The 255,555-nt window shown below is 48.8% G+C and overlaps 5 protein-coding genes, 2 long non-coding RNA genes and 1 pseudogene across 18 annotated transcripts; 2 read left to right on the forward strand and 6 right to left on the reverse strand.

Moving 5' to 3' along the window:
• Positions 1–25,611: 25,611 nt before the first annotated feature.
• Positions 25,612–26,010, reverse strand: LOC100058616 (small ribosomal subunit protein eS17-like; annotated as a pseudogene).
• Positions 26,011–36,911: 10,901 nt separating this feature from the next.
• Positions 36,912–39,233, forward strand: RNF186 (ring finger protein 186). The gene has a single exon (XM_001501729.5). It carries the CDS (start codon positions 38,158–38,160, stop codon positions 38,851–38,853), a length of 696 nt encoding a protein of 231 aa, XP_001501779.3. The 5' UTR covers positions 36,912–38,157; the 3' UTR covers positions 38,854–39,233.
• Positions 39,234–41,016: 1,783 nt separating this feature from the next.
• Positions 41,017–56,173, reverse strand: LOC102149361 (uncharacterized). Of its 7 annotated transcripts, none has more exons than XR_011432882.1 (7): positions 56,008–56,148; positions 55,564–55,663; positions 55,364–55,469; positions 55,208–55,276; positions 54,768–54,887; positions 49,787–49,879; positions 49,340–49,706 (listed from the first exon to the last, which is right to left on the reverse strand). It is a non-coding gene; the product is annotated as an uncharacterized lncRNA (long non-coding RNA). The 7 variants fall into 7 exon arrangements; XR_011432876.1 differs by having other exon boundaries at positions 49,341–49,706; positions 55,570–55,663; positions 56,000–56,173; XR_011432877.1 differs by having other exon boundaries at positions 49,341–49,706; positions 55,570–55,663; positions 56,008–56,171.
• On the forward strand, positions 56,104–147,179 carry TMCO4 (transmembrane and coiled-coil domains 4). 5 transcript variants are annotated; one of them, XM_023635601.2, is made up of 15 exons: positions 56,104–56,244; positions 65,534–65,678; positions 70,366–70,543; positions 76,590–76,764; positions 77,495–77,522; positions 89,568–89,700; positions 97,024–97,121; positions 97,375–97,518; positions 98,233–98,352; positions 103,640–103,804; positions 104,681–104,817; positions 107,479–107,563; positions 132,355–132,472; positions 139,030–139,147; positions 146,033–147,179. In XM_023635601.2, the coding sequence occupies exons 3-15, from the start codon at positions 70,374–70,376 to the stop codon at positions 146,438–146,440; spliced, it is 1,899 nt and encodes a 632-aa protein (XP_023491369.2). In that variant the 5' UTR covers positions 56,104–56,244; positions 65,534–65,678; positions 70,366–70,373; the 3' UTR covers positions 146,441–147,179. The 5 variants fall into 5 exon arrangements, with proteins under 5 accessions (XP_023491369.2, XP_070108289.1, XP_070108290.1 ...); XM_070252188.1 differs by lacking the exon at positions 139,030–139,147; XM_070252189.1 differs by lacking the exons at positions 132,355–132,472; positions 139,030–139,147; positions 146,033–147,179 and adding an exon at positions 121,812–122,748.
• Positions 111,529–113,085, reverse strand: LOC138920897 (uncharacterized). The gene is made up of 2 exons (XR_011432889.1): positions 112,763–113,085; positions 111,529–112,374 (listed from the first exon to the last, which is right to left on the reverse strand). It is a non-coding gene; the product is annotated as an uncharacterized lncRNA (long non-coding RNA).
• A 76-nt stretch (positions 147,180–147,255) lies between the features above and the next one.
• HTR6 (5-hydroxytryptamine receptor 6) lies at positions 147,256–158,200 on the reverse strand. Its single transcript, XM_001504358.4, has 3 exons — positions 157,359–158,200; positions 150,009–150,167; positions 147,256–149,795 (listed from the first exon to the last, which is right to left on the reverse strand). Exons 1-3 carry the CDS (start codon positions 158,070–158,072, stop codon positions 149,352–149,354), a joined length of 1,317 nt encoding a protein of 438 aa, XP_001504408.1. The 5' UTR covers positions 158,073–158,200; the 3' UTR covers positions 147,256–149,351.
• Positions 158,201–163,803: 5,603 nt separating this feature from the next.
• NBL1 (NBL1, DAN family BMP antagonist) lies at positions 163,804–175,300 on the reverse strand. 2 transcript variants are annotated; one of them, NM_001433553.1, is given in 4 exon segments: positions 163,804–165,315; positions 166,681–166,792; positions 166,913–167,101; positions 174,669–175,300. In NM_001433553.1, coding segments are annotated over 3 exon segments (543 nt in total). In that variant the 5' UTR covers positions 167,080–167,101; positions 174,669–175,300; the 3' UTR covers positions 163,804–165,051.
• A 13,069-nt stretch (positions 175,301–188,369) lies between these two features.
• On the reverse strand, positions 188,370–220,128 carry MICOS10 (mitochondrial contact site and cristae organizing system subunit 10). Its single transcript, XM_003364367.5, has 4 exons — positions 219,010–220,128; positions 192,066–192,113; positions 190,928–191,037; positions 188,370–188,621 (listed from the first exon to the last, which is right to left on the reverse strand). Exons 1-4 carry the CDS (start codon positions 219,071–219,073, stop codon positions 188,607–188,609), a joined length of 237 nt encoding a protein of 78 aa, XP_003364415.1. The 5' UTR covers positions 219,074–220,128; the 3' UTR covers positions 188,370–188,606.
• Between the last annotated feature and the right edge of the window lie 35,427 nt (positions 220,129–255,555).

Raw genomic sequence — 255,555 nt, forward strand, 5'->3', positions numbered from 1 at the left:
ACAACCTGTGCGACCAGTGGTATTTCCCAGAATCTTTCCAAGCTCTAGTTTCCTCATCTGGAAAATGAGAGCAGTCATGGCCTCTTCCCAGAGTTGTTCTGAGGTATTAAAATCATAATTCTAACAAAGTACCTGATCCAATAAATATTAGTTTCCTTCCTCCTCTCTCCTTTATTTCTCTTTTTTTTCTGCCTCACCATTGCCCATTCTCTCCTCTTTCCCTTAAGTGGCTATAAAATCAAAATCTATTACATATACTAAATTATTTGCATATGCAAAATGAATTGTTTAATATCCTCAATTGTTTCTTTTCCAGCAACAAAATAGAACATTTTACACTGCTCCCGAGGGGAACAAAAGACATCGGTTTTGTTTTCATGTGACTCTCACTTCGTTTCTGCATTTCCTCAATGGCCTTGGATGGGGGAAAAGGTCGTGAGCTGTGGGAATGGGGGCTCCTATCCCTGGGCTCGATTCTGGATGCGCATCCTCATTCAGTGACTTTGCTAGTCCTCGAGCTGCTGGATCTATCTTCACAGCTCCCTAACAATTTCTCTGTCTGATGTGTCTGTGCCAGAGATCCTCATCGCCCACAGGGTCTGTCATTATAGTCATCCTGCACGAGTCGCCTGCAGTTGCACCAGTGACACCTGGACCAGGAGCCCACCCTATGGCCCAGATTAACTAAAGCGCAGGGACGGGCAGAGGAGCCGTGTGCTGTAGGGCTCAGCAGGGGGCAGCAGAAACACGGCTTTCTCTCGCCTCTCAAAAGACACGCATCGAAATTTTTCTATGAAAAACATAAAAATGTTCATGGGAGAAAATTTTAAAAGACTTTAAAGAATAAAAAAGAAAAGAATCATCCACAATCTCCCTCTCAGAAATAGTGATTGTTGCCATTTTGGGGTATTAGGCTGAATCATATGAGATTGCTGATAATCGACCATTTTTAACCAACAAAAATGACAATTTCTTGTGGCTTAACCTAACATTTCCTCTCATCTTTTCTCTGTGATGAATATAAATGCATGTTTAAGTACAAAATCAAGATGGGGTTATATGTGCATATGTGTATCTTTAAAGCCCGCCTTTTTAAATGAAATATTAATGATATGTGTAGAGTTTAATGCAATGTACACCAGCAGATCTAACGCTGCTCCCTTGAGAAATAAAATATCATATATACACCTGAAGCCCCACACACGCCCTTCCCCAACAATCACCGCCTCCTCATCTCCTGGGGGTAACCATTCTCATAAATTTGGCGTTTATCATACACAGATTTGTATCACCGACAATATGCAGGATTGTTTAGCATTTTTAGCTTGATATAAATGACACCAAAGTGGATATGTCATTCTGTGACTTTTATTGCTTACTAAACATTATATTTTTAAAAATTTATCCATATTGATACATGTAGCTTGTGTTCATATGCTTTCATTTTTTTTTTTTGCTCTCTACCTCTCTCCACTGTTCTGGGCTCCTCCGGGCTGAGACTCTGTCTTAGCTATGTGTGGCTTGACAGCCCCATAAATGGGTGTTGAGTGGAACAGACAAATGCAGGAGGTGAAAGAGTGAAAAACATTGTGCTAGCAAGTCAAGCCCAGACTCCTTGGTGGTACCCAAGGCGGAGATCGCTGATGACAAGAAGGCTCTTGTGTCTGGGAGAGGCAGACATAGAAGCTGAACATTGCGCTATGATGTCACCTCTCTGGTGCCAGACTCAGGGTGCTAGAATGTCCCATCCAGAACTGCAGGGGACGGGTGGAAGCATCAGGAAAAGCTGCCAGTGGGTCCTGAGCCCATTCCTGAAAGAGGGGAGGTCCCTTTCACCATGGCAACCAAAAGCTCCCATTTTCAGGTAAATGCACGGACACGTTCTCAGGATTCTCTGGTTACCTTATCTCCAAGTTTTTCGGACAATTAAAATTTACGATTGGTAGGAAACGGCATCACTGGAGCCTTAAAACACAGACAACCAAAAAAAATTCCTTTAGTAGTCAAAATCTTCCTAACCATGATGAGTTTAAAGTTTACCTATAAACTGAACTGTAAAACACAGGGATAACAATAAACCGCAGAAGCAATGAGGCACCGTGGCAAGAGTTCAGAGGCTCTGGAATCAGACAGAGCCGATTAAGAATCCTGACTTCCACTGCCTGAATGTGTGACCCCAGGAGAGTTAGCTAACCTCATTCAATTTCTGTCTCTTTGCCGGCAGAATAGAGATACTAATACCCACTTTGCAAGTTGACGGGTATAAACTGCTTAGTCTATGGTGCGCATCCTACAAAGGGGAGCAACTTTTATTAGCAGGCTGGGTTGGCACAGAACTGCCTTTGACTACTGATGCTGGACACGGCCGTTAAGAGAGAATGAAAACTGCTCACAGATCTGAAAACCCAGAATCTCAGTGTCACTGCTGCTGCAAGCCGCTGGTCCTGGATGGCAGCCGGGAACCATTGTTCTCAGCCGTCTTCAAGAACATGTCTGTCCCTTGAAAAAGCTACATCTTTGACATCCCAGGAAGCTGCCTTTGGTTCCGTGTCCATTTCTCTTCTCGGAGAAGATGGAGGGAATAAAAGGATATGTATCAGCAAAGTTCAGGAGAGACCCTGATCTAGAGAGAGGATCTCTCAAAAAAAGTCGAATGTTCCCAAGTCCACCTGAGTCCCCTGTGAAATCTCTAGACGCAAAAGCACAAACTCAAAAGCATCCTGAAAAAGGAGAATCTGGTGGTTCCACCATACCTATTCCTCCCCAGGCAAACATCTCTTTTTTTTTCTCAGTTAGAAGAAAAAGGACTTGAAGTCAGAATGACTCCCTTAAAGTAAATCTACTCAAAGAAATAAACATTTAACTTTATTTTAATTAAACTTTATTTTAATTTGCACAGCTAGACCTGCTGGGATTTCTCCATTTTGCTGGTGGAAAATAAGTCACACTTTAAAAATGTGCATGCCGGTTGACCCAACTGTAAGCTCAAAAATAATCATTATGGCATTTGTTATCATGGGAAAAGTGGTAAACAACCCAAATGTCCACTGATCAGGGGTTTTGCAAATAAACTAGGATGTTGTCATACCACAGAATGATATGTAGCCATTCCAAATAGCCTCATGGAGGGCCATGCATCAAATGAAATGGATTGGGGGGCCGGCCCGGTGGCGCAGTGGTTAAGTGTGGACGTTCCACTTCTCAGTGGCCTAGGGTTCGCCAGTTCGGATCCTGGGTGCGGACATGCCACCACTTGGCAAGCCATGTTGTGGTAGGCGTCCCACATATAAAGCAGGGGAGGATGGGCACGGACGTTGGCTCAGGGCCAGTCTTCCTCAGCAAAAAGAGGAGGATTGGCAGCAGATGTTAGCTCAGGGCTGATCTTCCTCAAAAAACAAACAAACAAACAAAAAAAGAAATGGATTGGAATAATGTATATAGTGTGTTATTAGGTGAAAAAAGCAGTTTGTAAAGAGGTAGGGGTGCCATTTCTGTATAAAAAGACACACACATACATGCACAGAAAGAATGAAAGAACATGTCAAAATGCTAAGCTGATCACCTCCGGGCCCTTGAAAAATGGAGGTGATTTTTCTTTTCTTTTGTTTGCATTGTTGGACGTTTGTATTTTTGTAGTTTTCAGACACTGAAATTTTACTACAATGGTAATAAGAAAAATGTCCCCAAAAAGATGTGAACAGCCCTGGAACACCTGGACCTCTTTCCTAAAGCTCCCTGAGCGCCAGAACTCACAATGCCGGGACTGGAGCAGCCTCTTATGGGGAAAGGTCAAATACTTCATTCCTCCAGCAGCTGACTCTCATTTTGATCATGCCAGGCATGCCACTTGTGACGTTATCTGAGCATATTCATCAGTATCAGAAATGGGGTAGCTGCCATACCTATTGGTTTGACTTGCCCAAAAAGAAAATTGAAGAGTAAGAATTCAGATTTTTGAGAAAAACATTGAGCACCTCTCCTTAGGGACGCTCATGCTTACAGCTGTAACATTGGCATTGCTGTGGCATCAGGAATTTGGGATGAGCTGACCATCACATGGATGGCTGGGTCATCTTATTTATAGGCTAAAGACAGCCGCCAGCCCTTTCCTATGACCCTAGAACCTGACCTTGGCCCCCTCCAAGTGCAACAGAAAGGACAAACCCACCTTGTCCCGCTGTGAGTCCATTCTCTGCTCTTTATTCTCCTGTTTATGCAGTTTAGGAGGTTTGCAGTCAGAAAGTGGCAGCCAGGCTGGTCTCCTTACTGACCGACGGTCATTTACAAAGCCAGTGGCAGCAATGCACTTGGTACAGGTCAAGTGAAGATGTAAAAGTGTCAAAAGACGTAACGTGACAACCTCTTCCCCAACTCACAATTCAATACTCCCTCCAACTCTAACATCACCACCTACAGGAAGCCTTCCAGGGTTTCACAAGCTACCCTTAGACCATAGACTATCATCCCTCTATCCTCAGATCAGGCATTTGAGAAAGTCTATGAATGAATGAATGAACAAATGGGTAACTAATATGTGAGTGAATGAATATGAGAATGAATAAATGAATGTATCTGCTCCCACAGCACTTTGTAAATATGCCTACTCATTCATTTCACAAAAATTTATTGAGGATTTACTATGTACCCGGCTCTGCAGTGTGCACTGGGATACAAAGTGAGCAAGACTGACCAGCTCCCTGCTTTCAGGGAGTTTATGTTCTAGTCAGGGAGATAGCAGATCCACAAGGAAACAAACATGCGCCTGATTTTAGACGGCGATGGCTCTATGAAGAAAAGGGATACACAAGGTTACATGAAATGGAGCACCTGGAGTGCAGGGTGGCTGGAAGACAAGGGGAGCAGAGAAGGCCCCGCTGAAAAGGTGGCAATTGAGCTCTAACTTTGAAGGACTGTGAAAGCACTGCTTTCAAGTGCTTATTTAGCTTGTTTCAAGTGCTATATTCTTGAAAATAAAATGTCAAGGACGTGTCTGACATCATCTTTTTCTTGACAGTGGAAGGTATAGCGCCTTGCTCGTCGCTGTGAGCTAGCTGGATGCAGTGGCAAGCACGTGGGATTTGCAGCTGGACTACCTGGGTTCAAATCCTGCCTCCACCACTTACCAGCTACAGACCTTGGGTGAGTTACTTCAGCACTGGAGCCTCAGTTTCCCCATCCAAAAATGGGGATGATGATGATGATACTTTTACAAAAGAGATGGCTATCGGCCCACCAAAAATCATGTTTCCTCTTCCACAGTGTGAAGTTGTTGATAAAAGACAGCTGCTCAAACATGCATTCCTTTTTCCAGCGCCTCCTATGCCCAGATGTAGCCAAAGATGAATTTTTGCCACTGAGATGTTAACAGAAGTCTTGTGCGTCCCTTTCAGGCCTGGAACAACCTCATTCGACTGTTGAGTTTGAGAAAAAAAAACTTTGATCGTATTAAACCTCTGAAATTTTAGGGTCTATGTGTTATAGCATCTAGCATCATTACGCTAACCCTACAACCTTCAAGTCTTGTGGAAAATGAATTAGTGTGTCGTGCAGTGCCTGCTCAAGGTGACTGAGCCTAACTGGGCACAGGGCTTTGAGGCTTTCAAATCAACTTCACAACATTTTGACCCCCGTCCCTTCTCATCTTTTCAGAAGGGGTTGGTTTTTTTTACCATACTTGATATTTATTTCTGCGAAGGTTAGTTTCTATAGGAAGGGAAATATTAGGCACCTAGGACATTGCAGACTTGTGTTACCAAAAAAAAATGTCTAATTGCCTGGGGATAGAGGGGGAGAGAATCTTGCTCAACACAGTAGTCTCTCCTCCTGGAGCTCAGAGTTTGCAGCGGGGTTTGAAAATCAGGAGCTTCCCCCAGGATATAAAACCTTTTTCCTCTTTCTCCCTACTCTTCCTCCAGGCGGGTTCTTCTGTCATGAGGTCCCTACAAGGCTTTTAGTTCCCAAGCGTCTGAGAAAGAAGAAGAGAACCATACGCCTCATGTTTTCATCCACTTTAAAATGAGATAATGGATACAAAGCTCCTGGCACAGTGAATGGCACATAGTAGGAATCTGACAATGGGACCTGGCCTCCCTTTAGCTCATTTAACTCCTGCTAGCTCGCTGTCAACTATGACGTGATTGATAGCTTGTCTTAGCCTTTACTAAAAATCACCCAACTGGTATTATTTTTCCTAATTGGACAAATAAGAAAACAGAGGCTCGGGGAGGTCAAATATGTGTCACTATTGTGTCGATAGAATCTGGTACGTATTTTATCTGATTTAATTCTCACAACCATCTATGGAATGCATGGGACTGGTCTTATTGTACACATTTTCCAGATGAGAAAACTGTGGCTCAACGAATTTAGACAACTTTCCTTCTTCAACAAACATTTTTTTAGTACTTTTCTGTGTGCCAGGCTCTGTGTTGGGCTGCTGGGAATCAACAAGAAGCGATACAGACACATTCCTTGCTCTCATGGAACTCACAGTCTGGTGTGAGAGACAGCCAGATAAAGAGGCAATTTCAAGTATAATAAGTTAAAAAATCTGAGCACGCCCAGGATGCTATGAGTAAGCAAAGAGGAGGGGGCCACCTAACCCAGAATTGGGGACAGAAGGAGGGGACATGAAGTATTTTAATTTACATTAGTTACAAAACAAGATGTGACTTGTGGATAGGATTTCCACACTGGGCGTTGTGGAAGAATGTTCCAGAAACAGGGAACTTACTGGGGCAGCTTCCCCGTGAGATGTCCAGGGTGGATTTCTTTCTCTTTATTCTGGGGATTTTCTATTTAGTCTGGGAATTGTTGGGCTTCTTATGTCTGTGAAGAGAAGTATCCTCATTTCTGGAAATTTTTCTTCAAATATAACCTGTGCTCCATTCTGTGTTTCCTTCTGGGACTCTAATTAGTCCTAAAATAGACATTCTGCGTCACTTACCTCTCTTACATAGTTCACATCTTTTTGACTCCCCATGTTTTTTTCTGGAGATTTTCTGTCTTATAATTCACTGCTGTTCTTTCTTTAGCTGTGTCTAATCTGATGTTAAAATCATTCGCTGCATTCTTAGTTTTCTTTTTTGTATTTTTCAGCTCTAGAATTTCTATTTGATTCTTTCTCACTTTGTTACATCACTTTTTATCACTTCCTGTTTCCTGACAAAATTTTCCAGCTTAGCTTGTATCTCCTCAAACATCATTGGTGTAGTTGTTTTATTGTTGTTTTCTGATCATTCGAACAACAGTAGTCCCTATGGGTCTGTTTCTGTTGTCTGTTGTTTCTGTTGACTCTTGCTCATGGTGTCTTATCTTTTAGTGTGCCTAGTTATCTTTAATTACTTCTTGGATATTGTATTTTTTTAAACATAATCATTAAAATAATTTGTCACCTAAGATGATGTTATGTTCTTCCAAAGGGGATTTTCACTAGCATCTATCAAACAACTCAGAGTACTAACTGTCTAGGACAATTTTATCAAATTCAAAAGATTGAGGTTTTCTGGGCCACCTTGATGACTTGAAGCCTGCCTACAGTCTGAGCTACAGCTGGTTTACTTCCACTTCATCCTTTCTCCAAGGGCACGGTTCTTTTGAGTCTCGGCTAAAAATGGAAATGGTTTACCAGGATCCCTATGCTTGATGGAATTCAAAACCCTACTGTAGTTCCCCCAGCTCTGAGAGACTGCCGAAAGTACAGCTCAATCTTTCAGCTGCCTATTCAATATTAACAAATGTTCCTGAGCAAAAGCGGTCCTGAGTGTAGGGCTCATCTCTCTGGGATCCTATCTGTTCCCAGATCTTAGCCGGTACTCCTCACTTTCTTGTTAGCTCTTTGATACTTTTAAGATGTTTTTGCATTTTATAAAGTTCATTTAAGTATCTTCAGCTTTCAGTCACTACTGAATACAGAAACTTAACAACAGTATGCTCCCAGAGATCACAGAGCCTCTGAATACGACAGGCAGGATTGGAATGATGTAGATCTATTTACAACCTCAGATTCTTTCTTCTCCATTGCACTGCTTGGTCCAGATGATGATGATATAGATAGACAGATGATAGGTAGGTAGGTAGGTAGGTAGATAGACACATAGACAGACAGATAGATAAAAGCTAACTCTTATCAAGCCCCTACTCTGTCAGGCACTCTGTTTTAAAAGCTTTAGGGGCTGGCCTGGTGGGACAGTGGTTAAGTGTGCATGTTCCGCTTCAGTGGCCCAGGGTTCACCGGTTCGGATCCCGGGAGCAGACATGGCAACACTTGGCACATCATGCTGTGGTAGCCATCCCACATATAAACTAGAGGAAGATGGGCACGATGTTAGCTCAGGGCCAGTCTTCCTCAGCAAAAAGAGGAGGATTGGCAGCAGATGTTAGCTCAGGGCTAATCTTCCTCAAAAAAAAAAAAAAGCTTTAGATTTTTTAACTCATTCAGTCTTCACAACAATCTTATGAGTTAGGTGCTATCACTATTCCCATTTTAAAGATAGGACACTGAGTGAGGCACAGAGAGATTAAGTAAACTAGCCCAAAGTCACCAGCCAGCAAAAGTTGAACTGGGTGGGGTTCAAACCTGACAGTCCAACTCCAGATCCTGTGCTCAAATCACAAAGTTTTTTTTTGTTTTTTGGGTTTTTTTTAAAGATTTTTTTCTTTTTTTCTTTTTTCTCCCCAAAGCCCCCCGGTACATAGTTGTATATTCTTTGTTGTGAGTCCTTCTAGTTGTGGCATGTGGGACGCTGCCTCAGCGTGGTTTGATGAGCAGTGCCATGTCCGCGCCCAGGATTCGAACCAACGAAACACTGGGTCGCCTGCAGTGGAGTGCGCGAACTTAACCACTCGGCCACGGGGCCAGCCCCTCAAATCGCAAAGTTTTAAACAAAACTTTCCTCTTGCCACAGGTCTGAGAATCATGTATCCTACCTCGTGGATTCAGGCACAAATATCGATCCCAGGACCACTCGTTCTCCAAGACTGAGCCTCACGCTATTTCCACCTTCACCGGCCTGAGTCTAGACAGAACGAAGTCATCAGTTCTAGGTATCGAAAAGGGTTGCTTTGAAAACAGACCTTCAGTTCTGTAAACTGCAACCATCCTCCTCACCTCCATCAGATGTCACTCTCCAAGGAAGACCAGAAGCAGTTTACAGGCTAACGAGCGCTCCCGCCAGCCTCGTAAGTGGAGAGACAAGGGTGGGGCAGTGAAGGGGGAAATGTTTTTATTGTCCCCATTTCACAAAGGCAGGTTCCTGCTTCGGTTCCAAACCAAAGCAGCTGAGTCACCCGCAGAGATCACCTGGTTTGTTCCGCTTCCCTGAATTCCCTCCTGCACTGCGGGACTTTACCCCACGGAGAAAGCCAAGTCTCTTCTGAGAAATATGCAAAGTAGACGCTGGGCCTCCAGAGAGAGGCCGATAGGAGATAGGTGCGTGCCAGGTCCGTGAGTCTCTCGAAGGATCGGCTGATCCCATATCTCGAATTTTCAGGACATTAATAACCATCCAAGTTACTATTAACTGAGCATTCACCACTGTGCTGAAGCACTTTCATGTATTATTTTGTTTAATCTTCGCACAACCCTCGAATGAAGATTCTATCATTGTCCTCACTTTCAGATTAGGAAACCGAGGCCAGGGAGGTTATGACGCCTGCTGTGCCCACCGAGTTAGGAAGCAGCAGGTCTGTGGTTTGACACTCTGAAGTCAGTGGTCCTCTGCTGCCTTTTCTTCTCCGCCTACAGACGTGTTTCTAGATACTGAGAGCCAGAGCGGCGACAGAGGGCTTCCCTGGGGTCCAGGGTCACTCAGAGTCGTGGCCAAGGAAGCTGAACCCCAGAGCAAAGGACACCAGGAAGAGGAGAGGGTTCCTCTGAAAACAGCAGGGTGGGTGCAGACTGACGTGCTTGTCGACACAGCAGTCTGGACACACCTGGAAATACCTGCTCCACCGCCTGGAAGGCCTGATGAGGCAGGTGCCACTGGGTCATGCTCTTTCCCTTGTTCTTCTCTTCTCATCTCTGCAGAGTTGTACAAAGATCAAGCCCCATCAAGGGGATTCCCAAGGATCCTTATCCCCATCTTATCTTAGGATAAAGCTTGGAGAACGTTTTGGCACTGAGGCTCACCCACTGGAATGGCCTCTGCCTGGGCAAGGAAAGTGCTGCCTCAAGTGCATGGGTTGAATGGCTTCAGAAGGGTGTCTCTGCCCCCAGATAGATCTCCTATCATGACATGTCACACCAGCTGAAATTCCACCATGAGAGCTGTCCTTTTGGGTAAAAAAGAAATGAAACCTCTTTCAAAATGTAATCATTCCCAGAAGGGGTTCTGAATTTTTGTCCATCTTAATTTTGTTTCATACAAAGATTTTTTCCCCAGACTTTTGGAACTTTCTACGATTTGTCTGCTGAGAGTCTGACTCATAAAAGGCCCCCAATTAATATAGTATCTATTTACTATCTAATGAATGCTCAAAAATGACTAAGCAAATAAACAAGTAGTAGCCTAAAATTAGAGAGAAAGCTTAAAGAAAGCCATGCTTCAGCAAACTTCTCTCCGTTTCTCAACAGAGTTGTACATATAACATATTGCATTAACTTGTTCTTTGAGGGGAGTATAAATAAGTTTTGTGATGCTCCACAAAGAGCACTGTGACTAAAGTTGCTTTTGCACCTGAACAATTTTTTAAACCACTGGATTCAGGTGATTGGCCCTGCTAGCATTCATTCACACTTTAGAATAAACTACTTTGTGAAGCTCTCTTTCTTCAAACACCTTTCTGGGTGTCTCAGCATTAGCAAGAAAACATATTGAAAGAGCTCAGCACAGAGTCTGGCACAGTAAGCACAGAATATGTTGCAACTGCTATTATTGGTATTTGGAGACTCGAACTTAGAGACTCTTAATATTTGGTCTAGAATATTTTAATACCACCCAATTCTGTCTCTTTAAGAGCAAGAACACTGATGGAGAGATAGTAAATACCTCCATGCAGCCTGAGGGCACAGAGCACACAGCAAGCCAGCAAGAGGAACAGCACCAACCGGACACTTCTCCCTTGCCACAAGCTCACCAAGAGCACATACAATTAGGTGAACGTGGAAGTGGAGTGGCAGGGAAAGAAAGGAAAAGAGAGAAGAAGAAATGGGAAAGAGGATGGGAGAGGAGAGAAGCCGCAGGTTGGTGCTCCATCTCTAAAATTGATGAGCAGTGCTAGATGATTTTTAATGCCCCTTTCTAGTGCTCTATGATGGAAGAGTAGTAAAGAGAAAAGAAAGAGGGTATGTGATGGTGAGGAGTGGTCCGAAAGCCTAAAAGAAGATGCTGAGCCCATGAGGGCTATGTTGCTCATCTCATGCATTGTATCTAATCTACAAATCATGCAACACAAAGAGCGAGAGGGAGAGTAGAGAGAGTAGAGAGGAGAGAGTAGCGGCACCAGTAGAGATATCACCCTGTCATGTCAGCCTGGATTTCCCACTGTGGCCTCATCTGTTCTGAATCTATGCCAAGCATCCAATACGGGGCCACAAATACTTGTTGGTTCAAACACAATTATGCTTTCATTTTAGGAAATATAGGAAAAAAACCACCAAAGAGCATAAAGAAAAAAATAACCATCATTCATGACCCCATGACCAAGAAATAGTAACAGGAAATGGTAACTAACATTTACTGAGCGATTATCATGTGCTAATCACTTTACATCCTTTGCCTCTCTTAGTCATTTACTTAACCACTGTCAGTATTTCAGATTTCCTTACAGGTTTTTTTTCTGTACATGATACATAAATATTTCCAATAGTTGTGCTAAGCCCTTTACATATATTTTCTTATTATCCTTCCTCTCACTGTTATTTCTTATAATCCTCACAGCAAATTTGGGAGGTATCTGGTTTTTTCTCCCATCTTACAGATGAAATCACGGAGGCTCAGGAGGTAAGTTGCCTAAAGTCATAGAGCTAATAAATAGCGGAGCTGGGATTTGAACCAACATTGGACTGGCAGTAATGCCCATGGTTTCATCTATCACCTGCTCTCTCTGTTTCCCAGGTGTTCTTCACTATGAGATGTGCGTGAGGAACGACGGGCTGTCTCTTCCCAGGGGGTCCTAAAGACAGACCTTCAACACAGTACAAGGGTTAAACACGTGTAAGTTGTGGTTATTGCTGTAAATGGCCAAAGAGACCCTTGATTCGTACCACCCTTTTGCCAAGGAGATAGCTTTCTGTTATCCAGTGACCCAACTGGAAAGGCGTGGACAGTGTCAGGGTCCATCCAGGGCTGCCACTGTGGGAGGCACAGACTGAGTTACTGAGAACTCTAATCTAACGAATATCACTTTTATGACCACCTGGCTATTTGAGCCAGGTAGAGGAGAGAATTTACCCACGTCCGGAGTCTAGGATTGTCAGACAAAATCCAAGATGTCCAGTTAAATTAGAATTTAGCCATTTATGTAACCACTGTCAACATTATAGGTATATGTCTAAGTATGGAGACATGCTTGCACTAAAATGTTGTCTGTTCTTTATCTGAAACTGAAACTTAACTGGGCATATTTGGCACATATCTACACTAAAAAAATTACTCATTGTTTACCTGAAATTCAGATTTAACTGGGTGTCCTGTATTTTCCTTTGCTAAATATGGCAACCCTAATAAAAGGCCTCGCTTTGGTTCTTTTTTTCCCTCCCCTTCGTCCTCGATTTCCACCCAAATCGACTGTACTTAATGTGTCCATCTAATTTACCTCCCATGTGTTTATTTTTACATGTACTTAAATTTGAAACTGTATCATATTGATTTTTTTAATTCACAAAAATGGAATGTACTATAAATCTCATTCTGTTCCTACTTTTTTCCTCAACACATTCTTCTTGAGATCTGTCCATGTTGTTATATATACATCTGAATCATGAGTTCTGGATTCTATATAATAATTTGTTGAATGCATAGACCACATTTTGCCCACCAGTTCCCCAGTGGTAGACATGTAGGTAGTTTTCAACTCCTGGTTCCACAAACAATTCAGGGTCAAACTATGTGCACATGTTATGGGATTCAAGTCAATCTTGTTGTGTTTATTTGTGTTTCTCTGGTTATCTTACAGATGTGTGTGAGGCTTATTAGGAGTAGGATAGCTTGTTCATAGAATATACACATGTATGATATTCAAAATATTTAACAATCATTAAGACACAGGCACTGACCACACAGTACAGACACTGCCCGTGCGCCATGTTGGTATGCACAAACTGGATGTCTGCCTTACACGTGCACAGATATAGTTTCATTAGTGCAACTAGATTTACTCAGGAATGGCTCTACCAGTCTACACGCCCACTAGCAGTACATGAAGATCCTCTTTTTTCTCATATTGTCACCATTTGAAACCAACTTTTAATTTTTGCTAACTTGATTGGTGTCGAGTCACTCTCATTGTGGTACTTATTTGTATTTCACTGGTTATGAGGCTGAACATTTCTTCACACACTTTTTAGCCATTTGGGTTTCCCTTTCCTTCTGTAAATTTGCCCTGTTGCCCATTTTTCTCTTGGGTTTCCACTCTTTTTTCCTGCAGATATAGAAGAGTTTCTTGGATAGTCGAGAACAGCGCTGTCCAATAGAAATACAGCGTGAGCCACAAGTGTGATTAAAAATTGTCTAATAGCCACATTAAAAAAGTGAAAAAAAGTGAAATTAATTTTGACAATATATTTAATCCAAGATATCTAAAATACTATAATTTCAACATATAATCCACATAAAAATGATTGAAATACATTACATTCCTTTGTGCATGCTAAGTCTTTGAAATCTCGTATGTATTTTACACTTACAGTGCATCTCAATTTGTACTAGTCACATATAAAGTTTTCAATAGCCACATGTGCCTAGTGGTATATTGAATAGTGCAGGCCTAGAATCTAGACTCTGTGTAATTATTCCTTGTTGGTTTGGGTTGAAAAAACTCTTCCTCTGGTCCATCTACCTTTTAGCTTTGTTTATGATGTCCTTTGTTTAAAAAAATGTTAATTTATGTGTAACTAAGTCCATTATTTTGCCCCCTAAAATTTGTGTTTCAGGCTCTTGTTTTTGAAAGCTATACACAGGCCAGTGTGTCCAGGTATAATCTTACACTTTTCTTCTATTAGCTTTATAGTTTTTGTCTTTCATAGGTAGATCTTAAGCCCATTGGAGGATTCTTTTTTCATATTGCAGGAAATAGGGATCCAACTTTTTTGGGGGGTAGAGAGAGCTGTTTTCCCCAACACCATCTACTAAATAATCTGTCCTTTCTCTACTCATTTGTGAAGCCATTTCTATCATATATCAACATCACATATATGCAGTCTGTTTCTGAGTTCTCTATTCTGATATTTAATTGTCACCAAAACCTTTGTTTTATAAATAGGATGATTAAATTGCAGAGAATTTGGGTAAACGGCCCAAAGTCACCCAAATAGTAAGTGTCAGAGTTAGGATTTGAACCCAAGTGTGTCTGATGCTGTACCAGTTATGATTGTATTTGGCTCCATATAAGAGAAACCAGACTACAGTGGCTGAAACAAAGGGTTTTATTTTTCTCAGATACTAAGAATTCTAGCCATAGACCATCCACTATAGGTATAGTGGCTCCATGACGCCACCAAGGATCCAGAAGCCTTCTGTCTTTCTGATCAGCTTTTGTCTTCATGGTTACAAGATGGCTGCTGCACCTCCTAGAATCTGTCCTCATTTCCAGAAGGAAGAAGGGGAAAGAGAAACAGCAAAGGCAAAAGAGTGTGTCGGCTGAATCTGTGCCTTTTAATCAGGAAAACAATTATTTTCCTACAAGTTACCCAATAGATTTCCACTAACATCTCCTCGGAAAGAAGTAGGTCACATGGACGTGCCTAGCTGAAAGAGAATCTGGAAAATGGAGGCTGTTTGTTATTTTTTCAGCTGGGGCTATTGCCACCTGTCTAGTCTTTTTGAGCTGCTGTAACAAGATACCATAAACTGGTGACTTATAAACAACAGAAATTTATTTCTTCCAGTTCTGGAAGCTGGGAAGTCCAAGATGAAGGTGCCAATAGATTCGGTATCTGGCAAGAGCCTGCTTCCTAGTTCACAGAAGCAGTCCAGGGCAGCTCCCTGGGGCCTATTTTATAAGGGCACTTATCTCATTCATGAGGACTCCACCATCATGACCTAATCACCTCCCAAAGGTCCCTCCTCCTCGTACCATCACTTTGGGGATTAGATTTCAACATATGAATTTTGGAGGGATGTAAGCCATCAGCTCACGGCACCACCCAAATAAAATCTGGTTTCTGTTAAAAATTAAGAAAGTGGAGGGGCCGGCTCCGTGGCAGTGTGGTTAAGTTTGTGCGCTCTGCTGCAGTGGCCCAGGGTTCGGATCCTGGGCGCGGACACGGCACTGCTCGTCAGGCCACGTTGAGGCGGCGTCCCACATCCCACAACTAGAAGGACCTGCAACTAAGATATACAATGGTGTACGGGAGGGGGGGCGGTTTGGGGAGATAAAAGCAGAAAAAGAAAAAAAAAAGATTGGCGTCAGTTGTTAGCCCAGCTGCCAATCCTCAAAAAAAAAAAAAAAAAAAAAAGGAAGATTGGCAACAGTTGTTAGCTCAGGTGCCAATCTTTAAAAAAAAAAATTAAGAAATGGAGAATGGATATTGGGTAGACATCAGAATAGATTTACCAAACATCTAATTAAGCTTCAGGATATCTCATTTATCAGTCCCCTTCCAATGCCCTACACCTAATCTTATGTTTGTTCTCTTAACACCCCCAAAACTGCATAAACTTCAGATCTACCCCTGGTAGGCGTCTAGCAGTGCCCATCACACGTGCCAGAGCCACATTCTGCTTATCACTGAATCTTTCTGGTCATAGTGGGTGATGGTGTGCTTGGGTTTCCCAAGTCAAGTACACATTTTCAACAAATTCCCTCAGGATTTAGATTTATGCTTTTTCGGTGAGGACAAGGGCCTCAGAAAGAGTGTTATTCTAAGCCAATGATAGTAATAATAATTGCCATTTTTGAGTGCCAACTACATGCCGGGCACTGTGCTAGGAGCTTTCCTATATATTTTTTTGATTAATTCTTACTACAGCTCTTTGCAGCTCAGAGAGGTTAAGTAACTTGTCCAAGGTCACCAAGTCTGTAGGTGGCCAAATTAGGAGGTGCAATTAATATCAAAACCTTTCCATGCCTTCTACTACCTATGGCTAAAAGCTCCCTAAGGGCTTTGGGCTCATGCAAGATTGTAAGATTTAGCAAATGAAAATACAGTTAAGTAATGAATCGTTTTTTTGGAGAAGTATTATCTGTTGTTTATCCGAGATTCAAACTAAACTAGCCATCCTGAATTTGATCGGCAATCAGACCTTGTACAGACAGTTACAAGTGCCATAAAATGAAGGTATACAAAGTCTGTGCACATATCTTTCATAAAACCTAAACAAGATAAAGTCTGTAAAGTGCCTGGTACTCAATGAAGTTTAACCCCTCGGTTAATTGTAGGGATTGTAGTCTTGGCTGGGTGCATTAGGACAAGTTGGCTTCTCTCTCTGGGCTCAGCTTTCCCTTCTGTGAGATGAGCGTTTGCTCTGATCCTCAGTGTCCAGTGGTGGCTTCTCACCTCCATCATGTTGGCATATGAAGAAAGGGACTTTGCCTGCTGGGGAAGGCACATCAGCTCAGTTTCCCTTTGGCTGTTTTTGGAGACCAGGATGACTTCGGTGGTTGTCAGGGCCCGTGTAGCGAGAAGCTGAAATGTCTTCAGCTGAATGAAACTGCAGCTGAGTTTCTGAAACGATGCTCTGCTGAATCCTAGTCCTGGAAGATGTCCTCCTAGGAAGGAGAGAGGAGGTTCCATGATCAGATAAGTCTGGGAAACAATGTCGTCTATATCCACCCCATACATCACAATTCATAGGCACCTGTTTGTATAAGAAGAAAGGCAGAAGCCAATCCTATTTAACTTTACTTAACATCCCATTTCCCAAACTTGTTTGCCAGTGGAACCCCTTGTTCACAAAACATTCCAAGCCGTAGCAGTTCCGTGGGACTCACTTTGGAACACTGAGCCGCAAGAATGCGGGCTGCTGTTGTAACGGTTTGTCTAAGATCATAGGCAAAACTGAGTTCCTACTCCTGGGGTGACTTAAATCAGGGCAGGTACTAACATTCAAGCTGGAATTCAGAGAAATACAGCATAGATTTTCTTTTAACACTGATTTTATTTTCTATTTGGAAATGGATGAAGAACCTGGGAACTGTATAAGGAGACCAAGTGGGATCAGGCGCAGAACAGAGACTCAGACCCAGTAAGGGAAGATGTTAAACCTTTCTCCACCGCTTCCTAGCTGGGTGACCTTGGGCACATTCCTTAACCTTTCTGAACCTTAGATTTCACATCTAAAAATCAGGCATAGTTATACCTCCCACATGAAAGTAAATGAAGTAGCATATGAGAATGCCTCGCAAGATGCCTGGCGCACACCGGGTGCTCATTATATGTCTGTTAGATCTGAACCAGTTATTGAAGCAAAGAAACAGAAGTGTCCCCATGTTGAGAAGATTAGAACTGATGGGGGTAACCACCAGGCATGGAGTATGGATGCGGGACAGAAACAGGGCGTGGGGTAGTCTCACATACGTAGAGCAAGGCAGATCAAAGGAATGAGAGTTAGAGAAGCAAAATGCTTGCAAATTTTAAGGCCACTAGAAACCCTGAGGCTGGAAGTGCTGGTAGCCGATCTCAAGATTGAGTAGATGGGGCCGGCCAGTGGCGCAGCAGTTAAGTACACACGTTCCGCTTCAGCGGCCCGGGGTTCGCTGGTTCAGATCCCTGGTGCAGATATGGCACTGCTTGGCAAGCCATGCTGTGGCAGGCATCCCACATATAAAGTAGAGGAAGATGGGCACGGATGTGAGCTCAGGGCCAGTCTTCCTCAGCAAAAAGAGGAGGATGGGCAGATGTTAGCTCAGGGCTAATCTTCCTCCAAAAAAAAAAAAAGATTGAGTAGAACAACATGGGGCCCAACCTAGGCCTCCCAGGACACAGGAAAGAGCCACAAAAGGCCCATTTACAGATCAGCTTTCTCTCTGGGCTTCAGCAAATTAGGTAATACCTGTCTTATTCACCATCAAAGTGTAATGTGAGGATAAAATGAGATTTCACGTGTGACAGGTCTTCACTGGAATCTCGTAAAGTATTCAATGGAAAACCCCCGTATAGATAAATTTGAATGTAAAAGTATAAAGATTATGTGAATCAAAGTTAGTGTTTATGCAATGGGTGTGCATTGAACTCCTATCAATCTGGCATAAGAAAATACTCATTCTCTAAATCAGCTAATGAGGCCCCACCTGCCTAGCTACTGGAAAATTCATCTCAGTCACGTTTTGGAAGGCCCTCCTCTCTCTAGGGTTGTGCAAGAGACCTTGGAGCTTGTGCAATCTAGAACATTCAGGGAGAGACCCTCCAGTCATCAGCCCACATTAGACTTGCCGGGTCCACTGTCCCAGCCTACCACGAAGGTGGCGTTTCTGCTGCCTCGGAGCCAAGCTTGAGCACAGGGGGGTCTTTGCCCAGGTGGTGGGTCTTTGCCCAGGCTGGGAGTCTGTGCCCAGGGTCAGAACCTCCTCTGCTCAGCCCACAGTCGTTCCCATCAGAGGTCCTGGCAGCTCCACTTTTCTGGAACCCATGAAAATCTCTACCCTTCCTATTCTCTGGGGAAGCTCTCCCAAATTCCTCCTCTCTCCTCTCCCTACTAAGGGCTTCCTCTCTCAATCCTTGGATACCCACCTCTTCTCAGACAGTCCCACTCTGGTCACCCAGGGGAACTCAAGTCCAGGGGTGGAGGGGCTCTGACTTAAGGAGGCCTGGAAACTTCTGCCTCTGGTTACCTGCTTGAGATGAAGGAAGTGAAACTCTCCATCATTATGAGAACAAAAATACAAATTAACATCTCAGTAAATGATGACATAGATTCAAGCAGTATGCTCTTCACACTCCTTCAAGCCTGATTTAGGGTGAGTTGTTTGGATTGGGTTCTATTTTATTTTTCATAAGAGATCCATTTGTTTTCCAAGCAAACTGTGCCGCAGGCAGAACAGCTTCACTGCCAACCACATGCTCTGACCTCAGTCCCAATGCCACCTGGGCCAAGCTCTCCCTAGTTGCTGGCTCAGCTGTTTTAGGAGGCACATAGGTTTCTGGAAGGTGAATGGGTCATGCTGACTCTGTAGTGTGAAGACAGGCCCCACAGAAAGTGAACAGAGAAAGAAAAATCTTCCTAGCGCCGCCCTTTGCCCGCTCATGGCCTCGTGGTCACACTCTTTCTTACATCTGGAAAATATTCCATCTCTCTTTCCTTCTATTTTTGTGTCACAGATGTTTCTTTCAGAGCACAAGGTCGCTGTCAAGGAACAGCTGAACAACCCTGGTGACTTTTCCTGTGACGTGGGGACAAGGCTGGGGCCGAGGCTGCAAACCAGGACTTTACTCTGAGATGAAAATAAATCTTGTTGAGGCCTCTGTGCAGAGGAGGCTGGCTTGACTGCTGGTGAGATGACCTCATGCATTTTTTCATGAAAGAGAGAAGGAAAATCAAGGGCGACAGAAAGAAGAAAGGAAGAAGGCGGGTGGAGCTCATTTCCAGGGAAAACACTAATGCTCCGGGATTGTCAAAGTTAGCCATGAACGTGTCATTCAGTGTGATTCAGAGGAAGACACAATGCTTAGCAAGAGGTCTGGAGGAGAACGTCAAACTGAGATGAGAGAGGCTACCTCTGTAGAGGCGACGGCATTGGGGCCATGGAGGGGGTGGTACCGTGGTTGAGGAGAGGTCAGACTTAACCGTAGTGCACTAAATTTTAGGATGGATATATATTCATGCCATACTTGTGTCATTAAAATTAATGTTTAGAAGTTTAATTTAATAGAGAAAGTGTGTGAGATTCGTAGTGGTAAGTTCTGGATTTGAGACTTGCCTTTTCTACCTGGAGACATTCAGCCACTATTTATTGAGCGACTATTATCTACCAAGGAATATACCAGGCACTAAGGGTACAAAGATGAATAAAAAGAGCCACAGTCCTAAAATTTAAGACCATAACTCATCTGAGTCTCAATTTATTTGTCTCTGCAATAGGTATGATGATTTTTACTTCACAGGGTTGCCAAGAATATTTAAATGAAAATATAGGAATACACTTCTACTACCAAACACTATGCAAATACTCTTTATATGTTTATTACAAGTCTTGTTCAAAGGAGAGTTTGAAACAGTAACGTGTTATTAAATCTTTTCTCTTTTTCAAGTTAATAATTTTTGAAACAATCAAAAATTTACCAAAAAGTTGGAAAGATAGTACAAAGAATGGTGTGCTGGTAAATGTTTAACATTTGGTTCTCCAGGACGAAAAAGGCCTGAGTTGTAACATTTGCTAATTTCCATGGTATAAATACCCCATCCATAGTCAATTTCAAGCTACTAACATGATGTCACTGAATGCAGAGTCGGGGTGATATAAGCATAGCAGGAACCAGCACACCACTGACACGAAGACCTCTTTTTCCTGAACCATTTGAGAATAAGTTGCTGACCTGATTCATCCCCCCAAAAACCATAGTATGTATTTCCCACAAGCACAGATGGTCCCTCATACAACCGTATTAAAATCTGAGACTCGTTTGAGGGCCTAATACACGCACTATTCTGCAAAAAGTTTTATGTGCACTCGGGAAGAATTTATATTCTGCTGTTGTCGAGTGGAGTCTTCTGTAGATGCCCGTTTGGATGACTTGGTTTTCAGTGTTGTTCTACTTGCCTGTTGATCTGTCGAATTGTTCCCTCCGTTGTTGAAAGTGAGGTTTTGGAGGCTTCAATCATTATTGTTGAATTGTCTATTTCTCCTTTCAATTCTGATAGTTTTTGCTTCTTGTAACATGGGACTCTGTTGTTAGCTGCATATGTGATTACAATTGTTCTATCTTCTTGGTGGATTGACCCTTTTATCATTACAAAATGTCTTTTGTCTCTGAAAACAGTTTTTGTCTTAAAGTCTATTTGGTCTGATATTAGTATGACTACTCGAGATCTCTTTTGGTTACTATTTGCATGGTGTATCTTTTTCCATCCTTTTACTTTCAACTTAGTTGTATCTTTGAATCTGAATTATACCTCTTTTAGACAGCGTATAGTTGGACTATATTTTTTATTCTATCTTCCAGTCTCTGCTTTCTAATTGGAGTATATGATCAATTTACATTTAATGTAATTACTGATAAGGTAGAATTTACATCTGCCATTTTGCTGTTTATTTTCTATATGTCCTATGTTTTTTTTTTGTTCCTCTGTTCCTTCATTACTCCCTTCTTTTGTGTTAAATAGATATTTTCTGGTGTACCATTTTAATTCTTTTGTCGTTTTTTTCACTGTATATATTTTTAGTTATTTCCTTAGTAGTAGTCCTGGGAATTATAATTAACATTTTAACTTATCATCATCTAATTCAGATTAATACTAACTTAATTTAAATAATATACAAAAACTTTGCTCCTATATAGCCCATTTCTTTCTCTCAACTTCGTGTTATTTCATAAAAATTATATTTCTGTACATTTTATACCCATCAACATCTATTTATAATTATTTTTACGCAATTGTCTTTTAAGTCAGATAGGAGAATAAAAGAGTTACAAACAAAAAAAATACATTTACGCTGTCTTTTATCCTTCCCTATTAGCTACCTTTGCTAGTGCTCGTTATTTCTTCTTGTGGATTTCAGACAGTGTCTAATGTCTAGTGTGCTTTTATGTCAGACTGAAGCACTCCTGTTGGTATTTCTTGTGATGATGAATTCTCTCAGATTGTTTTTAAATCTGAGAATACCTTAATTTCTCCTTCAATTTTGAAAAATGGTTTTTCAGGATATAGAATTCTTGGTTGACAAATCTTTTTCTTCCAGTCCTTTGAATGAATATACCACTCCATTGTCCACAGACTCCATGGTTTTTGATAAGAAATCAGCTGTTATTCTTGTTGAGGATCCATTAGGCGATGAGGAGCTTCTCTTGCTCTTTTCAAGATTTTCTGTCTTTGTCTTTTGACAGTTTGATTACAATGACCCTAGGTGTGGAACTCTGAATTTCTCCTTCTGGGAGTTCATTGAGCCTCTTGGATGTGGAGATCATAGTTTTTCACCAAATTTGGGAAATTCTCAGCCATTGTTTCTTCAAATATTCTTTCTGCCCCTTTCTTTCTCTCCTCTACCTCTAGAACTCCCATTAGGCATTTATTGGTACATTTGATGGTGTCTTACCCCTCTGTAAAGCTCTCCAAGCCTCTCTAAGCTTCATTTTTCTTCATACTTTTTCTTTTCTGCTCCTCCAACTGGATAACCTCAATGACCCATCATCAAGTTCACTGATGCTTTCTTCCATCTGTTCAAACCTACTGTGGAGTCTCTCTCATGAATTTTTTTGTTCAAGTTATCATACTTTTCATCTCTAGAATCTCTGTTTGGTTCTTTTTTTATAGCATCTATATTTTTATTAATATTCTCTATTTGTGACACATTGTTATCATACTTTCTTTTATTTCTTTAGACATAGTTTCCTTTAGTTCTTGAATATATTGAAAATAGCTGATTTAAAGTCTTTGTCTAATAATTCCAATATCTGAGACTTCTCCAGGAAAGGATTCTATTGATTGCTCTGTTTCTCTGTGTATGGACCATACTTTCTTATTTCTTTGCATATCTCTTAATTTTTTTGTTGAAAACTGAACATTTTAAATAATATAAAGTGACGATTTTGGATATCAGATATCTCTCTCCCTCCCCAGGGCTTCTTGTTGTTGTTATTTGTTGCTATTATTACTATTACTATTTGTCGTGCGTTCCATGACTTTTCTGAACTAATTCTGTGAAGTCTGGATTCTTTGTTGTGTGTGGCCACTGAAGGCTTTGCTTGGTAAGCTTAGCGGTCAGCCAATGACTGGAGAGAGATTCCCTTAAACACTAAGAACCTATACGTCATCCAGCCTTTGCCAAGTGTCTTTGTGCATACTGGGGCATGCCTTCAGCATTCAGCCAGAAAGCTGACAACTTCCTTAGTCTTCACTTCCAGCTTGTGCAGAGCCTCAAGGACAGACAAAAGTATGAGCTTAGGGTATTCTGAGTTTTTTCCTGAGCACATGCACAGCCCTCAGAGGCTCACAGCCCTACACATGCATGTGGCTTTCTAAATTCCCAGAAATATTCCAGAGCTTTTCATAGCCTCTGTGAATATCTCATTCCCCAGCTTTTGCTTTTCAGCTTTTTTGGTCAGCCTATTGTTTGTCTCACCTGTTACCACTACCTCAGGTGGCCACAAAGTTAAACAATTCCCTCTAAGCGTTTCTGAAAAAATATCTCCAGATGAAAGACTTTTCACACTGAGTGAGCTGAAAGTTAGATCAAATAAAGACAGCCTTGCAAGTGGGGTGTTCCAGAGAACCACCAGACAAGTCAAATAATGACAAATCTCTAAGAGTGATATTTTGAAGGAGCTCCAACCCCATGGTGCCCTCTCCATTGGCTGCCTGGCTGCTGGTTTTCACCTCAATTGCAGGCTGTTGGTTTTCATGGCTACCACAGAGCTGGAGAGATGATGGGAATAGCATAAGTTAAAATACCATAGAGCTTGCTGTTCTTGCCAAGATTCAGCCATTTTTCTTGAATGAACGCTCCTTGCACTGCTGCAAGCTTTTGGTTAATTTCCAGAGTTCTGAAAAGTTGAGTCTATTTTTGCCTGTTTTCTTCTCACTTTACGGTGGAGAGAAATTTCAGAGGTCTTCACCCTGACATTTTCACTGATGTCACTTTGGTTTCATGATTTTTAATATATTTATTTATTTGGTCAATCCCCATATGTCACAAATCTCTCAAGTGCACCACCACCTCATCCTTGTGCAGATGCCCGCTCACCCGGGAGGCTCTGAGAGCCCATGCTGGAATAGCCCACTCACTCTGCTGGGGCTCTGACAACACACCTGCCGTACCTCACACAGATGCCCTCTTCCCCTTGCTGACCTCTGACTCTTTGTGCCAGGATGCACCTGTGTGTAGACAACCTCCCTGTCCCACTCGAGGTCACCATAGTTTCCTACCCCACCCCCCACCAGTAAGACACACCTACCTTGCTTTGCCCCTCCTAATGGTTTTAGGACTAAATTGTTCAGGAATAGAAGGGAAAGGGGAACAATTGTCTTTGTAAGACGAGAAAATAAAGAATCAGAGCAGCTGCATGACTTGCTCAAGGACACATAGCAAGGGAGGGCAGAGCCAGGAACAGACGCAGGTCAACTGACTTTCAGTAACTCAGTTCCTTTTCCATTATAATAGCTAAAGACAATGACTATTATCTGATTGAACACTTTCAGGTCATTCAGATCTCAGCTTAACTGTCACTTTCTGACAGCTCAACTAAACAGCCACTCAGTCACTTACAACCATGTCACCCTGTTATAATTCTCCTTATTGCCCTCACCACTAACTGACATTTTCCTTTATTTGTTGGCTCCAAGAGCAGGGACAGCATCTGTCTTGTTCACTACTGTGTCCTCAGTACCTATCCCAATGGCTGCTTCCTAGTTGGCGTTCAACAAATATTTGTTGGACAAGAGAATAAACCATGTGTCAGGCACAAATTTCTCTTGCAGTTGTCATCAGAGAGGCTCAAAGAGCCTCTCATTAGTTAGATTAGGTCTCTGTAAGTGCCAGTAATAGAACTCTACATTTTAACTGGGCATATGGCTTCCCAAACAAAGACTACATTTTCCACCCTCCTTTAGAGCTGGGAGCAGCCATGTAAATAAAAACTGGCCAATAAGATGTAAGTGGCATTTGTCTGGGCATCTTCTGGGACTGTCCTTAGAGGTGGGGCCAGTGCTCTTTACCCTCCCTTTTCTCCTTTCTGCAGGCTGGAGTGCAGACCTGAGCAGCCCTTTGGGAGTATGAGGTGAACTTGGGAATAGAGGCCACTCAAGGTAGAGAGAGAAGATAGGTGTCCTGACACTGTGGAGTGCCATACCAGCCCCAGATTGCCAACTGCGATTTTGTGGGATAGAAAAATAAATTTCTGTTTTGGATCGAATTGTGTCTCCCCAAATGTCATATGCTGAAGCTCTAACTTCCAGTGTGACTGTATTTGGAGGCTGGGCCTTTAAGGAGGTAATTAAGGTTACACAAGGTCTTAAGAATGGGTCCCTCATCCGTTAAAACTAGTGTCCTCATAGGAAGACAAAGAGACACCAGAGCACATGCACAGAGGAAGGGCAACGTGAGGACGCAGAGAGAAGGTGGCCATCTCTAAGCCAGGAAGACAGCCCTCCCCAGAAACCTGGTGACGCCTGGTGGAACCTTAATAACACCTTGATCTTGGCCTTCTAGCCTCCAGAACTCGGAGAAGATAAATTTCTATGTTTAAGCCACTCAGTCTGTGGTGTTCTGTTATGGCAGCCTGAGCAGATTCATACAACTTCTATCTTTTTTTTTTTCTGTCCAAGGTTTGTTGAAAATATTACAACACAGCAGAAAGATTCAAATGGCTCCACGTGGTATTTTGAAATTCGTGCCAACAGGAGGCTGAGGGACCTGCCAGTTGGACAGACTGCCAAAGTCCAAGAGTTTCAGCATTTCCTTAGTGTCGGGATCTACTTCAATGATCTCCGGACCTGGGGCTGAGACCTCAGGATCGGAGTCATGTCTCCTTTCTCTCCCCCTCCTGCGCTTGATGGAGATGCCCCTAACAGGGCCTCTCTGAATCTGCTTCATCAGCTGTGCCAGCTAGCCCGCCATCTTGTTGTGGAGTTTCTTGCTGGGAATAATGGCGACCTCCTCAGCATTATTGGTGTGGAAGTCATTGCCCAGGCGCGTGTAGTACTTCTCAACGATGACCCAGGCCACCTTCTTAATGATTTCAGTGTGAACACTGCCCATGTTGGCGGGTCACTGGTAAAAGCTACAACCTCTATCTTGTTTAATCCTTGTAACGAGCATTTTGCCAGCAAGGAAGGAAGACAAAGAGGGTAATGGCTGTTCAACAGCCAAAGAATAACACGGTCTACCAGACAAACATATAGATACTTGTTCATCAACAAATATTTATTAAGTGCCTACTAGGCGCCCAGCTCTGTTCTAGGCATAAGGATACATGAGTGAACCAGAGACAAAGATACCCGCCCTCTGGGAAGGCTTCAGGTAGGTCAGGCTTTGTGGTGGTTGGAGTGGAGGAAGAGGAGTTTAGTTTTGCACATGCTGAGTTTGAGATGTCAATCAGACATCCAAGTGGGGAGGGGAATAGACAATCAACAATAAACATAATAAATACACAGACTACGTAGCACGTTAAGAGGTGATAACTATGGGGAGGAGGGTGCCTAGAGCAGAATAGATGGAGGACAGAGTTTGTTGTAATAAATGGGGCAGTCAGGGTAGACTTCATTGAGTAGGTAGTATTTCAACAAAGGCTTGAAGGGCCAGTAGATATCTCGGGGAAGAGAATTCCAGATAAAGGGGACAGCTAGAGCAAAGCCCTTGGATTTGAATTCAGAGTCAGTGTGCTAAACTGCGATGAGAAGGAAGAGAGCAGGAGGAGAAGGTCAGAGAGACAACAGGGTCAGCTCATGTTGAGCTTTGTAGGCCATTGCAAGGACTTGGGCTTTTATTCAGAGTGAGCTGGGAGCCCCTGCAAGGTTTTGAGTAGAGGAGGGACATGAGATGACTTCTATTTTTAAAGGATAACTGTGGCTAATGTGTTGAGAATGTGTAGGACAAGGGTGGGAGCAGGAGGACCTATCAGGGGGCTATTGCCAAGAATCCAGGTAGAGATGCTGGTGACTCAGATCGGGTGGCAGCAGTGACAACAGTGAGAAGTGGTTAGATTTGGGATATAGCTTAAAGATGGAGCCGATTAAATTTCTCACCGATTGCCTATAAAGTGTGAAAGAAAGAGGGGAGTCAAGGACAACTCCAAGGGTTTTTATCTGAGAAGCTTGAAAGATGGAGTCATCAGCGACTGAAAAAAAAGGGCAAGGTTGCAGGTAGATTAAGTGTTTTGAGGTAAGAGAGAACAGGAGTTCAGTTTTAGACATGCTGAAATGTCAATCAGACATCCAAAAAGAGATGTAGGCAGTTGTATATGCAAATTTGGAGTTCAGCGTGAGCTTCAGGGCTGAAGACATAAATTTGGGAGTTGTCTGCATCTAGGTGATATATAAGCCATGAGATGGATAAGATTCCCAAGGAAGGGAATGTAGATGGTGGAGCGCAGAGGACCAAGGCCTGAGCCCTGGGGCCCTCCAACAGGAAGATAAGGAAGATCAACAAAGAAGACTGAGGCTGGTGAGAGAAAAGAAAAGGAATAGTGTCCTGGGAGTCGAGTAAAGAAAGGAAGGCGTGATCAACCAGGCCAAATGCTCCTTGCATTAGATAAGTAAATTAAAGACTAAGGATTGTCCATTGGATTTAGCAACATGGAGGTCATTGGTGGAATGATGGAGATAAAAACCTGATTCAAGCAGGTTTAAAAGAGAAAAGGAGTGTATTCCTAAAATATGTGCATTTCATTGTGTGCACATTTTTTCACAAAAGAGAAAAACTGTAAACAAATATTATGCACTAGGTAATAATATGCATACTAAAGTGCTTAGAGGGAAGTATACTGATATCTGAAATTTACTTTGAAATGCATAAAAAATTAGATGGATGGATGGTTAGATACGTGATGAAGCAAGTGTAGCAGAATACTGATGGTAGAGTCTAGGTGGCGGATATACAGGTGTTCACCATCAATTTCTTTCAACTGTACAGTATTTTTTTTTAAATTTTCATAATAAATTGTTGGGAGGAAAAAAGAACAGGAGGAAAGGAACTAGGAACAGAGACTATAGATGACTTTTTCAAGGAATTTTGTTGAAAGGAGGATAGAGAAATAGGACGGCAGCTGGCTAGGGAGGTGGAGTCAAGATAAGGGTTTTTTTTTTAAGATGAGAAAAATAATAGATGATTTTATGCTACTGGGAATGATCCAGAAGAGATCGAAGGAAGTGATGTTGTAGGAAAGAGAGGAGAGAACTGCCTGTGCAGTGTCCTTGACCAGATCCAGGGAGACGGCAACTGGTTCCCAAGTGGAGGGCTCGGCTTTAGCTAGAAGCACAGAAGTTCACCCATGGAAACAGGAGGGGAGGCAGAGAGGGTGGAGGAAGATCCTGCTGGGTGGGCAGATGGGGAGTGCGAGACTAGGGAACTCCTCTTTCTGATTGTTTCATCATCTCAATAAGTGGGCAGCAAGGTCAACAGATGAGAGTAAGGGCGGGGAGGAGGTGGGGGTTTAAAAAGAGAGCAGAAGGTGTGAACTAGCCGTCCTGGAGAGGAGAGAGTGGATGGACTGAGGACGCAGCAGGTCCTCGCCTGGCAGCATTAGAGCCCCATTGGAAGGTCCTGGTCAGCACGGTTGTGTTTTTCTCCAGCCTTGTTTAGCTTCATGGGGAAAGGCACAGAACAGGTGGAGAGCTGGATTTTATCAAGGAGTCAAGCAACTGTAATAATTGACCATGGAATTCTAGCTGGTGAAGGAGAGGAATGAGGACATTAACAGAGAAGGGGCCATGAAACACTGATAGGAGCAACGGAGGTTCCAATGTCCAAGGATCGTCAGAGTTGGATACTAAAGGGAGTGAGCTAGAAAGACAGGAAGTGGTAGGTAGAGAGTTAGATGCATGAAATTAATATTGTGGCCTATTGGTAAGAACAAAACACGGTCAGGGGAGTGAGAGACGGAGGTCAAGATCATGGGAGGAGAGGTCAAGGATCTGAAAGGCCCGGGGCTTGGAAGGATGGTCCACACAAATATTGCAACCATCACGAATTCAGACTGGATTCAGGGGAAACAGGAACCGTCCAGGAGCCCAGATCACTGAGAAATGAGGGAGAATGAGCCAGAAGTCAGAGGAAGACAGTGACAATGAGGGGCGGTAGAATGTAAAATTTGACGACAGGAGTTTCAAAGCTAAGAGGTTTCAGGACGAGCAGAAGGAGCAGGGTCTGTAAATAGCAGCAAGGAGCAAGGAGGACACCTGCCCCACCTCCAGGCCCGGTGGCACAAGGGCTATGGGAGGAAAAAGAGCCACCATTTGAGAAGGAAGGGGGGCAGCTGTGTCCCAAGGGGGAGCCAGTTTCCTGTTAGAGTGTGTGGGTGAAGGGAACTTCCAGGGAGAAGTGAAGATACGGGAATTTTTGCTGATAACCGACCGTGAACTCCGGAGAGCGCGGTGAGGGGTTTTCAGGAGTCAGGGAGGGGTGGCAGATGGGGACAGACCAGGGCATGTCAGAGCCTTTTGGAGATGAGCGAGCCCAAGACTAGGGGTGACCTGGGAGTCTGCAGTCCTCAAGGTTATTGACAGACACCGGGATAAACGGCCTCATGAGACGGTCCGGGGCTCCAGGCAGATGGCAGTGGCAAGGCGGGAGTGTGGGGGCAGGAGGGCTAGGTGTCTGGGGCACCCTCTCTGCCCCTGAGGGCACGTGTTCATGCTCATGCCTTGCGGGCAAAGGAGGACTCTACCCCAGCGTGGTGTCGGGGTTAGAGTGCGGGTTCCGGAGCCAGGCTCAGGTTGCACCCTGGCTGCCACTCACCAGCCAGGTAATGCCGCCTAAGCTCCCTGCAGCCCAGTGTTCTCACCCCTCAAGTAGAACTAATTCTGTTTCCTAGGGGCATTGTGAGGAATAAATGACTAATCCATGAAAGTGTTCTACAAATGTCACCCTCGTGAGAGTCACTCGGGCAAGGCTCACATAAAACCCAGACAGCCTCTGGACTTCTCTGTCTCGTGAGCCAAGAAATGCCCTTTCTTGGGGGTTATGCCAGCTCGAGTTGAGTTTTCTAACTCTTACGACCAAAAGATTTCTGACACAGACACTAGTTTAATCTCCATTAGGCAGATGAGGAAATTGAGAATCAGAGAGGTTAAGTTGGTGGCTCAAAGATACACAGCAAAGATTTGAACACAGGTCTGTCTGACCTGCCGGTCTGCTCAACAGCAGCCTTCCCACCACGACTCAAAGCCCAAGGGCCCAGGACCCTCTATTATTTCTAATCAAGTGTCTTCCTCCCAGAGGGATTCTGCAAAGGCCGGGACTGGACATGTGGGGAGAAAAGAGGGGCCAGTTCAGCAGCCGCCTGACCTTGGGCTGCTCATCGTGCCGAGTAGCTGAATGGGTCACAGGCCGTGCTCGGGAGGATTAATTTTCACATGGTTCAGGGGTCCAGGTCCCAGGTCCATGCTCTGTGGAACGTAGTGAGCAGGGGACAAGTGGAGAGATGTTCTCAGATAGGCACAAGTCTTCTCCAAGCCTCCAGTATCCAGGCCAGCTAGAGTCAAAGGAGACAGGAGCCCAAGGGTTTAATCTTGAGAAAGGGATGTCAGGCTACCTCAAACTGCCGCCACAGCCACCTCTGCCTTCTGTCCCATATTTACCAATTCTTCCTCTATCATTCTTTCTTCTTTTTTTTCCATATCTCCTCTTTTCACAAATGTTTTGGAATTGTTTACAGAAAATATATACACGTGAAACATAAAAACAAAGATCAAACATCAGACGTCAGGACTAGGTAAACCATCAGTTAGAATAGGAATTACAGACTAAGGAGATGGGGATGGACTGCAGTACACATACCAAATGTGCTATTTCACAGTTGCCACGGTTGAGCTTCCTGGTGGCCATAGCAAAAATGGGAAACTACAATTACATAGTTTGGAATATCTGAGAAGTGCGGACAGACACAATCTGTCCTCAGAGGAAACAAAACTTTTTCCAGCCCTTAGCCCAAAAAGAGAATTTGCACATGTGTATACGGGTGACACTGAGTACTGTCATGCACAGATGTCTCTGGCCACATCCCTGAATGTACATGCAGTAACTAGATTCATAGGCCTATTTCTTGTAGTATCCTTTGAAGAAAGCCAACAAAATAGCCCCAAAATACAACTCAATGAGAGCCTTTAGAAAGAACAGAGTCAAATGCAACTTTCTAATGGTTTAGCTTGATCCAAGGGCATTTCCAAAACCGTGTTTCTCAGAACCCAGAGGTGTACACAGCCTTAACAAATGTTCTATAGGAAAAGGGTTCCATAGGCAGATAGGTTCAAGGTAAAATGAGAATTAAACAAAGTCAAACAGGCTTTTTAACTGCAGGATTTCCAAGGCTTTTTAACACTGTAACGTCCATGTGAATCTCCAGGTTTGGGTAAAGGATGCATCATTTCCCGCATTCATCTACGAAACCCTCTCTCCACTCATGCCCAGTTTTTGCAGGAGTATGTTTTAGAAGCTCACAGAAAGCTAGAGACACATGGACCACAATTTGAGAAATGCTGATCTGGAGGAATGGATGAGCTAAACTCCTCCAAAGAAAATTTCTCTCAGCCAGGCGTTTGATGGCGTCGGCCACCTGACGGTTTAAGGCAATGGCGTCTGACGCGGCCCAGGCTCCAGGTCTTCTGACACTCACATGATGAAGTCAGAACTCTGCTTCCTCAAACTCCTCTTTCCCAGGACTCACATTCTTAGTCCAAACAACCAGAAGACGCAGAAAGAGGTTACAGAGGGCGAAGAGGAGTGCCTCTGAGAGGGCAAAGACGGGCACCTCTGAGAGGGTGAAGACGAGTACCTCTCAGAAGGTGAAGACGAGTACCTCTCACAACCTGTGAGATGCTCCATCTCCACCAAGTAGGGGCCAGGTGGGCTCCCTGGGGGCCTGGGCCAGGTGCAAAGGGGGCTGCCCTTTGCCCACCCAGCTTAGCTGCCTAGAGTTGAGGGAGCAGTTAAAGGAATGGAGTCTCAAAGACATATTAGACGTGTCCCAGGAAAGGGTCAGAAAGGGGTCAAGGAAGAAGTCCAAGCTGAAGCCTAAACTAGAGCTGGCGCCAGAGGCAGGGGGTGGAATGGACAGAAAAGCACCTTTAGAGGCGGCAGTGAGAAATGGGTCTAGACCCTGGAATCATTCCGAATTCAAAGAAAATGTGGCCTTAGGGGTTCATTATCTGATTTCTATAATCCCGGGGTAGATTCACGTCGGTGATTCTGAGTCGGACAAAAGTGGTTTCATCTTTTGCTCATCAGCGGAGAGTTCCAACCTTCACAGCTTAAATCAGATTCATAAACAACTCAGCACAGATCCGAGTTTGGGCCCTCAACCACCAGCTGCTCCTCACCCAAAAAGGCAGATAGAGAGACAACGTCCATATTGCAACATTGAAAGGGCAGGATCTGAAAAGCGCATGTCCAAGGATGCTCGTCACAGGACCGCTGCTAACAGTGGAAAACAGAAACAACCTAAATATTCCGCTTGCAGGAACTGATTAACTAAAACATGGCACATTCGCGTGACAGGACACCATACAACCTTCAAGAACGATTTAAAGGGTATTTATCAATATGGAAAGAGATGTATGATAAACTACTAAGTAAAAATATAGATTACCAAAATATAAATAGCAAGGTCCTGCTTTCAAGGGACAAAAACATTTTTGTGTAAGTATGCACAGAAAGAAGTCTAAAAGGAAATACCAAATTAAAATTCATTCTCTGTGGACTGTGGGATGGCTGATTACTGATGGCCTTTTCTCTTTGTTCATCAGTAATTATTTTTTATATAATTTTTTTTACATAATTATTTTCAAAAAACAGAAAAAATAAAAGTTGCAGCCTCCTGCAGTTCCCTCTTGCCTCGTCTCTCCTTCTCTGTACTCGATCTTCTTATACTGTTATTGTCATTCTGCTTCCAAATTCCATTCCTCTGTCTCCCACCAAGCCACCCTCGGACACACGGATGCTTTGAGGGGGCTGGAGATGGAGGCGTGGTGGGTCGGGTTCTGAGGAGCACAGAGTCAGGAATTCTGGAATAAGAGTATGAGCTGAGACACAGCCCAGGGCAAAGAGAGGAGTCGGGGCCGTGGGGCATTTGGCTGCGACACAGCTCTCTGCAGCCACTGGAGCGTGGAGTGAGGGTGGGTTGGCCAAGATCAGAGGCCAGGCGTGGATCAGACAGCTTGACCTCACAACATCCTTGCTGTCTCACTCCTTTCTCGGCGAACTTGATACAGAGCTTAAAGCTCGGATCAGAAACGTCTTTGTAGGACGTGGGTCTGTGGTTACCTGCTCGGTGTGTGCGAGAGACAGCCCATCAAGAGAGCTGGCTCTGGTTTCCCCACTCGCAGCCGGGTGTGACATTCTAACCTCCGAGGAGGCTATGCGTCTCAAACGCCTTATAACCCCGGGGCTGCGGGAAGCTACAGGATGGAAGAAACTGCATTTCAGAGGGAAAGAAAAAGTTTTACTGAGAATTAGTGAGTTCATATTTGTCCAGAAATTAAAAAAAACAAATACATTGTATTTTCTTCGAAGGGACTCCAAGTTTTCGAATTCTAATATTGCAGCCAGCACACATATATCGCGGAGTAGAATGAGCAACTTAGATGAGTTTAAGGCTCCAGAGACGTTTTGTACTTCCCCTGGGATAGATCCGCTGCAGGCTGTGCTGTGGATCCTGCCCACGTTGACTGCTCTTTAAGAAGTACTGGCTGAACAGATCACCAAAGTGTCTTATCTCCGTGTCCCTGGGAGGGATCGGTTACGTCGAGGTCAGTTACAAAGCAAAGCGCATAAATTACTGAGTCCCCCCCGAGCAGATTTGGATGGAGGGGGCTTAGGCAATCTCCCGTAATTTCCTACAGTCCCCATTCTACCAAATTAAAAACCTGAGCCTCAACCAAGTCGAAAGGACTCACCTAAGGTCACCCACCTCGCGAAGTGACAGGAGCCATGTCCAGCTATAAAGCCAGTACAGATGACAGTTAAGCCAAGGCAGCTTTAAGGAACAAAGTGGCTCCTAGGCCAAAATGAGGTCACCATGAGGGAATACGTTGTTAAAAGCCATCATGCTCAGGGATGGTAATCAACGGAGCTTGCATATTCTATTTTATATATTTCTGTGATATTTGGATTGTTATAACTGATATCTTTTCTTTTTTTTTTCCCCCTTTGATGATGAGAGATTGGCCCTGATCTGTTGCCAATGTTTCTCTTTTTTTTCTCCCCAAAACCCCAGTACATAGTTGTACATCCTAGTTGTACGTCATTCTAGCTCTTCTATGTGGGATGCTGCCACAGAATGGCCTGATGAGCCGTGCGTAGGTCCATGCCCAGAATCCAAACTGGCGAACCCCAGGCTGCCGAAGTGGAGTGCACGAACTTAACCACTTGGCCACGGGGCCAGCCCCAACCAATATCTTTTCTTAATGGTGGATGCCCAATGACATGAAAAGGTTATTCTTTAGTCGCTAACCCCAAATAGCTTCCCCTGCTCTGATGTCAACCTCACCCAGCTACCCTCCTGATTGTTTGGCTTCTGTAGAGCTGCCCAGCAGAGAGAGGGGGCGCTGGCGGAGCTGACATCTCTGCTGTCCACCTGATTTTCTGTTTCTCATTGTACACGACTGCAGCTCAGCAAATTTTTTTATCCTCCCATCCCCAACCCTTCCTAGGGTCTAGAAAACACAAAGGAGCATTATATGATGCAAGTCAAAGCAGAGAAAAGACACAGAGCCTCTTTTAGCATAGTAACACACAGGCGTTGGTTCACTTTTGGCCATATGCAGGCTGATTGTCTTGTCGATGCTTGACGCTGTGTCACACAGCAAGAAAAGTCTTCTTTTCTTCATCTATTGCTGTGTTACTCAGAAGTCTTTCCCTTGCAAAGAACAGAAAAGCAACTCAAGCTGGCTTAAGAATAAAAATTGGGATGGATTTTATGGGTTTATATTTTTAAAAAATCCAAAGATAGAGCTCTGGCTTCAGGCATGCTGGTTCCAGGCATTCAACAATGTCATCAGGGCTTTTTCTGACTCTTTTCTCATCTTTATACTGTGCTGGCCTTACTCTCAGGCAGGTTCTCTGCACACTGTGGTCCTGGCAGCTCCAGGGTTCCATCCTCTAGTTTGAAAACCCAGCAGTAAGAGAAACTTCTCACTAGTTCCACAACAGTCCTAGAATTGACTGATAAGGGGTTAATCTCCATAATATATAAAGAACTCACACAACTGAACAACAAAAAAACAAACAGCCTGATCAAAAAATGGGCAGAGGAGATGAGCAGACATTTCTCCAAAGAAGATATACAGATGACAAACAAACACATTAAAAGATGTTCAACATCACTAATCATCAGGGAAATGCAAATCAAAACTACACTAAAACATCACCCTATACCGGTTAAAATGGCTATAATCACTAAGACAAAAAATAACAAATGTTGGAGAGGATGTGGAGAAAAGGCAATCTTCATACACTGCTGGTGGGAATGCAAACTAGTGCAGCCACTATGGAAAACAGTGTGGAGATTCCTCAAAAAACTAAAAATGGAAATACCATATGACCCAGCTAGCCCACTACTGGGTATCTATCCAAAGAACTTGAAACCATGTCCATTGCAGCATTATTCACAATAGCCCAGACATGGAAGCAACCCAAGTGCCTGTTGACTGATGATTGGATAAAGAAGATGTGGTATATATATACAATGGAATACTACTCAGCCATAAAAAGACAAATCCATCCCATTTGCAACAACATGGATGGGCCTGGAGGGACTTGTGTTAAGCAAAATAAGCCGGATGGAGAAAGACAAACACCAGATGACTTCACTCATATGTGGAGTATAAACAAGCACATGGACAAAGAGAAAGGTTCAGTGGTTACCAGGGGAAGGGGGGTGGGGGGTGGGCACAGGGGGTGAAGGGGAGCACTTGTATGGTGATGGATGAGTAATAACATGTAACTGAAATCTCACAACGTTGTAAACTATTAGGACCCAGCAGGAAAAGAAAGAGAAGAAAAGAAGTCCCAGAATTGAGTCTCACCGGCTTGGCTCAGATCGCACACCTGTCTCCGCGCCAAGTGCTGCAGCCAGCAGGAGGAACATAGTGACTGGTCTGCTCCGAATCACATCGCGTCCCCCCTCCACAGAGCTGGGAGCCACACAGAATGACAACGGGGAACAGCGGTTACCCAAAGGGAAAACAGGCCACTGCGGAAGGAAAAACAGATGCTGGGCTTGAGGAGCAAACAGACACCCAGTGCCAGACCTGGGGGCCAACCTGATCTGGCGGAAAACAGAATGGAAAGAAATAACAGATTGTCAAGCTGAAGGCTGAGGAGAAGAAAAGCGATGTCGATGTCCAGGGCGGAGGGTGGGGATTGGGTTTCAGAGACGGAGGGCTCAGGGGGAGGGGCAAGCAAGTGTGCAGTGCCTGCCCCTGGAGGGGAGGGTGGGTACGGCGGGGGCGGGGGGGGGGGTAGGAAGGACGAACTGAATCAGAATAGCTGGGCTCCGAGTGGACTCAACAGCTGATGTGACAGCAAACGACAGCCCAGCACATCCTTCTGGGTTCAGTGTGGCCTGAGTGAGGCATTTTATTTATTTATTTATTTATTTTTTTGAGGAAGATTAGCCCTAAGCTAACATCTGGCACCAATCCTCCTCTTTTTGCTGAGGAAGGCTGGCCCTGAGGTAACATCCATGCCCATCTTCCTCTACTTTATATGTGGGACACCTACCACAGCATGGCTTTCCAAGCGGTGCCATGTCCACACCTGGGATCCGAACCGGCGAACCCCGGGCTGCCGAAGCAACGTGCGAACCTAACCACTGCACCACTGGGCCAGCCCCTGAGTGAGGCATTCTTTTGAGGGAGTGGATGGTGCCACCCTACCCTCTGATGTTCCGGGACAGTTAAGGGGATCCCATTTTCTTAACCGCCATGCTGCGTGTATCCGTCAGTCCCACGTGAAACCTGTTAGCCCGGAGGAGCTGCCTGGAAGGCAACTGCCTCCGCACGGAATGAGGAGGCTGAGTTGTTGGACTGACGACGCTGGGAACCTGACCTTGGACACCAGTAGATTCTGCCAAGTCCTGGGGCCATGGAAGGCCCCTTTGCTGACAGCCAGCAGGCCTGCCCTGACCACACCCTGCCTTTGTTTCCAGTGCCTTCCTCACGGCACTGTGCCCGGATGTTGGGTGATCTCAGATGAGGACCCCTGGCCCGGAGGTTGGCTCAGAGTAGGCCCAAATAAATGACAGCTGTTCTGATTCCTATTGGGTGTGCGGTGTGCCTCGAGCACAGCCAATGACACCTGTTAGTAGGTACTTGAAGGGCTCAGCAGGGTACCAGTGAGATGCTCGTCCATCAGCACGTGTTAATACAACTGTCGTGACAGTAGAGGAACTGAGTGCAGTGCAGGTGTAAACACCTGGGGGCTGTTTTGGTTTTGGTTTTGGTTTTTCTGCGTTTGGCTGGGCTGTCTCCCCACTCTACTCAGAATACTTTTCCCCTCATTTCTCTCTTCACAAGGCCACCTGCTTGCTAATGCGCTCAGAGCACAGACAAACATTTTGCTGCTGATCCTGACATCCAAAACGTCTTGTCTGACACCCGCCTACGCCACCTTTCTCAAAGTGGGGTCCCCCGATCCACCTGTGTCAGAATCACGGTAATGTTTGTTACCCGTGCAGATTTTTAGATCCCCCAGCTAGATCTACCGAATCTCGGTCTCAGAGTTTGGGGCCTGGAGATCTGCATTTTAAAAGGCTCCAGGGGTGGGGTGGCAGCGATGGCGGTGGTGGGGACTCTAACATGTCCCAAAGCTCCCAAGCCGCAGTCCTGCGGGCGCTCAGGAGGCTCCTGGCCCCAACAAGAAAGTCCTGATTCATGCTCAGCCCTGCCCCCGTTGGCCCTTCTATCAGGCAATTCAAAGTCTCCAGGCCCACGAGTTACTGATTAACCCTAGGTTTTAAGAAAAGAAATAATAATAACTGAAGGGACAACGTAAGCCCAGAAACCAGCTGAGCAGCCTTGGGAGAGTGGTGCCAGACAGCTGTTGTCACCAGGCACCTGACGAGAAGGAAAAAGAGGCTTCAGATGCCCAGCCTAAGGTCAGACTGCATCTAGGTCACAGCGGCACCAGCTGCCACTCCTCGTCGATGCCCAGGCCCTGAGCGGCCGCCTCCCTCTGGCTCCTGTGCCCAGAATGGCCTGCACTGAGGTCCCGCAGCAGCCAGCCCCGCAGCAGCCCCAGCCCATCTCCACAGAAGCCACCACCACCAACGCCACAGGCTCTGCTGGGGGTCATCGTGGTTCCTGGGACAGCGACCTGGAGTGCCTGGTGTGCCGGGAGCCCTATAGCTGTGTCCGGCTGCCCAAGCTACTGGGCTGCCAGCACTCCTTCTGCGCCATCTGCCTGAAGCTCCTGCTGTGCGTGCAGGATGACACCTGGTCCATCACCTGCCCACTGTGCCGCAAGGCCACCGCTGTCCCCGGGGGCCTCATCTGCAGCCTGCGTAACCAGGAGGCCGTGATGGGGCTGCTGGACCGGCCATGCCCGGAGGTGCGGCTCTGTCCTCAGGGGCTGGTGGATCCTGCCACCTTGGCAGCAGGGCACCTCAGCTTGGCGGGGGAGGATGGGCAGGACGTGGCAAATGCCAATCGCGTGGCGGCCCGGCGCCTGGCAGCACAGCTGCTCCTACTGGTCTTGCTCATCACCCTCATCCTGCCCTTTATCTACCCGGGCATCACCAAGTGGGTGTTCATCTCCATCATCATCCTGGCCTTCCTGATGCTCACCCTCTTCTGCTGTCACTCCAGCAGCCAGGCCAGCTATTGGCCCTCGTCCAGGACCCTCTTCTGCACAGGGCAGAAGCACGGTGAGATCGCTTACATTGCCTGAGTGCCCTCTGACCAGGCAGTCCCTGGAACGCCTTCCGCCTCTGCGGCCCCATTACTCTCACAGTGAACAGGGTAAGCGACTCTGCGCTAAGACTGGCTCCCTCGGGAGATTAAATGCCAGCCGGACTCGCAAGCCAAAGCCAGAACGGCTGTCTTGGGTCAAGAACTGTGTGCTTGGATGATAGGCCTGTGCCTGTCCAGGGTATAGCACAGCTAAACTATTTGGGGTGGGAGAGGAGGCCCAAATGACTTGAAGGCTACAAGGGGGCCTCCTGTTCCTCTTAGCCCATTGGTCCTGGTTTTTCTTTACATACCTTGATGAAAGTATTGCAATGTTGATGTTCTCGCAGAACAAATAGAACCGGAACTCCTTTTTTGCAATTTATGTAGTTGGTTTTATTCTTTGTTTTGTTTTGTTTTGTTTTGTGCGTTTGGGGCAGTTTGTTCATGTTTCTGGCTGTTACACATTTTTCCTCTTGGGATGCTGGAGCCCACGGAAGTCCTCCTGTGCTCCCCCCAGGGCTGCCCATCTCGTGCCCATCCCACCTTACCGAATGTCCAGGGGGGTTGGGTCTCCCTTGAGTTGCTTCCAGCGATGGAGGGAGGGAACTTGTACAGACCAGTGGTACTTCCTATTCTGCCAGGGGACTCCCACATTTAGTTGGTCGATTTGGGGAGGGCTGGAGGGGACCAGGTGGGCCTGGGAATTGCCCCCAGCAGCCCCCAGGATTCCCCAGCTCTGTGCCATCAGGCCCTGACTTCCCAGAGAATCTCAGGGTTGCAAGGACATCCCCCACCGGCAGTGGGTCCAGCTGACCATCTGATGCACAGTCCCACACTCTACAACCAAATCTTTATGGGTGCTACCTTCTTTATAATTGCATCTTGATTCCCATTTGAGTGTTTGTCATAAAGATAAGAGGCCCCATAAATGCAACGTCCTCTCCAATAACCCCACTTTTCCTGCCCCACCCTGAGAGTCACAGTCGCCTGAAGGGCTTTTGTGTCTTCTCTTGATCATTTCTGCTCCGTATCATAGAGGAGGCTTCTGCCGGAGGGGATGACCTTCCTTGGTTTCTAGGGTAAGGCCTCAGCTGGGGGGACCCGTAGGGGTACAGGGGCCTGGAAGGTGGGAGATGACACGTTATTTCCTTCCGAAGGCCCCATAATTGGGAAGCAGACTTGAAACCTCAGAGGGGATCGCCGAGCACAGTCCGTTGTCCTTGCTTGCCCCCACTTTCCTCCTGGTAGGATGATAGCTGCAGATGAGATGCTCTTTCACGGAGATTGTACCTTTGTCAGGAAAGGACAAGCGGACTCTGCCACTGGAGCGCAGGGGTTGGCCGTGGCCCACTGGGTATGTGTTGTTGAGTAAGGCTTTTTGCCTCTCTGAGCTTTGTTTTCCCCAAAATGAGCTAGTAGGACTGGATTATTCCTAAGACCCCTGAAGCCAGGAGCCGAGGGCACTGCTGGGCCCCTGAACGATGGACATGGGTCACATCCCCTGTGAATTTACACAAAGAAAAGCCAAAATATAAGTACGTATGCAATTAGCTGTTCTTGAAATCTGAGTTTTCCTTTTTTTCTTATAAGGTACTTCCAGGGCAACTCCAAGACACCCACTGGCCTTGTTCAGTCCTGGTGCTGAGAGAGAGTGTGTGTGAGTGTGTGTGGGCATGCACGTGGGCCTGAAGAACAGCCTGTCTCCCCAGGAGGAGTAAGTGATGAGAGCTGTTCGGCACTTCCTGAGCTGGCCTCCGGCATGTGCAGTTGAGGATGGCTGCCAACAGGATGGGGAGGGAACATTCTCTCCTCCCTCACCTCCACTCCCTTTCCATCTAGTTCATCTGGTTCCCTCCACCAAGAAGAAACTCTTCACCAAGGTTACGGTTGTTAATGACAACACCATTGCTTCCATAACAATGGCGGGCGCAGGTTTACTGAGTGCTTCCCACGGGCCAAGCACTGCATTCACTGCCTTATAAATGTGATCTAGCTGAATCTTCATGATAACCTGATGAAGTAGAGATCGTCTTGCCAATGAGGAGATTGAGGATCAGAGAGGGAAATTCGTCTGCCTAAGGTTGCACAGCCAGCCGCTGTCAGAGCTCCCTGGGGAACTAATCCAGGGCTCTTTCTACTCCATCATGCTGCCTCCTTTGCATACAGTTCCAAAACAACCAGGAAGCTGGTCACCGCTTGTGGGCTTTTGAGGGAGAACAGGAAACTAACCTCAGGAGCCTCCGAATTCTAGAGGTCAGGTGCTCAGAGAGGCCTGAGGATTCCAGAACCTGTTGTCTGTGCTAAGGGAAAAGAAAAGAAAATGATCAAAATGGGATGGCATTCCTGCAGACTTCCACCACCCGGTCCTGGCCTGCACTGCAGCAGGCTGTGCTGCACGTTGGCCCCCAACCAGTGTGCCCTCCATCCTCCTGGGTAAAGAAGTCCTGACATTGCTATTACCAGCCCCCTTGAAACCCAGCTGGTCCCAACCACCTTCTGGTCCCTGGCAGTACAGGGACAGAGAGCACCAAAGGCAAATATCAGCCCTGGCTGCCCTGGAGGGAGCAGAGGCAACAGACAGTGCTGCAAAAGGATGTGAGTGGAAGAAACCAGGGAGGCAGGCGGAGGTTCAAAGCTGAGCTCTGACCCAGTGTGTGGCCAGTGGAAGCTACAGAACTTCTCTGAGCCTTAGTTTGCTCACCTATAAAGTGGGGGAGGATACCACACACCTCCCAGGGCCTCCGTGAGCATTCGAAGTGCTACTGAACAAGAGTCCCCAGTCCTAGCGGGCTGCCTCGTCATCAATCACTGACCCCTTGGGTGAATGAGTTTCTTGGGGCCTATTCAGTGTGATAGAGAGCAGAGGGCCGGCCTTGATGATCGGGTGCAGAAGCCGGTCCAGAGTGAGAGCATTGTCCAGGACAGGCCAATCTGGGGGAGAACTTTGAGCTCAGGTCCTATGGGGAGGTCCTTAGGATGGAGAGTAATGGCAAGGAGACACTAAATCTCACCCCCATCCTGCTCATCTCCCTATTCTGTGGCCTTGGAGTCAGAGATACCCGGCTTGAATTCTAGCTTCACCAATTACAAGTCTCCTCACCTCTCTGAGTCTCAGTTTCCTGACCCGTGAAACAGAGGTTATAATGTATGGAGGAATTAGTAAAATAATCTATGGCTGAGCACTGAGGATCACGTGGAGGTAAAGAAGGGAGGGAGAAGACAAGGGGAGAGAGATGGGTTGAGTTCTGGAAAGCCCTAACAGGAATGATGAAAACAGACTAATCTTATTTTACTCAATCGTATCGATAAGGAAGTTTATTAAAACCTGGGTACCAGAATTCACCTCCTGCGTCGTCAGCCTCAGCATCAGCAGTGTCTTCAACAACAATATAATAAAACAATAATTGCTAACATGATTTGAATGCGCCATGAGAAGTGTATTACATATGTCATCACATGTGCCGCAAGGCAGGTACTATTGTTACCCCCAAATTACCAACAGGGATGCCGGGGCACAGAGGTTAAGTAACTGGCTCAAGATCACACAGTGAGGCAGTGGAGGAGCCGAGAGTAGACTGCAGAAGCCTAACTCCAGAGTTTGGACTTTGAGTCATTTTGCTACATGATATGGAACATTCCAGCACAACATAAGGGCTCAAGGTTCATGGGCCCCCTGGCCTGAGAGGTGAAAAATTAAGAAGAGATGGCATTCCCCCATTTGGTTATAGCTTCCTGACTCAGTGGGTACCCAGGGCAGAGGATTGTGGGAGCCCCCATCCCGTGACCCACAGCCATGTTCTCATCTCACCTCACAGCCCCTGTTCCTCATTGGACCCTTTTTTCAAACGACTGGAGGAAGTTTTCAGCCTTTGCTAGAACAACTCATTCTTTGTCTATGAAGGGGGAAAGCATTTCCAGGAATGAAGGACCTTTCTGCAATTCCTCAGGCTGTGGGAAGAGCACGGAGCATGTTCAAAGAGAAATCAGCTCCGAGCTCTTGAGTCTGCCTGGAGCTATTCTTACGAAGTTTATATTCTCGTCTGAGGATCTTGAAATCACTTTCTTAAGAGGGGAAAGATTTCTTGGGTCGGTAGAAAACTGTGGAGCTCAGAACACCATGGAACCTAGGATCCGTCCATGCGTTTATTCAACAAATATTCATTGAGAGTCTGCTCTGCGCCAGGTCTGAGCAGAACGTTTAATCTTATTTGATAACGAACTTTGATGAAGAAGGAAAACTAATATATGCAAAGCACCTATTATGAGTTGAATTGTCTCCCCCTTCCCAAAAGAAGAGGTGTTGAAGGCCAAACCCCCATTAGCTCAGAATGTGGCCTTGTTTGGAAACAGAGTTTTTACAGAGAGAATCAAGTTAAAATGAAGTCACTGGGGTGGGCCCTAATCTGATATTACTGGTGTCCTTATAAAAAGAGGAAATCTGGACTCAGAGACAGACACGCATAGAGGGAAGACAACGTGAAGACACACGGAGAATGCCATGTGAAGATGAAGACAGAGACCAGGGTGGGATGTTTCTGCAAGTCGAGGAATGCCAAAGATGGCCGGCAAACCACCAGAAGCTCCGAGAGAGGCCTGGAAGAGTCTCCCTCAGAGTTCCCAGCAAGAACCAACCCTGTCGACACCTTGATCTTGGACTTCTAGCCTCCAGAACTATGAGACAATCAATTTCTGGTGTTTAAGAAACCAGGTGCTGTGGCATCTTGTTATGGCCATGGCCGCCCTGGGAAACCAATACAGCACCTGTCATGGGCCTGTGCTTACACTGTGCCCCTTAGTTGGGCCGCTTCAAGTTTGGCTAAATAACTTCCCAGAGTCTCGTAGCACTTAAGTGGCGATGTCAGGCTCAAAATCAAGTCTGATTGGCTCCCAAGGTTAAGTCCTACTTCTTCTCCCATTTTGTAGCTAGGAAATCGAGGCTCAGAGAGGCCCTGTAATTTCCCCCAAAAAAGTGCCCAATATGTCAGAGATGGAGTTGGAATCAGAGCCCACAGTTCCTAAATTGCCCTTAACCTTTGCAACAACCATATGAGAATTACCGAATTATTATCCTCATTTCACAGATTAAAGAGTTCAAACCCAGGACATGAAGACACTTGACCAAGGTCACAAGCGAGTGAGCGAGGTACCAGACTTTGAACCGACTGCTTGACTCCAAAGCCATGTCTTCACTTCCTACTGCCCCACACTGCCCCTCAGCATTCTGTCTGCATCGAGAAACAGGCTACTTTGTCTTTCAGGATGCTCTAGGCACCCACAATAAGAGCCTGTTTGCTCAAAGAGGACAGGACCACAGTGGACATTTGTCTTTTCTTCTTTCCTTTGACTGTCTTGTATTCAGCTGCTCCCCGACCTGTTGGACTCCCCATCTCTGTTTGTGAGGAAACTGCCCTGTGGCTGATCATGTCACAGGGAGAGTTCCATCAGCGACCATGAGCCCAGCTGGAGCGCTTGGTCCTTCCTCTGCTCACCTTCCCATTTCACTGAGGCAGTCACCTGATGCAGGTCACATAATCTTTTCCAGAACTTTGAATCTGGAGCGAGCTTCTCTACAATTAAGTTTTTTTCTTTAGATAGCCAGAATCAGTTTCTGTTGCTTGCCATCAATATTTCTGACCTAATTCAGGAGCTGTCCAGGCCCCTGGTTGCTAAAAAAATCCCACCATGAGCCTCAGCCCCTCCAAAGCCCAGGCAAGCTGCAATGCCACAGGCCAGGTAGCCGGGAGCCCTTTTGCATCCCCGCACCCAACCCTCCAGAGAGCCAGCCCGACCTTGTGATGAGGCTGCCCTGCCGTCAGGCCCAGGAGGCTGGTGCCTAGTAAGCTCTCCTCGGATGTGGGGTCAGGCAGGGAAACACAGCACTGGGTCTCGGGCCAGCCACTGTCAGAGGAGGCCGGTCTCCATTCTACCGGCCTCATGACCCCCAGAAGAAACAAGCTCTGCTTCTCCAAAGACGTCAGCCAGAAGCCCTTCACTGGAGTCAATCTACAGAAGAAAACAGCTGGCAAAGGAGCCGTGGACGCAGCCGTTCCCAAATGACGGCAGCAATAATAGTGGCTAATGTTTATCGAGTGCTTACCACACGCAGGCTGCTGTTCTAGGAACTTCCCGTGCTAAACTTAGCTCTTTTGTTCTTCACAACAACCCTATGAGGTAAGTACTATTAGTTATTAGGCTGGACGTTTTACGTGTGGTCTCATCGAATCAACACAAAACCCCTATTCAGAGAGGAAACTGAAGCATAGAAAAGGGGAGTAACTTGCCTGAGTGGCAGAGCTGGGGTTTGAAAGCAGGCAGCCCAGTCCCTCTGTGAGCCCCTCTCTCAATCACTGCACTCACCATCCCCTGCCTACCCCACCGCTCCCCTCCTTCGTCACCTTCCCCAGCCCCATCAGAATGAACCGTGGAAGAAGTAGGGCCCTCAGTCAGACAGACCTGGGTTCAAAGCCAAGGTCTACCATTTCCTCTCTGTGTGACCTCGGGCATGGTAGAAGCCTTGCCGGAACCTTAGTTTCCTTAGTTGGAAATGCAGGGCAATCAGGCCGACCTGGTAGAGGTTTTGTGACAATTCAACAAGACGACATGTAGAACGCCTGGCACAGTTCTCAACACACAGTAGGTGCTTGCCCCTCCCAGTCGGCTTGTCGACATATGTGCAAGAGCACCTACTGTGTGCCGGGCAAGTGGGGGAGGCAAGAAGTACAGTGGAAGGGACAGTCCTTACCACCATCACCCCGTCAGCATCACCCTAGTTAGGAAAACAAGATGCACACATATCCACTAGACTCAAACAGCTGAGTGAGGCTTGAACAAGGTAAGACGGGGTTAGTTCTAGAGGACAAGGAGGTTCTGTCTGGGGAGGAGCACACAGTGGGGCTTCTGGAAAGCTGGTAATGTTCTATTTCTTGATTAGGTGGTAATTACACAGGAGGGTATTTACTTTCTATTCATTTATAAGCAGTGCCTACATCCTGTGTGTGCTTTTCTGCACATAGTTCATAGTTTAAAAAAAAAACTTTAAGCCTGACATAACAATGTTATAGGGTCTAAGCGGCTTGAGGGCAAAGGTTGGGTGTGAGACTGGTGCCCAGTGTTAATCCCACACTGGGATGCCTGCCCCATGCACACCCACCTCACCCAGGGTTTTAGAGCTTTGTGGATTGTTCTGGAGACTGTCTGGTTTGAGTCCTGACCCTGCTACTTCCTGGCTATATGAAGGAGTCTCTCAAACTCTCTGAACCTCAGTTCCCGCATCTCTAAAATGAGCAGATAACCCCCAAGTTGTGAGCATCAGGCGAGATCCCCTATGGAGATCAGCGAGCACAGTGTACCAGCACACAGCACACGCCCCAGAAACACTAGCTGCTCGAGTGAGGCAAAAAGTCGAATCTCTTGGCTTGTTTGACCAAACGGGGCAAAGGTAGATTCCTGTAGAGCTTTGGCAATGAGGAACCCAAGGCCTAGGCCTCCCTTCAGACTGTTTCTCTCCATTTCCGTCTCCTTTTCTCTCTGCATTTGGGTTTTGTTCTCTCCGACCAGCTTTTCCTATGAGATTGGAGACTTGGCCAACTCCTACTCAAGTCTTCCTAGCTTCACCTCCAGAAAGAAAACAGACTTTCTTCCTTTGGTTAAATGATGAAAAGTCCCAAGGAAGGACTCTGATTGGTCCTCTTGGGTTACAAGTCCTCCCCTGTGACCAACAGGGCTGTGACGGGAAGCCCCAATACAGTCATGCACGACATAACGACATTTGGTCAGTGACAGACCTCATAGATGACGGTGGTCCCAGAGGATTAGTACCAGACAGCCTAGGTGTGCAGTAGGCTATACCATCTAGGTTTGTGTAAGTGTACTCTATGATGTTCGCACAACGACGAAATCGCCTAATGATGCATTTCTCAGAACGTATCCCCATCGTTACGCAACACATGACTGTAGAATCTTGTGACTGGGGAGAAGAAGGACCTGGAACAAAGGAGGATGCTGTTTGCAGAGGAATGAGGGGCACTGAGCAGACAGATAGTACCTGATCTCCCTGCAGAGACCCTATGTGAGCAGCAGGTGTGTGAGCCAAACCCCTCCTCCCACAGCTAATTAGAGGTGAACGTCCAGCCTGATTGGGGCTCCTTGAAGGGCCTGCCTCTTCCCCACCCAATCTCAGTCCAACTGGATTCTGATGGTAATAATACCATATTTCTCTTTGGGAGGGAGAGCATGTGTCCCAAACCTGCTAATCAAAGCATCATGTCCCCTGGCCATGGGGTTTGGCTCAAGGCTAAGCCAATGACATAGAAGGATTTTTCTATGAATATAGCTGACCCAGAGGAAAGCTGAGCCCAGTGATAGAAAGAGGTTCCTAATCATATTATTTGAATACCTAGCTGGCCATGCCTGAAACTGGACTTTCCTCTGGATTTTTCAATAGTTACATGAGTCAATAAACTCCCTGTCTTTGCTTACATCATTTTGACTGGATTGTTTCACTTGTGAGCAAAGGAGCCCTGACTCATTCGTGCGTGCTTGAGCTCCAAGGTCCTGTAGAGTAAAAGCTGGGAGCCAATATGAGGTCATGGGCATGTGAAAGGTAGGAAGCTGGAAGTGAGTGACTAATGAAGCTGACAGTCACAGAGAGGCAGATAAGAGGGAGGCCACGTGGCCTCTGAGAGGCAAAAAGAGAAACCTCAGGCTCTGACTTCCCAAATCGCCAGTCTCAGTGAGGCCTCGCTGTTTGCCATCCCCAGGCTGCCTGTCCATGAGACCACCTGTCATATCCTTTGGTATCCCTCCTGTAGATAAGCTGGCTCCCCAGAGAAGGCCGATACCTCCTCATCACAGCATCATCACACCTCATGGCATTTGGGAATTCCTAGGGAAGACGCGAGGAAGGGGGTTTGGGTGGCCAGGGCAAGCCTCAGGAAGGATGTGGGAACTGGCTGGGCCTTGAAGCAGTGGTTTGGTTTGAATAGCCAGAAAGAATGGGGTGTGCGTGGGCACTGCGGGCAGCAAGAATCGTGTGAGAAAAGCTTGGAAGCTGGAAAGTGCACAGCATAGTCAGGGGCAGAGAGCAGACCTGTCCGAGCCGAGAATTTGTCACAGAGAGCAGAGAGAGAAGGCTGGGCCCAATGGTGGAGGGGCCTGTGGGCCAGGCTGCAGGGGTCCTCTAACTGCACGTGGAGGGCTCAGCATGGAGCGCTCGGAACTAACCAGCAGCCCTGAAACTCTGAACTAGCAAAAGCAGATCTGTGTTAGCAGACCCTGAGGAGGAAGTCTGTGGCTGTGTGCACAAAAAAGATGCGTCCACTGGAGGTGAGCATGGCGGGGAGTGGGGGTCCAGCAGAGAATGTGGCAAGAGTTCTGGGCTGTTGCTTTGCCATGGACCCCAAACAAACTCCCTCGGGGCTTCCCTTCTAGACTCTGGCCTCCAACAGCATCCATCCCGGTGTGAGGGGGATGCAGGACAGTTTCCAACAGTACTAATAGTGACATTGACTCATTCACTCACTCATTCATTCAATAAGTTTTTTTTTTTTTTTTGAGGAAGATTAGCCCTGAGCTAACTACTGCCAGTCCTCCTCTTTTTGCTGAGGAAGCCTGGCCCTGAGCTAACATCCGTGCCCATTTTCCTCTACTTTATACGTGGGACGCCTACCACAGCATGGCGTGCCAAGCAGTGCCATGTCCACACCTGGGATCCGAACCAGCAAACCCCAGGCCGCTGAGAAGCAGAATGTGTGAACTCAACCGCTGCACCACCGGGCCGGCCCCTCAAGAAGTACTGATTGAGCACCTTAACCATATACCAGGCATTGGGTTAAGTCCTAGGGAGACAAAGGTACACAAGACATAGACCCCAGGCCCCATTGAGCTCACAGTGGGGCAGACACTGAGGGCAGCCTGCTCAGCAGCCATTCCACCTTCTGCCTTTAGAGAAACGTGATTTTGTCTGTGCCACAGTGTGCCCAATCAATACTGGCAAGAACAGTTTCTGCTCTGGGCCCCAGCCTTTAGAGGGTCCCACGCTGACCCCCCTCAGCCACGCCCATCCCAATGCAGAGAGGAGTCTGTAAGGCCAAGAGGATATGCCCACCTAAGCCCACACTCCGGGGACCTGGCACCCCACTATTCCCTGTCCAAACAGCCTCAAGCCCGCTTCCAGCCTGCGGGAGGGAGCCCTTCCCTGACTCACTCTCCCGAGGGTGCAGCAGCACCCACATTCCTAGGTTTGAGGGGCGGCCAAGGGGTGGCTGTTTGTAGGAGGGGCAGACAGAGCTCGAAAGTGGGGGCTGGCGTGTCCACAAGCCTGTGTGCGGGACCTCACATGGTACGGGATTGGACCGGGGATGGGAAGAGAAGGAGGATGGGTGGTGAACCAGGAGCCACATTCTGGCACAGGACTCTGAGGAGTTGAAGGATTCTAAATTCACACCTGATCTTCCACGTGGTTTTGAAGGTGTATCTGTCAGGTTAGCAGGTTAGGACATGTTTTATTTATCATCATGTGTTCTTGCCCTGAGCTCCGCAAATGTTACAACTGGCCTGCCCCCACCCACGGGGGTCTGGGCCAGTGCCCTGTCCCAGATCCTTGCTTTCACAGACTCCTTTGCAACCAGGGGTGGTCATGTGATCCAGACATGTGATCCCAGCAAGAGGGTTTCTGGGAAATCGTTTCCACTGTGACCCTTGGAGAGAAACCCAGGAGGAAGAACTCACAAAGAGAGCTCTCTTTTTCTCTTTTCTTTTCTGCTTTTGAACGTAACTGCTGAAGGATGCTTGCAGCTGAGGGAGCCATCTTTGGACCACTGGGTGACACAGTGAAGGACAACAGCCAATGTGCTGAGGATAATGAAAGACAGAAAGAGCTTAGGTCCTTGCTGACATCATTGAGCTATTGGGACAATTCTGGAACAACTGACCTCTGGATTTATGCTCCATCCATCATCAGTGTCATTAGGATTTTGGCCACTATCTTGGTCAGCATTTGATACTCGCAGCCATGACCAGCCATCCTAAGGGAAACATACATTCTTATGACTGGTGAGAGAAATCAGTCTGGCTGGAAGAACACTAGTCTGACTGGTGACCATCTTGCCAGCCCATGGGGAGGATTTTCCTACAGGTAAAGTCAACCTGGAGGAAATGGAGAATTTTTTGCCATATCTGCTTACCACTTTTACTATCACTGTTTTTATTAAAAATAATCTCACTTTGCTTAATGTTTTAAAAGGAAATATATCACTGTCATAAATAAAAAACCAGGATCATTAGCCATTATAGAAAGTACTAGAAAAATTTAAAAAATGAAATCAGTACTGAAAATAAAAAAATAAATAACACTACGTGCAATGTGGTATCCCAGACCAAATTCTGGGACGGTAAAAGGACATCAGTAGAAAAACGAGTGAATAAAGTCTATACTTTAGTTAATAGTCATGCACCAATATTGGTTTCTTAGTCTTGATGAATGAACCATGGTTGTGTAAGATGTTAAGACTGGGGAAACAGGGTGAAGGATATATGGTTCTTAGGTAAGAATTCTGTACTATCTTTGTAACTGTTCTGTCAATCTAACATCTTCCAGAATAAACATTTATTAAATAAATAAATAACAGAATGATTAACTCTTAACTCACTATTTTGGAGCGCTGAGGCCTGTTCTCCCTTCATTAAAAAGGAAGATCAGCAAATGTTAGAGGAATACAATGGAATATTACTCAGCCTTAAAAAAGAAGGAAATCCTCCCACTAGCAATAACATAGATGAAACTGGAGGACATTGTGCTAAGTGAAATAAGCCAGACACAAAAAGATAAATACCGCATGATCTTACTTATTGGTGGAATCTAAAATTGTCAAACTCATAGAAGCAGAGAGTAGAATGGTGGTTGCCAGGGGCTCGGGGGAGGGGAAGGGAGAAATGAGGAGATGTTGGTCAAAGGGTACAAAGTCTCAGTTATGCAAGATGAATGAGTTCTGGAGACCTGATGTACAGCGTGGCAACCACAGGTAACCACAGGTAACCATGCTGTATCGTATACTTGAAATTTGCTAAGAGGGTAGATCTTAAAGTAAATGTTCTCAACATACACACACACAAATGAGAACTATGTAGGGGTGATGAATTAAGTTATTTAGTTTGGGGGCTGGCCCAGTGGTGTAGCAGTTAAGTTCGCATGCTCCACTTCAGCAGCCGAGGGTTTGCCGGTTGGGATCCTGGGTGTGGACCTATGCACCACTTATCAAACCATGCTGTGTTAGGCTTCCCACATATAAAGGAGAGGAAGAGGGGCATAGATGTTAGCTCAGGGCCAAGCTTCCTTAGCAAAAAATGGAGGACTGGTGGTGGACGTTAGCTCAGGGCTAATCTTCCTCAAAAAAAAAGTTATTTAGTTTGATTGGGGTGGTCTTTTCACAAGGCATACATATATCAAAACATCAGTTGTACACCTCGAATATATATAATTTTATATGTCAAAGATATCTCAATAAAGTTGTTTAAAAAAAGAAATATATATACTATATATATATATACTTTTCATTTGTTCATGAACCTGTAAGTCACAGAGAAAAACGGTTTAAACATGAGTTTAATTAAAGGCCTTGACAAGAAGTTTATAAGAAACAAAAATTATATCTCAAAAAAATATTCAATAGCATCAAACTATGCTCTCAGGAGAATAAGGATTGAAGGGAATAACTTTCTCATGTATGATCCAAGGTGATTTAATGCAAGTTCATGTACCAGCTAAAGGTGTCTCGTGTACCACCAGTGATATGGGTCTCACACACCAGAAAATATCAGATCGGGGCAAGTGCAAAGCCTTCTTAGATAAGAAGCAGGTAGAGTGACATCACCCAAGCCTCTATGTAACAGATAAGGCAGAAGGCTACAAAATTATTACCTACCACACAAGAACCATGGGGGAAATATTAACCCACGTGGCTTTGACCCCAAACCCCTTCCACTCAGCTTAGCCAATTCCAGTTGATGGTCCAATTAACAAAAAGATGTTTATTTCTTTGGGTCACAGACGCCTTGGAAACACAGACAAGAGATTGCTCAGCAACGTAACAATATCCGTGGTAACCACAAGCCGTCCGCAGCACCCTCCACCCTGGCCTCCCACTGAAGGTGTGTCCAGTCGTTCCCCACAGGGGCCCTGTTTATTTCTGAGCGTCATTAGGAAAGACGTGACCATAAACGATCGTCTGGGTCACTCAGTCTCAAGTTCAGCATGACGGTAGCATGCTGACGGTAAGGATACTCCACGGGAAGGGATATGGGGCTGCCTTCAGTGACATCATCCCCAGAATTCAGTTTCACTCCACAAACACTCATGCCAGGCCAGGCGCTACCTACATCCTGGAAGGACAGACATCTATGGAACATAGCAAGGAGGCTTCCCCTGCTGGGCATCCATTAGCCACAACTCCTCTAAGTATCTTTGAACCTGTACTGACATTTAAGCCCATGGGAGGGCACGACAGCACAATCAGCCAGATCTGGGATCAAATCTTGGCTCTGCTATCTTGTAGCTTGGTGACCCCGGCCAAGTTCCTTAACCTCTCTGAGCCTCCGTTCCTTCCTCTGTGAAATGGGGCTAATAATAGTATCAACTGCAGAGGATGAAGTGACATAAAATACGTATGGAAAGCACATAGGGCCAGCCACACAGATAATGCTTCCTAAACAGTATTCGTGGTTATTTCCATCATTTCTGGGAGAATCAAATCCAATCATTTAGTTTTTCCAAACCTGATTGATCATCAGAATCACCGGGGCAACTTGTAAAAAAAATAAATTCTCAGGCTTCAACACCCCCAAGAAATTCTAAATTGGGTAGGTCTGGGGCAGGAGCCAGGAACCTATGCCTGCGTTATGTACTTTTATTGCGCCTAGCCCATTGCAGGCCCCTTCCCGGGCCTGGACTATTGCAACAGCTTCCTAACCGGTTGCACGTGTCCACTCTCAGCCCTCTCTCCTCCACAAGGAACCAGTAGGATTCTTCTAAAAGGTGAGAACACGTCACACCACTGCTCCAGACCTCTCCAACTCTCCATCTTATGCAGAATAAAATCCACAGACGAGGTCCTACAACAGTGGCTCCTGACGCTGGGCACATGTCAGAAATCCCTGGTGAGCTTGTGAACAGTACCTATGCCTCGCCCAACCCCAGACCAACAGAAGCAGAATCTTGGGGAGTGGGGCCCAAGTACGGCTGCCAGATAAAATACAGGATGCCCAGTTACACTGGAATTTCAGATTCACAATGCATAACTTTTTAGTATGTGCGAGGCAATATTGGGACATACTCATACTAAAAAAGTATTTATTGTTGTGTATCTGAAATTCAAAGGTAAGTGGGTGTCCTGTGTTTTTATTTGCCAAATCTGGCGACCCTAGATCCAAACATCAGCCTTTTTAAAAAGCTCACAGTAATGTGGACCTCACTCCCTCTCTCATCTCATCTCATCTACTCCCCCAGTGCTCTCTACTCTGGCCTTTTCCTTGAAAGCATCAACCACATTCCCCCCTCACCATCTTGGCAGTGGCTGGCTGCCGGGGATGCTCCGCCCCATAACCTGCCGGCTTCCCCTCACCTCAAATGTCACCAGCAAGACTCTCTGACCTCTGCAGTAGCACCACCAGCCTGAGTTCCCCTCACCCCGCTTTACTTGCTAGGTCCTTGCCCGGGATCCAAACCTGTGAACCCCGGGGCCACCGAGGAGGAGTGCATGAACTTAACCACTACACCACTGGGCTGGCCCCTTTACTTTTTCTTAATAACAGTAATCATTACCCAATGGATTATCTATTTGTTTGGTTCCTGTGCATCTCCCCTCCCCCACACACTAGAATGTAAGCTCCATGGCTTTGCTGGAAACACGTGGTTCTTTCCCCTGCTGTATGTGCGATGCCTGGAACCCCACCAGCTACTCCATACATACTGGCTGAATTGGTCAGTGTTACGAAAAGCTTCTTGTTCCAGCACAACCCCCAACATTCCTTTGGGAGGAGTCGATAGAAGACATCTTAGTAGAAGCATCTTTTATCAGGAGTAATAGCAGCTCGTTTTTATTGAGTGCGTCCTGTGTGCTGGACACCGTTCAAAGCCCTTTACCTGTATATCCTCATTTAATCCTCACGACAACGGTTGAAGGTTGTGGGGGCCAGAAATATCCTCATTTTACAGCTGAGGAAAGTAAATTCTTCAGTGATCAACACCAAACCTCAATAATCTCAAAGGCATACACCAAAGGAGTAGACGTATTTTCTCCACCTTACCTACATGTAGCCTCCATTATGGACTAGGTCCTGTGTGCTGTTCAGCGGGGGTGCCTAGGGTGAGGGGTGGGCAGTGGGCATGGCTGTAACTGGATCCAATATTCAGAAGCAAGAATGTTCACCACAGAGTCTCCAACTGAATTAGAGACAGGGCAAAGCCATGGTGCAAAATGGCGCCTACACTGCCAAGCCGATCTGGCTGGAAGGGGCCACCAGACACCGAGCCAAGGAGGGCCGGCGGGAAGCTTTTTTTTTGGTGTCCACTTCCATATGGCGAATATTCCATCTTGACAAGGCCCAGGAGGGCGAGCAGATTTTGCCACCCTAAAATATGTCTCTTTGGCACGAGGATTATTTTGAGCTAAAGGCAATCAAACCCCAGCAGATGAGGAAAAGCTCTTGACCTCCCCCTCAACTGCCTACATTCACATTGGAAAGGGGGCCTGGAGCAGGAAGATAGCTAGTCACAGAGCTACCTTTTTACCTAAGAAATTTATCTGCATAACAGGACAACCTCTGTTTTTCCAAACATCTCCTCCGCCCTCCTCCCCTTGGCATCCCCAGGTCCCTGCTCCTCTCCTTAGCTCAGGATGGCAGACGGGCTTCAATTACCTGGCTGCCTTGTGAGTCTTCATATCCTTATGGGGCTCCCGGACATACGAAATTAAATTTGTTTTTCTCCTGTTAATTTGTCTTATATCCATTTCACTGATAGAACCTAGAAGAAAGAACCTAGAAGGGAAGAAAGGAAAATTTTTCCTTTCCCGTACACTTACATGCTCAGACACAACCCCATGGCCCTGAATAGCGCACATTATTGACCCATTTGACCCTCATGACAGTCCTAGAGGTAGGCAGAGCTGCTCCTCTTGCCGTGATGGACCAGTGGGGCGACGATGAGATGGAAGCCTAGCGTATTCCACAAGGGGCACGGGTCACAGGCTCTGCGTGGAAGCTGGTCTGTGACCCTGCCCAGTGTCTTTTCCACTCACAGTACTGGGCTGCCTTCACCAGGAGAAAGAGCAACAGACTTTGTGGCCACAGTGACTCACCCTCTGGCTCTGGCATTCCTTATTGCTGTGGCTTCTGTGTGGCCGGGACCAGAGCCTCAGTTTCCCGTCCTGTAGAATGGGTGTGATGAGAATTCACAGGGTTGCTAGGACAATAAGATCAATTCACCCATTCACTAAATGATTCTGAGCACCTACCAAGTGCCAGGCCAGTCCCTGGGGCTGGGCACACAGCAGAGGACAAGGCAGGCGAGACCCCCACTCTCAGGGCTTTTAAATTCTAGTGGGGATGGCAGACAATAATCTGCAAACAGCAAAATGAACAAAATAATTGCATAAAGTGATAAATGCTGCGATTAAAATAGAGCAGGACTGGAAGGCCGGTGTGATTCCCCTACCTGTACCTGGCACATAGTAGGCACTCAGTAAATATTTGCTCAATGATTCAATGTGCTGGGCAGTCAGGCAAGACTCACAGATGCCACCCTGCATGGAAAGCTGGAAACAGACACAGGAAAAGGACGGTCTCGGGGCAGAGTGCCAGGCCCCGGAACCTCAAATGGGAAGGCCCTGAGACTGGACTCAACTTAGCATTAGAGAAACTGAAAGAAAAATCGGGGACAGCATGGATATCTCAAGCCTCCGTAAACTTCAAAGGGCTGTCTACACACGCGGGAAGGGTCTTCATCGGATATAATTTACTCCTGAAGACCTCCATCCGAGTGGCCGTCGGCCCTCCACTCGCGGCCCGGGCCCTGGGAGCCGCTCCTGCAGACTGGCCCCCGCCAGCGCCCCTCCCGCGCCCTGATCGCGCCGCTCCTGGAGGCCCTGTACCCACAAACCGGCTTTCGCGCCGGGCGGGCCGTCACTTCCTGATGCCGGCTCCCTGTCGCGGGCTGGCGGCCGGGCGAGCCAGGTCGGGACACGCAGCTCGCAGCGCAGCCCGGAAGGCCCCGCTCCGCACGCACGTCCGCCGGTGGCCGGGCCGGGGCCTCGGGGCGGCTGCGCGGGCGGCGGGCGGCCGGAGGGAGGGAGGGGCCGAGACTTCGCCGCCGCCGCCACCGCCGCTCCGCCTGCAGGTAAGGGACCGCGTCCCGCCGGCCACTCCCCGCGCCTGCCGCCGGCCCCACGCGGGGGCTCCCGGCGCCCGGCCCCGCCGCCCTGGGACCCCCGCCCTCCGGCCGTGGTGGGCGCCAGGCCCTCCCCTGGCCAAGGCTGCCCGGTTGTTGCTTGTTTTCTTTCTGAGCCGGAAGTGCCCTCGGAAACCACGTAGGGCCGCCCGTGGGGAAACTGAGGCCCGGCGGAGTGCTCAGGCGTCCCCTCCTCCCGGCTCGGGATCCGCGCCCTTAGAGGTCACCCAGCGCTCCCTTGATAAGTGAGGACGCTGGTCTGGGCCACGGGGAGGGAAAGGGACATGCCCAAGGTCACTTGGGGCCCCGGGGCTTCCCCTTGTCCCATGGGGCCCCTCTCGTGCCCCCTTGCCCCCTCTCATCTCGCCCCTCCAGCCCTCTGAGCTCACAGCAGAAGCTCAAACTGAGACTTCCAAGGGGGCTGGGAATTCCCTGTGGGCCCCCAAAGTTACAGGCTGGCCCTACGTCTCAGCTCGCCACCTGTTGTTACAGGAGGGAAGAAAAATTACTACTAACTTTGGAATGGGTTTTACAGCTGGGTAAACTGAGGCTCAGATAGATGAGGGGATTTCCCCAAGACCAGGAAGCTTGTGTGGGGAGCTGGGCCTTCTGGGCTGGCGGGCCGCCTGTCCAGACCTGGTTCGCCTGCAGTCACGGGGCGACAGGGGTGCCGGCATCAAGAAGGCATAAGAACCTGGGTTACCCGACTCCAGACCCAACCCGGTGCCTAGCACGCAGTAGGCCTTGACAGCGTCCTTTTTCTGCCCTGCCCTGGGGTCGCACAGGAAGTTGGGAGCACAGCCCAGCTAGGGTCCTAGCCCGGAGACTTCAGCCAGACGCAAGGGAGGAGTCGACAGTCTAGTTCTCTTTTCCCTAACTCAGTGTTCATTTCACTGCAGAAAACATGAAACCCCTTTAAGCTTTGGGGGTGGCCATTCATTCATTCAACAAATAGTTATTGAGCACCTACTGTGTGCCAGTGTGTGCACTGTTTAGGCACTGAGGGTACAGCAGTGAACAAGATAAGTACTGCCCTCAGGGTGAGGGGTACACTCTAGAGAGTGGAATTAAACGCTGCCCTTCCGTCTTAGAGGGGAAGGGCTGGGTGGGGGGAGAGACCATTGGAACCTCCGAAGCGTGAAGGATGTGAAGAGGGCAGAGACACGGAACCTCACAGTCCCAAGCCTTTGGAGCCTTCAGCCCTCGTGGGCCTTGTTCCAGATGTTCTGCCACCCTGAGTGTCCCCCCCAGCTCCCCAGGGATTTGAGGCAGAGGGGCTAGGTGGGTAGAGAGTGGTCCAAAAGAAGCCCTTAAAGGAACCTCGGAGCCTGGAAACCTGGCGCTGCCACTTCCTCACTGTGTGATTTTGGGTATGTCACTTCACCTCTCTGGGCCTGTGTTCTTATCATGCAGTGGGGGTCATAATACTTCATAGCTTTGATGATACTGTGTCAAAGAGCTTCATAAATGGTAAAGCGTGATCCAGAGTGTGGCCTGTGTCAGAGGCCTTGCCCAGTCAGGCATAAGCAAGGGTGTATTTATTTAGAGCGTATTTATTGCGAGGCTCCAGTGACCCTGTTGATAACCTGTTACTGCTCTCAGTAAAGAAATGTATGAGGCGGAGGTGGGTGGCTGAGTTCCAGGTGAGGAGGCTGAGGTCCCTGCCCATGGACCTCTCGTCATGGTTGTGACGTGAATGCTCGTGGCATGGTCAGCATCTCCGCTTTACCACCCTTCTAGTCACATGCCCAGCAGACAGATGTGGGCTCAGGTCCTAGCCTGCGCCTTCCTGACTGAGTCATCTGGGACAAGCTACGTGACCTCTCTGGGCCTGTTTTCTCCTCTGTAAAATACCTATCTCCGAGATTGTCATAAGGATGACAGGAGCTGAAGCCACCAAGGGCCCCATGCCGCGCCCGCCACTCCAGGAGCCTTTTTACGTTTTAGGCCTAGGGCCCAGGAGCGGTTGGATGGGCACAGTTGACTGAGCAGGTTGCCATGCTTCAGCACGGGAACCTCATCACGGTCGGAGCCTGGAGAATTTCTCAGGAGCCTGGAACCACCTCTCCCTGCATCGCTACCACCAGGCTGCAGTGGCTGGAAGGGCCACCTGGGCCCACATGTGTGGGAGCTGGGAAATGTCATTAGATGGTTTATCATCATGTCCTTATGGCTTGAACACCGCTTTGTAAATACTGCAGCATGTTATAAACTGGGGCTAGCGCGGAGATGGGGCCTTGCTGCCTTGAGTGTGTTGCAGAGGGCAGAAGAGTGCTGGAGGGGGATCCAGTCTGCTCTCTACTTGTCAGCTAGACTGATCCAATTGTACCACCCTCTGCTTAAAAGCCTGCTGTGGCTTCACATTTTCTCAGGGTAAAGAACGAAAATCTTAACTTGGACCATAAGGCCTTGCACAGCCTGGGCCCACCCACGCCTGGCCTACTCCTCCAGCTGCATCTCAGACCACTTTATCAATAGCCCTCTGTGCTCGAGGCACACTGCTCCCTCCCTCCTCGGGGCCTTTGCACGTGCTGTTCTAGACCGATCCTCCTCCCTTATCTCCCTTTTCCAAGATTAACACCTCCTCATGCTTCAGCTCTGAGCCCGACCTAGACTTGCATTCCAAGTACCCCGGGCCACCAGACATCCCAAGGTATGTGGGAGGTTTAGCTCAGGGTGACATTAGATGCTCATCGCTGGGATTAATTTCCGCCTGTACCCTGTTCACCACCCCGACTGCCTGTACAACTGTCATCCCCCATGACTTCCAGGACTGGTCTGCATTTGCTTAGAGATGCTCAGTAATGAGTTCCACCGTTGGGAGTCGCTCTTGAGCAAACATGGGACCTCGCTTTATATAAAACTATAATGCCCTTCATCAAAAAAAATATGCTGAAGTCATTTCTTAGTTGTGGGGGTAGGTGTTCATTCATTCATTCTTTCACCTACTCTGCCAGGCACTGTTCTAGGTTAGAGAATATGACACAAAAGCCACTGCCCGCGTGGAGCTTTCACCACAAACAAATAAACCTGTAACCCATTGTCAGGTGGTGGCAAATTCGATAAATAAAAGACACTCAGGGGCTGGTGGGAGCGGGGGGTGGTGGCGCCTGCTGTTTTCGACCTAAATGAGGAAGTGAGGGAGCTCTGCTGGGCAGGCAGGGGAAGCGCTGATGTCCTGAGCATCGTCCACTCCCCCACTGACCCTCCTAGTCGGGGAGACAGGTGCACAGCAACCAGCCCTTATTCCCGAAAGGAGGCGGGGCAGCCCAGACGAAGCGTGGGGGGCTTCAGAGGTGGCAGGTGTCGCTCTAGCTGGACAGATCCAGGAAAGCTCATGGGAGTCCCTGAGCCCCTGTAGAAAAGTGGAGAAGAACTTGGGTTTGAAGTCACACAGGCCTGGGGGGTACGTCCTCGTATTGCCATTGGCCGGCTCTGCGGCCTTCACCTCTGCAAGCCTCGATTTTCTCATCTGTCAGATGGGGACAGTGGGTCTCTTCCTCATAAGGTTGTCGTGAGGCTGAAATGGGAAATCTTCACTGATGGTGCTAGTCAACTGTCCCTTTGAAAAAGGGCACCGTCAGAGCGTGAGGACCCACGCTGAGAAAAAACAGTGTGGGCCGAGGCCCGAGGTGGGAAACCCAGCGTGGGCTGGAAGGAGCGGAGGGTTCATTTTGGCTGAGGATTGGCTGGAAGAAGGGGAGCGAAGGAAAATGGATAGAAAGGCAGGTTAGGCGCATCCCAGAGGTGCTTGGGGCTGACTGAAAAGTGGAGTGTTAGCCCGTGGGCAGATGGCAGCTGGTAAGATTCTTCTAATTTGGTGGTTTTCAAATTGCGTTTGTAATCTTTTTGGCCACCTCGGTATAAACTAGACCAAAGAGAAGCAGTGCACACCATAGTTAAGATGGCTGCCTTTGGGCTAAGACCCAGGCACCTGTTTAAATCCCACGTCGCTTGTCCAGTGACCTTGACCTTCGCTTCTCAGGGCCTCTCTGTCTCCATCTGTAAAATGGAGCTAATAGCACCTGCCTTGTAGGATTCTTGGGAGGAAACGAGATGATGCGTGGAAAGAGGTGGCACATGGCTAACATTTGCCAAGCATTTACTGTTATGATTTTTTTAATTTAAAAAATTTGAATTGTGGGGCCAGCCCAGTGGCATAGTGGTTAAGTTCATGTGCTCAGCTTCAGCGACCTGGGGTTCACAGATTCGGATCCCACACGCAGACCTATGCACCACTCATCAAGCCATGCTGCGGCGGCATCCCACATATAAAGTAGAGGAAGATTGCCATGGATGTTAGCTCAGGGGCAATCTTCCTCACCAAAAAAAAAAAGAAATTATTGTGATAAAATACATAAAATTTACCATCTTAACCATCTTTAAGTGTACAGTTCAAAAGTGTTAGGTATATTCACATTCTTGTGCAACCAATCTCCAGACCTTTTCAATCTGCAAAGCTGAAACCCCATACCCTTTAAATACATGCTCCCTATTCCCCCTCCCTCCAGCCCCTGGTAACCACCATCCTACTTTCTGTCTCTGTGGTTTTGACTACTCTGAATACCTCATATAAATGGAACCATACAGTATTTGTCTTTTTGTGACTGGCTGGTTTCACTTAGTATGTCCTCAAGGTTCATCCATGTTGTAATGCATCAGAATTTCCTTCCTTTTTAAGGCTGAGTAATATTCCCTTGCCTGTATAGACCACATTTTGTTGATCTGTTCATTCATGGATGGACACCTGGGTTGCTTCCACCTTTGAGCTATTGTGAATAATACTGCTATGATCATGGGTGTACAAATATCTTTGTGAGACCCTGCTTTCGATTCTTTGTGTTTACCCAGAAGTAGTATGGTGGATCATTCTGTTATAATTTGAAGCTGGGGCATTAAGGGCTTCCCGCTGTGTCTCCTCTTGCCCACCAGAGCAAGAGAGGGCCCTAGGGTCCTGTGGAGCAGTTTGAGAACCAGTGGATCAAATGAACCATGGCTGTCTTTGCCGTTTCCCCCGCTTCCTTCCCAGGCGGATTTGCCTCTTGAATTTCTTTTTCCTAAAGATTGGCACCTGAGCTAACCACTGTTGCAAATCTTCTTTTTTTTTCCTGCTACTTTTTTCTCCCCAAATCCCCCCAGTACATAGCTGCATATTTCACTTGTGGGTCCCTCTAGTTGTGGCATGTGGGACGCCACCTCAACATGGCCTGATGAGCGGTGCCATGTCTGCGCACAGGATCTCAACTGGTGAAACCCTGGGCCGCCAAAGCGGAGCACGTGAACTTAACCACTCGGCCACCAAGCCGGCCCCTTGAATTATTTTTTAATCATCCCACATGGAAAACACCATTCATTCAACCAATGTTTTTAAGTGCCTACTAGACTTCCACGTGGACAGAGGGAGATAGACAATAAGCAATCAGTACAAACAAGTAAGTGATACAGTATGTCTCACAGCGACGTGCTCTGGACCAAACAGAGGAGCCAGGTGAAGGGATTGGGATGAGAGGCTGGGGGCAGGGTGGCTTCACTGAGCTGTGAGATTTGAGCCAAGACCAGAAGGAGGTGAGGGAGTTGGCCGTGTGGTTATCTGGGGGAAGAGCATTCCAGCAGAGGGAACAGCCAATGTAAAGGCCTTGAGGGGGAAGCATGCGTGGTGGGGTCCAGGAGCAGCAAGGAAGATGGTGTGTCTGGAGCAGAATGAGCAAAGGGGAGAGGGGGAGGGCAGATTGCATATGGCCCAGTCGGCATTGTAAGGACCGTAACAGCGTGTGACCAGGGAGTCGGAGGTTTGGAGCAGAGAAGGGACACGATCTGGCTTCAGTTTGGGATGGAGCTCTTTGGATGCTGTGTGGTTGACAGCGAGGGGCGAGGGCAGAAAGACGCAGGAGTCTGGTGAGGAGGCTGCTGTTGGGTTGCACCTGCGAGATGACAGCAGCTTGGACCAGGTGCGAGTAGGGGAGGAATGGAGCAACCATAAATGTGGACAAAAGGTCCCAGAGCCTGGGTATCCCCACCCCCAATGCCACGCTCTCACCCCACCGCACCCCGCCCTCCTCCGGGCTACTGAAGTGAGGTTGGAATGGGAACTTTCCCTCCAAGCCAGCATCCCTTTTTCCTTCTGGTCTGTAGCGGGATTGTCCAAAACCCTCCGGGTTCTTCTCTGTTGACACTGTTGCCATGGAGACCTCCTGAGATGCTGCATTTACCACTGGCTTCCAATTTAACTTCCAGGTAGAGGTGTAGAATGGATGGGTTTCTCCTGAAATGCTGGAGAGGGGCAGTGAACTGGGCCTGCCTAGAACCCTCTCTTCTAGGACCATCTGAAGAGGTCTTATTATGTGCGTGTGTTTTAACTTTGAACTACAATCTTCAGAGTTTCCGGGCTAAGAACAGGGCTGTAGCTCTGTTTGTTGTGAAGGATTTCTTCAGCCGGATGCTCTTCCTTCTCCTTCGCTCCGGAGCAGTTAGTCCTCAGCCTTCCCATGACACCGTAGCTGTCTCTCTAGTAATGCTCATTTTACTGTACTGCGCTCATGTAGAAATTCAGCTGTGAGCAGTTAACTCAGAAAAAGAGGAAGAGAAAGGGAAAGAGAACACAGTCCACCACGCACTCGCGTGCACAGCAAATTTGACCTTGGCCTTTGCTGACTGCTCCAAGTGAAAAAAAGGCCACAGCTGCCTGGCATGTAAAAAAAAAGTCCACTGTTGCATGTGACATTCTAAAGGCCCAGGTCATGGAGTTTTAAGGGTGATTTAAAGGATTTTCAAGGATGGTATTGACCCTATTAGATTTTCTCCTCGGTGCTGACCCTGGAATTTTTCATCTCCCCAAGAAGAAGTCCCACTGTGTGTTTATGGCCTTAGTCAGCAATATTGACCAAGCACCTACTGAGTGTGCTTGTAGAACTGAGAACAGATGTTTGTGGAATGCCCATCTGCCCCTACTACTGACACAAATAACTCAGCCAGTGTTTTCTTTGGTGACAGATAATGTGATCGGTTAGACGAAAATCATAATTGCAGAGCATCAAAATGAAGTCCCACCCAGAGTGACTCCTGTTCATCCCAGATCTGGGCTTTGCGGTCTGGCCACGGGCAAGTGTTTGCGCTAGTTGTTCTCACTGTGTACACGTTGTTTCCCTGAGAGTCGGGGCTCTCCTGGGTCGAGTGTGGACCTTTCTCCGAGTTCCTTGGTGTGTTCACAGCCCCTGTGCAGGGACAAGACCCCTAGGAGACCCCTGGGAGTGGGAGGCTACTCGGTCCATCAGTGACCTCCTGAGCCCAGGGTGCTGCTGGACCAGCTCTGTGCACATTAGGTGCCCCAGGGCACAGAGACACCCGGCCCTGACCGGCAGGGTCTTTTTCTCGCTGCACGAATCTGGTACTCTTGGAATGAGTCTAGCTTCTCAGACACGCTTGAGAATCTCAGTTCAACTTTAGACTGGATCCTAATCCTTCATCAGACCAAGGGGTAGAGGCCCCTGAGGAGTGGTATACACAGCTCAGGTGGCACATGCCCCCCACCCCACAGTTGCCACCACACTTCCTCAGCTGGCGTAGTTTGGGGCCCAGCCCGTCCGACTGGACAATCCATAGAGTTGGAACCGTGGACTCCTCCATCCCGCCATGATGGCTAGCTGAGAATTGTCTGTCACACCACCCCTTGTCCATTTTGTTGATTACAAGTCCCGTTGGTCAAAGGAATGAGACTTAACTGTGACCTCAGCCCCACTGGCTTGGCTGGGCCCTATGGGGCCAGGGTTTTCTGCGACAAAGTACTCCTCTGCTGGGTATCAAGAGCAGAACTGGTTTTTATTAAAAAAATTTTTTTCATTATAAAAGCCCCAATAAGCTCATGACAGAAAATGCTAAAGTTTCAGAAAAATAGAAGAACAAAAACCAATTGCTTCTAGTCCCGCAGCCCCACCACCGAAAGACAATGATCACTGACATTTTGATGTATTTCCTGGTGATCTTTTTGCTCTGTGAAACATTTTCTTAGGACATAACAAGTTGTAGTGTGTTTCCAGTGCTATGCTGTTACCCACCTTTCTGGAAAATAAAACCCCTCATTTGTGGCACTTGCCAATTTCTGTGGTATTCAGACTCCCACTGGGGCCAATTGCAGGCTCTCGGCGTCACTGAACACAGAGTTGGGAAGAGATGCCGCTATGAGCCAGCATCAGCATACCGTATTATAATTTAAAATCGTGTCTGTTTTTCCTGATCTTAAAATCAGTACATGGTCATTATTGAAAATTAATACAACATAAACATATAATGAAAAAAATTAAAATCATCCCAGAATCCACCCTCACCCCACCCTCCGCTTAGAGACAGCCACTGTCACCATCCTCCTTAAAGTCCTAATGGTCCCCTCTCTACAGACAGAGACATTAACAAAATAACCCTCTTCAGAGTTCAAAAGCAATACGTATTTATGGCAGAAAATTGGGGAAATCTAGAAAAGTCTCTGGTATTACACCTTTCAGAAAGAATTTTGGAGGCCCTTCTTGTAGCCATTTTTCTTCTCTGCAGCTTTTGGCCATGGCTGGACTATGGCATGAGTCTCCGAGTTTGTAGGCAGATTCTATGCGTGTTCTCATGCCCCGTAGGAAGGTGACATCCAGGGGAAGGGCATTATCACTGATAATTTATTTAAAACCCCACGCAGGCTTCAAGAAGCAGAAAATATTGTAGTTCCTTGGCGTGGAAAATGGCCATTAGGATGACGCTCAGATTATTTGAAGTTTGGGGGGACCCTGGGTTTGGGGCTCTGTATAGCCCTGGGTAAGTCCAGACACGTGGCCCTGGTTCCATCTCCCTTCCTCATCTGATGCTCGATGGGACTGTAAGAATAGGAGTGCCTTTAGGGAGAGGAATAACCAGGAGCATCCAGCTCTTGCTTAAGCCTAAAAACTAGTTCTCTCATTCGTTCACGTAACAGGCATTTCTGAGCATTCTGTGGCAGTACGTGGTTGGGCACCAGGAGACAGGAATGGAGGACATCCGGGGCCTGCCCTCCACTGCCAGGCTCAGCAAGGAGCTGGCGCAGCAGCCACAGCTCCGGGCACGCGGAGTTGGCACAGACAGTCCACACCAAGAGCCAGGGCCGTGCTGGGTGCGTGGCAGCTGCCTGCCGCCTGCTGAGAAGGTGCAGGTGGAGGAGGCGGTGGGACAGAAGCCCCCTGAGCCTCGGCTAGCTAACCGGCTAACCGATCCGTCTCTTCCGCAGACCTCCAGATCCCACACCGGATGGACCCACAGGCTGGTTTTTCCAGTTTGCTCCCCAGGGCAATTTGCATATTTCTCAAGAAGCTGAACGGCCTGTTTTCAGACTTAGAGAGAGGGCAGGCCCACAGCTGTTTCTTGAAATCTGGGTAAGTATTATTTCTGGGTTCTTTTTCTTCAGAACCCTCGTCATTGTTTAAAATTGTCCTATTTCAAATATGAGTTGATATGGTGTCCGTCTCCCTTCACTGGAACATATCTCCGTGATGGAGGGTCGTTGTCTGTCTAGTCACTGCTGTGTCCCCAGCATGTAGGACGGCATGTACATAGGTGCCAATACGTGTTTATTAACTAACTGGTTAATTTAAGGTGAGGTGAATATTTCTTTTTAATTTACTTAGACCTTAAGAAAAAGTCTTTAAGATTCTGTAGAGACATCCCGCTGCTTTTTTTTTTAACTTTTTATTTTAAAATAATTATAGATTTACAGGCCATTGCAAAATAGTACCAAAAGCGTGGTCGTTGCCTTTGCAATGAAGTCTGACTCCTGAGCTGGAGGAACTTAGTCCTGCCCCTGGCGTGCCCCGGGCAGCTTCCCCTCCACCCTCCCTCCTTCCCTCCCACCCCTCCACGCCTGCCCTTGTCCAAGCCCTGGCTACACTGAGCACCTTCTTGGTTCTTCAAAAGCATCGTCTCTCTTCTCCCTCGGTCTTGACACAGGCTGTCTCCTCTGCCCAGGACACGCTCTTCCTGCTCACTCACCTCTGTCTGATGTCGCCTTCTCCAGGAAGCCCATTCTGGGTTCCAGCCCCCTCCTTGTATCCTTCTATGTGCGTTTCCCGAGTCACAGCATTTATCCTGCTGGGCTGTCCTGGTCTGTTTGCTTGTCTGTCTCTACCGCTGTCTTGATTCTTCTGCTGGAATAGCCTGTCCCATCTGTGCGCGGGGCTGTCACCCTTACTTCCTGCAGGCGTCCGCTGGAATGGCACCTGTCACCTGCATGCTGTAGTCACCCTCCTACCCCATCACCTCGCATCCCCTCACCTGATTGTTCTTCCCGATCAGCACTTCCTGACCAAAGGTTTACCTGTTTATTTAGTGGACTGTGAAGCGCATGGATCCTACAACCCGATCGCCTGAGGGCGAATCTTGGTACCACCACTTACTAGCTATGTCATATTGGACGAGTTACTTAAGTTATTATTATCATTTTATACCATCATATTATCCCACCAAAATGTAAGCCCCTCGAGAACAGGGAATTTGCCAGTTTTTCCCCCTGAGCTTCCCCAAGACCCAGAATAGGGCACCACACATCACGTACCCATCTTCATTCATCCAGCAAGTAGTTACTGAATGCCGACAATACTCCAGGGTGCTCGGAAAGCGAGGGGTACCAGGGCCCTGCCTCGAGAAGCTTATATCCTATTAGTATACAGAAGTAAACAGATAACTTAAAGATATATCATTTAAGATAAGAATAAGTATTATAAAAATAGAACAGGCTGCTGGGATAGAGGGGTAGAAGTACTTTAGCCTGGGGGGGGGGGTGCAATCAGGGAAGGCCTCTTAGAGGAGGTGACATTCAGGCTGGGGCCAGAACAATGGGAAGGTCAAGGGAAGAGTGTCCCAGGCAGGGAAATGGCAGGTGCAAAGGCCCAGAGGAGGGCCCAGCTTGTGCATTTGAAAGCAGAAAGCCAGCCACTGTGGCTGTAGCGTGGTGAACAAGTTGGGCCTGGGGGCATGAGATGGAGCTTAGAGGCCAGGAGGAGCGGCATCACAGGGCCGTATAGGCCATCGGAAGAGGACTGATGCTCATCCTGGAAAGCCTTCGGAGGGTATTAAGCAGGCAAGTGACGTGACTGGTATATATGACGAAAAGGCCGCTCTGGCTGCTGTGTAGAGAATGGATTATAGGGCATCAAGAGTGTATTTTGTTGAATGAATGAGTGAATTTGGCCTGAGCTGAGCTTTTCGTGTGCTAAGCACATCGCTCTCCCCCGTGGTAGAGGCAGGCCAGCTCATGTGTCTCTGATGAGCAGGCTGTTTCTTCTTGAACTAGGAACTAACGTGGGGCTTCCCAGATACCAGCCCAATGAAGTACCATCTTGAGCGCCTCTGGGTAATAGGTGCAGTTGCCACAGCCTCGAAATGGCATATGGAGTTGACTAAACGTAGTGGAAATTGCTAAACCTGCTGACATCATGGCTGCGTGCTGCACCTGGTGCTGTCCTCGGTTCGTGGCTTGTTGCTGTCCGTTTTGTCCACCACTGTGGTCTGGGCTGATACTCTGAGCCAGAGAAATCTGCTACAAATCTCAAACTTGGGTTCCTGGACCAACCGTTGGAGGCCAGTCTTGCTGGGTGATGTTGGTCAAGATCTTAACCTCTCTGGGCCTCAATTTCTCCATCTGAAACAGGCTAAGGAGGATCCCTGTGCTAACATAGAGGAAAAAGCATGGGATTTGGAGCCAAAACTCTGGTTTGTGTAAAGTGCTGTGTAACTTTGAGAAAATCACTTGGCCTCTCTGAGCCTGTTCCTCAGTTATAGGAGGGAATCATGGTGGCTCACATCCTGCTTAACGTTACTTGGTAGTTGTGAGAATTAGATGGATTGGAAAGTGCTTTGTGAACTGTTATGAGCTATACAGGTGTTGTTTTTTTACTTTTAACTACCCTAGGGTTATTTTGAAAAGATGCTGAAACGTTAGCTCTGGACAGACTTTTAAACAACTCCTCCCTAGAAATAATATTTTGAGAACAAAAATTTTTCTTGCTCAGCTGAATGAGAACAAATTTATGGACCAAAATCAGTGCAGAGTGTGGGCATTAGACTAGAAACCTCCGGATGATATGACGAATGTTTAAAACGAGGTGGCCAAGAGCTCCGGCTTCGGGCTCTGCTCTGCCTTTCACTGGCTGTGTGACCCGGGCCCAGTTGCTTCTCCTCTGAGCCTGTTTCCTCCTTTGCAAACTGGACATGGAAACCCCTGGCTCGCGGAGTTGGCTGAGACCGTGCATGTTAACACTGCAGCCCCAGGGCCTGGCACTCAGCCACGGCTCCGTAAGGCTGGCTCGTACTGTTATTGATAACCGGCACTGTGCTGAGCGTTTCATTTCTTTGTTTGTTATTTTATGCATTATTTCTTTAAGAAGCATTTATGTTGCATGAGCCCTGATCCAGGCGCTATTCTAAGTGCTTTGAAAATACTAACCCGCGTGGCTCTTTACAGCTAACACAGCTCTTGCAGGCAGATACTGTTAGAGTCCCATTTGCAGGGGAAGGAATCTAAGGACAGAGAGGTCGTGTTGCCCGAGGCCCCGTATTTATTAGACGGAGGTGTTTGGATTCCCACCTAGGTCTCTCTGGTCCGGAGCCTGCATTCGCATCCCTAATGCCCTGTGGTCAAGGCTGCTGCCCTTCTGGATACCTGCTCCCAGAGCCCTTCCCGCCCCTCGGATGCCTGGCTTGGCTTGGTTTGTCCCCTCCCCTCCCTTCCTCACTTCCTCTCCTGCCCCTGGGAAGGAAGGAAAGAACAAAGTGAGGGGGAGCGGGAGGGGAAGGACACCTCCCTCCCTGCCTCCCTCCTTCTCTCTTTCCTTCCTTTCATTGAAGTACAACATACATAGAGTGCACAAGTCTTAAGTATACAGCTCAGTGAATTTTTACATATATTTATACCCATGTAGTCACTACCGGGTCAAGATACAGAACGTTTCCACCCCCCGAAGGCTCCCTATGCCCCTTCTGAGCCAATACGCACTCCCTCCCACGGGCAACCTCTCTGCTAACTTCTGTCACTTTAGATTGGTTTGACCCATTCTTCAGGTTCATATGAACAAATCTTACAGTATGTACTCTCTCGTGAGTGGCTGTCTGCTCATCATTCTGTCTTTGAGATTCACCCATGCTGTTGTGGTTAGCTGGACTTTGTTCTGTTTCATTGCCCTGTAATATTCCACGGTATGGATATGACTCAGTTTATCCATTCTGCTGTGGGTGCTCGTGTGGGTCGTTTCCAGTTTGGGACTATGATGAACGAAGCTTCTACAAATGTGCATGTACGTGCCTTTTGGTGGCCATACGCCCTCGTATCTCAGGAGTGAAATTGCTGGGGCATAGAGAAGAGGTATGTTTAGCTTTAGCGGAGAATGTCAAACCACTTTCCAAATGTTTGTACCAATTCACACTCCCGCCAGCAGTGTGTGAAAGTCCTCTTTGCTCCTTGTTCTCGTCAGCACTTGGTATTGTCGGTCTTTTTAGTTTTAGCCATTCTGATAGGTGGATGGCACTATCTCATTGGGGTTTTAATTTCCATTTCTCTGATGACTAATTTACGCTCCCACCGGTAGTGAATGGAGGTTCTCTTTGTCCCTTATCCTCATCAACACTTGGTATTGTCAGTCTTTTAATTTTAGCCCTTCTGATGGGTGGGTAGCAGTGTCTCATTGGGGTTGTAATTTCTATTTCTCTGATGGCTAATGATGTTGAACACCTTTGCACATGCTCATTGACCATTGAATATCTTTTATCAAGTACCTGTTCAAGTCTTTTGCCGTTTTTTAATTTGCTTCATTTCTTTTGCTTGATGACTTATAGCTAAGAGTTGTTTATACACTATGGATACAAATCCCTTGTTGACATACGTATTGAAAATATCTGCCCCCAGTCCTGGGTGTGTGCTTTCACTCTATTAAAGGTGATGTATAGAAGCTCTTCATGTTAATGAAGGCTAATTTGTGAAGCTTTGCTTTTGTGATTGGTAACGTCCGTGTGCTATTTAAGTAACCTTTGCCTGTGCCCTGGATGCATTTATCACCGGCATTTTTCCTGCAGGGCTGGACATGGCCTCATGGGGCAGATCGCGCTGCAGGCTGCCTCAGGGGGCCGAGCCAGCTGTGGAGGGGGAGCCACATCTGCCCACGGGCCGGGACCTGACCGAGGCCAACCGCTTCGCCTATGCCGCCCTGGGCGGCGTCTCTCTGTCCCAGCTGTTTCCAGAACCTGAGCAAAGGTGAGTGCTTTTGTCTCGGGGGGAAGGCCGTGCTTCTTCAGGGAGGCGATTCCTGACAGCCCAGCAGCCTGCCGGGTGCTAATGGCGACTCCAAAGGAGAGAAAGTGAGTGTCCCTGCCTTTAAGGAGGGACACGACCCAGTAATAGGATAGGAACCCTCGTTCAGCGTGGCATATGAACGACATCCCTCGTTTATACCCGCACCAAGCACTTTCTGAGCACCTGCTGTCGTCCAGGCCCCATCTGAAGTCCATGGAAGCTACACGTGAACGAGATGAGCAAGGCAGACGCCATCCCTGCCCTCAGGCAGGACACAGTCTAACAGGAGGATGAGATATTTAGGCATTCATGCAACATGCCTTCGTTGAGCACCCACTGTGCGCTGGGTCTGGGCCCTGCGGAGAAAACAAAAAAAAGCCCTGGCTCCTGCCCTCCTAGTACTTACAATCTAGGGTGTGCCCAGAGGACTGATTTTAGTAGTGGACAGATGGGGTCAGTGCCATGACGGGTATCATGGGAGCAAAGGAGTGACAAGTTTAATGACGGCGTTAACATCTGTCCTTGCCGATATCTAGCATGTGCGTGTCAGTAGTACATTTGGAGTCTGAATAGCAGGGTCGTTGAGAGCTTGGCCTTCAAGGATTCTGTGGGGAGAGAGTTTAGAGGCAGGAAGAGGCCACTTAGGAGGCTGATGAAGTCGTCCAGGGAACGCAGGACAGTGACCGAGAGGTGGAGTGGGCACAGGGGAGACCGACTTTCCTGGGGGAGAATGGAGTCCCTGTGGGGACAGGCTGGATGTGGTGGGCAGGGCAGAGGGGGGAGCTGACTTTGCCCCCAAAGGTCAAGGCGGGGAGGGGGGCCTGGGAGCGCAGAGATATTGTTACTGAGATGAGGAGAAACAGGTCGGGGCAGGAGATGACAAGTTTTTGCAGCTGCAATGTTTTCAAGACCCCCCTGGGGTCCCCCATGAGTAAACTTGCCCGTGACTTGGGTCCTAGCTGGGATATTTTGTTTGTTTTGGTTTTTGTCTTTGTTTTTCCCACTGGACCAAACACTTGAGCTTACTCCTCTCCTCGGGGGTCCCCCCCCAGAAGCCTCCCTGACTCTCGGCACCCGCAGCCCAGGGTGTTTCTGCACCTGTGTGCCCATCGCATTCCGCTGGGACTCTGCCCACATCCGCCCTGCCTGCCATTGGGGCTCCTGAGGGCAGGGGTGACCCCGTTCCCCTCTGAGTCCCCAGTGCCTTGTGCACAGCTTGGCGTAGCAAAGATGCTCAGCAAAGCTTCATGAGAAGAAGGGATGGATAAATTCTGTCACAGGAGACATTCCATGGGCTTTCGACTCTGGGTTCAAATCCTCCCTCTGCCACTTTCCAGCTGCGTATACCCTGAGGCAGCTTATTTAACTTCCCTAAGCATCAGTCTCTTCATCTGTGGAATGGGACTAATGATACCTACCCTCAGGGTGATTCCAAGAATTAAATGAGATAACATAGATAAAGCACACAGCACAGTGCCTGGCACATAGTAGGTGCTTAGTAAATGGTAGTGGTTGCTTGCTAACTCTGGGAACTTATTTTATTTGCCTCAGTTTCCTCCTCAAATGGAGACAATACTGGAACTTACCCCTACAGGCAGGGTATTTTGGGCTGCAAATACAGGACACTATACTAAAAGAGATTTAAGCTGCAGGAGATTTGTTTTTCTCACTTAAAAAGAAATCCGAAGGTAGATAGTTCCAGGGTTGGTTCCGTGCCTCAAAAGGCCTTTGGGCTGGCTTCTCTGCAGTTCTCTTGGCCTTCCCCTCCTGGTCACAAAATGGCTACTGCAGCTCCATACATCACACCCTCACAAAACAAGCCCTAAGGCAGGGATTCTCTTCAAGTCTTTCATCAGGGAGGAGATCTTCCCTGGAATACCCTAAGAAGGCTTCCCCTTTTGTGTCATTGGCTAGATCCAGTCACATCCCCAAGCCTCACCTGCAAGGGAGGCTGTGAAAAACTAAAGGCATGCACCATTTTCAACCACCACCATGGGAGGGGGGTTCTGGCCAGGAACAAGGGGCTGGGGAATTACTGCTGCAGAGAAACAGCATCCGTCAGAGAGGGCGGTGTGAGGAGGGAGCGTGTTGATGGCCCCTCATAGCTTGCAAAGATACTGCCAGACAAATGTTGGATGTTCTCATTATTAATAGTGAAACCACCCACTTTATCTAGAGGTTAGAAAATATTTCATTGGATGTTCTGTTCCCAAGCGAGCCAGCATCCCGTCTCCTGCAAGGGTCGGGCTCTCTCCCTGCTCTGGCCCGAACCTGTGCTGTGTCTGGGAAGCCTCCATCGTTCTAGAAGTTTCCCCTGACTTGACAAACCCCTACCTGATAAGCTGGTACATAGGCCAGGAAAAGCGTTGTGTACTTTGTTCACATAAACCACTATTGATGAACGTGGACTGTGTACCAGGCCTGTGCTGAGCACCCCCGGGGAGGGCCCAGAGAGGAGGCACTTCTTGTCCTGTGGCCCCATCCAGGTATCGTTCCAAGCACACCTGGCTGTCGCTAGCTGGAAGCACTTGCCTTGGGGCGTGTCCTGCCTGAGAGTTTCCGATTAGGTATGCCAACTGTTTCCACGTGGTTGAACTCAGTTTTCTTAGGCACAAAACACACTTTAAAGACGGCCTCATCTTTTTCACAGCCCAGATCCGCTGTTGGTTGCAGTAATCTTTAGAAAACACTCTGTGGCAGGTTTTCTCCACAAGGGACATAAAAGCGAGCCTTTGAAATATTTCTTTCTTATGCATGCTGTCAACATCACATATGTCGTTCCCTACGATTAACTCCATTTGTTAACCATGGAGAAATTAAGGGGGTAGAACAGGGGTGGGCAGACTTTTTCTGGTAAGGGTTGGGTATTCTAGGCTGGCGGGCCCTGTCATCTCTGTCGCAGTCACTCAGCCCTGCCCTTGTAGCCAACAATCAGCCAGAGACAGTCGGTAAGGGAGTGGGCATGACTGTGTTCCAATGAAACTTAATTTACAAAAACGGGCCACAGGCCAGGCTCGGCCCCTGGAAAGTAGGAGGGACTTTGCACTCGGAGTCAGGAACCCACAGAGTCCACCCCCACCCAGTCTCCACCGAATCCACCCCATCCCGGCGGGGAGACCTTGATACAGCATTCGATCTGTGCAGCCCGGCACTCCATCTGCGGCGGGCGGTAAGGATGAAAGGGGGTGTTCCAGGCACCTGCCGGGCCAGCGCCGGCCCATGGGGAGTGTAGTCATCTCCAGGGAGGGGCAGGGTCCGCAGGGGTTAAGCGTGGCCCCTGGGGTCAGGGTCTGAGTGTCCTTATCTCTAGAATGGGGATAAAAATAGCACCTCCCTCCCTCATGGGGTCAACAGACACAGGCCGTGTGTCGGAAGCACTTCACGCAGGGACGGAGGGATGGAGAGTGGCTCTGTGGTTGTCATTTGTTGTCAGTGTTGCTGCTGATTTTCATGCATCTCGACTAGACCATTAACTGCTTTAGAAGCGATTACCAAGGCCCAGCCGATCTAAAATGCTGTGTTATCTGATAGATTACTGTACTGCCACTTTAGTCATTCATTTGTTCATTGAAAGAAACACGTATCTAGTGCTTTATCTGTGCCAGGTATTTTTCTAAGCACATGACAAATGTTAGCTTAGTTATTCCTTTCAACAACCCCATGCAATAGGTCTCATCATTATCACCACTGTTTTACAGATAAAGCAACTGAGGCACAGAGAGGTTAAGTAACTTGTCCAAGATCACATAACTAGTGGCAGAGCTGGCATTGGAACCAGAGTTTGTGCTCTTTACCCCTCCGTTCTCGTTATGAGATGCTTCTCTCCATCCAAGACTTTCTTCCTGGACGCAGGGCCAGGCCGTGCTGTTGCCCTGAGCCCTTTCTGCATATAAGTTTTCCCCTAAGTCATGTGCAATTCACTTAATCAACTCCTGTCCCCGGGACACACCCACATGCCATCCTGAGATAACCCCAGCAATTGCAGTGGGGTAAGTTATAATAGCTGCAACGCAGTAGCTAACATTTACTGAGGAGCTAAGGTTATCAGGTGCCAGTGCTGTTACCCTATCATTTAATCTTTCCGACCAACCTTTGAGGCAAGTCCTGTTATCATCTGCATTTTACAGCAGAGGAAAATGGAGCTACGAGAAGCGAAGTAGGGGCATGAAGCCAGTCACGGAGAGAGCCAGGACACCCCCAGAGCATCAGGCATCAGAGCCCAACTCTGAACCCCATTCTCCTCTGGGTCACCTTATAAATAAAAGTAATGATGCTAGCTGACCTAAGCTGAGCATCTGCTCAGGCCCAGCCCCGCCCTGATGCTTTCTATGTATCATCTCATTTAATCCTCAAACCGCTTAATGAAATTGGTCTCTTAAACCCCTTTGCAGATAAGGAAGCTGAGGCACAGAGAGGTCAGGTTACTTTTGCAAGGTGCTCCATCGCTCAGCTCTCCCTTCAGGAGTGAAGGGCTCTCCCCAGCTGCTGAGAGGGCTGCCCACACAGCCTGGGCCTGCCTGCCTCAGCTGGAGAGAGCCACCTCGCCCCAGGTTCTGCCCCCTTTCCTGAGGTGGCCTTTGTCCAATGACTGGCCGATGTGGGGTATAAAGGCCTGCCCTCTCGCCCACTATGGGCAGCTCTGAAGGGCCAGCCCACCTTCAGAACCCCCTGCAGGATTGGCTGAGGTTTCCGTTGAGGCTGCATCACAGCTTGACAGCTCCCCTGCCCAGGCCTGCGTCCTCCCTGCCCTCCTACAGGTGTTGATGCCAAGGGGATCCCTAATCATCTCCATTTCAGAGCTGCTTCCTTGGGACCTGGACCATGGCAGCAATGGGGCCAGGATTAGTGCCTGAGTCCTTCACCACTCCCGTCGCGGACCCCAGCCTGCAGAGGTCTCTCCACTCGGGTTTCAGCCCCAGCAGCTCTGAGGACTGGGATGGCCGGGCTGCCTGGGAGCCCTGGGGGCCAGGCCGAGTGGTGCAGGCAGGGAGCATCCTGGGATCGTCCCCACCACCAGGGAGCTCTGTTTGTTTCTGGGAGGCCTGATTCCACCCTCATGTGGTCAGAACGTGGGGTGCAGAACCCGGGGGGGGGATGCCCCAGGACAGGGCAGGTGAGGCAGGCTGGGGCACTGGTTTGGAGATAGACCTGGCTTCTAGGTCTCAGCCTTTTCTCTGGACGCGTATGATCACCTCCTGATTGACTCTCCAGCGCTCTCACTGCCACGAGTGGCAGCTGTGAATCCAAGCCTGATGTGGACTTGGCCACAGTCCCCAAAATGCTGTGTGCTTCCCGCACCTGTGTCGCAGCTCCTGGGGCGTCTTCTCCCCTGGAGTGCCCCACCCATCCCCCCACCCAGGGACTCCTGTGGGCCTCAACTCAAATGCACGCCGTGGACAGAGACCCCATGGTGGCAGTGGGCACGGTGGGAGGACAGACTCTTCGTCTGCACTTTATCCCCTTCTGTCGCAGCTGACTTTCCCAGGAAGCACGTCCTCGGGGGTTTCCAGCAGCAGCAGATCTCCTGTGGGAAGCCTTTGCTCGTCGCTGCCCGCTGCCTACGCAGGTCGATCGGGGGCTCCCTCTCTGGACTCATGGGGGCTTGACTCCTGCCTCTGTCCTAGCGTATCACGGCCCTAGGATCAGTTAGTTACGTCCCTGCCTCCACCCTGCTGTGAGCTTCTCATCAGAGGCTGCATCTTGCTCATCTTTGATCCTCCGCCTCCAGCGCAGCCCCCGGCTCAGGCTGGCCCCAGGGAGTGTGGTCGGTAGCTGCTCGTTGACCTCCTTCCTGTGGCTTATCGGCCTGTTTGGTAAAAGTTTTGGTGGCGGAGAAGCTGAAGTCGGGTGTTTGGCTCTCCCTGAACTCCGTGGCCCGCAGTCACCACGGGCTTTCTGTACGTGCCGGCTGTTCTCGTCCGTGAACGCATCTGACCTAAACCTCCCAGGGCCTTGTGAGATGCACGTTCCGGGAAGCGGTGGGCTCTGAGCCGTGTCTGTCTTTCAGCTCCTTCTGCACAGAGTTTGTGGCGGGCCTGGTGAAGTGGCTGGAGTTGTCTGAAGCCGTCTTGCCAACCATGACAGCTTTTGCCAGCGGCCTGGGAGGCGAAGGAGCAGACATGTTTGCTCAGATTTTATTGAAGGACCCCATCTTGAAGGACAACCCGTTGGTGATCATTCAGGTACACCCTCCACCCAGGGGGCAGCTGCGGGGGGAAGTAGAAGCTTATTTCCTTTCAAACTCAGTCGGAAATCACTTCCGTGGGGCAGGGTGGTTGAAAGATAAAATATTCAATGTGATAATATCAAATTATCATTATTAAATATTTACTATTGATTTAATTTATTACTTGAAGAGTGCTTATTAGATGCTAGTACCTTTACAAATATTCACTCATTTAATTCTCAAAGCAACTTTTGGAGCTAGGTAGTATGATCATCTCCATTTTAGATGAGAAAAAGTGAGGCACAGAGAGGTAAAGTAACTTGTTCCAGGTCGTGCAGCTGACAAGCGGCCGAGCCAGGCTTTGCACCTGGGCAGTCTGATTCCAGAGCCCATGCTCCTGAGCGCCAAGCTCCGGTGCCTCTTTTCGGAAGCAGAGCTTTGCTGTGTGCCCATGGGCATGTCAGTCACCTGCTCTGTGCAGTTGGAGCGGGCAGAAGCTTGACATGGGCTGTTGGTGGGTCACGTGAGCAGATTTACGACGGCCCTCCCTGTCCTTCTTGTCACTGTGGGAATTCTCACACATTGGTTTCTTTCTTTATCTGCTTGTGTGTCTGGCTCACCCTAGAATATAGGGCAGAGATATTTTGTCTGCCTTGTTCTCCCACTGAGTGAGTGTCAATAAATATTTGTCGAATGAGCAGGCTGATTCCATTTCAAATTGCTAATTCCTGTTACTTTTCCCCCAGGACCTTCTGAGCTTCTCACTCAAGGATGGTGAGTTGATTTCCTAAGTTCTGTACATTGTGGGCGCTCGTCTTCTCCTTTGGCCAGTAAAGCCAGTGATACGTGTTGCCCGCTGTGGCCGGTCCCTCATGGTCCTTTTGGTGAAGAAAGGAAATGGAACCCGGTCTAGTCGGGGAGCCGGGGAGCGCTTCCTTTGTGCTGAGTGCTGCTGGTGCTTCCTGGCTGTTGTTTCGTTTATGCCCCGTGGTTCTCCCTTCTAAGCCGCTCTGAACCTGGTCCCTTCCCGTCTCCACCCCCTACCCTGTCTGACCACTATCACCCCCTCCTGAATGACAGCAGGGTCTCCTCACTGGTTGTCCTGTGGCCCCTCTGGCCAGCAGTTTGTTCTCTTCCCTGCAACACGAATGATCTTTCCAGATGCACCTCTGACCACACTGCGTCCCGGCTCCCGCTTGGGGACTCCGGCAGCACTCAGGGGAAAGACCAGCCCCTCTGGGTGGCCCTGGCGGGCTGGCCCCGACCATACCTCATCTCTCACCATACTCCCCTCCCAATCCCACACTGGCCTCCTCAGTGCCCTGCGTGGGACACCGTAGCATCTGTGCATGTGCCCTTTGGCTGGTGACAGCCTCATGCCCCTCTCGCCCCTTGGCTCTGCCTGTCGCTCCTCCCTCTGCTCGTCAGCAGTCCTTAGGGAGCTCTCCAGGCCACTCCCCCGGCTCTGTGTCACCCAAGGTTGCAGTTGAACAGCTGGTTCCCTGCCTCTTTGCTTAGTAACTGGCTTCCCCTCCAGCCCCCAAGCTCCATGTGGGCAGGACCCGTCCAGTTTTCTTCACCATGTGCTTCTAAGCCAGCACCTGCAGGTCACACACGCCGTAAACATCATTCAATGAATTAATGAGATAGATCTTACTGCCCTTTTTTTCTTTTCCCCAAAGCCCCAAGCATGGTTGTATGTCCTAGTTGTAAGTCCTTCTGGTTCTTCTATGTGAACCGCCACAGCGTGGCAGCTGACAGATACTTGGTGTGTTTCCACCACCGGGAAGCGAACCCGAGCTGCCAAAGCAGAGAACGTGGAATTTCAACCACCAGTCCATCAGGACTGGCTCCTTACTGTCCCGTTTTATAGATGAAGAAGTTGGCTCAGAGAGGTTAAGCAATTTACCTGAGGTTGCTCAGTAAGTGGCAGTGAGGGATGCTACCTACCTACATTCATTTCCTAGGGCTGTCGGAACAAACTACCCCACACTGATTGTCTTAAAGCCACAGAAACTTATTCTCTCACAGTTCTGGAAGCCAGAAGTCTGAAAGCAAAGCATCAGCAGGGTGTCACTCCCTCTGAAGGCTACAGGAGATGATCCTTGTGCCTCTTTTAGCTTCTGATGGCTCCAGGCACTTAGTGGCTTGTGAGCGCGTCACTCCAATCTCTGCCTCCGCCTTCCCTGACCTCCTCCTCTCCTCCCTTTCCTCTCCTCTGCGTAGATCTACAAGGACTTGATACAGAGTGATCTCAGCTGGAGATCTTTAACCAATTATATCGACAAAGACCCTTTTTCCAAACAAGGTCATATGCATAGGTTCCAGGATGTGGCTGTATTTTGAGGGGTCACCATTCAACCCACTTCACACCTCAGGGTGTTCTCCATTAAATCACTACAGGGCTGCCTCACGATCGATCGCCTCCCTGCCCTTAGCTCCCCGTCAGCTTCCCACCACCTCCTCTCTGCCTGGGGGCCCCTGTTACCATGCGTGTGGCTTCTGTTTCCTGAGCTGGTGAGAGGTTTTAGCAGGAAGCCCTCCGATGTTTATTCTGGTGGCAGGCCGGGAGAAGGACACAGAATTGGAAATGAAATCCCAGCAACCTCCCGACCATGGAATGGGGAAAGTTTCACCAACTCCCCGCTGGAACCTGGCCCATGGGGGTGGGGGGTGGAGGGAGGACAGAATTTCGAGAGCAGGAACAGCCTGTGCAGGAGCACAGGCAGGAAGGGGTGCTCAGAGGAAGGTCAGTGGGGCAGGGGCCCACGGGCAGGGCTTTGGGCCACCCTGGCGGCCGTGGTGGGCTGAGCTGGGGAGGGGAGCAGGATGGATTTCGGCTGGGCGGACTTAAGGAGGCATCCCCATTGGCCAGGTGTGAGGAGACGCAGGCCTCAGTGAGGGCCTCAGGGGTTCTGGGGGCGAGGGGCGGACCCAGGACTCATTCTGAGAAGAGACAGCAGAACTGCTCCCAGACCAGGTCGGGAGGATGTGGGAGAGAAAACGATCAGAAGTGACGTCTCAGCTCTGGAATTCTGGTTGTGATGCCAGCTGCCAGGGTGTCGGGATCCCGGCTCGGGAATCCTGGCACTTGTCTTCAGAGACCTAAATATAGGGAGCTGGGACTTCCTCCAGCCCACACCACAGGCCATAGGAACCGTTTTCTCATGCTCGCCTGCTAACAAAGCTTGGTTCAGGACGGTCACCATCTGCAAGGGGCTTCTTGTTAGGAGAAGAATATATTTTCCTTGTTATTAAAAAAACAAAAGGACCCATAAACCCTTGCTACTCACGGGCGGTCCATGGACCAGCAGCACCCGCGTGGGGAGCTTTGTTAGAAATGCAGAGCCTCAGGTTAGAACGCTGACGTCCTGAGTCAGGCTCCGCGGGTTCTCAAGGTCCTGTCGGTTCCCGTGGACTTTACGGTCTGCGAAGCGCAGCTCCCAGGCTCAAAGCCCAGGGTGTATTTTTGGCCCTACTCCATCCAAACAGAGGATTTTAACTCCACATCTCAGAGCTGAGTGGGGCCTCAGGGCCCAGCCCCTGCCTTCCGGGGTGGCGTTAAGTCAATACTTCTGTTTCCCCCATGGGGCTGTGGCTTGCCCCGAGGAAGTGGTGGGCTTGGTCTGAGAACGCTCAGTTGTATCACTTTGTTTTTTAAACAGAAGTAAGGGAAGGATCATAATTCCTGGTCCTCCTGGGTGCCCGTGGGGAAGGGGTTCGGTTTGCACGGAGGTCTGGGGCTCTGGTGGCCCGGGAGCAGAGCAGCACCTCAGCACAGAGACTCTCGTGTTATTATCATCGTAACGACAAAGCCACCAGTTGTTGAGCGTGCACTGTGCGCACGGCCTGCTGCTAAGGGCTGTGCAGGCCTTGAGCCCCCTCGGCCCCCTGAGGGCTGGTTGAGGCTGTTGCTCCCATTTCACGGACCTCAGACTCACACGGTCAAGGTCATCTGGGATGAGCTTCTCATTTTCCCAGGTGGAAAGATTGAGGCCCAGAGAGGGAAAGTGGCTTTCCTGGAGGCACACAGTGCCAGAGGCAGACTGGGAGTCAGAACCAGGTCTCCGGGCCCCACCTCCCCCGGGCCAGTACTTTATCCCACTGCCTCATCACTGGGTCAAAGGAGAAGCTGCCCCAGTGCCCCTGTGTCTGCCTCACCTTCTCCCTTTCCTCACCCAGAGAGTCCTGTTTGTCCTGTCCCTCTTGCTGTCCGCAGCTGCAAACCACAAACCCTCCTGAGCACCTGTGAGCCCCTAGGACACCTTAACTTACCCTGTTTGCTGGGCGTGACCTTGGCCCTGCTCTTGCAGAATAATTGGAGTGGGTTTAAAATCGCCTGTCTCACATCATTGCCTGGTACTTCACGCCCTCCCAGGGGCGTTCTCATAGCAGCATCTAAACCAGCGTTGCCTTTTAAATTTCTATCGAGAATAACCAGCGCTCATTAAGCACCTGTTAACGCTGGTCACTGCACCTGGCCCCAGTCAAACATCATCTCATTTCATCCTCACGGCTGTCCTGTAATGTAGGCACTCCCACTTCACAGATGAGCAAACTGAGGTTAGAGGGGTGAAGTCATGGGCCTAAGTTGCTAGGTGGCAGAGCTGGACATTCTGAAACAAATGCTGCTAACGAAACCTTAGCAGATTTTACCCACAAGGGTGGGGAATATAGAGGCACCCACAGAGGAATGTGATAATACCTCAGATCTAAATATTACCAGACTCTGAGAACATCGGGGGGTACCTTTGGTTTCTCTGATAGCCCCATCAAGTACTGGCAGCTGGGAACAGGAGCGGCTTTAGTGGCACACTGGGACCCCAATGGGAGCAGGTGCTAGGTCAGGAGTAGCTGGACCCTCAAATCATCCAGACCACCCTCGATGGGAAACTGAGGCCCAGACTTGGGAGTGGCTTGCTGACAGTTGTCTTGTCCAACTCTTTATCCATGTTAATGAAGAAGCAGGGACCAAGAACTGGGAGCATTTGGGGGTCAGCCTGCCAGGTTGTTAAAATTCAAGTTCTACCTTGGCAAGTTACTGAATGTCTCTGTGCCTCAGTTTCCTCTGGTGTCAAACGGGAATAACAGTGTTCTTTACCTTATAGGGTGCTGGTGAGGATTAAGTGAGATAACCCATGTAAGCTGCTCAGCACAGAGCTGGCACGCAGGAAGCAGGCTGCGAGTACCGCCGAGGTGGTGGTGGTGGGTGGTAAGATGGGAAAGCCCTGGGAATCAGGAAACCTGGATTCTCGTCCTGCCTCTGAGACCCTCTTGTTGTGTGACCTTGAAACTGACTTTGGTTCTAAGAACACAGGCAAGGATCTTGTAAGGAGAACATCGGTGTCGTAGTTGGGCCAGTTGTTCAAGTCCTTCCCCGCAAGCTCCATAAGAGTAGGGCCCTTGTCCTGGCCTGTTCATCATCATATCCCACTATCTACAGCACTGATAGACACATGAGGGGCATTTAGTGTTTGTTGGTAGATGAATGGGTGGATGAAGGGATGGAGGGAGGGAGTGAGGGATGAGTGGATGGATGGAGGGATGGATGGAGGGAGGGAGTGACAGATGGGTGGATGGATGGAGGGATGGATGAAGGGATGGAGGGAGGGAGTGAGGGATGAGTGGATGGATGGAAGGATGCATGAAGGGATGGAGGGAGGGAGTGACAGATGGGTGGATGGATGGAGGGATGGAGGGAGGGAGTGACAGATGGGTGGATGGATGGAGGGATGGAGGGAGGGAGTGACAGATGGGTGGATGGATGGAGGGATGGAGGGAGGGAGTGACAGATGGGTGGATGGAGGGGTGGATGAATGGCTAGAAGGATGGATAGATGCACAGATGAAAGGATGAATGGATAGAAGGGTGGATGGGTGGGCTTTCTTTAGAGGATGAGCTTGCATGCGGAGCAGGGTGGTGTGTCTGAACTTGAGGGTTAAGGCATCTTCCTTCACACAGTGGAGGAGGAGGCCCCTGTGCTGCTGGATTTCTCTCTGGGTGTAGGGCAGGGTGATTAGTCATGAAATGAGCCCAGCACTCAGCATGAAAAGCTGCATTTCTCAGAACCTCCTGGGAGGTTGACCTTTACTGACAGTATTGGGATCTTAGTCACAAAATGATGCCATCCTGGCAGCTGGGTGGAATTTTTTTTTGTGCTAATAATTCTCTTCTCCTCATCCAGGAACAACCCACAGAGCATTTTACCCACACAACTGAAAAAACGAAGTCTTCTATATGTTGAAGGCTAAACCGAATCTGAGCCGGTAACCCTAAGCCAGGGTTCCTTGCCCTTGGCATTGTTGACGTTTGCGACTGGATCATTCTTTGTTGTGGGGCCGTCCCGGGCATTCTAGGGTGTGTAGCACCATCTCTGGCCTCTGTTCGCTAGATGCCAGAAGCATTTCCTGAGTTGTGACAGCCAAAAATGTCTCCATACGTTGCCAAATGTCCTCTGTGGGGCAGAGACGTCCCTGGTGGAGAACGGCTGCTCTGGGACCCCAAATTTGGCCATCTCTGGTGGAGCGGGTTTATGTGTGTGTTTGGTACAGAGAATAAGTTATTCTAGTTGGTCTTCTTAGCCCTTTCCATAGATTGTGAATTATTGCATAGTCTGTAATCCTCAGACCAATGGCAAGCGTGGGTACTGTTGTCCCCACTCACAGTGGAGGAAATTAGGCTCAGGAGGTTGAGTAAATAACCCAGGGTCACATTTCAAAGTTTCAAACTTCCATTTAAGGCAAAATGAGTCTGTGGTGCCCAGGAAACTTAAATTGAGTCATAAATTTTGCCCTCTGTACCCTCAATCCAAAGAGAGCGTCAACTCTGGGCCCTGGAACCCGAAGAGATGCACACATGAGACCTAACAGTCTTCACCGTAGGCAGACCTGGCTCTGCCTTCTGGCCTGGTCTTTATTACTGAATTGAAACCCTGCCTCCCCAGTGGATCAGAAAGCTGTGAGATGTTGGTCTTTGGTCGTGGTGAAATTGCAAACGTCGTCCGGTGGAATGTCTCCCACTGCCCAGCAGAGGGCCTGGCACGCACAGCGGGTGCTCAATTCTCACTTGCTGAATGGATGAACCCTGGTTGCTGGGTTCTCTGTCAGCATCCTCGAGATTTGTACAGACTCCTGAGCCCCACGCCAGACCTCCTGCCTGCGGGGCCGGGGAATCTGAATTTTCACCAGCTCCCCTGTGACCTCCCATTGGAGGAGTCATCTTCCTCTCAAGGCCCCACGTCACCACATCTGGATTCAAGTGCACAGAGACTGGCAGCCTCCTGTCTCCCGAGGTCACTGAAAGATGGTGGCACAGAGGCTGCTGCGGGGCTGTTTCAAGTCCATTTGACCTTGGACTTTTGAAGAGCCCTTCCTGTGTGAGGGAACTGGCACCCTGAGGCTGACCCTCAGACCCCTGGGCTGGAAGGGACCTCAGGAGACAGCTCCTCTGGCTTGGTCCTTCGGGTGGGTTTCCAAGCCCTGGCCCAGGCACTGACCTGAGACCTGGACAGCCCTCAGGAACAGCGGGGGATGTCGCGATCCCACTGCTGAGCAGGCGGGGGCAGGTCAAGGCCTGACCAGATGCACGGGGAGGTCAGGAGGAAGGAGCAGAAACTGAAAGCGATGGGCGGGCTCGGAGACGTGTGGAAGACAGTGCCTGCCATCTCATAGCCGCGGTTCCCAGGTCCTGGGTGGGACCAGGCACGGCCTCTGCAGCCAGACTGTCCTCTTCACTGCCCACCAGCTGGGTGACCCTGGGAACGTGACCTAAGCTCTCTGCCCCTCAGTTTCCTCTCTGATTCAACGGAGATACTCACAGTACCTGCCTCCTCGGTGGGTGTGAGGACTCAGTAAGTCAGTCCATGTGGAGGGTACACCGAGTGGAGTTTAGAGTGAGCAGTGGGCAGATGAAGCTTCCAGAATTAACGTGATTATCGATTATAGGGTGTTTCTGCCGGAGGAGGATACAGATCTCATCCAGCATAATCATCCTCCCTTATCCTGGACCTCTCCCAACAGAGATCCTTTCATTCATTCATTCATTCACTCACTCACTCATTCCTACAGATTCCCTTCTTGGTTCACAGAAAGATCATTACACAGCTGCTTTGTTTTAGGCACAGGCCTGGGTGCTCAGGATGCGCAGTTAACCTGGAACTTCTGGTCTACGGGGCAGATACAATAAACAAGTAGGCAAATTTAAAAATCAAGTTTTAAATGAGGACAAGAAGAAAATACGTCATGGGAAAGGAACAGAAAGCGGTGGAGTGGGGTCAGGGAGGGCGTCTCTGAGGAGGTGGCCCTTGAGGAAGGAACTGAGTGATGAGCAGATCAGGAGAGAGTATTCCAGGTGTTGTCAGGACTGACATTTAAGTGTGACTCCTCACTGTAGGAGAGTACCCCACGCAGAGGAGAAGAGAGGCTTTATCCAGTAAGCCTACTCTCTCCCTGTCCCCTGGGGAGCAGGACTCAGAGGGGACTGGAAACAGAGTAGGGCTGGGCTGGACAAGGGACGCAGGACAGGGTGTGTTGTGCTGGTTGGTGTGGGTGAGCGCTTCGGAGAATGCTGGCAGACAAGGGAGAGCTTCGTTAGTTAAAGAGCCAACATCTTAGTTGCCAGGCATCATCCTGAGCACTGAGACACAATAAGGAACGAAAGAAAGCTTCCTGCTCCGGTGGACTGACATTCTGGCGGGGAAAGCCAGACAGTTAACTACCCACAGATGTTGCAGTGGTAGGAACAGAGTGACTGGGGGTGTGCTGCTCTGCTTTAGAGGCTGATGGCTTCTCTAAGGAGGTGATATTTGAAATCTGACCAATGAGAAGGGACCAGCCAGGCAGAGCTCTAGGGGAGGAGCTTTCTAGTTAGAACAGCAAGCGCAAAGGCCCTGGGGTAGGAATGAGCTTGGCTTCTTGGCAGGATAGATACTCCTGCATGAAACAGGGACTGGTAGAAAGTGAGGTGGAAGAAGGTGGCAGGATGGGGCCAGATAACCTGCAGCCTCGCAAACAGTGGGAAGAAATGTGAATTTTATTCTAAGTGCATTGAGGAGCCGTTGGAGAGTTTTAAGTTTGGGGAGAGAACATGGTCAGATTTGATTTATCCTTCCGGCTGCTGTGTGGCAAATAGTGTGCAGGGACAAGAGTGAAAGATGAGACCCAATGAGACGGCTGGCAGTTGAAGAGCGATGGCGGTCACGGTGGCAGTGGCAGGTGATGGCAGTGGAGAGGGAGTGCAGTGGTCAGACTCAGGATATATTTTGGAGGCGCAGCCGTCAGCATTAGCTGGTAGATTGGATGTTGGGGGTGGGGAAATGAGAAGAATCAAGAACAGTGCCAAGGGTTTTGGCCTGAGCCCCAAGAAAGGATAGATAAGCCCTTGAGGAGGGAGTTGCCAACTGGCAAGTTGGCGGTAGAGCCAAGACCAGAGAACCCCAGTGTCCCGGGCAGCCTGGGACTCCTGCCCTTCCTTCATCACCCACCACCTTGAAATGACCCTCATACGGGGCAATGTCCCAGAGCCCCGTGCCTGGCTACCTTGGGACCGTAATCACCTGTGCACTTGGCAGCCTGTATTCCAGGAGCTGAATCACTGCGGCCTTGACCAGTGGAGTATGATTATGATTGCCACCAATTAATCACCGTCACCAAGGCTTGGTTAGTTTCCACAGCTCGATTATCACCCAGGTGCGATAGTCTGTGACCCTGTAAGGGAGTAGGGAGCTCCTCTGTTGGTGGAGCTTTAGCTGACCTCGTAACCCCAAGACACGACTCGGGGTTGTCTGCTCCCTGGCACGTAGACGGCTGGTTCCCCTTCTAGGGCAGCGGTCAAGGGCAGCTGGGCGAATGCTGCCGGACAGCGACCCGCTCTGAGGACCCTGGTTCAAGGAAGGGACTGGTTTATTTTGTAGAAGCTGAAACCTCAAACTTCAGGATTTGGGGAGCTGTGTCGTGTTGAAGCCTAGCCAGTGCTACTTTAGTATCCTCTTATTGCCCAGCAGTGCAGACACCCGTCAGAGGAGTCCAATTCTGCCACAGTCATAAGGGCCCATCCTAGACCGAGAGTCTCTCCTGCATTATTTAATTGAATCCTCAAAACTTTGTGAGGTGAGTCTTGCTGTTTCTGTTTCCACGTGAGCAAGGATGAGCTGTTTGCCCAAGGTTGGACGCACAAATAGAATTCCTACCCAGTGTATCCAGTCGTTAACTGAACATTTATTCTTTGTGCCAGGCATTATTCTAAGGACTGGCGAGACAGCAATGAAAAGAGACTAGCCTTATAAAGTTTATATTTCAGGGGGAGAGACAAACAAAAAAATCAGATAGGATATCGGAGAGTGGTGGGCCCTGTGAGGAACCAAATGCAGGGGGAAGGGTGGAGGGCACCAGGGAAGGAGTGGACAGGACAGCCTTTCTGGGCAGGGGGCGTGTGAGCAGAGACTGCATGAGGAGGAGCCCCACATGAAGATTGGGGCAATGAGCCTTCCAGGAAGTGGAAACAGCAACTGCAAAGTTTCTGTAGCTGGAACCTTCTAGAACTTTCTAGCAGGAGAGGTCATGGAGTTGGTCAGGAGCCTTGTAGGTCATAGTAGAGTTTGGATTTGGTTCTAATCGCGACAGATTTCAGGTCTACACTATCACCAAGGAAGCAGAACAGCAAAGTGCAAAGGCTCTGTAGCTGGAACCTTCTAGAAGCTTCTAGAAGGGGAGGTCATGCAGTTGGCCTGGGGCTTTGTAGGTCATAGTAGGGTTTGGATTTGGTTCTAATCATGACAGATTTCAGGTCTACATTATCGCCAAGAAAAGAAGAGAGTAAAGTGTCAGGAGCCCTGACTGGAGTCCCATCTCCAGATGTGAGACATTTCTGGGGTTGGGGAGGAACCGAGGAGGGAGAGTTAGAGTCTGGAGGGAGGGAGACCTGGGAGGAGAATCAGCAATGACAGCAGTTCTGTTCCTCCCGCTCCAGGGCTTCAGACCCGTGGTTCTCAATGCTCACTGTGCACGTTCAGAGACAATCCCATCCCAGACCCGCTGAACCAGAATCTCTGAAGGGGTGGCGCTCGCTGGGTCAGAGTAACACCCCTCTTGTCCTCCCCAGAGTTTGGAACCGGCTGGGACATTTCGAAGCAGGGAGGCAGAGGGAGCTCCAGTGTCAGCTGATGACTGGAGGATGTGGCCGCAGTTTGGCGGGTGGAGTGTGCCAAGGTGCCCCACCCCGAGGGAACTGGCTGCCCGCTAAGCTCACCACGTGGAGGAGCAGCCAGGCAGGCGGGTCCTGGAGAGAACAGAGAATAACAGACAGGTCCCAGTCAGATAAGGCGCCCTCCTGGCAGGGGATGGGAAGAAGTGACATGGATGCGGTAGCGTGTTTGTAGATAAACTCGAATAGTCTCGAAGACATTGGCTGTGAGGGAAAGGGAGGGGAAGACGGTGGGGATTCTGGGTCTCTGGGTGTTGTTGTGTTCCGAGGTGGGGCACCCAAGTGGGTCCTTTATGCCACACAGGGGCCCACTGTCTGGCAAATGGGCTGGGGTTTATCAGCTTAGGTTGGTCATGGACTCAGTCTTGGTAGAAGAGGGGCATCTTGGGTGGGATCCGCCCATTGGTGTGCTACCTGAAGACAGAAGTCCCTCCAACAGGGCCGGTTTCATTTGCCCCCTTCCAGATGCCCCATTCCGTACTAACCGGGTATTACCCCATTCTTACAGGCTTTTGGGCTATGTAAATAGAGCTTGGACAGACCGCCTTAGGTTGAATTTGGATAGATTAATTTTTCTAATTATAAAATTAACCCAAATTCATTATGGATAATTTTGAAAACGCAAAAAAAATCACATTTGACGTATTACTTTTTTCTTTTTTCCCATGCAGAGTTTTTTTTCTCCCTTACTTGGGAACCTATGGCATATTATCAAGAAAATCTTCTATCTATTGTTAAAATTTGTTCCATTGCATAGGGATTTTTTTTCAGATATTACCAACTTTTCTTAGGACTCTCTTTATGACTTATTTTCTACTGGGTGGATGTGCTGTAGTTTACTTAATTAATCCCCTGGTGCTAGAAACCTCCAGATTATTTCCATTTTCATGTTATAAATGCAGCAGGAGAGCCTTTATTTACTAAGTATTTTCTACATTTAGGATTGTTTTCTTAAGAATTCCAGAAATGGAATTCCTGGGCCGAAGGGGAGGCACATCTTTTTCCCATTTTTTTTTTATTGTGGTAAAATACAGATAACATAAAATTTAGCGTCTTGCCCCTCTTTAAGGCTACGGTTCAGTGGCATTAAGTAGATTTGCATTGTTGTTGTGCAGCCATCGCCACAAGCCATCTCCGGAACTCTTCCCATCTTGCAAAACTGAAACTGCCCCATTAAACACTGACTCCCGCTGCCCCCCGCCCCGTAGCCCCTGGTAACCACCGTTCTCCTTTCTGTCTCCGTGCTTGGGGGGATGCACATTTTCTTATGTTTCTGGTGCGTGTTGTCAGGTTGCCCTTCAGGTGGTTTACGTCAGTGCTCTCTCCCGCCAGGGATGTGTGCGAGCACCCATTTTCATCACCCCTCAGACAGCTTTGGGATTTGAAAAAATGATCTTTGCTGATTTGCCTGGTGAAAAATACCACCTGGCTTCAGCTTAGTATTTTTGATAGTCACGCCGTATTCCGTCCAGGAAGCTGTGCTGTTGTTTCAGTGCCTGGTTCTCACGGGCTGCGCGTTGAGGATGTTTCCAGGGTTTGGGTTTTAGCAGTTACACTGCTGTTAACATCTCTGCTTAACAGCTAAGCTGATTCTCTGCCTGTCTGTCTCTCTCTTTCGAGGGCACTATGACGCGCGGGCCCGAGTCCTCATTTGCCACATGACCTCTCTCCTCCGAGTGCCCTTGGCAGAGCTGGATCTCCTTGAAGAGACGTTCCTTGAGAGCCTGAAGGAAATCAAAGAGGAGGAATCTGAGTAAGAGAGCCCTGGACCCCAGCCCCGCTGTCAGGAATCGTGCACTTCCACTTGAGCGCACTTTTCAGATAACAGCGTTCCCTCTGCGCTACCCGCCCTCCCCCCCCCCCCCCATTGCATGGTGCTGTGAGGTGGAGGGAGCACTAGGACTCTCTGTCCAGTCACTAACTTGCTGTGTGACCTTAACAAGTCAATTACCCTCTCTGGGCCTCTGTCCTCATTTGTAGGAAACGGGAATTGAATGGATGATTGCTAAGGACCGAGCGTCTGTGACTCTAACACCCCGTGGCCCCAACACCTCGCTCCACCTCAGGCTCTTATAACATCTTGTCCACGGGCTGCAGTGGCCTGGGTTCAAATCCCACCTCTGACACCCATCTGCTTTTTGACCTTAGGCAGGTGCCCTCCCCACCAAGCCACAATATTCATGTCTATAAAATGCGAATAAGGATAGAGTCCTCCCAGGGTCATTGTGAAAAACGACCGTGATCGTGTTATAAAGCGCTCGGCCCAGCGCTGATGCGTAGCTCTTGCTCAGTGGGTGTGAGCCCTGCCTTCCCCCACAGGCCCCTGCCCTCCATGTGGTCAGGAGTGTGCAGGGGACGTTATCCTGGTAGCTTGGCCAGAACTAACCTAATGCCCGAGCAGTAAATCCATCCCATCGTAGCCGGATCGCGGGCTCCTTGCACCAGATGCGTCTCCCAGCCTTGGGATTTGTTCAGCCCTGATGGCTTCCTTTGAGCAGCCAGGTTGCACCAGTCCAGCCCAGTTGGGAATTCAGTGCTGAAGCCAAATTCGGGACTGGAGCCGCCCTCCTGCCAGGGTTTGTAGGACAAAGGGAAGGGGCATTTCTTTGAGAAAGGAGGAAACTTGTTCTGTCAAAATAACCTGAAAACAGACTCATTTTGACTCCCAGAGCTGTGTCAATAAAGAAACCCCTGATCCAGGCCGGTTAACATGATCACAGGGTCTGACCACATTCTCTGGACATACTGGGCATTGGTAGTATCGTACGTGCCTTGACACAAAGGAAACTCTTGGTTATTGCCTGGAAATCTTCTGATTGGAAGGACAGATGTTATCCAGAGGATTTGTTCAGCTAATACCAGTGATGCCAGGTCAGGGAATCTGTGAAACAGAAGTTCTAACACGGCTCAGCTCTGCCGCTTACCAGCTGTGTGGTCTTGGGCAAGTTGTTTAACTTCTCTGGGCCTCAGTGTCCTCACCTGCAAAATGAGGATAATCATAGCACCCTGCTTGTAAGGTTCTTGTGTGGCTCAAGTGAATTCCCACGTGTGAAGTGCTTCAAGCCAGCCTCGGACTGAGTAACTAGTTGGTAAATATCATTATTGTAATACTGTTACCATTGCTGCTATAACTGTGTCTGGGCCCTTTCCTCAGAAAAATATTCCACCTGTGTAAATTTTTAATTCTATTTTAGGGACTTTGGAGACCTCTCAGCTTCTACTGATGGTCTCTGGAAGGGTCTGAGACCCAGGGAAAGCATAGCAACTGTTCAGCCAGGAGACCTGGTTCTCGGTTTTGATCCTGCTAAGTCTCTGTGTGGCCCTGGGCACGTCGCTTTCCCTCTCTGGGCACCAGCACCCATTTTTCACCTGTACAAATAGAGGATCGAATTATACGTAGGTTTCTTTTAACTCTAAGCTTAGTTTTGTGTGTCTGCAAGGTGAGCTTATCACTTGGCACCACAAGACGACCATTTGCAGCTGGGGTTCGGGGTGTGCTGTACCAGCTTTCTGTTCTTGGGTCCCCATCTGAGCCCTGAGGCCATTTCCCCACTTGTTTGATGACTTCACTTCTCTGTGCCTCAGTTTCCTTATCTCTAACATGGGGATAATGGTAGTACCTCCATCATAGGGTTATTGAGAGATTACGTACATTAATACATATGCAAAGCTTGGACCCGTGCCTGGCACATAGTAGGTCTAAACGTGAGCTAACACCCTCCTGACGGTCGATACTGGTCGCATCAGAACAACGTCGTCCACATATAACTTTTATTGAGTGCTTACTAGACGCAGGCAGAAGTTGTCGTCTTGTCTGGTGCTCATAACAATGCCCCAAGGGCTTTGCAGAGGAAGAAACAGAAAGTCAGAGGGGTGACGTAACTTGCCCAAAGTACACAGCTGGTCAGTGGCGCCATCCGATTCAACCACCACAGCCAGTCTGAATGTCACTTACTGTATTCCTCAAGGCGTGGTTGGCAAGCCCAGGTTCCTCCTTAATTCTAAACAAAGCACTAAAGATAATTCTTTTATGGGGCTCTCTGAGCTTTTACTAGGAAAGTGGCTCCCAGAGATAAGCTCTCCCTCTCTATCTACTGGAGCAGGTGATTTAAAAAAAGAAGGTGGTGAGGATGATAAGGATAGAGAACACCCTCCGTGGAGATGAGATAGCAGAGAGGGAAGTTTATTCGTGGATCCATGAGATGGGCAGTCTGGGGGCTGGCTCTTCGCTAGGTATCTGTGGCTTCAGCCTGGGATTTGGCCCAAATCTGCATTTTGGCTTCAGCCTCTGTCTTGGAAGGCTGGCATGGAACGCCAACTCAAGGTTTTTTCTGGCATCCGAGAAGATGAGTGTGGCCAGTGACTGTATGATGGCATAGATTGCCACGGTCTCTAACCAGCGGGCACAGTCAGTAATAGGAACAGGGCATCATTTGAATTGAGTGTCGCGCTCTGGAATCTCACTCGCAAATACAGGAAGCGTTGTAGATGTAACTCAGAGCGGGTGTCTCCTCTTGTGCTCTCGATGTTGAAAGTCAATCAGACAACTGGAGTAACTGCAGGAGTCAAGCGCTGTGATAATTAATGATGCCTGGGAAAGCTGTTCATTTGGTGTACAAAGCAGTTATTCAGAACGTTCAAGTACTTAAATAAATAGGGAAATGGACTGGCAGTTCCGATGGACGTTGAGAATGCCGTAGCTAAATAATGTTAGGAAAAATATTCTTTTTGATTCAGCAGATGTTTGTAAACATTTAAATAATAATGCAAAGCAGAATATTAGAGATGAGAGTGTGTCATCCACCTGATCTTTGTAGAAGCGATTTGATATAACGGCATTCAGGCATTTAACTAAAACAGCCATCAAAAACTGCACTTACTCTTCAGTTATTTTATTCCCCTTAGGCTATGAGTTTCTCCCTCCATGGACTCAATTAGAAGCGATGACTGTCCAGTATCAGAGATACGCAGATGTCACTGTAGGAACGGCCTAGAAGCAGATGGTGCTGAGAAATATCAAGGGCACCAACTCAAGAATTTGACTATGTTCTTAATAATAAATCTGTAGTAATCATTAAGATTTTATGACATTTCAGATTTGTCCGAATATCCCGGAAGTTTCATTCTTCATGGTGATCAGCCTATACTCTGGCTAAGTATTTTTTTTAGCCAAAATGTCCACTCCGTGCCCCTCTGGTTTTCATGGATGCGGACAGTGAGTGGGGGAAGAGATCACTGCGGGAAGAGGGTCACGCCCAGTGCTTGTCGGGATGCTTACGTCCTGTTGGAGAAACATCTCTGCGCAGCCTCCGGGTCCAAGTCCAGGGCAAGCTGCTGAGGGTGCGGAGCAGGCACGGCTTCGTCGATGCCCTGAAGGTTTGGCCCTGGGATTCTCAAGCCTGAGATGCAGCAGATGCCTGGAGGAGCTGGTTATGGCAGTTTCCTTACACCCAGGCCCCAAGCTTCTAGCTCAGGAAGCTGTGCCTTGAACAGCTGCCCTGTGAGGATGCTCGTGCAGTTGATGCAAAGCCCACCCTTTGAAAATCGATGATCTAGAATTCTGGACTAATACAGCACAGAAAGTTAGAGGGGCCCAGAGTCTGGGCAGTTAGGTAAGCTTGGGGCTCAGGCAGGCTTCCTGGAGGAGGTGACTCTTGAAGGATGAATACTGTTTAGCTAGACAAAGGGAGGTGAGAAGGTCCTCGGCAGCTGTGGGCCGGCAGGAACACAGGTACTGAGGCTAGGCAGTGTGCCGGCAGGCAGCTCAGTGTTTCTGGAAGGTAAAGTGTAAGTTAGGGAGTGATAAGGCTGTGAAGGAGGCCGGGACGGGTCGCAGAGGGCCTGAGTGTCATGCTGGAGACGTGACACTATCCTCAGGGCAGAGGGAGGGAGGGAGGGAGACAAACAGTCGTGGTTCTACTTTCGTGCTTGACATCAGTCACTACAGTGATACTGTCGTCGTCCTTCCATTTCCAGTTGCTAAGTGAGAAAATTGAGGCTCAGAAAAATTGGGTGACCCGGCAAGATCATGGCACAGCTGGGCTCAAACACCTCTGCTCCAAACTTCCAGACTCCTTCTCAGGCGGTGTTTGTTGAATGAGATGCTGCTGACTCACACAGCCGGCTGCTCGTCCTGTCACGGGTTCCTATCATACGTCCTCAGCAGCGTGAATTTTTCCTCAGGCCTTGAACTCTGCCAGAAGCAACTGTTTCCAGCCTTCCTATTTGCACGGAATGATGCTGGCAATTAGGGGCCAAAGTGTATCTCCGGCCTGTGTTTAGGAGGAAGTTATCGTAATAATGGAAGGAATGATAGTGGCAACAAACGTTGAGCGGTTACTGTACGCCAGTCACTGTGTGTGGCTGATCTCCCTGAGTCCGCACGGTGCCCCTGGAATTAAGTACTATCATCATCCCCACTTGTTGGTGAGGAAACTCAGATGGGACAAGGAATTGGTGCCTAGTCACAAAGTTAGTCAGTGGCTCTATCTGTCAGAATAGGCTACGTTTTGCTGCAGTCACAAATGACGTTCAGCTCTCGATGGCTTACAGCAACAAAGGAGCATTTCTTGTTCATGCTCTATGCCCGTTGCCGCTTGGCTGTGACTTTGGTCCACACTCTCTTGGTCCTGGGTCCCAGGTTGACAGAGTGACCTCTATCTGGAACCTTGCTGGTCTCAGGGCAGAACAAAAGGAGTCTTATCAGGCCCCTGTACTCACTCTTAAAGCAATTGCCAGAAGTGGCACTCGGCCCTTCCACGTACAGTTCATTGACTAAGGTGGGTCGTGGGAGCACTCAGTTCAGGGCAGGGGTGCATAACCTGTCTGTAGGGAGGACCGGTGTGGGGAGGGATAGCTGAGTGTCCGCTGAATGGTGGCCCACAACCACCACAGCTGAGGCAGGATGTGTGTTGCAGGGGAGGGAGACATTTCCTCTACCCACTCTGGGTCCTTCTGACCGAACAACGAATTAAATTCTCATGAGGCAGAATAACAGGAGAAAGTCAAACAAAGCTTTATAACATGAATACATGGGAGAGGCTCAGGCAAACTGAGCACCTCTCCAAAATGGCAGAAGCTCACCCCTTAAATACCATCCTCAGCTAAAGACAAAGGAGGATGTTGGAGTGGGAGGAGTCAGTTACACGAGATTACAAGAAAAGCACAGTAAAGTAAGGTTACTATGCAAATTTAAGTCCTTGCCTTCTGCGTTGATAAGAGTTTCTAGAGAAAAGGTCATCCCCCTTCTTCCTGGTGCAGAGAGGGAGACACCTTTACAGATGGAGGTTTCCTTTACAAATGTAAATGTCTCTTAACAAAGGGTAAGTAAACTCTAGTTTTCAGAGTTTCTCTCATGTCTGCAGTTTTTAAAAGTAACCAGCCCAAAATAATCCTCATGCCACAGAGACATATCTTGGGGTGGCCAATTCCAGTCCCCCACAGTATAAACATAAATCCTGTGTTTACAGGGTTTGAATTCTGACATCAGAACCCACGCTCTCAGTCACCATTCTGCCTTCCATGTGGCTGGATGCATGCGGCTCAGCCTCGTCCCACACGGCTGATGGCATGAATTCACTCATGGAAAACCAGCACCCACAGTGTGCACAGAGATTTTTATCTTTGGTTTCTGCTTCTCTGTAGCGAAGCAACTGAGAAGTGCTGTGCTGTACACCCAGAGGTGCTTAGGAAGATGCTAGTTGACATGAGCTGGCAGAGAACCAAAAGCATGGCAGGTCCCCAAAGGCCTAACTCAAATCCCATTTCTTTTGATGGCTGGAGGATGGATTATTTCTCACTATCTGGGGCACAGACCTACACCACTCATCAGTGGCCATGCTGTGGCAGCAACCCACATACTAAATAGAGGAAGATTGGCACAGATGTTAGCTCAGGGCAAATCTTCCTCAGCAAAATAAAAAATAAAAATAAAAAAATAAGTTTGTTGATTGAATGCATGACGAAGGAATGAATTTAATCTTTGCAAACCAACAACCTTACAAGGTGGATGTTATTAACCCCATTTTACAAAAGGGGAAACTGAGACTCAGGGAGATACAGTCTCATGATGACAACAGCCACCGTATTAGTCACCACTTGCAGTGTGCCAACCCGTATGCTGAATGCTTGACAGACATTCTCTCCACTGATCCACACTGCCCTCTGGAGGTGGGTACTGTTATCCCTGAACTCTCTGTAACATGGAAACCATCATAAATCTGCTCCCAAGAGAAGATAAACCAAGCGGACTACAAAGCACAGTGGCCGGCGCATAGGAGTCCTCAGTAAATATTAACCATTGCTCTTCTTTCCTCATCACCATCATCTGCTATCACGCCGTACACTGAGTTGTCCAAACTCCAACTTCAGTTCAGAGTTCACGCTCCTAATGGCCACACCGTCCCAGCCTCGGTCTCTCGTCCTGCTCCTAATTGCCCCACAGAGGGCTGCCTGTCCCACGGGAAACCCCAGAGCGCTCACAGCAACCATTCTCAGGATTCACCTGACCCCAATTCACTCCAAATGCTTCCCTTTTGCTACATTTTATAGCTTTTAAATTTCAAGTCTGACCATTCTAGCTCTTTCCCCAACGCCAAGGTCCCCAGTACAGGCTTTTCTCTAACCCATCTTGGAAATGATTATTCTGAAGAAAATTGGTCTCCAAATGTCCCAGCAGGAGGTGGGCTCAGATGGCAGAGTCAGGGCAAGGATAGGAAGGAGGGAGGTGATGGAGTCTCTGATTCTGTTTGGTACTTGTTCTGGGTCCATCTGTTTAAAGATGTTTCTGTGCTTCTTTTGCTATTATTATTATTTTTTTGTCTTTTCATTATTCAAATTGCAACCCTGTTAGGACGGATCGTCGGGTGAGTAGCGCATCCACATACCGGCATTCCCCAGCTGGGTTTTAGAAGTTTTCAGCTTTTTAAAACCATCACTGGGCCCAGGGTGACCTTGGTAGCTTGCTCTGCATGACAGAGTACCCAGCTTTGATCCCAGCTTGGGGGTTGGTGAGGCGGGGTGGTCTCGAGGGGTCCTGGGCACCGCCAGCCCTAAAGACCTACCTTTTCTCCCCCAGAACGGCCGAGGCATCCCGGAAGAAGAGAGAAAACCGGAGGAAGTGGAAGCGCTATCTCCTGATAGGCCTGGCGACCGTCGGAGGCGGAACGGTGATCGGTAAGGCCAGTCCAGATGAGATGAGACGGTGGCACGTGGGCCAGGGCAGTGTGGAGCGAGGGATGACGCCAGGCTGGGAGCCAGAGTGGAGAGCGCAGGGGGAACAGCTGGGAGGCGGCCCCCGGCACGTGGGAGGCGCCCTGTCTGCAGTGTGTTCATTGGCATTGTTAGAAGTATCCTCAGAAGGGAGTGGACAGCTGACGGCCACATCCTCACTCACACTGTTACCCACCATGAGCTGCTTCACTTGCAGGCGTGACCGGGGGTCTCGCTGCCCCTCTTGTTGCTGCCGGAGCCGCAACAATCATTGGCAGCGCCGGAGCAGCGGCTCTGGGCTCCGTGGCCGGCATAGCCGTCATGACCTCGCTGTTTGGGGCAGCTGGAGCTGGCCTGACAGGTAAGGTTCAGAAGGGGTGGTGGGCTGCGAGGGATTTTCAGCCAGGGTAGCCCGGCTCCTGAAGGACATGCCCAGATTCTCACCTGCGACGGCTCTCCAGGAGACAGGAGAACATGGCTCTCTCACTCTGGGTCCCAGCCCCGCCAGAACTGCAGCGCGCAGCTTGGCAAGGGTCGGCGTAGGGCTGAGTGAGAAACTGGACCTGGTATAGACTTCCTGGGAATATCTGATGGGGCCTGCTGGCTGCCTCAGAGACCTGTCACTCACCAGCGTTTACCCATGGGGGACTTCATCCAAATCCTACTGTCAACAGCCCCCCAATCACACAGATTGTTGCTCCACTCCCCAAGGGGGTCCGTCACTCCCCACACTGAGAATCTTGGTCAGTCTGATCCACTTTTACTGAGAGGAGTGTGTTACTCCCCGGAAGTTTGTGGGCAGGAAAAGGGATAGAGAACAAAGGGAGCCAGGACAGAGTGGTGGGTATGAGCCTGGCCTCCGAGTTCCGGCCCCAGCCCTGCCACTCGGGGGCCGGCCGGCCTTTGGAAGCCTCTTCCCTCATCTGTATTGAGTTCAAAGCAAGATGTGTTTGTTCAGAGACAGGGCACACAGTCGGCGCTGACTGTGAGTGTGTGAGCACAGATGGCCGCTCCGAGTGACATTCCCTGGGGCCCCCGGTCACCTCCATTCTCGTTTTTGTCTCTGGGTCTTTAGGATACAAGATGAAGAAGCGTGTTGGGGCCATTGAAGAGTTCACATTTCTGCCTCTGACAGAGGGCAGGCAGCTACACATCACCATCACCATCACGGGATGGCTGGCATCCGGCAAATACCGTAAGGACCAGGGGCGGTGCAGAGGAGGATGCGGAGGGCGGTGGGCATTGGCTGAGCTGGGCCTGCTGCTGTGGGCCAGACCCTGGCCTAGGCTTTTGCCTATGTATGTCTTTTGAGGGTGGGTAAGGGAGCTCTAATTTGCAGAGGAGAAACTGAGGCTCAGAGGGCTGAGGTGACTTCATTCCACATCCATCTACTGACCCATCCATCCATCCACCCACCCATCCATCCACCCACCCATCCACCATCCATCCATCCATCCATCCACCATCCATCCATGCATCCATCCATCCATCCACCCACCCATCCACCATCCATCCATCCATCCATCCACCATCCATCCATTCACCCACCTATCCACCCACCCATTCATCCACCGTCCACCCATCCATCCATCCACCCACCCATCCACCATCCATCCATCCATCCACCATCCATCCATGCATCCATCCATCCATCCACCCACCCATCCACCATCCATCCATCCATCCATCCACCATCCATCCACCCACCCATCCGTCCACCGTCCACCCACCCATCCATCCACCCACCCATCCACCATCCATCCATTCACCCACCTATCCACCCACCCATCCATCCACCATCCACCCACCCATCCATCCTTCACCCACCCATCCATCCACCCATCCACCATCCACCCTCCACCCATCCATCCATCCACCATCCACCCATATATCCATCCATCCATCCATCTATCCATTCATCCATCCATCCATTCGCCATCCACTCACCCATCCATCCATCCATCCATCCATCCATCCATCTACCATCCATCCACCATCCACCCACCCATCCATCCACCCACCATCCACCCATCCATCCATTCACCATCCACCTACCCATCCATCCATTCATCCATCCGTCTACCATCCATCTACCATCCATCCACCATCCACCCATCCATCCATCCACCCATCCATCCACCATCCACCCATCCATCCATCCACCATCTACCCATCCATCCATCCATCCATCCATCTACCTACACATCCATCCATCGATCCACCTATCCATCTATCCATCTACCATCCATCCAACCATCCATCCATCCATCCATCTATCTACCATCCATCCACCATCCACCCACCCATCCATCCATCCACCCACCCACCATCCACCCATCCATCCATTCACCATCCACCTACCCATCCATCCATCTACCATCCATCCACCATCCACCCATCCATCCATCTACCTACACATCCATCCATCGATCCACCTATCCATCTATCCATCTACCATCCATCCAACCATCCATCCATCCATCCATCCATCCATCTATCTACCATCCATCCACCATCTACCCACCTGTCCACCATCCACCCATCCATCCATCCTTCCATCCATCCATCCATTCATCTACCTACACATCCATCCATTGATCCACCTATCCATCCCTTCAGCAGTATTCGTAGAGTACAGTACAGACCGTGTGCCAGATACTGAGCCAGGCCTTAGGAACTCAGTGGTGAGCAGCACAGTCACAGCCACTGCTCCCGTGGAACATATGGTCTGAGGCAGAAGACAACCCAATGAGCAGTAACTACAGGGAAGCTGTATGGATGGCACAGTTGGGAAAGCACACATTATTTCTGAGGAATGAGGGAAAGGTTCCTGGAAGTAGTAACATTTAGGCTAAGGACTGGCTGGGAATTAGATGGGTAAAGAAGGATCAAGAACTGTAAACCAAGTAAAGGGGCAGCATGTACAAAGGCCCAGTTCTGCAAAAGAACCAAAAGAACAGGACGCTGGAGCAGGAAGCTAGAAGGCAGGAGTATGGACAGGACCAGATCACGCAGGAGCATGTGAGCTGTGGCGAGGATTTGAATTTATCCTCAGAGCAAGTAGAAGATAGCGAAGGACTTTGAGAGATCAGTACATCTTGGCTGTGTGACCTTAAACAAGTCATTTAACCTCTCTGTGCCTTAGCTGCCTCATTTGTAAAGTAGAACAAATTTTTCCTGCCTTTCCGGTACTTAAAAAGATTGTTAAGGTAGCTTGTAGCAGGCACCTGATTTCTAATTGGCACAAACATTAGTTCCCTTTGCTGCTCTACTTTGAACGTGTGTTTTGAGGAGATTCTAAGCAGGGTGGCTTTATGGTCTAACACCACACTACAGTCACCACCTAGCTCTCTTTTGCAAGTGCCCGGGGTGAGGCTCAGCAAACAGTCCGTCACTCAGAGAGAGCAGGGTGGGCCAAGGAGTCCGGAGCACCCTGGCCAGACCACAGGCTCAGAGCCACCTGGGTTCCCAAATTTCTAGGATCCAAGGGTGGAAGCCGCAGCTCTTCTCAGTGACACAAAGAAAGCGAGAGGGAAAATGTCCAGGCCCCGTTAAAGGCGTTCCTAGGGCCTTATGGGTTTGGGACCGCCGCCCCGTCCCCACAGCGGAGCTCTGACATAACTGGGCACCTAGTGCGCGCCCACCCCGACTCAGGCACTTACCCACAGCAGGAACTCGAGGGGCTCTACCACACGTGATCCGCTCGCCCCCTCGAGGTGAGGCTGCTCTTGTCCTGACCTGGTGGAAGAGGAAGCATGTGGGGTCACGTGGCAGGCGAGGGGCAGATGCAGGCTTCACATCTGGGTCCCCTGCCCACAGTGCGTGGGTTTCTCTTCCTTTGTTTTCATTATGCCACGCTCCAGAAAGACTGAGACAGGAAGGAAGGAGCAAGAGTCTGAGCAAAGGGTTTGCCATTCTGACCAGGATGGAAAGCATTTTACCCTCATTTCTTCAGTTCACCCCAGGTCAAAGGGCAAGATCGTTTTGCGGGGAGGAAGTTGTCATCAGGGTTCTCCCCCAGCAGCCGAGTACAGTGCGCTCCCCGGGCAGAGGTGGTTCGAGGAAGGATACCCAGGCCAGAGTAAGTTCAGGAAGGACACGAGTTGCCTCTTCCTGTCCCCTTGACAGCCAGAGAGGAGCCTGGTCTCCTCACAGGCTTGCTTCTGTGTGTGACGGGAATCGGTGGACTTTCTTCGGCCTACTCCTCTGTTAAATAGGATCGTGTGTAAGGAGGGTGACAGCTTTGTAGCTAACCGCTTGCTGGGAGCCAGGCACTAACCCCAGCATTGTGTACATCGGCTCACTTAGTGCCTCAGTTCAAGCCAAGGAGGCGGGCGTCATTATCACCCCCATTTTACGGATGGGGAAACCGAGGCTCATAAGGGCTGCCCAGGGTCACCTACTAGTCAGGGATAGGGGCAGGACTCAGCCCCATTTTGTCCGTCTCCATAGCCCGTGCTCTTGGCCACAGGGCGATCCAGTGCGGTACAGTGCCTTACAGTTTATATGAGGCTTTTCATGCAGCATCTCACACGAGCCCCACCACACCTGTGAGTCAGATGTTAGCGTTCCATTATAACAGGTGGAGAAGCTGAGGCTCAGAAGGGCAGCGTGCCTTGCTGTGACTCATGCAACCAGGAAGCTGCTGAGCTGGGTCCAGAGCCAGCGTCACAGCATGCCACACACGCACACACACCCCTGCTCTGAGCCTGGACCACCGTCACAGCACGCCCTACACACACACCCCTGCTCTGTGCCCACAGACAGGCTGGCCGTCTCCTTCTCCGTAATGAGAGACAATTAATCTCTGAGCTGTTACAGAGCTGTGACAGGGTCCCTGCAGAGGCGGAGGGAGGAGCCCCAGGTTTGTCCTTGTGTCAATGTAGCACCCATAGCTAAGGATGAGGGCTATGGGTCGGGCAGGTAGAGGCATCTGGCAGACGTCCAGAGCCCGCAGCCTGTGGGAAGCTGGCTCCGCCCGTCCATTCATTCATGGTGTCTTTCTGAGTGCCCACTACGCTGGGCTTTGGGAGCCTCATGCTCGGCAGACAGACTATGGCAGAGGCGTGCATGAAACAGGTGACGCAGAAACAAATGTCTAGTTGCAGACGGGATGAGAACCCAGGGGGAAAGTGCAGGGTGATCTGAGCTCCCGAGGGCCAGGAAGGCTTCCCCTGGAGGCGATTGAACTGCAAGCTCAAGGGCAAGTAAGAGTGACCTCGGGAAAATGATGCTTTAGGCAGGGGCGGGAGGAGATTTCTGTTTGGAAAGGTCCCTTGGGGGCCAGAAATGCGTGGGGGGCCAGATCAGGTGTCCCTCTGTGCACCCCACTGCCCCCTTTCCTTCTCGCAGAATAGAGTGACCACGTGGTGTTTACACATCTCTCTCCCTCCCCGGGCTGGGAGCTCTTTATCTAGATGGCTCAGGCTCCTCACCTGTGAAATGGGGCTAAGGCGGTGCGCAGTCCAGAGGCTAGGGGAGGATTAAGTGAAAGGGTCCCTGTGACGAGCCCTCAGCACAGTGCTGCCAGCGCCAAGTGCACGCTCACTGACGTTTCCTACGACGGTCATCCCCTGTCTCCTCAGGGTCAGGCTCCGGGCCTGGCATAGTCCAGGTACCTGGTTAATATTTGTGGTAGCATGAATGATTGAATGAACAGCTCAAAAGCAAGTGTTTCTAGAAGGTAAAGTGTAAGTCAGGAAGTGATGAGGCTGGGAAGGAGGCTAGGACCGGGTCGCAGAGGGCCTGAGTGTCATGCTGGAGACGTGACACTATCCTCAGGGCAGAAGAAGGGCCAGCACGGAGGCAGACAGTCATGGTTCTCCTTTCGTGCTTGACATCAGTCATTATGGTAGTGCTGTCATCATCCTTCCATTTCCAGTTGCTAAGTGAGAAAATTGAGGCTCAGAAAAATTGGGTGATGCAGCAAGATCACGGCAGAGCTGGGCTCAAACACCTCTGCTCCAAACTTCCAGACTTTTCTTTCCTAGACGGTGTTTGTTGAATGAGATGCTGCTGACTCACAGAGCCAGCTGCTCGTCCCATCACGGGTTCCTATTTTACGTCCTCAGCAGCTTGATGCCAGAATTACTGCCGCATGAGAGAAAGAACGCTTTACATGGATAATTGTTTGAACACCTAATTCTTCCAACTACCCTGTGAAGGGAGAGAAATATTAATCACCCCACCTCACAGATAAGCCAAGTGAGGCTCAGGGTGGGATAGGGGTGTGCCAAGGTCACCCAGCTACCAATGAAGGAAAGAGCTGGGGCTCGGCTCCCGGCCTGCTGACTCACAGAGTGGCAGTGTGCTCCTCCAGCTGGTCATCTGCTTCACTATCAGCCACCACTCTTTGGCAGGGGGTGGGCCTCTTGTCCTCCCACCAAGCATGAGTGGCCCCATCACGGCCTGTCTGGAAAGGGGCGGGGGGGGCCTCCTCTATCACAGACAGGAGGGACCTCACCCACCCATGTTCTCCCCAGGTACCTTCAGCGCTCCGTGGGCCGCCCTGGCCCACAGCCATGAGCAGTACTGCCTGGCCTGGGAGGCCAAGTACCTGATGGAGCTCGGCAACGCCCTGGAGACCATCCTCAGTGGTCTTGCCAACATGGTGGCCCAAGAAGCCCTGAAGTATACAGTGTTGTCTGGTAAGGCCCCCTTCCCTGCTGCCAGCAGCCTGCCCACTGCCCCCAACCCACACTGGTACCATACTTTGCATGCCTGAGGCCCCCAGGGAGCCAGGCACTCTGCTGGGCCCTGGGAACGTGGAGAGGTTAAGGCTGCATTCCTGTCTGTGAGAAGTTTATGGTCTTTGTCAGGAGGGGATAGGTAAAACAGCCAATTGCCTTATCACATTGTGTATCAGCCAGCTATTGCTGCATAACAAGCTACCCCAGAACTCAATGACTTAAGATAACAGTTATTTATCATAATAGCTCAGGAGTCATGAGGCTGCATCTGGCTGATCTTTGCTGGGTCTGCTCATGCATCTCTGGGTCAGCGACTGTCCACTGACGCAGGCTAGCCTCGTGTGGGGCAACTAGGGCAACTCAGCTCTGCTTCATTTGTTTCTCCTCCTCTTCCTGGGATCAGCGGGCTAGCCCACACCAATGGCAGAAGTGCATGAGAGGATGTACAAGTCCATTTCAAGCCTCACATCTACTAACATCTTCTTGGCCAAAGCAAGTCGCATGGCTGAGCCTAGAGAGAATAGGCAGGGCAGGCCGGGGGACTGCAGAGTTGGGAACCAAAGTGGGAGGATATAGGGTGGAGTGACAAACTGGGGCCATCTTGGGAATCTCACACATGACGGGTGCTTAACAGAAGGAATCTAGTCCATGTGTCAGAAATGTGTGAGCTTCAGTTTTCTTCTTTGCTATTTAGCAGTTTGACAACATTTGGAAAACTTACAGATGGCAAGTTAAAGATGCTGCATGCATTTACTCAGACATCCATTAGCCAGCCAATCACTTCTCTACGAAGACCGCCCCCTTGCCTTCATCACTGCTATCCCACCTCCCCAGGCATTGTGGCTGCCCTGACCTTACCAGCCTCACTCCTCAGTGTCGCCAACGTCATCGACAACCCCTGGGGGGTGTGTCTCCATCGATCAGCAGAGGTTGGCAAGCACCTGGCCCACATCCTGCTCTCCCGACAGCAGGTACCTGGGAATGGCTGTGGGTGGGGGGCAAGAGGGGAAATGAGGAGCTGACTTGTGCACAGACGTCACGGAGGTGGAGGTAGCCCAGTGGTTTTGAGGGAGTGGGTGGTCTCTGTTGCCTCTCTAGTTCAAGTCATGAAAGTGTCCTAGGATGGACCAGTAGGAATTAGAGACTGTGCATCTCTAGCAGATAATTAGGTGAGGACTGAATAACAGAGGCACCTGCAGGTATGGACAAGCCCAGGTGCTCCTTCCTAGAGCTACAGAGCTACCATCTGAGCACATCTTCAGTGGTCCAAAGACCACGTAAAATGCTCAGAAAGAGAAATCGTCATAATGCTTTTAAATTTTGAATCCAGTAAAGATGTACTTACCAAGGAAACGAAACCGCCCCCTTCAAAATAAACTTGAGTGAATGGAGACAAGTTTGAGAAATAGTATCAGAAATGACTGTATGGGTAGAATTAGTGTTGGCTACAAGTGAGAGGAAACCCAAAATAACAGTAGCTTAAACAAGATGGAAGTTTCTTTCTCATGGAGAAGCCTAGGAAGGCAGTCTTGCACCAGAATGGTGTGCCATGGTCAAGAGGCCCGGGTTCCTTCTGTCTTGTTGCTCTGCTGTACATGGTCTTGACCCCATGGTCCAAGATCCAGCATCTGAGCTCCAAGTAGCAGGAGAGGGGAAGGGCTGAAGAAGGAAAAGCAAAGGCCTTACAGCATTTCCATCAACATCCCACTGGGCAGACCCTAGTCATGTGACCATACCTACTGCCACAGAAGCTGGGAAATGTAGTCTTTATTCTGGGTGGCAATGAGCCCAACTGAAATTCAATTATTATGGGAAAAAGGGAAGATGGATATTGAGGGAAAACCAGCAGTTTCTGCCACAATGGGTAAGTTGCTTGAGAAACGGATAACCCCATCCAATCCCGTATCTTTGCCAGGATAGAGAAGTCCTTTGGCAGCTTTGGCTGTAAGGCAAAGACCGGAGAGGCATCGGCTTAGATGAGATGCAGGTTTATTCTCTTCCACGTGACAGCCTGGGTGTCAGCATCGAGAGCAGTAAGATGGGTATTCATTTCCCACTGCTGCTGTAACAAATGATTGCAACCTTGCTGGCTTAAAACAACACAAATTTATTACCTTACAGCTCTGGAGGTCAGAGGTCTGAAATGGGTTCACAGGGCTGGATTCCTTAGGGAGGCTCCAGGGAGCATCTGTTTCCTTGCGTTTTCCAGCTTCCAAAGGCTACCTCCGTTCTTTGGGTCATGGTCCCCTTTCTCCATCTTCAAAGCCAGTGTAGCATCTTCAGATCTTTCTCTCTGACCCTTTCCTTCCATCATCACGTCGCCTTCTGTGTAACTCTGACCCTCCCGCCTCTGTCTTGTAAGGACCCTTATGATCACGTTGGGCTCTCTGATAATCTGGGATAATCTCCTCGTCTCAAGATCCTTCACTTGACCCCATCTGCAAAGGCCCTTTGCTATATGCATTCACAGTGTCCAGGAATTAGGATGGGGCCCTCCGTGGGGGCTCTTTACGTGGCCTGCCACATTGGCAGCTTTACAGCTTTGGGACCCCAGACTCCTTCGATCTCGTGGCTGCACGTCCTCAGTCCTCAACCTCTTTCTTGTGGTCCAGGATGCATCTTCTAGCATTTTATCTGCATTCCAGACAGTCAGAGGCTGGAATGAAGGGCACGCCTGGAAGTCACACCTATTGCCTCCCGTCACCTCCCTTGGCCAGGACACAGCCCTGTGGCCATCCCTAGCTACCAGGGAGTTAGGGAAACTTAGTCTTTGGCTGGGTAGCTGTGTGCCCAGTAAAACTCGTGAGTTCTATTACCAAAGGACAGAGCGAGAATGGGCCTTGGGAGATGACTGACAGCCTTTGCCACAAAGTTCCTGCAGAATTGGAATACTCTCTGACGGAGGGTTGTCTATGGCAGTAAGTGGAGAGTCGGGGGAGAGAGGACACATGTGTTGGCACAAAAACAGGGAAAAGGCATAGACTGCTGAGACCAGGCTGGACCTTTGGAGCTCATCTGCTCCTTCCTTCCCTTCCTTGTAACACTTGTGCCATATGCCCCAGATAACTTGCTTTTTCCCATGAATTGCCTTGTCTACAAGTTCTTTAGTCAGAAAATTCTTCTTTACGTCTAACTTACTACCTTCTCTTATCATGGAAAGTCACTATTTCATGTCCCACCTTCCTATCTAGAAACAGAACAGTTGTCCCTCCAACGTCACTCTTTGCCTTTTCACCCATCACCCCTGGGGTCCCTTCTGCCCCCTCTCCCTGGCTCCAGCAGGGCCCCACTTCATAGCTGCTGTTTGCCACAAGATGGATGAGTCCTGTCTCCTGGGGAGGAAGAGATGGCAGCTGAATAATGGTTTGAGATGAAAGACTTAACCCAGCCAGAGGCTGGCTGTCGGCTTCAGAGGAAGCCGGTTCCAGCGGCGGCTTCACTCCTGCATGAGTAAGGGCCAGACTCTCCTGATTAAGACATCAGAGCTCGGGGGCCGGCAGTGGCACATGAGTGACTCTTTAAGCTCAGGGCAGGCACTGAGGAGTGTGCAAGGGTCCCCTCCTCAGGGCTGATGTTCTGCTGGAACTGGCTGTGCCCACCCTCGCTAGACACCTGTGTCCTTTCTCCTCCAGGGCCGGCGACCTGTCACCCTGATTGGCTTCAGTCTGGGAGCCAGAGTCATCTACTTCTGTCTGCAGGAAATGGCTCAGGAGAAAGGTGAGTGTGGCTCATTGTCACAGGTGAAAACCCTCCCCAAGTTCATCCCCCCCAGCCAGAGGTTCTGGACCAGGGGTCAGGAGTCTGGTAAATTTGTTCTTAGGTACAATAGTTAAAAGTTAAAAATAGTTTGAAAATAGACAAAATAGTTAACTCATTTGGAAAATGGTTTGTTTCTTCTGAACATAAACTCGAGTCCTGTAATAATGACGTTGACCTCTGCGTTCTGATGTGCACTCTTGAGTGGGAGGGAAGGGAGTGGGAGAAGTCTGAAATCAAGGTGTCGGCAGGGCCATGCTCTCTCCTAAGGCTCTCGGGAGGGTCCTTCCTGCCTCTTCTAGCTGCAGGTGACTGCCAGCGGTCCTTGGCGTTCCTCGGCTCTTAGATGCAGCACTCCAATCTCTGTCTTCATCTTCACACCGCCTTCTCCTTGTGTCTTCTAAGGACAGTGTCATTGGATTTAGGGTCCACCTAAATCCAGGATGATCTCATCTCAGAATCTTTAACTAGTTACATTTGCATAATTTAATTATATCCTCAAAGACGCCTTTGCCAAATAAGGTTTCATTTACAGGTTCCAGGAGCGCATATCTTTTGAGGGGCCACCATTCAACCCACTGCAGACACCTTTGGGAGTGTGTCACGCCGTCCATTGATGTACTTTCAGTGTTGAGGCAGTGGAAAGCTTGAGTGCCACTGCTCTGGGCCTTGGGCGGGTGAGATATCCAGGGCAGAATCCTGGTTTGGGACAGATCTGTCAGCAGAGGCTGCTCGTAGGAGGGGGTTGGGGGAGTGAGGTCAGAGCTTGAGGCACTTGGGGTGGTCCACTGTTCATGGAACCTACTGACCTCTCTCCTGGTGGAGCATAGCGGCAGGACCTTGAAGGCAAGAGAAGGGACTGAGACAGGGACTCCTAGGCCTGAGAGCAGAGGGTGGATGGAGAGAGGGGCTGGAGTTACAGCCCACATTCTCCCTTGGGATTTCCTTGAATGCCTCTCTGAGCCTCAGCTTCCCCACTTACAAAATAGTTAATACCCACCCCGTGTACTTGCTTTGAGGAACTGTGAGGTGCCCCACGTAGAGGATTTTTGCAAATTGTAAAACCCTTCATGGACCAAATGCAGCTCAGGTATGTCAGTTTGCAGCTTCTGCCCTTCAGAATTTCTGCCAAGCTGAGGGTACCCTTGAAGATGGCCCCTGGCCACTCTCCTTGGTCAGCCCGAGTGTGTGGTCTGATTGCTGACCAATTGCTAGCAAGCAAGGAGGGTGGGAATGTTTGCCGATGGCTGGACCTGAGGGAGCCAGATGAGTCAGGCGGTGACTGGTGTTATTTTCAGCATCGGCATCGCCGAAGGGCGTGGGACACACCCTGATGCTTACTGGCGTGATTCTTTCCTGTTCTTTACCTTTTGCGAAAATGTCTCCTCCACATCACCTTAGACTGAGGACCGGAGCTGTTTTCCTGGCTGCAAAGGCAAGGTGGAGGTGCCGTCCTCGGCGTTCACCGTGGAAGGGCCAGGCCCTTTGTGTGAGCCCTGCAGTGAGCCTCACCACCCTCTGCCGTCACAGAGGACACTCTCCCCCCTCGGAGCTTTCCACAGCCCCTTATCCCCTGGTTTTGTCCACATCGCTAAGCAAAGGGGAGGCACCTCTGTCTCATTTCCAGTAACTCTGGGTAACCTGGGACCACCATGCGTAAGGGCCTGGGGAGCCAGCCCTGAGCTGCGTTCACCAGGAAAATCCAGGCTGGGGTCAGAGGTCAGGCAAAAACCACCGAGAAAGCGGGGCTGAATTTGGGGCTCTGGTAAAGGCGAGTTTCTGTTTCCACCGTGGAAACATTGTACCTACCCTTTCTATCTGCACTGTTCCCCCACCCAGGCAGCTCCAGAGATGGAACAAGTCGAAAAGCCGTCCCTCACCTGCCTTCCCTGCTCTGCCTGGTACAGATAATCACCACTGGGAACCCCCTGGCTACCCGCGATGTCTCCCCGCCCTCAGCTCTTCATCCCCTCCTGTAAAAGGCTTTGTTGAGCTGCAGAAATACCACTGACTCCTCCTGCATAATGCTGTTCTGTGTGCCTCTGACTTGGCGCAAGTGATAACTATACTGTCAGAACCTCTCGGGAAAATTAGGGGGACAGCGTTTCTCATATAGGACACAGAATGTTTGTTAAACATGTGTGGGTTATAGAGAGGCAGGATGGGTGTATCAGTCAGCTGTTGCTTCAGTGATGCTGTCTAACAAGCCACTCCTCATACTCAGAGGGTTACAACGCCAGATATTTTCATGCTCAGGATCTACAGGTTGGCTGTGGTTCAGCTGCTCTAGAATCAGCCCTGTTTCTGGCTGCAGGTTGGGTAGGCGTGGCTCCAGGCTGCAGGCTGCGCTCAGATCTGCTCCATGGGTATTTGTCACGGTGAGGCTGAAGGGGCACCAGCCACTCAGGGTATGCTCTTCCTATGGTCGATCGCTGGAGTGCCAGAGCCAAGCTGAGCAACGCATGCACGTTTAAGACCTCTGCTCATATCGTATGTACTCACATCCTGTATCAGTTACTCATGCTGCAGACAGCCTCTCCAGAGTGGGTTGAAACAGTGATAACTGATGATTTCTCATGATTCTGTGGGTTGACTCGGCAGCTCCTCTCCTGTTCGCACCTGGGCTCCCTCTTGCAGTTGCAGTCAGAGCTGAATTGCTTGGAAGGTCCCAGTTGACCTCACTCCCTGGCGGGTCGTTGGTACCGGCAGTCACCTGGCAGGCCTCAGTCCTTCCCAGGGGCCCTCTCATCCTCCGTAGGCCTGTCTGACTTCCCACGTGACATTCTCAGGGCAGCGTTTCAGGAGGGCAAGAGTGGAAGCTGCAATTCCATCGGCCAAAGTAAGTGCTGGCCGGGTCAGCAGAGTGGGGCAGTGCACTCTGCTGGCAGCGGACGGGGAGGGGAGCGAATATTTGCCAAATAGTAATCTGAACTCTCACTCTGGGATAGAGGAGAGCTGGGCTTCGCAGTCAGCTGAGACCTGGGTCTGAGTCCTGCCTCTGCCCAGCTGGGTAGCCTGGGGTGGACAAGGACACAGCCTCCCTGGACGTCCATCTCTCCATGTGCAACAAGAGGTTAATGGCACCTTTCTCGCCCAACCTCCTCAACCCATACCACAAAGTAAAACAAATAAAAACGTGGGCATACACATACTCACAAAAATACGCTCACACGCATGCGTGTTTACACATACACCCTCCAACGTGGCCCTCATCTTTCTGCTGTTCCCCACATCCTCTTTCCAGCAATCCAGCAAGCCTCTGGCCTCCAGGCTTCACAACTTACCATCCAGTCCCCACCGATTCCACAGACGTGGGCCAGGCACAGCTGGAAGGACGGCAGCAAGGTGCAGGTCTTATGGTCGTTAGGTGACAGGGCCACATGGCTCTTCCCCACCCAGAGCTCCCAGCTTTGATACTGCATGTGTGCAGGCTCTGGGTTAGGACATCTGGTTGGAATCTCAAACCTGCCACTAGGCAAGTCACCTAACCTCTGAAGTCCAGGTGACTGGTGAAACACAGCAAATAATAGTATCGACATCGAAGTTGTTGTGAGGATTAGATGCAATAGTGCATATAAATACTGGCATATAATAAGAGCTCAGGAATTCTTGTTGAGCATTTATATTATGCTAAGAATTGTCTTAAGCTTTATAAAAGGGAGCTGGCACATTGTGTTAGAGCACCCCACACACACATGGGTGACATGGCCCTTGGACCTAGTTGAGGAAAAATTGGCCTCCCACAAGGGTTGGGGCCTGCACATTCTTGTCCTTTCTCTCGCTGCACCCCCGTTCTCCCCTCTTCCTTGACAACCCCCGCCTAGGTCCCGGCCTTGGGTTACTGATGGGGCATCTTCCAGTCTCCAGCTGGCTGTGATCGGAATGAATTATTCACCCTTTGCCCGGAGCTGCTGTTTCACATCTAATTCATTCCGGCTCAGCTGTCTGGTTTCAGGCAGCCCTGCTTGTTTAACACCCAGTTAATCTGCACAGTGAGGGGACCCTGTCCTAATTGCAGGAAAGCTGTCATTATCTGAGTTAGGAGATGTCAAAGAGGAATTACTCTAATGCATTTGAACCCACTAACTGTCTTCTGGATTCCCTTGAGACCTAGTGATGCAATGTAGCGGTCGATCCTGCTGAGTCACCCAGAGCGCGTAATCCTCCAGCCAGCCTCCCCTCCCCCCTCCCTCCTGGCTGTAGCTCATCCTTGCTGCCCTCTCCCCCAAGAACAGCTGCCTGTGGAGTTAACTGTCTCCACTGCAGCCTCCTTTCTGGGTCATGTTGCAAACAGCGTTACTGCTTTGGGGATGTGCCACCATTCACAGGGTGCCCCTCACAGCCGGGGCTGCCCTTCCCTCAAGCTCAAGCTCAGTGGTCAGCTTCCTTTCAAATCGCTGTCCAGACTATAAGCCCCTTGTGGGCAGGGGTCATCTCTGACCAACGTCTATGCCTCCTGTGCCTGGGATAAAGCCAACAGAGAGTGCATGCCTTATAAGTGACTTGAGCCTGAAGTCTAGTGTTATAAGCACTCACACTGTATCAGTCAGGTTATGCTGCAGTGACAAACATCCCCACAATCTTAAAAGGTGCAACACAACAGAGGTTCATGTCTCACTCGTGCTGCCTGTCCACTTTGGGTAGGCAGGGGGCTCTGACGGTTGTGGTCACTCCAAGACCTGGGCTGATGGAGGCACCCTCTCAACATGTGGTTCCTCAGTAGGAGACAGAGACCAGGGTGAGTTGTGCACAGGCTCTTGACACACTTTCACCTAGAAGTAACACATGTCACTTTCACTCATGCTTCATTGGCCAGGGAAAGCAATGCACGTGGACATTCCTAACATCCAGGAGGGGCCAATAAATGGATTCCCAGATGTGCTCAGAAGGCAGAGAGCCAGAACTGTGTTGTGAATAGCATGAGTGACTGCCACACGCATCTTCTGTCCACTGGGGGAGCCTTGTGGTTCCATAAAAATAACCCCAAGTTCCTTCCCTGAATACATACAGGAACTTCACGCTCGGTTACCAGCCAGAAGACAGAGCTTAGCTGGATTCTGGCCTCTGTAATTAATTCTCAGCTGAGGCCTCAGCCAGACACAGTTCTCACTGAGCCTGTTTCTTTATCTACAAAATAGGGACTTTCCTATCTTCCCCTACCTTGTCTCACAGGTTGGAGGATAGAGGTACACCTTGATGGAACGCCAGAGGGGAGCAGGTCCTGAGGAGGCTTGGGTGAGAGCCACAAAATTGATGGCACCCAGGAGCCCAGGGGCTCAGCCGAGGGGCCCCCACACAGACAGATGCAGGAACGATAGCCAGCATGTTACCCACCAAAGGACCAGAGCTGAGGCCAGCAAAGAGCTGGGTCCAGTCTGGCAGGAGGAAGGCCCCAGGCAGATCCCAGCCAAAGCTCTGAGCACCACGGATGGCAAGTGGCTCCAGACCATGCCCACAGCCCAGAGAATCAGAGGAGATGACCCGGTGAAAATGCAGAGCTGCCCACAAATGGGAATGATGTCATAATAGTCATAGCAATAGTAGCAGGAGCTGCCGTTTATGAAGGCCCAGCTCTCTGCCTGGTTTCTGCTCAGGAATATCCATACATTCTCTTCAACCCTCACAACAACCCCATGAGACAGGTCATTCTGCCCCCATTTTTCAGATGAGAAGAGCGAGATTTAGAGAAGGGTAGAGCAGCTTGCTCTCGAACTAAGATTTTAATACTTTTCTCTGACTCTAGAACTCCTATTTCTATTATTTGGGGCCCCCTCCCCCAAGTTGGATGTTTTCTCTTGGAACAGTTTCTCAGATCAGACCTCCCAAACAGAATTATTCAAAATCAAATTCATTCCATTGGCTCATATTCATTAAGCACCTACTGTGTGGCAAGCCCTCTAGTGAACAAGCCCATCCAGCCCCTCTCCTCCTGGACTTACAGTTCAGTCTGTTGAAATAATCTGCCCTCTCTGAGGCATGAGTTGGGGTCTTGCAGAATGGCTGCGGGAGTCGGCAGTGATGTGTGTCCATCATCTGAAAAGCACCTGGCACATAGTAGGTGCTCAGTAAAGGGAGCTCTTAGTGTTCTTCCATACCAAGTTCTAGGAGAGCTGCCTGACATCCTTAACTTGAGCATCCTGCCCTTAGGTAGAGACCACTTCAAGCTCGGTTAAGTACTCGGCTTAGGGAATGGAAGGAGTCGCAAGAAGCCAGTCCTGCAGGACAGAGCCAGATGCCCAGCCAGTCCTTCAGGCCTGTTCTGCTCCTCCCACAGCTCCAGGCAGGTGGTCTGGGTTTGCAGAGGCACCGCAGGCGCTGGACCACCCTCTACTCCCGCGTCATCCTAGAGCTGTGCGAGGCATCTGCGGAGCTTTCTCCATCTGCTATTCGGATTCTCAGAGCAGCCTTGCCACATCTTCAGCTGTGCTCAAGCTGGGTGGGAAGGACGGACTCCCAGCGGGAATCCCTTAGCTTCTGGAGGATTTGAATGCTTTGTGAGGCTGAGGAATCTTCTCTTCAGACAGAAATAGACAGACCCAGATTCCCCCGGGGTTTACTGAGACCCCTACTACCTGCTTGCCTGATGGATCCATTCCGATCATCATCGTCGTCTCACCAGCTCACAATTATTGGGCACTTACTGTGTGCCAGGCACAGCTAAATACCTTACATGCCTTATTTTATTTAATCCTGGCAATACTCCTATGAGGTTTTAATTATCCCCGTTATACAGATGAGGAAACTGAGGCTTCCAGAGGTGAAGTCACTAACCCATAGTTACAGGACTAGTAATGATGAAGCTCGAATTTGGATCCACAATGTTTGACTTCTGCTCTAATTCATGACTTGATCTCTGATCCTTACAGCAGCCAAACGTCAGGATAATTGTCTCTACTTTATAGTTAAGGCTCAGTGTGAGGCAAAGTGAGGTGCCTAGGTGGGCCCATTAGGATTTTTTGGTTGAAAGTCTTGAGATTTCTATCAACTGCCCTTCCTTCAGCCACATCCGGATCTCCTTTGTGCTCAAGAAGGAAAACTGGGCATTTAGGGCAACTCCTGTCTGCTTAGGTCCAGGCATCCCGTGCCTCTGTACCTGTTCTCACAGTCCAGAAGAGTCTTCCCCTCCCCTGAGCCCAGGCACGGAGCCAGCTCAGACACATCCTTCAAGATGTGGCTCAAAGATTCCCTCCACACCCCACGTGGAAGGAAGACTCAGACTCGGAAGTATTTAGAAAAGTTTCTTGTAAAAAGGTGTCAACTAGTTAGACTTCAGAAGTCCTGGCTTGCCAGATTAAACACACACCTTTCCCTTTTCTAAAGGGAAAACACACACTCACAATTACCAAGGTTACCCAGGTTTCATCAGTGTGTCCTTGGTGGCAAAGCAACCATTTTCTCACGAGGTTGTTGAAGCCACACAGGACACGCAGTGTCTTCAGATGCCAGCCTTCTAAACGCTAGGGACAGAGTTGTTTTTACTAGGAGTCAGCGTCGTATGGGAAATGCTCCGTCATTTGGGGAACTGGAACTATTATTTTTGCTTTATCTCGGAGCATGCAGTGTGGGTTTGTGTTTGTTTTTGGTGCTGGTCACACTGAGATGGGATGTCCGTGCTTATGCCCAACGGCGACAGTTTTTCTAACTCTGATGCTTGCCGCGTCCTCATGAGGCAGGTAGTGTTCATGCCATTCTGCGGAACTGCAGGCAAGGAGACTGAGACCCAGAGCTGAAGGGATTTGCCCCAAGTCAGAGCTGGGAGTCGCGCCCAGTACCCAGCTCCTAAGTCTGGGTCATTCTGCTTCGTCCAGCTGCCGACCTGCCTCCTCCCCCCTTGGACCCAGCTGTGCCGGCGCTCATGCGATGTGTTACATCCATCTGCTTGCGGCTCTCTCTGCCTGCTTCGTGCTGGTCTCAGCCTATCAGTCACTAATGTGGTCGGACCAGCCTGTGCAGTTCTAATTATGATGGCAAGACGCCTTTCAGCAGTCACCATCAGGAAACTTTGCAAACATAAAGGTTTATTACTTACAGAACCTGAAAAACACACACACATGGGGCCACAGCAACAGCTAGACAGAGAAAGCACGCACAGGCCTGGGGTTCTGCTTTTTCTGCGGTCCACGGTGGGGACCTAGGATTTCACGGGCTGACTCTTTATTGGTGAGTTTAAAACATAACAGCAGATATTTAAAGCACAAGAAGAGAAAAAACAAGTGGCCCAAATGGTCAATTATTGAAATCAACCAAGGTGTCTAAAACAAAGGAGCCTTGGGGCGGGGGAGGTGGCCTGGCTCTTTATCTCGTTGTGTGGCTGGCAGTGTGTTTACTCGAGATAGCCCTGTTGAAGTGGATGCCTTGGCAGTCAAAGCTTAAGTCAGGCACTTGCATTACAGAAAAGAAAAAAACTCTCAGGGTTACCCTACCCTCCCCTACCAGAGGGTGGTCGGCTAAATGTGGCCCCATACCAACCGCCACCTAGGCCGGCACCGCAAACCCCCAGGGAAGAGCTTGGCTGAAGCTGTGCTGGATCGCCCCGCAGCCTCAGCCCGGACAACTCCACTCCTGATCTGGGGACCTGCTTTGTCCCGGCTGGCAGCACAGAGGAAGGAAGGCAAAGGAGAGAGGCAGACAAAGAGGGCGCCATCCCCACCTCACGGGATGAAGATAGGGCCCCAGAGAGAAAAGTCCCTGCCTGCCCCCAGGGACTCGGCTGGCTTTCCTAAGTGCGGCGATGTGCCCACTTGTACATCAGTGTCCTTGCACTTGACCAATCAGACCAGTAGCCCCCTCCCCTGTGGAGGTAGTGGGAGGCCTAGGAAGAAGGGGGGCAGAGAGATGTGCTGGTATGAAAGGCGGAATGGCGGAGAATTCCACTGCTCCTGCAGCTGAGACCAGACGGGACCCGGGTCCCTTACTCCATGGCCAGCGCTTGTGCCTTACATCCGGCCACTTCAGCATCCCCTGGAGGTGGGGAACCTGTTGTGCAGAAGTTCCCCAGGGGTTGTTTATTCCAGGACCTACCTCCCTAGCCTGCCTTGCCTGCCACTTGGTCTAGCCCTCTGTAGACGCACTTTCTACTCCTAACTGGAATGTACGTGCAGAATGAGGAGGAGGTTACCTGCTCATTAGAAAAGTCTGCTAATAACTACCCAGAAGGCCACAGTTCTCCTTGCTGCAGGATTAGGATCACGGGCTCATGGCCAGAAAGCCCTGGGTTCGAATCCTGGCTCCACTACTTACTAACTCCTTAGTAAAATAGAGCTGACGATACCCGCCTCATCGAGATATTGTAAGGATAAATAAAATGCTCATATAAGGCATCTAGCAGAGCCTGCTTGATAATTGGCTAAGATCATTATACACATAGGTCGTTGGTAGTCTTGAAAGCATTAGAACTGCAAGGGGCACTTAACACTCAGTGTGTCAGAGTTTGATGATCCAGAGGCACTTCAGTTATCTTGGGGTCAGTCCATACGACGGTCCTCAGTTCATTCTTTCATCCCTTGAGCATTGGAAATTATGGCCTCTAGACTCAGGGTTCCCAGGGACATTTGGGATCGTCTGTTTCAGACCTCCACACTTATAGGATCCCCTTGACATCATCCATCAGAGGTGTCTACTAGCTTCTGCTTAATTGCTTCTAGTGACAGGAGGCTTACTACTCTGCCCAGGGGTGGTTAAGAATTTAGGAACGGATCGATTTAATCTGAGAGTCGATGGCTTGTGGCCTGTGAGACACCAGGCTCTGCCTGTTCAGGCTGCTCCTGCTCAGATGTTGTCCAGGGAGGCCAGCCACTGGCACTCCGACGGAGCCCCGAGGGCTGCAGTGCCTGGAGGCCAGCATCTCCCCAGGTCTGGCACGAGCCTTTTCAGAAACATGATTTTATCCATTTGGCAGCCAGAGCTGATCAGAGCCCCATTAAACACATTCACAAGAGACAGCATTGGAAGCTGAATGCTAATTCATTCAGGTCCACCAGTAACTGTCGCTCTCAGCAGAGGGAGCAGATGTCTGTGCTCACCGCCCAAGCTCCTAGGGAGACAGATCATCTGCCACAGTTTCCGTGGCGAGGACACGGATAGGGAGGGAATGGTCTCCAGGAGTCTCTCTTTTCCTGGCCACGTGAGTGAGCCCTGGTGACCATCCCAGTTTCATGGACAGATCCCCTCTCTGGTGACCTTGCTCCATCTCCTGCCCTCCTGGCCTCCCCCTCATTCACAGTTTGGTATAACAGGTCCTGTGCATGCGTCGGGGTTGGTAGTTACTAAAGGATCCAGACTGCCCGCAGTGAAGGAGCTTGCTATGGGGGCTGGGGCATTCCAACAGGGGAAGACAATACTGCAAGTCTCGTTATTTTCCGTGTTAATTAACCATCTCAGTTCACAGCATTCTGTAATGGAAGCTGTGGGGTTTTTCCTGTATCTAAGATGTCCGTGATCATCAAGCCTGCTTTGCAAGTATCGTCAGAACTCTTGTCTTTTAGAAAACTGCCAGGCCTGTTTTTCAGAACAGAAGATAGAACATCCCTGCCTGTGGGTCTGTGCGTCCCCTACACTGTGTGTTTTAATGACAGGGTCTGAGTTTGGAGCCCCTGTCCCTGCCATCCCAGCATAGGATGTCCCCATGTGAACTTTGACCTTTCTAGTCTCTAGTATAGTCTTCATTATTCATTTTTTCTCCCATCTTTTATTCACTCATTTACTCAGACAGCCATTTATTTATTTATGCAAAGCCCCATCTCCTTCCTCAAAGGATTTGCAGGACTTCTCAGGGAATTCAGTCATGAAAACAATAATTTATGGATAAATATAAAACATCAGGACCAGAAAAAATATAAATGAGGACAGGAGGCTTGAGCCAATTTGAAAGCTTAAATGCAGGGGAGCTGGGCCTGGAGAGAAGGAGCCTGGGCACCTGCAGCCAGGCCTGGACCTGAGTTCCAGCTCTGCCCCTCACTAGCTGAGCAGACAAGCACATGTGCTTGGTCCCTATGCCTCAGGCTCCTCGCCTGCGAAATGGGTCTGCTGATGCTTCCTTCAGAGGAGGATTAAAAGGATTAAGTGGGATAATGTTGGTAAAGCGCTTAGCAGAATGGCTGGCAAGTCATAGGCACTCAGTAACCACTGTTATTGTGACTATTGTATTTTCTCCTGTTACTGTCTAGCTGCTGTTACTGAGCTGTGAATTTAGCTGTTAGCTTCCTAGCAATCAAAGCAAAAACGGAAAGTGTTGACCTCCTGTTTCTCATATCCGTGAGGGGATGTGGAGATGCCTTCTCTGCAGGTAACAAGATCTCCCATTTCAAGCAGACTCGCTCTGTCTGTGAGTTGCACCCTCTCCTTCAGGAGCTGAGCATGCGCTTAATTAACCCGCAGGGCCTCGGGCCACCCCTGCCTTTGGTAGCTGGAAAGGTCGGGCTGGAGGTCACAAACCTGGAGCCCTGAGGAGAAGGCCCTGGTCGCGAATAATCTTTCCAGGGTGCTGGTAATTGTCAGGCAGGCTGTCGCTGGGGCTTCCTGGGAACTGAGATTAGAGTTAATGACCCTTAGGCTTTGGCGAGCACCTGGGCACTTGGAAGACGGTTAATTAGGCGGCAAGTCCCAAGTCGATTTTTATTTGGGTGATTTTACATTTTGTACTTTAGCAGCTGCTAGAGATTGAGGCTTCACGAGACTGTGTGGCCTGCGTCGCAGGCTCAGAGAACAGTGGAAAGCATGACTTTTAGTTCCTGCCACATTCCTCTGCAGAAGTTTGATGGAGAACAGCTGCTCGTCTCCAAAATAAGAAACCATCGTTCAGAGGGGGGGAAAGAGGAAGGGAGCTGATGTTTACTGAGAACCTACTATGTGCCAGGTAGGAGCGGAATCCATCCTGAGCTGCTTCCCAGTCACCTTGGAAGGTGTGGGTGTTACTACACCTGGAAGCAGGTGTTGTATTTTCCATTTTTACAGTTGGGGAACCAGAAGCCCAGGGAGGTTAGGTGACTTGGCCAAGGGCTCACAGCCAGTAATTAGCAAGTCTTGGATTCTAACCCAGATACGTCTGACTTTATACCATTTTCTACTAACCTTTCTTTTATGCTGCCTCTTACGATAAGCTTGCTGACCTCAAATTGCCGATAAAGTTAATAGATACCAGCTTTAAAACGGGTAAATAACAGTACCAAACACTGCATCACAAGGTCCTAGACATTACGAAGCTCAGAGGAGAGAGACTTTCCTTCCAGATGGCAGGGCAGACTTCAGGGAGGGGGTGTGGGCCTTGAAGAACTGGTGAGCTTTGAGAGGCCGTGAGGAAAGCAGGAGGCCTTCGAGCCCAGGACTGGCGATGGCAAAGAGGCAGAGGCAGGAAGGTGAGTGGGGAGGGCAGGCGGCCTGAACCAAGGTTTCTGCTAGGAAGTCAGGAGAAGCAAGGTCAGAGAGATGAACAGGGTCCAGAATGCAGGGCCTTGACCCATCAGACGGAAAGGAGAGACCCGGACGCGGAATCTGACCTGAGTCTTGAGTATTAGTGCTTTCAGTCGGTGTGTTTGTTTATCCATTAGTCAGCAGACTTCTGCGGAGGACGTGCCAGGTGTCAGGACCTGTGCAGGGAACAGAGGTCAGCCAGACTCCATCCCCACCTGGGATCTCGGATGGGAGGGGACCTCCCTTCTGAACACTGCCTACCCCTCCCACAGCCATACCTGCCTGCAGCAGCGCAGACCTGCCCACCTGCTTGTCCTGGAGTCCTCTCTTCTCTTCACACTCGCTTCCCCAAGGCTGGGGTCTCCAGCCCCTCATTTGGCCGCCTTGGATACCCAATAACAGGCCTTGCTGAAGGGCACCAAACGAAGGCCGTTGGTTGAGTGCCCTTTGTGTGTACTGTCTCATGGATCGTCACAGCCAGCCTGGGAGAGAGGGACACTTATCTCTGGTTCTCAAGAGAACAGGCTCAGAGAGCTGAGAAGATTTGATCACGGTCACACAGATGTCAGCCAAGGAGCCAAGGGTGGCCCCAGGCCTGCTAACTCCACCCCAGGGCTCTCTCCACTGCCCCGTTGGGACCCTCCACCTGCTCCTTTAATTGCATAGCTGAGTGTTGACCCGACTTGCCCAGCCTGCACAGCTAGTTTAAGGCAGGGCCGGGTCTGGAGTCTCGGTCTCGTGGCTCATCTCAGGGACCCCAGGGAGGGGCGGGCGCTCTGGGATGTGGTCAGCCCACCTCTTGGCAGGGTGCTCCCACCCGCTCTAGCCAGATGCGATTCCGGGAAGCTCCTGGAGTAGGACCTGGCCCTGGAGACACCTGGAGCGTTTGTGGTGGCCACAGCACCACCTTGTGGTGACTTTCAGGGGCACACGCGTCACCAGGGAAGGGGCTCCTCCAAGCCCAGCACAGGGTGGGTTTCCAACAAGCACCGGCTGGGGAGGGTCTCCTGACTGCCTTCCATTGAAGGCTCGTGCAAAACTGAGCAGCTGCTCCCGCTTCCTGAGAAATTTCCGTGCCACCCACTTGTATCCTTCTGATTTGCACTTATCAGGCACCAAAGATACAAAGAGCCAGCCCTGGGTGGTCTAGTCGTTAAGGTTCGGCAGCCCAGGTTCATTTCCTGGTCAGGGAACCCCACCACCTGTATGTCCCTTGTCACACTGTGGTGGCTGCATCATTGCTGTGATGCTGAAAGCTATGCCACTGGTATTTCAAATGCCAGCAGGGTCACCCATGGTGCACAGGTTTCAGGGCAGCTTCCAGACCAAGACAGACTAGGAAGAAGGACCTGGCTGCCCACTTCCAAAAGAACTGGCCCTGAAAACCCTATGAATAGCAGCGGAGCTTGTCTGATACAGCGCCGGAAGGAGAGAGGATGGTGCAAAAAGACTGGGCAGGGTTCCACTCTGCTGTCCACAGGGGCGCTAGGAGTCAGATTCGACAGCACTAACAACAAAGATGCAAACAGGGGAAGGAACTAATATTTATCAGGTACCCACTGTGACAGGTGTCTCCAGACCTCATCCTGTGGAACCTTCGCAGCAGCCCCGCAAGCTAAGGCTCTTTGGCCATTTTCCAGATGAGGAAATGGAGAGGTGTGCACCAGCCCCGGCTCCTGCTCATCAAACCCCTGCTTCCATGTTACCAGAGCAAAAGCTCTGTGCATGCAAGCGTGGCCAGACTCTCTGGCAGCAGCTGCCCAAAGGGTGCTGTTATTTCACTGGCCTTTTTCTTTTGCAGATGAAAGTCAGGAGGAAATGAGCTGACAAAGAATTTCTTATAAGAAAAGACAAAGAAATAACAACCAGATCCCATCAGTGACATCACCTTTTCTTAGTTTTTAGAATGACCAAAACTAAACAAAATCAGGATTATGTGGGGTTTTTTTTTTAAAGACCGAAGGGAACTCAGATGGGGTTGTTTTGGGGAATTCTGCAGCATCCCGGCCATCACTGGGAGCCCCCTGCCGTGTGGCTGATGCAGGTGGAGAAAATCATTGGCAGAGAAGAGGAAGATCAGCGACCAAGTTCATAACATGTCACCAGTTACCCTACCAGGGGCCTGGGCTCAGGCTAAGGAGGTCCATGGACACACTCTTGCACACAGGGACGTTCAAAGATGCCGGCTGCTAGTCAGCCGCTCCACGGGCTGGGGCTCCACAGCTTGGCAGGGCTGTTGATGCAAGGAGGTGGCGGAGTGGCGGAGTTTGTCATAAAGGCTTATTACTACCAGCAGCTTTATCAGTGCCCTCTGCCCTGACTGTTCCTTACCAGCAGTCACTGTGCCATCTGTTTCAGAAATGGAATAAAGAACTGTAAAGCTTGGGAGGGGTAAGAGGAAGCAACCACAGGGAAATCTTGTTTTGTGCCCAGATCCGGTTGAGTTAGGTAAATTACCAGTGGAAATATGACCATCTTTTAAAATAGCTGTGCTCTCAGAAAGCGAACTTACTAAACTAGAGTCTTACTAAACTATCACCAATGCTAAACCAAGCAGGAGGTTGTAACCATGAGCAGGATGACAATAACCGCCGTGGGTTTACAGCCAGGTTTCCCAGCCAGAGTCATTCTCATACAGCTTCATGATTTGTGTCATTTCTACTTATCATGGGTGTTCCTATTGAATATTTTTATGTCGACTCATAATCTTTACTTAAATAAATTTATCTTACAGGGAAGTGTTGCCTCAAATGGAAACTTGGTATTACTTATCATAAATGAAAGGAATCATAAAAAAATAAATATGTTAAACATAAAACAATGCTATTAAGATCTAGCATGATGCTGTGACCTGCCAAAGTCTCTGAGCCTGAGACTTATCTCCCTTCTTTAAAAAGGGAGATGGGAGCCAGCCCGGTGGCACGGCGGTTAAGTGCACGTGTTCTGCTTTGGCGGCCCGGGTTCAGTGGTTCGGATCCTGGGTGCAGACATGGCACCACTCGGCAAGCCATGCTGTGGTAGGAGTCCCACATGTAAAGTAGAGGAAGATGGGCACGGATGTTAGCTCAGGGCCAGTCTTCCTCAGCAAAAAGAGGAGGATTGGCAACAGATGTTAGCTCAGGGCTAATCTTCCTCAGGAAAAAAAAGGGGGAGATGAACAAATAATGGAGAAATATTAGAGCTATATTAGCAACTTCTAGAGTGGCAATAGTGTGGACTAATTAGCCTGAAAATTCTCTCACTACAAATACTCCAGAAATGCTAGATAAACTACAGCAAAGATCCCTTTAAATGCTGCACTGACCTCCCAAGAATTAAAAGAAATCACCAGAGGTGAGAAACAGAGAGGGAACAGAAAGCCCGAGCAATAAGCCTGTGTCCTGACTGGAGGGGAAGAAGTGTCTTCTCAGGGGAGTCAGAGACGAGACATAGGACATGCCTTACGTGGGTTTAGGGTTCCAATTTATGATCCAGAAATCCCCAAGTCAAAAAGTTGATACCAAACTGCTCTGGAGAAAACAAGTCGTCAATCCAGGCTATCAGATTCCCATATATGAGCAGTTTTAAAGATGAGCTCATAATCTAGACTTATAAAACACACAAGGAGAAAAACACCATGCAGGAAAGTCAAAGAAACAACAGACATCAGGATTAGACCCTCAGTCCTCAATAGAACAATCTGAAGGAGCCCCCCACACACAAAATGAGTATGCTTAAAATTATTAAAGACATAAATTAAAACATTGAAAATAAGCAGAAAGAACAAGACACTGAAAAAAAGAACAGGGAGATTTGAAAATAAACTAAATTAAACTTCTAGAAATGAAAAAAAGTCACTGAAATTAAAACCTTAGTAGATGATTTAAACAACAGATTAGACAAAGTTAAAGAGAGAAATGATGAATTGGAAGATTGATTTGAAATTACCCACAATGCATCATGGAGAAATAAAGACATGGAAAATCGGAAAGAGCAGTTAAACAGTTACCTAATACAAATTCCAAAGGAAGAGAATGGGAAATACAATTTATTGGCTGAGAATTTTCCAGAATTGATTCCTGAGATTCAAGGAGCATGAGTCTTGAGCAGGATAAGTGTTTTACACCTCCACACATCGTAGTGAAATTGCTGAACTCCAAAGATAAAGAGAAAATCTTAAAAGAAGAAAAAATGGTTATTTACAAAGAAAGCTCAACTAGACTGATGAGACTTCTCAAAACAACAGTAGAAGCCAGAAGAAAAAGAAAAAGAAAAAAGAAATGTCAATTTAAAATTCTATATCAAGCTAAACTATCATTTGAGAGTGAGGACAAAATAAAGATATTTTCAGACAAGGACTGAACAAGTTGACCTCTAACAAACCCTTATAGCAATAACTACTCAAGGATTTGTTTCAAAAAGCAGTGGAGATTACTGTGATAATACAGAGGGGACATGTAGCACAGTGCCTGGAATCCAGGACCAGGCTGGGTGGACAGCTGCTGCCCTTGTCATAATGGAATCCAAGCCTCCAGACGGTGCTCTGCAGCTGTGGCCTCTGGCCCTCTAGCTCTGGTGTTTGTGCTTGATCTTGAACTTGATCAAGGTCCATACTTGAACACCCCACCTTGATCTTGCCTAAAGGATTCTGCCTTGGCTTACCTTTCTGATTCTCTAGGTGGACCCTGCCTTCACTCAGGTTACCCAAAACCACATGCCTGAAAACCAGCCACTTGCCAACAGCCTGTCTGGGCCGCCCAGCACCCTGGCATCCTTCCTTCTCAGTGTTCTCCCCACTCCTTCCCCTTCTCACTAGACGAGAATTTAAAGAAACATTCACCCAGCACTGGTATCATCTGGGATTTTAACCCATTGCTCATTGCACATGAGCTGTTAGCACTTTGCAGTGTTTCAGATATATTGTGTATGTTTGTGGTAGACCGATTGCAAAAAATGGCCCTAATTCTCCCCTTCTCCCTGTATCCACATCCTTTTCAATGTAACCTTGAAGCTCTTCCTGTCAAGAGGTAGAGTCTGTTTCTCCTCCCCTTGAATCTAGGCTGGCCTTGTGACTTGCGTTGCCCCATAAAAGGAGGAGGAAATGACATCATGCCAGTTTCAAGCCTAGGCCTCAGGAGACCTGGCACATGGACCCCACTCTCTCCTAGAGCCTTGCCACTGTCATAAGAACAAGTCCAGGCTAGACCAGTGGAGGATGCCAGACTGCATGGAGCAAAGGCAAGTCATCCTAGCCAGCCGTCAGCCTACCCACCAGCTGGCTGTGGACACACGAGTGAGCCCAGTGGATAGGCACGGCTGGACAGTCTCAGCAGAACTGCCCAGCCGATTAGTAGACTCATGAGAAATAAATGGTTATTTTAAGCCACTGAATTTGGGGATGATTTGTTATACAGCAATAGCTAGCTGATAGCACATATGACATTTCATTTGTGTACGTGTGTATATGTAATGAAACTGCTTATTCCATACTGGCTCACAGCCTGCAGCTTACCAGCAGCTGTGTTTCTCAGTTATGTTGACTTACTCAGTTAAATTAATCTTCCTGATCGGAAAATTGAGTTGACGCATCAGAGTGTGGGCTGGTTGCCGTAAGTCTCCATCAAAAAATAGAAAGTGTGGCATGCTTCATGTGGGCCCTTTTTCCTTTTTTAGCAATATCTGCTCACCCTTTTGGTTTGGCAGCTGTGCCAGAGATTACCAAAGAGAAAAGGTCACGTACCCTGGGCTTGGTGCACACATCAGGATATTAATCTTCTCATAAATGTTAGTGTGCTCGTGTGTCTTTTGAATCAACCAAATTAGAAATGTTAATCTTGGTGACATGTGTATTCTGTTTTTAATATACAATTTTGGAAGATGTCACGGTTGTCAAAAGACATATATTTTGGTTCAAGATTGTATTTGACTGCATAGGGAAGTGGAATAGGAGAGTAGGAGAGAAAGTGTAGAAATAACCAAATTCCACTATGCCACTTACTGTGTGACCTTGGACAAATTACTTAGTGTCTCTGAGGCAAGGTTTTCCCATCATAAGATGAGAGTAGTCATGCTTACCTCCTAGGATCCTTATGAGGAGTAAATGAAGTATATATCAAGCTCTTGTGTATCCCAAAGTAACTATGATAATGGTAATGACAATAAAGAAGAGGAAGCGTTAAGGAATAGAATTCCAGAACTTTGTTTTGAAAAAAGCTTTGCAGCAAGATCTCTCTCCAATTTCATTCCCAGCCTCTATGAAGTTAGATCAATGTTACTGCCCGTGATGTTTGCAAGACAGGACCGAGGCAGAAGAGTTTGTCAATAAGCCCTTGCGGATACGTTTAAGCATCCTGACCCTTGGGTCCCTAAACTCCCGCTTGGCTGGAAACTATTTCTGGGCTGTCACCAGATGCCAGCTGAAATGCAGAACAGACTGTCATTCGGTCAGCTGGCTCTTTCATCTCCGTGCTGCAGACGTCTCATTTGATGTGATTGACTGCCCTTCCATGGAATTGCATCCACCAGTTGCTTTGTCCTCAGACGGACCCGGCTTTAGTCCCCCAGGTGGGATGGAGGAGAGGTCAGGCATGCAGATTCATTTCCAGGGTCCCAGGATGCTAGTAATAGCCTTACCACTTTGCATGGCCAAATAAAAGAAATGGGAATCAAAAGGGGGAGATGAAGGCATACTCATTCCCAAAAGAATGCCTCCCAAGTCCTTATACTATATCCAAACAGGCTCCCTGGAGCACTTCTTCCCACTGTGAACCCCACTGCACGGGGGGACAAGCAGGGCAGACCAAGCCTCCCTTTCTTCTTTCTCGGTCTCCCGCCCTCTCCCTTTGCCACTTCTCTCTGTGTGTTTATCATGCGCCTGCGGTGTATCTTTGGAATGGATGTGTTTGTGTTAGACGCAGTTCATATCATTTCCCTCCGGGTCTGTTTTCGGGAGCACAGTCAGGAGATAATTTCCTCCTCCGCCTCTCACTTATCGCTCACGGCACACACGACCCCCTGCCATGGAGGGAGAGCATCCTTCTTTTGTGCTCCTCAAACTTGAGCTCCTTTGGTCTCTGCAGCCCAGGAGAATCTCATTATTGACAACGTGCTAGGCATGTGGGAGTGTGCGATGCTGCCTTTGCAGCCCTTGGATGGGATTTCTGTGAAACTCCTCCAGGAGGCTGTGGACACAGCTCTGCGCAGGCCTGCCTCTCTTTAGGAAAGCCCACTGTATGGAAAGACAAAATGGCAAAGATGAAGCCAGGAGTGTTTCTTCCCAGCGACAGAGGGTCCCCTCTCTGTACAAAAGGAGTCTCCATGGGACTCTTTGAAAGAGCTGGCCCTGCTTGGTACATTTTAAGAATGTTTAGTTTTACAAAAACTCAATTTATATTCAGTTTTCAAGACCAAGGCTATAGTGTAAATGGATGTTTGCTATTGTGAAGAAGCTGTCCATTCTCAGCTCTGGAGTTTTTTGTTGTTTTTTTTGGTTGTTTTTTTTTTCCAAAGATTGGCACCTGGGCTAACAACTGTTGCCAATCTTTTCTTTTTCTTCTGCTTTATCTCCCCAAACCCCTCCTGTACACAGTTGTATATCTTAGTTGCACATCCTTCTAGTTGTAGGATGTGGGACCCCACCTCAACGTGGCCTGACGAGCGGTGCCATGTCCGCGCCCAGGATCCGAACCCTGGGCTGCCGCAGCGGAGCACGCAAACTTAACCACTCGGTCATGGAGCCGGCCCCTTGAGTTTTTTTGAAAAGCTAAGACAAACTCCAGACTGTGAGGACTGCCAAGTGGCGAGTGTCGTATCAGGAGTCTAGTTGTGATGCTCTGGAAGCATGATAAGAGCCGTTGATGAGATATAAACCGATTTATGAGATCCGAATGCTGACTGATCAAAGTAAGAGAGGATGTTTGCGCAACATCGTGAATCTACTTAACACTGGTGAACTGTACACTTACAAATGGTTAAGATGGTCAATTTTATGTTTTTTAAGTAAATGGGGAAGTGCTTAACCATAGTTTACAGCTCTGCAGCTGCTTCTCTCCAGAGGCTCTGCTCTGAAGGGAACCGATGCCACTGTTCGCTACTGCCGTCTGCCAGTCATCACCGCATCCCCCCACCGCTGAACTCCTAAAATAGTGCCTGCAATTAGTGGCTGGCTGGAAACAGATACGTTGACTGTAAATGGCTGGGCCACCTCCAAAGACAGTGCTTCATACACACCATTTCCACCTAGTTGCCAAATTGATAGTTTATGTGAGAATAACAGTGGAGCAGACACCACTGATCAAGCCGTGAGCCAGACACTGCCCTGAACACATAACTTCCCTCCGGCCCTGGGAAAGACATCAGTATTATTATATTACCTCCATTCTACAGATGAGGACGCTGAAGAGTCAGGTTATTAAATAACTGACCTCAGTTCACACAATGGCAAAACCAGGCTTCGAACACCGCTGAGTCTCACCGCTTGCTTTCATTCACTCCACGACTATTTGCTGAGCACGGCGTCTGTGCCAGGCACCCTTCTAGGCCCTGGGGACTCACTGGTGAGTGCAAAAAAGAGCTCTCTCAGCCGTTGGGGAGCTCACACGCCGGTAGGAAACAGATGGTACGTGAGATTTTAGAAGCCAACTCGTCAGTAAGTCCAATGGTCTGAAGTGCTGTGGAGAAAAAGACGTCAGGGAAAGAGATGGGGCACCGGTGGGGGTGGGAGGTGGCATTTGCCTACCCTTGGGGGGTGGTGACAGACAAAGAGGTAAAGGAGGGAGGGAGGCGTGTGGATGCCTGAGGGAAGAGCATTCAGAGGAGGGATCAGCAAGGGCAAAGGCCTGGAATGTTCTGGAACAGTCAGGCCAGCGTGGCTGGAGCGGAGTGAGTGGGGGTGGGAGGAACGTCTCGTAAGGTGTCAGTGGCCATCGCAGTGACTTTGACTTTGACTCCATGAGAGGGAGGGTTTTGAGCACAGGAGTGAGAAGATCTGACTTTCCTGCAGTATAATTTACATCCTCAAAATCTCCCCATTTTAAGTGTACAATTCAATGATTTTTAGTAAATGTACAGAGTTATACAATCATCACCACGACCCAACGTTAGAACATTTCCATCACCCCCGAAAGATACCTCGTGCCCGTGAGTTGCACTGTCACAGGATCACTTTGGCTCCTTTGTTAAAAATAAAAAGAAGAGGTCGAAGGAAAGAAAGTGTGGGGAAGAGATGTTTCTCACAGCACACGAGAGTGGCAAGTGGGCTAAACGTGGAGGGGAAAAGCCGTGACTATACAGCCTGTCCTGTTTAACTCCTGGAGGTCTGGAGGCCCCCAGTGCCAAAGTTGTTACGGGCTGAAGGGCCTCCAGCTTTAACAGTAAAAGTGGGGTATTAATAACGTACAGAGAACTGTTGAAGAAATGAGAAATCCAAGCCTCAGAGCTGCGCCCATCCGTGACTCCTGAATTTGAAGATGACTGAGTGCGTGTCGCTCCCCTGCCCTCTTTTACGTTAAAAGTCTGACTATTTATAAAGCGATCAAACTATCTTAGCACCTTAAAGATTCACCAGCAGGAAAGTTGATGGTGGCCACAGGAATAAATCCAAACACGTTTCAGCGAACATTCGTTGTCCCTGCGGCGAAAGGCAGTGAGGGCCTCTCATGAGCTATTAGATGAGCGTTAAATCGCAGCTTCTCTTGTTGCTCTTGAGAAGTGGGAGCATTCTGCACTGAACTCTCATCATGACCTGAGGGGTCGTCCGTGCCCCTGGAAGGCGCCTGCTTGACACTAAAAGTGGTACCTGAGTGAGGATTTTCTGAAATCTTCTGATATTATAGGGTTTGGGACCAAACAGCGAACTTGGACATTTTCCTTTCCAGCATCTACCACAGTGGTAGCGTCTTCGTTTTCCTAACCCAGGTTTCTCCTCCTGGATTGTTCTTGTTCCCAAGAACAGTCAGGTGGCGATGACCTGCCACACAGGATTCTACCTTGAGTGGATCTTAAGTGATTCTCGCCGACATCTCAGCTGACACCTGCTGTGCCTGCCAGTGGCTTGTCTCCAGGTTTGCAGCCTTGCAACAAGCAAACCCTCTTGAAAACAGAAGAGGAGCACGTCTGAGTGTGGCAACCATCTGAGGACAAAGGGACGAGGTTTAGGAAGGCAGCTGCCAGCCAGGCTTCAGAGATGTGTGACTGTCCTTCCAGCTCTCCGCCCACCCTGGCTGGACTTGGCTGCGCTCTGGACTGTTTTATGCGGTTCAACCACGAGTCAGTTCAAGGTCACAGGCAAATACCCTTTTGCCGCTCATAACAGCTTTCCCATTCTATAGCCACTTCCAGGATCCTAGCGGTTGCAGGGGCAACCCCATCAGGAATGCTGCATTACCACTCCTGGCCACAAGGGGTCCCAGCCCTCCAGTGTCAGCAGGGTCCCTGCTCTTCAGTGAGATTCTGTGGGGCAGAGCAGGTGCCCTGAGTGGCGGCCCCAGGGACAGCTGCCAAGCTCGGTCCACAACCATTTGGCACCGTGGGAGCAATGATAACCACATGCGATCACTGTGCTCTGTGTTGTCACTGCAGACAGCAGAGGGCACGGCCCCCGGGCCCTGGCAGCCTTCCGTGCAGTCTGGGTTCTGGTCCCAGCTGTATTCTCAGCACCTGTGTGATGCTGGGCATGTCCCATCCTCTCTGAGGCTCAGTTTCCCCATCTACCAAGGGAAGGGGTTAGAATAAAACCTCGTTCTCTACAGCCTTGCCAGCAACATAAGCACCTGAAATGGCCCTTATTTCGAGGGGTATCTGAGTCATCCTTGCGAGTCAGCACAAACCACCAATCTTCTGCCAGATTATCATCTCCCTGGAAGCAAAAGGAGTGAAATCAGAATGCTGTGCTGCAGAATCTTTTAACGTCAGAGCCAGAGGAGCGCTCAGATTGCTTGTTACTACAGGGGTTCCCAAACTCTCATTAGCCTGGAGCCTTTATACAGATTAACTCTGAGTTGGAAGAGCAAGCAGAAAACAGATGTGCTCTGGTTAGAAACCAGAGCCCAGAGAGAGGAGGCCACCTGTCCTTTGTCTCTCAGCAAGAGAGCGGCAAAGCTGGGCAGAGCTGTCCCTCTGGGGCCATTCTCCAGGAAAGACACTAAGCAGGCAGCTTCCCAAGACGTCAGGGACTCAGACTCCTAAGAAAGAGCCACGCTGGGGAGGCGGGGGCGCAGGGCAGGGCGGGGGGACACTAACTCCACGGTGCATTCACTGTGCTCAGTTTTTTCCCGCGCTGTGACTTCATCCTCATAAAGAGCCTCAAGGTCAGTATCAGAGAAGGTCAGTGACTTGGCTCAAGTCCCGTAGCTCAGAAGTCGCTAAGCAGGGATTTGAACCCAGGACTTTGCAATCACAAAGCACATACACAGGCCTTCCTGAGGGACGGCAGGCTGTTTACTCATTCATTCATTCAGTTCTGTATTGAGCACCAAGTATCTGCCAGACACGGTCCGAGGCCCATTCAGCTGTGAATAAGGCAGCTAGTGTCCCCGCCATCATTGAGCCTGCGTGTTAGAGGAGGAGGCAGACGTAACAAGTGGTACATGGCAAGAATAATACAGCAGAGTAAGTGGGTAGAGAGCGAGAGCGAGGGGTGCACGCACACCTCTCGTTGGTCTATGGCACGCCCGTCTATCAACTGTTGGTTTCCTGTCTACAGGAGATCAATGAAACGCTTCCTCTCTGTTCCTGTACTTACAGAATGAACAGTCCCGGGGCCAGCCCTGGTCCATGGACCGCACTTGAACAGCCCTGGTCTGAACTACCTCCCAGCCGTTAGCGCAGCTGATGTGTGCACTCCCCATCCTGAGACCCACCCCCCCGACGCCCACCTTCCCACCACTCTGCATGGGCCCCAGGGGACTGTTGCCCAGGAAGGGGGCAGTGGCTGCCGCCTGGCACATGTGACGATCCAGGGGCTGTCAGTCCCTTCTAAAGGAAGATGTCCCACTGAGTCCATGGCCAGTTGTGAGCTTCATGGATGGCGGAAATCGACCTGGGTCCCAACTTGGGCTGTGTCACTTACTAGCCATGTGATCTTGAAAACGTCTTTGGTTTTCCTTAACTCTCAAATGGGGATAATGGTACCTTGCAGGAATAGGTCAGGCACACAAGGGGCTTGACCCTCAGCCTGGAGCTCAGTGAGTGGAAGCCCCCATCACTGTGTGTGTCTGCATGAGCATGTGTGTTTGCACGTGTGTGGGCATGAGCGTGTGTGCACATGCACATGTGTGACATCCATCTCCTCCACCGCTGTTGGAGAGTCTCTCCCAGGACCCAGTGTGTCCAGGGACGCTGACGGCCTTCTCTGGCATCTCTCACAGATTGCCAAGGGATCATCGAGGATGTTGTCCTGCTGGGCGCGCCCGTGGAAGGAGATGCCAAGCACTGGGAGCCTTTCCGGAAGGTGGTGTCCGGGAGGATCATCAACGGCTACTGCAGGTGAGTCCAAACCTCATGCCAGTGGAGAGGCGACAACACTTACTGAGCACCTGGTGTGCCCCAGGACCTCTACTGGGGACACAGACGCTTGAGGCCTGGCCCCTGTCCTGAAGGATCCCAGGGACCAGTGGGGCACCGGCCCTCTGAGGAGAAAGCGCGGGCCAGGTGTTCTGACCCGGGAAGCCCAGGCCCTTCAGCCTGCAAAGGACGTGAAGGATGGGGTGGCAGTGTTTAAGAGCACACGACTTAGAATCACAAGACCTGGGTCTTAGTGCTGGCCTCAGTTTCCCCATCAGTAAAGGAGGGATAATAGTCATAACTCCTCCCAGGGTTGTGATGATAGTTACAGAGTTGCACATGGAACGAACGTGCTCTGTGAATGACAGACGATGTAACTATTTATCACCATCATCATCATCGTCAATCACTTGGCATATTCATTCAACAAACTTTGAGCGCCAACCTCGTGCCGGGCACCGTGCAGGGGCTACAATAGGGAGCAAGCCCCAGCCCTGTGGAACCTGGTGTCCCGCGAGAACAATAGTCAGGAAAACAGGCAGCTCCAGTCTGGTACACAGAAGCTTGTCTCGACACCAAAATCCAGAGGTTCTGAAACCAAAGGCTTCTCCCCGGGTGTGGGGCAAACTCACTGAGTGACGAGCTCACCCTGCGCTGCTGAGAGAGATTTCAGGCGTTACTCCTCCCACTGACTGAGGGCTGTGACTCGGGGACACCACCCCACACCTCGCAGGGGTGTCATGTGATATGCGGGCTGCAAGCTGGCTTACCTTCCTAAAATCCAAAACATTATTCTGAATTCTGAAACACAACAGGCCCCTGAGGATTTGGGATAAGGGACCCACAGTTCGCGATCATAGACACAAAAGCGCAGGGGACCGACGAGGAGGTGACATCCTAAGCCCACATCCGAAGGACGCGTTTGGAGTTTAGGAAACAGTGAGGTTGGTGACTAGTTGTCGGGCTCCATGAACACGACTTAAGAATAACAAGAAGGAGGAGGAGGCAGGATTGTCGGGGCAGCGGCCGAGTCACTGGGTTGTGAACGTGGGGTCCAGCAGGCGCCTGGAGAAGCAGCACAAGGACCCGGAGAAAGGAGAGCTGCAGCGAGAGCCAGCGGATCGCCAGCTCCAGCCGAGCCGAGGGACGGCGAGGTCACCTGAAGGGCAAGGCGCGAGAAAAAGAGAAGAGCGCTGGATTCCCCATTCTGAGGAGGGAGGCGGAAGAGGCTCCAGCCTGAGGCCAGGGGCAGCTCAGCTCATCCAGCTGCTGTGTCCGAGACCTCACGCTGGGCACGGGAATACGGAGAGGGGCAGGAGGAGAGGGGCTCAGGACACTTGTGGAAATAGACAATTACGAACAAAAACTAAAAGCGCGATAACGCAGCAACAGAGGGAGAGGAGGATGTAAGTCTTGGACTCTAACCACCCACCAGGCCCTGTCTTTCTTGTCATTATCTCCTTTAATCCTCCCCAAAACCCTATGGCGTTAGGTTTGTTTTTGTTTTTGTTTTTTAAAGATTGGCACCTGAGCTAACAACTGTTGCCAATCTTCTTTTTTTTTTTTTTTCCTGCTGCTTCTCCCCAAATCCCCCAAGTACATAGTTGTATGTTTTAGTTGTGGGTCCTTCTAGTTGTGGCACGTGGGACGCCACCTCAGCGTGGCCTGACGAGCGGTGCCATGTCTGCACCCGGGATCCGAACCAGGGAAACCCTGGGTCCCTGAAGCGGAGTGTGTGAACTCAACCACTTGGTCCCGGGGTCAGCTCCAGTGTTAGTATTTTTAATCCCATTTTACAAGTGAGGAAACTGAGGCTCAGAGAGGTTAAGTCAGGAGGCCAGTTAACTTTAATTTTTATCTAAGCCCAACCATCCTAAGTAGGACCCAAAACTGAACGGAACAGATTTGGAAAGTCTTTATCATTTTGATGATGTAGCCCACAGCCACAGCTGTGCAGCTCGGAGCTAAAGATAGTTTTTAGCCATGGATAGTGGGCCTTAACCAGGACACAGGAGCTCAGCCCATCAGCTTGGCTCTATCACTCACACTCTAAACTGAGTGCTTAGAATCAGGATATGGTAGAAAGAACAAAGAAACAAAAGACACAGAGCCATAATATGTAAAGAACCCATGCAAATCATTAAGAAAAAACAAGCTAATACAAAAATGGCCAAAGGATATCTACATAAACTCACAGAATAAATACAATCAATAAACTTTTTAAAAGATGCCCAACCTCATCAATAATGAAATAAATGCAGACTAAAATCAGTAAGATACTATTTATCACCCACAAGATTATCAAACATCGGAAACATGAATAACATCCAGTGTTGGTGAAGATGTGAAGCAATGAGCACTGTTATTCATACACTGTTGGTGGCAGTTGAATTCAGTAAATCCTTTTTGGAGAACAATTGGCAATATCTATCAATTTTTTTTTTTTTTTGAGGAAGATTAGCTCTGAGTTAACATCCACTGCCAATCCTCCTCTTTTTGCCGAAAAAGACGGGCCCTGAGTGCCCGTCTTCTTCTACTTTATATGTGGGGTGCCTGCCACGCATGGCTTGACAAGTGGTGCATAGGTTCGCACCCAGGATTCGAACCAGGAAACCCTGGGCTGCCAAGGTGGAGCACGCAGACTTAACCGCTGTGCCATTGGGCCAGCCCCTCTATCAAAATTTTTAATGTGCCAATTTTCTGATCCCACAAATTCTGGCTTCCGTGATCCTGCTGTACTAGATACTCATGCATAGAGGTGGGTGTACAAAGGGGATCATGGAGCTTCATTTATAACTAAAAATTTAAAACAACCTAAATGGCCATAAATAGGGGAATGGTTAAGGGGAAAAAAGCAAGTGTAACAGTACCTACTATGATCCCATTTATGAGGGAAGAAATTTCTGTGTGTGCATATATGTGTCTATCTGTCTATTAAGGCACAGGAGGGTCCAGAAGGACCCTAAGAAGCTGGGACAGCGGCCACCCCTCGGGAGTGGACAGGGACTGGAAGTAAGGCATAAAAGAGACTTTTAATTTGACTTTTTCAAAGTATGGATAGTTTTAAAAACAAGAAAAGAAAAAGAATGGACAAAACTTTGATGGCAGATAGCCCTCGGTTAAACTCTTGGCTCTGCCATTTACCTATTGGCTGACTTTGGCCGAACAGCTCAGAGTCTCAGGATTCCCACCTGTAAAATGGGAATAATAGTGCCTCCTGCCCAGGGGTCCTGGGAAGCTTAAATACGATGCTGTAGGAGAAGGGCCGGCCCTGAGCAGGTGCCCGGCGGACACCAGCGGCTGTAATTGTTATCACTGGGCATGGTCACATCGCACATGACTTTTTGGTGCTTTTCATGAACAGCAAAGGGAAAGAATGAAAATGGCGTGTGTGCGGTGTGAAAGCAGCAAACTCTTATTAACCCCTCGGTGCTGTGGAGAGCCTGAGCCCGAGCAGCTCGGTTCTCAGTTATTTTGTGAGACCTTGAGCCATCTCTCTGGAGAGAGAGGAGGAGGAGAAGAGGGGAGGCATGTCCAGACCAAAAGAATAACTGTAGTTTCTTGCTTAAATCAAGCACCAAGCAGGAATTCATATTCTTGGCCCCCAAAGGCGTTTTAGTCTCTGTAAACTCACTTAAACACGGGGGTGGAGTGAGGGGGGAGCTTCAGGCCGGGACTCCCGAACTGTGTATGCTTATAAATTCATAATGCACGTTAGTAAAGCTCTTTGCAAACCTGGTCACTGATGGGCTCTCACGAACGCCCTGGAAGCTAGCCAGGGCGAGTGGTACTGCTCCATATTGTACTGTGAGGAAACTGAAGCTCAGAGAGGGTCAAGTGCCTCACCGGGGTCACACAGCAGAGCCAGGATGTGAACTCAGGCAGGGCTGTCCCACTCCGCAGTGAGAGGGTTTCATTCTGAGGCCCCTGGGGACTCTCGTGGTCTCTGCTCCAGGTACCGTGTGGGGAGAGGATGATGGTGGAAGGACCAGGAGGACCCCCCCGCCCACAATAGCTTCGGGCCTGTGAGTAGCCAAGGCACGCCCTTGGACGGCCACGTGGTGGTGACTGAAGGCTTCAGTGATGGAATTGTGCATCAGCGCGTGCCCCACGCCAGGCAGCTCCTGATGCAGCTCAGGGGCCAGGATCCAGGGCTGAGGCGCAGCCCTGCCCTCAAGGAGCTCTCTGCCTAGAAAAGGAAAAAGACCCAGGAACGGACACACGGAGGACACATGACGAACGTCACAGAAGGAGCCTATGCAGGCACAGGAGGGGCAAAGGATGCATAATATCAGGAGGGGCTCCAGGCACTCCCCCGGGGAGATGAGGTCCAAGCTGAATTTTGAAAGATGGACAGGAGCCCATCAGAGACTGGAAGAGCAGGCCCTGCAGGAGAGGCCACACACACACGGAGGCTGGGGTATAGTCGTGCCCAATGCTTCCTGAGCACTCACGTGTGAGCATGTGTACATGGTGTGCCATCTCAGTGTATGCCCCCGCCCACCCTGAGAGGTAAGACAGTGAAGCAACTGAGGCACAGAGCAGTCAAGCAACTTACCCAAGGTCACACAGCTAGTAAGTGACAAGGCAGGACTTGAACCTGGCTCTGTGTGGTCCCGAGTGTGGGCTCATGGGCCACCCCAGGTGAGAGGCAGAGGCAAATGCGGAAGGGCTGGAACGCCACCGAAGGCCCTGTGGGTGGGTCGGCACAGTTTAGGGGATCCGGAACCTTCTAACATAGGTTCCTGTTCTGTCCCTAAACGTGTGTAAACAAGTCAGTTCACATTGAAGTAGAGCGTTGTCCTAACTGTGACAGAAGTCATCGGGGAGGAATGAAGCCAACTGCTTGTTTGTAGCTGTCCACACCAGAAACGCGTGCGGACACCTCCCACCCAGTGTCTGTGGTTAGTTCACCAAAGCCACCTGGGTTAACCCCCTTCTCCCCTCGGCCCTCGCGCTTAGAGACAGGGCTGCTTGGGCCCTCAGTAAGCATCACTGGGACTTGCAAGCATTGCTCTCTGGGGAGAGTTCGGAATTTTCTAGAAGAGAAAGCCTGTAGGCCATGGGGGATCATGGTCAGCTTCTAAGAGGGGAGGGCACTGGCAAGACGGGCATTGCAGGAAGGCCCCAGTGGCTCAAGAGAGGTGAGGCCAGGAGCAGGGGGAGCGGGGAGGCGGCCATCGCGTTCGTCCAGGGCCTGGGGATCCCTGACCTGAGGCCTGGAGCAGACGGGACGAGGAGGTGGGAAGGACCAGCGGGACTCTAGTGAGCTGGCACAGGGGACGGGGCGCCTAAGACACCGCACTCCTTACTGGTGTTGGCTTGAGGGACTGGGCGGATGATCGTGGAGAAGGACCAGGAGCTGATGGACTCAGTCTGGTTCACAGCAGGAGGGTCTATAGGGGCCCCTGAACTCTGGGCCCCCATCCTTCCAGGGGCTTCCGGGGTGGCAACCACACAGGGAGCCTGGAGAGCATGCCCACACCCCGGGCCCAGCCAGCTTGGGGCCTTGCCTGTGGTCACGCAGCAGCTCACATAGGCAGGCGGGGACTCCTCACTCTCAGCCTGTCCTCCCCAACGTGGAGTGGGGTAGGGGGGGAGCCCTTCTTTCAAACAAGCGCACAAACATAATGGACTCAAGTTGCCACACAAACCGGAGTCGGAGTTGATCTAAAAAAAAGACGATCAGGTGTGCTGAGCTGGATTTCAGTCCTGGATGCAGAGTGGGGACAGGACCTGCTGAGTGGCGAGGGCCACTCAACCCCAGGGCGGAGTTCGGGGTTTCGAGAGGGAAGCTGTCTCGTGGGCCCCCAGACCGCGTCTTCCGTGGACAGTGGCCGTCGCCCCTGAAGAGGGTCCAGGGGTATTTTCTCTCCACAGTGCAGAGGGATGTTTGGTGGGAGGGGGGCTTGGGGGGGTTCACAACAGTGCCCATGGAAGTGGAGGAGTGTTCTGGGGTGGTGCCCTGCTCGGTGGTCACCCTTGCCTCCTCCAAGATCGCTGAGGGCAGGGAGACCTGCAGGCTGGGCCGCGTCCCTCCAGATCACAGACGGAAGGGGCTCTGGACCCCAGAGCATGGTGGCCCCCAGCTCCCCGTGGTCCTCTCCTCCAGGAGGACCCCCTGCTGCCTTTCCGTCTTTTCCCAGGGAGCCCTGGAGCAGCCACCCTGGGGAACTGGGAACCCCCCTACCCCACCCCACCCCCGAGCTGAGGGCAGCTCTCCTGACTTGTCGAGACTGCACCGGTGTCCTCATTCAACCCATACGCATCCGTGGCCGCCGGGCACTGTCCTCAGCTCCGGGACCCAGCAGGGAACAAAGCAGGCCACCCTCCTGGAGCTACCGTGGCCCCGGGCGGTGCTCCAGAGTGTCAGCTGCTGCTCCCACCGTGTCACCCATGGGTGCAGCCAGGGCCCTGGATTCCCGCAGAAGCTCCGGTCCCAGCAGACTTCCCCAGGGCCAGGCGGGGCCCATCCCTGTGCTCGGCGAGCCGAGGCTGGCGTCGCCCCTTTTCACGCCCGTCCCCCGCTCCGTCCGCAGGGGCGATTGGCTGCTGAGCTTCGTGTACCGCACGTCCTCGGCGCAGCTCCATGTCGCCGGCCTGCAGCCCGTGCTGCTGCAGGACAGGAGGGTGGAGAACGTGGACCTGTCCTCCGTCGTGAGTATCCCCTGTCCCTCCGAGGGCTCTCTGTGTGCCAGCGGGGGCGCCGCATTCCTCCAGCCCCGGGACCCCGGCCTCAGCTCATTCTGCCCCGGAGGAGGGAGGTCATAAGAATTTGCTTGGGACGAGGTAACCCCTATTTACAGGCACCATCTCTGTGCTGGGCTTTGTACCAGGCCCTTTACACACGTCATCTCTCATCCTCACGCAGTCTCTGGGGCAGCCGTCATTGTCCCCGCTTCACAGATCAGGAAACCGAGGCTTAGAAAGTTCCCACCACACAACCAGCCCTTAGTAGCCATCCTGGATTTGAACCTCTAGAGCCCAGCCTCCCCTGCTCCATTCCTGCCCTCCCTCTGCTCTTCCCCCACTCCCCACTCCTCCTCCCACTGCCCCCCACCCCAGATCACAAGCCAGGACAGCCTGTTCCCCGGAAGTCTTCAGAGCCGCCAGAGGACACAGGTGGAGGGATTCAGGCTGGACCACAGCGGATGCACCTGCTTGCCGGGCTGTGAAACTGTGGGATGCACAGCAGGGAAAGGGTGTTCCAGGGCCCCCCGCCTTGGAGTCACCTGGAGAGTTTATTTAAAATGCAGATACGAGGGCCCCACTGCCCAGACCTTCTAAATCAGTGTCTCGGAGCAAAGGCTGCAAGTCTGCCTTGTAAACATACTCCCCAAGGATCCTTATATCTAAGACTAGGCTGGGCCACAGGTGCAGACGGTTAAAAAGAATTCCTGCTGGGTGTGGAGTGGGAGGGGCCGCCTGGGCAGCCGCACAGCCTGGGTAGAGTTTCTAGATCCTCATTTCGGGCCTGAAGGGACCCCGTCCACCTGCCACCTGCGCATCATAGGGAGGTAACAGCTTCATGTATGGACACGCACTCCGTGCCCAGCTCTGCCCTGAGCCTTTTGCAGCACCAGTGTCCCCATTGTACAGATGAGGACCCGGGGGGTCAAGAGAGGCTAAGGGACTTGCCCAGGGTCACACAGCAGGAACGTGGCAGAGCAGGACTCAAATCCAGGACTGAAGCCAGTGGCATCGCCCTTGTTCTGGTGGATGTGAGAAACAGGAGAGGTGCCCGCTACCCAGAGGGTGAGGGCAGTGAGCTACAGTTACATCCACCAGCAGACCTCAGCCAGCAAAAATCCTTGTGGTCCAGGGGGCTGTGAGAACAAGAACTTTGGTTTGCAATGATGACATCGTCGGCTGCCATTTATCAAGTGCCAAGCACTTCCCGAGCGTAATCAGTTTCCCCAGTTCCATGACGGTCCTTTCACCTAGCCGCACCATCCCGTCCACAAGCAAACAACCAGCCCCCGCCCTGGGCATCCAAAAATCCCTGGGTTGGGGGGCACTCTGGAGGACTCCGGCTTTTCCCTTCAGCTTCCCCAGCAGCCTGCCCCAACGACCCCGACCAGCCGCAGCACCTCGACCCCCAACCCCGCCCTCACCTCCGCCCCCAGCACAGCTGACGCCGGGCTCGTCTTTGTTGAAACTGGACTGAGTGTTGAGCGCAGCATCGGGGAATTCCGGCACGAAAACCTAATACCGAAACTTTATCAGGCACTGCTGCCCTCGGCCATATCACCATGTTGCTGGGGCCAACTCGTCCTCGCTGATATCTTCCCTCCCCCAGACCCCAGGACCCCAGCGCACAGTCCGCACCCACCAGAGGAACACAAAGGCAGCAGCCGTGCCTTCCCAGCTGGCGGCTCGGGGGCTGGTGTTGGCCCAAAAGCAAGAGGAGCTTCTGGACTCGCCCACAGATGACGCCGACCGCTCCTGGCTGAGGACTCCTCCCAGGACACACGGGTGCTTCTCCCCCTGGAGCCACAGGAGGATTTCTGGGTCATCTTCACCCCTGCTACGCTGCTCCATAGGGTGTAAACCTCACAACGACCGTATGGGAGGTATTAGGCATCCCCGGTCACAGACTGGAAAGCTGAGACTTGAGAGAATGGGCTCCCATAGCCGGAGAGTCACGGATCTGGACACAGACGGAAACCAGGTCCAGAGCCTGTGCTGTCCACCACCCCGAGGGAGCCGGGGAAGCCGGGTACAAGACCAGGAAACCACAGGACTCACAGCAGTGCCTCCTGACCCGTGGCCAGGGGTCTCTGTCCTCTCTGAGGGTCTCTGTACCTGAGCGGGGAAGGGGAGAAGTCACTTTGTGCCTCTCCACCCCAAGAGTCTCCCTCATCGGCCAGAAGAATCAACAGTCAAAGGAACAGCTGAAAGTTTGTTTTAAATGAAAATTCCCTTTAAATGCCACAGAGCCCTCGCAAGATCCAGTTTGCCCCAAGAAGCCCCTGAATGGATACAGTGGGAAAAGCACAGCCTTTAGCACCAGAGAGGCCTGGCTTAGAAGCCGGGCTCTGCCACCTGTATACTGGCTTTGTGGCCTTGGGCCAGTTGCTTAACTTCTCTGTGCCTCAGTCTCTTCATCTGTGAAGTGGGGGAAATCACCTGCCTGCCAGGGCAGCGCGTCTGGCCCTCATTTAAGGCTAGTTCCCTCCTTTCCTGCTTCTGCGCCACCTTCCAGTCTTCCGCCTCAGGACCTGCACAGACGTCGCTCCCTCCTCAGACTCCTGCATGGCAGCTTCCCAGCTCTTGCCTAATAATAGCTCTTTGTCACGTTAGGAGCGCCTCACAGAAAGCAGCGCCTTCCTCTGCCGGGTAACTAGAGGCGATTAGCGTTGCTTCCGTGCTGCCCTCCTGTTTCCCCGGGAACCTCCCGCTGTAGGAGCAGCGGCTGGGAGGGTTCCCGTTGCTGCCTTGGGGGCACTGGCTGCCTGTGCTGGCTCGCTCGGAGCAGAGGCCGAGGGCTCTGCGCTCCCCCTGCTGCTGTGACCTGGCGGGGCCCTTCGTGAGTCATCCAGCGTCAGCTGCCCACCCGAACGAGGTCGAGGTCCACGGTGGCCTTGATCTCAGGACAGCCGGGAGGGAGCGGGGGCGGACCCGTGGGTGAAAGCAGACGAAGGCCAGGCCGCCTGCTGCCTCTCAGTCCCTGTGTGGGGACGGGGTTGCAGGCGGCGGGGAGTCAGCCACCCCAGGCGCCCCCTCACGAGGCTTCTCAGGAGCAGAGACCCAGCCCAGGGCAAGACTCTTCACGTCCCAAAGGAAATGCCAGCTGCCTTCTAGAACTTAGCACAGGGCGTGGCACAGAATAGACAATAATGATAATAATAACAACAGCAGTAGCAACGTGTGGCGGGCACTGCTCTACCTGATGTCCTCTGAGGCTCAGAGCGGTCCCAGGAGGCGGGAGTGACAACCCCGTTGTACAGATGTGGACACTGAGGCTGCGTGTGAGTGGCAGAGCAGGATGGACCCGGGGAACCGGCCTCAGCACCCAGGCTCAGCCACCTGAGCTCACGCGTCTCTGTGGCTCCCGCTCAGTGACCTCCAACTCTGGCCGGTGAGCCGGTTACATTGTCATCTCACTGCGTCCTCACAGCCAGCCACGTGTGCAGGTGTCTTTATCGGCCCCGTTTTACAGATGAGGAAACTGAGGCTCAAGAGGTGAAGGAACTCAAAAGGGTTGTTGGGCAGACCACGGCGGTGGCAGCCGCCTCCGTTTGGGTGAGTCAAGGTGTCCTGCAAGGCAGGAAACAGGAAGGGCTGAGGCCCGTCCAGAGCGCGTGCGTCCTGTAGCGCTGAGCACTCGTGACGTGCAGGGCCAGCCACGGGGAGCAGAGGCGAGTTAGAAACGGTCCCTGCGCCCCCGAGCTCGAAGTCTATCAGAGAACGTGGACGAGAGGGCAGGTGAAGACGGGGGTGTAGTGAATGCTGTCACTGGGGAGCCCCAGGGAGGGTCCCGAGCGGTGTGGAAAGGTCAAGGAAGGCCGCTCAGCACAGGGATATCCAGCGTGTATCCGGGCACATGGCCGGATTCAGTCAAGACCGCCAGAGAGGTGGACATGGGCTGAAATCTGTATCCAGCACCAGCCACGCCAGAACTTTCCACTGCCGAGAAGAGGTTCTTCTCCCGCCCACCTCACCCTGCTCGCCATCCCTCTGCCTGCGAGTTCTCCCCCTGGGTCTTTGCAGAATGGCAGCTCAGGGACCAGGGTTGGCTGAGACCTGGCCCCACTGGTAACCGAGGAGGGCCGGAGCTGTGCCTTCTAGGACAGCAACATGGTGGAATTTCCATCTGGAATTTGCCGTAGCTGGTAGCCACAAACACCTCCCTTCCTTCCTGGCCTGTCTGCCTCCACCCAGCCCTGGGACCAGCCCTTCACCAACATCAAAAAGGTATAGGGAGGCAATTCTTCTCTATCCCTGTGGATCTAGGTTTCTGCTGGCTGGAATTCAGACATGATGGTTGGAGCTTCAGCAGCCATCTCGGGCTCTCTAATGCATCAGCCCAGCTAACTCCCCACTTTCTATCCCCCCTTCCAAGGAAATTAAAGTAAAGGAACTCATATTTATGCAGCACCTAGTATGTGCCAGGCACTGTGCCTTGTGGTTTATATGTATTATTTCTTCCCACTGACCCCATGAAGTGGGTATCACTAACTTGATTTGGGTAATGTCTAAGATAAAAGGGTTTGGGTCACATATGGAACTTAATAGTCAGAGGGAGCATGTTACGGAGTGTCTACAGAGTGCCAAGCCCTGAGCTCCTTGTAGCAGACGCTCAAGGAAGGTGTCTTGATCCTCATTGCACAGAGGGGGAAGTTAGCATTCAGGACGTTGTAAAGACTCGCACAGTGACTAGGAAGAGACGAAGCCGAGGCTGGAACCCCCATCTCTCTGACCCCAGCGTTGGGATCTTTCTAGTGCCCTGCAGCCGCTCATGTCCACCCTCTGTGCAAGGACACTGCCCCACCCCACCCTCCACTCTGAGCCCAGGGATATGAGAAGCCCCTTAGGTGTGTACATGTGTGTATTTTCACACTTTAAAGTCATTTATAACAAAAGGACAAGAAGTAGGCAGGTTCTGGTTATGAGAAAATAGCAGAACAGTACCGGGAATTGTCTTCTTGTTGTCTTGAAAAACCATTTGAATAACCCGCTGTGATCTTTGATTCAAACGGAAATGCAGATGTTACCAGCCAGCCTTTGTTGTTTCCCAAGATTCCCAGCAGCGTTTGCCTGTCATCTTTTAACAAAAACCTCCCTCTTGAGCCTTGAAGGAATGTTCTCTCTCATGCTCGCCTTTCGCACTAACACAGGCCCCCTCGACTGGCTGGGGAGAGCACGGGGCTGCATTTCAGGGAGCAAATCTGAGCTGAGCAGCCTCCACATGCAGCACCTCAAGCACGCAGCAGATGGCTTTGCTCTTCACGCGCTGTGTGTCATTAAGCAAACCACCACCCTCTCTGGGCTTCACTTTCCTCATCTATAAAATGAGAATGATTTTTAAAGTCTGCCCTCCCCAACGGATTGAAGAGAACAGGCCTGGATTCAAATCCCAGCTCTGACACTTTTTAGCTGTGCAACCTTGGGCAAGTCACCTTACCTCTCTGTGGCTCAATTTCTTTATGTACAGTTAGCAGCCAACACCTGTCAAAGGAGGGTGTCTGATAAGTGCATTTCCCAGGGCCGGCCCCATAGCTGAGTGGTTGGGTTCACGCGTTCCACTTTGGTGGCCCCGGGTTTCACCAGTTCAGATTCTGGGTGCGGAGATGGCACTGTTCATCAGGCCACACTGAGGTGGTGCCCACATGCCACAAACAGAAGGACCCACAACTAGAATATACAACTATGTACTGGGGGGCTTTAGGGAGGAAAAAAAAAGATGAGTAATGAATGTTAGCTCAGGTGCCAATCTTAAAAAGCAAAAAGTCCATTTTCCACGATGTGTTAGGGATGCTGTGTGTACGGCATTGTCCATCGTCACAGTTAGGCATCGGGCATTCCGGTCACACCCGTGCTCTGCATTCACTGACACCCTCCCGCCCAAAGTGGGGGTGTCTCTATTCTCTGAGGAAGGGAGTGGGCACTTCCGAGTTCTTGGTCCTTGTCTTAGTGAAGATTCAGATCCTTATAAGAGAGGCCCAGCTGAAATGGCTTAAACACACACGACTTGATGCTGTCATGTAAGAAACGTCTAGAATAGGCAGTTCAGGGCTGGCGTGGTGGCTCCACAGTCTTCAGGAGCCAAAATTCCCTCTGTCTTGCTGCTCTGCCATTCTTGGTGGACTGACTCATGGCCCAAGATGGCAGCTGAAGCTCTGGCCATCATGTCTGAATTCCAGCCAGCAGGAAAGAGGAAATAGGGGGAAAAGAAGAGCACTCCCTCTTTTAAAGAGACTTCCAAGGAGCACCACATAACACCACTCTTCATCTCATTGGCCGGAACTTGTCACGATGCTGCACTTAGCTGCAAGGGAGGCTGAGATGTACCCAGCTATAAACTGGAGTCTTATGACTAAGAGAAAAGGGGAAGCGTAAATCGTAGAAACTTCCTTGCAGCCTGTACCATAACTCTCTTTTCAATTTGAGGGAGTCCTCACAGCAGCCCCCTGTGTAGCTGCTCTTATCGTCCCCATCTTACAGCTGAGGCGAGTAGAGGTCGGAGGGAGAAAAGGGCCTGCCCGGGGTCCCGGAGCGGGTGTGCAGCAGATGTAACCTGAAGCTGCAGGCAGAGGATGAGAACTTCCTCTCCACCTTCCCATCTATCAGGAGAGCCCCCCCTGCCCGCGGAGGACCAGATTAGTAGAGAAGCTGCCTCCGTCTTTATTTAACGGATTCTAGAGCAGCCTTGACCCTAGACGCTGCCCATCCCACTCTGGATTGCAGGGTCGCTGAGAGCTGGAGTCATGGCATTGGGGTTGGTGGGGAGAGGGTGAGGCCCAGGAGCTCAGCTTGGGGCCCTGGGGAGGGCCAGGCTCTGCCCAGCCCCTGTGGCCCTCACTCACTGTCCTCCTGCAGGTCAGCGGCCACTTGGACTATGCCAGGCAGATGGACGTCATCCTGAAGGCTGTGGGCATCCCCACCAAGCCCGGGTGGGACGAAAAGGGGCTCTCGCTGGCCCCGGGCAGCCTGCCCCCAGAGGAACCTCGCCAGGCAGCAGCCGCCGCCTCCTCAGACAAGACGGCCCCCCAGGACGGGCAAACCAGGGGTCCTGCACCCGGAGACACCTCCAAAGTGGCCACATGCGCTGACCCCAGCCACGCCCAGGTGCCAACAGAGCTGGACCAACCTGAGAGGGCTGCCTCTGCTGTTGCTGCCAGGCCCGTGGGGAGCACCCAAACCTGCAGCCACAGTGTGGGCCCCAACCCACTGGGCTGCCCCGACTGTGCCAGCGAGACCCAGGGTTCCTGCCCCGGGCTGGACTGACCCCAAAAGGGGGCCTGAGCCGTCTTCCAGATTTCTGTATGCGGCGCTCCCTTACCCCTCCATCAGGTTGCCACGTGAGCCCTGAAGAGTTCCACCGCAGCCTTTCCTAAGTTGAAGGCATTGGCATTGAAAGGAAGGGCCTGGAAAGGAGGGGGAATTGTAGGGAGACAGCGTCCCCTCCCCCGGAAGCAAGACCAGAGCCCGCAAAGCCAACCAGCCCAGTTTAGAGCCCCAGGATGCCACCAGGCCCGGGCCTGCTGTCTCCAGGTCACGGCGGTGGGTCAGGCTGTCCATCAGGAGGCCCGGGGGCTCTCAGGCCTGAGGCCCCCCTGCTGCCCTCCCCCTGCTCTTCCGTCCACTCCAGGGCTGCCCGCCAGCCCACGGGCACCACTGACGCACCTGCAGAGCAGGCGCAGGTGGGGAGCAAGCAGCTTACTCTCTCTACCCTTGGGAGACCCAATCCGATCTGCCACATACAGCCATGCAGGCTGCGCACTGCACAACTGTAGGGGCATCAATCACATAGACATCATGTGAAGGGCGCCCCCTGAAGTTGTGCTACATGGTCGCCCTGGATGTAACTGTAACAGAGCAAGGTGAATAAACGCTGAATCAGCGTGCACTGTGGGTGGGGACTGGGCCTGGTGATAAGAATGAATTATCCCGGGAAAGGATTTCCTGTAGCAGGAGCAGAGCTGCTGCTGCTGCTGATTATAATAAAGAATAATAATAGCTACCACTTACTGAGTATTGCCCGTGTACATAGTGCTTACGTGGATTGTCTCAGTTGACCCTCACAACAACCCTGTGAGGTAGGTACTATTGTTATCTTCATTTTATATTTGCAGATATTGAGGTCCAGAGAAGTTAGGCAACCTACTCAAGGTCACACAGCCGGTCAGTCTCAAACTCCAGTCACTTGGCCTCCAGAGCCCCAGCTCTTAGCCACTGTATCTGCAACCATGGGAACCGTCTCCTTTGTTCCTCCTGCTGTCCCTGAATGACAGGGCCAGAGATCGTTCTCCCCCATTGTGCAGATGGGGAAATCAAGGCCCAGGCAGAGGAAGTATTGCCAAGCTCTGGAGGAGGCAGTGGGGAGGGGGAGGCAGGGGCAGTTGGAGTGTTGGAGCTGAACTGGTCCTCAGGGGTATATGTATTTGGTGGTTCAACAAATATTTACAGAACTCCTGCGGCTATGAGTCTAAACAGCTCATGTCACCCAGGGAAAACTGAGGCCCCGAGAGGGGAAATGACTTCACTGAGGTCCCAGAGCAAACCAGGGACAGAGTCTGGACCGGAACTCAGAACACCTGTGTCCACGGTCTCTTCCCACTTCACCAGCTGCTTCTCCAGCCCAAGTGAATCCAGACCACCCCACAGTCACTGCCTTCAGCTAGTGCTTATGGAGAGTCCCTCGGGCAGGCCTGGGGGCAGAGGAAAAGCCCAGCAAGCACCATGGCCAGTCTGCGGCCAGGGGCCAGGCCGGGGTTGTGCTGATCAGCACCAAGGAGAGCGCCAGGCCAGCAGCGGAGCCCCCGGGGTTGATGGAACTTGGTTGGGGGTGGAGAGTAAGATAAACCTCAGACTGAAAAGGAGCCTACAGCACGTAAACTGTAGGCACCAAGACTCTCCTCTAAAAATACCAGGCCCTGTGCCAGGGTCACCTGCCTGCCCGAAGGCACCAGCCCACACGGGCACAGGTCCTCTTCAACTCTTGTGACCCAAGTAGCCACCACGCCCATTTCCCTCACTGACCCAGCGAAGACCAGGGGAAGTGGGGCAAAAGGCTGGTTCTGTCCCCATCAGCTTGTTCCCTTCTAGGTCTAAGGAAGCCCAGGGAAGAGGACCACCCATCCCAGATGTTAACAAGAAACCATGCCCCCATGAAAGGCAGTGCAGCAGCCTGGGAGCTGAGATGGGGGCCCTGCCAGCATCCAGAGCAAGGAGTTGAGGAACCAGAGTCAGGTTGTGGGAATCTGGGCCAGGGCTGAAGAGGAGGAGGAAGGTGGAAAGGACAGTGGGAACAGAGAGCCCTTCCTGGCCCACAGCCAGAGGCCAGGGGGCTGGTTGGCCAGAAGTTATAATGACAGCTACCACCTACTGACCACCTGCCAGGTGCTGGGCATTCTACGCACATTGTCTTAATTCTCATCAGACCTTACAGGAGAGGCATCGTTATGCCATTCTGCATGTGGAATAACAGGCTCAGAGAGGTTAAGTAACCTGTGCAAGGGCTGGGAAGCAGTGGAGCAGAGATTCAAATGTATGCCTCCTGACTCCCAGGCTCGGGTGTTTTTCTGTGCAGCTACATACATCCTGAGGGGCTAGCCAGTCCAAGAACGCCAGCAAATCATGCTCAGGGTTAAAGATCACGTAAGCCAACACACCTCAAGCTGTAATGAGCACATGATTCACCTGGAGCTCTTGCTAACGTGCAGGTGCTCACTCAGCAGGTCTGGGGTGGGGCAGAGGTGTTTTTTTAACAAACTCCCGGGTGATGCCATCGGCCCATGACCCACGCTTAGAGGCTTGAGGGAGTCAGCCCTGCGCGAGTCCATCTCTGCAGACACAGGCATCCCTCCCATGCACTCTGAGAGATGGTGCAGAGATGATTGTCTTCATCCTGATCTCAACCAAGAGGTCCTTTGCCCCACTCCTGGAGTCCTCCAACCATCCCCTACACACACCCACAAATCTCACACAGCAATGAAGCATCCTGGAAAAAGCCACATCTGAGCCAGTCCCTCTAAGTAGGGGACCTGAAGTTAGGCAGTGGGGGCTGATTTAGTGCACCCCACTGGAGCTCGCCCCACTGGACCTGCAGCCTCCTGGCCCAGCCAAGAGTTGGTCCAAGGCCTCAAGGACTTAGTTCCATCCAGTCCCACTCCCGCTGACCAGCTCCAAGCCCGGATCAGTTCGTGGGAGTACCAAGAGGATGCAGCCGCAGCTCGGGCTCCACGGGATCCATGTTGAAGAAGTTGACCACAGCAGCACCCCTGGCAGGTGGCGGGGGGTCCCGGGTGGCCTCTCCAGGCAGCAGCAGCTGGGCCATGAGCTGCAGGCCTGAGGAGCCCCCCGAGCCTGAGTCTGAGTCCGAGCCCGGGGGCAGGGGCAGTGGCAGAACGTGCTGCAGGCTCAGGCCCGGTCGGGGGCCACTGTGAGAGGTTCGCATGGAGGGTGAGGCAAGGCTGGCTTGGCGCTCCCGGGGGCAGCGGGGACACGGCAGGAACCTGCCCAACGCCCGCTTGAAGTCCCGCATGAAGAGTGGGTAGATGATGGGGTTCATGGTGCTGTTACAGTATCCCAGCCACGTGAGGCCATCGAAGAGGCCTGGGGAGATGCAGTTGCACACGGCCTGGAGGGATAGTGTGTGTCATGCCTGGTCCTGGAGCAGGGACACAGACCACCCAACCCAGCATGGATGGGACAGACGCACACAGACACATCCACCATGAGATGCAGCCCGACCTCTTCTCTCCCTGTGTCTCCCTCCCTGTGTCTGGGCTGGGGTGCGGTTGGGGCCTCCCCAGCAAGGCTTGGACTCACCTGCTCCCTGCAGTGGCATTACCTGGGCTATGTTGGCCAGAAAGAAGGGCAGCCACGTCACAAAGAACATGCCCAGCAGGATGCCCAGGGTCAAGCTGGCCTTCAAGGCCTTCCTGCTGTGCTTGGTGGCCAGGCGCCTGCTGTCAGCCGACTCCACCCCTGGGCGTGAGGTCCTGGGCACCTGCGGAAAGGAAGGTCACATGAGTCAGCTGAGAAAGAGCCCCGGTCTGACCCTGATCCTGGCCACAGAGTGAGCCTTGATCCTAATTCTAGACTGATCCCTAGTAACAGCAATAAACTGAGCCCTGATCCTTGGCTGAGTCCCAACTGTAGTCCTAGACTGAGGCCTGACCCTGACTCCAGACTGAACCTTGACCCTGGCTCCAGACCAAGCCCTACTCATGGTCCCAGACTGAGCCCTGATACCTACCATAGACTGAGCCCAGCATAACCAACGTCTCAAACTGAGCCTCGACCCTGGACCAGACTGAGCCCAACCTTAGCCCCAGACTGAGCCCTGACCCCAGCAATAGACTGAGCCCTGATCCTGGTCCTTCATGAGCCCTGACCCTGACCCAACACTTCACGAGGAGCTCTAGGAAGTGCAATGAGACACAGCAACACTGCCCCAAACACAAATCAGACATTCAGCAGACCCACCCTCCCACAAAGGACAGCAGTCAACACGGTCGGCACACAGGACCGTGAGTCCCGGCTCCTTCCAAAGCCTTTGGCACTAGAAGAATTAGTTGCAACTGAACAGTACTCAACAAAAGAGGCGCTGTTGCTGTCCAAAGCTTGGCCATCTCTCTGCATATGGATTCTCTTCATATTTTGGAGTGATGGTTTTGTCTGAGCCATTAATACAGTGATTTTTTGAAGGCATGTGCAGACAGCAAATGTTTGCCATGAAATCTGTTATAAATTACTAGGGGTGCTGGTAACATTGGCATTTTACAACTCAAATTATGCCGTGGACTAGCAGACACCTCCTTTCCAAACGTGGACTTCCAGAGCAGGAGCATGAGGGAGAGAAGGAGGAGCCACGAAAGGGGGACATGGGCGTGAGGAGGTGAGAATTTGGCTTTGCAAACTGGAGACCGACAGTCCCAAAACATTAAAAGGTTCTCTGAACCAGACGATCCTTTAGCCAGTGGTTCTCTTAACTTATCAACCTCGTGAGCCCATTGAGAATATAAAGAAATCCACAAAACCTCTCCCCAGAACACAAGAACCTTATACAATTTTACACACACACATATGCACAGAAGAAAATTTCCCACACTTCCAGCAGTTTCCAAGACCACCTAGAAGTCCATCCAAGACACCTCTAGAGGTCCATGAAAGCTGGTATGTGGAGCCCTCCTCTAAACCACGTGTTGTATTCAATTTGGATTTTCATACATTAGCTTTACACAAAGTGAGACCCACCTATGTTTACAGCTGAAGTGTATACATACCTCAGTGTGTAGAGGTGTGCACAATTCATTGAACTAGGCAAAGGTGTGTGTGCTGCCTGGGAACACACCTGGGCTGTGAAAGCCAAGGATTCTGACAATATTTCCTAAACCGCATGAGAGTCCAGCTTAGTTCATGAGGCAGCCAGTGGTAGGTTGGTTATGGGGAGATGAAAGAGTCAGAAGGAGGCAGGAAGGGAACTGGATTCCCAAGCAACCTCCACAGATGGAAAGGGGGCGGAGGAGACAAAGCCAAGAAGATGTGTCAGCCACAGAGCACCAGAGCCAAACCCACACCCCGTTCCCATGAGCAGGAGCTCCCCTTCCAGTCCAGCTCCGCTCTCCCAGCCTCTCCAGGGGATCCAGTCTTTGTGTCCTGTCCATGGTGCTGAAACCCCACCAAACACTATCTTTCTATTGGATCAGGGAGCCTGATTCCGGAATGGCGGTGGCCTGGAGGGCGGAGATGAAGCACACTGTAGCTCCCACCCCTCAATGTGTTTATCCCGGTGAAATACGAGGACAAATTCACAAAGAGCAGCCAAAGAGAGTCCCTTGATTCCTCCCCTCTGTCTTGGGGCAGCCTTGTGCGGAGGCAGGAGTCGGGCTTTTAAGACAAGTGATCTGGCTTCACATCACGCCTCTACCACTTACGCGCTCTGTGATCTTGAGAGAGTCTCTGTTTCCACATCTGCAAAATGGGAGAAACAATACTCAGCTCACGGAATCGCTGTGAGGGTGTGGATAATAAATGCATGCACGGTGCCCCACGTAGAGTGAGTGCCAAATACTTGGAAGCCCTGATGTCGCTGCAGTGGTATGTGTATGAGTTTGGAGAAGTTTTTAGCATCGTTGGGAGCCCAGTCCTTCTGTCAGCAGCTCGGGCTCAGTCAAAGCAGCCCGGATGCCAGGACAAATGCTCAGACTCACCATGCTGTAGGAAGGGAGGAGAAGTGGATCTGTTTTTTCCCTTTCCTCCTCCAACTTTCTCTCCTCCAGAGTAGAATCTATGGCCCCACCATGGTCAGCCTGGAGCAAGAGGCTCCTGCTCCCCAGGAGATCTGCCATGCCTTCGAATTGCTGTCACCCACAGGGAGAGACAATAGGGGAGGGAAGCCACTGTCTCTAGATGGCCCACTCACACAGGAACCCCTCTGGCTCCTGGTGACTGGGATGGGGGCAGGAGAAGCCTTGACCCTGCCTGGGGAACTGAGACACGTGGGGAGATCTCTTGAGGGCAATCACCAGGGGAAGGAACTCCAGAGAAGGAGTTCAAGGTGATCTGAAATTCCTTCTTTAGTCTTCCTGGGAACAACCCTGTGTTTTCTTTCTCCTCTTCTCCCCAGAGAGTTGACCAAAGAACACAGGCAAGAGAGAAGAGAGAAGGAAACTGAGGCTCAGAGAGGGTAGGGGACCTTGCCCAGGTCACATTGTGCCAGTACAAGGCCTTAAATCAAAATGCCCCAAATGACCCCAAATCAGCACTGTCATCCCTGTTTATTGAGCACTTTCTGTGCATCAGTATTTGATATTCATTCTGCCACTCAATCTTACTGGGAGGCAGGTATTATTACCCCCTTTTTGCAGATGAGGTTCAGAGAGGCAAAATAATTTCCAGGAGTCACACAGCAGATAAGTGTCGAGTCAGGGATTCAAAGTCATTTCTGGCTCCAGAAACTGCATTTTTTCTACTTTGTCATGCTGCTTCCATTTTGTGGGATGGCGTCTATGAGCCACAGCAAGGGTAGTGTTCCAGGAACCCCAACACTATCACAGAGAGGCCTTCATGGAGCAGAAGCCAATGACAACCACCAACCACATCCTGAGGTCTGGCTGGTGCCAGCCTCACCCTTCCACTTCCCTCTGCTTTGTGGCCACCTCATGGCCCCTCACGGCCACATTCTGTTGTTTGCATGTCCCTTATACATGTCCACGGCATATGTCACTGTCTGAGGGCAGCCACCTGGAGAACAATTTGGCAGCACCCTTCCAGGAGGCAATTCCGCTTACAGGTTCCTGTGGCCGTAAATACCCAGCACACACAAGAATGTGTGTCACAGCACTGCTCGGGATAGGAAAACATTGGAAATGGCCTGAATGTCCATCAAAAGGAGAGCGATTAAATAAACCACAGTACATTCCCACTGTGGAACACCACACAGATGTTTACAAGAATGAGTCAAATGGCAAGAGCTCCAAGACATATTAATAAGTGATAATGGCACATTGAAAAACTACAGACACTGCATGATTCCGTTTGTCTTAAAAAATATGCAGAACAAAACACTGTTTCGTTAGGTACAGAAACAAATATGTAAACCCATAGGAAAAGGACTGGGAAGACGTGTCCTAAATTGATGAGAGTCCCTGGGAGTAGATGACAACTGGATGGGGGTTCGAGGGGTCTTTTACTTCCTCTCTGTTGTTGGAGTTTTATTTGGAAGCGTGCTTGCGTGTTACCTTGCATGACTTAAATTGACCATGATCATCTGATCAGAGCGTGAGGGTTACGAGGCTGACTCTGGGGTCAGGCTGCCTGACATCAAATCCTGGCTCTGTTACTAACGAGCTGAGTGACCTTAAGTGAGGAAATTCTCATCTCTGTGCCTCAACTCTCTCATCTGTAAAATGACAATCATGACGGCATCCACCTCGTAGGATTGTAGTAAGGATTAAGTAAGATAATACACAGAAAGTTACACAAACAGTGCCTGGCCCGTAGTAAGCAACATATAGTGCTAGCTATCATCGTTGTCGTTGTTGACTGTTATTGGTGGCCAGCTTAACTCTTTGCTAATGGTGATGCTGCTGCTGACAGTGATGTGGTTTTCTCCCCCTCAAAATGCTCAAAGGAGTGAGCCTCCCAGCACCATATATCTTACCACCCAGAGGAAAGAAGAGGAACTAACATGTGTTGACTGCCAGGTCTACATATATTATCTCATTGATTCTTCAAACAGTCTCATGTGATAAATAGCATTACCCCCGGGGTACAGGGAGGTGAAATGACTTGTCCAAAGCTATCCAGCTATGATGGAAAGGAGGCAGGGTTTGAACCCATGGCCAGCCGGACACACAAGCTCCTATGCCCAACCCTGGCTGCACCAGGCCGCCTCGTTCAGAGCAGCAGCCAAGCCTGCCATGCTCAGCACTGCTCCTCTGACAACCTCTCCCTGGCTCGGCCCCTCCTCCCGCTCTGAGATATTTCTGTGATCGCAGCCTCCTCTGTGGGGGAGGAGGCAGAGACGGGAGGGAAGGATCACTGAGGCAGAGTGATGCACAGTTGGGTGAGGGAGGGTGAAACGAGGCGGGGAGGAGGGAAGGGGGATAAACTGATGGGAGAGAAGGGGGATAAAAAGATAAGGGGACGCAGAAGGAAGAGAATGGGGAGCGATGGACCTGCAGGAGAGAGGGGTGAGAGAAAGGGAGAATGATGACATACAGAGGAAGATGATGGGGAGAGAGCTGTGGGCCACAGAGACACAGGAATCCCAGCAAGGAGAGAAAGAGGCTGAGAAGGCAGAAACTTCCAGCCCAGCCTCCTTCTGCTGCTCTCCATCAAGCTGAGCTCCCACACTGGTCCCTCTGTAATCTCCCAAGGATGAGCACCATCCCCACGCGGGTACCCACCTTTCACACACGGGCACATGCAAACACACACACTCCTGCACTCACAGCATCTCACCCTGACACCATTACCTGCCAGGCCCCCCCTCTCCACCCCCAGCCCACATCCCTGCCTCGGCTGCAAGCATGACCCCTTTCTCACAGCCCCTGGGGCCGGAAAGACCTGGCTGAAACCACTGAGCCAACCAGCAGCTTTTTAAAAGCCCATTCACGTAAATAGGCAGGCGGATGGGGGGACAGAAGAATGCCCAAGGCTGCTCAGCTCCCATGTTCTCAACCCAAGGGGAGCTGTGCCCAGCTCCCTTGCCTCGATGGGGAAACGGAGGCTGGATTGGGGAAGGAAACTAAGGCTATGTGGGGCTGAGAACAGGAGGAATGGGGTCTAACACATGCCAAGCTTTGTTCATTCTGATCAGTTCCTTTAGGTCGAGGCATTGAGAGAGGCTCCACCCCAGGCTGGAAGCCTGGTTTCTGGGGCAGGCCAGCTCAGGTGGGGGAAAGGGGTGGTGACCCAGCAGGCCAGAGCAGAGGCAGCATCCCTTAAGCAAATTCCCCAATGCAGGCAATAGGGGAAATGGGCACGCAGAAGGCTTGCTTAGGAGCCAAGTGGCTAAGAAGCAAGGGCAGCGGGGGGGTCTGACATTTCCACATTCAAACCAAGGGAAGAGCCTTTCCAGAAAGCGGGGCCATATTAGCACAGACACATTTCTGGCTTGAGAGGCCCACGGGTCATTCTGCCTGGAAGGCAGGGTGCTGGCCTAAATGACCAGGAGGACTCCCCCAGCATTTTCTTTTAGGGCTCCTTGTGACTTCTTTGCTTCCGTTTGCAAACACATGCACAGCGAATAGATTTCGAATGCTCACCGGGTGAGGCACCCCTCCTATAAGCTCCATGACTCTCATCGTGGTAGGGTTTCAAGATCAATGTCTGTCTCCTCGACTAGAACATAGATTCCAAGAAGGCAGGACCTTCTCTGTCCTGTTCATCACCACATCCACAGCCTAGAACAGCTCCTGCACAAAGTAGGTACTCAGTGCTCGTTACCGAGCAAATGAATTCACGTACCAGAAAGCGTAGGATCCATCAGACACAAGAACTGATTCTGAAATGAGTGGGAGAAAGGATGCAGCGTGAACGGGGGCTGCAGCCCAGGCTCGCTGGAGCCCTGTGTTCATTTCATTCCTTCCATCAACAGGCACTGAGCACTGATGAGGTGCCAGGCGCTGTTCTAGGTGCTGGGAAAACAGCAGTAACAAGAGAGAGAAGTTCCCGCCCTCACTGAGCTTACATTCCAGTAGGAGGGAATCAGCAGTAAATAATTAAACGGGAAAGTACATAAAAGTCAGGTGGTGGGAAGTGCTGCTGAGAACAACTCAGGAAGTCAGAACTGGAGGGGTCTGGGGCAGTGTGACAGTTGCCACCCTTGATCGAGTGATTAGGGAAGACGACAGAGCAGAGACCAGAAGAAAGTGAAGCAAGTGATGGGGAGGACCATGTGGAGAAGTGGGGAAAGGGCACTCCAGGCCGAGGGAACTGCAAGTGCAAAGACCTTGGCACAGAAGTCAGTCTAGTGCCTGCTGGGAACTTCCAGAGTGGCCACGTGGCTGGTGCAGGGGCGGGGGGGAGGAAGTGAAGCTGGAGGGCTTGGCAGGGTGGGATCCCGAGGCCAGATCTTGACATGGGTCTCCTCTTTATCTTGACAGCAATGGGGAGCCACTGAAGGGTTTGAAGCAAGGGAGTACCAGGATCACTTCTTTTTTTTATTGCTCTGGCTGCTGTGCAGAAAATGGTTAGGAATGTGTTTGGCGTGGAAGCAGGGGGAGCCAGCAGGAGACTATCAAAGGCTCCCAGATAAGAAGCGATGGTGGCTTGGGTTAGGAAGGTGGCATTGGAGAGGGCACAGGTTTAGGAGGCAGCGCCAACAGCTCTCACTAATGAATTGGGTGAACATGAGGGAGAAAAGTTATTCCTAAGTTTCCGGTGTGTGACCCAGATAGTGCCATTTGCAATGATGGGGAAGATCAGGAGGGAGCAAGTGGGGAGAGTTGGGACACTCAGAATACCCTGTTGCACATGTTGGCTTCGAGAAGCCTGCCTCGCATCCTGATGGAGCTGTCCCATGGACAGTCAGGCTTTAAATCAAAAAGAAAGGCGGGAACAGGAAATGGCCACTAGGAGGTCGCCAGAAAGTTTATACCTATTAAGTGATGGGTGCCCAGCAGGCACCCAATGGCTGCTCATTGCTCTCCATCCCACAAGCCCAGGTCTCCCTGCACACCCGGGGTACCTGCAGCGTCTCCAAGGCCTGGCCGGCCATGCCGGTAGGGAGGGAGGCCACCTGCACAGCCTGCTTTCGGGCGGCCAGCAGGATCCTGCTGTAGGTGAAGCAGATGGCCCCGGAGGGCAGGAAGAAGGTGAGGCCCGACGCCACGAGGACGAAGGGCAGGCTGGCCAGCAGGCGGCACTGGCCCGGGGCGGGTGCCCGCGCGCGGCCCAGCTCGTGCCAGCCCAGCAGCAGGGGCAGGAAGGAGGCGAGCGCGGCGAGGCTCCAGGCGCCCAGGACCAGCGCCAGGGCGCGCGGGGGCGTCATGCGCAGCTTGTAGCGCAGCGGAGAGAGGATGAGCAGGTAGCGGTCCAGGCTGATGAGGCAGAGGTTGAGGATGGAGGCGCTGCAGCACATCACGTCGAAGGCGGCCCAGAGCAGGCAGAGGCTGCGCGCCAGCACCCAGCGCCCGTACAGCGCGTTCAGCATGGCCGGCGGCATCACCACCAGCCCCACCATCAGGTCCGAGGTGAAGAGCGACACCAGGAAGAAGTTGGACGTGTTGCGCAGCGCCGGCTGCGTGCAGATGAGCGCGATGAGCAGCGAGTTGGCTGCAGCAGTCAGCGCGATGACCACACACAGCGCGGCCGCCACCCAGCCGCTGCCCTCCGGGTCCGACGGTGGCCCTGCCCCCCAGTCTAGGGTGCTGTTGTTGGCAGGGCCTGGATCTGGAACCATGGGGGCAGGGGATGGAGGGCGAAGACTTGGGGTCCGAGAGGGGGCCCGAGGACTGGCAGGAAGACAGGGTGAGGGACCTGGAGGAGGAGGGGCTGGAAGGGCGTCGTCGGTGAGAACAGACCCCCCAGGGGACAGGTGGGAACATAGGGACGGGGCGCCAGATCAAAGGACAGCGACCCGAGGAGGATGGAGAGGGGTTATACGGGTGTCTTCGGATGTCAGGCAGGGAGAAACGAGTAGGAAGTTTGGGAGGGGGCACCTGATGAGAAGCAGAGTCCCCTAGAGGGAGCGGGCGGAAAGTCAGGAGGATGGGGAGGCCAGAGGACTCTTGGAGGTTGGATGGGTGCGAGCAGAAACCCCTAGAAGCGGTGGGCAGTAAGGTGGGGGCAGGGGCGTCTGCCTGGGGCGGGGACCCGGGGAGGGGGAGCAGGGGGCGAATGGGCGCTCTCAGGCCGGTGGCAAGCTCCCCCGCGGCAGGTGGGCGTAGGGAGGCTCCAGGTCGGGAGCCCTAGTTCTTGGGGTCGCAGGAGGGGGCCCACGGGCCAAAGCCAAGCCCTCGGCGGGGAAGGCAAGTCTCAGAGCCGACGCTGAGGCACCCCCGAGCTTGGGCGGACACGGTCCCCTGCGGCGTTCGGGGGGCGCGGGGCGGGCCAGCCCGCGGGGAGAGGAGGAGCAGCGGCCGCGCCTCCGCGCCCTCCCCACCCGGCTGCCCGGTCACCGGCCCCGTTCCCGCCCGCACTCGGTACCTGGGGCGCTCGGCGCTGCTCCGCCACGGGCGACTGCGGCAGGCGCCGCGGGGCTAGGAGAGGAGGGGGCGGCGGCGGAGGCGCCGTGATGGGCCGGGGTGCGCGGAGGAGCCGCTGGGCGCTTCCAGGAGCGCACGGTCCCCGCGCCACGGAGCCTGCGCCCCGCCCCGCGGTGGGCGGAGAGAGCCCAGCCCCGGCCTCGCAGGCGGCGGCGTCCCCGGTAACCCAGGCCTGTGGAGGGACAATCCGAGTGCTCCGGCTGCGCCAGGTCGCCTCCCCAGCTGGGGCAGCCTCCACACCCTGCATCCCCCTCCCCAACCCACACGTGGCGGCGGCGCAGGAGAGACTCAGAGCAGGGGCCGTGGGCCGCCCTTATCCAGGACTCGCCTCCGAGGCGGGCTGCCACCCGCAGCGGGGTCACCGCGCTACGAAGGGGAGCCCGTGGGGAAGTATCGGGCAGATGGCTTAACACCCATATGTTTGCACGCACATATATACAGATACATATTATTATATGTGATATATAATGACCTATATAATAATTCCTTCAAACCTTTAAACAGCAGGTCACCTCCTCCTCAGGGTCTTTGGAGCAGAAACCATCGGTTTCCCCGACAGTGCCAGCACTAAGGATGGAGTCCCTGGCCTATTGGCACTTCCCACCCGTTCTAACAACGAGTGTGGACACATTTGGGAATCCCCTGGGGCAGTGGGGTGGAGTCACGGCAGGTCGAGAGGTGGGGTGTGGCACCCCCTGAGTGTGACCCTGCTGTGTCTCTGTGCCCCTGGCTAAGAAGAGTCTGCACCGGACCCCTCATAGATTAATATTGTGGATTCCATTCATTCATTCAACAAACATTTACTGAGTCCCCACTAGGTGTCAGACGCTATCCTGACCAATTGGGGCACTACGGTAACCAAAACAAAGATCCTGCTTGATGGATTTACATCTTAGAGGAAGGAGACAGACAATAAACCACACACATAATAAATGCTCAGTCGTAAAGTGATAATTGCTACAGAAAAAAAAGAAATGTAGAACAATATGAAGGGAAGGGGGGGTCTTTTTCCCTCCACAGAAACAGAAAAGTAGTGCCTCCCACTGAAAGGTTCCCGCTAAATGCCGGGGGCTTTCTTATATTATTCCTACCTCTACAATAATGCCAAGAGGTAGCTTTGAACTGGGGCTCAGAGAGGCCAAGGGCCATACCCAAGGTCCCCAGCAGCAAGTGATCAAGAGGAACTGAAACCCGGGTCTGCCCAACACCCAACGCAGAGAACCCTCAAGACGCTGCAGCACCCCTTACCCACCCCAAACCGCTCTCTGGCACTCGGAGCCCCAATGTGGCCCACAGATGGGTCTGTGCAGCCTGTCCCCCCTCCCAACACTACCTACACCACTGTGACCATTTCTGCTGTGCCCCAAGGAACAGGATGCGGTGTACCAAGCGCTGGGCTGGAAGTCATAAGATCAGACCTGGGGGCCCATTTCTGCTGCTCACCAACTCTGTGGACTTGGGGCCAGTGGCCACGTCTCCTAAGGCCACCGTTTTCTCCTCCGCAATAGTTAGCAGACTGATAGCACCCACCTCACAGGGTGTGTATGGGGTGAAATGACACTGGTGTAATCTGTAAACGTCATGGTGCTGTGTCCGTGCTAGCTTTTGGCCTCAGCGTTCCCATCTGTACAAGGGGAAGGCATTCAGATCTGCTGTAACTCCTTCAGCCCAGCGATTCCTGACGTGAACAACAGCAAACCCAAGAGGTGCCGTGTGGACCAGACTTTGGAGGCCAGGGACCTGGGTTCATAATCCCAACTCTGCTACTCGCTCTGTGAATCTGGCAAAGCCTCTTAAATTCCCTGCTACGATGAAATTGGGGGAGTGGAGGTGCGAACAGAATGAGCATTTGAACCATTTTATGCAGAGAAGGTTCTAGCTAAATTTTCGCTTTGTAAAAACTAGTAGCACATACTTGGATAGAACATTAGTCCCTCTGCTTTACCTTTTGCTGTAATGTTTGATATACTTTGTTTCTTAAAATATCTAAAGAAAATATGACAGAAATGTTAATATTTGTTCATTCTGGGCAATAGATTCACAGATGTTTGTTATATGATGACATATATAACAAAAATAATAATTTTTTCAAGATTGGGCCTGAGTGGTGGGGCCACCTTGTGGTTCCCTTGTTATTCTCTTGAATTTAAGAACTTTTCAGAAATTCCATGTGTGTGTTTCTAAGTTTATCATTTCCATCCTGTAATAGTAAAGCCTTACAGTGCCTTAACATTTCAGAGGAGAGAGGGACCTTCAAGGATGCTTAGCCTTTACTTGATTACTTCTAGCCACGGGGTGCTCTCTCCCTAGAGGAGAAGGCTGGTGCCACAACGGGACAGCTGAGTCTTAGGAAGTCCTCTGCCCCAGACCTCCATTGCTGTCAGTCCCTAGAGGACCACGGAGAGCTCCTCATTGCAGAGATGGAGAAACCAAGGTCCAGGGAGGTCGTGAGGCCTGCCCAGAGCTTCTCTTTGAAGGCATTGACCCACTGGTTAAATTCGTGACGGCAGGGGTTTGTCGTTTCGTTCACTGTCATATCCTCAGCACACATCAGGCTGTCAATAAATATACGTTCAACGAATGAGAGAACAAAACCATCAGGTCAACCACCAGCAGCTGTGGGCCATTCGTTCTCAATAATCATAATCATGGCTGACATTCACTGAGATCCTACCATCTGCCAGGCACCGTTCCAAGCTCTATTTGTACACTGATTTATGTAAAGCTCACCACGACCCCCAGAGGGAGGAAGGTGGAGTCTTTATTCCTCATGGGACTGATCAGAAAACTGAGCCTCAGAGATCTTAAAGTGACTTGCTCAAGATTACACAGCTAGGAAGTGGTCCAGCCACGATTTGAATCCGGGCCGACTGGATTTTCCCAGAGGTTTGGAGCAGGGGAAGAAATGTGGTTGGGAGTTGTTGGCTCCATACAGCGAACAAGGCGCGGAAGCCGGTACTAATTACCCGCCCTTCGGGAGAGGGGCCCGCGGTGACAGCGCTGCGTGTCAGTGTTAATCTCTTAAGATTATAAATCCCTCCACCCTTGCGGCAGTGGGGTGGAATGGCGGAGGGGGGGGCCGCAATTTTTTTTTCTGCCTGTCTTGGCCGTTCAGTTTGAGGTTAGCGAAGAGAAGAATTGGCACTCATTACCCCACATCTCCCTCCCACTGGCAAGCTGGCAAGGCTAGCGATGCTTCTCCAGTCCTTCAACTCTGGCTCCTCCCACTCGCTCCTCCCACATCCAATCAGCAGCGTCTCTTCCGCTTGGCCCCGCCTCCCCAGACTGTGCCCCTGCCCGGCTCTGGCCTCCATCATCTCCTGCCTGGACTATTGCAGTTTCCAGCTGGTCTCCAGCCTCCCCCTCCTCCTCCCATGAGACTTCTTTTAGTCTCGCTGAACCTCAGCTCTGCGCAAACACTTCCAGGGCGCTTACTGCAAAGAGAAGGAAGTCTGAAATCTGGCTCGCATTCTAGGCCTGCCACCAGCTGCGCCAAACCACCTTCCTGCTTTCTTTCCAACGAGCCTTTTATTAATTTCTTTACGTGTCTATGAATTTACACCCTGCCTTGTTCCAGCACAGGACGAAGGTAGCTCCTGACCAAGACGCATCCTGCTAGACAGTTCTCAGGTCTCAGAGGCCCAGCACCAAGGACACCACCCCACAAGGGTCTTCATTTGGACCTGGTCGCTGAGTCGTCAGAAGCACTTTCTCTATGCCCTTGAGTCAGTCTTTACCTCCAGCCCTTTAGGAAGACTATTAATACGGCCAGGGCTTGTCCCTACAAGACTGAGGGATCACTGAAGCCTGCAGGCAGGAGACAGACTTCTCTCCGACCCAATTCCACATCAAGGGACGCAGCGCCACCATGGAGGGCCATGCAAGTTGTGTCTTGCACAGCGGCAAGAAGTCCCAGTCTGGCGTTGGGAAGTACACAACCGGCCCAATAGTGCAGAGCAGCCGTGAAGGGAAGGCTTGGGTATCCTGAGGGAATCGGGTGTAGTACCCAACCGCCGTCACCAGAGGGCGCGACATCAGACTCCCGGGGCCGCTGCTTCCCGGCAGGAAGGCCCTGTTTTCTCATTTGCAAAATGAGCATCTCCCATGGAATAGAAATAACATCTGTAAATTGCCTGGTATGTGGTGGTAATTGCCTGCAATGTGTACGAGGAATAATGGGAGTCGCAGCCCTCAGCCACACCACCAGCTCTCCTGTCTCAGTGGATTGTGGGGGGACCCAAGCTCAACTGGACAGGGGTAATGATACCAAACTTGGGGGGTCACCGTGAGGAGAGGACTCCAGAGGTGTCCAGCCCCCAGCCCCGCACACAGCAGGTGATTAACAAATGGCAACTGCTAAGGCTGAGAGCAGAGCCATCAGGCCAGCCTGCCTGGTCTGGTGACCAATCCTGTCGGTGACATTTCTTAACTATGACCCTGGGCGAAGGACTTAATCCCTCTGCACGCAGATGCAGCATCTGCAAAATGAGGGCAGTTTCTGCCTCATAGGGCGGCGGTGAGGATTAGCGAGTTAATTTATGTCAAGTCCTCAGCACAGCACCCACCCTGTGTATTAATCTGTAACCACTGGTTTTGTCCGTTTCCCCTTGTCCTGGGCCAGGGAAGGGCTGATGCTGGGTCACGGTGGGGGTGAAAACAGATGGCATGAGGCAAGCTCAAGGGACCAAGGGTCAAAGTCCGAAAAGCCCAGTTCTGGAGGCCCACCAGAGGCCAGAAATGGGCACTCAAGAAAGAGGTAGGAGCTGGGAGCCAGGGTGCACATCACAGGAAGGTGAGGGGGCCACCAGGGAGCAGGGAGGGGCTCACACAGCGCACTGGGCAGCTGACCGCCTGCCCCTGGGCCTCGCTGCTGGGGATCCCCGGGGAACCCTGGGCCAGCAGAGCCAGCCAGTGAGGAAGAGGACATAGGCATTGAACGAATTTATTCATGAGAAAACTCGGGTCCGTCAGGAGACAATCTACTGGTTACAAGCTCCAGAAGCTCTCGTCGGAACTGCCGCCGGCCGGGCACCCCCAGGCAGGGGGCAGGCAGGGCTGGCAGGCAGAGCTGGGCATGGAGGGGAGTTCCTCACTGCCTGCCTGCCCTTCCCGCCCCCTGGCCCCCACCCCTCCTCGAGGGTTAAAGTGCAGCTGGGAGGGAGGTGGGGGGTGGGACACTGGCTGCCCACGTGAGCCCTCGCCCCTCACTTCCTCCTCGTTTCTTGGGGCTCAGCCAGAGTCCATCCCACCAGGTCTCTCCTTGGAACCTCTGGGTCTTGGAACCTCCCCACTGTCAGATATTTAGAGAGAGCTCCCCAGGAGGGTAAGGCTGGCTCCGTCAGCTTTCTGAGGGGCCTAGAGCTTGGGGGGCAGTGGGAGGCACTAAGATCTCAGGGAGGAAGTGGGGACCGATGCTCTTCTTCGGTGATGGTCTCGGGAGTCATCCCCTCCCCCTGGTCCAGGAAAGTTCCTCCCTTGCCTCCCTCCACCCCCTGGAAAGCCAAGGAACCAGATAGGCCCAGAGAGCCTGGCTCCCGGCCCCAGGGCCATGAGTCAGCAGGGTCCTGCCCAGGCCTGACTCCCAACCCCGCCAGCGAGGGGAGGGCCACCGCGGTGCCAATGGGGAGAAGCCACCCTAGGGACGGGAGGCCCTTAGGGAAGCCTGCAGGGCTAGAGCTTCCTGCTTCTGCCATGGTCTTCCTAGCCAGGACCCAGCCCCTCCCTCAGGGCTGCTGCTGGCCAGGTGCCCACTCTCAGCTCAGGCCCCAGGGCCACCATCTGCACCCCCAGGGGCCCTGCCCCACCAGGGGCTGTGTGGGCCTTGGCCCAGCTCCCACCATCTTGGATGGCCTCACCCTCCCCCCCCCAGCAGCTTAGCCAACTTCCTCCCCCTCCCAAGGGCGCATCTCTAGGAGGCAGACATGAAGAGACTCCCCTTGGAGAAAGAACCCTGAAGACCTCTGCTTCCTCCCCCACTCGTGAATATATTAAATTGTGCAGCTTGCTCCAGCCCCTCCCTGCAGATCTCCATGGCAACCGGAAAGCATTCCAAGTCCGAGTCTGAGTCCAAGTCCATCCAGCGCCAGCGGGGGGCTTCAGCCTCTCCCCGACTCCTCCCCCGGAGGGTGAGACCCCACATTCCACAGGGGCCAGAGGGGAGGACGAGCTGGGGCCTCAGTCCTCAGCCCCCTCTTCCTCGGCGTGGGGGGCCCCGGGGGGATCCTCGGGCTCAGGGGTCTGCCCGCCGGGGTGGGAGTGAGGGTGGGGGTGGGGGTGGGCGCCCGGCGGGGGGACCGGCGCGTCCTCGCCCTGAACGTAGACACTCAGCCCCTCGTGGCTGGGCTCCTTGCCGCACGCCTGGCAGCTGCAGTGCAGAATCTTCTCCACCAGCTTGTCCACCCTGGGCACCTCCTCGTGGCCGGGGCACTCCAAGGTCACCTGGAGAGGGCAGGAGAGAAGGGAGAGATGTTCCCAAAGGCCTGGGGCAGGCAGGGAGGCCCCCAGGGTACCACACCTCATGGGACCAGGAATCCGAGAGAGCCCCGAATCCTGGGCCCTACGATACCCCAGTTAGGTCTGTGGGCCCATCCAGGGGGAGGGGGCTTGAGGCCCTGCAGGAGCCACCTGACTTGTCCACTCGCATCCACTTCTGCCACCTTCCTATCCATTCCCTCACAGCAGCCAGAGGGCACCCTGAGGGAAGAGACCCGCTGTGGCCTGCCCCTGCTTAAAATCCCCCTCGACGCTCCCACTGCACTTGGAGAAAAATCCTGACTCCTCACTAAGGCCACCCAGGACCTTCAGGCTGCCCCTGGCGGACCTCTCCACCCCTCACCCGGCACCACTCCTGCCAACTCTGTGCTGCCTCATGTGCCTGAGACTTGGCACATGCTGTTCCCTCTGCCTGGAAGGTCCTTGCCCGACCCATCCCCTACCACCTGTCCTCAGCTTTGCCCATTAACTTCTACTCAACCTCTGGATCTGAGTCCAGACATCACTTCCACAAAGATCCCCCTCCCAACCCCCCGCCCAGCTGAGGTTTGCCCCGTGTGAGCCCCTTCAGCATCTTGCTCTTCTCCTATTGTCACACTTCTGGTTGCCCTTCCTTCCTTTTCTTTCTCTCCTTCCTTCCACAGAGCACCTACTCCAGGCCAGCTCTGGAGACACAAGGACAGGCATGGTCCCTCAAGGAACTGAGAGTCTCATGGAGGAAAAAGACTTGCCAAAATCACCCAAATGCAGACGGAAAACTGTGGGTGTGACAAATGCTCAAGGCAGAGGCACATAGTACTCAGGGGGTCAGGAAGGGGGCCCTGAGAAAATGATGCTCAAGCCAAGAGCAGGAAGAACAGAAGTTAACTAGCTGAGGAGGAGGAGAAACATATTCCAGACAAGGACAAGAGCATGCGCAAAGGCCCTGTGGTGGCGGCAAGCAGAGTAGGTATGAGAAACTGAAAGGAGGTGAATTAGCGTCAAGTGTCAATCTAGTAAACAAGTGAGAGAAGCAAGATGAAGCTAAATGACTGGTGAGCCAGGCCACACTGGGTCTCGTGGGGCCTGGCAAAGATTCTGGTCTCATCCTATAACAATGGGAAGCCACTGAAAGGATTTCAGCATGTGACTGACATCAGAATGGGGTTTCAGAGAGATCTCTCGTCCAGTACATGTTGGTGTCAGACTCATGAGCCATCACGTGGCAAGGACCACATCTGTATGCCCAGCACAAGCCTCGGACTCTGCACTGTGGCCAAGGGCAGTGCAGGCTCTGGGCGGAGGCTGGGCAGGTAGGACAGTGGTACTCACGATCTCCCACATGGACTGGGCCGGCATGCAGGAGTCACAGTGCACCAGGGACTCCGTCGACTGCGGGAAGGTGTTGGGGACGCTGTAGCTGAAGCACTGTCCCAGGCACGCCCTGTGGGAGGAGAGGTCACGTGCCGTGTCACTGTGGTAGAGGCAGGGATGGGCAGTGCTGTCCTCTTCCTCCCTCCCGGGCCCCTGTCTTCACCCCCCTCACCCAGCCCCCGGATCCCACCTGTTCTGGATGGACTTGGCCTCACAACCGCTGTGGCCCACGATCTGGGTGATGTTTTTGGCCTCGCACCAGGCACTCTTGTCCGGGAACAGGGCCAGCTTGTTGATGGGCGGTGGAGCGGCCAGCAGCATGGCAGGGAGGACGGCTCCCACCAGGACCCAGAGCATTGTGCCCGTGGCCTTTAGAGCCCTAGAACAGAGCACAGACTGGAGGTAAGGCCAACCGCGCCCAAGCCGGTGGGCAGTGGGGGCGGTGGTGTTACAAGCATGGACTCTGACACCTGACTGCCCGGGTTCAAATCTCAGCTCTACCACTTACGAGCCTGGCACAGCCTTGGACGAGTTGTTTCTCCTTTAGGAACCTCCAAAATGGGGCTGCTGATAGTATGTGCAGCAGGTGGGTATCACAAAGATGAATGTTCCATGGAAAGCCCTCAGCAGAGAGGCCAGCAGAGAATAAACACTCCGTATGTGTTAGTTCTTTTTATAGTTTACTGTGTAGCTTTGAGTAAGTTACTTTTTATCTCTTCACCTAAAAAACAGGGATGGTAACAGTGTGGATGGCAAAGGAGGGCAGCAATTACTGAAGATGACACAGTTTCCAAGCACAGCTGAGGGCTGAACAATTATTAGCTCCCTCCTCACTTTGACGTCATGGATCCTCCAGGAAACACAAAAACAATGCCCACCCCAGGCCTGTCCTCGAGGGGCTGGCCATCCAGCCATCTCCTGGACATGCTGCCACAGTTGTCAGCATTCTGATGTCAGGAAGCTAGCCTCCAAATCCAGGTCACCATAAATTCTTATGCTACCTTGGCTGGCTGGACCTCAGGCAAGAAAACTAACCCCAAACCAGACTGTATTTCTTTTTTGGATGCCCCACCAAAGCGTCGAGTCCTAAGTCTACATACACATCGTTATATCCAGCTCCATCCTAACCTCTGAGTCAAGCAGCAGACAAGCCAAGCTGAGCACTGGACCCTCTGGAAATTGGCTGGAGCAAGACACTGAGGCAATACCAGAATTTGCCAGAAGATGGCGCTGCAGGGCAGAGTGAGTGTCAGACGATTCTGCTCAGAGGGGACTCGCCCAGTGTCCCCCCAACTTTACGTTCTGTAGGGTTCACAGACTCCCCGCCCCACTCCCCTGGTCCCCAGTCAAAAGGCATGGAGGATTAAGGCTTAGGAGAGATTCGGAGATGAAGGCAATGCCCATGCGAGGGTCCTTTGGGGACAGGGCCCTGGGGAAGGGGTGCTGGTCTGCGAGTCAGGAGTCCACACATGCTGACCTGGTCCAGCTCAGTCAGTCTGGGATTCTGTGTCTTGGGACAGTCCCCAGAGGGGCCTGTGTGGGGCTAAATCAGGAGCAGGGCGAGGGACTATCCCACCGGTCCCACAGATGCCCAGCATTAGAGTCGAGTTGGCACAGGGCTGGGCACCCCATTCAGAACACCCCACCCTCAGCCCACTTTCTGAAGGTACTCTGTCAAGTGCCTGGGGAGAAGAGATGTTGAGGGGGGTCTTGCCGGCTCCTGCAGTGAAAACCGAGGGGGGCTGGCTCAGCTGGGCTTGCAGGAGGGCGCCGGCCAGCCTGCAGGGCTGTGACCACCTCCACAGCCCTGTGCTCTCTCTGTCGGTCCACGGGTCCCTTCAGCCCCTGCCCCTTCGCCCTGCAAGAGGCCTCCCATCTCCCTGGATCCCAACACCTGCGTGATCCCTGCTCCCAGCCCAGCGTGGGGTGGGGGCAGTGGGCAGGGCAGGAGGTGGCGAGTCCAGACAGCCGGCCCCCATCCCAAGTGAGTCTGTGTCACAACCCAGGCTCGCACCCACACACTTCCGGTCTCGCTCACAACACTGACAGCAAAGCCCGTGTTTTCAGTACAACCACATCCTCACAAAATAGAACGGACTTGTTCCTAAGCGGCAACCTAATTTTTCAACACGCTTAGCATCCGGGAGGCTTCCTCACCCCAAGGGAGCCGGCCTCCGAGTCAGCGTCTGACCACGGCAGCCAGAGGCCCTCCTGAGGCCAGAGGAACACGTCCTATACCTGACCCCATCACGGTTCCTCGGAAGGTCAGGCCTGGGGGGCCAGGGAGGTGACTGGGCAAGGCATGATGTTCAGGTCCCCTGAGGACTTGAAATTGAGGTTGGGGCTGTAACAGAAGCAGCCCGGAGAGGGACACCGGCTCTGACCTGGAGCTGGAATCGGGAGAGGTTAGAACGGAGTCTATGGACCAGAACCAGGCTCGGGGGGAGCAGAGTGGAGACCGGGGCTGGGTTAATAACGAGGTTTATTGGGAGACGGGATAACAGTGAGTGTCTTAAGGGAGTCACTGGGCTGGAGGATGGGGAGTGGTTATTAAGGTCGCATTGTAACAGAAGCTGAGGAGAAAGGAGATAAACCGAGGCAGAAGGCCACTCCCCCCTTCATCTTCCTCCCTCGCTAGTACACAGCTGAGAGTTAATCCTAAGGGCCAGCTGTGCCCACCGAGGGGGCCCTGTAACCCCACCCACCAGGCCCAGCTGGGACTCAGGGGAGAGGGTGGGGCCACACTCGGCTCCCCAGGCCAGCAGCCCTGAGCTCCAGCAGAAGCAGGGCCCCCGGAATCTCCCACATCAAGTGCCAGCCCCCCCACCCAGGAGCTGTGTGACTTCTGGAAATTTCACCTCTCCGCACCCACCTGCCTCACCCCCAAAACAGGGAGCACGGCCCTGTCCTTGGAGAACGACTGGGAGGATGCGCTGAAGGCACCCAGCAGACACCCAGCTGAGGCCAGTCCTCCCCCGGGGGCTCATGGGAGGCGGGGCAGCCCTCTGAGCCGAAGCTGGGGCCCGGAGGACGCCAGGCTCGTCCCTCCACACGCCTTTGCCATCAGGACACATCGGCTGCCCTCCTGCCCCCACAAACCCCCGCTGCCTGCCTTTGCACTGGGGTGGGCTTTTGGCCAGCGGCTTTATTTTTGTCGCTTTATGCTTTTTTGTTTTTCCAAGCAACAACGCAGCTAAGTTTTTTTACACAGCAGTCAGACCTTCCTTCCTGAGACTCCAGAGCGTCACCCGCGGATTCTCATCCTTCCTCCCTGCCCCGAAGGTCACACAGCAAGTCAGGGGGCTCCCAGAACGCCAGCGGGAGGGAAGAGGGGGATCCCCCTTGCTTTGCAGAGGTGTTGTCCCAGGGCCCCCCGGCAAGCGCTTGTCCTGGGTCATGCAGTTCAACACTTGTGTACTGAACACCTTCCAGGAGGCAGGAGACAGAGACGAGGGGAAGGGCAGGGGAGCTGGGGTCCTGGACCCTACGCCCACCCGAGAGCCCGGAGCCCAGAGGGGGAGGTTGAGGGAGGGGGGTTAAGAGGAAGCAGTGGCTCAGAGCAGGGGCGGTCAGAGACAGCTGTGGGGGCAGTGGGGAGAGACGCCTCACTGTGGGTTTAATCCGGGATCACCATCAGGCCCCGGTGGTGGGGACTGGAAGGGCTCCTGGCTGAGGGACCTGCAGGGGCCGAGGCATGGAGAGCGCATCCCTCGCCGTGGGTCCAGCACACCTCTCCCGGGCCGCGGTCGTCAGAGCTGGCCTGCGCCCTGGGCTGAGGGCTTTGCCTCTATTCATTTATTCAGTCCTTACAATTGCCCCACGACAGAGGGATTCTTTCCCCATTTTATAGAGGAGGAAACTGAGGCCCGGAGAGGTTAAGAGATTCACTTGAGCTTACACGTTAGTAAATGGAACCAAGATTTGAATTGCACAGTCACAGGGGGACCAGCTACCTCTGCAGATCATTCACAGACGAGGAAGCAAGAGCGGGAGGAAGAGAAGGGGCCGGGGAGGGGCCGGGGTGGCCAGGAGGCCCAGGGCCCCCACCAGCGGGCAGGGCCTCTCACCCGGAGGAGCCCTCGGCAGCAGCCACCACCGGGGCTGGAAGCTTGGGAGCCCCTCGGAGCAGAATTCAGATCGCCCCATCAATGCCCTGGAGATGAGCGCGTGGCCACAACAGATCCCTGTCCCCGGGGCCAGGCAGGGACCCAGCTGCCCTTCCTCAGAGGAGCGGCCAGGCTTCAACGAGGGCGGCCTGGTCCGGGGGGGGGCTTCCTACCACCCACCTCACCGCCCACTCCCAAATCCACCCTCTCCAGACCCTCAGTGACCTCGGGCACATCTGACACGTTCTGAGGCTGCCAGGCTGCCAATGACACAGAAAGGAAGTTGCCCGGGGCGGAACCCTGGCTGACCCATCCAAGCACGATGGAAACTGAGGCACAGATCAAGGAAGGGCCCCACGCCCCCATCTCCACATCAGGGAAGAGGGCAAAAAACAAACACAGGAGACCTGCCTCAGGAAGGGCAGGGGGTGGGGAGCAAGAACGCAGGCTTCGGGCTCCGGCCTTTGGGGTGCTCCCTACATTTCCACATCTACCAGAACCCAGCTTCTTCCCTGAGATGCACTGAAAACTCAGATGCCCGGGCCCCAGCCCTGGATATTCTCACCCCACAGGTCTGGGGTGTGTCCTGGGCTCTCACAGGTATGTACAGGCTCTCACAGGATTCTGAGGTCCAGCCAGGTCACTATGGACCCCCAAGTCCCCAGAGAAGGGTCCCCATAACAGCAGTGCTGACAGGGGCCACCCACCCCACTGCCTGGATTCTAGTGCCTAGAACCAGGTCTTAAATTCACCAGAGGGGCCTAGATTTCAAGGAAGACCTCCAGCCGGTCCCACCCACTGTGAAACCCTTTGTAGAGCAGAGTCGATTTTGTATAACAAGTGAACAATTGCTCCCCATTTCCTCTTCTGGGTAAATCTGAATATTCAGGGTCACTTAAGGCCAGGTATACCTCCAGCTTAGCTTTCTCTCTCTCTCTCTCTCTCTCACTCACACACACACACACACACACACACACACAAAGGGCAGGGTCTGGGTCTCCTCCATTCTCCACAACGGACTGACAGACATGGGTTCAAATCCCAGCTCAGCCACTTTAACCTTCCTGTGCCTCAGTTTCCTCATCTGCCAAATGGAAACAGCAGTGAGACCCATCTCACAGGGCAGCTGTGAGAATTAAACTGAAGACGTGCATGGAAACCTCTGGACAGGGCGCCTGTCACGAGATGAGGCCTTGGGAGACGTCACCAGGAGCGCTGGCCTGGACTCACCCTGGGCCACTCACCCTCCCTGAACTCTGCCCACGCCCTTCTGCCTCCCACGTGCCCCGTTACCCCCTCTGCCCCCCACCCCCTCCCACCGGGTCCTGGGTGGGTCCTGAGGAGATCTAAATCCAGGGTCACATCTGCCCCCATGAAACTGGATTTAGGGTGAATCTGAGGGGAAATGCAAGCAAATGAGATGATGGCTGGGAAAGGGTTTTACAAACTGTTGAGTGCTGTCCAACAGGCTCGCGTGCCAGGGTGGGAGCTGAGAGGAAGAGCCCGCTCAGACTCTAATCCTCAGGCCACTGACTGAAGGGACAGGGTCGCGGAAAGACCAGCCCCCTCTGGAATCCAACTTGGAGAAAACAGGCTCAGCCTGGCTGCCAGGCTGTGCAGGCCAGGCACAGAGGGTGTGGTGTTGGTGGCGGCAGCCCTAGGCTTGGGGATCAGCAAGGGAGGGGCCACTGCCACAGGCCTTCAAATGAGTGCAAGGACCTCCTTGAATGGTGCAACTGATAAGGCAGTGTCAGACCCCAGCCTTGGTCCGCTCAGCAGGGCCTCCCAGGCTGGCTCTGGGGTCTGAGGACAAGCTGAGGCCCAGACTCACCCACTGACTCTCTGTGTGCCTGGAGGCAGGACAGTCTAATGGTCACAGACCCAGCCACTGACCACTTGCCTCACCCACCTTGGCCTCACGTTTGCCCCCTGTCATGGGGAGTGTGGCCTGGGAATGTCGGTTTTAGCAGATTCCCTCAAGGGGAGGCTGGCTCCAGCGTGTTGCTCCAGGCCCCTGTGATTCCATGACCCCAGTCTCACCGCAGGGTGGCTTCCTTCCTTCCGTCAGCACTGGCAGAGCATGAACCAACTGTCCAGGGAGCGGACACGCAGGGCCAAGCCCATGCCCAGAAGGCCTGCCTGCCTCTGCCAGGCAGCTCCACCTTCCTGGCGACAGCCCCCGGCCCAGGCCTGGGCCCTCCTATCCACAGACCCTCCTGCCCGCAGACCAAGAGCTGTCTCCAAAACAAATCTATGCTAATGAGCTGCTGCAGGGCTGGCCTACACATCTGCTCAGCAGAAGTCCCAGTGCAGACCTCACCAGCATCGCTGCCCACTCCAGCAGCCTCAGACCCTTGGGGTTGGGGGGAGGGGGGGGATGGAGCTAAACTCAGTCTGAAATTTCACTTTAAAAGAATGAGGTTATATTCGCTGCTAACGCAGAGCACTATTTCCCGTCCACCCCTCCAAGCCCACAGGCCCAGGAGAAAGAGGTCCAACTTGCAAGGGGGGGGAGGGGAGGGGGGGGTCACCAAGGAAATGCTCCAGGCTTGCCTTTTCTTTGGCCCCAACTAAAGGCAAACGACACCCAAGCAGCCCCAGCATCTGGGGGAGTTCCAGGAGGCTGGTGGTTTCCACAGTAACAAAGGGCGAGGGGCTTCTTGTTGACAAATTGCTTCCCCACCCCCATCGCCCGGCCAGCGCCCAGCCTTTGGCCTCTGGCCCTGACCTCTGTTTTCCCGGGGTTCCCGTAGTTACAGGCTGGTGTCCTCCAGCTGGCCGAGGGCCTCAGAAAGCCTGAAAACCTGCCCCTCTCCCCTGATGCCCACCAACCCCCCGGCCTCGCCAGGAGAGGCAGCTGCCCCCTTCCCTGCGCTTGTAAAAGATCAGACTCGCCCCGCCCAGGGAGCGGGGCGGGCAGGTGGCCGGCAGCGGGGCCCTGTTGTCCAGGCCGCCTTGCGGGGGTGGAATTCTTAAGAAAACTGAGCCCCCGGAAAGGCTGGCTCCCCGGGCCCCAGACTCAATTCCAGGGAGATGACCCAGGCCAGGCCCCGGGGGCAGGCGGAAGGTAGGGGGAGGGCTTCGCTTCTTTACCGGGTCCAGGAAACTATTCACGAACCCCACTGGGGGCCCGTGCCTCCGACACCGGGGGACTGTCCGGGTTTGAGGGTCGGGGATCAGGGAGAGGAGAGAGACTCCCACAGAGGGGCAGAAGGGAGAGACGGAGAGAAAACGTAAAGGCAGAGCCACAAACCCGGGGAAGCCGAAAACCGAGGCAGGAGGGGAGAAACAGAAAGAAAGGGACCGGAGGAGCCAGAGAAAGAGAGGGACGGAGACAGACGCGGAGAGACGGAGGCAGACAGACGGGAGACAGAGGCAGACCGAGAGACAAAAAGGAGGCAGGGACGGACGGCGTGCAGAGGCGCGCGGCGAGGCCGGGGCAGAGCCGGGGGACGCGCAGCCCCGCGGCCGAGCTCCGGGCGCTGCCCCGGCGCCCGCGCGGCCCGACCCGCCCTCGACCCGCCCGGCTCGCGCTCGGCCACGCATCTCGCTCCTTTCTCTCTCGGCCGCGGAAACTCCTACCAAGAAATGGAAACCGCAGGCCGGTCTGGGGACAGGCTCAGGGCGCAGTGGTGCCCCCTGCCACCCCGTGCCGCGCCCACGTCCCCAGCCCCGGCACCCGCCCGGCCCCCTGGGCTCCCGGACTCGGCGGCGGCGCCTCTGCACCGTGCCCGGGGCCGCCGGACGGGCCGGGGGCGAAGCTCGCGGCCGGGGGCGCGGCCCCTGCGGCCGAAGCCTCTGGAAGCGGGGCGCCCGCGTGCCGGCCCGGGTGGGACTTACCGCGCGCGCGGCGGCGGTGGCGGCGGCGGGGAGCGCGGCGCGCGCCGGTGCCTGCGGAGCTGTCTCGGGCCGCGGGGCAGGCCCGGCGCCCCCGGGAGCTCGGGGAGGCGGCGGGCAGGGCTGGCGGCGGCCCCGCGAGGCTCGGCTGGGCTGCGCGGCGCGCCGTCTGCGGCCCCGGGCGGGCGCGCGGTGCGGGGGAGCGGCGAGCCGAGCGGCTCCGACGTCAGGGGTGTCTCCGCTCCAAATAGGGAGCGAGGGCGGGGGCAGCGGAGGGAGGGACGCGCAAAAGAAAGGGCGGGCGGGCGCGCACGGCCGCTCCCTGCGGGCGCGCAGGAGGGGCACCTCGGCCGCCCGGGGCCCCGGCCCTGCTCACCGCCCGCCCGCCTGCGAGCCTCGGGCGGGCTTCGGCGCGGACCGACGGCGCGGCGGGGCTCCCGGGCCGCCCTAGGGGCAGGGCGGAGAGCCTGGCGCCCCTGCTCGTCCCAAAGCGCCCTCCGCCGCCTTTCTCTGCGCTCCGACTTCTCTCCGCCTAACTTTTTCCGAGACTGGGCCGTCAGGCCCTGCCAAACCTCGGGGTGACAAAGATGGAGGTGTTCCTTTTTGCGGGAACTGGGCATTGCAGTCTTGCTCCGAGGGTGTGGCGCTCCAGTCTCAACACCAGGAGACTGGTGCTCCCTCCGCAGGCCTGCGGTGCGCCCAACCCATCCGCTCCCGGGCTTGCGACCCGGCCAGGTCTGTGCTCTCAGGACCCTGTGTCGCTCGCCCTCCGCGCAGCCTCCCCTCAGCTCAAGCACTTGGCGTAAGCATCCAGAGAAGGGTGTGAGAGCCCAGGAAGGACTCTTCGGAAGGAAAGCGCCAGAAAATGGACTCACTTCTCTGGCTCCTGGGAAGAGCTGAGCGTCCAGCCTCACCCGGGGGGGGGCACCCACTGATCAGTCTGCTCCTGGGCACCTGGGTGCATTGCAATCGTGTCCTCTGTTCTGTGTGCCCAGTGGAGTGAGAAAATAGCTTTACTCCTGGAAAGTAGTAACCCAGGACCCAACTGTGGGACTTGGAGATTTTGTTTTCTGTCATAGTTGTCCACGTATTTTGCCTCAAACTGGCTGGAAGCTCCCAGATGGACGCAGCTCATCTGATGTCAGGAGGTGGCTGAGCATCCTGGGTGGTTCCTAGTGGCCTGCTGATAAGTCGGTGGTATGCTCCGTCTGTGCGTCCTCTCCAAGCCCAGCATGCATCTCTGTGCCTCCTAGCACTCGCTTATGCTGTTCCTTCTGCTTGGGTTCCCTTCCCCACCTTCATCTCCCTATAAAGGCATTCTTCCAGCACCAGATTGGAAAGCCTTCCCAAGACCCTCAGGTCGCATAAACTCCCTCCTCCAGTGTGATCCTGGGGCTCCGGATACGTACCTCTCTTGACACTAATTTCCCTCTGGACCAGTTGTGTACACCCCTCTCCTCCACTAGACCACGGCTCCTCGAGGGCAGGCGTAACCGGGTTATTTCAGCATCCCCAGTGCTGAAGGTGGGGCCACACAAGGTGTACAGTATGTTTGGCTGAATGAAGTCGTCATTATCCCCCATAGATTAGTGTTTCCATGATGATAATGTCATGACGATCATAACAACGCAGATACTGAGCACCTCTCTATAGGCCTCGTCCCATTCTAAGCCCTTTCCACCCGCACAGTACATCTATGAGATAAACAGTATTGTTATCCCCATTTTATAAGTGAAAAAACAAGACCTAGAGAGAGCTTAAGGAACTGGCCTAAGGTCACACAGTAGGAGGTGATGTCAGCTACTCCCAGTTGGGTGACCATGACCCACAGAAGCTGGCCTTGCTGCACGTACACAGTGGGCACTGAGAACACGGTCACCATCCTGCTCACCACCACCATTCCCGGTGTGGACCCTGGCGGGGGAGTGGAGGGCTACATTTGAAGACCCCACTCCAGCACCGCAAGAAGCTAACTGTGTAGCCTAATGAGCTTGTCAGATCTCACCGAGAGCCGGGAGCAGAAGCCCTTGACAGTGCAGCCACTGCTCTCTCCAACACAGGGAGGTTCTAGAACAATCCCAACCGCCTAATCAAGGATATGGGTTTTGGGGTTGAGTCACACCTGTCTGGTGAAGACTGGTAATTACAGGAGGGCTCCAATGAGGGCAGGGGGTCTGGGAAGTGACTTGTCAATAGTATCAACAGCCACCATTATGTGCCAGGCATTATGCTAAGCACTATACCTGTTTTCTCCTAGCAAATCCTTCCTGTAATCCCATCATTAGTCCCATTTTACAGGTGAGAAAAATCAAGGCATTAGAAAGTTTAGTTACCTGCCCAAGATCACATGGCTAGTGACTGACAGAGCCTAGTCTGGAACCCAAACCCATCAACTCCAAAGCTAGTGCTCCTTTGCCACCCCGCACCAGAGCCCATCCCCATCCGGCTGCAGCAGGGACGCTCACGCCAGGACCCAGGGTGGTGGGCCCCAGCGGGAAGGGCAGAGCCTGTCACGTTAGAGTCTCCGGCTCACAGATGCACCTGGTTGGCAGCAGCACACCAGTTGCCCCGACAGGCCTGGCTGGCACAGGGCACGGGCCTGAAGCCAGAGCCTGCTGGCCCACGGCCAGCCTCTCGGGCCGAGGTAATGTGGGGCCCGAGCTGGGGAGAGGCTCTCAGCCCTCTCTCCCCAGCTCATTAGCAAACATCTGGGTTCAGGAAAATGACTGACCTGGAATGTGACTGGGCTGTGGCAGCTGCTCCCTCCCCGAGCCCCGGGAATGTGAGCTCCCTCCCGCAGGGCACGGGCTTGGGCCAGCTGTTTCCTCTAATCCCGTCAGCCTGGCCTCAACAGGGGTCCAAACCTCTGCAGTCTCCTGGAGAGCGAGTGGAAACAAGCAAAAGGCCCTCCTTGCCAGTCGACCACTGAATCAGAGGGTTGGCACTGGCCTGGCAAAACCACAGGCCCTCCCTCTTCTGCGAGATAAAGACGAAGAGTGTCTACACTTTCAAGTTTGGAGCTGGGAGGGGCCGTTAGGACTCATCACGGAAGGTTCTGGCGTCTTCCTGCTTGGGTTTGAATCCTTGCTCCATCACTCACTGAATCTAGGACTGTGTGCAAGCTGTTTCATGTCTGGGCCTCGGTTTCCTTCTCTGTAAAATGCGGCTGGTAACGGTATGTACTCGATATGTTGTTGTTGGGACTCATTTGTCTATTTAACAAGTATTTATGGTGACTTCTCTGTGCCAGCCCGGCACAGAGGTGTTGGGGACACAACAATGGACTAGACCAATAGGGTCCCAGCCCTCAAGAAGCTGAAGTTCTGCAACAGGAGGTAGAGAGCAGACAAGTAAGCCGATGAGGGGTTTCTCACAATCGAATGTCATGAAGGAGCTAAGTAAGCCAGAGAGAGTGATGTGATGGGAAGCCTCAGAGACATCTCAAAGAGGTGACGTTTAAGGTAAGATCATGAGAAGGAGCCAGGATTCGAGGAGATAAATGGATGCAAGGTGCTTGGCACAGTTCCTGGAAATAGCACGTGCTCCAGGACCTGAAAGCTATTTTAGGGAGGCTCACTGCAGCCGAGGGACGGCCGGGAGCCAGAGCCCCTGCTCAAACCCAGGCTTCAGCACAAAGCTTTCTGACCCAGCACAAGTCAGCCACTTCCTGAGCCTCAGTTTCCTCATCTGTGAAACAGGAATTTTAATAGTACCCCACAGAGCCTGACACCTGCTTGGGTCTCAGGAGTGGCAGCTACTATTGCTGTCTTACCCTGTCCCGAGGAGAAAAAGGATTTGCCTAAATTCACTCAGTGAGTCAGCAGCAGATCCAGGAGCAGAATCAGGTATTTTGAGCCCACCCCCTGGGTTGTGTCCTCTTGCCTCCTCCTCCTGTCCCTGGAGGCTCAGGAAGACTCTGGGCCCCATCCTGAGCTCAGAGAAGGTGGGAGGAGGAGGTGGCGACGCACTGGAAGGTCTATCCTTGAGGGCTATTGGGGATGCAGGACGTGTGGCCTTGGCCCAGACTGCAGAGCGGGAACGAGGCCCCAGGAAGAGGGTCCTTGGCCCCATGGAAAAATTTCAAACGCTCTTTGTAGGTAGCGTGGGAGACCGAGAATCAAGAAGAGGGATCAAATGCTAAGAATGGGAGAGAAGAGAGGGTCAGAGACAAGAATTAAACTCTGGGAATTTTGGAGTGGAGATTTAAACCCCTGTCCGTCCAACTCCAGTGGCTGTCCTTTCTCTGCTTGAGAGGCAGTGCACATGGGGGTTATGGCTGTTTCCTCATCTGTAAGAACGGGCATACTGCTGGTACCGAGACTGTGGCCTGAATGCCAGGGATGGGTTGCCAGCGGCTGTCCCTAATCAGTCACTTTGCCTTTCATTTGTTTGCATCCTCCCCCTTCACTGCCCCAGCCCCAGGGAGCTGAATTCTCCCTGTTTTCTTCAGACCCCACAGCAACAGCCACCCACCCCCATGTGACAGCATCAGGGCTGGGCTCTCAGGAAGGGCCCATGCCTGGAATTCCTCACCCTGCTGCCCGGGGAAACATGGTGAAGAGGGTTGCCATGGGCGTGGGCAGCATCAGGCAAATCAATTCTGTTAGCGTCACTTCTCCATTTTCTCCTTCCATTGTCTCTTCCATTCCTCAGCTCCCAGCGGCCCACACATCCACAGAGAGCAATAGAATTTTTCTCCCTCCTCCAGAGTTGCTCCTTCTCTGCATATTTAACATCCCACAAAACAGGGTTTTTTCCTTAAGGGGTTTGTGCTTCAGAAAAATTCATTGAAAAATCTCCTTTTAGGAACATAGGAAGTGGAGAAAAAGGCGGCACGAAAGAATATCACCTGGGTGTGCGTCTGCCCCTCTCCTAGGGAACTGGCCTCCCAAATCATCCACAAATAAACACAGGGTACCCCAGCAGCCAAGCTGACTCCCCATGAACCTGCCCGCCTGGCCCGAGTAGACTGGACCAGAGTGGACACCTGACCAGGCTGAGCTAATCAAAGTCTCTCTCTCTGATGAATCGCCCGAGAGGCACAGCTGAATCACATTAAGGACAGAATTCTAGAGACCTCTGGCTGCTGAAGAAGCTGGCGGGGGCTTGGTTCCCGCCTTGTGTGTGCTCGATATGCACCTTTCCTTAGAATCTCTGAGCTGCTTCAGGATCTTACGATCTTAAGCTGATTTGAAGGAATTTGTTACTCACTTCCCAAAAAATGTTGATTAAAACAGTGTATTTCTCTGACCAATTACTAAGTGTCCAGCACAGAGCCAGGTACTGGAGACAGAATAAGGAATAAGGCCTGCCTGGACAGGGAAAGGACAGACACACAAATAATGGGAAGCGGCGGAGAAAGGAAAAGCTCATTGCCAAGGAAGTCGCCCAGCCATGAGGGCCAAGGGGTTTGGAGAAGGGGGAGGTCTGGGGGGGCTCACAGGCCTAGCAAAGGCTTGTGGGAGCAGGTGGGATTCAAACAGGGGCTTGAGATCTGAGCGAGACTTGGGCAAGTCAAGGAAGCAGTCCATACTATGAAAGAAAGGGCCCAGAAAGAGGGATTTGCGTTCGACAAATATGGAACCCCCAGGCACCCAAGGCACCACAGCAGATGCTCTTAACATAACGCTTTCTGCATTGGCCCAGAAATAGCCTCAGAAGCCTTCTTAGCACAGCTCCTCCAGGTGGTCAACACCAAATGGATACACTGGCTGTGAGATACAACTTATTTGTCTGAATGAATTTGTTACCCCTAGGAAAATGTGTTTCAGGAATAACTAGTTTGATTGAAATAGAGTTAATATACTAATATTCAGTTACTCGGCAAATATTTGAGTGCCTACTATGTGCGAGGCTCTGCTCAGGTGCTGGGATATAGCAGTTAAAACAGCAGTACAGTCTCTGCCCTCAGGGAGCTTACACTCTCGTGGGAGGAGACAGATAACCAACAAAACACGTAGGCAAAGACCTAGACTGTGAGACAGTGACAAACGCGGAGAGAAAAATAAGCCGGGGAGGGGGTTAGGGTGTGGGGAAAGGTTGCACACTGCAGAGCGGTCAGGGAAGGTCTCGCTGAGGAGCCATCTGAGTAGGAAGACTCGCAGGAGAGGAAGGAGCAAGTCGTTTGGCTGTGTGGGAAGAGGGTGGTCTCGGCAGAAAGTAGCAGGTCCAAAGGCCCTGAGCAGGAATGCACCGCTGTGTTCAGAGACACAAGGATGGAATGACTGGAGCAGAGGAGGAAGGGAGAGGGTGGCAGGAGTCAAGGTCAGGCAGCTTCCAGGGGGCCAGATCTTGTAGGGTCTTGGATGGGATGAAAAGCCACTGGAAGTTTTTGAGCAGATGACTCACATAATCAACTTATGTTTGAACACTGGCTGCTGTGTGGAGAACAGATTAGAGGGGCAGAAATAATAATGCAGTCTAACATGACTATCCACCAGGCACACTTCAAAAGCTTTCGCATACCTTAATTCTCATAATAACCTTTTGAGGTGGGTATTATCATCATCGTTCCCATTTACAGATGAGGAAACCTAGGCATGAACAGAGTAAATAACTTCCAAGGCCCCAGAGCAGGTCAGTATCAGTACTGGAATTCAAATTCCAAAAGTCTGGCTCCACAGCCCCCAATCTTAGCCTCTGTCTTACTCCATGGAGGGGGTAATAGGCACACAGTAAGAGGCAGAGAGAGGAGCTGGACAGAGGAGGGCCTTGAATGATAGGCTAAAAAATTTGGACCCACATTCTGTGCATTACTGGGGAGCAACTGAACATTTCTGAACAGGAAACAACAGGCACAGAACAGTATTAAGACTGGTGGCAGGGGGAGAGTCTGAAGGCTGGGAGGCCACTGGAAGACCTGCAGAGGTTCCGGCGGGGTGAAGGCATCCCCCAGGGGCTCCCCTGCCGCAACCAAAGCGAGGCTTTACAGATCCCAGGTGCAGGCCGAGAAGAAGTGTTACGGCTGCTTTTGGGGCCCAGGGAGAGGAGTCAAGAAACCTCAGCAGACGTGGCTACTGACAGACGTGTTCTGTGCTTCGCCTTCTGTGGCTCTATCTCCTGGTCGTCAAGAAGGGTATCTAAGTGGATCGAGGAAAGATCTATAATTACCTTTCTACTCCCTGACCGGACTTTTCCTGGGAAGACAGGTGGAACTTGTGTTTTATGCATGAAGTCCACTATAGAGAGAAGAGGAAGTCCAGTCTAGAATGGTGGTGAGCCTTTTCTTTACTTCTGTGGCATAAAAGAGTCTGTCAAGGGCTATCACAATCCATGTGCCTCCAGTTTAAATGGGGGATGACTCTTTTGATCATAAGTTGTTGCAAATTGACTATATTATAAAGTAATCTTATCTAGCTGGCTATTTCACTTTTCTCCTCAATAACAGAGTGCCTGACCTCCCATTTGTACTGTGTGGCAGGAAGGGATCCTTACAACCATCTTACAATGAGGCCCAGAGAGATCAAGTGACTTTCTCATGATTACACAGTGACCTAGGGAAGCAGCTCAGATGAGAACAGAGGATGCTCTATAGTAAGGAAACAGCATAATAAAATGTACTCTAGGTCTTGATCACATCCAGAGGTATAGACAGCAGAAAAGGTAGAAAGCAAGGAATGAGAGAAACTGGAAGACATATGCAGATAGATATGAGAGACGAGAGAACAGACACACTGACTCTCAAGGAGTCACAGCGTATTTCCACTCATGTCCATACACACAGGAGCCCAGCAGACCTAATTCCTAAATACTGCTCTTCAGAAATTCGATCCCTAGAGCCACAATTCTCATTTAGATAAGGGAGTTACAAATACGGATGGGGGCAAGGCTGGACTAAACCCCAGGCTATCAGTATGAACTCAAGGTCATACATACACACACCTGAACACCTATTTCCTAGCTCTGTCTGCTGAGAGGCCTAGGAACAATGATGCACTAATAGCAATGAGCACACCTACAGATCTAACTACCATTCTCCATGAAAAGGAACTGGGGCTCCTTGGAGAAATGGCTGATTCCAAGGCTGGGGTAAAGCAAATACAGGAGTCTGGACTATCTTTGCTTAAAGAATGGAGTGGAATTGTTAAAAGGACAGAGGCATCAGCTTGAAAGAGCTCCTACTAGACAAATTTGGACGATCTGAGTAAGAAATATTGACAGTAATGGAAAATAGTCAATTTAACAAAATAAGAATCCACAAGTCCATACTAATATAAATAGATGAACAAATAAATGAGAGAGAAGGGAGAATTCTTCCTCATAGCATGTCAAGTTATAAGGAATAATGAATTTAGAAAATCATTAACGGATGCTAAAACTAATTATCAGTGTGATAAGGAAGAAGATATTTACAGTCCTGAAAGTATCTCCCCACAATTTACTTATTAATAACAAAACGAAAAATAATACATTTACAGTGGAGAAAACAGGCAAAGACCACATCAACCAACTACAAAGGTAACATCCCCAGTGTTGAGACAAATGGACGTCACGTGCCTCCTGATAGGATGCACTGAAAAGGACACATCGTTGGCCACAGTTGCAAACCCTGAATCTAATCATGAGGAAACATCAGACAAACCCAAACTGAGAAACATTCTACAAAATAACTGGCTTCTACTCTTCAAAACTGTCAAGATCAGGGAAAAGGCTGATGAACTGTTCTGGATCAAAGAAAGAGACTCAACAACTACATACAATGCATGATCCTGGACTGCGGGAAACAGCTACACATTATTTGGACAATTTGCAAAATTTGAATATGTACTGTGGGATTAGCTAATACTATTGTATCAATGCTAATTTCCTGAATTTTGATAATTGCACTATTATTATATAAGAGAATGTCCTTATTTTTAGAAAATATACACTGAAGTATTTAGGGGGTAAATGGGCACATCTCCAACTTACTCTCAAATGGCTCAAAAATACTACACATCCACACAGAATGATACAGTAAATAAGGAAAATGTGAACAATTGGTGAATATGGGTAAAGTGTACAAAGGTGTTCTTTGTATTATTTTCACAACTTTTCTGTAAGTAAAATTATAGCAAAATAAAAAATTACAAAAAAATTTAACCCTTTAAAAGTAAAGTCAAAAGGTAATAAGGTATACACTAAAGGTATACGAAAGGTATACACTAGAAAAAGGGTTTCCATTTTCTACCTACCGATGGGTGCATTTTACTGTCTGTAAATTATGCCTTAAAAAAACCTAATTGAAAAGTATATATAGTTTTGAAGATGCATAGGTCGATAAAATGTCATGATGCTTTATTACATTTGTAAAGATTTAACAAAACTCATCAGTAACTCCGACCTGAAGCTCTGATTGACAATTATGTTTCTGATTAATAAACACAGGAATTATTTTTTTTAATATGGCTGATTTCAAATTGGATCAACTTGTTTTTTATCAATTTAAACTCAATGCAACTGACTCTGATCAATTTCAATGACTTCAATCAAGTTTGTATCGAATCAGGTTTAAATTGGATCAAACCACTTTGAACGATTCTTCCCAGTTTAAATAGCTTTTCACCAGAAGGGCAGAGGAGTTAAGAACAGGTTGTGGAATCAGGTGAAAATCCCACCGGTATCACCTCTTAGCTGTTTGTCCTTGGGCAAGTTAATTTATCCTTTCAAAATCTGTTCCTTCATCTATAAAATGATTGTTGTAAAATTAAGCATCATGATATCCATAAAGCCTTGGAACAGTAAGTAGCACGGAGTATGCACCCAATAAATCCTATTATTATATATTCATTTGAATGATCAAATTAAGTTCTGCCTGGCTCAAACTGGCTAGACCAGGAACAGAGAAGGATGACTTGACTGACAGTTGATAATGAGCTCCTTTTTCTAGTCCCAGTCTCTTCCCTATTAAAGATTCATTTTCTGCCCACTCCTGAATTCCTCCAAAAATTCTTGACATCGTCTTCCCCCACTTACATCTTCTGGCTCTGTGAGGATCACGCAAATAAAGGCCATTATCCTGAATGCAAACATTCTGCCATTGGCCTGTTTCCTATCATACCAGAAGCTCCCTGAGTTCTTGGCTTTCCAGTTTATTTCTTCAGTGTCCTCTTCCCCCTTCCCTTCCTGGCCTAGCACCGAAAGCATGTGCTCAGTAAGCTACTCTGATTTTTAAAAAGCTGGGGTGGAGTTTCAGAAGGGGAGAAGCCACAATGGCTTTACTCGTGTGTATCTCAATGGAGTAGCGTGGAAACAAATGACATCAATCCTGACTCATAAAGATGCATAATGTTTTCAACGATTTTTAGTTTATTACCAGGAACTCATTTGGGACACCTATTCTCTCCCTCAGAGCTTGCTGATTTAGACTCTAAGAGCCAACTCCTTGAGCCCAAGGATTACGCCCTCTTTCTGTTCTAGAACAGTCCCCTGCCTACCTTCCATTAATACCATGCACGCTATTCTGATTCAAATAGCAACACAGACCCTCAAAGTCTATAAGGTAGGAATTATTCTTTCTCCCTTTACAGATGAGGAAACTGATGTTTGAAGCGATTAAGAGATTAAGGAACCCCCCCACGGGCACACGGCAAGTAAGTGGTGGAGTAGACTGGGACCCAGGTCCCTCTGACTCTGACTCCAAATCCTATGCTCTTCCCGCTGCACAACCCTGCCTCTCCCTTGTTCCTGGTCTGTCCTCTTCCTCTGAGGCACTTTACCGCCTAAAGAGCTATCACTGACTCTCACACTTGTTCCACACATAGGCTGCTCAGAGAACATGGGAACGCCTGCCCTGCCCCTGCCCAGGTCTGCTTACCCCGACACCATCCTTTGGTGTCCAAGGGAAAGTGGTACTTGCAGCGCACTTAAAGAAAAAGTAGTGATAGCTTCCAGATGAGCTTGCTATTCTAAATTTAACATTCCTTTTGGTACTTAGAATTTCCACTTTCTCCCTTCCACCCCTTTGCATTTATGTAATTAGAAAACATGCAACAGGAAACCATTTGTGTCTCAGGATCATTCAGCATGAAGGCTGTTCCAACCCCATGGAGTTCATCCTTGTGGAAACACTTTGCAGAGTTTATTTGGACAGGTTCAAAAATAGTCCTTCAACAATACAATCAGATTGAACCACGACAAGCAAAATGTAATTATGGCTTGGTTACATAAAAAAAAATGTAAACAGTGAGGTTTGGGAAAACTAAAAACAAAACTACATAGATATATCCTTCCTTCCCAATCTCTGCATTTCCTACAAGCAGATTTCAAGACTGCATCCTCAGATCTTTTGAAAGGGAGAGAGGAGGACACTCACTAAAGGAGACAGCTCAGCAGAGTGTGTTTCTGAGGCCGTTTCTCAGAACAAAGGCATACTTCTGCATAAGGCAACGCAGCCTGATAAAGGCTCCCCCAGTGGGGACTTGGAATGTCAGAGTCATTCACCTAAATAAGTTCAAAATACATATTGTTCTGGGCCAAATTATACATTGTCAAGCTCAGACTGTATGTATTTATGTATGTTGGCAGAGCAGGCCACTTCTGGGGCGCCACAGCTTTACCCGCGCATCCTGTGCCCAGTTGGGTTCCTATCACTCTCTCCCCAAACCCAGGAACCTCCTTGTATTTGGTTCCAGAAGGGCAGACAAGAAGCAAAGTCAGTCTCACAACCCCACAAGGGCCCAGGGCCCTGGAGGACTTGAATTTCTAATGAAACTTAAAGTAGAACAAAATGTGTGCCTTTGCCAACAAGCTCGAACTTTCTGAAGGTTGATTTGAGATGGGGGCAGGGAGTAGGGACAAGATCAAGCATTGTGCTTTGGGCTAGGCTCTGCTAAGAGCTACAAGGCGGGAATACAAACTACTCTGGAATTAAAGCAAACAGCCAATGCTTCCTCTGGCTGGCCTTTGCCCAGAGCTGTTCCCTCACAGAGCCGACCAGTTTCTCAAAACACATAAGTGGTGTTTCAAAGATGCTGGGCAAAGGGATCCATCCAAATAAATGCCTAAAAGCTAATAACTAATGAGAGCGAAGTCTGATTCCAGGGTCCCTTTCCATATTCTTCTGACACATCTAGAGAATGGGCATGTTGTGTTTTCTGTTCTTGTCGTTTTTGGAAGAGGACCTATTATTCTTCTCTCTGCCTGGATAAAGATGGAAAAATTGGGGGGAAATATTAACTTTTAAAACAAATATGAGAAGAGAAGTGTAAAGGATGAAACAGGTTGCAAGGTTATTTTTCTTTTAATTTCATGGGCTGCCTTGATCGTGGAATAAAGAGGGCAACGTGACAAACAGCTGAGTGGCTATGGCGAGCCACAGCCATGACTTGCAGTCCTGGGTCAGGCCTATCTTTGGGCTTTAACTGGTGCAAAGACACAGAAAAGCCCAGAGAGCAGAGGAGCGTGGACAGTTTGCAGGGCAGAGAGCCACTGTTGCCTGCTCTGGTCCAGAGCTTAGCTACCTTTCTGGAAAGTGGAGTAGAGTGAAGGATGAGGGAGGGAAAAACGAGGGAGTATTTCTACCTGAATCTACTCGTTCCAACACTTGCAAGAACTGTCTAATCGGTGTTCCAGAACGGGGGTCAGACACTAGCCCCGCCCTGGTGCCCAGCCTCATCCTCCACACCACTCCCTCGCCCCGGCACGCTCTGGCTATACGGGCCTACTCGTGGTTTCCCAACTCTAACACGCACTGCCGCGATCCCGAGCCTTCACAGAAGCTACCTTCCTCCTCTTCCTGGTCTGTCTGGAATGTCCAAGTCAACTGCCAGTCTCAGGCCACGTTATCGCCTCCTCTGCCAGGCCATCCCAGGGAGACTTCGTTGCCGCTTCTCCTTTGTTCACTGCGTGCTGTCTACATCCTCCTCTTCCAGCGCCAAGAGTTTGCATGTGCATCTTCCCATAGACTCTAAGCTCCTTGAAGGCAGGGCCTTATGTCTTGTCTTTTCATCCATTAGATGCTCAATCAACATTTACAGATAAAGGGACAAGTGGGATCAAGCTCTGCCCGTCTTAATTTTACTATAAAGGAAGAGAAATAAGAGGTGAAAGATGAAGCTCTGGGGTTCGGTGCATTTTCAGAGGAAACTGCTACAATGCTACCTTTGCGTTCAGCCTCCCTGGTTCAAGGGAAACCAAAGGAACAAACTCACAGAGGGGCATGAGAAGTGCTTCTTCTGTCCTCCAACTTCAGCTGCTATGTGACGAGAAACTCAAACCAAATACGGCCTTCTAGCCAGGTGGGTATGCCACAAGCTGCCCCCACCTCCCAGGACAAAGCCCCCAGTGCTGAAGCCTGGACTGTGGCAAGCTCCATAAAGCTGCGGGAAACCGTGACATCAGTGGAGCGAGCCATGGGCACAGTCAGGTTCCATCCCCTGCCAATACAACCAGCTGTGTGACCTCAGTGCAGCAGGCACAGCTAGTGCCCTGCCAGGTCCACTGCTGAGAACAGACAGATCTTAAAGAGCTGCCGCAGAAAGGCAAGGCTCCTCAAGACATGCGTCGTCTTCCTCGGACAGTGCAGCAGCAACCTCCAACCTCCGAGTTACGAGGTGGAAGCAGTTGTGGAAACTACACATTAGGGGGCAAGTGGGGAGACATGCACAAGGGCGGGGGGTTCAGGAAGCTCTCAGGGAGGCTGGGACAGCGGCAACAGCTGCTGGCAGTTCACACGCAGTCTCCCCACGCTCAGAGACCAAAGGCAAAGAAACGCAGGCAACGTGCTGGACTGCCGATTTTCGTTTCATTTATTTCTTCTAAGACCACCTCCTTGCAGTTTCCAGAGAGAAAATACAAAACAAGAAACAGACTTGGTTTCAAATACATAAACAGTGTGCTGGAGTTTCAGGCATTACTGATAACGCTGTTACAGAAGCATGTCAGCTTACTCCAGGGCACGCAGTATTCCTGAGGGACAGACACGAGTTCTCTTCTCCCCACAGGGATGCGCTCAGGTCTAAGTCACTGCTCCGGCTCCTGTAAAGGAAGGACACTCAGGTTACAACTGTGCAGACAGCCCTCTCTAGCTTGCTGCTGCAGGTCAGGCTCAAGGGACCAATGGGCCCAAAAGCATCCCACTGTTTGCTTTAAAATGGTCTCACCAGAGGACTGCACACATCCCGCCCAGGTTCCTCAAAGTGGCTCCCCAAACTTTGAGGGAGGAGAGTGGGAAAGGAGCTGAAGAGGGCCAAATAATCAGTACCTGGATAGGTGTATTCCTAAAAGCCATCATAGGGATGGCTTCCAGGTGAGTGGAGAGAGCATGGTCCTGGAATCAAACAGTCTACTAAGGATAGGATCTTTGGCAAGTTTCCTAACCTCAGTAAGATTCAGTTCTCTCATCTGCTGACTGAGGATAATAAAACCTCTCTCACAAATCTATTAGGAGGGAGGTCTGGAGAAAGAATATAAAGGTACAGCACCTAGGATGGCTCACAGGGCACAGCAGGCACTCAACAAGCAACTACCATAATACAACCACACTGAAAAGGCCCCAACGTGGGATTTTGCTCCTTTGTTCAGAGAATGGAGGATGACAACATCAAGGCACAGACTCAAGTTCAGATAAAGTTACAAGGCCATTTTGGAGCAGTACACATAAGGCTGTAAAAAACGTAACAATATTTTCCACAGTAACTCCCAGCCATTAAACATATAATATGCATATAATCACCCCTGAGCCATTATCCATGACAACTCAGTTTGGAACAACGAAAACATTTTAAATAATTAAAAGACCTGAAGCTCCTCTCCCTGTTCCTTTCTGTTCTCCCCTAAATTCAGCTGTGGTGCCAAAAAAGTCGGGGAACAGTGGAACCTGCCCGTCGGCAGCTTTGGTGCCACACGGCTGCGCCTCTTCTTGCACTGTCCCTCTGACTGCCCCACCCTGGCTCGGCGCAGAGACGGTTCAGGAGCAGGGAGGGCAGCCACAGGCCCGCCAGGCTTCCCAGCTTGCCAGCTCCCTCTGCTCCCAATTCTCCTTCCAAGCACGCAGAGGTCGGTAGGCAGCTGACAGTCAGAGCACGTTCTAAAATAGAGGCTACTGAGCTGCGGCGGGACATTGTCATTTGAGATTTGGCGACTCTTGTGGCTACAGCTTTTGACCAGAATTGGGACACTCATTTGTACCACATTTTCTGCTCTACCTGTTATTATGGTGGAACGATGACAAGTCAATCGCCCTTCTTGGTTGGCCTCAACTATAATAAACCAACACCTCTTTTTATATAGCACCTCACAGATTAAAAACATTTTCACATTTAATCTTCCCACCAACGCTATGGGTAGAAATATTACCCTCATTTTCTAGGTAGAAGACAGAATCTCAGAAGAGAAAACCTCAAGATCACACAGGAAGCCAGCGATGGCCCAGGACTCTCGCCCAGGTCTCCCGGCTCCTGTGCCCTCTCCTCCGGCCCCTGCTGCTGCCCAGATCATTGTGATTCTAGCTCCAGGGTAACCTAGAAAGTCGATGATTCTACACATCCAGGGAATGTGAAGTTCTTCGCAGAAACTCGTGTTGCCATAAAGGTTATGCCTCGGTAAGGCTGAGGCCATTAACACATCTAACAGGATATACAATTTACTTCATTCATTCATTGTACACTTATTTGAGTGCCTACTTTGTCCCAGGCCCTGGGGATACAAGAGCAAATACCACCTCTGTCCTTGAGCACCTAGCCTCCCACGATCTTTCACTTAAACTCCCTGATAACCAGTCCCCTGAAGTAAGGCAATGGGAAAGGCTGCTGCTCTCCTCCCTCTCGAGGCACGTGTTAGAACTTTTCATCCTGTCCGCATCATTCACAATCCATCTGGAGACAAGGACTTTGGCACAACTACGCGGGACTTACAGTCAAAAACCTGCCCTCTTCCACGAAAGCACAATAACGGCTGAGTCCCTGCAGCCTTTAGGGTTAGTGTATGTATGAGATGTTTCCAGGGGACTCTGAGATCTTGAACAAAAGCGCTCCTTACAGATATTTCACACAAATCTACTTTACCATAGTGATAACCTTTCAGGCAGGCCCGTCAGTTCCAATCAGCTCCCATCCAAGTACACATCTGCAAGCACACATGCATCCCAGGGTACGGGGGAGGGGAGGACTTCAGGCACCAAAGTGGTGTCAACATCACTAAAGGCCAAAGGGCAATGAGGATCTCAGTGGGGCCACAGTGACACACACAGTTTATTAATTATATGCACTCTAAGGAATTCTTCAGGGACACAGGAGAAACTCTTCTTCTTTTACAAGGATGAGAAACAACAATTCTGTACATACTTTGACATATTTTCCATGTAGAAGGTATGGAGCCTGGAAATCATGCTGACAGTTGGAGTAGGCCATTCCCAATCCCATGCCAGAACCAAAGGCTAATGGCCACATTCTTCCTAGGGAGCAGAAAAAGGAAAATCCCAACAGGGAACCATTAAGAGAAGATAAAGCTTTTTCTCTGGTTATAACACTTGCTTAGGATTGAATAAATATTCAACATGCACCATTCTGATGACTATAACATGCTACACATTTTTGTCACTATTTAATCAATGGCCAAAAAAAGGAAGTGGGGGATCATCAGTAAGCTTATTAATTTAGCAAATATTTATTAAGTACCTTTGCTGCTAGGTTGAAGGTATTAATAAGTGGTATAGTGTGAAAACAGTAGACACAATTGAACCTTATAACTTTTCTATGTCAGTTCTAATCATTTGCTCATTTTAACTAATTTCTTAATTTTATCAGAAATAATATCTTTCAGTAAGGTGCTTGAGTTTTAGAAATATGCAAGAATTCCACCAATATTTACATGTTTTGATGACAGTAAGCCATGAGGTTTCCTTAAGCCAACACTGTGAATGATTATTTCACATCGGCACTCTGGGCTAATTATGATTGTCCAGTTATGTATTCCACGCCACCTCTTTGTGGAAAGAGGTCAAAGTGGCCCCCTTGGCTTTTAGTCAAAATCCAAACTTCAGAAGTTCTTCCACAGATGAAAGGGACATCGCCTGCCCTTTGCTTAGGAGAATTTTTGGCCAAAAAGTTTGCGTGTGTCTGGTCCACTTGTTTTTATTACCAGCAGGACTCTCATTTTCAAGTTCCTTTAGAAAAAACTGTAATTAATTAGAAATGCTTGAGCATGTAGATTTGGCCAAATGACTCACTGGCATCAAGCACAGCTTTTAAAATGCTACCATATCTAGGATATCAGGCACCCTGACTCAACGCCCAGGAGGAATTCTGGAGATGCCCAACCCATTCTGACCTCTTTTGAGTCCACATTCTTTGTCTAGCTCACTTTACAGTGGCCTACCTAGACCCATAAATGGATGGGTTGGCAGACACGGAGATGTGCCTTCCAGAAGTGTCCCTGCACACCAGGACATTATGTTGAAAAGGGAGTAGAAATCACACTTACTTTTAAAGAAGGTAAGTGAGAAAACAAGTCCTAATCCAAAGCCAGTACCTACAAAGAGGGAGCAAAACATGTTAGATCTCCTAAGAGTAACTGGACAAAAAGAAAATGAACACTTCAAAAATGTGAACATCTATAAAACAGATCTTTTTTTCATAACTTGGTATAGAGTTGGTTTTCTCATTTCTAACCTTCTTTCTTGTTGTCAGAGCCTTTACAGATGCCTTTGGCCCCTCTGCCCACAACAGGGGGTAAAAACTTTATTCCTCATTTTGTCTAGACAAGTCTTGGGGATGGGGAAACAAGACAGGACAGTTCTTGAGCAGACGCTCTCCACATGGCCCTCAAGTAGCCCCCGGCATCTTGGGCTCTCCTACCGTCTTCCATGGAGCGGCCACGGCCAGGACATCAGATGAACAATGTCAACAGGAAGCTCCCCTTGTCATTTCAACACTTTGAGTGATGGCTACTTTTTGAGGAAGATGGAAAGAAATGATCCAGAACAATTCCCAAAGGTTGTCACAAGTCAGGCACAAGCCAGAGTGTACAGAGGGTGAGCACTTCCTCAAAAGCCCCAAATGTGGAGATTAATCCTCTCCTCTCATTTTATTCACAGGACATTTTTAACCACTATCTTTCAAAATAAAAGAACAAAGGCAAGCCTAATAGTCTGGTAGAAAAAAATTTTAAATACCTAATGTTAAATCAACCTTCACAGGAATCTAAGCCTGAAAAAAAAAAGACCAAATCTTCATTTTTACCAGTACATATTTCTCAAATCTTGGTCATTCTAGTGCTACTGTCACAATTTTTGCTAAATTCACATGTCACCTGCACAATTATTTACTTAACTGTTCTCCTTAACAAGAAAATCAATGCACATATTTAATTAAAGAAACTTAGCCTCAACTTAAATAATACAGGTGTAATTGTAGATTTGAGTGCTAGCTATATTTTTTCCTAAGGTGTGTTAAAACAAATGTAAAACCATTAAAATAAAAATAATTTGTCTGTGGTACACTTCAGAAGAAAATCATCTCACATACTGTAGTGATATACGTCCCAAACTTTGAGATAAACTTATTTTTCCATATCAGACAAGTGAGTTACACATGCCAAAGAAAAGAGCCAAAAGCTGAGATGGACACATATATACACACACACACAGACTTTGTTTTTTTTTTTCAGATTCGACAGACATTTGTTTTCAGACCTTTCAGAGTCTTCTCATGCTCTTTACTAAGTGTCTGCTCCATGGCCCAACAGAGTCCCTCACCAATCTCTTGAACAATTAAGCACCACATAAAAGTCCCAATCCCTGGGGCTGGCCCCGTGGCCGAGTGGTTAAGTTCGCGCACTCCGCTGCAGGCGGCCCAGTGTTTCGTTGGTTCGAATCCTGGGCGCGGACATGGCACTGCTCATCAAACCACACTGAGGCAGCGTCCCACATGCCACTAGAAGGATCCACAACGAAGAATATACAACTACGTACCGGGGGGCTTTGGGGAGAAAAAGGAAAAAATAAAATATTAAAAAAAAAAAAGTCCCAATTGCCTTAATGGTTTTCAAATTTGTGCTGTTGAAATTCCAAGAGCTTCTTCTCTGTCTAACCATGATTTTGGGCTACTGCAGTGTGAACATTTCAAAGTACTCCTCAGTCAACCCAACCTGACCTTTCTGCTCCAAACTTCATCACGAGCAAGCAAACTAATCAACACGTTTTTTGATCCACCTATGCAACAACCCAGCCGAGGCTGTCCTGAAGAAAAGCATTTATGCGATTTACCCAGGAGATTTCTGGTAAGTCTCCCCTCCACATATGTGACCGTGATGGATGTTTCTTTCCTATGACTGTATCTTATACAAATACAAGTTTTAGTTAAAAATCATTACTTTACTCTGTCCAATAAATCCCGCATTAGGTACTGGTTTGGTGCCCAACTTCAAAATACAATATCTGAAAATCGCTCATGTCATCCCAATTTCCATATAATTTAATAAAATGGTGGAAAACCAATCAGTTTACAGATCACAATAGTTAACCTATTCAAGGTTGACATAATGAGAGGGAAAAGGAACTAACATTTGTTTCCCATGAATACTCAACGATCTCTTTTCTTCCCCTCCAAAAATTCTCTTTTAAACCAAACAACCTGATACGGCATTACCCCCATTTTCTAGATGCAGAAAATAACTTGCTCAAGGATACTCTGTTTAGTTGGCGGTAGAGCAATGAACTGGGCCCACGTCTGCCAGACTCCAAAGTCTGGCCACTATACTCTCTATGTCCTGACAGTGGATTCCCCTACTATTTCAACCCATAAACAATCTCTACTGCCCAAAGGAAACTGGAGTGTCAAGATTTCTACTGCGAGTGAAGTAAGATGCGGCCAAAAAACAAACTGTCCTCCCCGTGCAAGAGCCCAGAACACCAGGAACAAGTCTACACAAGGCCGGAAGGGCTTGAGCAGATTCATTCCCAACTAATCCTGCTGCACACGTCACAGACACAAGTCTACCTGGTAGGCGGGACTCAAGAACTTGAGAGAAAGGGATACTCCTCGGCAAGAACCTGCTGTTGCTGGGTGTACAAAATGGCACAGGGTTCCATCTCAAAGCGACCTGCCTCACCCCCTTGCAGCTGGAAGATGAGTAAGACAGTAAATTGGTACTAGAAAATGAGGTAAAGCATTTGGACTGGCTTACAGATTTCAAACCAGGCAATGGGATGAGGAGGTAGGCCAGTAAAAACATAAAGGCTTAGAATCAGAGCTTTTGGTCTTCTCCATCTGGAAGGCAATTTTTTGGCAATCAAATCAAAAGCCCAAAAGGAAAATATTTCAGCATTTTTCTTGTCCCTCTAACTCCATGCCTGTCTCTGTTACTTTCCCCCCATGGAAAGAAAGCTCTCTGATGCTCAACTTTTCCTAGTAGTAGACCAAGAAAGACGCTAAGCCCACTGCCACCAGTATCACTCAACTACAAAGACGAGAAAGCTTCAACATCAATCAATATCGAGTAGAAAATTTTGAATCTCTAGACTTCATTTAAGTTCAGGTATATGCCCAACCACGCAGTTTTGCTCCTATTAAGGGCACTTACCGCCAAGAATAAGTACAGACGAAAATCACAGTTCAGACTAGCCAAAAGACTGCGTGTGCTTTATGGGCTTAGTTAAATTGGGCTGCTACATCTTCAATTCTTAAGAGTGTTTTTTTTCTCTGTTTCTGTATTTTTAAGACACAAAAAAAGAGACTATTCTCTTCAGAAAAAATAATACAGAAAATAATTTTTAAATGTCAATGTTTTAGTTAAAGTCAGCTATCTCAGTTATTTAAGAGAGAAACAATGGTGGGCCTGCTGATGAGTTTCACAGGTTCAAGTTCTCACACGCTCGATTTTCTTTTAAAAGGCAACATGCTGCTTCAAAGAAAGTCCCACCTGATCAGGGGACACCAACTCTGCAGCTGTTTCCACTAAAGATTGGCACCTCTAGGCCAGGTTTAAACTTCATAACAATAAAACATGAAAGGTATGTCTTACAATAAAAACAAACCAACATGGAAAAGAGAAGAGTTTTCTCTGCCTTTGGCCACTTTTTTTGTTGTTGCATGACAAGCTCTCTTAGAGGAAAAAAGCCGAAGGAAAAAGTACAAAGCATTTTTCACCTTTCCTGGAAGCAAATATTTAACTATGAATAAAGTTTATATAACTTTGCCTTCCCCCACTCAAGCCTGTTCTTTTGGTCCATGCTATCTGAAATGACAAATAACCTTAAAGTAAAGAAATGCCTGATTATAGGTGCACATCGTCCTCACAGAAAAGTCCAGTTATTGGGGGAAGGAGGTGAGCAAAGCAAAAAGAAAAAAAAAATACACACAACAGAGAAGCCTTATGGAATTGACATTAGGCAAGGAGCCCATGCTCTGAAACCATTTCTTTTGGAGAGGAAAAAGAATTGGCACAAATTGTTTCAAAAAGAAATTACTCCAAATCAATCTAACCCTGCACTTTAATGCACACTTAGTGCCCAAAAGGACATCATAAAACTGCCTAGTAGATAAACACACATTTTTAGGAAGGAGCAATTCCTTAACAGTTCATCTGATACTATTTTAATAACAACAGAGTACTTGCTCCCACTAACTACCTACAAAATACTGCCTTATCTTATGCCCAAGTGAATTTTAAAACAAATTTAAAAGAATAACAACCAACAGCAGTACACCAGTGTACACTTTAACCCACATTTTGTGTAAGAAACAGGAAAATATATCTTGATGGTCAATACCGTGACATATGGACAATTTCTAGTTAGTCAATGCAAGCTTACTTAGGAAAATCTTTGCTCTCACCATGCCACATATCATGAAGCTTTACTTCACTGCAAACAGTTAATAAGTAAACATAATCAGCAAGAATTAACAAGCAGGCTCCATAATCTGACTGCAGGCTTGGGGTAGAAATGTACTTTGGATGTTAGCCCCTACACAGAACAGGCTGGAGCAATACACGCTCCTGCAGAGTCAACTTCGTACAAGCTGCAATCGCCAATGGCCGTTCAATGGAGGAGGAATAACTGATTGATTGGAGAGGCACAGAAAAAAATCCTCAGACATTCACTTCAAAAACATTTCTATAACAGATCATGGGGGGGGGGACACAGACCCATTTTACTTATTAGTAACATAATATGATAATTAAGATCTCACTCCAGCTTACATTTAACATTTCAAACAAAATCCCTAAATTCATAAGCCTAATGTATAGTTATCAATGCTAAATTTTGACCTGCATCTAAAAACTAATTAAAATTGTGAAGCAACTCCATTTTAACTTGTATAATAAAATATCAAGACATATGAGCAAAAACTTAAGTACATATTCACCTGGCAGTTTATGAATATGAGAAGCTACAGGAATTACAAGCAAGTTTTTAAGATGCTAGAAGCCACGTGCCAAACAACTCTATTCTGAAATGTCTGAAAGAAAAGATAATAGTCCCAAAAACGAGAGATTTCCTCTCCTGCCGAGGGGAACAGCAAGAACACTGATGTTGAAGCAAGACAGGCCTAGTTCAAAGCACTGCTCGACTCCTTACCAGCTCTGACCTCAGGGCAATGATTCATGCTGGCCTGGCCTCAACCTGCTCATCTGTAGTGTGAAAACAGTCTCACAGCACTGCTGTATTAGGAAAATGTAAGGTATCTGCATTGTGTGACACGGAACTCTATGACTGGTACTAAGTTCTGCTACCTCTCAGAAGATTCAAAAGATGTCAAAAGTGTAATGTTAATAGATAACCTTCCTGTGAAACACAACTCCCTGGCTTGCTTACGATCACACTGTGGGCTGCGCCACAGCTGAAAATCAGAAGCTGGTTTCCCACTCTCTGCATAGTTGACTATACTTCATTGGCATCAGCAACTGTTTATAGGAATACATCAGGGTTTAATATATATTTTTTAAATAGGGGATTCCTTCAGACTCATTGCTGAACGAGAAGATTTTGCTTTTAAAATATATTTTCCTAGAGCTGTCCTGTGTTTAATAAAACTACATTTATGCTTTGAACATGGGTTAATATCAAATTGACCTGTTTATCACGGGCATGCTTTCCTTCAATCACGTTTCTATCAATGCTTTAAACTCATCAAATGCATTTGTTATGACAGAACAAACATGAATGTGCTTTTACAGAAAAGTACCATTGGGACTGAGTCTAGTTAGAACTACACTTCCAAGAAACACTCCTGATTTATGAAAGATACTCAGGGCCCAATTTATGAAGGAAAAAAAATAGTTTTAAGTCAGCTCCAAACTGTGTTACTTAATCCTTTGAGGCAAAGACAGATTGTCCCAGGTGTCCATGTGTAAATGCCAAGTCACGTGAATTAACCAAGAAAGAGTGCCAGACCAAAAACCCAGAGATGGTAAATTCGGTCTGTGTTAATTAGTTTCTCAAAAGTCAATACTGCTGCAGTGTATATAGGAAACGGACTAAGAAGGTGACTATTTTGTAAGACCTTAACCTTCCTGTGGCTATCCGGACCAGACAGGCTGGAACATCTGTAGGAATTTCTCAGGTGGACGTCAATTACCACGATTCTGAGCCGAGTAAGCAAACCAGTCAGCAGAAAGGAGGAAAGATAGGGAAGGTAAATGTGGAAGTCATTACTGGTGTGCTCTGCCTCAAGAAAAGCCAAACCCACAAAAGGGTCCTTTTAAATGAGCGCATATAGCACATGATCCAACTTTCAGAATTCGGACAGCCATAAAACTTTCCAAGGATGCACAAAAGGAGAAACACAGTTGTACACATTTTACTAAGATATAATTAGTTAATTCTCATTTGGGCATAGCATGTAGGAAAAATAATTAGTCTGAAGACTAATTATTAAAGGGAGACTGAAACAATGCAGAAGTATTAAGTTTCAATAAACACAATAGAAGACAACGCGTTACATGTATTTGGGGGAGAGGGTACTTCTGAGGTACTAACAACAATAGAGTGTCAGTATTAGGTTTCTACATGTTATCTGATCCACAGAACCACGTCAGGGGGTGGATTATGATCCTGTCTTACAGCAGAGGAAACAATTTAGAGGGGTTCAGTGACTCACCCAAGTACACATAACTAAACAAACTAGAATTCGAACCCAGGCTGTCTGACTGCAGAGTCATGGCTCTTTCCTACACACGTGGATAAACCTCAGGGAGAGGTGAGCAGAGCAAGAGAGCCACCAGTCTACTGTGACATATGACAACAAAGTGTTTTTCTGGATTGTAGCACTCTGCATGGGTAATTTATGTTACTCTTCAGTTCCTCAAGAAAACAACAGAAACCACAGATGGCAGGAGTGGTAACAAAAAACTGAAGTTACTTAGAATCCATGAGAAACAGTCAACAAATCACGTGGGGGGCAGACTCCTTCCCTCTGAGCACTGGCTAGAGCTGCGATGATTTCAAATGAATCTCAACTGACAGTGTGTTTTCCAGCGAGCGCCTTCCCTCCTGACGCCTCCAATACCTCTGGCCCCTCCTCACCAGCATCAGGAACTGGATCCTCACCCTCGGAAAGTAAACCTCAGAATCAGGGATTCATCGTCCTTGTGTCTACAGCATTAGAGCTATTACGTTGTCACCTCTTCCTGATTCAAATGAAAATGTCAATGGAGAAACAAGTACCCACAATTCCTTTTCCTTACACATTCACTTGATCTACATTTCCTAGCATTTACTAAGCAGAAGGCACTGGGGATAAATTTCTTTACTCTTGGAGCACACCAGTCAAGTACAGCGTTTATTCTTTGAAAAGTGGGAAGCGTCACACAGTGCTTATACTTTGGTTATAAGGTTATGGGGACTTGGGGGTAAGACAGGTTAAACGTGACTGAGAATACTGGTGAGGTTACACTAGGTGGGTGTCTCAGTCCTGGGGCAAATTACGTAACTTCTCTAGGTGTCAGTTTCTTCACATGGCAAATCGGAATACGAATAGTGCCTATCCTTGACTGGGGAACAGTGAGGATGAAACAGCATAATACGTGTAAAAAGCTTGGAAGAACAGTGTATCGCACACAGTAACTGTAATTGTCTTCTTCTCCCACAAAAAGCATTTCAGAACAAATCGGAAGTTCGAATACTTACTGGGCACTGAAGGGCAAGAGTACTGGGTTCGACAAGGGTCAGAAATAAGGCAGTCTCTTCCTGGGGAGCTTGTGACCAAGAAGGGATAACAAGTCAAGTATGCAGAAAACTGAACAAAAGCAGACCCTGCAGGCCGTGAGAGGGGCGATTTTCCCCCAGTCAGAGGAGGAGGATGGGAACACACGTCACTGGGAAGATTTTTTTTGAATCTTCAAGTCACAGCCAGAGTTTGGGGGATGGATGCACACTGTACCCAGGGGCAGAGAAGCAGGGCTTGTGCTGGGAAACGGGGGGCCGCCAGCTGAAGCAGTGTGTCCTGGGCCGGAGGGCTACAGCTAGAAAGGGATCCAAGCCATTCTGAAGGCACCAGAAACTGAGCCAGGAGTCTACACAGCACTTAATTCAGTAGGCAGGGGCTTCCCTCGAGTTTTTTAAAAAGGCCTAACATGACTGAGGCTATGCTTTAGCAAGACTCATCTGACTAAGGTGTGTAGGGTTACTTGGAAAGGAAGAGAAGTTTTGCTGGCAGAAGTTACAAGACTTAACAACTGATTAAGTGTGTGTGTACAGGGTTTGGGGGCTGCAGAGGGGAAGGCTGTCACAGAAAACACTAAGAACTTCTACTTGGATAACTATAAACACATTGGTGCTATTTTTAATAGGCATCAAATAAATTCTTAATACCAAATTCCCTTAATAAATCTAAAATATACCTTGATTTATAAAAATGCAACAGCTACAATGTTTTCAGGAACACCACACAACGTTAAATAAAGTGAAGATCATTCACTAAGCATTATGCTTCAGGATTAAATTATCTCATTTAATCCTTACAAACTTCTTTTATTTGCCCTATTTTATAGACCAAGAAACCAAGATACAGAAAGGTTAAGTGACTTGCCTTGGGTTGCACATCTGGAATGTGAACCCAGGCAGTCTGACTCCAGAAGCCTGGTCCTTGGTCACCATGCTACACTGCTGCCAGTGTGGCCTCCTCACAGATACATGAAGTTATGATAATCATTAATTTTGACTTGCCAAAGGAAACTAAATCCCTTCCAAAATTCATCCTGGCCAACACTGTGTGTGGGCATTTCCTTAATTATACAAACTGAGTGCCTACTGTGTGCCAGGCACTGTGCCAGGGCCTGGAAGTGAGTTGCTGCTGCGCTCAGTAAGTTCAGAGCCTGGAGGTGGGGCCAATTGATGATTACAAATTCAAAGTACGAGGTACAAGGACAGGAACTGGGTGAGCGAGAAGCACTGAGGAGGGCACCCATCCTGGAGGGTTAGAGAAGAGAGGGGGAGAGAAGGCGGCGAGAGAAATGGACTACCAGGAGCTCCTCAGTTGCTAAATTATCAAGTGTGAGGTGGGAGATAAAGCAAGACAGTCTTATGCCATACTAAGGATCTCGGCCTCTGTAATAAGCAGTGGGGAAGCAATCAAGGGAATTAATCAACATATCAGATGTGTGCTTTACAACAGCCCACTCTGGCAGCTGTGAGGCTAGACGTGAAGAAGGCTCCATGAAAGATGGAGAGCCCAGTTAGGAGAAGCCCTAGCAGTGGCCCAGGAGGGGAGAGAGGCCCAGACTTCAGATTCTCTCTTCTCTGCCCATCTGACTGAAAAATGGCACCTTACATACTTTGGCCTCTCCTCAGCAGCCCTCCCTACCTTTCCTGTATTCCATGTTGGCAGGAAGGAAAGAACTGAGGCCAAAGGCAAGCAGTGCAGGTTAAAGCCTGACTTTGATCAGGGATTAGGGGCTTCTGAGGAGTAGGAGTGACCACACTTAATGACGGTTCTTAGATAAGGGATCCTTAGGTAAAGATATAGTCATGGACAAGTAAATAAGGAGAGAAAATAGGGTGGAATATTTTTAAAATATATCAATGGCTTTGTATTTAAGGAATTGCTGGTGCAAACGGTGAACAGCCTAAATCAGCCTTCGCAAAGGCGTTGGGAGGACTCACCTGAATTTCGGGGCCTTCTGTGAGCAAGCAACTTGTTCTCTGCTCTTCAAATATGGCTCTAACAAGGTGCCCAAGACTATAAAGCTAGGGAACAGCACCCAGCTGCCGTGATCATACAGTAGTAGTCAACAGTCTTTCCTAAAGGCACGACTATTCTACGGAGCCCCACAAGCCTCTCCAAATCACTGGACCCGCACACACTAAGAAACAAGAATTTAGTTTTCATAAACCGAGTGAAGAAAAACAGTCTTTTAAAATAGAAGTTATGAGCTGAAATAAAATGAATTTCAAGCTGCAGCTGGAACAAGGAGAAAACTAAGTTGTGATTTCTCAACAGTACCAGCCAGTCTTTTCTGGGAATACATAAGATTAGGAGCATTTATTCTAACGTCAAGACCATATACGATTAGAGCAGTAATACACTGTATTTTTTATTCTAATCAGAGTGGGACATCTACGAGCTCACAAGTTCAGGGTTTGTCACACACAGCCCTACGAGGAAACGGTAAACAAAAATTCCCACACCTAATGGATTTCCAATTAGTCACCTGAAACAATGCCAAGAAAACTGGCAGCTTTCTTAGGACCCCTTTCCTAGTAAGACGTGAATTACGTTGCTCAAATCATTTGCTTCAGTTAATCATTTAAAATCGATCAAACAGGTATTTTGAGTGGTTGGTAGGTGCAGGTTCCGGCAAACAATCAGAAACATTTGTTCTAACTCGTAAACATTTGTCAAAGTCAAGTCTACAAATCCGTCAGTGATCATGTCAGAGGGTTCCAATCATGACCAATTATCCTAAGCATTCTAATGCAGGTTTAGGCTGGATAAAGAAAACTGCAGTAAAAGCACTGGGTTTCAATTCCTCCCATATACACTGCTAACGATTAATCAAACAGTTTCAAAATTCTCCCTGAAGAGGCCTCACTGGAGCAACTTGGAGAGTCCGCATGCTTTGAACCAAGCACCTCGGCCACACTGGGATCCGCCCGCCCGCCCGCCCTCTCTCCCAGACAGGCCCGCACCATCTTTCTAGTCAGCTCCTCATCATCCATTAACGTTAACCCAAATTCTTCTCATATTTTTTCGAGTTTGTACTCAAGCCTATCCTTTCTCATTCCTGTCATGCTGTCTAAAGAGCATTTCACATTCACTTTCTCCACTTCTTTTAAAAATGACAAATTGTTAACTGTTAACAGTTACCATCCAGATTCCAACTGACTTTCACTTGATAAATAACACAGTTCTTTTTGTCTTTTTTTTTTTTTTACAACCATGAATTTGATTAAAAAAATAAAAGACCTGAAAGTTACAGGCTACGCTTTCTTTAAAGTCATTCTAATTATTCTGTTTGTTCCTCTTCCTTCATTCCCCATCTCCTCTGCTGTTGCTGAAAGAGCATGCGCACAGATGAATGAACACATGACCCTGTGTTGTGCGCGTATTAGTCTGAAAGGGCTGTGTGGCTGCGGAGTCCTAGAGAATAGAAGTTGGGGCAGATTACCTTTGTCCAGGGCAGGATTTCTCAACCTCGACGACTGACAAACATTTGGGCTGGACAATCGTTTGGTGCTCCTGTGCATCACAGGACGTTTGGCAGCATCCCTGTCCCGTACCCACTAGATGTCAGTAGCACCCCCTCACCCCCATCCCGCAGCATGGCAACCATGCATGTCTCCAGGCATTGCCAAATGTCTCTGGGGAGTGGCAGGTGGGGGGGTAAATCACCCCCAGTTGAGAACCACTGGTTGAGGGGTTTACGGTTTATAAAATGCTTTCTCATCCACAGATTATTATCTTATCCTGGGCCTCATCAAAACCATGTAGGGATTAGTGTCCCAAGTTTACAGACAAGGAAACAGGCTCAGAGAGGCCAATAACCGTCCCAAGCTCACTCGGCTCTAGGCCCGCTCTTCTCTTCACCGTCCCACGCTGCTGCTCCAGCTGAAGAAGGTTAACAGCGCAGGCCCTCAGCTCCCTGACCCTTACAGCAAGACGCTGCGCTAAGGCGGTTTTCCCAATTCCCTTCCTTCTTCCCTTTCTTTCTTTCGAAGCAGAAAGCCTTTCTTGCAGGGAAATCTGTGGAAGCCCAGTACCTTCAAGAGATGAAAACTAAGCTTCTATTTCACGAGTCCAAGTAGCACCTAGGCCCTACCTCCTGAACCCCAACTTGTCTCAGAGGGGCCCCAAAAACTCTAGGGCACTACAGAACACATTTTGAAAAGTGGTGATAAACGAACTCCCCTGGTGGTTATAACACAAAACTTATACAATTCTAAATGGCCATCTCTTAGTGAGGGATGTCTCTAGCTGAAATAGGAACCAGCCACATTCAGTAGAGAGAGTGTCTTAAACCAAGCTCCAAACTAAGTTACAGGTCAGTTGTAGAGGAATGGAGCGGGGGCGGGGTGCGCCAAGTGTGTGGGACCCCAATGGGTGGGTAGCTCCAGGAGGAGAGGAGTTATAAGCTGGGATCAGAAGACTAGGAAAACAGCAGCCCCAGGGACAAATCTGTCCAATATACAGAACAGAAGAAACAGGCTCCAAGCAAATCACCCCATATGAACGGATCCTAGGAAACACATCTCAACCTCCCCAGGCATCAATTTTCTAATCTGTGAAATGAGAAGGTTGAAATAAATTAGTGGTTATCAGCCCTTTCTTTTTTTTCCCAAAAGCAATGAAACTATTTTTCCAAATAAAATCTTACACAGAAAATAGATAAATAAAACAGATCAAAGTGGAGCTGCTCTGTTAGGGCAGAGGGAGGGGAGACGGCCGGAGGCCTGACCAGAAATCTACTTGCTCAGCCTCCCCCCGTTTTCCCCTCCGTACCTACCCCAACCCAGTGGCTACCCTAGGGTACTCTGGAAGACATTTAAAAACCACTGGACCAAACGAATCCCCAAGGTTCCTTCCAGCTCTAATCTAGCCTTCTGTAAGACGACAAATTCATGGAGGTTACTCAACTGGAGTCATCCAAGGAAAGCAACAGTGGGACACCATCACGAGCAAATCCCATCAACCTGTCAACCAGTGAGAAACTTCAATAATAGATACCAATGTAATTTCCAAGTTGGAGAAAAGCTTAGAGGTTTTCACTTTAAACTACTAACCTGCTTAATGACAAAAATAGACTTAACATATTTATTTAAAGATTATTCACAATCCTCAACTATAGAAACCCACTAAATTCAGTAAATAATTTTTTGAACAGAAACTGTTCTCATTTATTTGCTTACATTATAAAAACAGCAAACTTAATGATCCTCGCCACCAAGTATCTTTATCATTCCCAAGAGAGAATTTGGATTAAGCTTATTGTTTTTCTTTCCATTTATATAAATGGGATCACATATAACACACGATGTTCTAGGACTTGCTTTTTTCACTTTATAATTATCAAGGACACCTTTCTGTGACAATACATGTCTTTTGAAAACTTTATTGAAATATAACACACATACAGAAGGTTGCACAATCAAGTGTACCACTCGATGAATTTCACAGACTAAACACACCCATGTGACCAGCAACAGAGCAGGAAAGAGCCCCAAAAGCCCGCCTTGTGCTCCCTTAGTCAAAACTCTCCATCCAAAGATAACCATATTCTGACTTCTAACAGCAGAGAGTAGTTTTGTCTGGTTTTGAACTTATATAAACAGAATCACACAGTTAAATATTTTGGCCCAACACTGTTGTACAGTATTCCGTTACAGCAATATACCACAATTTACTTACCCATTCTGCTGATGGGCATTTGGGCAGTTTCCAGTTGGTGCTATTAGGAATAGTGTTCTACGAACATTCTGGTACAAGTCATCTGGTGAACACATGTGCGCACGTCTCTTGGCTGTATACCTAGGCACGGAACTGCTGCATCACGGGGTCACATATGTTAGCTTCAGCAGATAGCGCCAGTTTCCCAAAGTGGTTCATACTCCCACGAGCTGAGTCTAAGGGCTCTGATTGCTTATATCCTCACCAACACTGGATATTTTTCATCTTTTTGGCCTTAACTTTTTGAGGTACAATTTACATAGAATAAACTGTACCCATTTAAAGTGTACAATTCAATGAGTCTGATAGATGTATATACCTGTGAAACCACTACTACAATCAAGAAACAGACAGTGCTATCACTCCTAAAAGTTTCCCTGGATCCTTTTGCAGTCCATCTTTCCCCTGATCCTTTGCCCCAGGCAACCACTTATCTACTTTGCCATTATACATTGGTTTGCATTTGCTAGAATTTTACATATAAATGGAATCATACAGTATATACGCTTTTGTTTCTAGCTTCTTTCACTCAACGTAACGATTTTGAAATGTATGTACGTATCAGTAGTTTGTTCCTTTTTATTATTAAATATTTCACACTATGGATAGTCCATATTTTGTTTATCTGTTCACCTGTTGATGGACATCTGGGTTCTTTCCAGTTTGGGTACACTATGAATAAAGTTGCTATGAACATTCATATACAAGACTTTGTGTGAACATATGTTTTCACTCCTCTCAGGTAAACACCTAGGAGTAGAATGACTAAATGGTATGCTTAAATTTATAAGAAACTACCAAACAGTGAAAAGTGGTTGTACCATTACACATTCCCATGGACGGTGTACAAGGCTTCCAGTGGCCCCACATCCTAGTCCACCCTTAGTGTTGTCAGTCTTTTTGACTATTTTAATGGGTCTGTGGGGGTATCTCATGATGATTTCAGTGTGCATTTCCCTAATGACCATTGACGTTGAACATCTTTTCATGTGCTTATTTGCCATAAGTATAACTTCTTTTGTGAAGAATCTTTTCAAACATTGTCCTAAATGGGTTGTTTGTCTTCTTAGGATTAAATTTGAGTTCTTTATTTATTCTGGAAGCAAGTACATATATTGCAAATACTGTCTCCCATTCTGTGGCTTGCCTTTTTGCTCTCTTAATGGTGTCTTTCAAAAAGCAAAAGTTTTAAATCTTGATCAAATCCAGTGTATCAATTTTTTTCTTTGTGATTTTTGCTTTCTGTAACCTAAGAAATCTTTTCTGAACTCAAGGTCACAAAGATGTTTTCTTCTAGAAGTTTTATATAGTTTTAGCTTCTACATTTAAGTCTGTGATCCTTTCGAGGTATTTTTTATGCATGATGATGAGGTTCACTTTTTCACTATATGGATACCCAGTTATTCTGGCACAATTTGGTGGGAAGATTTCCTTTTAAACCGGCATGGCGGGGCCAGCCCAGTGGCACAGGCGTTAAGTTTGCACGTTCCGCTTCGGCAGCCCGGGGATCGCCCATTAGGATCCCGTGGTGCGGACATGGCACTGCTTGGCAAGCCATGCTGTGGTGGGCATCCCACAGATAAAGTAGAGGAAGATGGGCACGGATGTTAGCTCAGGGCCAGTCTTTCTCAGCAAAAAGAGGAGGATTGGCAGCAGATGTTAGCTCAAGGCTAATCTTCCTCAAAAAAAAAAAAAACCACCATGGCATCTGTCAAAAGTGAACTGACCATATATGTATGGGTCTCCTTCTAGTCACTAGCCAATTCCACTGATCTGTACATATAGCCCTTCTCCAAGAACACACTGTCTTGTTTACTGTAGCTTTGCAGTAAGTCTTGAAATCAGGCAATGTTAGTCCTCCAACTTTGTTTTTCTTCTTAAAGATTGCTTTGGCTATTTTGGATCGTTTACATTTTCAGATAGATTTTACAATCACCTTCTTGATTTCTATAAATATTTTTGAGCACTATTTTTCTTGCTGGAAAAATAGAGATAATATAAACTTCCTCACTGGGTTGCTGGGAGAGTAAAAAAGGGATAATATGGTAGAGCACCAAACACGGTGGCACACCAACAGGCATTCAGTTAATGTTAGCTTCCTCTCTCTTCCCCTCTCTTGGCCTTTAAATAAACAGGATCCGATCTAGCAATGCCCTAACATTTCACTAGCGGGTCAATGGCCGTAGTAAAAATATTACCACACCAAACGACTTTTATAAGTAAATATTTGTATTTTTACTTGGATTCAATACTGAAATGCACTTGCCAGAGAAAGCAATTCAGCATATTTACTAATAAACTGTTTCAGGCCACATTTTAGGAAAGCATAAAACCACAGCCAGAACAAAAATTTAAATATGTTTTCAAGTTCCATATAGCACCTAATTACATTATTCTATAATACTAACAGAAAATTCTCCTCTAGCAAGATCACAATGTTCCATTATTCATTTTGCTGCCACAAATGGAAAAAGTATTTTTGCTCCCAAACATTGTTTAGAAATACATATAACAAACACAATATGGCTACTAATTCAACAATTAACATGTACTAATTTGAAACCCAAACCTGTAAACAACCAAAAACCTTTGAAGTATTTTAGCTTAGCCTAACTGGTATCACTCCATGAAATGCAGAGCTATCAGTTTGTAAACACAGGCTACCAAAAGGCCATTTTTGGTGAGCCACCAATACTTTGTGGTAACCCACATTTATCAGATGAACGGATACTTAAATAAAAACAATAATTTGCTTTCTTTTTCCATGACTTTATTCAATGGCCTCTTCCAGTATAATATTTTTTTAACATTAAAATGGCCTTAAGCAATCAATTTAACTAGATTGATTATCGAATGAATACACAAAATCTGCTGGTTAATTTTAAGGCAGTTCAACTGCTAAGTCATTTACTGTCCTACTTTCTTAACAAGGAAGGAAAAGGAAGCCAAATCCTTTCTTTTCATAAAGATGAACGCATGGCAAAGCACTAACTTTCATCTCTTTTGACTGAGCTGCATATGACCAATGACATCTCAAGACACACTAGAAATTAATAAACGGCGAAAGGTTACTGGGGCTCCCCTCCTGCTTCTCTTATTTGCCAATGACAACACCACTCTCCATTTACACAGACTTGGCATCACCCCTGACTCCTCCAGCTCATGAGCCTGCATTTCAAGTTCTGTAAATATTACTACTGTACCATCACCATTACATGTACCATCACCATTACATCTGTCTCCATACCGCTCCTTCTGCCTTCATCTTAGCTCTGGTTTCCTCTAATCTGATCATTTCAACTTTGGCATCATTTTGCAATAATATACTAACCCACCTTCCTGCCTTTATTCTGGCCCTTTCCAATTCATTCTCCTCATGCTACCTTGATGATCTTTCTGAAATCAGAAATTCAACCATGTCACTCTTCAATTTAACATTCAATGGTTTTTCTCGAATGCTACACATAGAGTTGCCACACAAGCCAGTAATTCTATTCCTAGGTACATACCCAAGAGAAATGAAAAAACGTGTCCACATAAAAACTTGTACACTTGATCATACCAGGATTATTCATAATAGCCAACAAGTATAAACAACCTAAATGCCCATCAACTGATAAATGGATAAACAAAATGTGGTATATCCATACCATAAAATATAATTTGTTTACAGATGTCAGTGCCACCCAAAGAAATATACAGATTCAATGCAATCTCTATCAAAATCCCAATGATGTTTTTTGGAGAAACAGAAAAAGCCATCCTAAAATTCACACGGAATCTCAAGGGACTCCAAATAGCCAAAACAATCTTGAAAAACAAGAACAAAACTGGAGGACTCCCACTTCCTGATATCCAAACCTACTACAATCCTACAATAATCAAACAGTGTGCTATTGGCATAAAAAACAGATATACAAATGGAATAGACTAGAAAGCACAGAAACAAAGCCTCGTATGTATGGTCAAATGATTTTTGACAAGGGTGCTAAGACCACCCAATGGGGAAAGGACAGTCTTTTCAACAAACGGTGCTGGGAAAACTGGATATCCACATGCATGATGTTGGACTCTTCCTTACCTGAGACTATATACAAAAATTAGCTCAATATAGATCAAAGATGTAAATGTAAGACCTAACACGATAAAACTCTTAGAGAAAACATAGGACAAAGGCTTCATGACACTGGATTTGGCAGTGATTTCCTGGCTATGACATTGTGAAATAATAGAAAAAACATACATTGGTCTCTGTTCCCAGATCCCAGATAGAGCTCCTAAATCCCTTGGAATTTCCTGGGTGATAGTGTTTTTGGTTCTAATGAGGCCATTCTTCCTGGGCTCCTGGATAGCTTCCAGACGGGGGCTGATCACCAGGAAGACCAAGCCATGATTGGAAGCTGGGAATTTTCAGCCCCACTCCCATCCTCCAAGAAGGGGAGAGAGGCTGGACATTGAGTTAATGATTGATCATGCCTTCATGATGAAGCCTCCATGAAAATCCCAAAAGTACAGGATTCTGAGAGCTTCCAGGTTGCTGAACACATTTACATACCAAGAGGGTGGTACAGCCTCAACCCCACAGAGACAGAAGTTCCTGCACTCAGGACCCTTCAGAACTTTGCCCTATGTATCTCTTCACCTGGCTGTTCATTGATATTCTTTAATATCCTTTGTAATAAACCGGTAATCTAGAAAGTACTGTTTTCCTGAGTTCTGTGAGGCATTCTAACAAATCATGGAACGCTAGGAGGGGGTCGTGGGAACCGCTGACCCACAGCCAGTCAGTCAAAAGCACAGGTAACAATCTGGACTGTGATTGGCATCTGAAGTGGGAGCAGTCTTACAGAACTGAGCCCTTAATCTGCGGGGCTGCACTAACTCCAGTTAGAGTCAGAATCGAGTTGAATGATAGGACACCTGATTGGTGTCAGAGAATTCCTTGGTGTGCAAAACCCACACATCTGATATCAGAAGTATTGTGAGTGTAAGAGTAAGGGAGAAACAGGGAGTTTTCTCCTGCTCAGACACCAAAGGCGCAGGCAACAAAAGAAAAAGCAGACAAATTGGACTTCATAAAAATTTTGTGCATCGAAAGACATTCTCAACAAAGTAAAAAAGGCAACCCACAGAATGGGAAAAAAATATTTGCAAATCATATTATCTGCTAAGGGATTACCACCCAGAATATACATAGAGCCTAAAATGCAACGACAACAAAGAACTCAATTCAAAACTGGGCAAAGGACTTGAACAGACATTTCTCCAAAGAAGATATACAAATGGCCAACACGCACAAGTAAAGATGCTCAACATCACTAATATTACAGAACTGCAAATCAAAACTACAGTGAGATTCTACTTCACACACATTAGGATGGCTACTATTTAAAAAAAACAAAAAGAAGCATCGGCAAGGATGAAAAGAAACTGGGACCCTTGCGCACTGTTGCTAGGAACATAAATGTAAAATGGTCCAGCCACTGTGGAAAACAGTATGGTAGTTCCTCAAAAAATTATAAATAGAACTACCACATGATCCAGCAATTCCACCTCTGGGTATAGACCCAAAAGAATTGAAAGCAGGGTCTCAAAGAGATATTTGTACACCCACGGCAATAGCAGCAATATTCACAACAGCTAAAATATGGGAGCGGTCGAAGCATCCATCCATGGGTGAATGGGTAAGCAAAATGTGACACACACACACATACACGCACAGTGGAATATTATTTAGCCTTAAAAAAGGAAAGAAATTCTAACATATGCTACAACATAGATGAACCTTGAGGGCATTATGCTAGGTGGAAATAAGCCAGTCACAAGAAGGCAAACACACTATGATTCTTCTTATGCTTAGAATGGTCAAAGTCACAGGGACAGAAAGCAGAATGAATGGTGATGCCAGGGACTGGGGGGAGGGGAGATGGGGCATTACTGTTAAATTGGTATAGAGTTTCAGTTTTACCAGATGAAAAGAGTTATGGAGATGGATGGTGGTGATGACTGCGTAACATTATGAATGTATTTAATACCACTGAACTGTACAGTTAAAAACGGTTACAATGGAAAATTTTGTGTGTATTTTATCACAATAAAAAAACCGGGCAAAACGCCCCACAAGGCTATGAGGATTAAATGAGATAACGCATGTAAACTATAGCACAGTTAACACAGTGTCTGGCACATGTTAAGTGCTCAATAAACGGTAGCCAATATTACGATTCCCCAAAGGACCCAAAGTCTCTCCCTGCTCTGGGACACTGCCTGAACAGTTTCCAAGGCCTCGGATGCAGTCCTCTACTGGGTCCTATTCTCCAGGATCGAACTCTAATGTCACCACCTCCTTTCACAGTCCTCAAGGAGGTAAGCCCCTCAAGGATAGGGCCAGTGTCTATTCATCTGTGCATACACACACCCCTACTTTCCACAACACCTGGCATTAAATTGTTTGGGGAGGTACACTTTTTTTTTTTTTTTTTGAGGAAGATTAGCCCTGAGCTAACTGCTGCCAATCCTCCTCTTTTTGCTGAGGAACACTGGCCCTGAGCTAACATCCGTGCCCATCTTCCTCTACTTTATATGTGGGATGCCTACCACAGCATGGTTTGCCAAGCAGTGCCATGTCCGCACCCGGGATCCGAACTGGTGAACCCTGGGCCACGGAAGCGGAACGCGAGAACTTAACCGCTGCACCACAGGGCCAGCCCCATAGGGAGGTACACACTAACAATTACGTATATAAACTGGAATATTGATCATCAGGTTTCCATACCACGTACAATAGCCAAGATCAGAGCAAATGTGTTAATTCTTTTAACTTATGATTGCTATCCTTCATCTACCCGCCTGCAGCTAACGTTTATCAAGTACAGGCAACGTCGTAACTGCTCTACAGAGATTCTCTCATTTACCCTTACTTGGAACAACCCTCTGAGGCAGGGACTATCACTTTAACGTTGAGGAAACGGAAGCACAGAGAGGTACTTACTGGCACATTTATTTCTAACGGAAAACTTGGGGAAGAGCAAAGCAAAGGCATGTGAACACTCCCAGAGTCCAGTGAATGGAATACATTCTAGGGGCTGCTTAGAAACATCCATGGCTTGTGTTTTTCCTTTTTACTAAGAAAATGAAAAACACTGTTGTGCTTGCCACACCTGGCTTGAAAGTATCACAGCCTTGGGCAACCCCTCCCCCAACCATGCCATCTCCTTCCCCTCTTTCAGAGTTCCTGGCCAAGGCATGGATTAGTAAAACCAGATATTACTTACTCTGGTCTCACAGTGGGAGTGAAATGAGCGGCCAAGAGACACAGCCAATTTTAAGTTTTTCGAGTCATAGTAGGGCTTCCCGGGACCTCCACATGAACCCAGAAAGTAGTGGAATCAGTTTCCTCAAAGCCTCCTCCGGCAAATCTGCAACTCAGGCCCTGGTGGCTGTCACACAGACATCAGCTTCATCATCAGGTCACAGCCTGCCAGCACAGGGCTTCAGCATTCAAAAGTGAGCTGTAACAGGACTCCGAAGGCAATGACAGCGCCTCCACGATCACATATGCAGGGCTTAGAAGTTCCAAATCGCAGGGAAGCACCTCCACAAGCCTCAGAACTGATTTTCTCATCTCCTAGAACCTTATCTTCCCTGGGAAACAGAAAACAGATATAACCTCCCATCCAGAGTGACGAGCCTGAGTTGAGGGCATCAGCTCTGTGGAGACCAGAACTATCAGTTCTCCTGTGTTGACAAGATCCTATGCCTTCTACTCTCATTAACAAGAATGTGTGACTTATTCACACTCACCGGTACACACAAGACAAACTACTCAGTACAGCACTGCCCTTGAACTGAGCGGAGAAAGAAAATCAGAGCATTCAATAAATCTGATAAAACTTAAAAGTAAATCCACAAAATTAGCAAAAACTATTAATGACGCATTCACATAAAACTAACGGAACATGCCATTCATAAAATGTAATACTCTTCGCTCCTTTTTAATTTCCTGCAATAAGACTTTGGCTCTACCACCAAAACCAACATCCCCTCTACTTCTTTAAATACAAAAGTGCTCTCTAGTCTGTTTCTTGGTTGACTACTCCCAAACATTTCTAATACTGATTTTTTTTTCAAGATTTTATTTTTCCTTTTTCTCCCAAAGCCAAAGTACATAGCTGCGTATTTTTAGTTGTGGGTCCTTCTAGTTGTGGCATGTGGGACATCGCCTCAGCACGGCCTGATGAGCGGTGCCATGTCCACGCCCAGGATTCGAACTAGCGAAACCCTGGACTGCCAAAGCAGAGCGCACAAACTTAACCACTCGGCCACAGGGCCAGCCCCTCTAATACTATTTTATTATGAAGATCTACTGACAGTAATTTACATCCCCAGATGAAATAAAAAGTTGGTGCAAGTCCAAAGAGTACAAGGACACTTGATCAAACATGTGAACTGGCAGAAATTCACATAAAATCTACCTTACTTGGACTTTTTAATTTAAATTCTAATTCATTCAGTTAATACATGCTGAGCAGAAAATATGGGCAGAGAACATAGTCTACAAATTTCTCAGCAATACATGTCATTCGTTTGACAATAATTACCGTACGCCTTGTCTATGCCTGGAGTTGGGAGCTCAACAGTGAACAAAAGGGTCTCTAGTTCTCAGGAAGTTTCCATTCGAGGGGGAGCAGGAATCAAGGAGGAAACAAATTGCAAATTTCAGATGGTGATCTGTGCCACCAGGAAAAATGACTGATGTGACACAGAATAAGTAGGACACCTAGGAACTTCTTAAATGCTAACAAGCTTGCTTTCTTTTAGAGATACATTAATCTGAAACTTTATGGACAAATTAGCAATGCACATGGGTGGCAGCGGCAGGAATAAGAATAGAGGCCAAAGAGAAGGGTGAAAATGTGGGAAGGAACAAGAGCTGAGAGAAGAGAGAAACAGATGCGTAATGAACAATGACCCGTTGTGCCTATTACAGGGACAGTGTTTTGTTTTCTTTTCTTGATCCATGGGCTCAATTTATCAGGTCAAATCGTATTAGAAACCATTTATCCTACCCTACTCCTACCAGACACCAAATAAATAAATACAGTCATGTGCCGCATAACAACATTTCAGTCAACGACGGACCACATATACGACGGTGGTTCCATAAGATTATAAATGGAGCTGGAAAATTCCTATCACCTAGTGACGTCGTAGCTGTCCTAATGTCATAGTGCATTACTCATGTGTTTGCAGTGATGCTGGTATAAAAAAATATCTGCTGCACTGTCAGTCATATAAAAGGATAGCTCACCCAGAGCAATTTCCAGGCCTGCGAGCTCCATTCACGGTAAGTGCCCCAAACAGGTGTACCATTTTTTATCTGTTATACCATATTTTTACCGTACTTTTTCTGTTTAGCCATGTTTACATACACAAACACTTACCATTGTGTTACAATTGCCTACAGTATTCAGTACAGTAACATGCTGTACAGGTTTGTAGCCTAGGAGTAACAGGCTATACCATACAGCCCAGGTGTGCAGTAGGCTATACCATCGAGGTTTGTGTAAGTACGTTCTGATGTTCACACAACAACGAAATCACCTAATGACACATTTCTCAGAACATATCCCCATTGCTAAGTGACACATGGCTGTAGATTTTTTAAAGCCTAATTATTATTCGGGGAAATAGAACTGCTTTTCTTATGATAGCAAAAGGAGGGGGAGGGGTAATTATAAATAAATGCATCTTTTCCTACAGGACCAAATCATATGAAAACTTTCTATTAAGACACTACTCGGGGCCCGCCTGGCGGCGCAGCGGTTAAGTTCGCACATTCGCTTTTCGGCAGCCCGGGGTTCGCCGGTTCGGATCCCAGGTGCAGACATGGCACCGCTTGGCAAAAGCCATGCTGTGGCAGGCGTCCCACGTATAAAGTGGAGGAAGGTGGGCACGGATGTTAGCTCAGGGCCAGTGTTCCTCAGCAAAAAGAAGAGGATTGGCAGTAGTTAGCTCAGGGCTAATCTTCCTCAAAAAAAAAAAAAAATTAAAAAAAAAAAGACACTCCTGAAGTCTCAGAGTAAGAGATCCCTGAAGAACACTTTTTTAAAGAAACATTGCCTAAAGCACAAGCTTGCAAGAGCCATTTAAGTCAGCTGTACCACGTCTAGGCCAAATATGAGCAATTAAAATTAATCATTTGTCAGCAAACCAATGGGAAAAGAACAAAACATTTTAGCCAAACAAACAGAGAAGTGCTCACAAAGGGAGCTGTCCACTGACCTTGGCTTCCCTTCCGTCTCTGTCAATCGAGAAAGGATGAAATTAGGAATATGCAGATGCAAGCCTGCAGTGGGCCTTTCTTCCTGGCCTACATCTTCCACAAAACCTCTAGCTTATGGCAGGCTGTCACTCCCTGAGCCTCCATTTCCATTTTGAAGTAGGAGAAAAGCAAGTAGCAAAGAGGTTTCAAGAGTTCCGTAACCTCACCGCCTATAGGAACAGGAACTAATACACTCCTTATAGAAGAGCGTTCATCCTTATAGACTCTATGACCGCTAAGACTAAACTTTCCCCAAATTACACTTCCATGCTTCATCTCTCTCATGCCCTGTCTCCAGGTCCATTACTAAAGGGACAACCCCCTCAAAATGTGAACTCACCTGCTCCCTCAAAATTAAAAACCTCTTTTCAACTTCTCCATTATAATTCTCAAACAAATTCAACTATTTAAGCAGAAAAACAACCAAAATCATGACCTTTTTTCTCAGTATAGTCTGTCTTCTGCCACCTCACGCAATCAGTTACTAAGTCTTATACTCTGTGTTATTTATTATCAGTGAGGTGCCCACGCACCCCTCCTGCTTTACTTCCATATTCTGATCAGTGACATTACCACTTACCCAAGGTCTAACCTCGGAGTCATCTTTATAATGAAGATGAGGCAAAGTCAACCAGTTGGAGAGAAAATAGCATTTATTGAGTTCTTACTATGTACTTGGGACCGTGCCGGCCTAGGAAGTGGGTAATAGTCTTTCCATTTGATAAATGGGAGAAAAAACCTGAAGTTTCTCAGATATACCCACTCCTTTCCAGTCTAAGAGTTCAGACTTTTATCACTTCACATTCACAGTACTGTCAGTCTCCTCTACTCCAAATCTGTCCTGTATAAAACACTGGCAGAACAATCATAGCGAAATTCCCTTTATATCACATCAATTGCCTATTGAGGGCAGAGAAATGCCTTCTGCTTCTCTATCTGCCCACTGACCGGCCCAGAGCTCAGTAAGTGTTGCTTAAAACCATCCCATGATTCCCCACCCAGCCTAGGGAAGCAGAAAATTAAGAGATTTTTAAGACAAAGATGTTGAATATGCAGAATGCATGTGAAAAAGCCAAAGGCAAACTCAAAAGCCCTCAAGATAATGTGGCATCTCACTAAGACATTTCACAATTCTGCGTCCACCCAAACCAGCCTGCTTTCCTTTAGGGAGCAGGGGCGCTGGAATTAGAATGCCTGGGTGCCAACCCCAGCTCCTCCACCGTGAGCCACTTTACCTCTCCACGCTTTAATTTCCTCCTCTGTAAAAGTTCAGTGCGGCCTCTGCTCAAATCCTCCCACCCTCTCTGACTATCCAAGTCCAAGTCGCTCTCCAAGGTCAGCTGAAGGCCCGTTTCCCTTGCAAACTCTTACTGGATGACCTCAGCCCCTCACTCCACTTACCTCACTTACAATAGCTCTATAGCTAGGAGTCTCAATCCCTCATTTTAACCTTCATCTTTAATCATACATCACTGTACCTCATTTAATATTCCACTTGTCTATGTGCCCCCACCAACGTCCCACTCATGAATGACACTGACACTACTCACCGCCTCAGGTGATCATCAGTGGCACAATATCAACGATTATTACAACCACAATTTACTGAAGACATAATAAGTGCCAGGCACTGTCCTAAATGTCTTATGTATTTTGCCATCCTTTAATCTTAATCCTTTTAGGTAAATCTTCCTCTTTATCCCCTTTTCATGGTTAAGGAAGAGACCTCACCCAAAGCTGCAAAACTAGTGAGGATGGGGGTGAAGTGAGAGAGGGTGATTGCAAACTCAGCTCTTTCTAGCTCCAAAACCCACTCTTAACCGCTACAACACATTGTTTAGTAATTACTTTGGTCATTTCATATCCAGGCATTAAATCTCTCCTAAACGTAAGCTGTTAACAATAACAAAAACTGTGTCTTTCTTTGGTCATTTCCAGAATAAGCCATTCCTAATAAGTGATCCATACTCAAGGCTTTACCCAATAACTCATTTAATCCTCACAACTCTGAGAAAGTAATAATTATTATTGCCAATTTACAAATGAGGCAACAGGCGTGAAGAAGCCCCACATCACACAGCTGGTAACTGGTAAATGGCGAACTCAAGGGTGAAGCGGGAGCTGTGATCAAATACTTCATTTATTAATTCATTCTCCACAATTTTCATTAAGCATCCTTCCAGGGATAAGCCTGCTCTCATGGAACTTACAATCTTATTTCTCTTCCAATCTTTTCACTCAAGGGCAAAACCTTAAGACCTCTCAAACACTCGAAGATTTCCATACAAAAATATCCAATTTGTTTTAAAAAATTACTATCGAAGAAAGCGCATGGGACTTGAAGTAGGAAAACTTGGGTTAAATTCCCAACTTTGCCATTTATTAGCAACTTTGTCATTTATTAGACTTTGGGCAAATGCCTTCACCTGACTCTCAATTTCGTGGCCTGTATGAGACAGTGTATTAAGTTGGGCGCCCAGCACAGCGTCTGGCACTTGGTACACGCTGAATAAATGAGTTCCCCTCTCTCCCCACCTCTTCCCTCCATGCAGTGACTTCATAATCCGTGTGGTCACTGAGCACATGTTAAAAGGCTACGAGAAGTTACACTTAAGAACTGAAAAGTGACCAATCTCTTACTTTCCAGGGCAATTCTCTTTCCAGAGCACCATCACTGTGTCTCCAGTTTCAGGCCCCAGACTACTCTGAACCCGATAAATCAGGTTACAACTCGGGAATGTCAGCAACTCAGGTTCGGGCCCAGCAGCGTCTATAAAATGCTGCGGGGGACCTTCTTTAGAAGGCACTTTTGTTTCAGCTGGGGAGCTATGTGGCCTCCTGCCCAGGCTCCACGCCCCGTGCGGGACCTGTGGCACCAGGTAGGAGAATTTCGGCTCCCCGGCACAAGGCAGTGCCCGGCAGACCGTTTTTCACGCCAAGAGCTCCGCAACTCTGCCACCTGCCAGCCCGCCGCCCATCCTCGGGGCTGCAACTCCACCCTCGCACCCCGGGCGCCTGCCAGGCTCCTCGGGCCCGCGTGCCCCGCCGCCCGGGTGGCCTCCCGCCCGGGCTCGGGCAGCTCGCCCTGGCCTCAGGGCTGGAACAGGCCGGACGGCCTGACCTCTCGCGGGGCTCCCCTGCCGCCCTCCCGGCCAGCAGACCCTGGAGCTGGCTGCTCGGCTCCGGGGGGGCCTGCCAGCGGCGAGACGCCCCTTACCTATCTTCACCACCGCATCCGCCAAGCACCGGTCCCACTTCCTCCCGAGCTCTGAATCCGACATGTTCTCCACCCGCAACTCCAGCTTCCCTTACGGGCCGACCCCGCGCTCCAACGCCACGCAAGTCTCGCGAGAGTCGGCCGCAGTTCCCAGGTCCGGAAGGCCGGCGCTGGCGGGCCAGATATCGCGAGATGATCTGGCTGCTTCCGTCCTTTCCGGTTTTTTTCAGTTGGTCGTCAAGGTGACGGGTTGCCTGGAGGCCCGAGGTGACCCTGACCTTGGAGCCGCGCCTACCCGAGGGTGGCGAGGCTGACAGGTTTCCTAGGCGGCACCCAGAGCCCTGTCGGGAAGGCCCTCCTGCCTCCGCACCTACTCCCACATTGGCCCTGGAAATTCCCAGGGCAAGCGAGGGCACAGCGCTTGATTATTCATTCATTTACTTCCCTTCGCTTTCTCTACTCTCTCATTCACTCATTTATTGCAGTGGAACTCCCGCCTGCACCGCTAACACAGAAGCTGCTCTGGCAAAGATGACCTGTTGCCAAACCAAACGGACGCTTTTTGGACCTCTCTACAGCACTGGACACAACATCCCTCCTCCCGGATCCTCCCTGTCTCCGCCTTCTCTTTATTCTTTCGGACTCCCGGGACACCAGTCTCTCTCCTAGTTGTCCTGACTCTTCTTAGGTGTCCTTCCAGGGCTGCTTTTTCTCTGCCAGCTGCTTAAACAGTGTTGGTTTGCAGGGTTCCATCAACCCTCTTTTCACTCTAGGTACTCTGCGTGAGTACTTGCAACCCCTGCCTAATTCTATCACCAAAGCAAACGTCTACCTCAAGCTTCCTATTTATAATTCAGGCTCCTAGCTGGTGCCTTGGGTTTTAGTGTTTCTTCCCCATTTCCATTCTCCATTCTCTATCCTACCAACAAATACAAATTTGGCCATATTATTCCTCAGATCAGAAGCTGCCAATGACTCCTATTCTTCTATTGGATATATTCAAGCTTCAAGGAGCTCATTCTAGGAAGCCTACACTAATAGAGCCGCAATCCATCTTTTTGAAACCGGGGGCCACTTGCTTTACACTCAGTTGTCTGTTTGCAAAAGTGATTAGATAATGCATTACTAAAACCCACTCTATAGTTAACATCTCTGACACCCGGGTCACCATGGTAACAGGTGCTTGAGTTTTTCAGGAACTGAGAGTTGACTCCTGGTGCAGTTCCGGCTGGTGAAGACCACTGACTCATCAACTGGGCCTTCGAGGATGACTGAGAGATAACCCTTTGGTGTCAAGGAGCTGAAAACTACACCCTCAGATCATGGTAATGCCACAATTTGTGAACAGGCGTCCCATGAAGAGCCATGAAGCTTGACTATGTTTGCACAGATCCTCAATTACCTTACTTCTTACTTCCAAGCATCTATTCCCACTTCAGACCACCCTGACCCTTTATCCCACAAATATCCCTAATCTCCATTTTTTTAGGGGAGTCAGATTTGAGATTGGTTCTTCCATCTCCTCACTTGGCTGACTTGTGATTAAACCCTTTTTCTTTGCAAACTCATGGTCTCAGTGATTGGCATAATGATGTGGGGGGCAAAAGGAACCCAGTTTGTAACATTTTAATTGTCCTAGCAGCTTGCCTACCCCATCGAATTTGCTACACTGTATTGAAGCATCTCTTTCTAGATGTCTGTATCTGCCAGTAAAACCAGAAAGCTGGTTAAGGACTTGAGCTGCCCCTTTTTCATCTGCACACTCCCAGTTCGGAGCACAGTGCCTTGGAGAGTAGGATCTTCTATGAAATATTAGCTGAACTGAATTGAATTCGTTCACCCATTTGTTTATTCATTCATTCTTGGCAACTTTAATAGCAGAACTGCTATACCAGTCCTTGCTAGGACACAGCCCCTTCTTTCAGGAAACCTTCTTCCATAACCACCCTGCTTCTAGCTTTCACGTGAGCTACATATCAGATTGTACTGTAATTGTGTGTCTCTTGAATATGACTGTGAGCTCCTTGAGAATGGGGGCTGTGCCATTTCTGTATCCTCAATGACTAGCAGAGAGCCTGGTATATATTGGATTCACAATAAATGCTTTTCGAATAGATGTAAGAATGAATGAATGTATAAATGAACGATTGACTGATTGAATGAATTAGAAAGAGAAAAAAGTCTCTATCCTGGGGAAACTTTATAGTGTAGCATTTTTGTTGAAAAAGAAAGGGAAAATCAACTTCGCTAAATGTCTATGATGCATCACAAATAGCACCAGCCATCTCATAAAATTTCATTCATCCTCGCAGCAGGTGGAGATTAATATCTTCATTTTCACAGATTTGGAAACTGAGTCTCAGAGAAGTTAAGTAATGTGGAAGATGTACAGGCTCTGCATTGTGTAGATTTAGAAACTGACAGAGGCATTTTTATTAGATTCAAGAGAGTTGTAAACTTTTGTAAAAGGCAGAGAGCAAATTACAAAAGCAATCAGAGGCAGATGGTATAGTATGAATTCTGGAGCCAGACTGTCTGGGTTCAGATCCCTGCTTTGCCATTTCCCAGCTTTGTATCTACTATTCTCTCTTTCCCTGGTTCCTTCCCCAATATGATGTTTTGTTCACTGCTGTATCCCCAGCCCTAGAACATTATCTGACACATAGTATTTGCTTGATGAATATAGGTTGGTTGAATGAATAAAATAAATGAAAACTCTGGAGGTTTTATTGTTCTTGGAGAACAAAGGCTAATACAAGAGGGAAAAAAAATGGAAACACTCTTTACGAATTGTTACGTTCAAAATGATTAAAAATAGATTTCCCAATGCTAGAGAAGGGAGTTACAAACAGGGAAAGGGTGAATGCTAGAAGGAACTCTGCTGTTGGATTGGAATTAAATGTATGAATATGAACTCATGGTATTTAATATGATAGATACACACACACACACACACACACACACACACACACGTGTGTGTATGTGCATATTTGTTGATCCTGTCTACTGAGAGGGACTAAAAGCAGTGACATCCCAGTAGCAATAAGCAAGCCTACATCTTGGTTTCTAAATACCATTCTCTACTAAAAGGACCCAGGGCTCCTTGAAAAAATGACTGAGGCTCCCAGGCTGAAGCCGGGAAAATACAAGATGACCCTGGAATATCTTCTTGTGTCATGAAGTAAGGAAGTCTTCAAAGGATGATAGGGGCATATCAAAATGTTTTAATAACTACAAACTGCCTAATGAAATGCTTGGTTTCTAAGCAGAACTCCTTGTGTAAGTCATTCGTACCACCATTAGGACTTCTCTCAATGGAACAAGGTTCACAAAGATAGAAGTTTGCGTTTCAAATGGATAAAGATAGAGTCATATAGTAAAGCAATTTCACAGCAAGAGAGCCAGCATCTTTTCACATTGGATAGAAGAAAGATGTAAAAGTGAAAACTGTCACTTAGGTAGACTAGAGTTTAGCCTCAACTGGTTAATCAACTAAACATAAGCCCTTTGTTTAGTTTACTAGGCTGTAAATCCAGCTTCATTAACGACGCAGATTAGAATATTTTATAGCACAGCACCTGCATAAATAAGGTCTTTTAGATTCCAGTGGTGTTTTGCAGTTTCCCTTCTGTTAAAACTAATTCCTTTCTTAAAGGGAGATTCACATTTTTCGTTTGATATCTTCTTTCTTCAAGAGGGGTCTTATCTCCATTTGCCCCTTCGCTAATGTGCCTAGAGCCAAACAGCTACCATGTAGCTTCTTCGTTTGGTTCCAAAGCCCGGATTCCACTCTCTCTTCTTCTTTTTTTTTTTTTTTTTTTAACATGTGTGTATGTGTGGGATATAACAAGCATAGAGAAAAGTGATAAATGCATAAATACAGTGTAATAAATAAATTATTGTAAAATGAACATTACTAGCACCTCAGAAGCCTGCTTCCTGATGTGTCCTTTGCCAGACCATATTCCCCCCTCCCTGCTAGCACAACCACTATCCTGACTTTTATGTTATTTCCCTGCTTCTAAGTGTTGTTACCTGACTATACATTCTTAAGCAATATGGTTTAATTTTTCCTGGTTTTGAACTTTATATAAATGGAATCATATCATCTATATTCTATGTTGTTTGACTTCTTTTGCTCATTATGATGCTTTAAGATTCATCCATGTTGTTGTGTGTGTAGATCATTCTTATCTCGTTGCTATATAGTATTCCATTAAGTTCTATCCGTAACTTGTTTATTTATTCTACTGTCCATGGATATTTGGATTGTTCCCATCTTGGGATTATGACCAAGAAGCTTTCTCATTCTTGTACATGTATCCTGATGCACATTGGCATATGTTTTTATAGGATACACAAGTAAGGAGAGCAATTACTAGGGTATGCCCTATTTATTGAATACTGCCAACTTTGTCACTAAGAGATTATGCCAGTTCACGTCCTCACCAGCAGTGGCACAACCACTTCTGTTACTCTACATCCTCACCAACAGTCGGTTTTTTAGTTACACTCTGAAAGTCTTGCCAATCTGGTAGGTGCATGGTGGCATCTCATTGAGGTAATCCTTGCTCTTTCAGGTGATTAAACTACTCAATCATGTGTTCTGAATACAAAATATAGCAGGAGTGAGGGACTCAGATTGAATGAAAGTGTCCCTAAGAGAGGAGAAGATGATAGAAACACTTTAATGCTTTGCGACCCCTGCTCTCCTGCTCCCCCCGCCCCCATCTCACCCTGTTTCTCCCACCAGATGGTAAGTGCCACGAAAGCAGGGACCTCACCTGTCTCCTTATCACGATATCCCTAGTGCCTCACACAATGTCTAGGACATTGAAGGCATTTAATTGATATTTCTTGAATGAATGAATGAGGAGCAGGAATGATATCTTTTTCATTTTAACATCTCTAGCACCAGCCATGCCAGGTACTCAGTTGATGTTCTCTGTTCTCACATGGCCCTGCCTTTGAGGCTAAAGTGTCCCAGGGTGGGACACAAGCTGAAGAGTAACAACCAGAGCAGACTTGAGTGTAGCTTTGTGGTCACCGTGTATTTGAGTTGACGTTAGAGCCTGAGTCTGAGGGAATGCTTGTAAAGGTGCATAGTCTGCACTTACCTGCGTTTGAAGACACGCTGAAGTTGTATGTAAATGGATTTGTGAGAGAGCATGAATTTGAGACAGATAGCCTCGCTGATTGGTTTGGATTTAATCGTGTGTGTTTGAGAGCGAGAGCTGGCGCAAGTGTCATCATCATAGCCTGAGTATTACTGTTTCAAAGCCCAACCCAAATCCGTACATCTGTCCACAACAGAGCTCGCCCGGCTAACTCAGTGTCAAGTTAGCTTTGATTCGTACCTGGATTATATGAACTCAGCCATAATGAGGTTACTGGCTATCACTTGCCTCTTCTGTTTGGTTAGTAAAAAATTAGAGGTTTCTTAGTCAATGCAATTTGTTTGGTAGAGAAAATATTTCTAAATATGGGATCCAAGGGAGGAAAGAGGCATTCCTAGCAGCAAATAGGTTGCATAACCTCTTCTTAATTTCTCTTCTGTCTCATAGCTCTGAACTGGCACTTAGGTCTGTCTGCTTCTAAGGTCACACCTTTACCTGGGAGCTTGATGGCAGGGTCTCAGAGGGTCTTCCATGATCCCTGAAACTCTATGCAAATATTGATGTATGATTGCATATCTTTTTTTCTTTGAGTCCATAGCTTTCCTCAGATTCCCAAAGGGACCCAAGATCCAAAGAAGTTTAAGAACCATTGACCTGGAACCAAGTACAGGTCTTGGGGAGGATGCCAGTCCCTCCAGCAGAGGGCAGTGGCGCCCATATTCATTGACCTCCTTGATCTTACAACATTGGTTATTGAGAGATCTAAGAGGTTGAGCCAGGTAGACCTGACCCAAGGGCACCAGAAGACAACACCAACCTTCCCCTGTTCTTCCTTTTGGGTTGGTTTTGAAGTAGCATTTCCAACCCCCGGTTGCCACATCATGGGATGTGCAAGCTCTCAAGCAGTGGCTCTGGGGAAGACTACCTTCTCCCATCAACTTCCTGGAAGGGCCTGGAAAATTCTTCTCAGGGATACATAAGCTTTGTTGCTGCCTTGTCAATGCTGGTTTCTCTTGCTTCCTTCACGGACATGTTTAGGCCGCCAGAACAAACACTGATTCAGTGGTCCTGGTGGAAGACATTTCTCAATGGAAACTTGAATGAACTGACTTTGATTCCCGGTTGGATGCCTTTGCGTGGAGAATAAACACCTAGCTGCTTAACTTAGCATTCAAAGCCTTTTGAGGATGGTTCCACTCCCCATTCAACTCTTCTGTTACGCTCCCACACGTAAGGTGTTCCTGTTGGCCGAAGTATTCCTGCAGTTTCTTTGGGCTTTCCTACAAGCTCCTGAGGAGGTCACTCCTTTCTTCCTGTTCTCTTTGTCTTTCCCATCCTTCAGTCCCTTCTTCCTCCATGGAGCCTTCTCTGGCTGAGAAACAGTGGAACATGTTGCTTAAGGGCTCTGAAGACTGAGGAAGCAATCCACACAGATAATTGGGGGGAGAGTCCTGCAGCCACAGAGAGGAGCAAGTACAAAAGCCCTGAGGTGGAAGTCTGATCGGCCCTGTAGAGGCACAGGGTGGCTGGAACAGAGTATGCAAACAGGAGATGAAGTCAGAGGGGTGGTGGAAGCAGATGGTATAGAAGCTTGTAGGCCATGGCAAAGACTTTGAGGGATTTTTAGGGGAGCAGTGACACCATCTCACTTGTGTTTGACGAAGACCGCTCTGACCATTGTATTGAGGATAGAATGTTGGGGGCAAGGGCAGAAGCAAAGAACCACATAGGAAGACAACTGCAATCATTTAAGAAGGATGGCAAAGGAGGCAGTGAGAAGAGGTGGGCTTCTGGGTATATTTTGAAGGTAGAGCTGATGGGATTTGCTAATAGATGGGATGTGGGATTTGAGGTAAAAAGAAACAAGGGTTACGGGTGGTTCTAAGATTTTGGGGGTAAGCAAATGGAAAGATAGGAGTTGACACTGAAATGGGAAAAATGGAGAAAGAAGTTTGTGTGGGGAAGAGAATCAGGAATTCAGTTTTGGCCAGGTTAAGATTGGAGCTGCCTAGTTGACCCAGTTGATGTGCTGCCCCATATTTCCTCAATCCCCTCACTCCCTCCCACCTTGACTGCTTACTCAGAGAGAGTCCTGGCTACCACAACCAATGGCCTCCTGCTAAGACCACCGGCTGCCTCAGTTTCTCCCAGGGTGAGGGCCAGGCTCCAGCTTACCTCTGGCATGCCTGCTGCAACCATTGCTGCAAAAGCTCCAGGTACCAGGCCCAAGGGACCACAGAGGCTATGGTTCCTCTCACTGCTTCCGAGCCCAGATTAAGTTCTAAACCAGAGCTAGGGAAGCTGGCATCCCCAAGGAGCCTAAAGAGGCCTGGGACTGCAACCCAGAGGTGCAGGGGCAGACTTCTATCATTGAGAGACAAGAGATGAGAAGGAGTCAACAGATGAGCTCCATTTCCTTCCGCAGGCCAGAAATAATCTGCTTCCCAAGAGGCAGCACCGAGATGCTATGGTTCCCCTCTGCCTCTCTGGAGATGTTCCCATGTGACTGGGCTGCTAGCTGAGTTTCCTTGTGATAGATACGTGGCTAGCTGGATAATGCACCCCCTTGTGTTTGCATTCCCTCCCTCCCTGACTCATTTCCCTTTTCCCTCGCTCTCTGCCCTGGGACCGTCCTTTTCCAATAGACCTTGCGCATGTGTGAGCTCTGCTTCAGGCTCTGATTTCTAAGGAACCCAGGGTAAGACAACATTCAAGTGGAAATGAGGAGGAACCAAGGGAGAGGTCAGTGCTGGAGATAAAAATGGGGAGTTCAAGGCATATATATGCTTCTCTAAGATCACCTGAGGAATGAATATTGACAGAGGAGAAAGGAAGACCAAGGACTGAGCCTCGTGGCACTCTAACATTTAGAGGCTGGGGAGTTGAGGATGAATCAGCATAAGAGAATGAGAAGGAATGACCATGGGTGGGAAGAAAACCAAAAAGAATGGTTTTCTGGAAGCCAGATGAAAGCAGTGTTCCAAGAAAGAAAATGCGATTAACTGGGTCAAATGAAGATGGAGAATTGGGCATTGCATTTAGCGTCAAGAAGGTTATTTTAGTTACAATGACAAGGAGAGTTGCCTTGGAGGGTCGGAGCCAAAGCCTGGTGACAGGGCCTTTGAGAGAAATGAGGAGGAGAGGGCTTGGAGACAGCAAGTGTACACAAACTTTTCAAGGAGGTTTTCTCCAAAGAGGGACAAAGAAAAGGGGCAAAAGCTTAAAAAAGGGTGGAGTTGAGGGCGAGATTTTTAGAATGGGAGAAATGACGCATGTTTGTACGTGGATGGGAATGGTTCAGGAGAGAGGGCAAAACTGATGATGCAAGAGAGAGAGGAGATGGCTGCAGCCTGGAAGTTCCCAGCCGAAACGCTAAGATTTTAGATTCCAGGGGGCTGGAAGTAGGAGGTTTATTTCTGAGGAAAGAGGGAGAATGCTAGACATCTGGAATTTCCTCTCCGTGGATGCCTGAGTCTCTTGGGCCCAACTTTTAAAGCTGAACATTTCCTTTTTGATGTGGTTAGAATCCCTGAGCCCACAATATGTTCCCGAGAGTATTTAATTAAGTGGGAATCTGGTGTGCATCTGTGACTAATTAATGCTGATCAAAAACAATTAAATATTAAATGTCAGTGCTGTTACCTGGTTCTTTACTAATAATTGCAAAGGGCTGTATGTAATTATCAAGTCCTGACCGCCATAGGAACCAAGTTCACGTTAAAATAATGAAAGACTAAAACTGAGCTAATGAAAGTGCAGATTTTGTGAATTTTTAAAAATATTTGAAGGAATGAAATGCTAAACATCGGGGCAAGGATATTGCTTAGATTTCTCTCCCTCAGCATATAGGTTTAGAAGGGCCCCTAATAGAAATAAAGGCAGCTCCACTTAGCAATGTAGTAAACATTTCTAACATTCTCCTTTCAGTAAAATATGCCTTCATATGCTGATAACTGTTACATGATACATATAAAATGACATAATTCATTCAACAAGTGTTGAATGAGGACTTGGTTTGGCCGGTCCTATGCTAAGCTCTGGGGATAAAGAAATGCATAAGATGAACCCCCTGCCTTCAAAATCTAGTCTGGTGGTTCTCAGGGGGTGCTCTGATGTTTTCCATTACCGGAACCACCCGGGGCGCTTTGCCCTCCCTCTCTCTACTTCATCTAGCGTGATCAGGGGTTGCTCTTGTCTCCTGATTTCATAAACAATACTTTCGTTTTCATTTCTTACACTGTTTGTTTTGGGGTGATTTTTAAAGACGGCGATCAGAAATGCTTTTATTGTGCCATCTTGAAACTATGACCACCACAACCCTTGCAGTCCTGGTGAAGGGTGGGGAGCATCCAGCAGACCCCACAGACATGCTGCTTCTTGCCCATGGGAGCAGTGTGGGAGAGCAAAGGGCAAAGACCAAAAGCAATGGCTTGGATCGTTATGGTTGTTATGTTGTCGAGAGCCAGAAGTGTGAGTCAAGCCCAGTGGGCCATCCACTAAAGAAATGGGTGGAGGACGGGAAGCATAGTGTGAAGCCAAAACAAAGAGAAGTAAGGACCAAGAAACTTATGAACAAGGAGTAGCACCGTGGAAAGACAAGGAGGTGGTCTGGAAGGATTCCAGAGACAAACTGGGGATGCTTGTGGTGACTTTACATTGCATCCCTGCACAGGGTCATTTAAAAAGATCATGATGGGTCGACCGTTTGACATTGTCTCCTTTATTGCCCATCTCAAAAGTTAACAGTAAGTTCCCTTCATGAGAATCTGACTTCTGAGCTGTTGTAAACTGTAAAGTTCTCATTTGATGCTCTTGGGATGGTACTTGATTCTTCAAATTCTTAATCTGTAAAGAGGAGACAATTGTACTTTCCTCAACCTACTTTACAGATGCCTGGGGATGCTGTGTGGATTAATGAGACTTTCAGTCTGACTTTTCCCTTTGCTGTGCAGGATGCTCAATATGGGGACCATTTATCCTGAGAGCTAAGACACTTTTGCCTTCAGCTTGAAGATGAATGCAGGAGAAGGATGCAGGGAGGAAGAAGGAAAGGGAACTCCATTGTTTTTATTGGGCGTGAGGCACTTTCCATGCGTTTTTCTTTTATTCTTCTAACAGCCACCTGGGCTGAGCCTTCTTACCCACTTTTATAGATGAGGAAACCAGGCCCTCGTAAGTAGAGGACATGGAATTTCGATGCAGGTCTCTCTGACTCCAAAACTCTGATCTTTCTAGTACAACCCAGTGGCTATGACTCTGGCCATTGCGAATCCTTATTCCTCCCTCTCTACTCTATCTCAGTGACAGGAACACTGCAAGACAGGAGGAGGTGACCCACCAGGAGAGAGCCACTCTCTTCCCAAAGGATGAACACAAGCTGGCTCACAGCAAACCTTCCCTCTGAAATTTTATGTGACTCTGCTCATTAGAACCATGAATAAAAGTATCTGCCTTTCACTTTTGATCTGGCTAAACATGAGAGATCCTCTCCCCCACTGTGTAAATATATGCTGAATACCTAGGAGATCCTCTGCTAAAACACTGGAGGATTTGGAAATGTACAAAATACACACAAATCATATAAAATGACTTTCACAGTTAAGATTAATTCACATTTAGACATATTAAAAAGTGTCCAATTTTCAGTTTGAAATTTGTCACTGGCATTCACAAGAGAGGCCAGGGTGGGATTTACCCGTAGGGAAGTCACCCACCTGGAGGTGCTGAAATCTTGACAATGGATGAATTTCCCAAAGAAGATGGAATTACAAGGGATAAAAATAAAGACCGGGATAGAGTTTTAAATTGCAGCAATTGTTAAGAGCTGCAAGAGAAAGTTAAGCCATCAAAGCCCGAGGGATGAAAGAGGAGGAAGAGACAAAGGAAAAAAAGGCGAACAAGACCGATAAGTTTAGAAAGGGGGTACACACAGAGCTTCAAGAAGGGGAAGTGGCCCAAAGCGCCCAGTGCTGCGTAGAGGGCAAGACGAATGGGAACTTTTAGAAAGCCATGGAGTATGAATATTAAGAGGTCACCGATTCTCTGTATCTTAAGACAGCAGTGAGAGCAGAAATCAGAGAGCAGGGAATCCAAGACAAATAGAGACAGCTGGTTCATTATACAGAGGAAAAGGGGAGAAAATTGAATGTCTGCCGAATACCCACGTTCAAAGTGGACTCTGGAAGGATTAAAGACCTAAATATGAAAGGTAAAAATAGATCCAATGAAAGAATATAATGTGGGAGGATATCTTTGTGACCTAGGGAATGGGGACAAATCCTTAAGGAGAGAAATCTATTAATTTGGTTACATCATAAATAAGGAATTCTGCTCAACAAATGACACTGAGAGACAGTTAACAGACAGATGACAGATTTAAAGAAGATATATGCAATATCTAAAACTGACAAGAGGCTAATCTTTTAAATGTACATGGAATACCTGCACATCAATAGGAAGAAGACAGGCTCTCCACAGAGGACACTGTGGTGTTCTCCCACATGCCCCACTTCAGGACTGAAGCACTCACTCCCCCAGCTTAGCCAAAGAGTGATGCCTTGCCCAAGATCAAGTCCCCTCCCGAAAGGCATCTTGCATCCAAGAACTGGTCCAGGAGCGAGTCCAAATGCCTCGCCCCCTTGCCTCAAGGCAGGCCAACTCTGAAAATCCATCTCCACTCCAGAGCTCCCAGTGTTCTGTCTGAAGCTTTCAGAGCAACTTCATCACACTTCAGCTTCTCCCTCTGCCCAATTCTGCTTCTCTCACTCACTCACAAGTATTGTTCCCGAGAGTATCCTCGCCCCCACCACCAAACTTCTTATATGCAAATTTCAGACACAGAATCTGTTTCGCAGAGGAGCCAACCTATGTCAGTTGATACTGGAAGTGGTCTCAGGAAGCAAGTTAAAGTGAGGTTTCAGAGCTGGATCACCTGCCAATCCAATTTGTTTCTCTCTAGAGCCAAAGCTCTTAGTAAAAATAAATCATAAAACAAGTACCTGTTACGTTCCAGGCACTGTTCTAGATTTCATACACTTGCTGCCTCACAATGTATCTATGCTGGTGGCATTATTATCACCATCTGCCTCTGTTATAGACACGGAAATGAAGACACAGAGAAGTTACATGATTTTTACCTAAAGTCACGTGTAAACAAGCAGTGCAGGCTGAATTTGAGCCCAGGCAGACTCGCTCCAGTCTCTGGACTCTGGAATAATACCACCCTGCCCCTTGCTGATGACACTGTGCTGATTCAGAGGGGCGTTTAGGCCACAGCATACGATCCAGTGTGTGCTGGTGAAATAAACACAATACCTGTCTCACAAAGTTGTGAGGATTAAGTGGGCCGGCAAGTAAAGGGCCTGGCACTTTGCAGGTGTTTCATAAATGCTACTTCCTGGTCCCCTTCTGATCCAGTGTAAGCGACTTCCTACTCTTGGCACAAAGTCCCGGGAACTCCCATAAAAGGACAGGGCTCGTGTCCCTATCCTCCGGCCGCTTCCCAAAAAGGCTCAGAATAGAACCAAAGTCTCCTGGCCCCACTTGGAGTTGTAGCCAACAGACCACACGACCACTTTTTTCCTGTCCACTACTTTCTTTTGAGGTGGAAAGTAGTCGTTGGAATAACTTACCCAGGGGCAGGGAAAGGAAAAAACAGCAAAAATTGTTTTAAAAGGGAGTTATACAAGCATATGCAGGAAACCCCACTGAGGGACATAAATGCAGATTCAAAGGAGGAGGAAATATGAAATTTGTCCGTTTTCCAGGCCTTCCCTGGTCCTGAATTTCCTCTCTTCCATCACACATTTTTCTCGCCCACAAATGGGCATTAAGAAAGATGACAGGTCAAAAAATAGACCATGGAGAAGAGAGGAGGGCGTTTGAGGTTGTTGATCAGCAGGAGTAGAAATGCTACTCCCTAATACCACCAGCCGCTTTCCTGAGGAATGGTGAGGAAAGGCAGGCTCGAGCAGAAGCTGATGTCTCCCCAGGGAGGCGGAATGAATTCTGGATCACTAATGGAGATGGTTTTCCAGGGCTGCTTTGATCTCCTGCCCGATCCAGGGCTGGGGACCAGCAAATGTAGACTCCAAGGAAAACCGGACTTCACAGCAAGTCTCCAGCAGCTGCCTGCCCGCAAGGGCGTGTGCCTGCCACACCAGGTCGGCCCTGCCGTCCAGCCCAACTTGTGCCCAGCCCCTGTGCCCTTGCCCTTCAACCCCAAGAAGTCCTGCCTCCCCTTTTCCTCCCCATCCAGAACAGAGCTGAGTTGGCGTCTGAGAATGAGTAAGTGTGAAGCAAGACTGTACATTGATCTTCTTTGAGGATTTGTTTTTGCCAAGTGGCTTGGTGGAGAAGATTGCATTTCTTGGTTATTTTTAAACCTGGATTTCTGGAATCTGATTTGGAAAAAAAAAAAAAGAACAAAACCCAGAAACTCAAGTCATGAGAGGCTAGTGGCTCCGGGCATCCTCTTTCGAAGGCTTGATGTTCCCTAGAGCGGCCAGGAGCCCAGAGAGTGTTGGGCAGGCAGAGAATGGAGACGCAGATGGGTTCCAGGCAGTTCCAGAAAGCACCCCTGCTCTCCATCCCAGGGGGAGAAAATGCCCCACCTACACGACACCTCACTTCTGGCACTTGCCCACGGGCACGTGCTGGATGGTGACGGAGACAGTCTCCGTCCCCGGTCACATGGGGCTCATTGTTTAGATGAAGAAGTTGATGGCTGTCACATAGTTACAATAAGAGTTGATAGGGGAAGATACAAGGTTGGAGATGGGGCTGCTAACATAGCTCAGAAGGATCCAGAAAGACTCCAACTATGAAACCTGAAGAATGAGTGGGAGTTAGAGCACAGCCAGAGAGGACTGTGGGTCGGAGAAGGGTGGGGAGGAGGGGAGGACAAGAAAAAAGGGACTTTGAAGGCAGACAGACATGGTTTCTAGTTCTGTTCCACCTCCACAAGCTGTGCCAGTGAGCTTACCTTTCTGCACCTTTCTCCTCATCTGTAAAATGGGGATAACTTTAATGCTTTTCTTACAAAAGCTAACGTTTGTTGTGCCCGTACTTGGTGCCAGGCACTGTTCAAAGCACTTACATATATTAGCTCAGGGGATAATTTTCAAAAAAGATAAAATCTTGACTCTCATAAGCATATAAAACGAACCCATATCAAAAATTTTATGATGTTAAATTAGTTCGAAGGAGAATTCAAAGAACCCCACGACTATAGTCAGATCAGGAACAATGAAATTAATTTACAAGTACCTTCAAAACTGGCGAAGTCGGTCAATATCCACAAGGCAACAATAAATTACATTCCACTGGACACATTCGCAGTCCTACGGACAAGAATCGTTTGCATGGCTCTCGGTTTTCTACAACTTACAGAGCTGTGAAGCAGCCCAAAGACAATCAAAGGGAGAGAGAACTCTAACTGGTGAGCTAGTCAGGACAGCGCTAAATTTCAAGGTCTTTCCAATTTGCGCCTACGGTCTCCCCAACCCCTATGATCTTAATAATCTCAAAGAAAAATTATTCTTGATCACAAAATAAAGCTGGTCTCATTAGATTTGTCCTGTTTGTTTACATAGGTACAGGGAGAGTATTAATTTGTCACAGAGGCCTCCTAAGTTTCCTTCGCAAAATTTAGAGCCAAATGGTTTTAAACAACTACAAAATTAACTTCTGTCTGAAAGTTTTTATAAGGAATCTCCAAATGGAATTTTAAAAGGTTCTAGTATTTGTTATTCCTTGGTTAAGAAACCCAGCCCAAGAAACTCTTGCCACCAGATATCCTTCACCTGTTGTACCTATAAATTTGGGTGAATTCCTCTCTTTTTGAGGTTTCCCCAAATATTCCAAATAGCTTTCCTTAGCACCTGTAAATCAGGTACCAGACCAGTTTCCTCAAAGAGGTTTGTAGGCATTAGCTTAGTTAAGCACAGCACAATTTTAATCCTTAAAATGTCTCGACACACCTGATTTGATGAGCATCATTCTCAGTATGACACTCCAGATGAGGCCTTGATGCACAATTAATTTACCCTGGTAAGAAGGAGGGCACACTCTTACTGAACCTATGCAAATAACTATTATCATGAAAAGTAAGGAGAGTTACTGAGACTTTCAGAATTTTGTAAAGTCAGTGAAAATCAGATAGTTTAAATGGTTTACTTCAGTTTACAAAAGCAGAATCTACTAAATGGTTATGGGTTACAGATGGCTTAAGAAGAAAGACAAAGGGCTTCCTTAAAAATCTGGAAAACAAAACATTAAAACGAGATCAACAATATTTCAAACAACACAGTAGAATTTCTCTGGTCAGTTCATTCAGTCCTGGGTAATTAATTCTTGTTCTGCTGGCTCTCGAGTTAGAGTCCCATGAAGCCACCTGCTCCTCACCTGTCGGGTCCCAGCAATCCTGACTCGCTCCACCGGCACGGTCTAAACGCTGTCTGAGTCGCGTCAGCTCTGCTTCGAGCATCAGTTTGAAGTATCTGGTACAGTCCTTTTTTATGAAGCTCTGAGACTGTTCTTTGTTGAAAATACAAACTCTGGCTTGTGGCTGATAGCAGAGTCTTCGGGCAAGCCTCAGAGATAGGTACTGCAGGTGGCGAGGAGTTAAAATGGCTCTGGTTAGTTTGTTACTGATCATTTTCCAACATGAAAGGTCTGATGAGAGTTCATAAGACTCGTGAAACTGACAAGGAAATTTGGTTGTTTCTGGCACACAAAACAAAGGTAATCAAATCATTCCAAAAAGAATAAAATTTAGGCAAAATACCTCTAAAGATAATGATTGCCTGTTTTCAAGGAAGTCAGTAAATGTTACACCTGATTCATAAAGATGAATGAACGTAATTTGTACAGAAGAAAAAATCTTGATACGTAACATATGATAATCTTGAGATGTAATTTTTTCACACCAAGAATATAAAGTAAAGAGGTTCAGTAAGTCTGGAGTAGGGCCTAGACATCTTAGAGATGGCTACACATCTCTGTCACGGTAAGTCTGACGTGCATCTCACTTGAGACCTCCTGGCCTGGACCACGCTGGATTCGAATTAAAGAGGAAGGCTACAACAGGTAAACGTTTTATGTAATATCTGAGCTCATAGCTGATACACTATACTGTTGTTGTCAATATCATCAGGCAAAGTACTAACAGGATTCCGATAAAAACAGGAAAACTCGACAGAGCTATTTCATAGTTGTTCTAGTTCATAAGAGAACTAGTTCATAAGAGTCTTCTCCTTCAGGGTAGAAATATGCTATGGACAGTAAGGACATTGTCCCAGGGACCTCCCATAAAACGCCCAATTTAAAAATATTTATATAGGGGGCCAGCGCGGTGGCTCAGTGGTTAAGTGCACATGTTCTGCTTCGGCGGCCGGGGGTTCGCCGGTTCGGATCCCCGTGTGGACATGGCACTGCTTGTCAAGCCATGCTGTGGCAGGCGTCCCACGTATAAAGTAGAGGAAGATGGGCACAGATGTTAGCTCAGGGCCAGTCTTCCTCAGCAAAAAGAGGAGGATTGGTGGTGAATTTTAGCTCAGGGCTGATCTTCCTCAAAAAAAGAAAAAAGATAGGATCCTGAGTGACTGTAATTGTGATAAAAAAAAAGTTTCAAAATAAAAACGGAAAGTAACAAGATTGTAAAGAGCGTTAGCTCCATCATAAGTGAGGAATCTTGATTCTTTTTTTTCCCCCTTAAATAATCAAAGGTATAATAAAATCAAAGTGAATCTCAGAAAATCATTAACACATGAACTCTTTGCTATCTGGGCAAGTGTACAGAAAATAAAGAATAACCTTTCATATGGCAGGTGAAAGTATTAATCAGCAAATCAGAGCAAGGCCATCAAGATAAAACAAATTTTGCTATGATTTTAACATATTTCATAGCTTCTTTTCAGACTCAGGTATCATAAACCAAAGCAAGTAAAATTTGCTTTCACGCAGATGTTCTTTTATATTCTAGATCAAACTGACACTTTACTTGAGCACAGCGTTTCTCTTTCAGTGGGTCCACAAGGTCAAAACAATTTTTATATTAACGTTAAGAGGTTATTTATGTTAACATGCAAGGAGTGCATCATTTTTATCTTCAAATGAATCAACCAACATTTTGAAATTTATTTAAAAATTTTCCCAGTTTCAAATTCCAATACAGTAAATATTGATAGTTAAAATTCACATAAACACAAGCTGTTTGGGGTCCGCAATATGTCTCGAGAGTGGAAAGGGATCAAGACACACACACACACACACACACACACACACACACAGCCTGAGAAGCTCTCCTCGCATACATTATATTTCTCTGTTACAACTGCTCCTAGTGTAATCTCAACTACTCACATGAATTTTTATCTTTAACCAAAGTTTTACTTTTTTTTTTTCTTGGCACCTGAGCTAACATCTGTTGCCAATCTTCTATCTTTTTTTTAATTCTTCCCCCCAAAGGTCCCCAATACATAGTTGTATATTCTTAGTTGTTGGTCCCTCTGGTTGTGCTACGTGGGACACCAGCCCAACATGGTTTGATGAGCGGTGCCATGTCCGCACCCAGGATCCCAACTGGCAAAACCCTGGGCTGCCAGAGCGCAGCCTGCGATCTTAACCACTCAGCAATGGGGCCGGCCCCCAAAATTTTACTTTTTACCAAAGTAAGTTCTATTTCACAGATAACACTGGGGGATGTGGGGGTAACTAATTAAGCGCTGTCTGCCTTACCCAAGTATTGCAGCCAATGAACAAAGCTTACACTGCAACTTTCTATAGCCACGCATATTTCTTTTACACCTTTTAAAAACACTCATTAACATAACCCAGAACATAGCCTTTATCTAACATATAAGCAGAGTATATAAACTTAAAATTATGCTTAGTAAACAATGTTTCAGTATTCTATCTTACACATTATTTAGGTATCATAAACCAATATGACCTCAATAAGATAATTTTTTTAAAGAGAAATTATTTAGGTATCAACGATTATTCATTAAATAATAACCCAATTTAATAGCAGTTCAGTCATCTGAAGATCTTGGAAATTATCTAGTGTAAGACACGATCACTGATAAAGTTTGTCAGAATAATGATTCGATTTCGTTGAATACAAATTTACATTTTTTCATTATCGTAAGTGTTACACAGAAGTAATGTTAGCTGACCTGATCGATAAACCTGAGTAAGTTTAGGATAAACAAGCCCAAGTAGAATAAAATGTGCACTTGTATTATAGTCACACTGTTAAATCAGATACAGCTGTTTTAATTTTTTTAATTATTAAGCTAGCCTTATTTGCCAAAGACTTACTTTAATCATGTGCACTTGGATTCTTAAAGCATTTCTGAGTTACTGTAAGAATAGTTTTTACTTATCACACATTTAAAGCACTAGAAATTCAATTGTCTAATTTTATTCAAATTTTAGGAATATTTATAATCACTTTTTAAAAATCTCTACAAGTGATTCGGAAAAGAGCTCCTTTTCCATAAGAGACTTTATATCCTAATTTATTAATATCTTCTAAAGATAGGAAAACTTCACACACTTATACAACAAGAGATAAGGCCCTTTCTGTATTACAGACATGTAGAGCCTATGGCTTCAGATCTATAACGTTAGCCAAGGATCAAGAATAAACTCAAAAACACAAAAAACTCACTGGCCCAGATATCAAAGAGCTGTTCTCCTTCCTGGTGGGTGTGAAATTCTTAACTGATTTGACCTCAAATAGACCAACAAAAAAGGACTAACAAGCCAGGTTCCTTGCCTCTCTCAATAGAGAATAGATCTGCATAATCCATTAACCCATTTGTAGAGATCACTAAATGTTCCGACCATAAAAATCAAATTCCCAATCATCGCTGCCACTAAAGGGGAATAGCTCATCAGCTGTAAATCAACCAAAAAAACCCAAAAACAAAATGCAAACTTAATGGAGAGACAGAAAATAGAGGAACAGAGAGTTAGTGAAGTGAGAGTTCCATTGCTCCTCAGGCCTTACTTCGGAGAGCCGGGGAACAATGTGCTGAGGCTTAACACACCTTGAGGTGGACTTCTCCTGCAAATGCAGCTTACCTGGCTCGTCCGGCAAATCTGCTGGATATCTCGAAAGGATCATTTTCAAAAAAGGTAAAATGATGACTCTTATACTGATATAAATGAACATTGTTAAAGATTTCACTGAACTCACTAAGTCATGAGTAAACCAGTAAAATGTTACAAGTGGTTAAGAGGAAAATTCAAAATACTACCATTTACAGTCAGAAAAGGAATACTGAAATGAATTTATAAATAGAAGTGAAACTGACAAAACGTGTCAATATCCTTAGGACGAAATCAGTTGCATTTCTGTTGGCAAGAATTATTGCATTACCATCAGTTTTCTACAACTTACAGAGTTGTAAAAGATGATAGGTATGATAAATACAGATAACGCTGATGGGTGAGTTAACACTGTCAGTAACACCTGTCCTGGGTGAGTTGACACCGTGAGTAAACACCTGTTCGCGTTTTTTCTTTCTTTTTCCATTTCAAAGTCTTCCACAGTTTTTCCCTACACCTTTTAAGTGGGTACTTTTATCATCCCTATTTTAGATAGAGAGAACTCAAGACAGAAATTGAGCCCAAGTCACACAGCTAGTAAAGGACTAAGCTGTTATGAAATGTACCCAAGATTGTATTTTCATCAGGTATGGTAAGATGACAGACATGGAGACAACTGCCTTTGAAAAAAAGAATTTATTGCTTATAGTTTCCAAGAGGAGGGGCTGCACCAAGACACGCAGGGCCATGTGGCAAAGCATCGAGGTTGGTTAGGAAACAGAAAAGAAGTGTGTGCAAAAGCCTTTATTGTGGTTTTCGAGGGAAGGAATGGGAGAGGCAAGGTAAGCCATTTAGGACTGGTTAGTGTGAATAATTTCAGCAGGCTCCAGGCTATGGGATGGTCTCTAGTTGTCTGGTACATGGCCCTGGGGTGACTTAGGGCAAAGGGCATATTGACATGTGTGTGAGAGTCAGATGGATGAGGTGGTTGGGTGTTTGGGCTTTGACTTGGTTGGTTTGTATATGAAAGACGTGTTCTCAGGCAAGTTGTTTACTACCTGGAGGAATTCGCCAGCCCTGGGAGGGGCCGTCTCTCCAGGATTAGCAAGGTCCTAAAATGTCAAAGCATCATAAAATTCAGAAAATGAAAGCATGATTAATACAAGAGCCTGATTTTGAACTCCAGTGGTCCGACTCTGGGGTGTGTGTTTGGATCTCGGACACCCCACTGTCTTTCATGGGGTTATTTTGAGCGCTCAAGTGGGGTATAAAATACACACATAATGCTTAGCACATTGCCTGGCACTTCGTCTATTCTTTATAAATCACCAGGACTATTATGCAAAGGCCCAGAAGTGGGAAAGAGAACAAGGCATCTTCAGGCAGCGAAGCAATGCAGCCTGGCTTTCCTGAGGAATGCTAGGGAGCAGGGTGTGGAGGGGGTAAGGAGAGGCCAGGTCCTGGAGGCCTTGTTAAGGAGGGTGGAACTTACCCTGAAGGCAAGGAAGAATGCCTGAAGCATTTTAAGCAAGGCTCAGATTTAGCTCTTTTTAGAAGGTCCTTTCTGGCTGCAGCATGGAGAGTGGACTTACCGCAGGATCATGCTGGAGGCAGTAGTGACCAACAGCTGGATGAAGGCTTTATCTCCCCAGCAGCAAATTGGCACTCCCAGATTGCCATTGCAACCTCTGCCTCTCCCCTAGTCTCAGTCCCTGTGCTGAGGGTTTGGGTTTTACCCCCCAGGTGTGGAGCACTTGACCGCCTATGCCTCCATCAGTCAGCTCAACCCATTCTTTGGGCCACTTCGATTGGGTCAACGATAGGCCCAGTAAAAGTGACTATCAGGACCTTGGTTTAGACTACTGAAAAACAAACTGCTTTTGTGTGCAGAACTTGAATCTGAGAGGATACGAGGGCTGGAGCTGCTGCAACCACCTTGCCACTACAAGGGGAGAGCCTGGAGCTGCTGGGGGCCATGATCTAGACTAGAAGAAGAAAGCCAACCCAGTGGGAAACAGAAAATGAGTTCCACTGTCGTCACTTGAGCCCTGAATCTAGAAGTGCCTGAAGCCATTTACCTCACTTTTCAGTCCCTTTTTTGCCAAGCCAGTTTGAGTTTGGTTTCTGGCTAAGACAATGAAAGTAAATGAAAACCAATATGGCTGAGTGCAGTCCACACCCTAATACTGACAAAGTGAGAACAAGAAGCGCAATCCTACTGACCAAATGGTTCTGTTTCCTCCAAATTTGTATGTTGAAAGCTAACCCCCAATGTGATGGCGTGAGGAGGTGCGGTCTTCGGGAGGTGATTAGGTCACGAGGGTGGAACTCTCAAGAATGGGATTAGTGCCCTTATAAAAGAGATCAGAGAGCTGACTTGTCCCTTCCAACATGTTAGGACAACAAAGAGACAGCAGTCTATGAACTAGGAAGTGGGTTTTCACCAGACACCAAATATACCAGCAACTTGACCTTGGAGTTCCCAGCCCCTAGAACTGGGAGAAATCAATTTCCATTGTATATAAGCTGCCCAGTTTATGGTGTCTTATGACAGCAGCCTGAACAGACTAAGACAACTACCGATGGTTTTTATTACTGAAAAAAAAGGTTATGATGCAAAGCACCGTTGGTAAAAGTTGGTACAACCTTTGTAGAGGAAAGTTAGGCACTAATTATTAAAATTTAAATTTTTATTCCCTTTCACCCAGGACTTCTACAGCTAGAAATAAATTCTACAAACTTGTACAAGCATGCAAACATAGAAATATGCAAATATAGCATTATCTGTTAGAGTAAATATTAGAACTATCCCAAATGTTGGCCAAAAAGAGAATGGAAAAATAAATTATGGAATTTCTATGCAATCAGAAGCATCACTGATTTGCAACTCAAACTCCATACATAGCGCTGCACACAAGGAAACATGATACAACATTTTAAGAGATTGTGATAGTTCTGTATAAGGACACGGTGAGTTGTTCATCATATACAAAAGAAAAAAGTCACAAACAATATGTATGGTATAATCCATTTGTGTCTAAGAAACTTATGTTTTAGTATATACTAGAATATCCATCAAATATCAATCATGGCCATCTCTAGCGAGTCAGCTCGGGGAAATTTACATATCCTCCTTTGTATATTTCTGTAATGCTGCCTTTTTCTAAGACAGTTATTGCTTCAATAAGAAAACAAATGATGAAGGGTAAATATTTTTAAAACGTAATGAAGATACAGTCTAGATATGTGTCTGCCTCTGTTCTTTTAACATTAAAAAGGAAAAATAGCTCAAAATCCCATAAAGACAGTGACATCATCTAAGAAGATTAAGGAGAAGTTGCGCAAATATTTCAGCAAATGTTTTCAAGGTCCTTCTCTCCCAATTCTGCACATTTGTTAGACTTCAGTCACATGTTAGTAAGTCTTACAGTTCTAAAGAGAGCATGAGAATCAGGCCCTTCGGCATCAACAAAGCTCAAAACTATCAGATAAAAAGCTGGAAGTTCTGTCTCTGTGTTGACAAGCATCCAAATGTTTGGAAACATGGGGAAAATGGACTGACCTTTCCCCTTCTTCATCCAGTTGTTTTGGCTTAAGCAGGAAGCGCTTTTGTATCCTATTTCAGGGTTTCATGTCTGACCTAGAGATACAGCTCCAACTAACAGCAGAGGAGTTAGAAGGAGTGAATGAACAGTGAGTTGGGAGGGAAGAGTGAGTGAAAAAGCTCCCTTGGTGGCAAGTAACAGAAAATCCAATTCAAATTGGCCTAGGCAACATGTATCTGAAAATTCCACGGAGTTCAGGTATGGCTGCATCCAGGGGCTCAATGGTATCAGAACCAGTCTTTACTCATCTCTTTGTTGTGGAACTCGATATAGGAAGGTCTTCCCAAGTGGTGGCACTGGCACTGGCAGCTCCAGGTTTACATCCTGTTCTCTTTTGAAACCAGTAGTAAGAAGATGTTCTATTTCCTTAGCAGTCCCATTGACTTGAATTGGTCCTGATTCTCTTTTGTCTGAATGGGGTCACATGGCCATGTTCAAAGCAGTCACTGTGGCCAGAGGGATAAAGTAGACTGACTCCTGTAAGCCTGGTCCTCATGCCCCATTCTTGGAGCTGGGGTGAGAGCTATGCCAACTGAGTCATATGGACTGAGAGTGGAGGGGCGGTGTCCCCAAAGAAAAATCAGGAGAAAATTTCAGAAAGAACAGACCTAAAATACAGGAACAGCCAAGTGGCTGTATGGAGCTTCAGCTCCATTTCAAATAGTGACAAACGCTGTGAAGACAAATAAAGCAGAGTGATGGGGACAAGAAAAAGAAAACCTTTATTATTTATTTTTTTTGAGGAAGATTAGCCCTGAGCTAACATCTGCTGCCAATCCTCCTCTTTTTTGCTGAGGAAGACTGGCCCTGAGCTAACATCCATGCCCATCTTCCTCTACTTTATATGTGGGACACTAACCACAGCATGGTTTGACAAGCGGTGCCATGTCCACACGTGGGATCTGAACTGGTGAACCCCGGGCCACCAAAGCAGAATGTGCAAAATTAAGCACTGTGCCACCGGGCCGGCCCCAAGAAAACATTTTCAACCCTGCTGTGGGACTAGAATCCCTTTTCCTGATCTTGAAGACTTTGGGGGTTGAAAAGGTCAATGCCTTCAGCTTTTAGTTTTTCCCTCTGGAGATTCCTTGGGGGTGAAGAGAGAGAATTCGAGATCAGCATCCAAGGGCGGGGAAAAGAGGTTCATTTTCACGCAGCTGGGGGCTATGGGGCCCTGAGGTTCACAGGGGTTTGAGTGAAGCAGTGCCCTCTCTGGGTCAGGACTCTCTCACTTAACGTTATCCATTGAGTGCCTGTGCTGCTTCAGGCAGAGTTCACAGCGAGGCAGCAGCCCTCACAGAGTTCTCTCTCTAAGACGAGGCCCAGACTACGAACTAGTAAACACACGTGTCTAACATGTCCGGTGGTGTGACATGCGTGACGAAAGATAAAGCAGGGAGAAGGAGACAGGGTCCCAGGGTGCTCAGGGAGGCCCTCTGTGCTGAGAAGTCATTTGAGCAAAGATGGAAGGACCTGAGGGATGGAGCTGTGCAGCTGTCTGGGGGAACAGAGTTCCAGGCCAGGGAAGGGCAAGATCAAAGGCCTAGAGGCAAGAGGATGCTTCTGTCGTTGGAGGAACAGCCAGGAGGCTGGTGTGGCTGGAACAGAGTGAGTGAAGGAAAGAGTGGCAGGAGGTAAGATCAGAGAGGTAGTGGGAGGACAGATCGTGCCCAGGTAGTCCAGGGTGACAGTTTTGGCTTTTACTCTGAGTTAGATAGGAAGCCACTGGACAGCATCAGCAGAGGTGTGGCATGATCTGACTTCGCCTTTTTGTTTTTTCGTTTTTTCTCCCCAAAGCCCCAGGACACAGTTGTATATCTTACTTGTAGGTCCTTCTGGTTCTTCTATGTGGGATGCCACCACAGCATGGCTTGATGAGCGGTGAGTAGGTCCATGCCCAGGATCTAAATTGGCAAACCCCAGGCCGCTGAAGTGGAGTGCACAACTTAACCACTTGGCCACAGGGCTGGCCCCTGACTTCAGGTTTTAAAGAATCACCCCACAAACAAGCAAACTAAACAAACAATAGAAGGAATACTCTGACAGGCGTGTGGAGAACAGACTGTGGTGAGCAAGGCTGGAAGCCGGGAGAGGGAGCAGGCATCTGTTGCAAGAATGCAGGTGAGGGATGGTGTTGGCCTGGACCAAGGTTGCAGCAGTGCAGGTGTGAGAAGTGGCCAGATTCTGGCTGTGGGGCATGGAAATGAATAAATGTGTCTACCCTGATGGGTCATATGACAATGGTGGTGATATCTGTAAGTATTTACGAGGACACTTGGAGACTTTCAGCCAATTAGCATCCAATTGCCACCTTCTTGCTGTTGGTACCCAAACCTCCTCTCTAGGAGCTCAGTTGGAGTCTTACAGGAAGGGCTCTTTCTGGCAACCTTACCCACCCTTGTAAATAAAGCCAAGATGGCCAGATCCTTCCACTCTCTGTCCCATAGCACAGGGATGAGCCAGTGACTTACGCTCAGCCAGTGGACTCTCTAAGGACACAGAGAATGGAAAAGGGGTTGGAAACCCCAGATTCACCCAGAGGCAGCGCATGGACATGCTCCATCCTGCAGCACAGCCTTAGCTGCAGTCCTGCTCCCCGGCCTCCCTCCAGAAAAGGCCACCGCGGGTCACAATCTCTGGAGGGCACCCTTTCATGCTAATCCATGTTAGTCTATGGCAGGGATCAGGAGCCTCCTTCTGTAAATATTTTAGGCTTTGCAGGCCATACGATTTCTGTCACAACTACTCAACTCTGCCGTGACAGCGTGAAGGTGGCCATGGACCACGTGTAAACTGACAAGCATTCTAGGAGCAATTATTGTTCTTCTGATGGAAGAAACCAGCAATGTTGCAAGAAAGAGGTAGTTATGATAACATTTTATTTGTAAAAACACTTGACAGGCTAGAATTGGCTGGTGGGCCACAGTCTGCTGACTCGTGGTCTGTGGGAATATGTAGTGACTTTACCCAAGAAATGGTACGGCCATGCCTGCCGGGCCTCCAGATCTCCGTTTGTTCCTGCTGATTTTCCGAGCTAGCCCCACACCTTCCTCTGGATTCTGTGAACCCCCATATCCTTTGTCTTAGCTTGTGCTGCCATAACAAAAGATCATAGATTGACTGACTTAACAGAAATTTATTTTCTCACAGTTCTGGAAGCTGATAAGTCCAAGATCAAGGTGCCAGCAAGGTAGGTGTCACACTTAGGCCTCTTCTCTTGGCTTACAGGTGGCCGCCATCTTGCTGTGTGTTCACAGGACCTCTTCTTTGTGTGTGCTGGGGTGGACAGAGAGGTAGCTTTCTTTTTTTTCTTTTGAGGAAGATTAGCCCTGAGCTAACTACTGCCAATCCCCCTCTTTAGCTGAGGAAGACTGGCCCTGAGCTAACATCCATGCCCATCTTACTTTACTTTATATGTGGGACATCTACCACAGCATGACTTTTGCCAAGCGGTGCCATGTCCGCACCTGGGATCTGAACCGGCAAACCCCAGGCTGCCGAGAAGTGGAATGTGTGCACTGCACCACCAGGCCGGCCCCGAGAGCTAGCTTTCTGATGTCTCCTCTTATAAGGGCACTAATCCCATCGTGAAGGGCTCCCCTCATGACCTCCTCTAACCCTAATTACCTCCCAAAGGTCTCATCTCCAATACCGTCACGTTGAGGGTAGGGCTTCAATAGATGAATTTCGAGGGACACGAGCCTTCAGTCCATAACATCCTTGTAATGAATGGTGGTTTTGCTAAAGGAAGAGCCAGTTTCTGTGGCTCGTAACCAAGAACTCTAATGGATGCCCCACTTAACTTCATTTAATTCTATGCAGCTCTTAGGAAAGAAAACTAGAAGGGAGAGTGGGGTTAGCTCAAAGCCCCTTATTCCCAGTGCTGGAGAAACAGCTCAAAGCAGATTACAGCTAACAGAAGTCATCAGTGCCATCTTGATTTATGATACATCCATGTCTTTAAAAGTTTCCTCTTTGCGTAGTTTTAACTTCCTATCTCTTTCTTAGACGGTTGCTGGTTTCATCAATCAGGATGGCGGGGAGCAATAACTGCCCCTCAACTCGTTCGTCCCCGGACCCAGCCCTCCTCCCCACGTCCTGGAGTCATCAGCTGCTGGGCTGTTAGAGCTGTTTCCTGTTTACAAAGAGAAATGAAATCTATTAGCCGAAGGGGCCACCCCCTAACGATTTGCTGTTTCACAAGCTGAATTTCACTTGGTCCTGGAGTTTTGTCTTTGGAAGTAATGGATTTGATGACATTTAGAAATTCGTGACTATATAAGACCGTATCTATAAGGTGCTCAGTTCACATTACTCATTTGTATTTTATTTATTTATAGACCCCACCATGTTCCAAAGAGGATTTACTGAAGGTGTGCTGTGCCAAAGATTAAAAAAAAAAAAAAAGTAAGTGATGAGGTTGGGGCTAAGCAAAAATGAGAGGAAGGAATAAATCAGATGAATGAAAAGGCAAATTAGAGCACAAAGTTGCCTAAATATATTGCCTGAAGTTCTGTGTAGCTGCTAGAGACACGCTGCAAATCTTGTTCTGAGCTTCCTAGTTGGCAAAGCAAATAGGGCAACACTTTTGATGTACGACTGATAGCACCTTTAAGATCAAAAACAAACTAATTGCTCAAACAACATGGCTGGTTCTAATTCTTTACTTACACAGTAATGGTAGTTGAATAGCTGCCTTTTGTATGGGCTCATAAAAATGAAACTTTTTCAATCCCAGTAAGTGCTATCTACTTTTGAGGCCCTTAAGAAAACTCAAGAAACAAAAATTTAACTTTTCAAATCTGATAAATTAGAGTTGGCCACTCTCACTGCAAAATAATCATTTTTTAAATAAAGAGCGCCTTTAAGACACTTAAAAGATTTAAGATTTAAATGGTAATGATATGGCATGTTTAAGTATTTGCTTACAGATAGATTTCTGGTAGGGTCTGGTGGGACCTGAAAAGCTTCTAGTTCATCTTTCCAGTCCAATATGGAAAGATCATTAACTTTTTTTAAATTGTAGGAAAAAACACATAACATAAAATTTATCATCTTAACCATTTTCTTTTAACAACAGTTGCCAATCTTTTTTTTTTTTCTGCCCAAATCCCCCCAGTTGTATATTTTAGTTGCAGCCCTTCCAGTTGTGGCACATGGGACGCCACCTCAACATGGCCTAATGAGCGGTGCCACGTCCGTGCCCAGGATCTGAACCCTGGGCCGTCGAAACGGAGCGTGCGAACTTAACCACTCGGCCACGGGGCCGGCCCCCATCTTAACCATTTTTAAGTGTACAGTTCATGAGTATATTCACATGATTGTGCAGCTGATCTCCAGAATTTTTTCATCTTGCAAAACCGAAATTCTATACCCTTTAAATGGCACGTCCCCATCTCGCCCTCCCCCAGCCCCTGGTAACCACCAGTCTACTTTCTGTTTCTGTGACTTTGACTAGTCGGGGTACCTCATATAAGTAGAATCATACAATATTTGACTTTTTGTGCCTGACTTATTTTACTTAGCATAATGTCCTCAAGGTTCATCCATGTTGTAGCATGTGACAGGATTTCCTTCCTTTTCAAGGCTGAATAATATTCCATTGTATGTACATACCACATCTTCTTTATCCATTCATTCATCTATGGGAACTTGGGTTGCTTCCACCTCTTGGCTGTTGTGAATAATGCTGCAATGAACATAGGTGCGCAAATATCTTTTTGAGATCCTGTTTTCAGTTCCTTGGGGTATATACCTAGAAGTGGAATTGTTGGATCATACAGTAATTCTATTTTTAATTTTTTGAGGAAATTCCTTACTGTTTTCCATAGTAGCTATACCATTTTACATTCCCACCAACAAAGCACAAGAGTTCTAATTTCTCCACGTCGTTGCCAACATTTGTTGTTTTCTGTAAGATCATTCACTTTTGAGAAACAAGAGAACAGACATTAATATGCTTAAAATTTGGTGTTGGGGCCGGCCTGGTGGCACAGCGGTTAGGTTCGCACATTCTGCTTCAGCGGCCCGGGGTTTGCTGGTTCGGATCCCCAGTGCGGACATGGCACTGCTTGGAAAGCCATGCTGTGGTAGGTGTCCACATATAAAGTAGGGGAAGATGGGCATGGATGTTAGCTCAGGGCCAGTCTTCCTCAGCAAAAAGAGGAGGATTGGCAGATGTTAGCTCAGGGCTAATCTTCCAAAAAAAAAACCTAAATGTAAAACACAAAACTATAAAACTTCTAGAAGATAACATAGGAGAAAATCTAGGTGACCTTGGGTTTGACAATGAGTTTTTAGAGACAACACCAAAAGAATAAACCACAAAATAAAAAATTGATGATGATCTTCATTGAAACTAAAAATTTCTCTGTGAAAGACTCAGTTAAGGGGCTGGCCCAGTGGTGTAGTTGCTACGTTCACATGCTCTGCTTTGGTGGCCTGGGGTTCACTGGTTTGGATCCTGGGCACAGACCTACACACTGCTGGTCAAGCCACGTTGTGGCAGCATCCCACATATGAAATAGAGTAAGATTGGCACAGATGTTAGCTCAGCGACAATCTTCCTAGCAAAAGGATGAAGATTGGCAACAGATGTTAGCTCAGGGCCAATCTTCCTCACTGGAAAAAAAAAGAAGACAGTTAAAAGAATGACAGATAAGCCAGAGGCTGGGAGAAAATATTTGCAAACACATATCTGATAAAAGACTTCTGTCCAAAACATACAAAGATCTCTTAAAACTCAACAATCAGAAAACAAGCAACCCAATTAAAAAGTGGTCAAATGATCTGAACAGACACCTCACCAAAGATATACATGGCAAATAAGCATATGAAAAGATGCTCAACATCACTTACCATCATGGAATTTCAAATTAAAACCACAATGATGAATAGACATTTCCCAAAAGAAGATACACAGATGGCCAATAGGCACATGAAAAGATGCTCAACATCACTGATCATCAGGGAAATGCAAATCAAAACCACACTAAGATATCACCTTACACCTGTTAGAATGGCTAAAATAACCAAGGGAAAAAGTAGCAAATGTTGGAGAGGATGTGGAGAAAAGGAACCCTCATACACTGCTGGGAATGCAAACTGGTACAGCCATTATGGAAAACAGCATGGAGATTTCTCAAAAAATTAAAAATAGAACTACCATATGACCCAGCCATCCCACTACTGGGTATCTATCCAAAGAACTTGAAATCAGCAATTTGAAGAGACCCATGCACCCCTATGTTCATTGCAGCATTATTCACAATAGCCAAGACGTGGAAGCAACCCAAGTGCCCATCAACTGATGATTGGGTAAAGAAGATATGGTATATATATACAATGGAATACTACTCAGCCATAAAAAAGGATAAAATCATCCCATTCACAAAAACACGGATGGACCTTGAGGGTATTATGTTAAGCAAAATAAGCCAGATAGAGAAAGACAAACCCTGTGTGATTCCACTCGCACGTGGAAGATAAAGAAACACATGGACAAAGAGAACGGATTACTGGTTACCAGGGGAAAGGGGGGTGGGGGGTGAGCACAAAGGATGAAGTGGTGCACCCACAATATGACTGACAAATAGTAATGTACAACTGAAATTTCACAAGGTTATGAACTATCATAACCTCAATAAAAAATAACAATAAAAAAAAAACCCTGCAATGCAATACCACTATACACCTATTAAAATGGCTAAAATCCAAAACACTTATAACACCAAATGCTGGTGAGGATGTGGAGCAGCAGAAAGTCCCATTCGTTGCTGGTGGGAATTCAAAAGGTATGGTCACTTTGCAAGACAGTTTGGCAGTTTCTTACAAAGATAAACATTGTCTCACCATAAGATTCAGCAATCGCATTCCTGAAATTGCATTTGTATTTACTCAAATGAGTTGCAAACTTACGTCCACACAAAAACTTGCAGAAAGCTTATAGCAGCCTTAGTCATAATTGCCAAAAATGAGAAGCAACCAGGATGTTCTTCAATAGGTGAATGGATATCAGCAAACAGTGGCACATCCAGACAATGGAATATTATTCAGCGCTAAAAGGAAATGAGCTATTAAGCCACAAAAAGATGTGGAGGAAGCTTAAATGCGTATTGCTAAGTAGAAGAAGTGTTTCTGAAAAGGCTGCTTACTGTGTGATTCTAACTATAGGACATTCTGGAAAGTGAAAACTACAGAGACAGTAGAAAGATGAATGGTTGCCAGGGGTTCAGGGAGTGTGGTGGGGAGAGGGACAAAGGGCGAGCACAGGGGGTGTTTAAGGCAGTGGAACTGTTCTTTATGATACTATAATCGTGGATACATGACCTTGTGCTGTTGTTAAAACCCGTACGGAGTGAACCCCACTGTAAACTATGGACTTGGTTAATAGTAACGTATCAATATTGGTTGACCAATTACAACAAATGTACCACACCAGTGCAAGATGTTAAAAATAGAAGAAATTGTCTGTGTGACGGGAGGAGAGGGGATCTATGGAAACTGCCCACTTTCTGCTCAATGTTCTGTTAACCTAAAACTGCTCTAAATAATAAAGTCTGTGAGTTAAAAAACAAAAAAAAGCCAATGGTGTTGTGGCAGACAATGCGATGTCTTCCGAGGAGGACCGGTTTCCCAGCTCTCTTAGAGTGATGTGGGCCCGGGTGACTGAGTTCCGGGCTGAGGAATGGGGGTGGAAGGGGAGTAAGCCACTTCCGGGCCTGGCCCTTCAAAGACTTCCCACATCACCCTCCAGCTTTCTCCTCCTTTTGCGTTGACCTCGTTCCAGATGACGGGACTACGAGACCAAAGAGGGCTGCCCAACCCACGCTGGACTCTGTAAGAATGAGAAAAAACCCTGGGACTGTGTTAAGCCACTGGGCTGTTCAGGATTTGTCACTGCAGCGTAGCATAATACAGCCTGACTAAAACAAGTGCCAGAAGGTTTATAACAAAAACGAGCAACAAAAATAGCCGTTTCCTGCCTCTTCTCTCCCCACTCTCCAGTTTTAGCAGCTTCTTTTTGGCATTTATGCCCGTATTTCTAAATATGAGTTCACTAATTTTTTTTTTTTGAGGAAGATTAGCCCTGAGCTAACAGCTCCACCAATCCTCCTCTTTTTTGTTGAGGAAGAGTGGCCCTGAGCTAACACGTGTGCCCATCTTCCTCCACTCCAGATGTGGGATGCCTGTCAGAGCATGGCTTGACAAGCGCTGCATAGATTCTCACCTGGGATCCAAACCTGCAAAACCTGGGCCGCCAAAGTGAAACGTGCGAACTTAACCACTGCGCCACTGGGCCGGCCCCTGCTAATTTTTGATGTATCTAATTGTATGCATTATCACCAATTTTTTATGTATCTAATTGTAGGTATTATCTATTAACTTCGTATTATAGGAGATGGCGTTTTAGCATTCTTAAATCATCAGCAACCCTGATTCTCCCCCTTCCGATTTCACAATGTGGTGAATATGAAATTTGGGGGTTAAATCCACATTCTGTTTCTACATGATTCAGAGTATGCAAATGTAGAACACTGATGAGTCAGATACTATACTATGGTATGTTTCCTTTCTTGAACAGCTTTTTATTTTTATCTACATTTACATTTGTTTCATTTCTTTTCATTTGCTTAGGATTTCTTGATTTTTTAAAAATTTTTATTTATTTACTTATTTATTTTTGTGAGGAAGATTGGCCCTGAGCTAACATCTGTTGCCAATCTTCCTCTTTTTGGCTTGAGGAAGATTGTTGCTGAAGTAACATCCATTCTGATCTTCCTCTATTTGGTCTGTGGGACGCTGCCGTGGCATGGCTTGACGAGCGGTGCGTAGGTCCACACTGAGGATCTGGATCCATGAACCCTGGGCGGCTGAAGTGGAGCGTGCAAACTTAACCACTATGCCACCGGGCCGGCCCCTGTCTTTGTTTTTCCAATCTATGTATCGCCAATTCTCCCTTTTCCTCTACAGCAGAAATTTGTCATTCTTCCTGGTTGCCCAGATCTTAAACCCTTCCTGTATTTGGGGGAATTCCTGATGAGACCTGTGGGCAACAGAACCTCCACCATAGAAGCAGAAGATTCTAGAAGCTTCTTTTCCCAGCCTCCTCTTGCTAGGGCATGGGCACTTGGTTTGGTCTCCACCCAGCATATGCACCCATGTCTGACTTTGAATAGATAAGTAATGACTGGAGAAGCAGAAAATGCAAGGAACTTATTTTGGTAGAAGAGGTTGCAGTGGGCAGCAGTGCAAGACGGCGGCCGTGAACCGTGCCGGGGACCCAGCGGTGTCAGCTCGGCAAGCTGCGGTACCTGGGGCTGGCAGACAGCAGCAGCCTCACCCTCGCTATGCCAGCGTACAGCCTGGTCTGAAGAGTTCTTTCTAGTTGGGTAGCTATGCAAGAAGTTCTCCAACCCTCGGGGGATTCCGTAGGCCACCTAATATCCTTTTAATAAATTCCCCTTCTCTTTAAGTCAACTAGAGTTGGTTTCTCTTAGCTTGCAGAGAACAGCTATCAATACATTTTCCACAGGGTCACATGTGGGGCCAACTTCCTGGGTGTATGACCCGTGCAATAGCACAGCGGCCCCATTCTCGGAAAAGCCCACCCAGTTTTTTGGTTTTTCTTTTTGGTGAGGAAGATTGACTCTGAGCTAACATCGGTTGCCAATCTTCCCCCTTTTTACTTCTCCCCAAAGCCCCATACATAGTTGTGTATCATAGTTGTAAGTCATTCTAGTTCTTCTATGTGGGATGCCGCCACAGCATGGCCTGATGAGCGGTGTGTAGCTCCGCATCTAGGATCTGGACCAGCGAACCCCGGGCTGCTGAAGTGGAGCGTGAACTTAACCACTTGGCCATGGGGCCGGCCCCACCCAGTTTTTTTAATGCTCTGCTTTCTCCAGCTTGAAATTTTTAATAATTTTTAAAGAAGACGCCTTGCTGCCTCATTTTCATTTTGCTCCGGGCCCTGCAAATCTCGCAGGCGGTCCTGGTTGCACAGAATAGATCGTGTGTGAATCTCTCCGTTTTCTAGGAGATCCCGATCCAGGAGCCCTCTGCCCTCCTCTACCTTCCGGATGGAGCCCCCTGCACAGCTGTCGTCCTGAGTCTTTCTCTTGCATCAGCTCAGGTGTTTCCCTGGCCGTTCCCCTGGGCGGAGCCACTGTGTCCTGGATACATGTACTTTTCTTGCATTTTCCCTCATGTGAATGGAGAATGTCATCACTCACTTTCTGAGATAAAGTGCACGAGAGGTGAAATTTCTGAGAGTTTGTGTTTCTGAAAGTGCATTTGTTCAACCTCCCAGCTGACTGGTAGATTGGCTAGGTGTAGAGTTCACGTTAACAACGTTTTTCACTCAGTGTTTTGAAGGCTTTGTTCCTTTGCCTTCTAGCTTCTAACGTGATTATTTAGAAGTTCAAGGCCATTCTAATTCCCAGGTCTTTAAACTTGGCATGTTTTTGGTTTTCCTTTTCTCAATCTCTCCCACTCTCTGAAAACTTTCTGCCCTCTAGGCCAATGCCCAGAGGTTTGCTGGGGACATTCCTCCAAAGTCAAAACATACTTCTTCACACTCCGTAGGGTTCAAACTAGGAAAATAATTATAGAATCTCGCTATTTCTTTCCTTCATTCAACAAACTGTTTATTGAGCACTTATTGAGTGCAAGACAGTGTTAAGCACTGTGTTCACAATGGTCAACAAGGCAGACGGGCACTCCTGCCCTCAGTGGAACATGTGCTGTAGTAAATAGATAAGTACGTGGAATTGATCAAACAATTGCATATTTTGGTACTTACTATGAGGGAAAGAAGGCGTTGTAAAGTATAAGGGTGGTCAAGGAAAGTCTCTCTGAAATCTAAAAGATGGGAAGGAGCCAGCCATGTGAAGAGCCAGGGTGGAATGTTCCAGGTAGAAGTTTCTGCAGATGCCAAAGTTCTTATGCTGGCCAGTCAGGCTCACCTGATGAGGATCCCCGTTACTTCTTGAATCTCATCTATGACTCCCCTCTACTCCCTCTGGCCTCCTTGCTGCTCCTTGAACACGCCAGGTGTGCCCCGGCCTCAGGGCCTTTGCACTTGCTATCCCCTCTTCCTAGAATGCTCTACCCCCACATATCTGCATGGCTCATTCCCTCACCCCCTGCAAGTCTCGGATGTCACCTTCTCATTGAGACTATCCTTGGCTACCACTTTGAAAGTTGCAAACCCACTCCCCAACACCTCTGGTCCCCTCTTTCAGCTTTATTTCTTTTCCCTTAGCTTGGATTCCCATCCATACCATATCTACTTACTTGTCTTGTTTACAGTGTGCCTCCCATCACTAAAATGTAGCTCCCCAAGAGCAAGGATTGTGTGCATTTTGTTCATCCCTGTGTCTTCAGCACCAAGAACGATGTTGGGCACATAGAAGGTGCTTGATAAATATGTTTTGAGTGAATGGAAGGCTCTGAGTGGGAAAGAGCTTGGGATATTCGGGCAACAGTGGAAGGCCAGTGCGCGGGTCAGGGTGAGAGTGGGGCAGGGCAGGAGAGGAGCTTGGAGAGGTAGGCAGAGGGCAGGCACACGGGTCTGATAGCGCATAGAAAGGAGGGTGAATCCAATCTGAAGTGTAATAGAAGATCTCTCAAGGGTTTTAAGCAAAGGAGTGATATGATCCACTTTGAAATTTATAAAGGGTCACTGTCGCTGTCATGTGGGGCCTGGATTTAGGGTAGAAATGGGGAGTAGAAACAGGGAGACTAGTTAGGTGGCTACTGCAATCGTCCAAGCAAGAGAAGATGGCGATTGAGATCCAGGTGAGGGCAGTGCAGATGGAAAAAGTGAACAGATTCCAAATTTGACAAGAAATCTACACTCATCCCTTGTCTCAGGATCCTTGCTACAAACTGGGTGTGGGTTTATGGACCTTTACCTCTTTTCACGAGATCTTCCTTCAAATTTCAAGTCTGGTTTGGTGGTTAATGTTTCCAGCTAGACTCTAAGAGGGACTGAAAGAGAGTAAACGAGATCCTACCAGCCCTCAGAAGTTATGACCCAGAACTCAGAGAAATTCTTGCCCCAGCCTTCAAAGCCCCCAGCCCAGGATCGACTCCCCCCCGGCCTTGGCTCATGGCTGATTCTACCTCCCCGGTGTCCTCTGAGTCTGCCCTGTCCTCTCCATCCCCAAGGAACAAACCTTCCTTGCCCTCTCTTCGTCTGTGCTCCCAGTTCACCTGGTGTGGGTATGTCTCTGCTTACTTCTCTGAATTAATTACTGATTGATTTGTCTGTCTTCCCAACTAGACTGGGAGTTCCTTCAGGGCAAAGACCTTGTCTACTCTTTGTGTCCTGGCCTTGTCTGCGTGATTGCCATACAGCAGGCACTCAGTAAAAGACTGTTGAACTTGATGGCCATAGCTACCCTGGCCATGCCCTGAGGACAACCCGATTGCTAACCTCCGGGCTGTGAGATAAGAAGAGCCGGCTTGTCTTTATCAGCCCTGAGCCCTCATTCCAATCGGACACTCTTTCCAGGCTGTCTTCCACATCAGGCAGAGACTTCTCAGACACAGAGGCCTCTGAGAGTTCTCTCTAGTGCGTGCAGAGGCTTGGCTAGCCAGGGAAAGGATTCTGAAGTTGTCTCCAAATAAGGTGAAATGATTAGTTGCTGTTAAAACAGCATGGGAGCTGTCAGGAAGGAAACAGTCTCCCTGAGATGGGCGCTCCTGAAATTGACAGCGTGGTGCTTCCAAATACAAGCCACTGACAGGATGGAGGCCTG

Source organism: Equus caballus, chromosome 2 (genome assembly GCF_041296265.1).
Source record: "Equus caballus isolate H_3958 breed thoroughbred chromosome 2, TB-T2T, whole genome shotgun sequence".
In the NCBI taxonomy this organism is placed as follows: domain Eukaryota; kingdom Metazoa; phylum Chordata; class Mammalia; order Perissodactyla; family Equidae; genus Equus; species Equus caballus.

Excerpts from the sequence above, each read along its gene's own strand:
- RNF186 (XM_001501729.5), top strand. The coding sequence starts at position 38,158 with ATGGCCTGCACTGAGGTCCCGCAGCAGCCAGCCCCGCAGCAGCCCCAG.
- NBL1 (XM_070246145.1), bottom strand. The coding sequence starts at position 167,079 with ATGCTCTGGGTCCTGGTGGGAGCCGTCCTCCCTGCCATGCTGCTGGCC. Across the intron at positions 166,793-166,912 it reads GCCAAGTCCATCCAGAACAG|GGCGTGCCTGGGACAGTGCT; the intron begins GTGGGATCCGGG and ends CTCCTCCCACAG. Across the intron at positions 165,316-166,680 it reads CCCAGTCCATGTGGGAGATC|GTGACCTTGGAGTGCCCCGG; the intron begins GTGAGTACCACT and ends TGCCCTCTCCAG.
- MICOS10 (XM_003364367.5), bottom strand. The coding sequence starts at position 219,073 with ATGTCGGATTCAGAGCTCGGGAGGAAGTGGGACCGGTGCTTGGCGGAT. Across the intron at positions 192,114-219,009 it reads GGATGCGGTGGTGAAGATAG|GTACTGGCTTTGGATTAGGA; the intron begins GTAAGGGGCGTC and ends CCCTCTTTGTAG. Across the intron at positions 191,038-192,065 it reads CTCACTTACCTTCTTTAAAA|GAAGAATGTGGCCATTAGCC; the intron begins GTAAGTGTGATT and ends TCTGCTCCCTAG.
- HTR6 (XM_001504358.4), bottom strand. The coding sequence starts at position 158,072 with ATGGTTCCAGATCCAGGCCCTGCCAACAACAGCACCCTAGACTGGGGG. Across the intron at positions 150,168-157,358 it reads AGGCCTTGGAGACGCTGCAG|GTGCCCAGGACCTCACGCCC; the intron begins GTACCCCGGGTG and ends TCCTTTCCGCAG. Across the intron at positions 149,796-150,008 it reads TTCTGGCCAACATAGCCCAG|GCCGTGTGCAACTGCATCTC; the intron begins GTAATGCCACTG and ends CTATCCCTCCAG.
- TMCO4 (XM_023635601.2), top strand. The coding sequence starts at position 70,374 with ATGGCCTCATGGGGCAGATCGCGCTGCAGGCTGCCTCAGGGGGCCGAG. Across the intron at positions 98,353-103,639 it reads GCTGGCATCCGGCAAATACC|GTACCTTCAGCGCTCCGTGG; the intron begins GTAAGGACCAGG and ends TGTTCTCCCCAG. Across the intron at positions 104,818-107,478 it reads TCCTGCTCTCCCGACAGCAG|GGCCGGCGACCTGTCACCCT; the intron begins GTACCTGGGAAT and ends TTTCTCCTCCAG.